This window comes from Lethenteron reissneri, chromosome 23 (genome assembly GCF_015708825.2).
Source record: "Lethenteron reissneri isolate LAM-NWPU_2019-01 chromosome 23, ASM1570882v1, whole genome shotgun sequence".
NCBI classification, from domain to species: domain Eukaryota; kingdom Metazoa; phylum Chordata; class Hyperoartia; order Petromyzontiformes; family Petromyzontidae; genus Lethenteron; species Lethenteron reissneri.
This window is the reverse complement of record NC_083801.1, coordinates 3660516-3948873: the sequence shown is the minus strand read 5'-3', so window position 1 is coordinate 3948873 and position 288358 is coordinate 3660516. Positions and strand designations below refer to the sequence as shown.

Genomic DNA, 288358 nt, shown 5'->3' with positions numbered 1-288358 from the left:
CAGATCCACAGCACGTGGACGGATTGATTCTGGCATCGAACATGCTCGTCCGGCTGCACATTGAGCTGGTTATTAACCAAAACGACAATGAAGATGCAAGAACACACAAGCGGCCTCGAGTGGAAGTACTGCACATCGGTGGGATTGATTAGGAGTAGAGAGAAGGTGAGGTTTGCTATTCTGTGCTCGAAATACAGCGGGTTACTGCACGAGCCGACGTGTCAAATTATGGCCACACCCCGACCATTATAACACAAGCCAAGCAAAATAACATAATCACAATGCTGAATGTGCAGCGCGCAGAGAAGCGCGCAGAGACGCATGTGTGGAGTTAAACTAAGATACACATGCACGATGTAACGTGCACCAGCGATGGACATCGTACTGACTGCTAAGCTTTACAAAGGACACGTCGCTAGGAGGAGTGAAGGCCGCTGGTAGAGACTGATGACAGAGTGGCAGCCAAGCTCAAGAGAATGACCGCTGTGGAGATTGAGTGATGAACCACCCAGGGTGTGTAGGCGCTAGATGGATTGTAACATCATGAGACCATGGGGGAGGGTGGCAATGACGCTGGGTACGCCTTCATGCAGTGGAGGACAGCTCATGAGCGATGTTGAAGGGAACGTGCAAGTCCCCTGTCAAACAATAGTAGGGCAGTGCCCATCTTCACTGAGCAGCGTCCGAACCAGTCGTGAAAATTCCACATTCTATTGGCAGGAAACTATTTTCTCAAAGCAACAGCCGCCACCGTTTACTTTCCGTGAAATGACACCAATTGTATTTACCCCGGAAAGATGATGGGCTAAGTGAGGGGCCGTCCATAAATGACGTCACGCACATAGGGGAAGGGGGGGGGGGTCAGATATTTGTGACGATGTGTGACGAGGGGGGGGGGGGGGGGTTGAGAAATGTGACGTCATATCAAAATGCGCAACTTTAAATAAATATAGAATTGTTATAACAACACTAATTGTTATAACAACACTCCTACACCATCAGAGTGCAGCGCCACATTAAATACGCACTACAATGACAATAGTTTAAAGCGTTTTAAAGCATGTTTTATTTTCAAAATGAAAAATATGGTAGGGGGGGGGGGGCAGAGCTTTGTGACGTCATATTTGAGGGGGGGGGGTTGACTTTTTGTGACGTCGTGTAACGAGGGGGGGGGGGGCAAAAATCGTCCAAAATCGCGTGACGTCATTTATGGACGGCCCCTGATCGCCTTAACGGGATGTGAGCTCACAACCTTCTGATTGTGAATCAAATGCTTTAAACGCGGGACCATCAAGCCACAGAGGACAGGATTAAGTATAACCTCCCAGTCGAGTACTGCGAATGCTGCATTGCAAAGCACGTCAACAATACCACGGAATATACATAGATCCATTCACTCAAATACCAGTATAACGTACAATATAGGCTTTCTCAACCAATATTATTACGTCGTAAAACATTTCTGTCGTAAGATCCTCCACCACCCAACTCAGCCAAACAAATGAAATTGCAATGCGGTGAACAAGCGTTGAGAACTAGGCACTCATTACCTTTGAGTCAGCTCACTCGCCGTACCACATTTCGCAGTTGGATGTATCTCCTCTAATTGCTACACGGTGCACGTTAAACTGCTGTACGGGTGACAATTGCATTTCTGTGACTATGTCAGGGCTGTCATGGAGATAACTGAATATTTTTATTCCGATTAAAGTCTTTCCCCCACGCAAATCTAAATAGGAAGATGTTTATCTCAATAAGAATAAGATATGAGTTTTATTCTGATAAAAGTCTGAGATGTGACGCTACATTGTGTGCATCGCTTCTCTATGTCGTTGTCATGGCAGTAAACATCGCATACTGCCATTGCGAGAATACCATGGAATTACATAACATAGCCCATCTTGATGGTATGAGCATTTGACAATGATAGCCTTAATCATGCGGACGTCGTGCACGTGTATACCTTATGCATAACTTAAACACAAAATGAGCAAGCTATACAGTACTATGAAGTTATAATTGCCCTCCGACGAAATTACCGGAAAATGTTATTCGTTCTGCCAATATGCCATTTAATATGCAACAATGTACATAATTTACAACAAATACATATTCATGTAAATAATGTATATTCAAGTTTATCAAGTCACAATACTATAACAAAAACGTGTTAGATAATGTCATTAATCTAAATAACATACCTAAAAAATTACACTGTTTACACCCACTGTCATTTGAAGCTGTACCGATAATGTTTTTTTTGTAAATCAACAAGAGACCTTCACAGCAGATGTTGCACAATCTGTTTGAAGACAAAAACACAATTACACGAGACCCACCGCGTGCTATACACCCTTAGCAGCATCACAGCTGCTATGGTTAATTCCGTGGCTTTGCCTCTTTGCAGCTTCAGCAAGTCACTATTTTCAAACCGAGCGATACCGTGCATCATCGTTTGGAAAACGACAAATTTTTGTTCTCAAAATTACTCAATTTGGAGGGCCGTGGGATGGTTAGCGTCACGACTCACTCATGCGCCGCGCAAAACATCGCAATGCTGGGACTCGCGTGGAAAGGTCACGGGGCAATGGCGCGGTTTTCCTGGGTCAAAGACTATTATTTGGAGCCGGGACGATTCGTCGATTCAATCAATGAATCGTCATCGATAAATTGTATTCGTTCTAGATTTGAAGCTTTTGTGACTGCAAGGATTCATACTCTTAGGTTTTTTCGGTAAAGTCACGTAGGTAAAAAAATAATAAAAGTAAATAATAAAAATAATCGAAAAAATAATAGAATTAAAATATTTTTAAAATAATAGAAATAAAATATTTTATTTATATTATTTTTCTATTCTTTTTTTATTATTATTATTATTTATGATTATTTATTTTTTACCTACGTGACTTTACCGAAAAAACCCAAGAGTATGAATTGTTTTCGGCTAATTTTTTTTCTTGCGGTCAATCGTCTCGGTGCCCCGTTGAAAATAGCTGACGCCACCTCGCAAGACACGCCATGACGTGACGCAACTGACGACGATGCCACGCCCATCACCTCCCGTCCAGCGGCACACGTTGAAATAGAAGCGATACTAACCCCCCCCCTCCCCAACTAACTATTTCTGTGGTATATGCGATTCGTCGAGCTAATCGAATCGACAAAAAACATCGGTGGAGCAATCGATTACTTGAAAACGTTTGTTGGATAGCCCAGCATTTACTATGGTCCTTTCGGTAAAGTCGCTTTGATAGAAAAAAATAACAATAAAATAAGTAGTGAACTATTTGTCTTTTGTGAACTTGACACTTTTTTGCTGATTGGCCGTGTCGGGTGGTGGAGGGTTACGACACATTTATAAATAACGCGATTTAACCCAAAAAAAGTTTATTATGAAAAAAAAGTGAATAAAAATAATACTAATATCACGACGTTTCGACTGCTTGTGTCGCTTTATATATATATATATTTGATTTTATTATTATTATATTTTTTTCTATTCTTGGTTCTTTCGGTAAAGTCACGTAGAAGGGAAATAATAAAATAATAAAAATAAAACTATTAAATTCTCACGACGTTTCGATTGCAACACAAGCAATGTTCTCGCTGTGGTTTTCACACCTGATGATGATTGCTTGTGTTGTAATCGAAACGTCGTGAGAATTTTATAGTTTTACTTTTATTATTTTACTATTTCCCTTCTACGCGACTTTACCGAAAGAACCAAGAATATGAATCCCTGCAGTCACGAAAGTTCTAAGTTATTATTAGAGCGTTCTTGCTCGTGTTGCTCATTTTGACAAGTTAGAATCCTTTTAAATACATTTTTATGGTCAATTTGATTAATCTATGGTATTGTCATGCCGTCATTAAGAAATGTTTTCTTCTGCCTTAATCACATTAACATTGCTATGAAAAAAAAAGTGTAATAACATTTTTATTATTTGAGCAATTGCCGACTATTGCCACTAACCCGGACAGACTCGTGATGTGATGTGAAATGTAGTCGCTTATTGATGTTGTTGTGGATAATCCGATGCAATATCACGATTGTCATGCCAATGCCACGTGGCATTGCATTATGTTTAACCTTCCTTGTGCACGGTTTAGTCAACAATGCCAATGAAGATTTGTGTTATAATTTACCACGTTCTTTATTCGAATGCCAAATAACAATAAAGTAATGCGATTCTCACGTGATGTCTTGATGTCTGAGCACAAAATGCAGTCGCGTGCTTCAACATGTATGTATATATATGAACTTCCACGAACCAGATATCGCATTTCCGTCCACTCTCACTCGTGTCGGAGGCAAAGACGGATGCCCTCTACCTACAAGATGGGGGCTCGGGCGAGCGACCCTGGTTATGCCACCACTCCCTCTTCTCGTCGAGGTGGCGAGATGTTCTTATGAAGATGGGTGAACAAATCCCTCGTGGGCTCCGGCCTCGTCCATCAAGGTTCCATTAAAGCTGTCGCTAACACTCGGAGCGCGCCATTCATCAGTAAATCCAATATGGATAAAAGCTTGTGGCTTCCTCTGAGCAGAGATGCTTTGGGAATTTATTTAGAGCGATCAAATTTCTATCCCATCAATAGTCAAACTGCCGTTTTTGTTTTTTTTACAAATCTTTCCTTCGATCACCTCCACTCCATGTTTTAAGTATAGATTAATGAAACGGCATCTTTGGGAGAAAAACCCATGAGACCAATACGCTGTTGTCCTGTAAAGGCTGAGCATGAATCATGCAGCACCACAACAATACATCACCGCTCTAAACAAGGGACTCAAAGAGCAATTGCCATGCATCACACACACCGTTTGTATCATGGAAATATAAAACTGCGTTCAATACATATGCATTGTCTAAAATACGAGAACACTGAATTATACGGAACATATCCATTAGGGAAATTGATTATTAAAATGACCGCTGCCATCCGGATCATCATAGACTATCATTAATCAGATAATCATTAGAGCAGTGATAAATTGCAGTGTTTAAAGTCACAACCATCATCGTCATGAATGCGATGTACGGAATCGCCGTGCCGCGCTTCCAATTTAGCGAGACTCAGCCCGTCATGTCAAAAACGGAATATGAGACGGTAACATATGCTGTCCGTTTCCTCGTGAATATGTAACATTCCACAGCACACTTTGCATGCATACATAACCGTGGGGCCAGCAAATACAATGGTCACATTTACACTGCATCATTAAAAACACATTCCCTGCAGCAAAAATAAGAACACATCCTTAATATTAGGTGTGTCATATGCCAGGTTCCAAAAAGTACCTGTTTTTTTTCTCTCTCCCATGAATTTTGGACAAATAATTGAAATATTTCCCAGGAGAAAAGGAAAGGATTCCACACAATGCATACAATGACCAAGTTTTATAGCGGCAGACATTGTTTTGTATCCGTGTTCTAAATGCGTATACATTAGGTGAGTGGCAAATGTAAGCAGGGTCTTGTTTAGATTTGAAGCTTTCGTGACTGCAGGAATCTTTACTCTTTGGTTCTTTCGGTAAAGTCACGTAGGTAGAAAAGAAAATGACAGACGCTTGTGTTGCGCCCGAAACGTCGTGATGTATTTCATTTTATACCTACGTGACTTTACCGAAAGAACCAAAGAGTATGAGTAAGGGTCTTGTTTGTTTCTCGTATGACGGTCCTCCGTATGGAGGTGGTAAAAGCATAGGCGGAGTTTGACTTCTATATTTGGGAGGGGGGGGGGGCAGAGGTTCGCTTTGTCCCTCACAATAGAAATCGCGGGTGCATATCAATTAAAAAAAAAATGTGTGTATCTTAATTTAAAACTTCTGAAAATAAATTAATATAGGTGTTCAGTTTTTTTTTGGGGGGGGGGGGTGCATTGCCCCCCCCCCGCCCGCCGCCCCCTTACCGCATGCTCTGCCCACGGGTAAAAGGTGTTCTTCACGACACCGTCAAAGCGCTAAACGATACCTCCAGCTGTGGGAGGCCTCAACTTGGTCTGCAGTGGAAACGCTCGTGCCTCACAGCAACAACGACCTGGGTTCGAGTACCGCCTCGAGCCCCCCCTTCTCTTGAGTGGAGTTCGTTTGATCTCTCTCCCTGCCCTGCATGGGATCTTGCTGGGGTTCTTCAATTTCGTCGCACAGCTGAAATACAGGGTGCTTCAAAAAAATATTAACACTTCGGAGAATTTGCAACAATGCCGCAAGAAATGTGCCCTCCGGGCTCTGGAGACCATCTGGAGAAGATTCTCCGGCATGTGTTGACAGTGATGGCGAACGAGTGGAGATTCTTTGACTTTTTGAAGCTATTAACATACATTTGTGATCATGGTACATTCAGTGTATTATCCATTCGATTTCCATTCAAACAATAGTCTCATGCAAGTGTTCACATTTTTTTGAAACATCCTGGAATTTAACATGTGACTGCTATTGGCCAAACATCCCAATGATGAACAATGACCTGCGAATTACCTCATTGAGATTGCGTGTAATATAATCTCTTCCTTATACACGCTGTCATCTCCCCTCATGGAAATAGACTGCGCTCAACTTCACACGTTATCAGCATCATCTCCAAAGTCATTACACCCGTTACATTTGAGTTCAGTCGCAACATGCGCACTTACCCAACGCCTGAGGTACGTGTGCTGCAATAAATCACGGAGCCCTTGTGGAACTGGAGTCGAGAACTTTAATTAACAAGACACTTATATTTAGAACAAAGACGTGAAGTGCCACAGGTGGCACTGTTTTATAATGAGCATGATAACAGCCACAGAGCGAATTGGCTGCAGTTTCCTTGTTAGCCACGATCACCGCTGGATGGATGCCTTCCCGAATCGCTGCCACCTCTCACAATCCTGCAACGTGAAATCTCTGCACTCACGCCGATTTCAACGCTCCGTCTCTTTGACGAATGGCCTCTCAGACGCGTTCCATTCCTTGGCTGCCACTCGGCAGTTGTCCTTGACCATTGGCCCACCATCCCTTCAAGCGACATCTGCCCAGGCACCATTTACGTGTTTTAACAGTTTAGATGTCGGTTACCTGTGTACGTGCTCTAACCCACGTGTTTCTCAATTTCTGTTCCAAGTGTGCACATTTCCACGCTCCTTCGAACAATTTTCAGTTTTTTGCTCCATTATATTCTGTGAATGACCTGGTTTCTGAAACACATGTCAAAGCGGGTGCATTCAGATGTTAGAATTGAGAATTTACAAAAATTGACACGAAAAAAACACGGCATGAAGCGTATGAAAAAAACATTCAATAAGGAGTACGTTGCACGGTTATTTCTGAATGCGTTTTAATACAATGCCTTATGGGTGCTCATTGCTGTTTGTCATTTTGGTGACCCAGGCCACATACAAATAAGCCTATCCTGCTTCGTTTGAACTATTACTTGGTTAACCAAATAAACTTGACGTCGTGTTAATTAAACATTTTTGAGTCGTTATGAAAATGAATAATTGTAATAGAACGTTCATTGAGTTGAAAAAGCAACCACGGTTGAACAGTGCAATGAGAGCAAACACACAGAGAGAAAGAGTCACTGTTATTCCCAGAAGATTTTATTTTTTTAACCAACGTTTATAAGGTCCGAAGACATTCAATCCACGGGCCAACTCCCTATTACACCACACGAAGGCACCATTGTTACATTGTTAAATGTCCGGCCCGGGGGGGCATTTTAATTTCGAGGTGTGTGATATTTACTTTGCGGAAAGTTCTGTTATGATAATTTATTTTTTCACAGCAACAAGGCCAGGATTGATGTGATAATTAAAAACTACAACCAATTATATTTATTTGTTGAATCACATTAAATGGTTGTGCTTGATTTTCGTTGGACCTTTAATTTATTCAGTCGGTAATGTGTGGCGTGTCTAATGCAGCACATTGTACAGTATTAAATAAATGCAGAAGAACTGCAAAAATCTGTGTATCGCCGACCAGCTACCCCGCGGCACACCGCAAACTTACTCGACGAAAACAATCGACGCTGCAAACTCGCGGATTTTAGGAGCTTTGAGCCACTCGACTCCAGTAATCTGCGAAAGATGCACAGGCTCTAGAACAGAGGTCGGCAACCTGCCACTCCGGACCCGCATGAGGCTCTTTAAGGAGTGCAGTGCAGCACTTTAAATATTGAGGGTTTTTTTTAAACCGAATCCGAAAAAAAAATGGCTGTTCTTGTTATTTTGGTTGCCGACCCCTGACCATGGGAGTCCAGTTTACCATGGGAGTTCAGTTTTACCATGGGGAGTCCAGTTCACCATGGGAGTCCAGTTTACCATGGGAGTCCAGTTTACTATGGAAGTCCAGTTTACTATGGAAGTCCAGTTTACCATGGAAGTCCAGATTACCATGGGAGTCCAGTTCACCATGGAAGTTCAGTTTACTATGGAAGTCCAGTTTACCCTGAGAATCCAGTTTACCATGGAAGTCCAGTTTACCATGGGAGTCCAGTTCACCATGGGAGTCCAGTTTACCATTGGCGTCCAGTTTATCATGGAAGTCCAGTTTACGATGGAAGTCCAGTTTACCATGGGCATCCAGTTTACCATGGGCAGGAGTCGGCAACCTGTGGCTCCGAAGCCGCATGCGCCTCTTTAAGGACTGCTGGTTTGTGACATTATTTATTAAGCAGCACCGTTTCATATTCACCACACGGTGCATTGCGGCTCTTGAAATACTGAGTTTTTTTTTTACCGAATTCGAGAAAGCTGGCTCTTCTTGATATTTTGGTTTGCCGACCCCTGTTCTAGAAGGAGTGGGGCACGTGACTAACCACTCCACTCGTCTGTGCAAATACATTCGGATGACAGGAGTGTCTTTCGCCTGAAATATAAATGGAGCAAATCTGCAATCGCTGTCTATTATTATGGACTTTGTATTCGTGAGACTTAAAATCCCTAACCGCTCAAAAGATCACCACGTCTGGGCGATGTAAAGAAAACAAATGGGATGTGCACACTCTTCTGCATCTCCATTTGCCCCTGCATCTCCTTTGTCTCTGCATCTTTCCATCTCCCCGCTTGTCCTCAAATCTCCGTTTGTCTCTCTGTATTCCTACCCCCGTCCCTGTCTTAGAGACACCGCGGGGAAGACGTGTTGGAAATGCTTTGAGACAACTCTCTGTCGCCAGACGCAAAGCGGTGGTAATTCCACACGATGTTGATCGTCCTCCAAAGAATTAAACATCCCCAGGATTACGAAGTTACCACGAAACCGTGATTTACAGGATTTGCTAATTAATGAAGCGCAGTTTATAGACTGTTAAAAGGCAGGTACCCTATCACCTCCTGACAGCCCATTGAGGCACCGTGTCCTTTTCTGTTGTTGCATGCGGACCTCTGGCGATTAGAGCCGGTTGGTGGTTGGGTGAGGCACGAGCAGGCCTGGCAATGCGCCGAGGTGCAGAGACGAGTAGAGGAGAAAATAACGATGGTAACGTGATGCACCAAACCAGGAAGCTGCATTACACACTCGTGGCTTTGTAAGAGGGTGGTACAACTGTAACGATAGCGACTCACAGCACAGAGACGCGTGTCCGGGTTCGATTCCCGACTCGGGCGCCTTTCTACGTGACACATTCACAAGTTCTCGCCCTGCTCTGCCATGGCTTTCATTCCGGGTCACGGAAGTTTTAAGTCGAAATAGAATTAGCAAGGTTATGCGTGTTGATTTGTTCTGAGCCAATTAGCAGATAAGCTGAAATAGCAGCTGAGGCGAGAGACGTTTTAGGACGTACAATTTGTCCTACACACATTGCGGATACTGCAACAGGTGTCATCTCCTTCGTAATGTGCGTACAAATGTGTGAATACATTCGTTTTAAGCGATTTTTTTAAATTGTATCTGATGACTGACTTCGTCACTGTTGCACAGATGATGTGAAAGGAAACGATCCATATGAAATTCCTAGGAGCATGAATTAAATGCAAGCGATGTATTGGAAAGATGAAAGCTGCAGCAATTTAGATAAGCAGTGCATTAAAAGGATGAGACGTATTATCAGTCTCCAGGATGAAAGAAGTCACATGCTCAAAAGCTATTCTTCCAATGTATTACATAATTGGTTATTGGGTGGTGAGATGAAAGTGGCGTGTTTAATTGACGTATGTATTATAATAGTATCGTGTAATGTAAATAATCAGATTCATGTGCATTGTCAGAAATTACGGAAGGTGGGAGGAGCACACGAGCAGTGGTTAGGGCGTTGCACGATGAACCTGGCAACCCGGGATCCATTCCTTGGCGTGGCTGCCATCATTGGGGAGTGATATCGGTCATGAACGTCCTCCTCCTTTTTCTTCACCAACCGGCACTGACCCACGTGATGAAGTATGGTCAAAAGAACACAATGACTGAGACTGCGTTGGGGAGGCCTTCATCCAGCGGTGGATTGCCAAATGGCCGCGAATATCATTATTGTTGTTGTTAAGAAAACGAATAAAGCTGGTCATCAGCCTCCTTCCCTACTCATTATCATCGCCAGCAATGGTCAATTCACTGCTGGAGGAAGCCTCCACACCGTCAACACTTCCCACAATTCCGCGATGCAACAAACCAAACCTAGCACCTGCACGCGTGCCGATTTTATCGCTGCATCTCCCCGGTGGGCATCCTCTCCGAAGCCCTGTATTCCCTGCTTGCCACTCTATCATTATTCTTGACCATCGGTCAATATCCCTTCTAGTGACATGCCCTGCCTTAGCCCACTTACCGTTCTTAATAGTTTAAATGTTGTCTAATTCGCGTGCTCCTTCGTGTCTCTCAAAGTAATTCCACGCGTGTATCTCCTGTTATTTTGTTAATGTCCATGTTTCTGTTCTAACGTTATAGCAGGTGTCACGCATTAAAATGGCCGCCGTGGCTGCGAGATGTTAACTGCATCGCCTCGATTTCAGGAGGTTGTGGGTTCAATCCCAACCCGATGCTTGTATATTTGGAGTTTACATGTCCTCCCGTGGTCGAGTGGGTTTTTCTCCGGGTCCTTTGGTTTTTTTCCTCCACATTTAGAAACATAAGGCGTTTTGGCGTCATCTGGTCTAACACTGTTTTGAGACTAGGCTCAAAAGAAAGCTGTCTCTGGTGGGGACCAATCAGTTTCAAGGACAATGCATATATTATCAGAGTATGTTTTTTGTTTGCATTCTGACCACAAGTATTGTGGTTAATGCAGACTTGATTCCTTGTACAAGGTTTCAGTTTGGTGTTTAACATCTTAACATCTGTTTTGTTGCCAGAAAAAAGGGGAAACCCTATTCTCAAAAATAGTTTAGGTTTAGTTTAGTTTCAAATCTTTCTTCTTTAGGTACCCTGGTTAGTTTCTTTAATTATTAAACTCGGCTTTCCAAAGCGCTCCGACCTGCTCGTGTCTGCCTTCTTAACTCAGCATCTTAATCCCGACCGCCTTCAATGATTGTACAAGGTATGGGATCTTTTTGGCAGTATCGAAATGATGAAAAAGAAGAATAGGTTTGACCCTTTTTGGCAATAAAACACGTTTGTCGGCATGTTTTGTCACACGTTTGTCTGATTGATGCAGGCTTGATGCCTTGAAAAATGTATCCATTTGGTGTTTGAACATTTTAACACCTGTTTTATTGCCAAAGGGTAAAACCTATTTTTACCTTTCATCAACTGTAGGATCACACGCTTTGCTGTGCTTTCAAGTTGTGCTTCTCTAATGGACATCTACAATTGTTTAGGGAACTTCTTGAACCTGACCTTTTCTCTCATATTTGTCACGAGCCCAACCTTGCAGCCTTCTCTGTGAAGTTCTTCTCACATTTCCTGTAGTCCCATTGGACATTGTAATGACTACGTCTGTCACAAAATCTTAAATTGTTTAAAGGTCTCTCCACTTATATTCACGTCTTTGTTTCTCAAATCTAACTGTCGGACAACATCCTTCAATGTTGCTGTGAATAATATGGACAAAAGCGCGTCACATTGTGCAACTCCCTTTATACTAAGTATTTTGTTGCTTCCTGAATGTCATCTTTGTGTGGCTGTTACATTTTTTTGACAGGTGATTTTTATTTATTTTAACATTTTTCATGAAGCCCTTAGTTTTTGAGAGCTTTGCAGAGTCGACAAATGCCTGGCCACATTGGTACGATTGAAAATTATTGGTCTTTGTCACCATCCGATTTATCGCACGGTGTGCGCTCGATGGTAGAGAAATCTTTCCTCAAATTCCTGCCTGCTCACGTGGTTTGCTTTGCCCGATACATTTTTCAACGTTCTCTTCCAAGTGATCTTCGTGGACAATTCGTACAACATGCGTCGAGAAGATGATAATTACGGGTTTATAAGTTCTTCCAGTCAGTTTTGTCACCGCAAGTCTCTCTCTCTTGTTCGTCCATCATAGTTTATGATGACCATGGCAGGTTTGTCATTTTGTTGGGTTTTGATGAGTGCGCAGATGGCTGAACAAGGGCATTCCGAGCCCGCAATTCTCTGCGGCACACTGGACAGGTCAGGGAGGATGTAGAGCTCTGAGGTGCAGCCACAAGTCCTTCCTTGATAGATTTGATTGCACTGCTGCCTCTTCAAGATGGCACAGGAGCTTCTCCTACTCTCACAGAGGACTGCACCGTCCTGTACTTTTCTTCTCCAGGCAGGTCGGTCGTGTGCTCGTGGTTCCTCCCGCAAGTACACGCACAAACACACACAGGCTCACAAATGCACTAACGTGTACACAGGGGAACAATGAGTTTGCACATGGGGCACAAGCAATTGGCTGAACGAGCAACGTGGTGTATTAGGATTGCAAGAATTACAAAAAGTAACTGATTATTTTTTAAAGTTGGCCTCCTGAGGATTCTATGAGAATATTAGTGTTGTGTTGAAAGCCAGACATATTAGTATGCAGCTCACAGAGTGCAACGGAAGATTTAATAAGGAGAATGTTTGAAATACTATACTACATTATAAATGATACATGTCTGCTCATAAACGAATTATAATCAATAATGAATTTGAATGCCCTCGTAAAGCAACGCTAATGTAGCGTTTGCCTTGTTTATAGTTATTGCAGCTACATATATGGCCTGTTAATGGTCGAATAAAGCGATAATAATCGTAAACAATGCATAATTTATTCAAAAACATATTTCTCCTGCTTCTCACAATAAAACTGCAACACTTGGCAGTGGGAATAAGCAGCGGGCTATAATTTAGTAGACATAGTCCATGCCATTCCATGTCTCAGTCAAGTCCAAAGTACACACTTCAGCGAGGTTTCTGCTTACAAGAATGACGTGAAATTATTGTTTGTGTCACTTGCAAATGAAAGATAAAATGTTAATTATCCACATTTTTTCCCCATTATTTTTTAAAGCACTCACGAAGGCTCCTCTGAGTGCACGGCAAGACAAGCAACGTCTGTATTTCGTGCTCACACCAGAAGTGTGCACTTGCCTACTGCAGCCTGGAGGGCAAGAAGAAATACATCAACGAATGCTAAAATTCACCGAGTCTCCAGGCTCCAGGGTAACTCCCATCATCCGCAGGGGAGAAAAGCCACTGCACTTTTCCCGGATTTCTGGGGTTGTTGAAAGGCGCCTAAAAAAACGCTACAACTCACATATTTTCGAAAAGTTAAATTCCCTCTTTAAATCTCCAAAAATTGGAGATTTTTTTGGAGTGTACCATTCCGTGGTTTAAATAGAAAATTTGCTATTTTCACTAACGGACTTTCGGAGAAAAAGCAACGCTGAGTTTTATAGTTTAAACGTATTCGTGTTAATTGGAGCACGCTAATGACAAACACTTTATGGGTGAGATATTTTCCGTATTGAAAAAAAATATGAAAATACGCAATATTGATAGTCGTGAGACCTTTAAGTTTAGTGGCAAAGCAATGGCGGTCTTCGACTCCGCAAATGTGCCGACCTCTTCCTCCGACTCGTGTTACGAACCACAAAGTATCAAAGGTAATTTACTGCAGCAATACGCGAAACACACGCCATCCGGAAAACGGAGCGAGAGCGATATTACACTTGACGAACGTTCAGAAACTTCTAGAAATGAGTCAGGCTGTCCTGGAGACTGTGCGAAGCAAATCAAGCGGATAAATGTTTCGTCCTGCAGTGGAGGTGGCTGCAATTAACAGAGACGGGATGGTCTTGGGGCAGGCTGTGATGAGTGCTGTGGGAATAAAATGAAAAAGGGAAATGTCCTTGGTCCTCCCCCCCCCCCCCCCACACAATTATGCTATTGGCATCGTGTTTCGAGAAGAAGAATTCATTCAGAAACCGCTCAGAGCTGTGTGAACCGCCACCCTTCTTTACACTGATGATGGCGGTGATGTCTTTATAATATAGCGAGATCGAACAATTAATGTAGGGGTCACGTGATGAGACTGAGGGATAGAATGCTGCTTTAATTTCCTCAATCGTGTGAGATGCAGCTGGGGCTAAGGACCGAATCAGGATTGAATGTTTTTGGAAATGAATTCAGCCGTGATGTACTCCATGCCACTCGGTCTGAATAAGAAAGTCATACATCATTCTTCCACTGGCAGCAATGACAAATAGAACAGAAACATGACCACTCACAACGAAAAATGTTACCCAAAAAAACCCACACATAGACGTACAAAAAAACGTATCATGAGATGAACTGAGTTATGGGAAACATATATATATATATAGTAGACTGTAAAAACATCTAACAATCGTAACTGTAAATGTTGTTGTGGGTTTACAATCCAACACACTGGTGTGCTGTACTAGTCACAAATTGGCATGTTTTGTTTAAGTGACAAACCTTACTAATTGTCCGTGTCGGGTGGTGGTGGATTTTACGACGCATTTATATTTACGTGAGCTAATCCAAAAACCTCCATTATAGAATCATAATTGGCATGCAATTGTTTTTTTTACAGAAAAAACATCACAGCAGTGTGGAATAAACACTGACTTGGGCTGACGATATTGCTTAGATAAATCCGAGTTGACGACTAAACATAATTGCAAAATTTCACAGCAAGAGCCGCAAAATGCTCGAAGAAACAACTTTAGAGTAAAGAGAGTGATCGAGTCATACTACACGTGCAAGAGGGATGTGGAATAAACACTCATTCGTTGACGAATAACATCCCAACAAATGAAGTGTCAGCGGAGCGGGAGACAAGATTCTTGAGGAGGCACCTTCTTTATTCAACACCTTCAGGTTCACAGGTTCGCCCAAGTCGTCTAGCCTTGACACAACCCTGACCACGTTACACCGACGTCGCCAACCGAGACAGCCAACAACGTCGCCGGCCGCGCAATCTCGAGCGAAGACTGCAGCGACGAAGGCGGCGAAGACGACAGCGACGACGAGACGAGACCACTTCCCAGAATCGGCAGGCCGGAGGTCCCGCTCTACGCTGCCTTTTATGTTACCCGAAACCCACTCGCAGGCTAAAGGGGCTTCCAGATGGGATCTTCTATGACCCTTGCCCCAGTTCATCCGCCCTGCCGACACACACACCGCGTATATACTCACCGGCGTGTGTACTGCTCGTCCACCGCATTTGCCGTTGTTGGACAACAGACGGCGCTATTACACTACACATGTATAGGACTGCAGAGCGTGGGCAATTGTTGGTAGCGCTGGCTCACCGCGTGTCTGTGCTTCCTCAGCGATTGTGAGATACAATTTGTAAGAGCAACGCGAGATAAAAATACATATTATTATTGTTTACTACGAAGAACCGTAGGCAATCGTGTGAATATGAACATGCCTTCATACGGCAGCGGATTACAATATGCATTCAAACATAAATGCACCTTAAATTTCCTATCTTACGTGAACATAAACATCAGGTCTGTCCATAGGTCAATCTCCGATCCTCGACCACGAATTGAACTTACAACTTTCTAACCGCAGAGTCGAGTGTGTTGCCACAGCAGTGCCCCTGGGCTGAATGAAGAGCTGCGACATTGTCTCTGATGCGAGCACACTCATTCAATCCGTGCTGAAATCACAATCATCAGTCGCCCTCTTCACCAGTGCTCGGTTTACTCTTGCAATGCAAAGTGGGACAAACAAGATGGTTTAAAAAAAAAAACAATCCTTACCCGTCCACACCTGACAGCTTCAGGCGTGGATAAGCAAGCTTTGAGTACCCAATTCTCAAGGCCAATCTGGAGATCAATCCCACAATGTGAGGCTAATCCATACTCCTTGTGCTGGATTCTTTGGACGTGTCGCTATCTGAAAGCGGATAAGATTTAGAAAGGCAATAAACGTTCCATCCACGAAAAGTTTATAAAAAGAAGACCTTGAAATTTTGACTTTTTATCCGATTTTGTCAGTTAACCTCGCAAATGAATGTTTGCGATTTTCCTTCGCTTGTCGAGCTTGTGGTGGTGGTGGTTTGCACAGTGGCTAGCGTCAGTGGTGATATCTTACCCGGTCCTGTTCCCTCCCCCACCCATCCCATTTACTCACCGGCGTGGTGAAGTATGGCAAGCAAAACAAACAACAACAACAATCCCATTGCCGACACGGTGTGAAAAGGTATTCATATAACTGTGTATTGACGAAAGGGCTGCAAGTGATTCATCATTATGATTGTGTGTGTGTATATGTGTGAGACTGTACACGTTCTGACATTGGAAAATAAGCAGGCGGACATCAGCCATGGAGAATTGTTACCCTTTTTCAACATCCACATCATTAGTATCGTCAACCTGGCATTGACAAAATGATGGAAGTATAATATGTTAAAAACATATTATCCATACTGCTGGATGAAGGCTTCTGCATGCGTAACCATGTAATTGTTTAATTATCTCCTGTATAAATTAATTATCTAGTGTATAAATTAATTATCTAGTGTATAAATTAATTATCAACTGTATAGAGCAAATGAAAATGGTCCGTGCCAATATTTCCTGTTGAGTGTACCGTGCGATATTGGACACAATGTGCCCTGTTCACACAATACCATTTCAGGACAAGTTTAATTGTACATCTGTTGCTATCTTATAAATAAAAAATAAATAAATATTCCACTGCACCAATAACTATTGTTTCAAATAGATGAAGTATTGTTTTCGCTTTTGCAATGTAATTAACAGTTTGATGCAAATTCATACAAATCAAATTAAAATAGCATAGCTCTTACCAAAATAGAGCAGCCATTAAAAATTAGAGTTCATTATTATAATAATAATTGTATTATGATGTGTTTCTATATTGCATTTGCGGCTCTCGTGTCTTGGCGGAGATGATGTTGAGTTACCCTTGCTGAAGCATCATTGCTCAAGGGGGGGCGTAGGGGGGTATTGGGAAATCCGAGTGTAAAATTCTACTCTCCATCAAATGAGCGTCTTGCTGTGCCTTCACGGGGCACGGTAAAGCGATCGCGCCGTGCGAGTGAGCGGAGCGTGTGGCGAGTGGGACTGAAGTCGACGCAGAGAGTCGCAAGAGAGAGAAAGAGAGACGTTTAAAAAAAATCCATCTTAAAAAAAAAATTAGAGAGAAGGGCACGTGGTGTGTGGAAGAATGGTAACCTAATACGGCGTTCCGTGTCTGAAGGACGAAGACATCATGTTTTTGTGCACACGTGGCAATATTTGGCAGTGACTGATGACTATGTGTAATCTACTTATCTGTGTATGGGGAAAAGGAATTATGGAGGTCGTGAGTTCACTTCTTCCCAAGAGTGAGTTTAACTGCGCATTCCATTTCAGGCGAACGCTAAAGTACGTTGCATATCTCGGCATGGGCCTTTGTGGTTAACCATTCAGAGCGCAACAGTGCTACTAAATTTTCATGCTGTCACATCTCAGGATGTCAATCTTGACTGTAGCCTGGAGCAAACCTCACGCTTCTTCACAAGTCTCAAAAAGAGACCGGTCCATAAAAATACAGAATTGGTTAGAACCGCACCGGTGAAAAACATAGCACCTTCGTGATAGCCTTGCACTCTGCAATGGCACCAATATCAAATGTACCAATTACGTGCTTTATATGCGTTTCATATCCATGCTTCGTCATTTTACGTCATACATTTTCATTGGTCGGTATGACCGTGTCATTAACAATTGTGAGATGGCTTCTACGTTTTTCTTTCACATTAATGTATTTTTTTTCTAACATAAGTTTCACGATATTTGTTTGCTTCCCCCTCCAATTGTTTTTTCAATTACGTTGTCAGGATTAAGTCAAGAGACAATTGCGTTTGGTTTCAGAGCTCACCAAGTGAACAGTGTACCAGCCTGTGTCAGAGAATACCTGACGTCACAAATCTACAATTGGTCCTGAAGTGACTTTAGTCGGCCCCTTCATCCACACCTTTTATATGGCCTGTGGTGTAAATATATAAATAACCCATTTATATAGTCATAACTGGAATTAAACATTAACATATTAACTATGGAATATGATGACGTTTCACGTGGTGTTTATTTATTTTTTCATGCAAACATTGTTGACTGGGCAAAGTCGTAAATGCGTGACACTTGATGATGTGTTCTAGATTTGAAGCTTTCGTGACTGCAAGGATTCATATTCTTAGGTTTTTTCGGTAAAGTCACGTAGGTAAAAAGAAAAATTTTTATAAAAGTAAAATAAAATAGCTGTATCAGCTATCGTGCTGTGACGGTTCCACCTGAAGACGGAAGCTTGTGTTGCCTCCGAAACGTCGTGATTTTTATTTATTTTAATTTATTTATTATTTATTTTAATTTAATTTTTTACCTACGTGACTTTACCGAAAAACCCTCAGAATACTTGATGATGTGATTTCATGAGATTTAATCACGGTGGGCGAAAATCAGGATTCGAATCCAGTATCTAATCGGTGCTGGCTCAGTGTGGTTATCCTCTGTGCTGCCTGGTTACTTTAAAAAAAAACATTGCAAGATATATTTTCGTGAATAATCTTGATGAAGAGCAGACCTCCTTGCCCCACTCCTCCTGTGCTTCGTATGTTGCTGCTACCTTTGTGCAACCTCAATTGCTTTCTTTGTAAATGATACTTGAAAATAAAATAAACATGTGCCTTATTAAGTACCTGGTGGGTAAACTATAAAAAACTGAAACTATTTTTTATTTTACCAGATAAAGCCCACTGAGCTATACTAGCTCTTTTTCAGAAGCGACCTGGCCACAAATTATAGCTCAACGAAGTGGCTTATCACGTGGAAATGCATAACAGCCAAATACTCTAAAGGCATGTTTGTAAATGGGTGAAAGCTTTGAAAAATGCATCAGTTTTGACTAAGTTATCATACTTATTCACGCTTATAACGCACATTTCTACAAGACACACAAGGTGCTGCACATCATAAACATGTAGAAAAAAGAGAATTAGATCAATGGCCAAGGGGAGTAAGAACTAAGAAGACGGATATAAACTCATTGAGAGAACCGACACGCGAGAGGATATTAAACGCGTCTTGGGGCGCGGTTTCAACACCAATGTTTGTCTTCAAATCACGAGCAATGCTGGGCAAGGCGGGAATAACATCACCTTCAAATCGCTCGGTTTTTTTTTCAAGAGTTGCTTGACAGTACGCACGCGGTTAAAGATTGGAAAGCTTCTTAAATCCAGATTGCTCATGTGCTCAGAAAGTTTGCCGATTACGTACAGCCCAAATAGATATCGCCGTTGACACTGCCTTGCAACAGAAATGTATTTAGTGGGTGACTGTTTTAGTGAATGGCCCGGCAAAGAATATATTTTATTTTTCCATAAGGAGGTGCAAGAATGACGAGGATGTCAAGCGGAGGCAACGGGTGCCCTTCAAAGTAACAAATTAATTCGGCTGGCAGCGGCGTGAGGGGTGAGGTGGTGAGCGAAGGTCGATTCTAATTAATCGTGTCATGTCAGAGTCACGCGGATATTCGGTCCGTCGTGGCTTCCAGCCTGCTCACCTTGTGGGAAATAATAATGGCCCCCTTGTAACCAGTTTAACGGTGATTAATGAAAGCTCTCTCCAATGTTTTTTTTCTTTCAAAAAGTGCGATGTCTTCAGTGACCAATCGCTACAAGGCATTGCAATGTACTCGCAATAAAAAAAAAATACTTAACAGCTTTGTAGAGAAGCGAGTTGTGATGTGCTCTGCTTAATGTGTTGCCTTTCTCGACCAATATTATTCATCGTAAAAATGTTTTTTGGGTTAGATCGCGTAAATATAAATGTGTTGTTAACCCACCACCAGCCGACACAGCCAATTATCAAGTTCATACTCAAATTGTAAATCTTGTGTGTTTACTCTCCAACACACCGGTGAGTTGAAGTAGTAACGAATTTGCACGTTTTGTTTACGTAACAAACCTTACTAATTTGCTGTGTCGGGTGGTGGTGGGTTAACGACACATTTTTATTTACCATACCTAACCCCAAAACCTTTATGATGAATGCCCTGCTTGTGTGTAACTAACACTCTGGTAGAGAAACAATGGCCTTATTCTTAACACATGAGCAGGTACACACGAAGCAACATTCATGGATTAATTACACAATCACCAGATTGGAAGAACGTGCCGTTGCCAATACTGTCCATAAGAAAGGCGGAGCTAATGGGTATTTCAAAGTGGCGAGATGTTAACTTCCTTGCCTGGCAAACAGGATTTGAAGCTTTCGTGACTGCAGCAATCCATACTCTTTGGTTCTTTCGGTAAAGTCACGTATGTAGAAATAAAATAAAATGAATCACGACGTTTCGTGATACAGCAGTTGTCCTGCTGTATCTGTTCCGCCTGATGACGGTCGCTTGTGTTGCGATCGAAACGTCGTGATTTTTATTTTATTTTATTTCTACATACGTGACTTTACCGAAAGAACCAAAGAGTATGGTATACAGGAGTTCATGGGTTCGATCCCGACCTTGACACCTGCATATTTGAAGTTTGTGTGTTCTCCCCGTGGTCGCGTGGGTTTCCCTCCGGGTCTTCTGGCTCCTCGGGTTTTTCCCTCCACGCTTAGAAAGATGCATGTTGAGTATTTGACTGCTATACATTTCCCTACGACCAGCCACTTCGTTGAGCTATCATTCGTGGCCAGGTCGTTTTCCGAAACAAAGCTACAGTATATTGCTCGGTGGGCCTAACCTGGTAAAATAAATACAATAGTTCAAGTCAAAGTAATTCACTTCTCAAATAAGCGTTCATGCAGTGCTCATCTCTCAGTTGCAGCCTTGATCCAGCGGCGGAAATTCCACTCTCCTACGGCGAGGACGAGCACCTCCATAGGACTGCCACTGTTGACTTCCCCACAACGCTGCACTCATTCTATTGAACCCGGAGTGGATGATGGACCCGGTCAATCCCCAACCAGGATTTGAACTCTTAACCTTCGGATTTGCGAGCCGCGAGCCGTAACTACCGCCCAGTCGGCTTCAATGCAGTGCCCGATTAAGCGAGTGCCGGGCCTGTAGCATATGTTATAACGGGGCCCTGAATAAAAAAACAATTCACGTAAATATTAAAACACAAATGTTAAACTTGCATAGTAAAGTTATTGTATTTTTTCATTTGCTATACAGCCAAAATAATACGACAAATCGCTAACTTTAAACACCCAGTCGTTCATGAAAGTTGAAGGCGGTTTTGTACTATAGTAATAGAGCAAGTGCAGAATCACTGAAGCGGAATTAATAGCTTGAACGCATTCAGCGCGAGGCCCTTGAAAGTGCGGGGCCCGTAGCATATGTAGCTACTTGTGCTACTAGGACAATCCGGCACTGCTTAAATGAATAGGTCCGGGAACGTGTTGGGCTGTGGGCCGACACTAGAAGCGTGAATTCACGGGGCTCCGTGGAGGTGCCACATTAATGATATATTCCAACCGTGCCCTCTGATTGGCTAATCAAGGGTTTTCCGTGACCTATCCGTGTGCTCAAACGTCAGGCGAGAAATACACAGCGAATCGCCACGGTGACCGCGCAGAGCGACGTTCAACGTGCAACAGGGCACGGGAACGTAGCGCTACGGGAATTACTTTCATACGGCAGGACACGATTTGCAATTACTGTGCAGGATTCAACAACTTTACTTCCATGCTCTTAATGGTATCTATGAATTCCAGTTTAAGGCTATTAATTTCGTGCAATGTAGAAATGGATAATGAACATAGTGTTGTCGGGTTGGGGAACAGAACCTTTTAAGAGGCTTGCAAAAGAAGATATATCTAATTCCCCGATTACAGGAGCATTTTCATAACTTAAAAAGGTAATTTGTCTGAGGGTAAAATTAAAAAGAATTGGACACATCGTGACTTAATTTGAAAGCGACTATTGAGCTATTGTGAAATCTGCAGCATCTTGCGATTATACAAGTTCCAAATAAACCACGGAGCACCGCGCAGCGCTATTAATCCAATTCCAATTATCTAAGCATTTCAAAAGGCATAGGCGTCATCAGTAATCATGTTGCAATTAGAGTACTGACATGACTGCAATTACGCCATTATTATATTAGACCATACAAACATGAGGGTGTCAATAAAATAAAATTAACGTATTGGCACAATTATTTAAATGTTAAGTTTGGTTTTAAATAAACGCCCTTTGAACAGCGTGTCCCACCACCCACTCCCCCCTTTTTTCAAAGTCCACGCGGCAAATAGGCAAGTCAGGACCATCAGACAAGGACACGAGTCGTGGAGTCTGTTCGCAGGTTGTAGTATTCAATTATCACTTATCGTGCGGCGACAGAGCCGTTGCCGTGGAATTAATAACGTCTCCATCGAGCCCAGTAGGACGCATCTGCAGTCCAATATTCCTGGCTCGTCATGGGCGAAAACCAATTAGCCTGCCTGCGATAAGTTGAGGGATTGACATTTCAGGTGTTGCACCGGTGACCTGGCTGGACAAGTTCATTGAATGAGGAATGCCAGTGTACACTGGAAGTGACACGTGAATAAACAACCTGGAATTTACCTCCGCCGGACAGAGTTAGGTGTGTGACGAACGAATCAAGAGAATACAATAAAAAAAAATTACTCACATGAGCAAATAATATTTATCTTGATTTGAAGCTTTCGTGACTGCAGGAATCCATACTCTTTGGTTCTTTCGGTAAAGTCACGTAGGTATGAAATATTTTATTTTATATCTACGTGACTTTACCGAAAGAAGCAATATCCATTTTCAGTGTTATTGTATCTCATCGTACATCATCTTCTATCCCGCCGTCACCCTTGTTTAATCGGCTGAGAGAGGCTTTCTGCTGTACAGCAGCACATGCCTCGGGGAAGAAAAAGCGACGCAAGTATTGCATTGCAATGCATTTCCAACAATAACAATGTTGATTTTTTTTCTGCTGCAGAGTAGGAGGTTCATTGCGTGAGCGTGGCCTAAAATGTCACGAGGAAATGGCATTCTCGCCAGCCAGATGGGACAACCGCAAACACAATCATACATTCCACTCAGCAAGGGCCCGACGAGATGTGCGACGGATGGCAATGACTTAGGGAGGTCTTCACCCAGCGGTGGATCGAGCATGTGCTGCTGCTGATGATGGTGAGTATGGTCGAGACATTTACCAAAGGGGCCGTCCATAAATGACTTCACGCGATTTTGGACGATTTTTTACCCCCCCCCCCCCCTTCGTCACACGACGTCACAAAATGTCACACCCCCCCTCAAATATGACGTCACAAAGCTCTGCCCCTCCCCTCCGAAAAAATAAAACATGCTTCAAATCGCTTTAAACTATAGTCATTTTAGTGCGTATTTAATGTGCCGCTGCACTCTGATGTTGTAGGAGAAAACATTTATTAAAACGTCTATTTATTTAAGTAGAACGTGTTGTCTATATTTATTTAAAGTTGCGCATTTTGTTATGACCCCCCCCCCCTCGTCACACATCGTCACAAATGTCTGACCCCCCCCCCCAGGTGCGTGACGTCATTTATGGACGGCCCCATATGTTTTTGTTCCTTGCATGAAGGAAAGGGATAAAGGAATGTTTTGACGGGTGGTGGTGTCAAACAAGTGTTTGCTGTCTGCAGTCGAGTGCATATTGCTCTGGTGGTGAATAATTTTCTTCTTTCGTGTGGATTCAAAACAGCGGATTAAAGATGTAATCTTAGATTTTGTTATCCACTCAATTGCCTGTTCAGAAGCAGAGTGGGGTCTCGTCCGTTCTTCCTTTAAAGGCGTGAAGACAGCAGCAGCAGCAGCGGCGGAGTGTTTACGACGCGGCCGATGGCTTGGGATTGGTGGCCACGATCTCGCAGACCGCAGAATCTTCGATGCGCCATTCGTGCATCAGTCGGCCGCATCGGCGATGCCCGGTCCTGATTCGGTTGATGGTCGACCACTGGCGACGTGGAAGCAGCGGGTGGGGTACCACGGTAGGGTCCCGTATGAGATGTTTAATTATTCTATTAACTCACTCTGGCTGTTGTTGTTGTCGTATCCTCAAATCTTGTAACTCAATTTTAACCCACTTCCCAATGTGGTATCGACTGCAAACTTGGTATACTTATGTCATACTGATGACAATACTATATTATATCATAAAAAATAAAATAAACATTTTTAAACGATCTTTTTTTATATGTTATCTTTCGCCTTTTGGTCTAATTGTCCACAGTCAACTGACGTTGGCTGTAAACCACCACGGTCCCTTACGTTGTGGCAAGCTTCGGGGCCACTTTCTGGAGTCGTGGAGTTCTTCCATTACTAGTAGGGTACTTTTCATTAAAGCGTGTTTTTAAAAAAGTTTTTACAAATATTACTTATTTTTTTACGTCAGCCACAGTCCTGACTTGCTTCCATCTCTCGCCTTCATTAGTATTTGTGGCGTGGAGTGAGGCTGCTGCTGTGATCCAGAAGGGGTGACGTGATTTTAGGCGAACAGACGGCACTGGCTTTATGTCCCAATGTATCGAAAGGTGATTATTTTTGTAACTCCCGAACGGCCGCTGCTTCACAACGGATTTGCGGCAGAGCGATGTGGGGTCAGTGCCGGATTCTCCTAGTAGAAAAAGTAGCTCCATATGTAGTAGCTACACATGTAGTAGTAGCTACATATGTAGTAGTAGCTACATATGTAGTAGCTCCATATGTAGTAGTAGCTACATATGTAGTAGCTCCATATGTAGTAGTAGCTACATATGTAGTAGCTACATATGTAGTAGCTACATATGTAGTAGCTCCATATGTAGTAGTAGCTACATATGTAGTAGCTACATATGTAGTAGCTACATATGTAGTAGCTACATATGTAGTAGTTACGGGCCCTGCACTTTCAAGGGCCCCGCGATAAATGCTTTGAAGCTATCAATTCCGGTTCAGTGATTCTGCACTTGCCCTATGACTATATTACAATGCTGCCTTCAACGTCTATGAACGACTGGGTGTTTAAGGTTAGCGATTTGTCGTATTATCTGGCTGTTTGGAAAATGAAAAAATACAATTACTTTACTATGCAAGTAAAACATTTGTGTTTTAATATTTATGTATTGTTTTTATGTATGGCCCCTTCATATCATATGCTACAGGCCCCGCACTGTTTAATCCTGCACTGGAGATGGCCACGCATTGCGACGTCCAATGGTGATTATTTAAAAAAAAAACAGTGACGACGCCACCGCCACCATGTCCCGGTCTTGTTTGCAATCCTCTGAAAAATGCAGGAGAATTTATATAAGAGGAGACATTCAATTACAATGCAAACGTGAAATCCTGTTCAACGTGATTAGTATGCGTGTTTACTCCGGAATTACAATGCTACGTGAAGCCTGCTCATTATTATTATTAATAGTAAAAAATGAAATAAAAAAAGCAGCTGCGAAGGAATTCGTTTTCAGGAGTGTCCTGCTACTTTCGCATGAAAGTTTAGTCTCTCCACGGGCTGCTGCTTTGTTCACATTTACAACCAACTAGCTGTACTACCCGGGACTTGGATTCACCACACCCGGCCGCCTTTGTCTCCCCAGTGGCGATCTTCACACCACAACAGTTTCTCGTTTGAGGCTGAGTCGACCTAGGGAAGGGCCCAGGACCGGTTCAAATAATCGTCACCGGTGGTGGCCGTGAGCGGGAATCGAACTCGGGTCGCCGGGTTCGTAGCGCAGCGCGCTACCCGCTACACTACAATGTGTTACGCTTCCACGTGCGCGGGTCACGTGACAGATATGACGTCACAGATCACTGGCCGTACAAAAATATACATGCATTATTGAGCTCCTCCCCCCCAAAAAAGTGTATTTTTATAATTGTTGCATGGTGAACAGTCTGGAAAGTACCCACATGCAAATTTGCTGTTTGTTGCATGTCGGGAAGTACGCTAAACATTTTGAACAGACACACATATTCACAGCTTTGCCCTTCATATATATGGAGACTTCGGCCACCGAGAAGACGTAATATCATACAGGTCGGACTCTGAGCGAAAATGTGCAGTGCCCTTGGGTTGATGTGAAACAACAAAAAAACAGGTTCAAATTGCAGCACGGAGAATGAAGGTTTCCTCCCGAAGATTCCTGTCAAGAAAAGTGCTCCCTCAAATAAGCCCGCAGAGGTGCGCACAGAGAAGAACGAAACAAAGACAAAGATCCCCCGTGTAGCCTTAACAGACTGCGTAGGGCAAGTGCTGTTACCAAACACCTATTAAGGCCGGCACGGCTAACGAGGGGTGTGCGGCCAACACCACGCCCGTCCGCCTTTGTCTTCCCAGGGGTGATGTTTTTAACACACCGCACCAGGTACTCATTTGAGGCTGGGTTGACCTAGGGGAGGTCCAGGAGCGGTTCAAATAATCGTGACTGGGTGTTGGCCGCGAGCGGGAATCGAACCCGCGCCACCGGATTCGTTGTGCAGCCTAGCGGGTGTGGACCAATCAACTTCAATGACAATGCATATCATTATCATCATCAGAGTTTCTACACTATGGGAACCTCATTTGCCAGTAAAAATATGATAATTGGTTTTTTACCCTTCTATCTGGCAACAAAACTTGTTTTGTTGCCAGATAGAAGGGTAAAAAACCAATTATCATCATCAGAGTTGTTTTCTTTTTGTTTGCATTTTGACTTCTTGCGTTGAGGTTATTGCAAACATGATGCCTTGTATAAAGGTGTCAGATTTTGTACCAGTTAAAAGGGTGAAAACCTATTACTATATTTTGCCACTGGTAAAGGAGATCTCATAGTGCAGCGTAGCGCTGACCACTACACGACTGCTCCCCACACAACAGAGCGATCAGACACGCGCACAGACACCACGTCAACCAGGCGTGGTGCACACCTCAGCATCACCCCCCCTCCCCACTAAATCGGCGCCTACCGACGCGCGTGCCACCAGTAGTGTTACTCTCGCAGGCACAGTCACCATGGCAATTCCATGGCAACATTGCTGATGTAGTGAGCATTAAGAGAAGAAAAAAACATCCACGAGCCATACGAAGAGATCCCTGATATTCCCGTGATAGACCGTCTCGAAATCCACCAGAAAAAATTGAACATCACCCAACAGATGAATTGTAATAGTTGAAGTCGATCTTGCAAAAAAAAAATGTTGCATGTGAACGTGATCTCACCCGCCTATAACGACAGGAGTGATGAGATTAACGGCGAATAAAAATGTGTCCACGTTGAAATATTGCACATATGTACGGTACAAAGATGCGTTTTTGAAATTACCTTCGGGTTATGTATGATGTACAGGGAGGTCTAGATGTCTTGTGACCCCCCCCCCATTTCATTCTCTTCAAGGTTGATTTAAAACAGAAATAAATACGCAAAGGAAAACAAATGTTCGGGATCAATACATTTGGGGGGGGGGGGTCACAAGACATCTGGACCACCGTGTACACTCCACTGCGAAACTGAATTTACATTCAGCATAATGCGTCCATTTAAATCATTGGGCAGCGGACACTTTGACCATTTGTCCTGGTATTTACCTTTTTTCACCGCACGAGAGAAGCCTTTTTCGGGTTGATTTAGCCATTGATTTGGAAAGTCGTGAATAACGTCGTTCTCTTTACAACGGCACCGACCCCATCCCCCCCACCTCAGCTGCGCTTGAGCATTTTCCCTGCTCGGGCCAAAGGCTGTGGTGGAGTATTCTTTGGTTTTTTCGGTAAAGTCACGTATAAAGATAAAATAATAAATTAAATAATAGCATACGACGTTTCGATTGCAACACAAGCAATCATCATCATGTATAAATGAAATAGCAACAAAAAATCTAACCAGAAACAAATGATAGTTTTCTGGCAATCGAAACGTCGTATGCTATTATTTAATTTATTATTTTATCTTTATACGTGACTTTACCGAAAAAACCAAAGAATAATTCCTGCAGTCACGAAAGCTCCAAATTAAGATTATGGTGGAGTAGTCGAGCTTCTGGGCACTCGGCCAGGCAGGGGGTTGGGGAGGAGCGAAAGAGAACGCTGCGCATTAAACTTTGGTGAGGCGAAAAGGGCCTCCCTCATTAATTGTTAACCTGCTGCGATAAATAAGGCAGGAAATGTCAGACTTTAAATATTTAAAAAGTATTTTTTTTTCATATATATAATGTCATTGTTGGGATACAAAAAAAGAGACAGAAACAAATGATGTTGCTTTAGTGGATCTTTCACTTGCCTGTGCAAAGCATTGCAATTATTACATTCAACTGGTGAATGGTGCATGACTTGTGCCAGCATTCTCGTCAGGGAAATTAACACATTCCTGCGGAGGGAGCTGGTAGGAACGTTGGGTTGCTCGGTCAATGGCCAGGGTCAACGGCGGCGTGGTGTATTCCGCAAATATGCCCGACTGTGAGGGCGGACACAAGCCGGCGTGAGTAGGTTAAACGTTGAGTTTTATAAGGGCACCACGGGGTGACCAGCCCCTCCCCACCCAGCCCCACCCAGCCCCTCCCTACCCTCCCCACCATCCCCACCCAGCCCCTCCCCATCCTCCCCACTCAGCCCCTCCCCACCCAGCCCCTCCCTCCCCACCCAGCTCCTCCCTGCACGACGGACGGACACAATAATCCCCTGTGGGCTGGTGTAACCAGAAGGTTCCTACCAGTATTAACAGAGTATCTAAATGTCATAGACAGTTGGGCAAAATACCACCAAGTTACACGGACGTTGTTCTTGTTGGCTTCAAAGAAAACTGTTACTGAACACGTCGTAACTCGTGAATATGCGAACTATTTAATGGCATATATTATATATTTTGTGCACTAAAATCCACGTATGTAGCCAATTGACTTAATAGGCACACAAAAGTGCAATTACATCACGGCAAAATAATAGTAAAACAGCCGCAGCAGAAATGCATTTTGTATGAAGATTGTGACTTATTTTCGACCTTCTCAATCACATTTATTCAACGGTAATTAGACTGGATTGCACATTTTTTTTCGCAATTTCTCCAGCAAAATTAATGGTGATAATTACGCACAACATTACATCATCTGGTGAATTGTGCATTCAGGCCCAGTGCTTTTCATGCATGGCAAGTGCAATTATGCAATCTCTGCCTCTCTTATAGCGGCTTTTGCACCTGTTTCCACAGCCAGCTCCACCGCAGAGGAATATGCACAATGGGCAGACACAACTTCAGCCTGGATTTCGCACATTGCTACAATTAGACACGGAATCGCAACATCCTTTGTGGTCTTTGACAGGCTTGCCATGGATATTCAAGCTGCACTTTGGTAAATGTGTAAAAAAAAATTTCAGGACTTAAATTGCCTCCTGGAATTATATTGAACTGTATAACATTTTTTTATATCATGTTATAATTTTTTTGTGCTGTGAAAAAGGTGATTTAAAAAAAACTCATGCTGGTAATTCGCTTTAACGAGATGGAGCGACCCACCGGCCAAAGTATTTCTGTGTCGCATCTATGGCAACATCAAATCAACTTGGAACAAGCTAGGGCGCCCCTCGGGGGAAACGCGCGCCGTCCTCGCCCAAACGACGCGAGAAGTGGACGAGGGCTACCTGCTCATGGACGGGGCAGGCTAAAGAAGTTAGTCCGACTACGGCTGGGAACACTCAACATCATGAACATTGACAGGGAGAAGTCGAGAATTGTTAGCTGCCCTAAAGGCCCATCGTATCGACATCGTATGCATCCAAGAAACGAAGTGGAGTGGAGCAGGGGCCAGGGAGATTGGAGAAGGATACAAACTGTTCTACAACGGTGAAAGAAACACCAAGAACGGCGTTGGAATCGCAGTCAGCCAAAATCTACGAGACAACGTCGTGGCCGTCCACCGTGTTTCTGACCGCCTCATGTCCATCGAAATCGACTCAAACGACCTACGCCTCCGGGTGGTATCTTGTTATGTGCCGCAGCTCGGCTGCCCAGCAGATACCAAAGAGGAATTTTGGGAACAATTTGATGGACACATGCAATCGATAAATGGAGAAGAGCAGTTAGTAATTGGTGGAGACCTAAATGGGCACGTTGGAATCGCCCGGGATGGATACCCTCGAAACCATGGTGGCCAAGGATATGGTACCCGGAACGATGAGGGAAACCGAGCCCTGGACTTTGCGGAAGCCCATGATCTTGTCCTCGCCAACACCTTCTTCAAGAAGAGACCGTCCCATCTCATTACGTACGCCAGTGGTGGGAGATCAACTCAAATTGATTACTGGCTTGTCAAGCGGGATAAGCTGAAAACGGTGACAAACACTAAAGACATACCATCGGACAACATCGCCCCACAACATCGCATCCTGGTCATGGACATAAAAATGGACATTGGCCAGCGACATCGTCCACCAACAACTGGACAGCAGCGAATTAAGTGGTGGCGGATGAAGGAATGCAAGGATCAGCTGAGAGTCGCCTTTAATCAGATTGACGTGAACACCAACCGACCAGCGAATGCGATTTGGGAAGATCTCGCCGGCCAACTGTGCACAGCAGCAACGGAAGCACTGGGGCTAACTAAGCCGGGAAAACACTTCATTGACAAGCAAATATGGTGGTGGAACGAAGAAGTGCAGCTAGCAGTGAAAGAGAAGAAGCTAGCTTTCAAGAAGTGGCGCCAAACGCTCACAGATCTGGATTACCAACAATACAAAAATTGCAAATCGGCAGCGAAGCGAGTAGTTGCAGCGGTGAAATTAGCTCAATACGACCAACTGTATGTCGAACTGGACACCCCAGAAGGTGCCAATAAGATCTATCGACTGGCAGAGGCGCGCCATGGTCAGGTCAAATGCATAAAGGATGAGAATCACAGCGCTCTCAGAGACCCGCCCGCCATCCTTCAACGCTGGAGCGACTACCTCTCTGGAATCTGCAACCAGGAATTTCCCCACCCACCTATTATTAGCGCTGAACACGTCCTCGGTCCGGTTTCACCTATCACCATCACCGAAGTGGAACAAGCTATCAAGAGAATGAAGAATGGGAAAGCGACTGGCCCGGACGATATCCCTGCTGAGGCCTGGAAGATCCTTGGCAGGCAGGGTGCTGCCCTCCTTACCCAGCTCTTCAGCACCATCACGAGCACCAGTGAGGTCCCAGAAGCCTGGTCGACCAGCACGACGGTTCCAATTTGGAAGGTTAAAGGGGACGTGGCAGAATGCTCGAATTACAGGCCAATCAGGCTCCTGTGTTATGCGATGAAGATATTTGAGCGAGTTTTGGACACGAGGATTAGAAACATCATCACCCTATCACCCAACCAATGCGGCTTCGTCAAAGGATGTGGCACTACGGACGCCATATTCGCGGCGAGGCTCCTGCTGGAGAGGCACAGAGAGAAGAACAAAGCTGTGCACGTGTCGTTCCTCGACCTTGAAAAGGCATTTGACAGGGTCCCCCACGACCTCATCTGGCACTCGCTTCGATCCCATGGAGTCCCTGAAACCTACGTGCATTGGGTGCAACTCCTATACAAGAACGTCACCAGTGCAGTCAGGTGTGCAGTGGGCATATCACCGCCATTTCCCATCAGCGTTGGAGTGCACCAAGGATCGGCCCTGTCACCACTCCTGTTTATCCTGTGCATGGACACGATCACTGCCGACCTGCACACGCCCCTGCCATGGTCAATTCTCTACGCGGATGACGTCCTCCTCTCAGATGAAGAGAGAGGAGAAGTGGAAATACAAACGCGCCTGTGGAAGGAACGTTTGGACGAAAACGGGATGAGTTTTAACATCAAAAAGACGGAGTATATGGAGTGTGGCCCCCAAACCGACGGCACCATCAGCATTGACGGAGAAAATCTGAAGAAAGTGACGGACTTTAAGTACCTGGGCTCCACCATCAGCTCAGATGGTAGCATCACGACTGATGTGAGGTCACGAGTCAATGCAGCGTGGATGAAATGGATGCAAGTCACCTGATTCCTCTGTGATTGGATAATGCCGGATAGGCTGAAGGGAACAATATACAAGACCATCGTCCGACCGGTGGCACTCTATGGATCCGAGTGCTGGCCAACCACAACTGTACACAAGCTCTCCACACCATGGAAATGAGGATGCTCAGATGGAGCCTCGGACTCACTCGATGGGATCGTGTCAGGAACGAAGACGTTCGGAAGCGACTTGGTGTGGCCCCCATTGCGGACAAGATGCTTGAGGCAAGGCTTCGGTGGTACGGCCATGTGATGCGAAGTGAAGTCATCAGTGGCCAAGACTGCCGTGCGTATTGAGCCAGTGGGCCGCCGTCCACGCGGACGTCCGAAGAAGCGATGGATGGATCGAATAAAGGAAGACATAAAGACGGTCAACGCATCCCCTGAAGATGCCCTGGACCGAGCCAAATGGAGAAGACAATGCCGAAAAGCGGACCCTGTGCCACAGCGGGAACAACGCTAGGAAGAAGAAGAGGGGCGTTACTGCAGATGAATCTCAGGTTATTCCATTTTGTAAAATCATAGTTGGAGGCACACTCAGCCAACTCACATTGTATGAAGTGCGTAATAATGCAGTATTCACTATTCATCAGAGAAGAAACTGAGATAATCACAGATAAGATGATTATTCGGACGGATAGGGGCGAGCTGAAGCATCCAGCTAGCTGCAAATTAATTTGTAATGTAAAAATAAATGAACACAATGTGCGCGCAATGTGTATGTGTAACAATGTATGAGTGCGTATACTGGTGCATTCTACAGGACAGACTCAAAAGCAAACAATTACTCTATTATTTGTAAGTATTTCGTGTGTCTATGTTGTGTGTCTCTCTCTGTGTCTCTCTCTGCTTGTGTGGCTGTCTGTGTGTCTCCGCGTCTGTCTTTTGTCTCTCTCTCAAATTTAGTTCTACCTGATGACGATTGCTTGTGTTGCAATCGAAACGCCGTATGCTATTATTTAATTTATTTTCTTTCTACGTGACTTTAGCGAAAGAACCAAATAGTATTTCGTGTTGTGTACTGAAATGTGCTGATGTTACGGAATTAAAATTACCAGCTAAGGCCCACTTAACTATATAGGTATTTTTTCAGATGCGACTTGGCCACAAATGATAGCTCAACGAAGTGACTTATCACGTGGACATTTATAGCAGCCAAATACTCGAAACGCGCGTTTATAAATGCGGAGGGAAACCACGGAGGAAAAGATCCACGCGACCACGGAGAGAACATGTAGTCTCCAAATATACAGGTGTCACAGGGTCGGGATCGAACCCACGACCTCCTGTATACCATGCGAGGTCGTTAACATCTCGTCACCCACTGCAATGATCGGTTCATCACCGACCACCACTACCCCACCAGTAAAGTATTACGTGAATTAAATACATGTTTTGAACTGCATGTTGTAAATATTGCTAACGTTATACACTACATTACATGTTTGATTGCATTTCACAATACATCACATATTACGTAACATATTCTAAAGTATGTACAGTATTACACTACATTTATTTTGTACCCAGCATAAACAAATGGTGCTTTTTTCTGGAATATTTTATTTTTTTGTAGGGGATGTTTCAATTTGAGCACAGTAAATTTTAAATGAATCTTGTAATTGTATTGTTTGTTGCGGTTGCACCCGAATCAACAGCCGAATGGCTCACAGGGTTATTCCAAATAAATCAAACTGAAACTGAAAAACGATTTTCTTGCATTCAATACACATTATACAGTTTAACACGTGGGTCTTTCGCGACCAATGTTATCCATCATAATGGTGTCTTAGGATTAGATAGCATAAATAGAAATGTGTAATTAAACCCGCCACCACCCGACACAGCCAACCTTACGAATTGGTTGTGTCAGGTAGCTGGAGTTTTACTGGACGGTATACAGCTGCACTCAACGCCACCAGTAGGGCAGAGAGATAATGTACATCAACACGTGACAATGAACACAGCAGCAAAGTATTTACAGCACATTTCCAACAATGATCATCTTGCTGAAGGATGAGGCTGGGCTGCTCAGGTGGCTAATGCCTCAGTAATGAGCCACTTCTGCTGAGATGTCGTGTCTGCTTCATATGTTGGTGCAGAAAAAAATAAGTTTCCACCGACTTTTACTGACAAGAACAGACAAATATGTGAAAAATGGCCTAGCTTTGGGCATTTTTTTTGCCATTATATAGAATCTGCCTTTCTGCCAACACATGAATTATACTCCTTGGGTTTGAATTCAGAACAGCCACTCAAGATTAAATCAGATACTCAAATATAGCGAATGGGCTGTCTCAGCACGATCATACATTTCTGCAAAAAAGCTGCATTTTAAGCTCAAATTGCCCACGTCCAAATTATGCGTAAATGACAGGTTGATTAACATATGGCGCAGCACTATTTACAGAGCCTGCAGGTGCTCAATCCAGTCTTGAGTAAAAGGATGCCATTGCAAAGATAATAAACGTACAGCAGTCGTGTCTTCGAGGGCTGCTTCCTGACTCCCATGTGAGGTTCTGGCAAGTCTGAGAGTTTGGAAAGGGATTTTTTTTCCACCTCCTGGCTTGACTCTAACAATTGGTACATAATTGGTAATGCGAAAGAGATAAGCCTGTTGATTGCGGTGTGACAGGTGAGATAAATCTCATAGGAGTCGGTTGCCAGCACACCTGGTGCACTCTCAATAAGGTTAATCGAAGCGGTGGATTCGTGCCAGTGCAATAAACATACCATTCACTCCCCTTTGCAATTATTTGGCTTTAGTCCATCAGCCACGGATTAATGGTAATAAAAATAAACTTGCATGTTATTATCAAGAAGTTGTTTTTTTTACATTGAAAATACATTATTAAACACACACTACAATGGGGGGGGAGGGGGGCGGGTAGCTCTGTGACCCAGAAATAGATTTATATTCAGAAGGTTGAGCATCAAAATCTCAGTGCCCGACTCTCATCCGTTCCAGGACATTACGATGATTTCCACTTTGTGAGAAGTCTACGGTGTGATTGTCTCAGAGAACACGGAGACACTTGGACGGAAAACATATCCGTAACGAGTTTTATTCTTATCATCATCACACACAGCGTCAGTGTACGGTGCTTTTTCTGCAATATTTTGCTGTCTTTTCTTGGATGTTCTGTTTGCACATAGTCACATAGTCACTTTAAGATGTTTTCTTGTTCATGTTTTTGTTTTTTGTTTGTTGCGGTTGCACCCGATTCAAGAGCCGAATGGCTCACATGGCTTTACCTAATAAATGAACTTGAAACTTGAAATTGAAACGATCACTGTAGGATCAAGGGCTCTCTGTTGTCGGTTGAGAGAGGGACTCACACTAATTGACTGCAATCTTGCAAGTGATCCAGACGCGCACCGCCCAGACAAAGCATTGCGCTCACGGTAAGTGTGGAGGGGGATCATAATTTCTGTTGGTGGTACTGAGCGGATTGGTGGAAATTCCATATTCCTATGACAGGGGCCAGCTTCAACTCTACTTAAGCCCTTTCTCGATATGACTCGTCCAGCTGTGAGTTGAGCCATCTGGCCGCATTGCAGGGAAATACATGTACAGTGTATTAAGATAGCGCCATGGCCAGGATTGTAAAACCTGTTGGGCTATCAGCAACGTGGCAGAAGGCCGATGGAAATGTGATAACACTGCGACAGTGTCAGCATGGATAGCACGACCTTATACATTCAATATCGAAACAGAAGAGGGTGTGTCACTCTCTCAGACTCAGTGCCTGTTATCAGAAGATGAACGCTCACACAATAGCCCATGGGCTGCCCGCGTGTCTGCGAGCTGGCTTGTACTGCTGCCGCGATGCGCTGCGGCACCCCTCCGTCTCGCAGTAAGGGGCCGTGCATAAATGACGTCACGCGATTTTGGAGGATTTTTGACCGCCCCCCCCCTCACCCCATCGTCACACGGCGTCACAAAAAGTCAGACCCCCCCATCAAATATGACGTCACAAAGCTCTGCCCCCCCCAAAAATAAAACATGCTTCAAATCGCTTTAAACGATTGTCATTGTAGTGCGTATTTAATGTGGCGCTGAACTCTGATGTTGTAGGAGAAAGCATTTATTAAAAGTCTATTTAATTAAGTAGAACGTGTTGTCCGTATTTATTTAAAGTTGCGCATTTTGATGTGACGTCACATTCCTCAACCCCCCCCCCCCTCGTCACACATCGTCACAAATGTCTGACCCCCCCCCCCCCCCTCTAGGTGCGTGACGTCATTTATGGACGGCCCCTTAGCCCGTCTCAAGAGCAACCGAGTTAAACTTCCCACGTTCAAATTGGTACGCATCGCCCTCCCTCGTATAAGGGGCCGTCCATAAATGACGTCACGCACCTAGGGGGGAGGGTCAGACATTTGTGACGATGTGTGACGAGGGGGGGGGGGTTGAGGAATGTGACGTCACATCAAAATGCGCAACTTTGAATAAATATAGACAACACGTTCTACTTAATTAAATAGACTTTTTAATCAATGTTTTCTCCAACAACATCAGAGTGCAGCGCCACATTTTATATTTTTTGGGGGCGGGGGCAGAGCTTTGTGACGTCATGTTTGAGGGGGGGGTCTGACTTTTTGTGACGCCGTGTGACTAAGGGGGGGGGGGGGTCAAAAATCGTCCAAAATCGCGTGACGTCATTTATGGGCGGCCCCTAATTGGATTTTGGTCATGCTATTAAGTATGAATGCTCGTCACAGTGCGAAACGACGGCGTGACAAACATCGGCGTTCCTGACTGATGCTGTGATTTCCAGCGGAGCGTTTAATATTAAACTAGCACGAAGACCCACACGTGCACAGGCGATGTGTACAATTATTGTAACTTGTGTTTGCGAAGCGCTTTCATCGTCATAATCTTGATTTGAAGCTTTCGTGACTGCAGGAATCCATACTCTTTGGTTCTTTCGGTAAAGTCACGTAGGGAGAAATAGTCATACATTTTGCATTGGTTCTTGACAACGCGTAAGGTCTTCTTGGTTCTTTCGGTAAAGTCACGGAGAAGGGAAATAATAAAATAATAAAAATAAAACATAATAAAATAATTCTCACGACGTTTCGGCCACAACGCAAGCAGTCGTCCTCAGGTGAAGAACAGGTCTGTCGGAAAGACAGCGTCTGAATCAGACACTGTCTTTCCGACAGACCTGTTCTTCATTTCCCTTCTACGTGACTTTACCGAAAGAACCAAGAAGATGAATCCCTGCAGTCACGAAAGCTTTAAATCGAAATTTAACGCGTAAAGTGTTGTGATGGCAATGTTTGCATACGGGCAAGGGACACGCTGAACGCTCCAGGTTAGTTAATGTTCGTCCCAGATTTCCCAGCGAAGAAATGCCTCCTGGGAGCGCAGGTCTGGCAACAGCCTCCACAGCACCTTCCACTTGTGCATTAAACATTGCGCGCATTTTCATCGAATTCTAATTAATCGCCTGCTCGCTCTGTCTCCTGGATATACAGAACCCGAGGCAGAGTGTACAGCCCATGGTAACGCAGCGTGCATGGAGAGCGTTAGTAGGTACGACAGGCAGTGTGTCGGCACGATTGGGGTGGGGACATGCCCCGAGGTGTACTGCGTTTGCAGTTTGATGAGGAGGTGTGCGGTTCGAACCCAACGGTCGCCCTCGTTAATACTACGGGTGTATTAGAAACAACAACAGCAAAACTACGTGTCATCTGCTTGTGAAGTAATGCGAAAAGCCGGCGCCACAGTCCAAATTTTAAAAATGACTCTCAAATTACCGAATAACATTCGCCCCCAACTGGCAGACAATTATACCCATCTATAGCATATAGAACCTTCGCTGTAATAACGACGCGAATGCCACTTGTACCAAACGACTACACTTACAAATTTTCATGGTAAAAAAAAAAACTGTAAGTACTGTATTCGCTGTTCTCACGCTATTTTAGAAACCTGTGACGTGTAATGCTAATTTACATGAATGCATTCCAGCTTGACACCTTCAAAGTTACTCATTAACACTCTTTTCCCAATGGCAACATTTCATGAACACGGAGCTTCTGATATCACGGCGCTCGGGGCTCCAAGTTTTACAGCATTGCATTGAACCGCCCGTGTCACTACGTGCCGTGCATTTAAAATAAGTTATATTTTTAGAAACCTTTTTTAAGAACACGCTTTCATTAAATGTACCGTACTGGCAATTGAAGAACTCCACGACTCCAGGAAGTGGCCCCGAAGCTTGCCATAACGTAAGGGGAGCGTGGCCAATTACAGCCAACGTTAGTTTACCGTGGACAATCAAAGCCAAGCCAAAACATAAAAAAAATGTTTTAAAATATGTTCATTTATTTATTATGATAGAATATAGTATTGTCATCAGTATGACATAAGTATAACACATTTTCAGTCGATACCACATTGGGAAGTGGGTAAAAATTGAGTTACAAGATTTGAGGATACAACGACAACAACAAGAGTGAATTAAATAAAAGCGTGGAAAACAAACAAACTATTTTCTTAAGAAGTTTGTTGTTGTTGCGTTTAGTTGCATGTCCTTCTTGCGCACCTCCGACTAGCACGGTCGGCTACGTACGGTGTGAAAGAAGTCCAAGGTACGTACGTGCGGACGAGCATGAGAGGACTCACAATAATGGTGTAGGATCATCACAGCCTATAATTTAGAATGACTTTAAAAACAAAACAGGAGATGTGTCAGCTGCCTTTGAGGGGCTTACACGCTTGGGCACGGTGTACATTAGTGTTGATGAGTGGAGTGCTGACGTCATGTCACACTCGCCTCGGGGGGAATGCCGTCAAGGAAAAGTGACGTCATGTCACCCGGGGTATTTGAGGGGAGACCCGTGACGTAGACGGGGGTCTTCGCCGTGAGCCAGAGGAGTGAGTGGTAGGGGAGTAGGGGGCTCTGGAATAGAGGGTTGAGAGCCAGGCTAAAGGGGGGCTGCTTTACCCGGCTGGCCGAGTTGGATGAATCCTCGGTCAGTGCTGTGGGAACAGCCTGATACTCTTAGGTTTCTTCGGTAAAGTCACGTAGGTAAAAAATGAAATAAAATTAATTTAAGTAATAATAAAAGTAATAATAAGAACTTGTCTTTTGGAATTTTCCTCACTTGATACAGTAAATCTAGCTGTGACGGTCCCACCTGATGATGGAGACTTGTGTTGCCTCCGAAACGTCGTGATTTATTATTTTAGTTCTATTATTACTTTTATTAATTTTAATTTCATTAAATTTTTTACCTACGTGACTTTACCGAAGAAACCTAAGAGTATGAATCCTTGCAGTCACGAAAGCTTCAAATCTAGAATTAAGAGCCTGATAGCCTGGTAGGGTGTAGGGAAATCCCAGGACCCTTCCCCTGGGGAGATTAGTTTGCTAACTCTGTGTTAACCCCTTCCCCTGGGGAGATTAGTTACTAACTCTGTGTTAACCCCTTCCCCCGAGTTAGGCGCAAGCCCTTAAATGTAGAGTTGGCGTCAGCCCATACACGACTGGCTTCAGCGTCCTTCTTACCACACAACACTTGCATTGCAGTGGCCGCTATGATGGGAGCAATAGTGACAACCGCACGAGAATCTAAAATATCCAACAATACAATTATAAACCCAGGCACACAGGGTGTGAACAGTGGCTACAGTGGGGTAGGAGAGTGATCTATGAGTGCTACATCTCACCAATTACCATCGCACCGCCACGCCAGTCCCTACCCGCTGCCGACACGCGTAAGGTTGAGGCACTCGTTTTGATTTGCCACCTTTACTCCATCACAAGACAACGATCCCCCCACACCCACCCCGTGTATCCTTAACGCACTTTAAGGGGCGAACACCCATAAAAGCCGGCACGGTACACGAGGGGAATGGGTGGCCAGCACCACGCCCGACCGAATTTGTCTCCTCGGTGATGATGTTTACATCCTCGCAACAGGTTGTCATTTGAGGCTGAGCAGACCAAACAGGAGGCACCGGACCGGTGCATATAATCGTCAATGGTGTTAGCTGTGAGCGGGAACGATGCTCGGGACACCAGGTTCAGAGCGCAGCGCCGCTAACCGCTCCACCACCGCTCCACCACCACAGACACTGACAGAATAATAATTTTGAAAAAAAAACCAGCGTCGAAATCCGAGTTCATTGTTGGCCCTGGACCAGTCAAATAAATGCATTATTACGATGGCAGAGTTCTGCCCCTGCATCGGCCAACCACCGTTGGTGTTCTCCAAAGCGATTTTTTTGTGTTTATTGACTCAAGAGTGATGATGGACTCAATTAACACTGATATAGCATTTGACCTTACAACTTTATACTGTAATTGTAAAATGGTGCTCTCACTGCAACGCCGACTGGCTGGATGCATCACAATTTGTATGATTCACGGACGAAAGCATTAACTGAGTGCCTAGGGAAAAGGACTGTTTAAACGTTGCGGGACTCTATATTCTAATGCTATATGTCAACTTGCCTGGACTTGATATTATTAATAATAAAGGTGGGCGTTTGTTTCGGTCTATTTTTTAAAAGAAGGATCTTGCTTGGAATGTCATGCCAAATTGTATCGTGAATATGTTAACTTTTGTTATTTAAGTACTCGATTTGTCTGTACCTCCGATGCATTCGGTTCCGTTTTTGCATGCTCTTCTCGTGTTGTTCCTCTTCTTCTGTGCCGATGCATCACGGATCGCCCTTACGACGATGATAACACAAAAAAATGCATACAAATATGGTGACAGATGACTTGTGACTGCCACACGAGAGTACAAGGCAACTTGTATCACTATCTCTTCCCAATCCACTAGCGCTGCCTTCGCCTGTGCAGGTTTGGAGCAAAGCTGCGGTTGTTGCATTACATAGTTCAAAATTGCAGAGCAATCTGTACGGTACATGCGTCCCTTAAATTCTTGAGGATTATAAATGTCAACGTTGTTTGGCAACCGTCACGGGGCGACTGGCAGAACGGGATGGGGATTCTGCTCCTGCCCCACAAACTACACTCCCCGCACCGCAACGTAATTGTCCTGTTTTGTTATCGCGAGGCAGGGCGGTCTTTCCCCGTAACGTGGGAATTGTGTGATGTGGGTTGGTTGCCACACTCTCAACGGAGGGCTTAGATACACGTCTCGAAGAGGTATATGTGTCTTCTTGGTTATTTCGGTAAAGTCACGTAGAAGGGAAATGATAAAATAATAAATATAAAACATAATAAAATAATTCTCACGACGTTTCGGCCACAACGCAAGCAGCCTTCCTCAGGTGAAGACCAGGTCTGTCGGGGAGACAGCGTAGAGAAGACAGAGTCTGAATTATTTTATTATGTTTTATTATTTTATTATTTCCCTTCTACGTGACTTTACCGAAAGAACCAAGAAGATGAATCCCTGCAGTCACGAAAGCTTTAAATCGAAAGGTATATGTGTATTAATATCAGGCGGGCAGAGTCTTTTAAATAAACATGGGTCCATCTACACGATGTCTCCTTACGAGTTCCAGGACATATTCGCACGCCGCAAAAGCACACACGCGCCTTACGGGCCGGCACGAACCCATCACGCACACACGCTCTGCTGCAAATGTGCGACTCTCTTTGGCCACACCATTTATCACCATGCAGCCATCAATGCGAGTCTTACAGTCGCCACCAACTGTGCATACCGAACACCACAGTAGAACCCAGTCCACAGGCGTTCTTCACATGAGGACACCCTGTACAGCAGCAACAGAGGCCAGCTGCCCCTCCACGAGTCACAGGGCTACACAGGCAAGAGTGGCCCCGCTATCAGCCGTGTGCTTCTTTCCTATTGCCCTTCCAGCTCGCCACGTTCCAGCCACACTCCTGCCCAGGCCCGCCCTGGGTTGGGCTCTGGAAGTGTCCCTTGTCCAGTGTCCCCTCTGCCGCTCCTTGCCTGAAGCCCTCATTCCTCCCTCCAGTGCTGTGCGGGTTGCTGAGGCGCTGAGAGGAAGGCTCCTTCCTGCTTCGCTCTGAGCACTGCCTTCTACACTACTCCAGGGGCACCCAACCCCCATCAACACGACCTAGACGGGTCCGCTTGGTCAGTCTCAACCTTAGTATAATGTAGATTGTTCACCCTCCGTACCCCTTTAGCCGTGGGAAACAGCCTGCGCAGAGCCGTCGTCACAGCCAGTTGGCAGCCGAGGGAGGCGCAAGAGGAGTCACCTGTGAGCGTTTTGATGTCAAGGTGCGAGCCATGCACCACCGACCAGGCCAACCAATCAGGCTCCAGACGATCTGGCAGATTCGCATATCCCGTGTGTCGTGGACTCAACCCCACTGTGATTACACAAACTCAGTAATACAATTGCATGATAATGATGATTCATAATAATGCCAGTACAGTAATAAGAATAGATGCATGAATAGGTTCTTGTCGAGTGCATTGTACTGTCGATTCTTCCATCTGCACGAGAAATCCAAGCATGATTCCTGCAGTCACTGTAGATTGTAGGCTTGTAACATTTACATCAACAGTATTAACATATAATCATAAACTTTATCACAATCATCACTATCATCATAGACCTTGTCATCATCACGGGATGTATGATGTGTGTCTCCATCTATTTCTCACGGCACCTTTGAGTGACACGTTTGGTCGCGACATACCATGTTTCGATCTTATATTTGCAGGTGGTGAGATGTTAACTACCTCGCCTGGTATACAGGAGGTCGTGGGTTCAATTATAACGACCCTGGCGCTTGGATATTTGGAGTCTGTGTGTCTCTCTCCCCGTGGTCGCGTGGATTTTTCGTCGGGTCCTCCGGTTTTTACATCCACATTTAGAAGCATGCGTTTAGAGTATTCGGCTGCTATCAAATTCCACGTGATAAGCCACTTTGCTGAGCTATAATTTGTGGCCAGGTCGCTTCTGAAAAAGATCTACATATCTCGGTGGGCCTTACCTGGTTAAATAAAAAAGAAGTTGAGTTTATGTTTAGTTAATTTGCACAATATAAATTTGCAACTAGTTTTTTTCATAGATGCACAGATCAATTGTTGAATATTATCATGATGAGGAAACTTTAACATAAAGAAGATACATGCATATTGTCCCACCACAGGTGAAAGTAATGTAAATAGCGAGTACCACAAACCCTTAATATTCGCGATTTAAAAATTGCGGCCTTTTTGTATTTGCGACGAATTTATTTGAAATTCGCGGGGTTGTATTTTTGAATATTCGCGGCCGTAGCTCTCGCTACTGACCACCCGACCAAAAAGTGGTGAGGCGTGACAGCGGCGCGGATCGTGGGAGTGCTTTCCCTGACAATGTTTTAGAAATTCCGCATACTATGTAACATCCATTTGTTTACTTACATTTGAACTTTTAAAAACGTTTATGCTCCCGTTCTCCTGTCCCGTGAGCACCTGGCTTCAGGCTTGTCGTGCTCTGCACCGAGGTCTTGTTTAATAAACACATACATAATAAAATATATATAAAATATTCATGCCCATGATTATTAAAGATAAGTTAAATTACACAACAGTACGCAATATATGTATTCATTAATATATAAATACAGTTTATATGTTCATGTTTAAACGTAATATACGTTTTTTCCCCTAACCCTATGTTCTCTGTAACATGTGTAATGCGGGCGTAAATGGGCGGGGCGGATATGACGATCCGAGAGGGAGGAGTCAGGGTGACGTGGGGGAGAAGTTATAGCGGGGAGACAGGAAGCTATCTGGGTCAGTCGGGGGAGTGAAGGGTGGTGAACACGTTGGGTGGTCGCCGTGCCTCAGCCTGGTGGCTGAGGGGCTCATGACGGCGCCAGCCAGCGGGGTGGAAGAGAGAGTGGAGGATTGAGGTTGGAGATGGCGAGATAGCCACAGAGGCCACGAAGGGCTGAGGTAGGAAGTGGCGAGATAGCCACAGAGGCCACGAAGGGCTGAGGTAGGAAATGGCGAGATAGCCATAGAGGCCACGAAGGGCTGACGTTGGGAGGTGGCGAGATCGCCACGCACGGAGGAACAGGGAGCAGCGATGGATCTGCTGTGGGGGCAGCCAGAGGGCTGCACCAAGAGCCTGCAGCGGAGCTGCAGGAGCGTGGAAGGCTACGGGAGCGAAGGCAGATGTGGGGCTGCCAGGGAGAGAGTCTCAGGAGGAGTGCCGTGTGGGAAGGAGAACGCGAACCCCAAATAAAGGACACGGAGTCAGAGAGAAGTGTCTGAGTCCTTTTATTACACTGGTGTCAGAAGTTTCTGTTTCAGCCGAGGACGGCTGGGATTTTCTCTACGGGGGAGGGTAGTGTAATGCGGGCGTAAATGGGCGGGGCGGATATGACGATCCGAGAGGGAGGAGTCAGGGTGACGTGGGGGAGAAGTTATAGCGGGGAGACAGGAAGCTATCTGGGTCAGTCGGGGGAGTGAAGGGTGGTGAACACGTTGGGTGGTCGCCGTGCCTCAGCCTGGTGGCTGAGGGGCTCATGACGGCGCCAGCCAGCGGGGTGGAAGAGAGAGTGGAGGATTGAGGTTGGAGATGGCGAGATAGCCACAGAGGCCACGAAGGGCTGAGGTAGGAAGTGGCGAGATAGCCACAGAGGCCACGAAGGGCTGAGGTAGGAAATGGCGAGATAGCCATAGAGGCCACGAAGGGCTGACGTTGGGAGGTGGCGAGATCGCCACGCACGGAGGAACAGGGAGCAGCGATGGAGCTGCTGTGGGGGCAGCCAGAGGGCTGCACCAAGAGCCTGCAGCGGAGCTGCAGGAGCGTGGAAGGCTACGGGAGCGAAGGCAGATGTGGGGCTGCCAGGGAGAGAGTCTCAGGAGGAGTGCCGTGTGGGAAGGAGAACGCGAACCCCAAATAAAGGACACGGAGTCAGAGAGAAGTGTCTGAGTCCTTTTATTACACATGTATGACTAATTCGCGCCCGCCCGCGGATATTAAGGGACTGTTCTGCTAGAGCTGTTGTGAGTAGACTGCCATCGCTGATAATTTGTGTTTGTGTGACCTTCACGGGACAGCCACGATGGACACTGTTTGCTATATGCCCTGTGTTCACGTGTTTAGCTGGAGCAATCAAACTGTCAAGGCAATATGTATCTTTTAAACTATCTCAAAACAATCATTGGCGTTCATTGATCTTCCTACCTCTAAGGGAATTATGATTTTCTGTCATCAAATGGAATTGTAAAAAAAAAAAATTCGGTGGCATTCACGTGATGGAAGTATATCATTATGCTGTATTCCTGACCTTTTGGGAAATGTGCTATTCAAAGGCAGAGCACGAGACTTTGGCTTCCAATGGATCATAAGGTGGGCTCATTTAGAATGCTGTTTGATTTTGTAAATGGAACTGATTATTCATGCTTAACTGATTATATTCTCCAAAGACGAGCATTAGAGGAATCATTGACTCTTCAAGGAACCGAAATCTTATTTCACTAATAGCTTTAAGAACCCAATTAGAGGTGATGTAATCTAACAAGAGACATTCTCATCACTCCATTCTCTCAATGGATGCATATATATAATAACAAATCAATGTATGTAATGCACAGTCCTTTATCTATCCACTGCTAGATGAAGGCCTTCTTCCCATGCCGTGTCAATCATACTCTGTCGAGTTGGCTAGTGCGTGTTGGTAAATGCGTGGGAGTGGAACCAGTTGAAATATCGCCCGCTACTTATATTTAGGAAGTCGTGTACATAATAAAGGCCGAATTTTAACGGATGACATGAAGAACTACGTTGGAAGATGCAGACATCAACTCTTGTGCTAAACGACGGGTGTTGGGGGACAGCAGTATTCTATGTTACTCGACATACGAAGGGCTCGACCTTTACAGCAACTTGAAATAATTATCCGTTTTGATGTTTTATATAAGGGCCGTCCATAAATGACGTCACGCGATTTTGGACGATTTTCGACCCCCCCCCTTCCTCACACGGCGTCACAAAAAGTCAGACCCCCCCCCCAAAAATAAAACATGCTTCAAATCGCTTTAAACTATTGTCATTGTAGTGCGTATTTAATGTGGCGCTGCACTCGGATGTTGTAGGAGAAAACATTTATTTTAATTAAGTAGAACGTGTTGTCTTATATTTATTTAAAGTTGCGCTTTTTGATGTGATGTCACATTTCTCAACCCCCCACCCCCTCGTCACACATCGTCACAAATGTCTGACCCCCCCCTCCCCCAGGTACGTGAAGTCATTTATGGACGGCCCCTAAGCAGAAGAAGCGTAAAGATGCCGTGTTTTTTTGTCAGAATAGTAACACGGTAGGAAGAAAACAGTTGTAGGCATAACCGTTCCTCCCTTAAGGCTCATCCTTTTTTCAACAGCGTATCTCTCGACTACTTCCTGTCCGCATCCTTAAAACCTTTACCATCCACCCTCTTCCTAGTCTCGCCCCTCCTTTGCCCTATCATCAACCCTTACTTGCCATCCCTTCCCCTCCACCAACACTCACAGCTCACCACTTTCCCCCATCAGGCACAACTAATGTACAATTTATAGTTCTTGTAAAGCGCTTCGACAAAATCCTAGACACGATACGAAGAGGTGGTTGCCATGCCGAGACAGATATCGGAATGGACATCAGTAAGTCAGACTCCAAGGAGAACGCCTCTAACCACGTGGTAGAATATTGTATTTCAGGGCGAGTTTTGGAGGACGGGTGTCAACTTTGCAACAGCTTTGGGATCCATCAGAAGGTGTGATGGCATGATCCGCACATCCGATTAGCACGGTTGGCCAGCTTTGAACTCACGACTCTGTAAGGATGATTCAAGTGCCCTAACTACCAGCATGCACAATGCTGCTGAGTTGGAATGGGCTCGCCAATTATGTGATTTGTATTCTCGTGGTGATTGCTTGCACATGTTGTTGGGGGCAACGAAATCACAACGTGGCACCAGAATTGCAAAACAATGTGCAAAATTAAATGTACGTTTATAAATGTTGTGTTGTTGCTACAGCAATACCCCGATTTACATTACCCCCACCCTCCCCACCCCTTTTAAGTCGTTTCGCAAATACGTCGTCACTTTATTAACGTGCTTTGCCACCTGATGATGGATGCTTGTGTTGCGCCCGAAACGTCGTGATTTATTTTATTTTATACCTACGTGACTTTACCGAAAGAACCAAAGAGTATAGATTCCTGCAGTCACGAAAGCTTCAAATCAAGATTGCTACCTAAGTAGCGTCGCCTCAAGCCCCACACTTACGTCGCTGACAGCATCGTCCATCCTGTCTCATTATCCATCGCCTCTCATCCTTCGCTTCCACCTACGACTACTACCCTGCAAGTCGCTTTGATTGACCTCGTTTCGATATTCGTAGTCGCACCTTTCAGGAACGCATCCACGACGCAAACAGAGGTATTACTGTACTGTTCATAAATTAAGGGGCCGTCCATAAATGATGTCACGCACCTAGGGGGGGGGGGTCAGACATTTGTGACGATGTGTGACGAGGGGGGGGGGGGATTGAGAAATGTGACGTCACATCAAAATCCGCAACTTTAAATAAATATAGACAACACGTTCTACTTAATTAAATACACTTTTTAATAAATGATTTCTCCTACAACATTAGAGTGCAGCGCCACATTAAATACGCACTACAATGACAACAGTTTAAAGCGATTTGAAGCATGTTTTTTTTTGGGGGGGGGGAACTTTGTGATGTCATATTTGAGGGGGGGTCTGACTTTTTGTGACGTCGTGTGACGAAGGGGGGGGGGGGGGCTCAAAAATCGTCCAAAATCGCGTGACGTCATTTATGGACGGCCCCTAAGTACTCAAATGCTTAGTCACGTGAAACGCAAAAAACAATCTTATTTAGTGTCAGGATGAACGAATAGATATGCTTACATGCTAAGAAAACTCAATGCACGTATTTGTTCGTCTATATGAGAGGGTGATTGCAGGCCAACTTTCACTTTAAGTTCTGGTACATTTTGGAAGTAACGTGAAGGAATGCACCTTGCCCTATTTTTGAAGGTATTCCCTGTCTGCGCGTGCACGATTGTCCCATCAATGTTGGAGCAAACGCCTTAATGCCACAAAGATATCATTACTCGGGACATCTGCTTTAACATCGCGACCACTTTTTTTTTAAAGACAGACTCGTGACCCATTTTTAATGCACCACTCGAGTACACTTACGCATTAGATATATCAAGCACTAAGTTTCACCAGCCAGTGTCCTCCGATGAGCGCGGTTGGCTACGTACGGTGCGAAAGACGTTGAACACACGTGCGTACAAATGTCAGCTTGTTTGAGCAATTTCTTCGGCAGAAACTTCATTGCACATCGCCGGCCGGCGGATCACGACAAACTGATTCACCACTATTCTTGAAATACCCACAATGCTTTGTGTAGCTACGTCACTGCGCAGCATCACAGCAGTTTCAACACGCTTGCCACATGCTGCCGCTAACTTCCAGCAGTGATTTGAAAACATGTTTACAATGATCTAGAATTTAAAGTACATGCTAACCCTCTATGATCCTTGTACAATAGCTTGTTGTTGTTCAAGTACATTTTAAAATACATTTAGAAGTTACTGTAACTTCAGTAACAATCAATTTAACTGTGAAAATCAAATATTTTGTATGTCGTTCCAACCCAATAAAGAAAGATCAATCCAAGAGAAAGATTACATTTTTTTGGACCAAAGTTACCAGTTTTTAAAACTTAAGCTGGCATGTCATGCTTAATAACAATGACAGGGAAGATGTTGAATAAGTAAGTTGAATTGTTGTAAATAACATTTCCGGTGAGACTGCCAATAATTAGGCTTGAATTGCTTTCTCATTTATGACTTCTTGCTGAAAAACATTCAGGAGAAACTTATCAATTACGATAGCTTTTTTTTGTTTAAACAGATCCCTCATGTATTTTTCATTGCTCTCATTAATTATTTGAAATGTCCTCAACCGCAGTAAACATAAAACTCAACTAATGATGGAATGTATCAAAGCACGTTGGTCTTTATATTTTCTTGATGTTTTTCAGGCTGTTTAACCTCTATCTCATATATATATATAGACAACGGCATTTAGGCTCTATCAATATAATAAAAACATCTTTAGGCCTTTTCCAGGTGGCTCATTAACAGGGAGCTAACCTCTCACCTTTGAGAAATGAAGTAATGTCAAGTGAGAATAATTTCAAGTCCTTAGCCTGAGAGGGCAGGCACACTTCCTTCATTTGCACATCTGCTGACTTGAAAGGTGTGGAAATGGAGAGATAAAAGGTCTGAAATATTTCAAGAAGAATTGGTCGAGAACCCAAAATGCATTTGAGTGATGTTGTTGCGAGCATGCACACATGGAGTTGTACAGAGTAGTCCGCAGTCTACAATCCTCACAAATAGTTTGATAGGAGGTTTATTTTAATATTTGAAATTTTATATCAACAAAAAGGTGTTCAAAGCATACAGCGCCATTATTGTCAATTCACAAACATGTATCGTCAGTTTTGCTTTGCCTTTCACTCAACGAGTCTGTGCACATTTAGCAGGAAAGCAGTAAGTAATGCTGCAGTGATTGTCATGCATGCACTTAAAGAAAAGTCCATGAATGCTTCCGAACATCTCTGCCGAGTCAGACAGATTTGTACATATACTAAATGTGCAGACGTTACATTTATCACGGAGAATTACATTCCTTCTTTTTGTAGATTAACAGGAGTGAGATTGAAGGCAGTTAGCTCAACATAAGTGGATGTGAGCAAATGGTGGAATCCAAGGCTAACAGGTCTACGACCGTCCACGAAACTTGAAAGAGCATGCCTTTACCACTACTGCATTTTGGCACTTGCAATGACTAAACTAAAACTATTTTTATTTTACCAGGTAAGGCCCGCTGAGCTATTTTTCAGAAGCGACCTGGCCAAAAGTGATAACTCAACGAAGTGGTTTATCAGATGGAAATGTATCACAGCCAAATACTCTAAACGCATGTTTCTAAATGTGGAGGGAATTCCCAAAAAACCCGGAGAAAAAGTCCACGCGACCACTGAGAAAGAGACACGCAAACTCCAAATATACAGGCATCTTCAAGTCGGGGGAGAACTCACGATCAGGCAAGGTAGTTAACATCTTGCCACAGTGGCGCCCAATGAAAAAAGTGTCACCGTACAGAACCACTCTAATCATGCCTCGGTGCACTGATTCAATTCTTTTTGTAGATGATTCTGCATAAAAGATGGCGAGGGAGGGGAACAAAAACCTCCATTGGCAAAAACTGATGAAATCTCCATGCAAAATGTGGCTATAAACTGCAGAGAGCTGCATTCCTGCAAGAAAATGAATTGAAAATAAGAAAGTCGTTTGTCAAGAGCATGTGTTAGAAATGAATTGTCTCTGAGTATAAATACAGCAACAGCATCGATATATGTGGTTCATGCCCATAGAAGTGATTTCAACGGATGTGTGAAACAATGGGTAATCTAAATATGTACACAAATATTTTAATGTATTTTATCAATGAAAAAATATAATAAATCAACGTGGTATATTTTAATAAAAATGAAAGCAATGATTTACTAATTTTAATCCAAGATAAATGCACGTATTTATGATAACATCGGGACATAGTCAGTGAGAAACTGCATTCATCTTGTGGAGCAAGATAATTAGAAATTGTTGTTGAATTTGAATTGAGATCGTTTTTCACATTTGTCATTTGGAGAACCAACAATGGTCTAAATCTTGACTTAAAGCTTCGTGACTGCAGGAATTCATATTCTTTGGGTCTCTTGGTAAAGTCACGTAGATAGGTTCAAAGAAAATAACAAAAAACTACGACGTTTCGTTCACAACACAAGCGGTCGTCATCAGGATAGGGAAAAAGAGTTTATCCTCTAAAGACAAACTGTTTATAAAGGTTTAAAATGGGCGTAGCCCAAGTGTTGGCAGCATGGGCGGGGTAGCTTATGTTAATGTGAGGGATTATCAACGGTGGGCCCCAGCATGTAGGGCAGTGAAGGTTGTGTTAATGTGAGGGGTTAATGTGAGGGGTTAAAAAACGTTGTGCCCTTACAAAAAACATTCGGTAAGGGCTTATAACTTTCTGATGGTCATTTTAGAGTTCCAGTTTGACCATGTTTGGCAATATTTTGTCCTTTCTCTTGTGGGCGAGGCTTGCACACGGACACGTTGTATGGATGTTTCGGGCAACGGAGAGCAAGTGGCGGTGTGAAAAGAGAATAAATGAATAGGCAGCGGACAACCTGAGAAGTCTGGGTAGTGGGGAGGCACCCACCAACAGTCATTTCTCGTGGAGTCAAAACTGATTTATTATCTATTATTACTTTACCCAGCAGAAAAGCTTCGCAGGATTTCAATACTCTTCTTCAGCGTGGGGGGGAGGGGGGGTCCTGCCAGGTTTTTGCAGTCGGGCACGATGTTGCTGTGCGTTTTGCCAGTGAGTAATTTGCAGGTAATGTTTCAGCATTGGGATTTTGTCAAATGCCAGTTACATTGTATGATTTTTGTTTGTTTGTTTCAACTACAGGAGGGAACCAGAAAACCCGGAGGAAACCCATGGAGAACGGGAGGAGGGAACCATCGCCAGGCAGAAAGGTGCCCGAGTCGGGGATCGTACACAGGCCCTTGATGCTGTGAGGCGCTGGTGTTGCCACTGCTGTGCCACCATGCCACCCCCAATGGAAGGATTTGAGAGAAGAGCTCGGTTGTTGAAGTCGATGGCACGGATAAGATCGGAGTATGAGGTGAGATTCACAAGCTGAAGCAGCGTTTGGAAGACATTGAGGGTAGCCATGTTGTTGACTCGTGATTAATGGATGGAATGGGAGCCACGGTAGAGGGATGCGAGAACACATTTCGCGATGCTTGTGTGTATGGGGGGAGATCTACGAGCCAGCGAACAAAAATGGTCACCGCATCGCGCGCTTTCAGATGCGCTTTTGCGGCCGTCTGGAACGTTCTTCATTCCAATATAAGGAAGCCACTGGAGCTATCCACTTTTACATCTATATTGAAAACTAATTTATTTTGAACTGCTTTTTGTATTTAGTTTATTGTCCTAGCACGGTTGGCTACGTGCAGTGCAAAAGTTTAACATACATACTGTACATACATGCACATGGGTGAGACATTTGGCTGCAGTATTGTGAACCATCTGCATTGTGAGGTGAGGGAATTGGTGAGGCTACAGCGGAGGAGATCATTAGTAGTCAAGCACGACGGGTGATGAAGGCAAAAATAACTGAAAGAATGTAATCTTTGCAATGCTAATATCATATAAAGTATCTATTATCATTGCATGATATTTAAAGTGGCTTTTTTGGTTTCATAAAGCACAAGAATGCTTGAAGCCTAGGGAATGCTGTAAAATTAACATTTTCTACATCATTCAGAATTCCAGCTGGAGGTGTTGCACGGAATTGCTTAATATTTCAAATCAACATTCTCACTTAAACGAATAACTCTGTACCCCACGCGAATCTCCAGGAGAGCATTCATAAGATACACATGAGCATATCTCTACCTCGTGTACAATAACAGAAGGAAAACATGCATCATATCATTCATATGAAATACCTTATACCGAGTCTTGCAGTGATGGCCAAGTTTGGATTCAGTCTGAGGGGGGCTTCAGGCTGTTTGAGTTTTGAAGGGGGCCCGTAGTGTTTATTCCAGCGGTCGGGAACCTATGGCTCGCGAGCCATATATGGCTCTTCCAGTGACGGCATATGGCTCCCAGACAATTTTGAGTTGAAAAAAAAAATCAGTTTGGAACTGATTTTAAAATACTTAAATAAATTTCACGCGTCACGCCTGCATGAAGCTCAACCTCACCACGTATGAACCAGACTACAAGGCCATCAGCAAAACCATGCAGCACCAGAAGTCGCATTAAAAGTAAGACATATATAATTTATTATACGTTAAAAATACTATATGGCTCTCAATGAAATATATTTAGAAATATTTGGCTTTTATGGCTCTCCCAGTCAAAAAGGTTCCCGACCCCTGGTTTATTCAATTCCTTCCCATTGATCATTTTACCATCATCGATGACCGTTGTTTGTATGTACATTGGACTTATTTCGCACCGTACAGAGCCAACCGTGCTAATGCCAAACACTCGAGTGATATTTACCTTGGTTCTTTCAGTTCCGCTTCATAGACGTGAAATACTAATCGTAGGGCTAAGTCAAAGTTAAAACGAATACATTTTCACGTTGACACACAACTATTAGTAACGCACATAGCGATGCCATGTCTGTAATTACCAAATTACCCACAGCATTTGCCGACGTGCTGCAGAATTACATTTAAACCATTATAAAGCACTCGGTACGTTTTTTTTCGGGGGCTCTAAATATCCAAAGCCCTGGGCTGCAACCTCTAAAGGCCCTAAATGAATCCGGCCATGGAGACTGCATCTGTATTTCAATATTGAAGCGATGACACGTAGGCCTTATTATGAACGATATTGCAGCGATGATAAGTCAGGTTTGTGGGACCCACAAGGCACGGCTGTATATTACAACAACCTCTGATTCAGTGTCCATGTACGGTGGTATATATATTTAATGCCGTAATATCATGAAATGGCAATACTGGTAAATATTACTGCGGTGCCTGGGTGCAGTGAGTTAGATGAATTTTCTGCCGGGAGTCAGTTTAGCAAAGACCGCTGCAGTCAAGGTGCACACTGGGAAATGTCGACTCTGTGCCGCTACGTACGTATTTGTGTATGTGGAACTTCTTTCGCACCATACGTAGCCAACCACGCTAATCGGAGATGCGGGGGTGGGGGGGGGCGCAAAAAAGAGTTTGAAGGAGACGGAGGCAGTCACGACCAATCTCGCACGCCTCTCTATCCGCATGTCGGGCATCATTTCTTGTTCATGTTTTTGTTTGTTGCGGTTGCACCCGATTCAAGAGCCGAATGCCTCACAGGGCTATACCTTCAGACGCTGTCTTTCCGACAGCCCTGTTCTTCACCTGAGGACTGCTGCTTGCGTTGTGGCCGAAACGACGTGAGAATTGTATTTTATGATGTTTTATTTTTATTATTTTATTATTTCCCTTCTACGTGACTTTACAGAAATAACCAAGAAGAGGGCTATACCAAATAAATGAAACTGAATTCATTTCCATTCACTCACTCAATCTCTGTGTTCAGAGGTGGATCGAGCAACTTCCCATGAGTAACAATACATTCAGGATACCAATTTTTGGGCTCTCAAACCGGTGGGGGGCACGGGGAGAGGGGAAGAACCCCCCCATCTCCTGCTGATGCCTTTGTTGCAAAGGTATCACACTAAGTGCATCACTCTTCTCCATCATCATCAGCTGGGGATGGCCTATCCAAGAAGCACTCATCTTTTTATCCATCACTTTTGTGGGAATGAAGGAAATAAAGAAGAGCACAGATTTGACGCCGTGAGTAATGGGCACACACGGTGGAGTTTCAACTTCACCCTCCCATCTGTGTTCTCTGGTGACGGACAAATGCTCAGCTTGAGTTAATGTTTCTAGTCTTAGAACAACTTTGATAAATGCGGACTTGCTGTGGCCACAACGTTTGGATACGACTGTCCACTGCAATTTGAATTAATATCGCATTAAACACGCAGCCTGTACCACAGCACGCTGATCTTTTTAAAACCCTTGATGTTGGGTTCAGAGCGGTGGCCGATACGTTTTTGCCCATGGCAAGGTGCCTTCCACGCTGACTCCACCCCCTCCGTTGGTCTGCTGCCCGCATTGCCACTGCCCCACCAGAGCCACCACTGTCCCACCAGAGCCAGGAGCCACCACTGCCCCACCAGAGACACGAGTCACCACTGGCCCACCAGAGACACGAGACACCACTGCCCCACCAGAGACACCACTGCCCCACCAGAGACACGAGACACCACTTCCCCAGCAGAGACACGAGACACCACTGCCCCACGAGAGACACGAGACACCACTGCCCCACCAGAGACACGAGACACCACTGCCCCACGAGAGACACGAGACACCACTGCCCCACGAGAGACACGAGACACCACTGCCCCACCAGAGACACGAGACACCACTGCCCCACCAGAGACACTACTGCCCCACCAGAGATACGAGACACCACTGCCCCACCAGAGACACGAGACACCACTGTCCCACCAGAGACACGAGTCACCACTGCCCCACCAGAGACACGAGACACCACTGCCCCACCAGAGACACGAGACACCACTGCCCCACCAGAGACACGAGACACCACTGCCCCACCAGAGACACGAGCCACCACTGCCCCACCAGAGACACGAGACACCACTGCCCCACCAGAGACACGAGACACCACTGCCCCACCAGAGACACGAGACACCACTGCCCCACCAGAGACACGAGACACCACTGCCCCACCAGAGACACGAGACACCACTGCCCCACCAGAGACACCACTGCCCCACCAGAGACACGAGACACCACTGCCCCACCAGAGACACGAGACACCACTGCCCCACCAGAGACACGAGACACCACTGCCCCACCAGAGACACGAGACACTACTGCCCCACCAGAGACACGAGACACCACTGCCCCACCAGAGACACGAGACACCACTGCCCCACCAGAGACACCACTGCCCCACCAGAGACACGAGACACCACTGCCCCACCAGAGACACGAGACACCACTGCCCCACCAGAGACACGAGACACCACTGCCCCACCAGAGACACGAGACACCACTGCCCCACCAGAGACACGAGACACCACTGCCCCACCGGAGACACGAGACACCACTGCCCCACCAGAGACACGAGCCACCACTGCCCCACCAGAGACACGAGACACCACTGCCCCACCAGAGACACGAGACACCACTGCCCCACCAGAGACACGAGACACCACTGCCCCACCAGAGACACGAGACACCACTGCCCCACCAGAGACACGAGACACCACTGCCCCACCAGAGACACGAGACACCACTGCCCCACCAGAGACACCACTGCCCCACCAGAGACACGAGTCACCACTGCCCCACCAGAGACACCACTGCCCCACCAGAGATACGAGACACCACTGTCCCACCAGAGACACGAGACACCACTGCCCCACCAGAGACACCACTGCCCCACCAGAGACACGAGACACCACTGTCCCACCAGAGACACGAGACACCACTGCCCCACCAGAGACACGAGACACCACTGCCCCACCAGAGACACCACTGCCCCACCAGAGATACGAGACACCACTGCCCCACCAGAGACACGAGACACCACTGTCCCACCAGAGACACGAGTCACCACTGCCCCACCAGAGACACGAGACACCACTGCCCCACCAGAGACACGAGACACCACTGCCCCACCAGAGACACGAGACACCACTGCCCCACCAGAGACACGAGCCACCACTGCCCCACCAGAGACACGAGACACCACTGCCCCACCAGAGACACGAGACACCACTGCCCCACCAGAGACACGAGACACCACTGCCCCACCAGAGACACGAGACACCACTGCCCCACCAGAGACACGAGACACCACTGCCCCACCAGAGACACCACTGCCCACCAGAGACACGAGACACCACTGCCCCACCAGAGACACGAGACACCACTGCCCCACCAGAGACACGAGACACCACTGCCCCACCAGAGACACGAGACACCTACTGCCCCACCAGAGACACGAGACACCACTGCCCCACCAGAGACACGAGACACCACTGCCCCACCAGAGACACGAGACACCACTGCCCCACCAGAGACACGAGACACCACTGCCCCACCAGAGACACGAGACACCACTGCCCCACCAGAGACACGAGACACCACTGCCCCACCAGAGACACGAGACACCACTGCCCCACCAGAGACACGAGACACCACTGCCCCACCAGAGACACGAGACACCACTGCCCCACCAGAGACACGAGACACCACTGCCCCACCGAGAGACACGAGACACCACTGCCCCACCAGAGACACGAGCCACCACTGCCCCACCAGAGACACGAGACACCACTGCCCCACCAGAGACACGAGACACCACTGCCCCACCAGAGACACGAGACACCACTGCCCCACCAGAGACACGAGACACCACTGCCCCACCAGAGACACGAGACACCACTGCCCCACCAGAGACACGAGACACCACTGCCCCACCAGAGACACCACTGCCCCACCAGAGACACGAGTCACCACTGCCCCACCAGAGACACCACTGCCCCACCAGAGATACGAGACACCACTGTCCCACCAGAGACACGAGACACCACTGCCCCACCAGAGACACCACTGCCCCACCAGAGACACGAGACACCACTGTCCCACCAGAGACACGAGACACCACTGCCCCACCAGAGACACGAGACACCACTGCCCCACCAGAGACACGAGACACCACTGCCCCACCAGAGACACGAGACACCACTGCCCCCCCAGAGACACGAGACACCACTGCCCCACCAGAGACACGAGCCACCACTGCCCCACCAGAGACACGAGACACCACTGCCCCACCAGAGACACGAGACACCACTGCCCCACCAGAGACACGAGACACCACTGCCCCACCAGAGACACGAGACACCACTGCCCCACCAGAGACACGAGACACCACTGCCCCACCAGAAGACACGAGTCACCACTGCCCCACCAGAGACACGAGACACCACGGCCCCACCAGAGACACAAGTCACCACTGCCCCACCAGAGACACGAGACACCACTGCCCCACCAGAGACACGAGACACCACTGCCCCACCAGAGACACGAGACACCACTGCCCCACCAGAGACACCACTGCCCCACCAGAGACACCACTACCCCACCAGAGACACCACTGCCCCACCAGAGACACGAGACACCACTGCCCCACCAGAGACACCACTGCCCCACCAGAGACACGAGACACCACTGCCCCATCAGAGACAACACTGCCCCACCAGAGACATGAGACACCACTGTCCCACCAGAGACACGAGACACCACTGCCCCACCAGAGACACGAGACACCACTGCCCCACCAGAGACACCACTGCCCCACCAGAGACACGAGACACCACTGCCCACCAGAGACACCACTGCCCCACCAGAGACACGAGACACCACTGCCCCACCAGAGACACCACTGCCCCACCAGAGACACAAGTCACCACTGCCTCACCAGAGACACGAGACACCACTGCCCCACCAGAGACACGAGACACCACTGCCCCACCAGAGACACGAGACACCACTGCCCCACCAGAGACACGAGACACCACTGCCCCACCAGAGACACCACTGCCCCACCAGAGACACGAGACACCACTGCCCCACCAGAGACACGAGACACCACTACCCCACCAGAGACACGAGACACCACTGCCCCACCAGAGACACGAGTCACCACTGCCTCACCAGAGACACGAGACACCACTGCCCCACCAGAGACACCACTGCCCCACCAGAGACACAAGACACCACTGCCCCACCAGAGACACGAGACACCACTGCCCCACCAGAGACACGAGACACCACTGCCCCACCAGAGACACGAGACACCACTGCCCCACCAGAGACACGAGACACCACTGCCCCACCAGAGACACGAGACACCACTGCCCCACCGGAGAAACGAGACACCACTGCCCCACCAGAGACACGAGCCACCACTGCCCCACCAGAGACACGAGACACCACTGCCCCACCAGAGACACGAGACACCACTGCCCCACCAGAGACACGAGACACCACTGCCCCACCAGAGACACGAGACACCACTGCCCCACCAGAGACACGAGACACCACTGCCCCACCAGAGACACCACTGCCCCACCAGAGACACGAGTCACCACTGCCCCACCAGAGACACCACTGCCCCACCAGAGATACGAGACACCACTGTCCCACCAGAGACACGAGACACCACTGCCCCACCAGAGACACCACTGCCCCACCAGAGACACGAGACACCACTGTCCCACCAGAGACACGAGACACCACTGCCCCACCAGAGACACGAGACACCACTGCCCCACCAGAGACACCACTGCCCCACCAGAGATACGAGACACCACTGCCCCACCAGAGACACGAGACACCACTGTCCCACCAGAGACACGAGTCACCACTGCCCCACCAGAGACACGAGACACCACTGCCCCACCAGAGACACGAGACACCACTGCCCCACCAGAGACACGAGACACCACTGCCCCACCAGAGACACGAGCCACCACTGCCCCACCAGAGACACGAGACACCACTGCCCCACCAGAGACACGAGACACCACTGCCCCACCAGAGACACGAGACACCACTGCCCCACCAGAGACACGAGACACCACTGCCCCACCAGAGACACGAGACACCACTGCCCCACCAGAGACACCACTGCCCCACCAGAGACACGAGACACCACTGCCCCACCAGAGACACGAGACACCACTGCCCCACCAGAGACACGAGACACCACTGCCCCACCAGAGACACGAGACACTACTGCCCCACCAGAGACACGAGACACCACTGCCCCACCAGAGACACGAGACACCACTGCCCCACCAGAGACACCACTGCCCCACCAGAGACACGAGACACCACTGCCCCACCAGAGATACGAGACACCACTGCCCCACCAGAGACACGAGACACCACTGCCCCACCAGAGACACGAGACACCACTGCCCCACCAGAGACACGAGACACCACTGCCCCACCAGAGACACGAGACACCACTGCCCCACCGGAGACACGAGACACCACTGCCCCACCAGAGACACGAGCCACCACTGCCCCACCAGAGACACGAGACACCACTGCCCCACCAGAGACACGAGACACCACTGCCCCACCAGAGACACGAGACACCACTGCCCCACCAGAGACACGAGACACCACTGCCCCACCAGAGACACGAGACACCACTGCCCCACCAGAGACACGAGACACCACTGCCCCACCAGAGACACCACTGCCCCACCATAGACACGAGTCACCACTGCCCCACCAGAGACACCACTGCCCCACCAGAGATACGAGACACCACTGTCCCACCAGAGACACGAGACACCACTGCCCCACCAGAGACACCACTGCCCCACCAGAGACACGAGACACCACTGTCCCACCAGAGACACGAGACACCACTGCCCCACCAGAGACACGAGACACCACTGCCCCACCAGAGACACGAGACACCACTGCCCCATCAGAGACACGAGACACCACTGCCCCACCAGAGACACGAGCCACCACTGCCCCACCAGAGACACGAGACACCACTGCCCCACCAGAGACACGAGACACCACTGCCCCACCAGAGACACGAGACACCACTGCCCCACCAGAGACACGAGACACCACTGCCCCACCAGAGACACGAGACACCACTGCCCCACCAGAGACACGAGTCACCACTGCCCCACCAGAGACACGAGACACCACGGCCCCACCAGAGACACAAGTCACCACTGCCCCACCAGAGACACGAGACACCACTGCCCCACCAGAGACACGAGACACCACTGCCCCACCAGAGACACGAGACACCACTGCCCCACCAGAGACACCACTGCCCCACCAGAGACACCACTACCCCACCAGAGACACCACTGCCCCACCAGAGACACGAGACACCACTGCCCCACCAGAGACACCACTGCCCCACCAGAGACACGAGACACCACTGCCCCATCAGAGACAACACTGCCCCACCAGAGACATGAGAAACCACTGTCCCACCAGAGACACGAGACACCACTGCCCCACCAGAGACACGAGACACCACTGCCCCACCAGAGACACCACTGCCCCACCAGAGACACGAGACACCACTGCCCCACCAGAGACACCACTGCCCCACCAGAGACACGAGACACCACTGCCCCACCAGAGACACCACTGCCCCACCAGAGACACAAGTCACCACTGCCTCACCAGAGACACGAGACACCACTGCCCCACCAGAGACACGAGACACCACTGCCCCACCAGAGACACGAGACACCACTGCCCCACCAGAGACACGAGACACCACTGCCCCACCAGAGACACCACTGCCCCACCAGAGACACGAGACACCACTGCCCCACCAGAGACACGAGACACCACTACCCCACCAGAGACACGAGACACCACTGCCCCACCAGAGACACGAGTCACCACTGCCTCACCAGAGACACGAGACACCACTGCCCCACCAGAGACACCACTGCCCCACCAGAGACACAAGACACCACTGCCCCACCAGAGACACGAGACACCACTGCCCCACCAGAGACACGAGACACCACTGCCCCACCAGAGACACGAGACACCACTGCTTCACCAGAGACACGAGACACCACTGCCCCACCAGAGACACGAGACACCACTGCCCCACCAGAGACACGAGTCACCACTGCCCCACCAGAGACACGAGACACCACTGCCCCACCAGAGACACGAGACACCACTGCCCCACCAGAGACACGAGACACCACTGCCCCACCAGAGACACGAGACACCACTGCCCCACCAGAGACACGAGACACCACTGCCCCACCAGAGACACGAGACACCACTGCCCCACCAGAGACACGAGACACCACTGCCCCACCAGAGACACGAGACACCACTGCCCCACCAGAGACACGAGACACCACTGCCCCACCAGAGACACGAGACACCACTGCCCCACCAGAGACACGAGACACAACTGCCCCACCAGAGACACGAGACACCACTGCCCCACCAGAGACACGAGACACCACTGCCCCACCAGAGACACGAGACACCACTGCCCCACCAGAGACACGAGACACCACTGCCCCACCAGAGACACGAGACACCACTGCCCCACCAGAGACACGAGTCACCACTGCCACACCAGAGACACGAGCTACTACTGCCCCATTAGAGACACCACTGCCCCACCAGAGACACGAGACACCACTGCCCCACCAGAGACACCACTGCCCCACCAGAGACACGAGACACCACTGCCCCACCAGAGACACGAGCTACTACTGCCCCACCAGAGACACGAGCAGCCACTGCCTGCTGAGGTTTCTTGTCGGCCCTTCCGAGTTCTGGCAAAAGTTAAGTGAAGATTTAAATTTAATGTATTCAAAATTAAACGTGTCCAACGCTCGGGACGACTGCGGAAATTATGTGCATGTGATTCCCTTATATTGTGTTTGTTGTAGATTACTGGTGTTGTAACTGGCCACAAATAACTATAATGGATAGCTGGATGGTTTTCTCGGGAATACATACATGTATCGGAATTGGGGGCTCCCTTCATAATATTACCCATGATGTGGTGGATATGAGGTCGTAGACCCGAAGAGTTTTTGTCACGGATAACAGAATGATATCATGTCTATTGTTTTTTTCACCTCGATGGGGAACGTCTATCACGGACAAGAACAGTTTGACTCTACCAAAGAATAACCAAACAGCTTATAAATAATTACCCAAGCCAATGATAGTAATCTACATTGTGGCCCAAAAGTCAGGAAACATATGGTTAATTCATGTGAACACTGACATAACATTTTTTTATCGTTTATTCTTCTTCGATTAATAATAGTTAATATCTATTTTATTCTGCATTTTTGGATGACATTTAACAATGTAAATAAACTCTACTGAAGACGAACGACTTTACCAAGTCGTCTTTACGTTTGCTAAAGCAGACAGCTGTGATCTTTAAGACAAAAACGAGTCCTGAATTTATTGCAAAAGAGAATTCTCGCAAGGCATTAATGTTCATGGGAGCCAGTTTGAACGTTTGTGAAAATAAATTAAATTGACCCGATGTGATTTGTTCAAATATAACATGTTTTCCTGGCTTTTGTGCCACCCTCACTAATGACAATGGATGCAAATCGGTGAGAAGGCAGGAAAACAACATTGATTTCCAACCCCCAACCACCATCTGAAGCTCCCACCACTGCAATAACCTTAAATCCAGTGGCAACGAAGCCAATACTGTACGGCATTTACATTAATTAGCTGCATGCGAATGTTTCCCGCACAGTTAAATGCCCTGGGCTGTGCGTGCAAGTTGCTGTCGGTTGGGGAATAACGTGATTTAGAAAATTGACTAAATTTTCATCGATATCCTTGAATTACAAGGCGAAAGTATCTCCAGACTTTTTTAATCAATCCACCGCTGGAGTACGAATGAGTCAGTGTCTTCCCTTTGGCGGTGTTGGAGGGGGGGGGGGTTGTTAGATCGTACCTCACCACGCTTGGTTAGTGCAGTTTTGCGAGGAAGAGCCAAGAGCCGAGGTCAGACACCCACTTGCCACTGACGGTAACCGTGGTCATGGCCCAATTAATAATTTGCGCAACATTTCTCTCCGCATCATGGGAGCTCCTTTGCCAGTACCAAATATGAGAATAGGGTTTTTCCCCTTTTATCTGGCAACAAAACAGGTCTTAAGTTGATAATTGTTTTTTTACCCTTTTATCTGGCAACAAAATAGACACCTTTTTTACAAGGAGTCATGATTGCATTGACCACAATACCTGCAGTCGGAATGCAAACAAAAAAAACATAACTCTGATAATGTGCACTGTCCTTGAAATTGATTGGTGCACACCCGAGACAGCTTTCTTTAGAGCCTAGTCTCACATGTGTAGGACTAGATGACGCCAAAAGGCGTGCGCCTGTAAAAAAGGTGTCAGTTTTGTTGCCAGATAAAAGGGCAAAAAACAATTCTCATATTTTGATACTGGCAAATGAGGTTCCAATGGTGTAAAGGTCTTAAGTTGCTAAAACACCAAACTGAAACCTTTTACAAGGAATAATGCATGCATTAACCACAATACTTGCGGTCAAAATGCAAGCAAAAACATATTCTGATAATATATGTGTAATGGGTTCCGGAGACACTTGTAGATGTAACTTCTTTATTACAATACAACACTCCAACAGTCCTGATACTCTGTTACAGCCTAGGTACACAGCCTAGCTACACAGCCTAGATACTCTACTCTGGCTACGCTCTGGACTCGCCCTCACAAGGTCGTAGCGTCGGGAGTTCCAGAGTCCCAGCGCTGGCTCTCACAGCATCCCAGGGTCTTCAGATGGCTGGTCGTGGGTCTTGGGTCTTGAGTTACAACCCGCCCGATAGTCCAGGGAGCTCTCCTTTTATGCCTGGTCCGACGAGGGGTGGGTCTTGTGCGCCACCAGACATCCCACAGAGCACACACAGCCCCCCCCCCCCCCCCCCGTTGGCGGCGCCAAAAAGGCTTAAGCGCCTGGGAACCCAACGCCTGGCGCCCAAAGGCTTAAAAGCGTCTGGATCCCCTGGGAACCCAGTGCCTGGCGCCCAGAGGCTTACGCGTCTGGACCCACCTGGGAACCCAGAGCCTACAGCAGCCCCTCCCTTCTTATGTCACTACATTACCCCCCTCTACGTAGCCTCCAGCCGACCCGGCTGTCAAAAAAAAATACAATTGTACAAGAAATTATTTGTTAACCATCAGAATGAGTGTGTGACAATCAAGAAAAAAAAATGAGAAGAAAGCGCCTCTCCCCCTCCTGTGGTCACCGATGCAGAACAACACTGTATAAACACATATATGCAGGATGAACGCACGCCCCAATCGCCCACTATACATGATGGCAAAGTGAGTGGCGTCGCGTTGGGACGAGAGTTCGTGGGCGGGGGTCATGAAAATCGTTTGAGTTTTGAGCGAGTCCGAGTGGCAGGTCCATCGGTCGCGACGGAGGCGGGAGGGGACCGACGACCCGCTGTTGCGCTTGTGTCCTGGGTCGCTGATCCCGCGGGCAAGCTTGTTCCCGCTTGGTCGGCCGTGGCGGATTTCATTCCCAAGGCACCTGAGGGCGGGTCAGCGGGACCTGCCCGAGAGTTAGAAGCAGCATCATCGCGGCGCGGCTCGTCAGACATGTCGCGCTCTCGGCCCCGGAGAAGTGAAGGAGGTGTGTAGGGTTGAATGTAAGGTTTTAGACGTGACGGGTGCACGAACCAACGTCGCTTGCCATGCTGGATCCTGACACACTGCGGGCGGAGAACGCGAATAATAACAACCGGGCCTCTCCAAGGCTTAAGCAGTTTTTAGGAAGTAGCCAATGGTACCTGCGGGCAGTGGAGCCAGGCGCGGTCCCCTTCCACCCAAACGTGGCGGGATGTGCGGAGATTCCGCAACCGCTCGTTGGCAAGCTGACGGGCTTCTGAGTTATTTTGAGCAGCCTCCCGGGCATCCATGAGACGACGCACATTAGCACGGATGTGGTCGGCAATCTTAGCCTTAGGTGCGGGCTGTTTAATGTGCAATTGTACGTCGATTGGGGGGCAAACCTCCCTACCATACATAAGATAGAATGGCGAGTACCCGGTGGCAGCATGGGGCGCCATTCTATAGGCGGCCAAGACACCAGGTATGTGGAGATCCCAATCAGTCTGTGACTCAGACACCTGGTGGCTTAGCATGGAGGTAAGTGTCCTATGTAATCGCTCGACCATACCGTCAGTCTGGGGGTGATATGGCGAGGTGCGAATTTTGTGTGTCCCTAGCAGGTTGCACACATCCCACAACAGCGTGGAAGAGAAATTTTTCCCTTGGTCGGTCAGCAGGCGTTCGGGAGCACCCTTGTCCAGGACGTAGCCCTGGAAAAAGGCCTCCGTAATGGCTGCTGCAGACTGGTTGGGGAGTGGCCAGGCCATGGCCCATCGGGTAAAATATTCGACCCCAACCAAAAGGTACTTACTACCCCGAGGAGTAGCGGGAAACGGACCCAAAATATCCAATGCGACGATCTCATTGACCCGGGAAACTTTAATGGATTGGAGTGGCGGGCAGGACGGCCTAGCAGGTGGTTTCCGCCGTGCACATTCTGTGCAACCTTGCACAAGGTCAGCCACATCGTTTGCCATGCCCGGCCAGAAAAATTCCAATTGGATTTTAGCTAGTATTTTCTGAACACCCAAGTGCAAGAGGCGACTGTGGGTTTCCCACACAAGTCGCCCCCGCAGGGAGGTGGGCACCACCAATGTGTGGGATTGGGACCCCCCATCCCAATGCATGAGGACGCCTTCCCGGATGACATATGATACGGGGCCTCCCTGCCCCCTGTGACCCTCGGCATCCCTAGCGCGGCGACTCAATTTGAGGAGGGAGACGTCTTCCATCTGAAGACGTCCCCAGTCGTACAACCCGAGGCCCAGCAATGCGTCCTGCGGAACTTGCGTGGAGGGAGCCCCGTGGTCCCCGACCCCATCCCCGGCCGCGGCCGCAAGGGATGGGGGCGGTACCCCGTCAGGCTGCCTACAACGCCCCGCACCCAAAAAACAAGCACAGCGCCCATTGTTCGGCAGCCGCGACAACCCGTCGGCGTTCCCGTGTTGAATCCCCTTGCGGTAAATGACAGTGAACGCAAAGTCCTGGAGGATCTCGAGCCAACGCGAGAGCTGTACAGATGGTTGGTCCACTCGCAAGGCGTATTGTAGCGCCGCATGGTCGGAGCGAACTGTGAAATGCCTGCCATACACGTATGGCCTGTACTGCTTTTTGAAAAAAACGATAGCAAGCAATTCGCGGCGCGTCACGCAGTAACGTTGCTCCGCGGGCGACAGCACCCCTCCAATTCCGGTGTTGCTGGCGTCTGTATCCAGAATGAACGGAGTGGTAAAATCTGGATAAAACAGGGTAGGAGCATCGACCAGTGCTTTTCGGACGGCATTGAAAGATGCCTGTTCTAACTCTCCCCAGCGGAATTTGACCCCTTTGGCCGTCAATGCGTGGAGGGGCTTCGCGATGGATGCGAATCCCGCAACAAATCGTCGATAATATGAGGCGAAGCCGATAAAACTCCGCACCTCCCCAACAGAGGTAGGAGTTGGCCATGAGCGCACACAATTTGTCTTTTCGGGGTCCGTGGCAATTCCCGAGCGGCTGACAATATGGCCCAAATAACGAACCGAATCCCTCATGAGGTGGCACTTTTGCGGTTTGATTTTGAGGTTAGCCGTTCGCATTTTAAGGAAAACTGCCTTCAATCGCGTGAGGTGTTCATCAAAAGTTTTGCTGAACACGATTACATCGTCGAGGTAGATTAGGCAAGAATCCCACTGAAGCCCAGCGAGGACCAGCTCCATCAGGCGCTGGAACGTCGCCGGGGCCGAGTGAAGACCCATGGGAAGTCTGTTGAATTGGAACAGTCCCTGCGGCGTGCGAAAGGCCGTCTTTGGTTTGGATGCGTCATCAAGGGGTAGCTGCCAAAACCCCGAGAGGAGATCCAAGGTGGAGAAGTAATGCGCACCTGCTAAGGCATCGAGCGACTCGTCCATCCTGGGAAGCGGGTAGGCGTCGGCCACAGAAATCTTATTAAGTTTCCTGAAGTCAACACAAAAGCGGAGGCTCCCGTCGTGCTTCTTAACAAGAACGATCGGCGCCCCCCATGGGCTATTTGATGGCGCAATGACATCGGCCGCCAACATATCGTTGACGGCCACCCGTACATGTTCTTTTTCGGCCGGGCTCAACCGGAATGGGTTTTGACGAATTGGAGCGGCATCACCCGTGTCGATGTGGTGGCTTAGCAATTTAGTGCAGCCAATGTCGAATTTGCTTTGACTGAAAACGTCGGCGAAATCGCTCAGCAGCGTGCGTAATTTAGCATGCTGTAATGGTGACAAATCGGCAGAAGTGGAGCAAAGCGCGTCGAGCCATCCTGTGTCAGGACCTGGCTTGGCAACGGAAGAGAACTCGCCCCCTACGTGACCCACGATCACATCTTCTGGCGGGGCTGGCGTCGCGTGAGCAAGCACCATTCCCTGACAGATAACGGCCGTTTCCAATCCCGCGTTAAGGACCTGGATAAAGGGGTCGTGGTCGCTTCGCACGAGCGTTTGTGCACACACGAGGTCCGGCACCCGCTCAGCTGAACGCGAAGGCCCGATCACAGCACCCCCCATGAACGCGTCGTAATCAAGGGGTTTACGAAACCGGAGGGGAACTAACATCTGAGAGCCAGGAGGAATGTGAATTGTGCACGCCGCCAACGCCTGCACCGTCATAGATGCGGAGTGCAACCGAGTGGGTGTGGGTAGGAAGGCCATGCGTCGGCCGGAGGGGAGCTCAATACACCCTTTGTTAATGAGAATTTTAATGGGCATCTTCCCCAAGAAATCTGTTCCGAGGAGGCACGGAACGGCGAGGGTTGATGAGACCAAAATGGGCCCAACTAATTGGACGTCAGCAATGCGGATCTGAGCATTGATCCGTCCGGTGATGCCCAACGAACCCCCATTTGCGGCATAGCATGGCACATCAACTGGCTGCAAGGGACGGCATGTATCGGGCAAAATGTTATAAATTATGTCTGAAATGATGGTCGCCGACGCACCCGTATCGATCAACATACGAACATCAACGCCCTCGATGGAACCCACTACGGCAGAGGACCCTGCCGCAGCGGCAACGACCCTATGGGCCAACTCGGACCATTGACCCGGTCCGAGCGGCCGGTTGTTCAATGATGGGCCCGAATCCCCCTCCTCCGAAGCATGACCCCCCTGTGTGGTGTGAGGGTGCGTGCTTGTTGTAAGTGGGGGCCGAGAGTGCGAGGTGTCGTGACTCGCCTGGGTATGCCGAGGATAAGGTGGTGGCCGAGGCGCCGGAGGTCCTGAAGTCCGGCGTCGGGGGACCCGGCAGCCGGACGCCACATGGCCCCGAAGGCCACAGTTGTGGCAGACGATGGACGCTCCGTCCTGGCGCGAGGTTGGCCGGTCCCGCTGGTGGTGATCTCGCTGGGATCGCCAGTTGGACGATCCGCGATTTTCTGTTGCTGCGAAGGCCTGATGAGGCCCCGAATGCACGTCATAGGCTTGTGCATCAGGTGGGCCTGCGCAGGCGGCGATGGTCGTGTCCTCATCGCAATGTAGGTGTGCTTGGATGCACCTGGCAGCACGTAGCGACGTGAAGTCGTCGTCGTCGTCGGCTGTCGGCATGGCAACTCGAAGCTGGCGGGCCAAGCTCATGAGCTTCTGCAGCACGAGTGACTCCACAGCGTCTTCATCCATGCGAGGGTAGGCAACCTTCGCCATGGCCAGCAGCGCGCTGCGGTACCCCATCGCCGACTCGGAGGCCTTCTTCCTCCTCGCATCGAAGCGGTGACGTGCTTCGGATGGGGGTCCATAAATCAGCCGCATCTGATGAAGGGCATCCGTGAGCGTGGCACGTTTCGCGCGTGGCACAGCAAGGAGTGCTGCGAGGGAGTCGTCGTCGAGCATGGCCGGGAGGCCCTGGAGCGCTTCATACTCCGACCAGCCGGACGTCTCTATAAGAGAGACGAACCGGCGTTCGAACGCTGCCCACTCACCCCCCTCTGAAGAAAATGCCTTGAGTGCTGGCAGGCGTTGTTGGACGTGAGCCAAGCTTCCGTTGCCTGGCAACCCGGCTGAAGCTGGCTGCGCGTTCGCAGCGCTCTCACTCGGCGGTTGCAAACAGCTGTCACCCGGCGGTGAGGGACGCAGCGCTGACGACGCGGCGTTGCTGGGTTGCCAACAGCTGTCACCAGGCGGTGAGGGACGCAGCGCTGATGACGCGGCGTCATCGGGATGGCCCACGCTGGGCCCGGAAGTGACGTCGCTCCCAGCGGCCACTGCTCCCCCCGCAGAAGTGACGACACACCCGGATGTGTTTGTGTTGGAGCCGGCGGGATGGCGCGGTCGCTGCGCCGCCTCTCTCTCTCCTGCCTCCGCCTGTGAGCGACGCATGTCGTCCAGGATGGAGACGGTGGCGTGGAGCAGCTCGGTGAGGCGAAGCAGCGTTTCCTCCATTGCTGCTCCCGACGCTGGAGGAGGATCGGCAGGTGTGGTGGACGCCTGCTCAGCCGGTGGTGCGGCGTTGTTGTCGGCCCGAGTTGGCTGCCCCGTCGCCGCTTGCTCCTCAACATCGCCGTCAGGACTGAAGGTACGTGGCTTACTTCTTGTCTCCATTGCCACCTCTGACGCCAAATGTAATGGGTTCCGGAGACACTTGTAGATGTAACTTCTTTATTACAATACAACACTCCAACAGTCCTGATACTCTGTTACAGCCTAGGTACACAGCCTAGCTACACAGCCTAGATACTCTACTCTGGCTACGCTCTGGACTCGCCCTCACAAGGTCGTAGCGTCGGGAGTTCCAGAGTCCCAGCGCTGGCTCTCACAGCATCCCAGGGTCTTCAGATGGCTGGTCGTGGGTCTTGGGTCTTGAGTTACAACCCGCCCGATCGTCCAGGGAGCTCTCCTTTTATGCCTGGTCCGACGAGGGGTGGGTCTTGTGCGCCACCAGACATCCCACAGAGCACACACAGCCCCCCCCCCGTTGGCGGCGCCAAAAAGGCTTAAGCGCCTGGGAACCCAACGCCTGGCGCCCAAAGGCTTAAAAGCGTCTGGATCCCCTGGGAACCCAGTGCCTGGCGCCCAGAGGCTTACGCGTCTGGACCCACCTGGGAACCCAGAGCCTACAGCAGCCCCTCCCTTCTTATGTCACTACATATGCATTGTCTTTGAAACTGATTGGTCTCTGGTGTGGACCAATCAGTTTCAAAGTCAATGCACATATTATCAGAGTATATTATTTGTTTGCATTCTGACCACAAATATTGTGGTTAATGCAGACATGATTCCTAGTAAAATGTTTCAGTTTGGTGTCTTAACAACTTAACACCTGTTTTGTTGCCAGATAAAAGGGAAAACCTATTTTCATTTCTCTCCGTATTCTCAAGAAAACAAAGTTGAATCTTGACTTAAAGCTTTCGTGACTGCAGGAATTCATATTCTTGGGTCTTTCGCTAAAGTCACATAGATAGGTTAAATTTTTTTTATTTTCTTTGAACCTATCTACGTGACTTTACCGAAAGACCCAAGAATAAAAACGAAGTTGCTTTAAAAACAAAAATGATGACCTAAAATGTATTTGGACATTACACATATCAGATTAAAGGATATTATTGGTTTGATACCATTATTGCAATGTATGAAGACTAGTTTAAACGTTTTTGAGATTTGGATATTAAAATGCTGTAAAATATGTGTATGTATGTTGAACTTCTTTCACACCGTACGTAGGCAACCATGCTACAATGACAATAGTTTAAAGCGATTTGAAGCATGTTTTATTTTGGGGGGGGGGGGAGCTTTGTGACGTCATATTTGAGGGGGGTCTGACTTTTTGTGACGCCGTGTGATGAGGAGGAGGGGGGGGAGGTCAAAACTCGTCCAAAATCGAGTGACGTCATTTATGGACTGATCATCTATATATATAAAATCGTGAATCTGTCTGTCTGTCTGTGTGTCTGTGTGTCGCCGGACCATACGCACTTTCATTGGACGGCGGTTGCCCCTGGCAACGGGTAGCGACGCCTTCGCCGCTTTCATTGGACGGCGGTTGCCCCTGGCAACGGGTAGCGACGCCTTCGCCGCGGGGTGGACGCCATTTTTTATTCCCGTTAAAAATAGGCGCACGCATTAACACGCGACTCTGAGGTAAATTCATCAAAGTTTCACGTCCTCTTCACTCCCCCCCACCACAATGTGTGCAATTACTATTATAGGGTCGGTCGATTATTAAATTATAGCGATTAGACAGTATTATTGTAGCGCGGGGGGGGGGGGACCGCACCCGTACCCAGCCTCAACCGGGTGGGAAAATCAGGCGAGGCCGGAGGCTCTGCACGGTGCTAGGCCTCGACACCCACCAATCGACTCTGAGGTAAATTCATCAAAGTTACACGTCCTCTTCACTCCCCCGCCACTCCAATGTGTGCAATTACTATTATAGGCTCGGTTAATCATAAAATTATAGCGATTACACAGTATTATTGTATCGCGGGGGATCGGCGCGCCTCACTAAAACCCTACAACGGATCGGCGCGCCTCACTAAAACCCTACAACGGATCGGCGCGCATCACTAAAACCCTACAACGGATCGGCACACCTCACTAAAACCCTACAACAGATCGGCACGCCTCACACAAACCCTACAACGGATCGGCGCGCCTCACTAAAACCCTACAGCGGATCGGCGCGCCTCACACAAATCCTACAACGGAAGCGTAACGCAATGTAGTGTCGTGGTTAGCGCGCCACGCTACGAACCCGGCGACCCGAGTTCCATTCCCGCTCACGGCCACCACCGGTGACGATTATTTGAACCGGTCCTGGGCCTCCCCTAGGTCGACTCAGCCTCAAAACGAGTAACTGGTGTGGCGTATTAACATTGCCACTGGGGAGACAAAGGCGGCCGGGCGTGGTGGATACAAGTCCCGGGCGAAGCCGGGTAGTACAGCTAGTAGAGTATAAACGAGCACACCTATTAAGCTGAAGACATGTTTTTGCGTGTAACAAAATATCGAATGTATGTAAAACTTACGAGTTGTCCATATACTCGCGAGTGGTGAGCGTATGGACAACTCACTCTCTGCATAGATCACGTGGTCTAAACTGCAAATACAATACAAATGTGCGCCTCACCGCAGCAAGCGGACACAAAAAGGCATCCCTGGATGCTTTAGAGCTTAGTGAGAAGGCAGACGAGGGACAAAGTTGTGATCTCACCGCCTGTGCCGTGACGGTGCAACGCGGGGAGACTGCCGTGCAGTCGATGGTGAGCAAACTGAGCACGTGATCCAGATGGCACCGGTTCGTGCTCCTTGGGAATTTCGTAATTCAATCGGCGGAGAAAGTTTTCAACAAAATCTCCTCACCTCTGTGCTCCCAGCAGTAAGTGGCTAAAACCACAGTTAGTTGTTTGGCAGGCTGCATTCGGTGGATTAGAGTGTGGGTATTCCCACATCTTTCAAGACATATGGAAGAGTGGATGGGTCTTGCACCAGCAGTGGCCTGAGCAACATAATTTCACAGCTGCACCGCTTCACTTGATAGCACAAACTTTCTCTCTCCGCGAGTTCTGGATTCTGCGAGTTTCGCATACTCGCGAGTCACTGAATGCGTACTAATTCCCGATTCGCGAGTGTACGCGGTGCCTTACAGATCACCGACACCAGGCAAGCCACCTCGGCTGCCCGTTTCGTCCTCAGCCCCGCAGTAATCCTGCGTACCACGGATAGGCAATTACCTTGCAACGCCTCTGCACTCGCAATTGCGTATTTTACTTGCTACGTACTGTACTTGCTTGTTAATTGCCCTTAATCCTGGCACCCAGGCGTCCAACGGGAGAGTGTGTCTGCAATCTTCCTCTCTTCCCATTGCCTCTCCCGAGGAGTCATCCTCCTGAATTGCTCACCATCACCACCGCCTCCATCGTCGTCAAATCATCATCATTATCAAAGTAAAAAAATATATAGCGTTCTGCACAATGTATGCATGATTTATCGTTGTCATTGTTGTTAAACATTTACTATGTCCCTGCTATGTTCACTTGTACCAGGAACGTCACCACATTTTTCCCGTTGAACAAAGTTTCAGCATTCGCCAGCATTTTTTAGAACGTAACCCTCGCGAATAGAGAGGTTTTGCCGTATATCATCATGTCATGCAGATATTATTGGCCGGCGGCACTGTCCTAAATCACTGTGCTCAATTTCCGAATTGGCTTCTGGGGTTGGTAAAACAGGTACCACATTGTCGAAGCTCAACATTGCTCATCCTTTGGGCGAGACGTTTCCCACCGAATGGATATGGACTTTCCACCAGTGGCTCAGGACCACCGGTGGAGCTGATCACTGGCCATTGCTCATTTTATAACGAGGGCCCTAATTGTTACAAGTGAGATTGAAGGGAACTTTAAGCAAAAAATCCTAAGCTACAGCGATAACAGATCGTCACAATTCCTTGTCGTAAAAAAAATCCTTTTCAGAATGCACGGGCACAAGTGAAGTATTGCCCTATTCTCAGAATAATGAGTAGGTGGGGGAAAAAAAGTTATTTTCTTTGCGAAGTGATTTGGGACAGAAGGCAGGAGAAAGTGCCTCATAGACGTGTCAGGGCCAGACAACAAATTTAACAAAAATGGAGATTTGTATCTGGTGCATATATGAATGGCAAAAAAGTGGAAGGGCTAGGGGATACACATATACTGTATATACATAATTATCCTTTTCATGTGGCTAGAGTGATGTGCCTAGCAGCAGAATCCATTTGAAGTTTGTGAGTTATGCAGCGTTGCACTACACACGCTAGAAATCATGAAGGCGTGAATGTGTCAGCAGTTCACGGGTAAGGAAGATGCTTTTGAGACTCTGTTAGGGGGAGTTTTTTTAATGAGAAATGTGAATGGAAAAGACGAGCCCGAGTTAAGGAGGACATCAATATTATACACCTTCATAGCAAGTTTGAGGGGCGGAGTTCAGGAGAAACGGCTATGTTATTGAGTCGGAGAAATTAAGCATGAGGTGAGCTCGGCTAAAGTATGAAGCACAGATGACTTGTATGAAGTCTGAACGTATAAAGGTAAAGGTTGCATCGCTGCAATTGCTTGCGCACAGCACCACAGTGTTGGCAGCAGGGCCTCCACTCGAGGGAGCTCAGGAGAAGACCCTCGTGCGGGTTCGTGGCCTCCTCGTCCACGTGGGCCACACCTGTGTGTGGTCACACTTTACCCCAGCGCGCGTGACCTGCCGATCGACTAACCGCTAAGCTCGTGTGAGAAATCTACCCTGCTCTACTCCGTTGGTGGCCCTGAGCCAAAAGTGGAAATTCCACACTCCTATGACAATTACAATATGTACGCGTTCGTTTGTATGCTGCAGAGTCTATTTCATTACACGTGACTGCATGCTACCATGTGCCGTGGCATACGGAAAACCAAATGCAATTACCGCGCTGGTTTCCGCGTTAAACAAGAGCATTACAATAATGACCGAGCCTGCCTGGAATATGATTTGGTTTGAGTCCACAAACCTGATGTTACCACTGGTTACATGCACACACACACACACACGTGTTATATGCGTGTAAGGTTGTGCAGTGGTAACACTCGCGCCTCACAGCAAGAATTAGAGGAGAGATAACTGGACGAGCGTAATACAACTGAAAGCTGCGTTAATAATAATAATGCAATTTATAACGCGCGCAAATTTGCGGACGTAACGGCCGCAACTCAGAGGCACGAAGCCAAGCTCAGAGTCGCTCGAAAGCATGATTGTAGAGGTGAGTTTTTCAGTGTCTCTTGAAGGAGGCGATTGAGGTGATGCTGCGAATGTGCAGAGGGGTGACGGCGTTCCAGACTGTTGGGGCTGCCACCGAAAAGCGGCGCATAGACATGCCCATCCTGGATTTTGGTATCAAGAGGAGGTCGTGAGTCGCGCTGCGCAGGCATCTGCCGTGTGCTGAGCTGCAAGTTGTCAATAATGAAGAGAGGTACGGGGGGCAGGCAGATGTGAAGGCATCGTGGCAGAGGCAGGCGATCTTGTATATGACCCTGCTAACGAAGGGTAGCCAGTTGAGGGCACGGAGACAGGCAAGTGAGTCGAGACGGGGCTGAAGTTTTTTTAGGTTGCCAGTGGAGGTCCGGACTAGGACGGAGTTGCAATAGTCAAGGCGAGACCCAACTATTCAACATGACAATGTGTTGGCAATTTCAGTGGAGATGAGAGGACGTAGGTGTCTGAGAGCCTTCAGTTGAAAGTTACATGAACTGATGATATGGTTGGTTTGACGGTCGAAGGATAAAGTTGAATGTAGGATGACACCGAGGTAGCTGAAGTAATCGGTGAACCTGATGTTGTGTCCGAAGATGTGTATGTGTGTTGGGAGTGCTGATGAGTTGAGACGTTGCTTGGTACCTAACATGATGGCCACTGACTTTTTCGGATTAAGGGCTAGGTTGTGTGCAGTGAACCACTGTTGCAAGGCGGTGGTACATTCCGAGAGCCTCTCGAATCCAGATGCATTGTTAGAATCGATGGCGGTGAATAGAATAGTGTCATCCGCGTATGAGTGATGCTTAACACCGAAGCTTGCGATGAGCCGGCCGATCGGGGAAGTGTAGGCTGTGAAGAGCAGGGGACCTAGAACAGAGCCCTGGGGAACCCCGCATAATGCTTTCGTTTCAGGCGATGTGGACGTCCACTTACTGTGATAGGGGGACTTGGCGATAATATTCGCGCCTCACAGGATGAAGATGGGGCCTGGCTTCGATTGCAAACTCTGGTGCCTCTCAGTGTAGAGTCGGTACGTTCTCCCCTTGTCCTGCGTGGCTTTCCTCTGGGTTCTCCTACCCTAACGCACGAACATTGTTTTGCAATATTCAGAGAATTGGGCTGACACTTAGCAACCTCACCCCCCCCCCCTCTCGACTGCGAACACTTGGCAGGACCCTCGTGAAAACAGAGGTTTGAGAGTCGCCGGGGCTTTTTCTCGGGTAAACAATCGTAAAAGTTAAATTATAATAACCACCGTGTATTATTAAACATTCTTTCAAACAAGCATTCTCATTTTTCGATGAAAAGCTTTCGTGACTGCAGGGATTCATATTCTTTGTTCTTTCGGTAAAGTCACGTAGAAGATAAATAATTTATTATTATTTTATAATTTCCCTTCTACGTGACTTTACCAAAAGAACCAAGAATAAGCATACTCATAATAATAATAATGCTGACCTGATCCTAGACCAGATCAAAACGGCTCAATAATGTGCTCCAGTGCCCTTGGATTGACTGTACAACGTCTCACAATGTACCGTAGTGTATCAAGTAATCTGCCATTGGCAAATTACAACGGCAATCAAACAGTGAAATGCCACTTCTGGGTGCATGCATTTCAATCTTGCCAAAGGGCATATAAGTGATTTGCAGAAAATGTGTTCAACAAGATTTAATAACTTATTCCTTTGCTTGTAAATTTTTACATTAATGTGTTTTTTTTATATATCGATAGCTTGCATTTGATGAAAATACGTAAAAACCCGCATGTATCCCGGCTCAAAAATAACAAGTCTGGTTTTAACTCAGAGGTCGGGGGTCAAAGGTCAAGGTTCCTCACAAGGCAGCCTGAAGAGGTGGGTGGAGCTTAGATGCCTCGTCCAATCAGCGAGTGAGCAGCTTTCAATCAGAAGGCAATGAGTTCTAATCGTGTTCATGGGTTGTCTCAGCCCATCAGCCTTCTAGGGCAGTGTTTGGGCGTCACGGTGGCGAGATGTTAACTACCTTGCCTGGTATATAGGAGGGCATGGGTTCGATCCCAACCCTGACGCCTGCTGCATATTTGGAGTTTGCATATCTCTCTCCCCGTGGTCGTGTGGATTTTTATCCGGGTCCTCCGATTTTTCCCTCCATATTTAGAATCAACGTTGCTTCAGTTGTATTTAACCGCTGGAAACTTCCAAATAATCCACCTCTTTGAGCTGTAATTTGGGGCCAGGTCGCTTCTGAAAAAGAGCTACATCGCTCAGCGGGCCTTACCTGGTGAAATAAAAATAGTAGTTAATAAAAAAAATATGCATTTTTTCTCAAACTCTTTTTGGCCTGCTGACCACACGGATGATGCAAACATTTCCGCGGACCACCCAGCCCCCTACCGCTGGTGACAAAACGCATTCACGTATCTCTCTATATACTAGACATACAAAGTTATTCACATTATTATATATATATTTTAAAGCAGCTATACTTTTTTTGAGGGTGGAGGAGGGCGGGGCATTTATATCGAAGGGTTAGGATAGTTTAATCATGGTGGTTTACCTCACTTCATTTTAAAATAAAATATCACGAGTAAAATATGAATTAATGTGCCCAACAAAATAGTTAAAACGTTGTCATTATTGTCCGGATCAACCTCCGTTTGCATCCCGGGGAGATGAATGCGGACCCACGTCGGTGATCCCGGGGACCGCACCTTGAGAACCACTGCTCTAGGGTCACTAGAATGAGACGACCTGAAACTGCCTAGACGCTCGTTGAACAGGAAACCACGTTGACTTAAAAAAAAAATTCACCTGGGTTGAAATTAACAATTTTTTGTTACATCGTAAAGAATGTGTTGCAACGTGCAAAAACATTTCCAGTAATTTTTTTTTTGGCCGAGCGTAAAAAAAAAATCCCTTAATGCACTTATTGCAAGCAGCACATACTTAACAATGAATGCATTTCTGAGAATAAGCTGGTGGTGCATGCCAAGACCTTTCATGATGTCACGATTTAAAGTCGTGATGGCTTGTGCACGTGTGCGCGTGCATATTTCTATTTAAATTCCACTACGTTTAGAACATTTTGTGCGTTACAATTAAAAGGCAGATCCTGTTACAAAACAAAGTGCTGAAATAACCGGTGGAAATTGGAGGTGAGCGATGAATAAAAATAGGGGTAATCAGCGGGAACCACAACATTAACAAAAACAAAATAATATCTACTATGAGTGTGTTGGTGCGTTTCCAAATGGAGTGTGGCTGTGAACACAAATGCATGCAGCCAGGAGTGGAGAATCTAAACAGGCCCAGAGAGATGCAAAACGACTCCCCGCTCTGTACGTGTGTGGAAAGATTTGTGGACGCAAACAAATAAAGAGGCATGGTCGTAAATGGACGATAAAACTGACAGCTGCCTTGCGATAAGAGATCAGACGGCAATGGGGTTATGACAAAAGAGTTTGCGGGAACTGTACACCTCCATCTTGTCTCCATCAAACAAACAACCGCATGCAATCGTTCTTATCGGCGATGACCTCACATTGTAATCTGAGGTTCACGGCGAATGCCTTTCGGGGTGAAGGCACGACATTGTCATGTCACGGAGAAAATCCGTGGGCTTTTTCTGTTTGTCATGGGCAAGACGTAGTTTACATTTATTTTTGGAAATGGGACATTCAGCTGGCTCGCGAAATTTTCTCACGCTTCCTTTGGATTTTATCAGCCGTGCAAAGCTTGACTTCACACGGACAAAGAAAGTCATTCCTCTCTATTCTGTTTCTGTTCTTTTATTCTAAATAGTATTCTAAATAAAAGAGCAGCTCTGTCCATGCCAGTCGTCTCTGTGGGATGAATAGCGGTGCCATGTACAACAGTGTGAAAGAGCGATTGAAATGCATTCGCCTATTTAAATTACTTAATTAGTAAACAAAGGAATGCTTTTTTCATTGCAATTCATGAAGCATACTGCAGTCTCAACAAACATATCAAAGGCAGATCCAAGGTAACATGGCAGTTTTGGACTTGGAATGCTATTGAGCGGTGTATTTGTGTTTCCTGGTACCCAGCACGCTGGAGTTAGAATGGATGAAGCCAGAGAGGACACACACAGAGAGACCTTTCAGACCTAAAAATTCTGCATTGGAGAAAGGGGACTCGTCTGAGTATGCACTTTACTTTGAACTTAACTTTTCTCCTGTCAGGAAATGTTAGTCGTTACACATTGTCGGACTGCAAGGGCACTGTTTCAGGCTCAATGCGTGAGTTTTGGAGTTCAATTTCAGGTCCCCTGCTTTGAACACATTTCATGATATCGTCAGACTATCCCAATTTAGTTACAGTTGGTGCATGCTTTATTTGAATTATTCAATTCACCTCCTGAATTCAAATCATCACAGAGGAATCTGGACAACATCGTAAGTGAGCGTACAATGCTATGATAGGGATGGTAAACAAACTAAGCCTTTGGGAATCCGAGTGCAGAGTCAACTCGTATACATGATGACTAAAGACCCTCATGATGGCCAATAGCACCACAAATATCAGCGTGACCAATCGTTATTCATGTGAAGAGTCATGGATTAATCGATTAAACACAAACAGTTCACTCACAATACACGCATCGAATCATTTGCCAATTAACTATGTACAAAGGATGCAAATGGTATGTTAATGCAGTGCAATGAAGTGAAATAGAAAGTATATATGAGACAGAAACAAGTGATGAAAATATAAATTATACAAATTGATTTGACTCTTAATTGAATCATGACCCTGAGTCGTGGCAATTTATTAAACCATGGAGGAGATGATTAATTACATGACTAATCATCATTGCATTATACAAAGGATATTAGCTCAGGGGAATACAAATTAAATAGAAATGTGATGTCTACTTTAGGATTTTTTGTTAAATTGTTGATCAGAATTTTACCCTCATCTGTAGGCCATGCACAGCTATGGACTACCGTGGCAGTAAGGAGGAACTGGAACTTCATTCAACGTTTTATTTTCTTTAAAAGTGCTCTTTGTGTTAAGTTTCTTGTCCTTCCCTGCACCTCCCATTAGCATAGTTGGCTATGTACGGTGCAAAAGAAGTTCAGCATATATATACATCACAGAAAATTACAGTATTTCATAGCTTTATAATAATGTTTTGGGTTTTACTGCCACTTGTTTGGCATGACTGACGTTTCGCCCCACATGCTGGGAACGTCTTCAGCATTGTGGAGTAAAACATCGGACATCATGTGGAACAAACACGCGGCGCAACCCAAAAACACGTCAGCGGGTGAAACGTAAAAACAGCGAAAACCTACACAGCAATACAGCCAGAGTTGTCGCTCAATATTTTAACAATCTGGACGAGGTGCCACCCTCACCCTTTCCCTCACTACTGTTGTGCCGGCACCTGCCATCAAATTTTTGAGCCAATAGCTGTCACTACTTGCTTAGTTTCCAACGATACAACGCGGAGAGCGATCCAAGTGTCTAACCGAGTTTCTGTAAGTGAGTGAGTTATTTTGGTTGGGCCATCAGGTTGTCACCATCAGGTCCGGCTTCTATATGGCCCCCTCTAAGGGATGTGGTGGAGATTGTCAAGTGCCACGGTGGCGAGACGTTAACTATTTTGCCCGGTATGCAGGAGGTCGTGGGTTCGATCCTGACCCTGACACCTGTATATTTGGAGTTTTCACGTGGTTTCCGTGGATTCTTTTTTCCAGGTCCTCTGAGTTTTTCATCCACATTTACAAATGTGCGTTCAGAGTATTTGGCTCCTAAACATTTCCAAGTGATTAACAACTTCTTTGAGCTATCATTTGGGTCCAGGTCGATTCCGAAAAATACTATATAGCTCAGTGGGCCTTACCTGGTAAAATAAAAAAAAAACAGTTTATAGTTTAGTTTCGAGGTTACTTTGAGGGATTGATAAAGATTCCCAGGGTGTGACTACAAACATCTGGGGCCATTCCTTTGCTTACACGGCTCCTACCCCACTGAGAAAGTCCCTCGTCGGATAAGGGGATTGCCTGACCATCCAGAGTCTTAAAAAAAACTATTTACAACGTTACTTGTTTCGCGTGGCATTTACGGATTAAATTTTTATTAGTGCGACAGAATTTATAGTCGTGGATTAATCTGATGATTATTTTCATTGAATCGTTTTAATGGTGAATCGTTTATGTAGAGGGTCCTTGGTTTTAAGGAAGACCCCTTTAAAGAAATAACGTTTTGATTGAATAAAGTGTAAGCACTGTTAAGGCATGTTAGCTTAATCAGTAGTCGTTGCGGATATACAACAGGAGATATAAAACGTTTATGTCGTTGAGAAAATCTGTAATAAGCTCTAGGGGTATTGGATATGATTCCCAATGTCATGGTTGACTTGTGATAAGAGACTTCAAGGCAACAGCAGGTTTCGTGAGTGGGGAGTGCCAAAGACAGAACGAGAAAGACGAATGTGACCGGGGAACTCGAGGTCGAAGTGACAAGTGAAACACTTGATTCAACAGCTCACCTAAACCCAGCTATTTTTATATGCAGGAAATCATCGGTGTAGGAATATCACTTGCTTGATTACTCTCCTTTGGTAAAATATCGTGCAATATATACGTATAGACTGGAATGAGATCATGCCATAGATTACAAATTACTGTCGTGGATTCTATCACCCCCCCCCCCCCTCCTACAGAATATAATTTATATGTCAGAAGAGTTTAGCTGAATATGGCCTGTAAATAGTAAATAAAACCACGCCTTTAGTCACGCTGTCATATATTCCAGATTGCTCTCAAAACATCCAGCGTGTAACTAATGGTCAAATCATGCACCGAGGAAGCTGGTTGATGCCATCAGAAATAAATCCATAATTGCAGCTTAGATGGTCTGAATACCATATTCCCTTTATAAGAGCAAGGGAGGTCAAGTCGCTCAACGTCTGTGTGCTGTACAATCGTAAACATTTGCCATGCCTCTGCACGGATTAGCCTGAGGATGTTATAAGGAAAGTGCATCTCTGGATTGATAAGCAAGGCCATTAAGATGGAATTCGATGAAATCCGACAAGGACCAACGGGCAATCCAAAGCGCGCACACACACAGAGCTGTGGCATGGGTATGCAGAGAATGATATGGCAATATCGAGATGTAATCATCAGCACCGCGGTGAACTGCACGACTGCTTTATCCCCTCTGCTAGCTGTGACAACATTTTTTTTTACCCCGCTCATATCCGACGCAGCCACGTAGCGCACACACCTGATGACGGACGCTTTGTGTTGCGCCCGAAACGTCGTGATTTATTTTATTTTATACCTACGTGACTTTACCGAAAGAACCAAAAAGTATGTATTCCTGCAGTCACGAAAGCTTCAAATCAAGAATGCGAGACACCAGTTGACGTTCGACGAACGAGCACTCATTATGCACCACTGTGAATGACGGGCAACAAGATGATGGTGTCTTCATGGCCAAAGTCGTTGATACCACACCCCCCCCCCCCTCTTTGTCAATGATTTCTACCCTCCACCAGAATCCTGCACCTGCTACGCAGTAGGCACGCGACCTCCAAGGTCTCCCACCGTCTGCTCTTGGGCCTCCCCCGTGGTCATCGGACCCGTGGAGACTATTTCAACACCTGTCTCGACAAATTGGTCCTCGCCCCCCTCCCTCCACCGCCATCCTGTGTGCACATCGATGGGGTAACACATTCACAAAGTCTCGCTCTCCACGTCAAATGTTATTTCTTTTTTTTGTCCGTGGACATATGGGCACATTGGTGAACGGACAAAAAAAAAACAAGGACTGCATTTTTATAATACATTTTTACCCGTAATCTTCCACGATGGTACATAATGAGTATTGTTATTATTTGTGTGTGTTTTTAATTATTATTATACCTCTGTTTTCTGTTGAATTCGCTCCATAGCTTTTTTTTGTGGATTTCTGGTCTGGCCTGAAAACGTTTCCTTGTCAGTGTTGCAAAAGGCAGTTGGTTACTTCTTCAGGTGTGACATTGGAACATCGTGCTCATCTCAGAATGTGTTGTTCTCCGTGGCATAGGCATGTCAAACTCGTGGCCACCTTGCAGCCAGCCTGCTACTCCCATCAGTCTCCCATTCAAGTAATTACCAGGCTCAACCCCGGCAGAGTAAATGTCGTTATTTATTTATTTTATCAGAGGAGAATACATTTGTCGCTACTGAAGATAACAAAAGTGCAGTCCCGGGGATTAATAAAAAATAGCAAGCAGACACAGGGAAATCCTCCCCTCTTCCTGGCAATCAAATCACACCCTCAGCCCGTTCATTCTTTTGCTCGAGAGCTTTGCTTATATATATAGGCCTCCGCTATTATTATGATTCTTTCTCATGCATAATGGTTCCTTTCGTCTCTCAGGGCTATTATTTGCGATTTACCAATAACCATTATCCTTTTTGCTGCTCTCATGCTTACAATGCAGTCTGTTCTCCCACATAACGTTGCTTTCCTGAAGAACACCCAGTTATGGAAGAATCGCGTGATACTCAATAATATATAACGACAGTCCGCAATAACACGTGGAGATGCGTAAGCAGGCTGAACAAAGACTGAGGCACGTGGGTAGCATCTAGAAGCATCCAGCAGCATCCCGCCTCGTGCGATGCTACGCCGTGGCAGCAATATGACCGCGTATCCCGACTCGGGCGACGTAGTTGTGTTCACTCAATCGCGTTATATCCAATTCGCATCCGCATTGTAAAAAAAAACATGTGTTCTCTAATACATTGATCGCGTTTCTATCCCTTTCGTGGTTGTGAAAACAGGCGTTATAACAGGAGAACACACTGTGTTTACGATAACATCTTCAATCACTCTTGCAATGCGTTCTCTGATTATTATTATTATTATTCGTATTGTTCTCATGTGGTTGCTAACAGTTTCACAGGGCTCAAGATGGATATGCATGAAACACACCTCGTGTGCCAGTCAGTTAAATGAAAGAAATATAGTTGGAGCGATGCACTTGCAAATTATATAACTAATACACCGATGGCAATTATTGAAGGCAGAATAGGATCGACGTGACGAAGAAAGGGTTGAATGAGAGTAGCCGAAGTGCTTTGATGACAAGCAGCGCATTGCCGATGCACTCGAAGAAAAATGTGTCCAATTAGAGCGCACTACTCGCTACGACATGTATCAGAAATTATGGACGCCGGCAAATAACGTGAGCTGAAAAGTGCGTTGAAGAACCACGCACGAGTGGCATCACACTGAGGGATGGACGAACAAGTGGAGAAGAAAATGCTAACCGAAAACAAAAAACACAGGGCCGTTCGGGAAAGTCAAGTAAGCTTGGAGAGGGCGACGCACCGCGCGAACGGGATGACGGCCGGTGGACAAAGCTGGTGACAGAAATGGCAACCGAAGGACCGGGCGCGCCCAAAAGAGGGGGATGACCACCGTCCGCACGGAGCGATGAGAGCATCCCGCGCGCAGGAGCAAGACGGATCGTGGCATCGCAGTTACCACGACGGGGCTGGCAACGGCGTGGGACCGCTCTTCGTCCAGTCGTGGATAGCCAGGGGGCTGATAACGGTGGCGGTTAAAGGGGGTGAGCGACTTTGGGCGTTCGGAATACACCGTCTGTGTAATGAGGAAGTAGGTGGCTGAGGAGGTTGTGATGAATTATGGATGAGGATGGGAAGCTATTAAGACGGGCATTAGAGTGAAGGTCAGAGAGCAGGGGAGGAACCTAAAAAACCCAGATAGTGTCGCCCTGTAAGAGCAATGTTTGATGACCTCTTGATCTTGAAAAGGTAATACTTTAAAACGATATATGTGCGTACGGCATCCAACACATTGAATTATCATGCTGTATATTTTATGTAAAATCACACACTGTCAGGATAAAAAAAGACGTTGAGATTGAGTGCATTAGATTGTGCTCAAGCGATGACTATAAGGTAATGAAATCATTGCAATTATCATGAGCTCGTGGCAGACAACAACAACCACAACATTCGTCCCCGTCTGCTAAAATAAACACAACAGATACACGGCATCTTGATGCACACACTGCAAAATCAGGCAACACGCCGCATGTAAAATTGGGTGTGTTTTATATCCTGCCTCGTCTAAGAAGAGCAGATACTGCTGGCACACGCAGACCCAATTGCCAAAATGACAATACGAGGTAATTACTTTGAAGAAGAGCCTCTATTGTTTTCCAGAACGCCTGTATATTAATGTACTTAATTGTTCCAGCCCACACTTATTAAACTTCCAGTGAGGCTGGAAATAAATCTGTGAGTGTGGGTAGAAACTGGAAAGCTATCGGCTACCTGTGCACGCCTGGACCTGCAAATATATGTATGAGCATCTCGGACGTGATGAACATGCATGTTTGCAGTTTATCCAGAGGAAGTAGTAACGTTGGAAGACTCACGAACAAACTACAGACTCCTAACTATATGCATGTTACCAGGTAAAGCCCACTGAAGCGACCTCATCACAAATGATAGATCAACCAAGCGACGTATCGTGTGCAAATGTAAAGCAGCCAATAACTCATACTCTTTGGTTCTTTCGGTAAAGTCACGCAGGTATGAAATAAAACAAATGCAATCACAACTTTTCGATTGCAACACAAGCAATCATCATCAGGTGGGAAAACAACAGCAATATTTTTTTTGCTGAAGTGGGAGAGAGATGCCGTGGTAAGAGGTTATATAGGTAAGAGAGGGGGAGGGGCAAGGGGGGTAGGGGAGCGTTGCGTGGACGCTAGGAGGGGGAGACGTGAAGTTGGACGGGGGGGTGGGGGGGAAGTGGGCGGGGCTGAGAGAGCTGGGGGGGTGCGCGAGGGGGAGGATGCAACAACAACGCCACTGCAGCAACAATGCCAATGAAGCCAATAATGCCAATGCAGCAGCAATGCCAAACGCCGGGGATGCAATTAACTCGGCAAAATAGACTTGTGCCCGGCAAATATGAAGGAACAACCACAAATACTCTAAACGCATGTTTATAAATGTGGAGGAAAAAACGGGAGAACCCGAAAAAAAATCTACGCGACCACGGGGAGAACATGCAAACTCCAAATAAACAGGCGTCAGGGTCGGGGTCGACCCCACCAACTCCTGTAAACCAGGCGAGGTCGTTAACATCTCGCCACCGTGACGCTCATGTTTGATCATGGTTGATATTTACGACTGCCGCCACCTCTAACAACCCTGTGGTGCCACTGTACTTCAGTGTGTAAGTTCTTTAAACATGGGGGCCACAACTTCACCGTGCCTTAGTGTTTGTCGGAGCGCATTCTTGAATAATCTTGAGCTTGTAGAGTATTGAGAGCCTTCGTGTGTGTTTTGGGAAACTATGTTTCCCACCCACTCCACAACTATGGTCAGCTCTGCCTCTACAATACAGGTTGTCACTATTCCAAGGTATAAAGTTCTCCCCTTCCCAACAAGTTGATAACCAGCTGCGTCCCAATTTGTTTCTGCCAATTCTGTCTCCAATTCGACAATGTTTGATTGACTCGACAGTGTCCGTGTGTTGCATAAAGAAGGCATCCTCATCGTACCCAGTGATTCTTAGCACCTCCTGCTCCACCTGCCCGGGCGATGCCACGGGTGGTGGAATCCAGAGATGCCGGGCACTGGATGCCGTGGTTTAGGTGCGCCGGTCATGGTACGGGGGGCTGGGGGCATTGACCACACTTCGCCACGCTGGGTTTAATCTTCCACGAAGCTCACAGTCCACCTTAAACCGCATCCGCACAAACCATGGCAGATGCGGATACCTGATGCACAAATGGACAATTATAAAATTCTCCAGCTTGTGACCGTGGTCATCCAGAACAGACCGTGCAACGAATAACGACGCAATGCCCCATCCGCAAACACGGAGACATCGTCGCAGCGATGACGCACTGCTGCTCCTGATGCGGTTATCTGAGCTTGACCACCTAGGTGTGACATCGTAGTCGTCGCTCTGCGTCTCCATCAGCCGTACGAAAGACAGAAGAGGGCCACACGGGTGAGTGCAGTCTGGTGAAGAGACGCACAGTTTGTCTATCCAAGTCTAAAAGACCTTCGAGCCCCTTGCCCCTGGCAAGGGCAGTGCTCAGTTGCAGAAGCAGCACCGCTGTTACTTCGTCGTGATGCCTTTCCTTTTTCATTCCTGTTGCTGTGTGACCCCCCCCCCCCCCCCCCTGTACTGTTCCCGTCCCGCTGTAATGTGCGCTAATGCTTACTTTATCGAGGGCGATATTGGTACGTAAAAATAAGGATTGATTGATTGACTAAGGCAGCAAGCGAATTAATACATAAGATAAATGGACGGTTTAATAAAAAAAGCGCATATAAAACCTAAATGTAACAACTCTTAAAAGCACTCCACCGTTAACTCAAAGCATGCAGTATTAATGCGGCTTTACACTTTAATGGCACGTCCATGCGGGACAGGCATTCCAATAAGAGCGGCTGAACATTCCCAGTGCGTTGAAGTCAGGGGAGTAATGCAGGGCCGGCAAAATAAAAAGGATTTGTATTGAGTGGAAAAGTGTTACTGGGTCTCATAAAAAAGTGAAGATTTTAAGGACAAAGTACATTGAACATTGTCAGTTAGTTTATGTTAATTTGGTTTTAATTTACAGTTAATTTCAAATTCAAGCGACCGGAGCTTTGCACTTTTAAGTCGGGATTGAAAACTCTTTTCTTTAGAAGTGCTTTTTGTGTTTAGTTTGTTGTGCTTCCCCCGCACCTCCGATTCGCACGGTTGGCCACGTAGGTGTGAAAGAAGTTCAACATACATGCATAAAGGATGAATCAAGCCATGAAAACATTACAAAAGTTTGGGTTACTGTACATTGATGACAGGCCTTCATGCAAGATAACTTTTAAACAAATGTATTACCAGGGACAATTTTCTGATTGGCAGCTTTGAACTATACATTTTCTAGCATTATTGAGTAAAATAAAAAATGGTCGCCTGCCAATTCTCTTTAGGCATTGATGTTTTTCCCTATATCTGCGTTAAGCATGTTCAACTCAAACACAAAATCACGAGATTTTACGGCCTTTTCACTCTTGGCTCCAGTTAGGTAATTTAGACTTTAAGCAAAGAGTCCGGTTACACAGTTAGAAAGATATATATTTTTTCATGTAACGTCTTTGGAATGTGTTGACCTAAACATGTCAAATTTGGCTTATTGACTCATTAATGATTCTATTCCAAGGTTATTTATTTCGAACGCAGTGCAATTTCTCAAATTTAAACTGTCAATCAAAAAAAGACAACACACTTTTCCAATAAACTGTAATAAACGGTGACATCTACCGAACACCCCAGTTATGCCGTATGATTGTACACGACTGCCAATGGCCAAATCGTTTTTGATTTCTCAATAACGTCAAGTGTCATCTTTTTTCGACCCACTTCCCCAAACATTCCGTGAAAATGCCATGCCCTGTACGTGTCTCTTAGTATGTTATAATCTACGTTATTTCACACGGACAAATCAAATGTGGTACCTGGATATAATATGACGTGAATATTTACTAAAATACACAAATGCGTTTTGCTTTCAAATGCTATAGCTTCAGCTAAGCCGTAGAATATTGGTGCAATGATGTTGCTTGCAACAACGTTCCCATCCATGTTTCTCTAATATGAGAAATTCAGTTGCATGAAACACCTTGCACGCACGCTGTTCCAAATAGATTTAAAACGTGTTCTTGTTAAACACACAACAGTGCTTAGACTAACGTGAATAAGGTCACCTGGAGCCGATCGAACCATCATACTAACGTGTTGGCAATTTAAGACAATGGCAGCCAGATTTTATGGCGATATTTAACAAGGCCAGTTTAATTCGTTATCGGTACACGACGGTGTTTTCGCGAACAGACAAAGGTTATTTTTCAGAGAACGTTTGTTATTCGCGTTAATACGACAGACGATTTCCCTAAGGCAGCCACACCCTCCCTGTACCAGTATTTTTCACAAAATTTAAGAGAGGGGCTACTGTCGCCGATAAGGCATCAGCGTGAGGACCAGCCACACTTTTGAAACCATTGGGGAATGACAGCACAACACGATGATGATGGGGGTTGTTTTCACTTGTGTGTATTGCCAGGGGCTGCACCCCAGTGGCCACACTAAAGGCCACCAGGGGGCCCACGGGCCTTGCAATGAAGAACACAACTCTGGGGCTGAACGGTTTGGGGAAAATATTTGTCTGACAGATATTGCAATTTGATATTCGATTACATTTTTAAAAAGTCAAGCTTCAGTTCAATATTCACTGTGTAATAGATTTAAAAGCATTACCACATGATACCATCAAAATATGAACTGCTCCATATATTCTAATGCAAGGATGAGAACTTTAAAAAAATATATGAATTGCTTCCAACAAATATATGAATTGCATCCAAGATGTTATTTATTAAAATGTTTTCATTGAAATAGAACAATCAAACAGAACAATTTTGAAGTTTAATAAATAAAGTTAGAACAATAACAAATAAAACAATTCCAATTTGAAAGTAATAGGACTTTTCAAATCGGGAAAAAATCGCAGACTTTGCGATTTGCTAATCGCATTGTTTCAAATTGCGATTTCGATTTGAAATCGATTAATCGTTCAGCCCTACGCAGCTCTACCAAAACACACATGTCCCAGAGCCCTCACCACAAGTGTTCGGACGCCAGCAGCAGAGAAGACTCCTGATTGGTTCTCATACCGTGACTGCAACACCAATATCACAGCCTCGTTCGTTGCTTATTTATTCATTGCCGTCTTGATACAAGGCATCAATATTTGTTGTTGTTTTCATGGCATGAGTAGGCTGTGATTATGATATAACCTTGCTCAATTCAATGAATGCGATAAGTGTTATTTATTACTTGTGTTGTGCCGTTTGTTGCGGAAAAAAAAAGTTTACAGATACGTGATTTGCACTACTCGGAAATGCACGACGGCCCTAATTGTTTGGATTTATTTTTGATTTGCCAACAATTATACGTTTACCTATTGACCTTGCCTGAGGAGTGTATTAATTAATTACTGCCACAATGTTGTAAGCTTCCGATGCATTTTTTTTTCCGCGGAGGAAGTGGCACGACCCGGTGGGAGCACATTCGCTGCCTTTGCTGTAGAGGGTTCGCGGTTCGACCCTGGCGGCAGCCCTGCTTAATGCTGCGGGTTCATGAACCGTGAAACTGTGAACGCATCCAGCGTTCACAGTGGCTGTTCAAGGATCCGGTGACATCGTTTGAAACACGTCGACCAATGCATGCAAGCGTCACGCCTCCATTTTTTTTCTAATTAGATTTCCTGCAAATTACTCCAAATTTTGGATTGCACATAGCAATGGCAGTCTAAATGTCCCATTGCGGGCCAGGTGCTGAGTCACCGTCTGCCCGAAGGGACAACTGCCAGCGAGGGTTCCCTTTTAAATGTTTTTTGTTTGATAAGAAGTGATGTAAATTGCAAACTGTTTGCGATGCGCTTTGAGACGCCGGATCCCCTCATAGTCATGAGGAATTCCCAAACAGAGTCACGAATGAAGGTGAGGACCAGGGGCTCGCTCCATCTTTTGGTTCTGATTCTGTTCCGAGCAAATGCATTTCGCTAATCCTGTGCATACAAACACAAAGACAAAGATCCCCCGTATAGCTTTAACAGACTGTTGGGGCAAGTGCTGCTAAGCGAGCACCTATGAATGTCGTAATGGCACACGAGGGGGTGGGGTGGCCAGCATCCACGCCTTTGTCTCCCCAGTGGCAATATGTACGCACTGCACCAGGCACTTATTTGAATCTGAGTCGACTTAGGGGAGGCCCAGGACCGGTTCAAACAATCGTCACTAATGTTGGCCGTGAGCGGGAATCGAACTCGGCTCGCCGGGTTCGTAGCGCAGCGTGCTAACCGATCCACTACCGCTCCCCCACTGCGTATACATACATACACACACGCGCGTGCGCACACGCGCACTTGCGACTGGAGTCTGATTGGTTGGCCGTGCCTGTGAGCAGGCATTGAGTCGTGACGACGTGGCACCGCGGTGGAGTACTCTCGCCATGCCAATCATTCTATGATCGGCTTGCGTTTGCAGTGGGTGGACCTGCGCTCCGTGCCACTCCGCCAATGCAGCCTTCTCGTGAGTCGCAACAACAAAAAAAGACTTCGGTGATGGAAAGTTTCCAGCCAGTGGATCTTTTTTGCCGTGAGAAAATCAACTCCACGTATGCCACTTCGCATGTGAACTGAGGCTTGACACAACCCCATGCACTGTGAGGTTGTTACGTCATCGATGGCTCGGGCTGACCGCTCAAATTGCTATGCATGGGAATCTGTTTGACTACCAAAGGGTTGGCTTTGGGTTCTCAACTGTGGGCGTGTAAGACATTAGCTCACTGCCCCATCAACTGCATATTTAAGTTACTGTTTTAATAGTACAAACCGATACCAGCTGTAATACCAATCTGCAGTGAAAATGATAAACACATGTTAAATATTATCTATGAGAGAGAATACATTTTCCCATAATTTACAGTGTTTTGCTATTATTTCATGTAAAATGTTTCATTTGCAAGGGCTATTAGTAATAATTTACAGAGGTTACACTGCTATATAATTAACGTTTAACTATATGCAAGTAGGTAAACATTTTACTAGAACATCTGTAATATATTTACTCTTTTAACATAACTTTGAAATAACTGTTTAAAAAATTATAATGGGGAGCCATGATGAATAGTTTATAATAAATATTGTGAAATAGCATACAGTCTTCAGTGATATTTAATAGACAAAATTACGACCCATGTTGTTTGCAGTGAGGCACTCATTAGAGATGCTTTCCCATATACTCCCACCCTCCTGCCTTCTTAATGACCCGTCTGCTGGTGATATGCTTGCACAAGTAGTTAAGCCATGCGATTGTAAACATTAACATATTATGTTTTTCTTCAAATGGAAACACTATGCAGATGATATAGCTTAATGTATATCTGTAGATCTACTGGACGATGGACTCCCCAAGTCATGTAGGCCATTCATAGGGCTTGTTTGAACGTACATCACCACGCGGGTCAGTGTGGGTTGGCGAAGGAGAGAAATGGTGGTGCCCAGGACCCATTTAGATATCAATTGCCACCGATGTTCGCTCTGGTTGAGTGAGGAACTGAGGTCGCTGGATTCATGGTGCAGTGTGTTATCCACTGTGCCACCACTCCACCCCTGTACTATAAACCTTGTGCCCTCGGTTCAATTCCCTCGCTCGGCTAACATCAGTTGCCGAGCGATATCCGAATCAGTCCTGGGCCACTACTCCTTAATTAACCTACAATGACCATGAGTGTGAGGTATGGTAAAAAAAACCCCACAGGTTTTTGAAGGCACAGGATCGAGATACCATATGAAGCCCCCTCTGAGCCCCCCTTAGTCCTTATCAAGCCCTCTCAGATCTCAGGCCTGGAGCAAATTGCTCCACCTGACTCCACTCTCTGCGGTTCTGAATAATGGCCATGACTGGTACAGCATATGGAAGCCTTCATCCAACATTGATGGGCAAAGGGTTGCACCTAATTTTTAAAAATAATTATTTCTGTAAGTCATCAATTTAGTAATACTGGCACTCCAATTCATTCGCATAGTTGCAATTATTTGCTCGCGCTAATTATTCACGTACAAAATGATTGCTCAGTTCGGGATGCTACACAGACACTTTGATGAAAAGTTGGTCACATTACTCTTGGCTTGGTCATGAAAGAATATTGTACAGTGTTGTACGGTGCTTGTAGCTGTTGTTGGCTTTGAGCCAACTGGTGGGAATCTCAATTTTCTAGGGGGCAATGGTTCGTTTCTCTGTGGGATAACGAATGTTTGACTTCCCACGAAACGGTACTCAACCTCTCAATGCTGGAAGGGTGTTTTGACTGAGCAGGTCCCCAGACCGAGATTCTAACCCGTACAGACCTTTTTGATCGTGAGCCACATGACGCCTAGGAAAGAAACGTATCAAGTAGAAAAAAATGGGAAACTTGAAGATCATCACTTAACGCCGGTGTTGATAAACACATTGCTTCAAAGCCTCAACGATGAACGTGTGTAATCCCCGTTTATGAATAAAAGTGCAGTGCACCATAAGATGCATCGCTTCAATCACATGCAGTCACTATGGTTGCATTGCGAGTCTAATGACATAATCACAGCAGAAATTATAACAGATATTACAGAAACTGGAATGCCATAATCCACCATGAAATGCTGGGAAAGTTGAAAATGCATTCAAGATACACATCTTGAATGAAAACTCCCGCTGTTGCACGATCTGATTAAACACAACAGTAGCCAAACGTCATTGCTAATGAGATAAGTAAAGGATGCGATTGTTGTTATTAGCACGCTTTTGATGTAATTACAATTTCTGAATACAGTAAAAAAAATTGCATGTAACAATGCGTTCTTTATTGCATTTTTTTCTTTAAAAAAACAAGTTTAATCACAGTTTTGATGCATTGTATCTTCGGCAGAAATGTTATCATTCAGGTTATACAACTTAAGCAGTTAATCCTTTCCCGTTCTGAGACGTCTGTAAGTTGCAGGGTGGGTGTCCAGTTAACCGCTGAATCTTGGAACGCGCAATCGTTTCAATATGAATTATATTTTGAGGGGCATACCGTTGTTTTTAAAGACATTGTACTCACTGCAGAGAATCGTAGCGACACGACCGTACTCGACAATAGCTGGTGCCAAACAGTGCCACACGCCCTCCCGCATTGCCTTGTGGGAGCCTCGATATGTTATTTCATTTTCGTTTATATCATCAGACCGGAATCGGAAGAAAAACTGATGGTGTACACGTACGTCATCGGAATGGCAAAGAGGCGGTTCTTAATCAGTCGCAGACCTTGGCCCTGGTGTAAACGATCCTCGCGAGATGCCGTCCTGCGCCCGATGCCTTGCCCAGCGCAGGTCGCCGAGGTTGTGACATCTGAGATCAGCCTCAACGCTGGGCGTCCAGGTCAGTCTCAGTCTGCCCCTGGGCCACCTCCGTTCCCGAAGAAGGCCGTCGTTGCGTTATCCACACATTCTGCTAACTGGGGCGATGTGATTGATGCCCCCCCCCCCCCCCATTGAATGAGAATAAGTGGCACCTGACTCTGCTTCCAGTGCAATTTTGTTGGGCAAAATCTTAATGTCCTCTGTGATGTCATGCTGCAGGACTTACCACTTTACATAAGAGATTACGCCGCGAGTGTACTATTCCAGTTCATTGGCTCCGAGTAAACATCCCTTTCTGTGGAAAAGCCAGACATGTAAATACTTAATTAGATATTCAATAACTCAAAAGATTTTGTGCAATCTGCCTTATTTGCCAGCCCAGCTGCCTCCAACAACAAACATTGTGGATTAAAGAGCTCTCTGCTCTCCATAATTGCTTTAACAAGTGCGGCTCCACTGCAATTATTTTGCTTTTTTTTAAGTTTCATTAGAGTCAAGGACCACAATGTATGACTGTTTTTAGAAGTTACATGAACGGGAATATTAAATGAATATAATAATCTTTGTTTTCAGTCTTTCTGTAATCCACTGCTGGATGAAGGGCTCCCGTCGATGTCCCTGGAACGACACCAGATGTCACTCCGCACCGATGTCAGCCGTGACCTGGAATCAAACTCACGTGCATTTTCATAGCGCAGTGCGAAAACACCATCGCGCCACCACACCAGTACAATATCAACATTACACATGATCTATCTATGTTCTTTGGTTCTTTCGGTGAAGTCACGTAGATAGAAAAAATTGTAATAAAGTAAAAATAACTTATAAAACTACGACGTTTCGATCACAACACAAGCGATCGTCTTCAGGAGGAAAAAGGGGGAAAGTCACTGAAGGCAACCGTTTTATAAGGGTTCAAAAATGGACGTGGTACAAGCGTTCTGATGTCAGAGCTAAGTGGGCGGGGCATATGTGCCCTGGGGTCAGAGAGTACCAAGGTGAAGGACGGAAGGTGACAAGAAAGGAATGGAAGGTGACAAGAAAACATACAAGAATAATAGGGGTTTTCCCCTTTTTTTATGGCAACAAAACTGAAACCTTTTTACAAGGATTCATGTCTGCATTAATCACAATACTTGCAGTCAAAATGCAAACAAAAAAACATACGTCCCTTGGTGTGGACCAATCAGTTTCAAGAACAATGCATATATTGTCATAGTATGTTTTTTGTTTGCATTTTGACTGCAAGTATTGTGGTTAATGCAGACATGAATCCTTGTAAAAAAAGGTTTTGTTGCCAGAAAAAATGGGAAAAACCCTATTATTATATTTTGGTACTGGCAAACGAGGTCTAATGATGAAACATTCAACAAGTTATGACTTAAGTGGTTGATGACATTTTTCCAATGATTGCTGAATTTGTACCATCCTCTTGGTTGAAATTGTGTCTATGTCTGTATATATGGATGGCTTCATGAACGAATCTTTGTTGATAGCCAGTGGGCTTGCAAAGTACCATCGTCTTAGAGAAATCAATTTCGTGTGAGCCAGCCGGATTAAAATAATGATCAGCCACGGCAGAAGTGTTGGTCCTACTGTGTTTCAAATCTGCCTTATGCTCACAAACACGGTCCAAGACATGTTGCTTAGTTTCCCCAATATAACTGCTGCCGCAGATACACCTTAGTTTGTAGACACCGGGATATTGCATGTCAGGGATCTTGTCCTTCACAGGTCAGGCCTTGAATTAGAATCAGGATGTCGTGTCGATTCGGAGTCGAAATGAATCCGATTGGAGAACATCGCTCATAGTCGTGCCAGAGAAGCTGTATCCTGCGGCCATCACATTTCCCACGACTGTGTAAGCGAGGTTGGCAATGGCAACACTCCTCAAGCGTCTGTCAGCCTTCTCTGGCTTTCACCGACGTACATGGCAGGGGAATCCTTTCTGCACGCGATGCAGTGCACCACATTGGTCGTAGGTGGACGTGAACTCATCAACTCCAATCTTGCCTTGGTCCTTTCATGAAGCGGGGCGGGGGGGTTCTCATGATATGTTGTGTGCACGTGTCGCAGCAGCTGTAGCAGCAACATCAGCAGCAGGTCTTTGTTGCAGCTCCCTGTGACCGTGTGGATAGGTGTATCTATGTATGTGTATGTATGTTGAACCACTTTCGCACTGGACGCAGCCAGCCACGCTATTATCGGAGGTGCAGGGGAAGGACAACTAACTAAACACACACACACACAAAGCTGGATGATGGACAGCTGTGAAACTACCGGACATCTGTGAAGAAAGCAAAGAGCTTCATAGCTCATTGGATTTCTCCAGGAATAAATAAAGATTCTGATTCTGGAAGGAATGTAGCCCGTTTGGGAATATGCCCGAGTCAGCGAGGCTATTTCAAGCTCTCTGGAAACCTCAACATTTCCTGACTAAGTCCAGACCTCTGACACATACAGATTTTATTTAACCCTCAGTGACCGAAATAACTAAATATATTATTTGTAATTAACTTTTTTTTTAAGTTCACCGAAACAGCGACCTTATGGCATGTGAAACTATCATCATTTTCACCTGTGACACCAACCAGGCATTGAAAGCAGTCGATTAGGGGATATCTATTATAATATTACGTAAAAATGCGAAATAAGAAATGTCCTTCACATTCCTTTAGAGAAAAGAAGTAACGAATTTTGACACTTAACAGGCTTTCCTGAAGAATGTGATTGTTGGTAATAGTTCCAACACGAGTCCAACCATTTGTGTGTAACCATGGCGAGAGAGTGATTATTTACAACTAGCATTTTGCCCGTCCTAGGACGGAAGCTGTAATATTTACAAAAAAACGTATAATTGTATCTTGTGAAATTTAATAGCAGTGATTCTTGCACAAAACTATGTTATGAAACACCTAACTTCATGTCACTGTAGCACTGTATATAACTGACCTTAAATTTGCTCAAATTCACTGCTTTGATACTTTATTCTCTTCTGCCTTCGGTCGCTGGGGTTGCAATTAATTGTAAATCGATACAATATCTGAAAATCACCGAGAAATGTCTATTTTTCCATAATGTAGAAGCATAAATAAGACTTACCTTTTGTCTCAAGTGCTGAAGAAATAAATAAAGACACGAAATCTACTTTGTTGCTGCGTAGAATTATTTATTAGATTCACTTTCAATAAAGAAGTGAATTTGCGAAAAAAATTATTTACACTCGACCTTCTTTCGAGTGAGTGTAAAAATCCACCCGCTCATGAATATTCATTAGGGGAGAGGGGGGGGGTGCGGCATCTGTAATGACATCACACGCGTTACACACAAACAGACATTCTTGGCTGATTATAGTAGTAATGTTTTCAGTCTTCCAATTAATTTGCATTTCTGTCAGTTCTCATGAGAGGGAGACTGATGATGGAGAAGGGCTGGCTGGGATCATGTTTGCGGCAGTTCTGGCTGCAGCTGCAATGCAAGAAAGCAATCAATATGTTTGCATGAAAGGTTATATTCGGAATATGATGTGTTTCATAAATATACGGAATGTGCTTTCAGGCTGTGTGTGCAGCTGACATGTAAAAATGTTTTCGTTGTGCATGCAAACACATTGTTTAAGTTTACTGCAAACATATCACTCATGTTTGTAATGTGTGTGTTTAGGGTATACTGTACGTTAGATTGTCATATTATGCTTTATTAATTTATATAGATGTAATATGCGAATAGTCCGCGGCAAGGTAAGGTAAAGACAACGAGCCTACATTTACCCTACCTTTTACACTTACCCCATAGAAATTACCCGATTACAGGGTAATTACCAGACAACAGGATTAATGTGAGGTAGAGTACTTTATTGGTATAGAATGCTCTCGATTTCAGCGTTGAGGCTGTCAACGACACCGTCCTCCATAACCTCCTCGTCCCAGTCGTCTTGGTCGATGACGATCTCATCAGCAACCTGATCAAGTTCGTCATTGCCGTCGTCCTCGGACAAACGACAAAGAATAAGATCCTGCGCCACTCCGGCCCGGTTAGACGGGACCTTCAGGCAGCCGACCGTGATCCACGAGAGGATCGTGGCCTTCAGCGTAGCCAGCTCGTCTGGGTCTGTCGTTTTCGGCAGCTGTGGATACAAATAGGATGCCACAATGGTGGGTTTCTGAACCAGGAATTCCTGGTACAGCACCAGCTCGGCCTTTATCCCCATCGCGGTCAAGGACTCATCGATCGCTCTAAAAGTGGCTTCACCACGATCGCAATAACGGATCATCGTCACCGGCACGAGATCCAATGTCGACTTGCGGTCCGCCGATAACGAGGTTATGACCTGGTGCGGCATTCGCAGGAATGCCGTCATGCCCACTGCAGTTCAGAGAAAGCAACAACGCTGATCGCATCCCGGAAGCGCGCAATGATAATGTCCAATGCGACACGCTTCTTGATGGCATCGTCGCCCATGTCAAACGTCGGCTCCTTGCTAGCGAGTTTGGCGATCTCGGCCACGCGGTGGTACGACTGCCAGACGACCTTGCTGCGCCTGATATTGACGAGTACCTCAGCGCAGTTCGGCGTTGGTCGACTTGATCAATTTGAGAACTTGGACGACGCCGATCTGGACCGAATGATATGTGCAGCGAATATTGGTGGCAAACCCGCAACTGCACATATCCGGCGTCCGTATTGACTAGGGCGAACAACGTCTTGACAGCACTGTTCGCGTCGGAGCCATTGTCGCTGGTGACAGCGAGCAGCTTGGTCGAGACATTGTGCCCGAGGCTTTGGAGGTGCTCAAACAGAGCGGCCCCAATGCACTTGCCGACACCCCTTCCGGACTGCACATCGATGATCGTCAGCAGCATGGATTTCGACGCCCCAGATTTGGTGTCGATCCAGTGCACCGTGACTATCCAAAATCCCTTCAGGTTGTGGTTCGACAACCCGTCGATGGTGAGTGAGCATGGCGAATGTCCAGGTTGGAGAAGAACGCCCCAACAATGGGCAGCATGATGGCATGAAGCTCGATAATCCTGTGAATGACGGTGCGGGTCGACGGGCCCTCGTATCCCTGCGTCAATGTCTTGAACTTGTTGCTGCCGGCGACTCACAAAGAGATTGCACCTTGGATTACAAAATAAACCACCGCGTTCTCAAACTTTACCGGGAGGTGATCCGGGATTGCTGGCTGTCTCAGTGTTTGCTGCATTAGGCAGCTCGCCGACGCCGACGTCCTGACCTCGCTGCCTGGGGCGAGCACATTGTGCTTCTTGAGGTGGGCTTTCCACCCCGACGTGTTCGTGTGGGAGGAAAACCACTTGCGGCAGTGCACGTATTACCGCTTTCCTTGATGCACACGGGGATCACCCTCCATCCAATCGTGCGTGTGCTCCCACGGGAACGCGTGCCGCTGCCTCTTTCTATTGGTGTTCGCAGCGACCCCGGAAATGCCGTTGCTGGCATCCTTGAGCTCATCCTCTACCTCAAGAACGTGGTCCATCTCCATCTGGTCCGACATCAATGATTACAATTTCAAATGGAGGCCGCGGACTGCGCCACGGAGCTATTAGCGAGCAGTTAACAGGGTATTTACCGGGTAATACTTTGCGCTACCTTTACCCTACCGGGTAATTCTTCCATACTACCTTTACCCTACCCTTTACCTTACCCCTTGGCATGGTCGACACCTTTACCCTTTAACCTTTTACCTGGTAAAAATGGTAAATTACCTTACGTTGCCGAGGCCTAATGCGAATGTTTATTTGACCATTTACAGCAATGATACATCCATAAAAAAAAACATGACTCCATGGCTCAATCGTAACGCTGCAATTTTATATTTCAACCACAGATCAACCCTGCCCACAATCTCTCTGGAGTCATTAAAATAAGTACTACTTTGTGGGAGGTTATCAGTTAGCGGTGGTTGCCATGGATACAGGCTGCTCTGTGCCATAGGAAGTTGGAATTAATTTTGTTTGCTTGTCATATTTCTTAAGGGAGTGGAGCGGTGGCGCAGTGGCTTTCACACTGCACGGTGAACCCAAGTGAACCTGAGTTAGATTCCTAGCCATGGCTAACGTTAGTGGCGAGTGATTTCTTGAGCCGGCGCTGGTGCCATGCACCCCCTTCACCACTGAAGAGCGTGGTGAAGTATGGCCAAACAACAAACCCCACGACAGGCAACGTGGGAAGGCCTTCATCCAGCAGTGGATTGACAATGGGCCTAAGTTATGATTTGTTCCTGAAGAGGTTCAGCAGGATCGATGACAATGTAGTGAGTCAATGAATATTTGCCAGTGTAAGATGGCTTTGCCTGTATCATTATGACTTTTTGCGTAATTTGTTCCGAGCCATTGCGCCAATGCCTAACATATATCCTGTCAGGTTCCGTGCTGTGCAGAGTCCTTGTCTAAATCACCACTCATTTTACTTAAGATCGCCGCTGCCCGCTCTGTTCATCTCATTTTTGTAAAGCTCAAAAGTGGAAAGATTTTTGGAAATGTATTTGCGGAGGTAAATCACGTAATGGAGAAGGGCAAGCGTGGAGCGTTGTGGGACGTCACAGTGAAAAGGCTGGGCAATGAAAGGCACAAAAAAACACCCCTTAAAGAGACACAGAGAATGCAGGACAAAAGGTCCAAGGAGATGCAAGAGATTCTGCTGATGTGATTCTCTGTCTGGTCAGGTAGGATGGAGAGGTCAGTGGTGTCAGAGCCAGAAATGGGGTCAAGAGGGATGAAGAAAGAGATGGAGTACTGGTCCCAAAAAAACAATTTCAGTGACAACATAGAGATTGGACAGCCTTTTACAAATGTGAGAAAAAAATATTATTTTAAAACATTCTTTTAAAATGTCCTTGAAAGTTAAAGTAATCGTGCTGAAAATGTTTTTTTTTATATTTGATTACATATATGATTATTTTTCCTTTAAAAAACCAAAGCCACTTTCTATTTTTTAGAGAGGGTGAATAAGGTTAATTTTTGCACTACACGATCAATAACCTTGCCAAAGAGAGCCATGGCAATTTTAATCCAAAATATGAGACAGCACTACACTTCCGACAGTCTGCAATATTGTGAAAGAGGATTTGCCGAGGATTTCTGGACTGATGCCCCTGCCACACTGTGCATAGTGTGGGGCGCCACGATGGCGAGATGTTAACTACCTCTCCTGGTATACAGGAGATCGTGGATTTGATCCCGACCCTGACGCTTGTATATTTAGAGTTTGCGTGTCTCTCTCCCCGTGGTCGCGTGGATTTTTCTCTGGGTCCTCCGGTTTTTTTCCTTCACATTCAGAATCAACGTCACGCGCTTATAGTGTTTGGGTGTTGTCAGTTTCCACGTGATAAGCCACTTCGTTGAGCTATCGTTTGTGGCCAGGTCGCTTCTGAACAAGAGCTACATAGCTCAGTGAACCATAGCTGGTAAAATAAGAAATATATAGTTTGTCGTTTAATTTAATGTTATGTCGGACCAATTACATAAGGAACAGCTTGGACTACCTACGCATCCACAGCAGGGTTTAGTCACCTCTCACACGCGGAGCGAGACACCCAACTGTCTTTTTTAAATGTGTGCAAAGGGTACACATTCTGTGCTCAGTCACGGATGGTGTTTGACATAACCACGAAGCACGGAAGCACAGGGAATTGTGCTGGAGTGAGGACACTTCGCTGGTTGAAAATGTTTTGTGGTCGCCATGCAATTTAAATACTTGTGACAATCTCGTACACAAATCGTCAACTTTTCCAGAAAACGGGAAAATTCGGATTAACTTTACTACCATGCAACACAAGTTCATGTGTCAGTGAATGCTGTAGAGTGCATTATGAGTTGTATTGTGCACATCGCATATACTGCACGATGTATCAAAAAAGGATCTTGTAGACAAATTATTGGGTCCATCCACAATGAACTGAAGACTAACTTACAGCCCTTTGTCAATCGACTGCTGGATGAAGACCTCCCCGAACCATGTCGGTCACGTGGGCTATTAGACCATACTTCACCAGGTGGGTTAGTGTGAATTTCTGAAGGGGAAATCCAGGACCAGTTTACTATCGATCTTAGTAGTGTTCAGGAATCAAACTCAAGTTTGCCAGGTTAAGATGACTTGTGAAAATGTTCGGGGTTTACTTTTTTTTTAAAGAGCAGAATAGTTTTCCTTACAGGCTTATTTTAAATTGCTGAAACAAAAGCGGCTGTATATTGTGCTTTCATGTGGAGTACTCAGTGGCACACGGCACTTTTAGACAACTGTAAATAAATACACAAAGAAGACAAGAACGGCTCATACAAAAAAAGAAAACACTCCCTCTTTCAGCCTTCATTACAGGAGGAGAGAATGGCCCTGCGAGTCTGTGGCATCTTGAGGGATTTGAGAAACTGAAAACATTAATTAACCTTCCCTGGCCCCGAGATGTCAGCAAGGCAGCAACGTGTGTGGCTTTGGCCATGTCTGGACAAAATCCGAGCCTTATTTTAAAGAGTTCCAAGACGGAGACAAGTGTCAGAGCACAGAAAGCCCTGGCGGGTGAGTGTGCGGGCACCTAATTGATGGCTGCATCACGATGCAGAGTCACACTCTGCGTCCTGGTGATTCACCAGCACTCGAGGTGTTCCGTGTTCCTAGACGCAGGGGGAGACTGTGCTTCTCCTCGGTGTTGTGACCATCGCAAAGGCCGTCTGGAACGCTCTCTTCCTTCCGATATTAGGAAGCCGCTGGAGCTATGCACTTAATTTGAAAACGAATTTCTTCAAAACAGCTTTTGTCGTGTTTAGTTTGTTGTCCTTCCCCCCCCCCGCACATCCAATTAGCATGTTTGCCTACGTACGGTACGAAATTAATTCTATATACGTACACACATTATGCGTTCCCACATGTCGTTTGTGTTAACATTCCTCAAGGTCCATTGTTGTCACCACCCCAACACACTTGACCGGCTTTCAAAGAGCAAAAAAAAAATCCTGCCGACACCAGCAACATGAGGACATTGATTTTTCGATTTTTGTCAATGTGCCACCGTTTGGAGGGTTTAGCTTCCTGATAAAGTAATCTATATGGATTGAAATAATGCTAGCATACATAGCAGGGCTCTCCCGGGACATCACCAGTGCTCTTCTCCATTTTCCATGTAAATTGCAGATAATGAGAATATATTTATAAGTGTTTACGGGCTGCAAAAATTCAATACCATTGGCAAGAGCAAACAAATGACAGCGTAGACCGGTCACCGATGGGGTGTGGTAGTCACCTATCATTTCTCACGTGCATTGAAAATCGCAACGTAACATTATTGTTGTGTTTGGTTTTGCAGCAGTAGGATGCATCGGCGGTGGGAACGCTGTTAATGTGCATCATCTCAGTTACTGATAATGGTGTTTATGCTTTGCGATGTTTTCTATAAACGTCTTTAACCTTTACGTGTTCTATCTGTGACCTGGTCACTGGTCAAGCAGGAATGTGAAACGGCAACGTGCAACACATTGAGCTGCAAAATGCAAGAAAACAACTCGCGTTCTGCAGCTTAATGCTGTTGCATCGAATGTGCGTGGAATTTAAAGCCACGTCTCCTGTTCCGTTGGCGAAAAGATGTTCCCGCATGCCATTCTCATTCAATCCACGTACGTGTTCTGCAGGAATCTCACATTCATCAAGGTCTGTCAGTGTGATGTATGGAACCCCTTTGGGGCATAATCAGCAACCCTCTTCAAGCCAGGCAGAGGGTGGCAATAATCTGGAACTTCAAAAAACCTTGCAGCAAATGGTGATATGCCATTTATGCGCAAGTGATCGGATCTTGCAAATAGACAATTAGCTGAATCACGTTTGACACGTAGTAAGCTTTTGCGAACAATATAATCCATAATACAGATTTTTTTTTTTAGCCTGATTGCGTAAATAAAAATGTGTCATTAGACCTGCCATCACCCGACACAGCCGACACAGCCGACACAGCAAACATTACTAATTGGCTGTGTCGGGTGGTGGCGGGTTTAACGACACATTTATATTTAAGCGATCTAACCCAAAACAAACTGTATTCGGGATGAAGCACGTTATTCGCCGGATTTATTTGTAACAGCCGTGAAATGAAAATATTTATGTGCGGTGTTTAAAAACACGTGTATAATTTATTTTTTTATAAAGATGACAGGTGAAGATGTGAATATCTTTTTTAAAGAATGAGCGGCATCATATTTCAGCGAGATAAAATATGCCACCATTTAATACAATTACATTTTGGATTGTGAACTACTTGATATTCACAAGTACATCAATCGACCAATCAAACAGGGAAGAGACAAAGATCCCCTGTATAGCCTCAACAAACAATTTGAGCAAGTGCTGTTAGCGAACACCTATGAAGGCCGGCACGGCACACTAGGGGGTGGGTGGCTAGCACCACATCCAGCCGCCTTTATCTCCCTAGTACCGACATGGCAAGGTTCTCATTTGAGGCTGAGTAGACATAGGGGAGGCCCAGAACCGGTTCAAATAATCACCACTGTTATTGGTGGTGAGCGGTAATCGTACTCACCGGGGTTGTAGCGCAGCACGCTAACCGCTACACCGAAGAGAACACACATTGCCAAACACGTATATTTCCATCCTTGTTCACTTCAGATGCTTTCCACAGATTAGAGCATCTCCATTGTCAGAAATGTACATGCCTAGCTGACAGCTTCCACAGTGTGGCCACATCTTGTTTAACCGTGACAGCATGGGTGCCATGTGACATGACAAGCTGAATAACAGCATCGTTTCGTTTTTCATTCTCCATGGGCTCTGTCCAGCACGGTCACTGTGGTTTGAATGGGGTCACTCATTCATTAAATCTTGACTTAAAGCTTTCGTGACTGCAGGAATTAATATTATTTTGGGTCTTTTGGTGAAGTCACGTAGATAGGTTCAAGAAAAAAACTACGACGTTTCGATGGCAACACAAGCAGTCATCATCAGGAAAAGGGGTGAGCTTCTAGAGGCAAATTGTTTTTAAAGGTTTAAAATGGGCGTAGCCCCACCCACGCCTGAAGAGGAACTTTTTTTTTTAATCGACGAGTACCAACTGCTTTGACATATGGCCCAGAAAAGTGCACAAAGCGTGGAGAGATGCATCTTTGGAACTACACAGAGACAGAAATAGGAACAAATGTATTTAAAGCAGCTGAAAATAAATTACGTAATCTATTTTTAAACGTTTTATTTTTATTTAACTAGGTAAGGCCCACTGAGCTATATAGCTCTGACCACAAATCATAGCTCAACGAGGTGGCTTATCATGTGGACATAAATAACAGCTAGATACTCTCTAAGCACGTTTCTAAATGTGGAGGGGAAAACCCGGAGGGCCGGGATAAACATCCACGCGACCACTGGGAGAGAGACACACCGCAACTCCAAATATAGAGCAGCAGGCGTCAGGGTTGGGATTGAGCCCACGACCTCATGTATACCAGGCGAGCTAGTCAACATCTCGCCACCTCAGCACCCCATAAACTTCATCGCGCATTATTGGATTTATCAGTTGAGCTCCCTTTGATATGGTGCAACTCGGCCTTGGAGGTGCGATCGCCAAATTTAGCAGAAAGGTGGCAAATGCGTATCGCATTCCGAGCTCTCGGTCTGGCTGAGATAATCTCTGGAAGAAAATAAAAAAAACGAAACAGAAATGCCTGCGTGAGCACGTGTCCCACTTGAGCCTGCTACTGCTGCTGCTGCCACTGTCGGTATTGACTCTCGCTGTCACCGGTTGCAAAGTGGGCCAAACAGAATGCTAATTAGCATCTGATAATGTCGCTGCATGGTGCAGCGGGCCGTATGCCGGAGGATCGGAGCCTTGACGTTGCAAGACATTGTCGAGGAGTGCAACCTGTTGCTTTCAAGGGAGTGGAATTGGCTCTGTTGCCTTAGGCCCTTAGCATTGCGGGGGGCAGGAGGGTCACCCCCCAGCCCCCCGCCGTTGCTGCTCCCTCCTTCCCGTCTTTGAGGCTCAGGACTTGGTCCCAGAGTGTGCTTATTTATACCGCCCAGCCCATCCATAGTTCCTCCTAGAGTAGGCGACTATGCGATGGTGTTGCTGCTATGAATATGAATGGCAATGAGATATGCCTTTCAAGATGTGGTGGCTACGTACGGTGCGAAAGTAGCTCAACATACGTACGGAGTGTTTATTTTTGCCGTTAGTCAACATGTTCATGGTAAGTTGCATACGAATGAGTTACATTATGTGTACCGTGCACTAATGAAGGAGTTTCGTCTTCAGGCACAATGGCACGTTGCTGTTTAACACGGCATTCGATGTAATTCCAATTATTTCCGCTGCAGTTCCCCTCGTACCTCATTACATGGGCTGTGATCTATCTTGGGCTGTTTTTACTCAAATAAACACAGGGCCATGGGTGGAGTGTGGGGGGGGAGCAGCCCCCCCCCTCCCTCTACATACTGGACACCTTTATTAATTTATTTTCAGGAGTTTACAATTAATAAAAATTAACCCGTAAAAAGAAAGTTTTTCACTTTAAATCCTTTATATGCGTGGCGGCTAGAGTCCTCTCGTCCTCTGGCTTGAGATGGCTGCCACCTATGGGTCAGATGATTGTCTGCCACCATTAAGCAATTAGTACATAAATATTTAAAATGTTTTCCCTAAACAGTGTAAAATTTTGGAAAAAAATTTTCACGAAAATTAATTGTCACGCACAACGAGTATGTGTGCAAAATGTCAGCTCGATTGGATCACGTGAAGTGGGTTAAAAAACGACCGAAAGATTTGCACGGTCGTAAGCAAGCAAGCACGCAAGCACGCAAGCAAGCAAGCAAGAGAACTTAATATAAAGGATTAAAAAAAAATGAAATACACCAGCGATTCCTAATGTGAGGGACAAAGCGAAGCACTGCCCCTCACCCCCTCCCCCCTCCCCCCCAAATATCGAGGTCAAACTCCAGCTTGTCCACAGCTGTGCCCTCCATAGCACCGACAGTGAGATTATCTTTGAGGGCCTGTTCAACGTGACTCGTTTTTTTTTTCTGGAATGTTTTCCAGGTCTGGCCGTGGGCCCACCACATCTTGAAAGGCAAAATACAAATTTGGTGGCCGGTTGGTCTCAGAGGGGCAGACAGAGGCGTCAAACTGTCACTACTCACACCCTGGGTTCGAATGCAGGCCTGCCGCCTATGATAATTACTTGGAGTTGTGATTATTATGGTTTCAGTCCGATCCACCATCAAACTGCGCAATAATCCACATTAAATGCGGTGCACCACTTAACTTGGCACATTTCCAGCTCTGAGAATGAACTTGGAAGGACAAAGGGGGAAAAAACGTGTCTGAACTCCCTCATTGCATGTGCCGCTGGACGGGAGGTGACGGGCACGGCTTGGTGACATCTCCGGCATTGCCATGTGCCTTTGAGAGGTAGGATATAGAGGGCAAGTATGCCAATTGAGGCCTCATGAGGATTTTTGAGAGACACGAGAAGGGGTTTAAAAATATATTTCGGAAGCAGTTAATTTGTTTAATTAAACAAGTGAGTGGTTTAAAGCGCGAGCAACGTTGCCTGCCTATCGTGTTAGTTTCTCATTATTCTGTGCCTGGAGATGGCATTAATTTTTTTATTTTACAAATTATCAGCTCCTTATAATGGCAGGCGATAATGGAATTTGATTGTAATGTAGGCATGTTTGAGATGAGTTCCATTGCACAGTTACAGTCAGTCATACATTTGCCTGGCGCTGTTTTATCGAACGCATGTTTAACCTACACACGGTTTACTTGTTGAGACATGTTTTCCGGAACGTTGGGCTGATGTTTCAGCTGTACGCAGTTTTACCCTGATCAGTGCGGATCAGTTTGACGCCTCTAAACATTCTCATCTCGCCTGTACAGAGCAGTAGATGCTGCAGATGCATCTCTGGTCGCGATCTCTTTGCGTTGTAAGCCTCCAAAGACAAAAATCCCCCCGTATAGCCTTGACAGACTGTTGGGGAAAGTGCAGTTAGCTAGCACCTATGAAGGTCGGCATGGGGGTGGGCAGGCAGCACCACACCCAGCCGCCTTTGTCTCCTCAGTGGCGATGTTTACACACGGCACCAGGTACTCATTTTAGGCCGAGCCTACCTAGAGGAGGCCCAGGACGGCTCAGATAATCTTGACTGGCAGTGGCCGTGAGCTAAAATCGAACTTGGGTCGCCTGGTTCATAACCAAAAAATATAAAAAATAAATCAGTTTTACTTTCTTTATTTAATTTTACGTCCCAATTTAATTTTATTCACCACATATGTGCATTTTTGCGAGTTATATCAAGGGGGGGGGGGGGTGGGGTTCAGATAAAGGATTGTGCACTTTAACATTGCTATGGGTGCATCCTGTCAAAGCCATAATGGGTGATGGCTGCACCCTTGCGCTTACCGTGTCAAGGATTCCCACAGCACGGGTGTGTCCATTGATCGTCTACTTTGAAGTACAGTTTCTTCTTGGCTTGCATCACCTGTGTGGACATGAGCGTCGCAGCGAGTTAAAGTGGGGAAGGTCGCAACAAAACGCGACATCGTTCATTTTAACCGAGGGAGGAGTGAGGAATAAAACCTCAAGGCGCAACCCTGCCTTCACGTTTCCCATGCCATTGTGAGTTCGTCACGGGTGGCTGCACGCGACCTTTTCTCTTGCGCAAGACGTTGCAACCAGGGGCACTTTCCCCCGTGGTTTTGTTTGGAACGGCACCAAAAAAGCTAAGTCGACACACACACACACAAAAAAACCACAACGCTGCTTTGCGACGGCTTAAACCTTGCGCCACGAAACTTCACAAGAGGCCCACGACTGCACATCAAAGGCCGACTCCTGGCACGGACGAAGCTTTCTGCTTGACATTCTTTCAAAAAGAAAACATGTGCACCCTCCCTACCCCCCCCCCCCTTTGTATAAATAATGCCAGAATGGAAATCAAAACAAGAGAAACTAACCGCAAGTTATATTTCTGCGAGCAATTATGTTTTTTTGTGATCATCGGTTGTGTTTACTTTTTTGTTTGTTTTTCAAAGTTCAGAAGTGTGTTCTTTATACAAGTGTCTTTTTTATGTTCATGAATTCTATGAATACGTTGTTATCAACACAGACAGATGCATGTTTTTATAAATACGACTCCCCTGCCCCCCCCACCACTACCACCACAAAAATGTATGATGACGTAACGACAATTAATGTGTATAATCTTAAAGCAATGAAACACAGGCAATTACGTTCATCAAATGGATACGTTAAACAATTACGGCGACATGCAAACCGCTAAATAAACAAGAACCCCCTCCTTAAGAAAATCCCGCTGCGATTCCATGTTGCACGAAACGTGCAACATTTCCACAAACATTGCCACTGACTTCCGTTCTCTGGAACCATTCTTGAAACAATCAGATGTCAGGCAATTGTTTTATTCTTCCTCGGAGACATGCTGCAATGACGCACATTGTTCACAGACACTTAGAAAACAGTGTGGCTCACTCAATATGCACATGCCAAAAATTAACCAAATGTTTATATTTCAGTTGTTTACATTTATACCCACAGAGTTATCGTTTCACCGTTTACCAGCCAGGGTGCCACTTTGTCTAAAACACCATACTCGCAAATGAAATGTAAGTTCAAACTGAGATGGGAATAGGATTACCCCATAATCCTTCTGAGGTTGATAAAAAAGTTAACCCGTAAAAACAAAGTTTTTCACTATAAATCCTTTATATGCGTTGCATCGGTTTTATTTTATTATTCATTTCTGTTTTTCTTGAGTAAGAGTTTCATTTTTATCACATTGGTAGTTTAAATTAAATATGAAAATGTTTTTTTCCGAAAAAGTGGAAAATTTTGGAAAAATGTTTTCACGAAAATAAATTGTCACGCACAACGAGTGTGTGTGCAAAATGTCAGCTCGATTGGATCACGGGAAGTGGGTTAAAAAACGACCGAAAGATTTGCACGGTCGTAAGCGCGCAAGCAAGCAAGCAAGTGAACTTAAAATAAAGGATTTAATAAGGACCACTTTTCGGGGCATCAACGGTATTTTGTCCTCTGTTACTCACGGCAGAAATGTGGAATTTCCACTACTGCATTTGGACCATCCGATCGAGGTTAAAACTGCCTGATGGCCTCATTGGAGACTGAGCTTCTGGAGATCACGAATGCCACTCAATGAGAGTTTGGCCAGTGAGATCGTTAGATTTCACTGTTTATATCCCATGCTGCTACTGTAAACAAGCATCTGAACGATGAGCATCCATACCCTAAATGTTTAAAAAAGTTAAAATGTACAACCCTTTGTCGATACGCCGCCGAATAAAGGCTAAGCCAAATCAGCACACTTACACATTGTATGAGCGTACTTCACCACTGGTCGACTATCAAACGAATCACTGCCGGGCATGACCGGTGCGACCACGTGATGCACACATAGCGCATCAAAGATTCGGCGACCACGAATCTCGAAACCATCGAACGCATCGTAAACACTCCGCCGCTGCTGCTGCTGCCTTCACTCCTTAAAAGGAGGAAGGGACGATATCCACTCTGCTTCTGAACAGACAATTGAGTGCATGACAAATCTAAAATTACATCTTTAATCTGCCGTTATTGACCGATACGAAAACATAGACCACGCTGGTTAGTTTGGGTTGGTAAGGGGGGAATCCCAGACATCACTTGTGACTGACTCTGTGGCCGGGTTGACATTGCAGTGTGCTAACCACCGTGCCACCGCTCTTCCCGAAATAGTACCCTTTATTCAAATACAAATATTTTCAACTTTATCCCCCCTTAATAGAAGAGACCTGTACTTTGAATGTGCACCACATGTTTGCTGGTATATATATAAAAAAAATACAAAAATGGTAACCAAATCACATTGAAACCGTATGTCGTGTAGACTACAGGCACGCTTATGACACGGCGCAAGACTCGCTCAAGTATATAGAAGTATAACACCACGGATCTCAACCAAGTATAACACCACGGATCTCAACCAAGTATAACACCACGGATCTCAACCAAGTATAACACCACGGATCTCAACCAAGTATAACACCACGGATCTCAACCAAGTAAAACACCACGGATCTCAACCAAGTATAACACCACGGATCTCAACCAAGTATAACACCACGGATCTCAACCAAGTATAACACCACGGATCTCAACAAAGTATAACACCGCGGATCTCAACCAAGTATAACATCACGGATCTCAACCAAGTATAACACCACGGATCTCAATCAAGTATAACACCACGGATCTCAACCAAGTATAACACCACGGATCTCAACCAAGTATAACACCACGGATCTCAACCAAGTATAACACCACGGATCTCAACCAAGTATAACACCACGGATCTCAACCAAGTATAACACCACGGATCTCAACCAAGTATAACACCACGGATCTCAACCAAGTAAAACACCACGGATCTCAACCAAGTATAACACCACGGATCTCAACCAAGTATAACACCACGGATCTCAACCAAGTATAACACCACGGATCTCAACCAAGTATAACACCACGGATCTCAACCAAGTATAACACCACGGATCTCAATCAAGTATAACACCACGGATCTCAACCAAGTAAAACACCACGGATCTCAACAAGTATAACACCACGGATCTCAACCAAGTATAACACCACGGATCTCAACCAAGTATAAACACCACGGATCTCAACCAAGTATAACACCACGGATCTCAACCAAGTATAACACCACGGATCTCAATCAAGTATAACACCACGGATCTCAACCAAGTATAACCACGGATCTCAACCAAGTATAACACCACGGATCTCAACCAAGTATAACACCACGGATCTCAACCAAGTATAACACCACGGATCTCAACCAAGTATAACACCACGGATCTCAACCAAGTATAACACCACGGATCTCAACCAAGTATAACACCACGGATCTCAACCAAGTATAACACCACGGATCTCAACCAAGTATAACACCACGGATCTCAACCAAGTATAACACCACGGATCTCAACCAAGTAAAACACCACGGATCTCAACCAAGTATAACACCACGGATCTCAACCAAGTATAACACCACGGATCTCAACCAAGTATAATCACCACGGATCTCAACCAAGTATAACACCACGGATCTCAACCAAGTATTACACCACGGTCACACAACGAATGAACCAAGAAGCACGTAGATGATACTGAAGTACACACTCACGCACTCCTACACAGACACACACGTACACTCACACACACGAGGCAACTACAAACACACCTCCCACCCCCGTGTAGCCTTAACATAATTTTGGGCCAAGTGCTGTTAGCGTGCACCTTTGTAGGCTAACACGGCACACGAGGGGATAAGGTGGCCAGCATAACACTCTGCCGCTTTTGTCTTCCTTGTGGCGATGCTGACACATTGTACCAGGTGCTCATCTGATACTGAGTCGACCTAGAGGAGGCCCAGGACGGGTTCAGATAAATGATAGCCCAACGAAGTGGCTTATCATGTGGAAATGTACAGCAGCACTATGAACGCTGTTTCTAAATGTGGAGGGAGAAAAAACCGGAGCACACAGAGAAAAATCCACGCGACCACGAGGAGAGAGAACGTGCAAACTCCAAATACACAGGCGTCAGGGTCGGGATCGAACCCACGACGTCCTGTGTACCAGGCGAGGTAGTTAACATCTCGCCACCGTGACACCCTACTACTGCTCCCCACACACGTGCACACAAATATAGGAAGGCATTCTCATCGCCTGGGACAGTGTCCTTCACTAATTTTCAGACAGGGGCCACTTTCCCCTATAAGACATCACGAGTTATGTGTGTGTGGGGGGGGGACACACACATTTGAAACCGTTGGGGTTTGACAGCAGCACGGCGACGACGGCGATGATGATGGGGGAGTGTTTTCGCGTTATTTTGTCTATTGTCGGGGGCCGCGCACCAGGGGCCGCACTAAAGGCCACTGAGGGGCCGCGTTGAAGGCCACCAGGGACCACACTAAAGGCCACCAGGGGCCACATTAAAGGCCACCAGGGGCCGCACTAAAGGCCACCAGGGGTCACACTAAAGGCCACCAGGGGCCGCACTGAAGGCCACCAGGGGCCACACTAAAGGCCACCAGGGGCCACACTAAAGTCCACCAGGGGCCGCACGAAAGGCCACAGAGGGGCCACCAGTGGCCCAGGGGGCCTTGCAATGAAGAACGCCGTCCTCAGGGGCCGTGAGGTCTGCTGGCGTTAAACTGTATGTCGTGTATAACGATTTGTATATCTGTATATCATGGGACCTCTTTTTGCCAGCATCAAATAATAAATAATAATAATAGGTTCTACCGTTTTTGGCAAGAAAACAAGTTTTAAGATCAAGTCTGTATTAACTACATATACTTATGGTGAAAATGCAAACAAAACGTCTTCTGATAATAGATGCATTGTCTTTGATACCGATTGGCCTACACCAGAGACAACATCCTTCTTTATGGCATAGTCTCATCAGTGTCAGAACAGGAGAACGCCAAAAGGCGAACAGTACAAAACCAATGCACGTATGAGAGTATTTATAGCTCGGGGTGAGCAGCTACATCATGGGACCTTTTGTATGTTCAATTTCTTTCGCAGTGTACGTAGGCAAAGAAGTTCATCATACATACATACAACTCGTGTAGTAATGGTAGTTGTAAATATGATCACGTCTCCCTGGGTGGTATTATGTGGTAAAGGACCACATGCATGGTTGAACGTGTAAACTTTTGATTGTCAAAGCGGCTGAAGTATTTGAGTCAATTTAATACGGCATTGAATTGTATTAATTTGAACGAGACATGGATTGCTTGTCAATTGTTCCCTATCAGATCGATTTTCTTTTTTTAAATCACAAATATACACTTGTGACTTGCATTCATGGACCTGTGCTAAATATGAATGGAGCATGATTGTCCACCCCAAACATGGAAAACTTTAAGCCTGCCATTCAAAATATAAAATCCTCGGAAAATCAAAACCTATTCAGCGCCGCTGATATAAATAGCCCTCGTACAGACCTAACCACAAAGTGATGACGATTCCCCACTCCAGCTGAGGTCTGCCTTAACTGCATTCCCAGCTGGTTAGTTGACCACCACTCACTCACCCCCTTCACTTTTCATATGCACTTTTGTAAGGAAAACGCTTTGAGCTTCCCCATGTGGCTTTACATCTCAAGTGAGCATTTTTGTAGATTTGCTTGCTCGGACATTTATTACGTCAGAGCTTTCAAACGTGCCATGTCAATGTCAAAACAGAATATGCAAATGTGATGAAAAAATAACAACTTTTTTTACTGATAAACTTAAACTGCAAATACAGTTTGACATTTAAAAAAATGTAAATTGATAACGTAACACCCAGGAATGCGCCGAAGAACACGTGGGTTAACATCTAATCTCTCCACGAGTGTTTGACAAAAAGCTTTGCTCAAAGTTACTGCGATGATAATCAAAATTTCATCTCCCGCCAGGACGGAAGCGAAGCGTTACTCTCTCCTTTCATTTGTACAGAGTCTCAATTTGCTGCGTAATATTTATGGTGGAAATGCCAGCTTCATGCGGTCACGTTTGACAAAGGCCCTCCTACGGCTTTGCTAGGCAGTCAGGATGGAGCAAAAATAACGACTTGGAGATTGGTAGCACAGGTTCAAATCCTAGTTTTGGGTCAACTCAGCCCATTGTTGCTCAGGGATGGATAAAATAGTACCACTTTTGTGGGAAATTGACAGTGCTTGTCCTGACTCCCACGGTAAGAGTAATTTCCGCAGCCAGCCTGGGCCCATTACGCTCCTCTACAGGTTCGCCTCAGTCGGGAGACACTTAGGGCCAAACCTTGTACGGTATTCCCTCATTATTCACGAACTTGCTATCCGCGATTTTGGCTATCCACGAATTGCATCGAGTAAGAGAGAGAGAAAGACAGCAGTAAGATGAAGTTTTGAAAGAGAATGTGATGCGAGAAAAGCGATGAGATAAATTGATGAGATCGTTTTGATTTATTTTAGGTTTTCCTAGGCCAATATCATTATCCACCGAAATTGCATCTCTGGAACGTATCCCTCGCAAATAACGAGGCAATGCCGTACATGATGGAAGCCATCCTTCAAGCTCATACCGCCACTTGCGAAGAGGCCATCCCGCCACGCCGCGTTGCGCGCGGCAGGAAGGTCCAGTCAGCGGGGTCTAACGACAGAGCTGGGACAGCAGTGGACGTGATTCGTGGTTCACGCCTGCAATCGGAGACCGAGGAATTCCACAAGTCTGGGAGGAGACATCGGATTGGGCATGCGGGAGCTACGCCCGCATTTCCGAGGGGTATTTACCGCGCCATCTGGCACGCTTCATTCTGCCGTAAAGTGGTGGAAAACCCACGAGTCGTCTCCGTCTGCTTTACCCCTCCTGAATTATTCCCTTGTTATGGCGAGGAATGATCCCATTCTGGATTTTGCGGACAATTCCCGAAACATACATAACACATTGTAATATGTGTGTGGAACTAAGCTGTTAGCAACCAACTGTTAAGGGAGCATCACACTTGAGGAATAGGACAGTGGTTTCTATTTGCAACAATGTTTGACTAATATATCACTGTTAAATATGCAACGCATTCCAGATCTCTTTGTTTCCGATATAAATGACTGCAGGGATTCTTTCTCATCTGCATGGGGATGGAGCACATATTTTAACAAAACATCACAATCCACAATGCCCTCAATAGACTCGTGATGTTCTATTGCATTGATATATGGCTGGCTGGAGCTGTGGTTAGAATATTCGACTCGACATCTGAAGGGTGCAAGTTTAAATTCAATATAGCAGTCGACTCACAGCCCATCATGTCCACACATTGAATATTAGCATCGAGCGCTAACCGCAGCTCCATTTAGCCATATATCAGTGAAATAAGCACCAATATGTGGGATTTGATAGTTCCATCCAGAGAGCTGATGCCCACGTAGGACTACAGAATTCCTACAACTGGCTCAGGAACTCAAGCAGAGAAGAGCACCACCCTAGGCTGGTTTGCCCAGAGAGACAAATACTATTATTACTATTACTAGTATTTTTATTTTACCAGGTAAGGCCCACTGAGCTGTACAGCTCTGTTTCAGAAGCGACCTGTCCACAAATGATAGCTCAACGAAGTAGCTTATCACGTGGAAATGAAAGCAGCCAACTACTCTGAACGCGTGTTTATTCTAAAATGTGGAGGGAAAAAAATGGAGAACCCGGAGAAAAAGCCATGCGACCACAGGAGAATATGCAAACCCCAAATAGAGATGCGTCAGGGTCGGGATTGAACCTACGACCTCCTATATACCGGGCAAAGGAGATAACATCTCACAACACGTGATTCAGCGAATAGGAAACACGATATCTTACATGTGAAAAATATTTAATATCAGCAAATCAACCAGGAAGTTTACTGGTAATTTTCACATTGTTTAATGACTAGAGAGCTTTTTTGACATGGAATGATGGATGTTCTTACGTCTCTTAGATTATTTTATAGTATACAGTCTAGTTAAAACATTTTTATTACTAAATATTTCAACAACGTACTATTGTATTGTTATTTTATTATATATTCATGTGCTGCATGTTTCTATTCGATTACAATTTACATGTGAAATGGAATTTTTATTTTAAGGGTGAATTTTGTAGGTGTCCAAAATAGAGGTGTTTGGGTTAGATCGTGTAAATATAAATATGTCGTTAAACCTGCCACCACCCGACACAACCATATGAATAAGGTTTGTCACGTAAACAAAACATGCCAATTCGTTACTAATCGGTGTGTTGGAGAGTAAACCCACGATTTAACACGGTACGTCAAATTCGTGATCTGATCCCATCTGTGAAGGATGTGATCCCTGACATGCAATACCCCGGCGTCTACAAACTACGCCCATTTCAACCTTCATAAACAGTTTACCTTTAGAAGCTAACCCCCTCTTCCTGATGACGAACGCTTGTGTTGCGATGGAAACGTCGTAGTTTTTTGTTATTTTTTGTTATTTTCTTTGAACCTATCGACGTCATTTTACCAAAAGACCCAATAATATGAACCCACATCATTTACAATTCCAGTATTGTGTGTCAGAATGGAAAATTCAGGTCTTCTGATTGCATGCAACAAATGTTAGAATCTGAATACTTTGACATCCAAATTCGAAGCACTGCAATGATGAGGTCAAATATTTTCATTCATTTAAGACCCACAACAATCATATGTTTGAATGTCGGTCACATAACACCGATAAACAACATACGAATTATTTAATTACATCTATCTCTTATGGAAAGTTCTGCCTTATGATATCAAGGTGATCATGTTATGCTGCTGATGCGTTTGAGGGCATTTGGTCTGCTGGTGGAGGTCTGCCAAAATATGCAGATTTCCACCAACATTGTGCATCTGGCAGTCAGGCTCTGCCAACATCAGAGGCAGTGGACCACAGCATTATCGTGGTCAGGGGGCATCTACCCTGACCAGTGTTTCAAAAAAGCATGTCTCTGAAGATCTCAATGTCATTGCAACATTGCCGAGTGCATGCCTGGCATACTGAAAGTGTTCTGTCACTGCCTGGGTGCCTCGGGAGGTAGCTTGCAATACACTCAGCAGCAAGTCCGTGACATTGTGACCGCTTGCCTGTGCCGTGCCGCGTGACATTGCCACCATGTACGGCTCCAGCCCCCTCTTTGGCAGCGCCGGATGCGGCGTTCTGTGACTTGTGAGGAGGGCACGCGCATCCCGAGATAACGGCGAACGTGGACGCGTCGAGAGGTTGCGACGGCGAGCTCCTGTTTTGGAAACGAGTGCACCCTCCCCATGGTGGTTACGTCGTTTGTTGAGTTTGTTGTCTTTCCTCGCACCTCCGGTTAGCACGGTTGGCTACGTAAGGTGCAACATGTATACATCTTGCCATCCAGCATTGGTATTCTGCGAGCCGCTGAAATATTCATGCACGGAAACCTCCCAACATTGAGCGTATGAAATGTGCCCTAAAACTAGATTCGAAGCTTTTGTGACTGCAGGAATTACTCTTTGGTTGTTTCGGTAAAGTCACGTAGAAAATACAATAATGAAATCAATTAATTTGATTTTATTTTCTACGTGACTTTGCCGAAAGAACCACAGAGTAAAATGTGCCCTGTGGAACAAAAAGCGTGTTGTTGTTGCTGTTGTAAAAATTTTAAAACTATGCAAGAAATATCATGTGATACGGTCAGTGATACAGCTCACATTTTAAAATGCCTTAACCTGTCTTTCAAATGTGATGTACTTCGACTTAATTTAACAAGCTAGCTTACACTGGCTCCATAGCTCGAGAGGCTAATGCCTGTCAGACCCCTTTGATGGCAGCACTGTGATCCTAGGTTCTAATCCAGGCAGCAACCGTCGATTAAAATCACATTCTCAAGTCTAGCGGATGAATGGTCTCAGCTCAGTCAACGATGGATGAGAAGAAAATAAACATTCAGTTGATTTTCCACTTCATTTATGATATTTCTGCTTTATTGACTTTAAAACATCCGTTTAATTGCCATGCAACTGACATATTTACGGAGCGCAAAGTTGTGCCATTTGTGTTGGAAAGGGTAAACGTCTATTGAAGTGACTATTGAAATAGTTCAGTTTCATCATCATCATCATGTGAGGGACATTCCCCCACGCATTGGGATGCTTTGCTGGGTGACAGCGTGGATGTCACCAATTAAACACTCAGATAAAATTCGTGATAAGCGTGCAGTTAAGTGTGGGTGTAAAGTAACAATGTATTGTGGCACTCTGGTCTGTAATAGCCATTTCTGTTGGAATCCTTGTCCCAACGTGTGAATGCGATGACAATGAAGAGTAACAATAATATAAATACATCGTCTTATTCTTTCGTTTGGCTCATGCAGATGCAACGAAAACAACTTCAATGTCACATTCAGTCGGTCAAAGTCAGACAACCGCGTCTGGGGCAGCGGAGTGCATCACTGTGATGATGTTTCCTTCGTGCTTGCGGATGGGGCATTGCGTCGCTATCATGTTGCACGGTCTGATCTGGATGACAACAGTCACACACTGGAAGAGTTTTTTTTACGTTTCCATTTGTAAAGTCATTAAAGATAATAAATGTGTGTACAATTAAATGTCAATGCGCCACGAACGTGGCTGCCCGAGTTCGATTCCCAGCAGCAACTGACATCGGTATCCAGTGATATCACAACGGATCCTGGGCCGGACCTGACCGGCATGGTGAAGTTAAACAACCCCCATGATGGATATTGGAGTGAATGTGTATGCATAATATCTGAAGAACAACAGCCCCCAACGTTGCAAGAGATATAAAACGACGAAAGAGATACAACTCAACTCATTGGCGGGCATCTCACTCCTCGGGGTGCCCCAGGCTCAGCTTTGGCTGCCAGAATCAGTAGGCGGCATTGCCTAGCAATGCCTAAACTTAGCACTTCGTGTTTGATAGGAAGCACTCCTGATGATTCCCGTAACTCTCCACAACATGGTGCGGCTTTTCTGGCACAGAAGAGAGCTACGTACGTTCAACTTCTTTTGCACCATGCACAGCCAAACGTGCAAAATCGTATGTGCATGGGGTAGGACAACGGACAAAACACAAAAAGCAATTCTTAAGACATTCTTTTTCAATCTAGATTTGAAAGTGCATAGCTCCAGTGGCTCCCTAATATCGGAAGAGCGTTCCAGACGGCCGCAAAAGTGCACATGAAAGCGTGCGATGCGGTGGCCGTCTTTGTTCGATGGGAAGCCGCTGCGAATGGGACCGGAGTTCGCGTGATGCAAGTCACGCCTGGTCTTTAGTTACCACAACAACCGATTGAAAATGCATCTGCCCGAGCCGGCCTACGCTACAGGGAATGCATTATTTAACATTGATTTATGTTCGTGCAATATTTTACCCGATTTCTCATGTGACAACACGGTTGTCTTTGCACTGATTTATATTTGCTGCTTCGGTGTACTTCATCTTATTTGTTTTGCTTTCGTCATTTTGGTGACCCCCGTCCCACTAGCAACTGAGAGCCTATCCTGGGTCTCCCGTGGGTAAACAAATCAACCTTACTTGAGCCCTTAAATTTAGCAGCTGTGAGAGGTGGAATGCGCAACAGCGGTTACTTTGGACGCTTAAGAGGCGTGCAGGCACGTTCTTTAAGTGCATGACACCCCCCCATCACCACCAACCAGCCAGCCTTTTCCTGGTCAAGGCCACGAGACCCCCCCCCCGTCCCTTTGGGAGCTCACAGCGCCCAACGCCGTTAGTAGGGCACCGACACCGTCACACCGGACACTTCGTGAGTTATAGCGCGAAATACGGGAGCTCTGGAAAAATGATTCTACAAGCGATCAGTGTCCCCCCCCCCCCAGTAACCCCCCCAACCCATCGGGCTCCAGACCACCGTAGACCTGTCGACCGTGTCAGTCCTCTAAGAAGATTTGCACCATCTCCCCCTCCCCCCAAAAAAATCCTCCAAAATAGACCAATGTCTGCAACAGCTCCAATGATCACTTCCCACGGAACTCGTGGGACGGAGCCGGCGGTTGAGAGGTTAGGGACTCACTGCGCGCCCACCCGAGCCTCAACCGAGGGGTGGACAATCAGGGGCAGCCACCCAAACACGCCAATGCGCAGAGTACAGGGTGCACCAAAAATGTCACCCCCCCCCCCACCCCTCCCCATCAATTCTACGGATGCTCCGTAGAGCGTGCGCATAATTGGTAGTGCAGTCGTACGGCTGATAATTGCAGCACCAAATTGCAGGGTCATTACCAGGGGCATGCTCACTCTCAAGAAGGTGCTCAACACATTGTACGCGATTTCGTTTTCGAAAACCTGGCCCAGTCCCGTTACGCCCGTAGTCATGGGCGGGGTGGTCAGGAACGCAGCAACGCCTATGCCGCCAGCAATCTCCTGGCGTGCCAGGGAACAATCGGGATTGGCCACAGCGGTGTTGTGGATTATTACACTGTGTGTAACAATAAACCAACATTGTTCCTGGGTAGTAAGTGCTATTATTCCCCGCAAACTTTGCTTTTGTGACCAGGACAGTGATATTTAGAAATGTACCTATTTTCAATGAGAAGACGTGTGCATTTGTGTCTTTCGTTCACGTAAAATCCTGCTCACAAAAGCAAAGTTTGTGGAGAATAATCGCTATTTTATCTACTTTTTAGTACAATGTGTTATCATTCAGGTCCAGCGGAATCTCACCATAGCTGCACGCTGACACTTACACGGTGGCGAGATGTTAGCTACCTCGTCTGGGTATGCAGGAGGTCGTGGGTTCGATCCCGACCCTGACGCCTGCTGTAAATTTGGAAATCACATCTCTCTCTCTCTCTCGATCCGGGCTTTCGCTCGATATTTTAGAATCAACACGCGTTTAGAGTACTTGGCCGCTATACATTTCCACGTGATAAGCCACTTCGTTGAGCTATCATTTGTGGCCAGGTTCGCTTCTGATAAAGAGCTGCAGAGCTCAGTGGGCCTTACCTGGTAAAATAATAATAGTTTAGTTGTTCTCGTGTTTACACAGAACCCACACTAATAATACACCAATACACGGCCCTCTTACTAGAGCACCGCATTGGGATGTTTGCCTGATATCGGCACATCTCATGCGCACGACACAGGCGGTATCCAATAAGCCTTTGGTTTTCTTTTGCTGCTCCAAAGCCTTGGTCTTTAACTGTGAGCAATTATTACCGGCTGCTGTACAAAGCAGTAATTCGGTCGAAGTTGAACTCCTGCTGTCATATCTGGGGTAGAGCACTCAGTTCCTACCTCCCCGCACTTGATCAAATTCAAAGTGAAGCGGCAGCAGTCAGGGTGATTGATGATCCAGCACTCACTGATTCACTCCACTCACTCACTCACTCGCTCACAGTGGCCTCCTTTACACTTTCCTCCATTACTACTCAAATGGGTTTCAACCTTTGATTGCTCGTCCATGATGAGAGCTCGGTAAACCGGACCGCCTGTTTCGTCTCATCCACTGCACTGTGCTCAACCACCACACTGCAGGTCACCACAACTCACTCACGCACTCACCCACTTATCCACCCACTCACTCACCACCCACGCAGTCACCTATTCACTCCCCCTCAGAGTCACCCACTCACCTGCTCACTCACCCACGCAGTCACCCACTCGCTCGTCCAACGACTCATTCACCCACTCACTCACCCACTCACCCACCCACCCACCCAGTCACCCACTCACTAACTCACTCACTCGCCCACCCAGTCACTCACTCACTCACCCACCCAGTCACCCACTCGCTCGTCCACCGACTGACTCGCCCACTCACTCACCCACCCAGTCACCCACTCACTAACTCACTCACTCGCCCACCCAGTCACTCACTCACTCACTCACCCACCCAGTCACTCACTCACTCACCCACTCACTCACCCACTCACTCACCCACTCACTCACTCGTCTACCGACTGACTCACCCACTCACTCACCCACCCACTTACTCGCTCACCCAGTCACTCACTCACCCACTCACCCACCCACCCAGTCACCCACTCACTAACTCACCCACTCGCCCACCCAGTCACTCACTCACCCATCCACTCACTCACTCACCTAACCAGTCACCGACTCACCCACCCACTCACCCACTCACTCGCCCACCCAGTCATCCACTCAATCACCACACCGCATTGCTCCACTTTGTAAACCCCTCCCATCGAATATTTTATTTTAAGTTCGTTTTAATGGCCTCGCTCAGTTTACAAGACGTGTTACAACTCATATCTATTACAACTTTGATCGCGCCTTCTTCCTTGCTTGCCGCTTGGCGTTTTGGAACCGCGCTTAGAAATTGTGAATCAAACAAAAACAAATCAGCTCAGCCCGCGCGGCCTATACATTTATAATAACAGAGATTCCAAAATGAGCTTATCGTACGTCTGTCGCAAGAATTAGACTGTGTAATATGCTGGCAGGGCACAACAGAGCTCTAACAGCACTCGGCATCAACAAATAAGTTGATACACGGGAGCGCGAAGACTTCGGCTTCGAATCGTGCCTCCCAGCAAGATGGTGCTGCTGCTGCTCTCTGCAGAGTAGGGCGCTCAGATTCATATCCGCTTTGAGAGCACGGGGTTGACCTAACTGGCAGGCAGACTGTGCCCTGATTATATTATTACAATAATGTTTTTTTTTAAAGGTCGGCCGTATACTTTGGCTTATTCAACGCAACCAAACTCTCAGCGGAGCAATGTTGCACGGACGGAATTTTACACAATCACGTCATCAACATCAACTCTCGCCATGGAAACCTGCAACACCGCGAAAATCCCTTCTTTGAAATTAATTTACTTATCCTGTATCACTTGGACACCCTTGAGGCGGAATATCACATTTGAAAGGGTGTCAACTGACACATAGATAGCAACGACGTTTTAATTCTCATAGGTGTTTACTTAGACATTATTATCAACTAATTAACAAAATTAGCAAGGTCGTTTGGCCCTGCGATATTGGTTTTGGAGGGCATTGCGCCGCGTGGCCACACGGTGGCGCTGTGGTCAATGCATGGGGCGCGGATTATAATCCATGGTGGGACGTCTCAAAGCGGTGGAAAAATACACTGTGTAACATATTTTTTGTTCCTGGCTGGTAATTGTAATTTCCTAATTGCGTATGCCTCAAAAGTGCAGAGACTGGCTATTATTCCCCACCAACTTTGCTTTTGTGACCAGGACAGCGATATTTTGAATTTACATATTATCCAGAACATTCCAGATAGATTCAGTTCTGAGTAAACTTGGAGTAACTTCTAGAACATTCCAGAACTTTCCAGTAATATAAATAGTAATTTAAATACGGGGGCCTTAAGTCCACCAGTTCAGTTTAGATCCAGCTGCCTAAGTGGATACAAATCTGCATTTTTCTGAGATGGCATCAAAAGGCTGCAAGCATCCGGCAGACGCATTTTGCTATGTCTACAGACAATTTATCAAAACCAGAGTGAAAAAGTACTCTGTGGAAGCATCTACTAAGATGTGTGAGGCCTACAAGGAATATTTCGGCATGCCTGTCGGGGATCAAGACAAACCCTGGGCACCTAATTTCACCTGCGAGCAATGCAAAATAACTCTGGAAGGTAAGATGGACAATTGTTGCTCTGAAATTTATGTTATAAAGTTTGTTAAAATGTTTAAAATTGTAAAAGTTTTTAATTTTCAAATGTTTTACAATTTTCAATGTTATTGAAAAATATATCATATTTGAAAAATGTTACGACAATGGCTGGTAGGTCATCGTAGACTTCAAAATTGTGGAATTCCTGATGGGTCTCCAAGGCGGTTTTACCAAGTTCCCCTGCAATCTTTACCTTTGGGACAGCAGGGACACCACGGCGCACTACTACAGGCGGGACTGGCCACAGCGGACCAAGTTCTCTGTGGGGAGGAACAACGTCAAGTGGGAGCCACTGGTAGACCCCCGGAAGGTGCTGATGCCACCACTGCACATCAAATTGGGCTTTATAATACAATTTGTCAGAGCTGTAGATAAGGAGTCGGCAGCCTTTAAGTTCCTTCAAGACTTCTTCCCTAAGCTGTCTGAGGCAAAGGTCAAAGCCGGTGTCTTCGTCGGACCACAGATAAAGAAGATCCTGGAGTGCAATGAATTCCCCAAGAAGCTCACGAGTAAGGAGAAAGTGGCTTGGAACAGCTTTGTCGCAGTGGTTCGTGGCTTCCTGGGCAATCACAAGGTCGAAAACTATGTGGAGCGGGTTGAGACTGGTGAAGAACTACGGCACAATGGGCTGTAGGATATCCCTCAAAGTCCATATCCTTGATGCTCATCTTGATAAATTCAAGGAAAACATGGGAGTGTACTTGGAGGCGCAAGGCGAGCGCTTCCACCAGGATATGCTGGAATTTGAATGCCGCTACCAAGGACAGTATAACAAGAACATGATGGGAGACTACATTTGGAGGCTGATTCGTGAAAGTGATTTACAGTATAATCTTAAATCTCGAAAAACTACTCACTTTAAAATCTTTTGTAGTCATTTTTGTATTACTTTCCTATAAATACATGTAAATTTTGATTCATATGTTGTTTTTTTCTGACTTTATGTGAACGAAGGCACAAATTTGCCCGTTTTCTCATTGAAAATAGGTCAATTTCAAAATATCACTGTCCTGGTCACAAAAGCAAAGATTGTGGAGAATAATAGACATTTTCTATACCTTTTTAGGCATAAGCAATTAGCAAATAACACTCCCCAGGAATCAAAAATTGTGTTACATAGTGAGGCTCTACACGCACTGCAAACACACACACGTGTCTAGTCACGTGTGGGGAGCCCTTTAAAACCTGCCGGAATGGTCGGTGACGAGTAAGAGTCTTCCAAGTCGCGTCTGTTAAGTAGCAATTTCTGTACCTGTGCAATGTGTACTCGTATTATGTATGTATATATTAGCGACTTGCTCAATGTTTGCGCTCACATCGTGTGTTTGTATTGTTTGTTGATGTAACTCGCTGACCCTGCTGGACGTCTGTGAAAAAGAGCTTCATTACTCATCGGATTCCTCCGCGATAAATAAAGATTCTGAATTACGTGACAATCGGGAGAGTGATGAACAGGGCTTAATGTCTGAGTTGAGGTTTTTTTTCTGTTCTTTTTCGGAGTCGTGATTCCACTACCATGAGAGTTGCGAGGCACGCCTGTTTATAATGATCTTATATATTTGTACTCTATCTTCCTTTAATCCTACAAACAGGGTTTATATGTGTCACAAAAAATTGGGGCAAAGTAAAGCGAGATGGATGCGGCAGGGTGCCAAAACTATCTCCGGAAACAGCGTTCCAGTCTGTTCCAGCTAAAATCAAGCACTGCTTTCTATATTGCCAGCGGATAATCCGGTGATTTTGACACTTGGATCGATTATGCCCCACTATCCGTGGATCGCTGCAATAATACACAAGTGAACAATGATTCATGATTGTTTTATTTTGGGCTGGATCGTGCAGATATAAAGTCAATTAGAGCGACAGCCCCCACCACCCAACACAGCCAAAATAAAAAAGTTGTCACGTGGGCAAATGTGCCAATTCATTTTTTTTTACAAAACCGGTTCCGATGTATTCTTTTGACAATTTTACGAACACAAAATAAACCGATTATGAAACTAATTTATAGCCTAAATTAAACCAAATTTGCATCATAATATTGCTCGTGATCGCCTTCGTATGAAATTAAATTTTAAAACGTTTTACAGCACACAGCAAATATGTGGCTTTTGTCCAGCCAACTAGAAGCAAAGTTGGGCCAACGTTGCTTGGATGACTCTGGAAATCCGCGCAGGTGTAGAAGAAACCCACAAGCGGCACTGTCATCTGATGTGCACCTGGCCGCCCAGCAGGTTTCCGACTCGCAAAGGAAACCGGAAAACAAAACTTTAGGTGGCAGCAATTTATTTACAAGGACGATACAATGGAATGAAAACGTGAGAGATGCGTGTGGAGGAGCAGTGGTAGAACATATATGGACTCGGCCACCTGAGTTCAATTCTCGATCACGGTTAACATCAGTGGCGAGCGAGTGATAGCTTAACCTGTCTTGGGCTACACTTTAACCAACTCGCACTGACCACGTGGTGAAATATGGTCAACCAACTCCAATGACCGACATGGCGTGGAGAGGCCTTCATCTTATCGTGGATTTGCCAAGTGCTATCCATTATTGCTATTAATATTACACTTCATGAACGGTTATAACACCAAGATTCTGTTATGTTTACAAAAAAAAACAAGGTTACTAGAAGCCCCAAAAAATTGTGCTCCACGTGTCTCACCGTGATAGCGCTGCCAAATCAGACCAATGGGACTTCTCTCAAGAAGATCAATAGCAGAGCGTTTGTTTTGAGCTCTGCCCTTGGGAAGATCGTTTTAAAAGTCTGATTTAGGCAGATAATTGTAAACAAAGCTGCCCAGTGTGTTGTGCGTGTGGGTAAAGAGCACTGCTGATGATCAATTATTCGTTACGGTTGCGCCTAGAGTCGCAGATATTTGTAAAAGTAATTAACACGTGCAATAAAAATACACGTGCATACCCTTCCAACGGTGTGAATGGGCATGACGGCACAACCGCTGCGGAGATGGAGCGATGAAATCAGCTCGTGTGCAGGATTGGGTCGTTTAATTGCAGGATCGAGAGGGATGGGTGGCTACGTGTGAGGGTCTTCCTCCAGCAGTGAATAGAACATTTATGAAGATGTTGATGACGTAAACAAGCACTGAAGTGCATACAATGCATGTGTCGTGCAGTACAACTACGTGGAGACGAGGAACACGATAAAGTATTCTTAGGTTTTTTCGGTAAAGTCACGTAGGTAAAAAATGTAAATTAAAAAAAGTAAAATAAAATAAAAATAAAATAAAAATCACGACGTTTCGGAGGCAACACAAGCTTCCGTCAGGTGGAACCTGAAGACGGAAGCTTGTGTTGCCTCCGAAACGTCGTGATTTTTATTTTATTTTTATTTAATTTTACTTTTATTAATTTAAAAATTTTACCTACGTGACTTTACCGAAAAAACCTAAGAATATGAATCCTTGCAGTCACGAAAGCTTCAAATCTAAAATTAACACGATAAGGGCTGTTGCCGTTTATTAAAACACTCTCACACTCGGCATCCCACACTCACACCAATGTAGATGCACTCTCTCTCGGTCCTTCACCTGGACACTGAACACTAATTGGACCCTACCCTCGGCTATCCCTTTGGCGCTGTCACTCATCTTCCCAGAGCGGGGGATCAGCCAACACCCGCTCCGCGACGAGGAAAGAGAGACCCTGGTCCTCTACCCTACTCTTTTACTCCGGCTATCCCTTAGGCGCTGTCACTTATCTGCCCAGAGCGGGGGATCAGCCAACACCCGCTCCGCGACGAGGAGAGAGAGACCCTATTCCAGCCGCTCCTTATCCTGGCTCCCAACGACGACCACGCTCCCGTCACGGGGTCCCCCTTAAGAACCCCTTGGGCGGCTCCTCCCCCCAGCTCGGCCCCGCCCACGTTCCCGAAAGTGCTTTCCGAAAGCCTCTTGCTTAACCCGTGACGTGACGTCATCCTTGACTCTCAACCCGCTCGCGCCTCCTTCGGCTCGCCCCCCTCATTGTTACTCACAATACTCCTCTACACATGCATGTATTTGTCATAATGTGTCATAATATGCCACGAAGGCGACTGCTATTGGTAACTTAATGGCTTAATTGCAATTAACGTGTCATGCCTTCACAACTCGGTGGAAGATGGAGCGTGCTGCGATGTTGTTCTAGAAGTAATTTCAATTTCCTATGCACGCCACAATTAAGAGAGTTGTCGATAGCGTTAGAATAGCGATGAGTAGCTTAGGATGCAAATACCCTGTGGAACACCAACTGGTCTATTGGACGGATCAAGTTCTGCCGCAAATGTGTGTGGTCGGCATTTGGGCCGGACGCTCATTCATCTATCACGGTAATTGAATGCTCGGTGGAGAAGCGGTGTTGTCTATGAGCGTAGATTTATGAATGTCAACATCTGAGGCTGTTTACACGGTGTTCAGTATTAGTTTAGGGCTATTGAAGGCAAGATATTCTTATTAAACAACACTCGTCTCGTCCCCTATGTGACCACTGAACGACATTCAACGCACGCAAAGCTTTCAATAGTATTTGGTTACCATAACTACGCCTTTTTTCCTCTTTGTTACGTCCGCATTGATTTTGTTAAACATTTAAATTAAATTTAAATGAATTGATTTAAACCTTAACCTCTGAGCCACTCAAAAAAAACCGCAATTAGTTCACCGCAGCCTTTAGACTTTTGGGGTCCAATTTGCATTTGAAGGTCGTCTCTTTTGTTCGCGAAAGTAAACACGAAGAGTCCATGAGACTGATAGTGACATTAGTAACGAATGCACGCACGCACACAAACCGGGCGTAATCTCCACGTGAGGGCCACGTGTTCTCATGCCGAGTCACGGACGACGCCAGAAGTGACGCGTGGGTAGAAATTGGACTGGGAGGGAGGCCTTTTATTGAGCTCTTTTAACGGTGGAAAACCGTTCTCGCAATAATGTAATCTTTCAACGCTTTGTTTCAGTATATATACATGGCTTTTTGAAACTTTCGTGACTGCAGGAATCCATACTCTTTGGTTCTTTCGGTAAAGTCACGTAGGTATTATTTTACTACCTTTCGTGAGCGTATAAGATATGTATATGGAGACGTATTTGTTTTACCTGCGTGACGACGCAATATTTATTTGTTGTTTTTGTTGTGTTGGTTATTTTAATATGTATTTGTATCTGTGTGTGTGTATATATAAACAATGTAAAAGTGACCCTTCGATACCTCGTGATATCCACGCACATTTTCGTTGATTTCAACGGCAAATGTGGCCCATTGGGCGTCCAACCGCGGACTGCCCCGCGAGATTCTGCCGATGTCTTTGTTCCTCGGTGCCTCAATAGAAACGGCTCCCATTCCTGAACACACACACAGAGCACACACACTACACACACCATACACACACCACACACACCACACACACACCACACACACCATACATACACCACACACACCACACACACCACACACACCATACATACACCACACACACACACCACACACACACACCACACACACACACCATACACACACACACCACACACACACATACACACACACACACACCATACACACACCATACATACACCACACACACACACCACACACACACACCATACACACACACACCACACACACCAGACACACCACACACACACACACCACACACACCACAGACACCACACACACACCACACACACACCCCACACACACACACCACACACACACCACACACACAGCACACACCATACACATACCACACACACACCACACACACACACACCATACACAGCACACATACACACACCACACACACCACACACACACACCATACACAGCACACACACACACCACACACACACCATACACAGCACACATACACACACCACACACACACCACACACACCACACACACACACCACACACACCATACACAGCATACACACACGCACTACACACACCACACACACCAAACACCCCTCGTGTGTGTTGTGTGTGTGACTTTATCAATGTCGTTCTCTTGCGTTCGTGTCTCCAGCCGTCTATAATCGCGTCCTAACCGCACGCACACTGACGGTGATGTTTTATTGCTCACGCTTTGAGGGAGAGGAAAATAAACCAGACGGCATTGCTGTGGCCCACGTGCAACCCCTGAATGGGAAGCATTCGGCAGTTAACGGGGTTATAAAAAAAAAAAGCGTGTTACCCAGTGCCGGATTATCCTCGTAGCAAAAGTAGCTACATATGTAGCTACAGGCCCCGCACTTTCAAGGGCCCCACGCTAAATGCTTTCAATCTACCAATTTAGGTTCAGTGATTCTGCACTTGCTCTATTACTGTAGTACTATACCGCATTCAACTTTTATGAACAACTGGGTTTTTAAGGTGAGCAATTTCTCGTATTATCTGGCTGTATAGCAAATGAAAAAAAAATGCAATTACTTTACTATGCACGTAAAACTAATTGTGTTTTAATGTTTACGTGTTTAAAAAAAAATTAGGGCCCCTTTATAACATATTCTACAGGCCTGCACGAGCTTAATCCGGCACTGGTGTTAGCCTGCACGCGACCTAATGTTGCAATCCTCCATCGGGTATCACCTCAATCAGAGGATAACGATCTTCATCAGCCACGGACTATCAAACTGCTGGACGGTCTTCCCACGCGGTGCGTCAGCCAACCCTCCTCGGTGGTGCTGCGATGGCCACAATCCATCTCACTGCTGCACATTCCCTGATCTTATCGGACGCCGCTCTCTGGCTCTCTCCCTGCAGCGGTGGGCTTCCATGGCGGCGTTCTCTCCGTACCCCCGCGATGCAGAGCAAATGCTGCGCGAACGCACAACTCGATACAAGGCGGCGCACGGACGCCAGACCGCGGGAGCCAGAATCAGATTCTTTGTTTGTATTTGAGGAATCCGACGAGCTGTAAAGCGCTTTGGCACGGATGTCCAGTAGGGGACACGGGGTCAGAATGTTGCAACAAAAAAAAAGACGATAGGACTGCATAGTATAGGACAGGTAAAAAAAATCACGTAAAAAAACATATATAGAGATGAAACTCAACTTTTTTTTTATCATACCAGTTAAAGTCTATACAACCCAGCAACAGAAAACAACTGAATTATCATCAACACTCCTTTCTCATCATCATCATAAAGGCCATCAACTCCACCTCCACAGTGGCCTTACGGTGCCGTGAGCGATGTCTCCCCTCGTTGCTATTCCGTCACCTGCAGTCTTAATTCTAGATTTAAAGCTTTCGTGACTGCAAGGATGCATACTCTTAGTTCTTTCGGTAAAGTCACGTTAGTATAAAATGTCATTAAAATTAATAAAAATAAAATAAAATAAAAAAAATAAAAAATCACGACGTTTCGGAGGCAACACAAGTCTCCGTCATCAGGTGGGACCGTCACAGCCAGATTTGCTGCATCACTTGACCTACGCGACTTTACCTGCAGTCTTGTCCACCGGCACACCGCCCCTCCGAACGAGGCGTCCAGCTGCCCCAGGTAACACATTTACTTTCCTGGAACAGTCAACGCACTCTTTCTTACGATTTGCAACGTGTGAATCTTCCCCGGTCCGTGCACATGCATCCTCCTGTCAGTCTGTCAGTGTTTATTCATTCCAAGCGTCCATCTATCTAACCGTGCGTTGAGAAGAAGACACATTTCAACCCGTCCCAGAAATCAAAGCGCAGCGACTGGCCACGCCACGGCCGCTAGGTGGCACGATCCTGCACCGTGACGTATATTGCATGTCACTTTTATTGTTTAGCGACGCTAATATTCTTTCGAACTGCCATCGGTAGTAGTACGGGTTTACGAGCGTGGTTAAACCAGCCTGGTTTATTGCCGAAGAGGCGTAAATAAAGCACACGTTAATGACACGTTTACGCCCGAATGGGTTCGGCAAAGGGCTAAAGGGCCCTCCAGAGGCAGCCGACCGTCGCCCGTGTCTGGGTTGCGTTAGATCCGCTGGATTACCTGCGCAACAATTATTAGCACGTGATGAAGTTGGCACGTGGCGAAGGGGCGACTTGGCGGAATGAGAAAGGCTGTGGGTTTTGGTTGGTTAGCGCATTCTGGTAAATTCCGACGCCAATTATTATAGCCAGCGGACATACACGCTCCTCAGATAACAAAAAAACATAGAATAACCCGTTGTCAGTCCTAGTTAATGGTCGCGTGGACAATAATAATCGAACCGACATTAAAACCGACGCCGTGATATGAAAACCACGCGATACGAAAACCACGCGAATTTTGCCGCATCCTTAAGGCTACGTTTTCGAGCTCAAGACTTGCTTTTGGATGTCAATGCAATTCAAGTTTTGTTGTTGTATATATAAGATTACAATTGTAGCATGTTTATGAGCATTCGCTGGTGGGGGGGAGGAAGGAGGCTTGCGTGCCCGTGGCTGAGTTCATCACTGCGTGCATAATCAACATCCTCCATCGCCCTGGCCACTGCGCGATTATTTTCTTTAGCCACGTCTCGATGCCTCGCGTTTCCTTCTGGACCAAGACGGCCAAGCACAACACGCTCCGCGGCACATCTCACGTCCGCATCCTCGTCCAATTCTATTTTGATCATCTCGCCAATACAGTGCTGCGTTCAACGCGCCTATGCGTAGGCCGCCACACTCACTGGGGGTGGAGCGGTGGCGCAGCGGTGGGGGCATCCGCGCGACCAACTTGGCAACCTTAGGCGGCGAGTTCTAAATGTGAGCTGCTACTACCGGTCCTACTGACCAGCGTAGCGGTCAAACTACCTTTTCATGACAGACGGGCCGACAACGGCGCAGGGGAGGCTTTCAACCAGCGGTGACTCAAAGGCACGTTATCGATTACGTTCAGTGTGTTCCTGTTTTGTTTAAAGATGACAGTGACTCCGGGACTCAGTGTTGTTGTCACTCGAGAGCCAGGCGACAGACCTGGGGCTTTAAGTGTCTCTTGAACAATCGGTGTGGGATTGAACGCTGCGAATTTCTTTTCGCGCGATGGTAGCGTTCCATTTACTACGCACTTCTTAGACCAGTGGTTCTTCTTAACCTGGGGTGTAGGCACCCCCTTGGGGTTCCAGATGCCCTTTCTGGGGGTGCGAGACATGCCACATTTAGAAGGTAAATTATCGAAACACAAATTTTGCACGGGCAACGTAAGTACAACTACTTTGTTTCATAAAACCTATTGCATTTATTTATTTTTACGACTGAGAACCAACGGGGTGCAAGACTATGCTACTACACCGCTATAGATTCCACACTTCTGCTGCTGCTGCCACTAAACATCGTGCGGGATTGTACACGCGTGCTGGCTTTGCGCGCAGATCCGCCAGAGGAAGTAGCTGCTGTCCGGTGCGCGCGTCTTTCCTCCACGATTCGCAAAGCGGGTGCTGGATGGGGTGGGTGGGGGGGGATTAAGTTGGCCCAAGACGCGATATTGACATGGGGCTGTGACACGGCGCTTTACGTAAGCGCCTCGCTCTTGGCGTCTATTGTTGACCAGATCCGTGGCGCTGCGCGCAGCCCGATGTGGCAAGCGGCGGTGGATCGAGGCTGAGCGAGCGCACGGCGCTCCCTCGCTCGGCTGCGCGATCCGCAGCACCGCCTTCTCCTCCGCCGCCTTGACTCTGTGCAGGTGGCAGCGAGGCAGACGTGACCGGCCACGGCAGTAGAAGCCAACCCTTTCGACCAAGACCAGCCCCCCCCTCAACACCCACCCCTCTCTACCCCCACCCCCAAAGCAAACCCAGCGACCCCCCCCCCCCCTCTCCAAGCCCAGGTCAGCATCTCGCTTCATCGGCGCAGCCTTAGGGGCACGTTGCGGCTCCTCCCCGCCCCCCCCGGCCCTCGGGGCCCGGCTCATTCCTCCTCCCAGCGGAGACCCGCCGCGCCGTCATCAGGAAATGGACATCCGCCGACTCCAGATGGAGGGGGAGGTCGGCAACAAAGGAGAGAGGCGGCCCCCGCGCGCAGTCTGCGTCCAGCGACGCTGAGTTGAGCCTCGTGACTTTTTTTCGCCGCTTGCTGCGCGTTAATTGCCTGCAACGCGGAGCAAATACAGAGAGGGGGGGAGGCTGGAGGGGGGGGAGGAGGAATTAACGTCGTTTCTTTAGCCCCGGCTCTTTTAGTGCTCGGTTATCCCCGAGGCAGCCAGGGGACTTAGAGGGGTTGCGAGCTGAATTGGGCGCTGGTGCCGCGTTTTACCCGCCCGCAACGCCCGCACCGCCACCCCTGCAGCGCGCGTTCTGCAGCGCCACGCGAGTGAAGCTGAATGTGGAATAGCGGGGAAGCGCCGAGGAGGAGGAGGAGGAGAACGGGGATGGAACGACAGCAGCAGCAGCAGCTGCAGCAACTTCGGCAGCTGCTTGTGCTGGGCACGTTGTGCCTACTCGTCAGCCCGTGCACGGCGAGGGCAGGTGAGAGGGTAACGCCGCGCATTTGGCACTTTCGCCAAAAAACTTTCACTCGCTCGCGCTCGCTCGCCCGTCTCCAGCCCGCGACTGCTCCCTCCGTTAGTTCAGCTGCGAGCCAAGTATGCGGTATTCACTCCTCGCTCCGTCTCCGTGAGCGCGCATGCACCGACAACTACCCACGCGTCCGCTACGTGCAACGGCACAGATCGCATCTGCTTCGTCCACGAGTGTAGCAGTCCACGACAGTCCTCTTTGCCTTTAGCGGACGTGTTCTTCTCACTTTTTACTGTTTTCGCGGACTCAGTCATTCATTCCTCCTTGCATTTTATTTAGTTTTGTTTAAAATACGTGTTTCGCGGGGGACTTGCAACAGTGCATCTCTCTCTCTGTCTCTCTCTCTCTTCAACGCGACTGTCAGCGCGCGTGCGCTGCGCCCACGGGCTTTCGTGTGCCCCGTTTTCCCTTTCATTCCCAAAGGGACGCGTCCATCAGACGTGTTGCGCGCCTCTCTCTTCAACCCAGCGGCGCTCACTCTCTCGCTCGCCGCGGCTATCCACGCGCTCTCCGTGGCCGTGAGTTGAACGGTGCCGAGACCCCCTTTGTTGTTTTGTTGTTGTGTGCGCTCGTTGAGTTTGTGCCCACGACTCGCGCTGCCGAAGGGGGATAAGTGACCGCGTTGCTTTAGCGCTCGCATATTGCGACTGGTAATTGCTCGCAGCTGGAAGGCTCGCACAACATGCAAGCGAACCCACCCCCCCACCCCTCTTGTGCATTGGCAATCAACTGTATGGGGGCTGTAGCCGTTTCCGACAGCCTTGCTGGGGAATGCGAGTACACGCGCACATGTACACACACGCGCACTATAAGGGGGACAGGTTTTACTCTCCGCTCGTGTGTTCTTTAAGCGACGTGCAGTTTGGGGCGCCCGCGGTGACGAGATGTTAACTCCCTCGCCTTGTATGCAGGAGGTCGTGGGTTCGATCCCTGACCCTGAAGATTTGCCCGTTGTATTTTTGGAGTTTGCACGTTTCTCTCTAGCCCCCCCCCCCCCCCCCCGTGGTCCCGTGGATTTTTCTCATCTGGAAACGTGCGTTCAGAGTCTTTGGCCGCTATAAATGTCCACGTCATAAGCCACTTCGTTGAACTATCATTAGCGTGCCAAGTCGCTTCTGAAAAAAAATAGAAATATGTTTTAGCTCAGCGGGCCTACCATGGTAAAAAAAAATGTTTAGTAGTTGTAAGACCGTAGTCCCAGGCACTCAAAGCCGCGACTGTAGTACGATACGTGGGCTGTGTGTGTGTGTGGCTGACAAGAGCCCAGCAGAAGCCTACAATGAGCAGCAGCAGCAGCGTCTTTTCGCGAGCAGACACTGCGTATAAAGTCCGCTTTGTGCGGATTGCTCATTAAATAGACCGCGCTAAGCCCTCGTCGTTGGGTCGTGTCAATGGCTCGAGACGAGACAGGGGGACGGGGCAAGCACAATATGATTTTGTTTGTCAAAACTACAAAAGGGGCGATTGAGCCCGGAGACTTGATTCCACGGGCGGCACAAGCCGGGGTTTGTTTGCCAGCATGTTATGCGTGAAATTATCGATACAATGCGAGTTGAAATGCGCGCCTCTCCCGGGGGTTGCGCAGACATCATCCCCTCGTGCCCACAATACGGATTTAGAATATAATGTACATGCTGTTGCGGATAGGGAGGCGGGTTGCCGTACGAGTACAACTCGCCGGCGTCACCATACGCGAAAAGCTTCCCTTACAATCCCAGTTTTTCATTGACCGCAGTTCTATAAAGTCGGTGACGTTCATACGACTTCGCATGCGGCCCCTGCCATCAATTGGCGTTACGGCCGTGGCTTGCGTGGCTACAGCGAGCATTGGAGTGCAGTACAAGTACCGTCGTGTACATGACGGGTGGGACAGCGGTTAGCGCCATCGCGCAATGCATGAATTATTCATCGACCAGAGTTGGTTTCCCCACAGCGGCTAAGAGAGATGAATCTGAAATGGTCCCGGTTCTAAGCCTCCATCCTCCCACCCCCCGTCACCAACCCGCACTGATCAGAGTCGTGAAGTGTTCTGGCAAATCGCCCGAACATGCTGGATGTAATTACCAGCGAAACGTCGTACAACTCAAATTCGAAATGTCGATTCACCCCTCAAACACACCGGTGGGCTGAAGGAGTAACTAATTGGCGTTTTGTTAACGTGACGCATTTTGTTTTTTTACTGATTGGCCGTGTCGGGTGGTGGAGGGTTGCGACACATTTATAATGACGCGATCTAACCCAAAACACTTTATTATGAATAGTGAAGTATGGTCAAACAACCCCCCTCCATGTTGTCCTCCCCCCACACCTCCGATAGGCACGCACTTTGTGAAAGAAGGCTTCCATCCAGCAGTGGATAGAAGAGGGCCGTACATATACATATGCTGTGTATCCTCACGCTCTGAGGACAATGCGGATATTGTCATTATCACGTGCAAGACGGTCCTAGAGCGATGCTGTATGAGCGGTTATGCAAAGTTCCTAGATTCTGTACAGGCTATAGGATGTGCATATGACATACTGCAGCCTAAGTATTTCAACATCGAACGTTATGGACTTTGTGTGCTCTGTGGTATGCTGTAAATTCGGTTGAATGCTATCGATTTCTCAAGTGTAAAAAAAATATACGAGCATCCTGAAACTTTGATTTTCTTTGAGCGAATAGACAAAAGTTTTGGGTGTTTTTTTTTTTACTTGTGGAACGATTTCCATTGTACATGAAAAACACCACGAAACGAGTCGCAGCAGTGGGACAATACGGGGTGTCCATTCGTCTCCATTGTCGGCTCACAAAGGAACTGGTATAATACAGATGACCGCTGATTTGCAAGCCTTTATTCCAAATAATTCGCAGCATTGTGTGCTTGCGAAGAGTTACATCCGTTCGATAGCGCGGCCGGACGAACAATGCGACTTTCAAAAGACTGATTGAAAATACTCGTAGGGTCTCCGCCCTAATGCTTTAGTACGACCTAAATACGATGCGTGAAACAGCGTAAAATAATGTACACCCCTTTTGTCAATGCGCTAACTGAACTATACGGTCCTTCCCCCAATGTCGCGTTGGCCGTAGAGGTTGTTTGCGCATAACCTCGCCACGCTGACAGCACCGGTTTCAGATATTCACTCGACACTGACGCGACCGAGCCGTGGTCGGGATTCGAACTCCCGTTGAACGAAGCTTCAAGCGCAGCGAGCTGACGACTGGCGCGCCTTCAACGTTCGGATACACACCACGAACGCGTTTGTGCTTCATCGCCGACTTCTTTTATTGTTTGGTGTGTGTGTGTGTGTTTACCCTAACCGCACGATTTGAGTGTTGGGGATGAGGACAGTCTATTGTGCTGCGGGAGACGTGGGGGGTGGGGGGTAACCAATACATACCGATTCCCCTGCCATCGCATGCGCTTCTCACGGGTCCGCGTGGGGGTGTGCAGCATCTTCGAGGCGACTGTCCCCGCGCATCCAAGACGACCATTCACAGGGCCGTGCCTCTGGTGATGATTAGCAGCGCCGTGCAAAGGCAGCATTTGGCTCCCACCTGGGTTCGATTCCTGACACGGACGGTGCTTTGTGTGTGTGTGTGTGAAGTTTGTATGTTCTTCCCCCATCCTGCGAGGGTTTCCTCGGGGTTCTCTCGGTTTCTTCCCACAGCTTAAAACAAAAACAAAACTCCATGCAGTGCCATTGGTGTCGGCCAAACATCCCAATGCAGGACCCTCGTAACAACGTTTTTCAGAGTCAGCGTGGCTTTCCTGGGCGACTAATTAATGATATATTACAAAACAGCCAAACCCACAGCGGCTGCCTGTTCGGATACCATCTCTGTTGGCGCCCTGCCCATGTGGGTCAGATATGGAAATTCCACATTTCTAAGCCGCGGTCCCATCTGTCCATAGCACAACCCCCCGCTTGACTCGTCACAGAGTCCTGCTGATTTTATCCCTCCCCCCCGCCCAGCGGCATTTGAATGACAGCGCTGCAGTGGCACATCACGCACACACACAGGAGGTGCACACAGAGACGCGTGTCTTACTGCGTGCAACAGGTGTGTGTGTGTGTTTCGTAACGCATGCTGCAAATTGCAGGATTTATCATTCATTGTCTATTCATATTATTGTCAGGGTAATGCACTACATCATTTTTCCAAAACGTATTTCTTTATGTCAGTAAATTGCGATGATAACGCCGATACCAATGGCAAAGGTCTTTCCGCCCAGCCCCAGGGCTTTGAAAAAAGAGCCTAGAGCCCAGAGCCGTGATGCGGGCCATCCGTGTGTGCCCCGAGCTCGCAGGCCACGCGCACGCGTCGCGGAGGAAGCGTCGCCACCCACACGCGCCACGGCGGACACGACCATCGCGCCCGCGAATCATTCACCGGCGCCGACAGGCGTGGTGAAAAGCGCAAATGCATTAGCTCCGCCCGCCTGTCTGTTAGCTCGTGAAGCCGATCATCGTCATTGACCCGCGCGTGTTCTCAAACATCAACGGACCGAACGCACCGTTGGATATAGCGTTACACGGTCCGTGCATATGCATGATTTTTCTTCCTGGTTTATGGATACTTGTTTCGTGCCTTTGGCTTGTCCGTGCGCGTGTCTGTGCTGCAGACACGTACAGGGTATATTGTATTGAAATTCAGTATGCCGTACATTTGGGCCTTTAACAAACGAACACAATGCTGCCCTCAGTCGACGCCTGCGGAGAAGCGTACGAGCGAGATTAACGTGCCTTGAGTGTTGCCGGATAACGACTTTCCATTCTCCAGCGTTCCCCAATTAAGATCCCACTCGCCAGAGGTGGGCATTACCTTTCACACCCATCCGCCCACCCATAGGTGAAAGTCTGAGCGCGTGGAAAATCCTCTGAAGGGAGTCGCTATACCTCCTAATGACCAATGCGTGACAAGGAGCCACCCCTTGACCCCGGGATTGTAGACGTGGGAGATGGTTGGTCTTGTGATCGGCGCTTATTTGAGCTTAAGGGAAGGAGTGCTCGTATACCGTGGCACAGAATCACATGCACCACGAGGTGCACGTGACTACAAGGGTGTACGCGAACGAGTCTGTGTGTTTGACGTCCAATTATGCATGCGCGCGATATAGGGGATTGTATGGGCCAAATAGAGGTCGTGAATAAGACACGTGTTCAACAATAACCATGCCGTGTTGCCGACACGAGGGATGTGTCATAATTCTACACGTTGTGGTACGTGCTCACGTACGGTGCGAAAGAAGTTCAGCATACATATAATCGTATTCCTGCGAGTTTAAATCTGAGTCAGGGGTTTACTAAACCCATCATCTCTTCGGGGTCATGAAATTGATCAACACGCGTTTAGAGTAGTTGGCTGCGATACATTTTCACGCGATGAGTCACTTCGTTGAGCTATCGTTTGTGGCCAGGTCGTTTCTGAAAAAGAGCTACATAGCTCAGTGGACCTTGGCTGGTAAAATAAAAATAGTTTTAAATGAACACCACTTTGCGATGAGCCAACATCGATTCTCCTATTATGTACAGACCGGCCCTCATCAAATGAATGAGGAATGCCCACGTCGAGATCAGGGCCACCATTAGACAATCGCATTTCCACATCCGTTCGATCAATTCTACGCTTTGACATTTTTTGAGTGGCCGGTAGTTAAATTGATAACACACTTTTCCCAGTTTACACGGGGTCAACAGGTCTAAAACTAGTTTCAACTATTTTATTTTTATTTTACCAGATAAGGCCCACTGAGCTATATAGCTATTTTCCAAAAGTGACATGTCCACAAATGGTAGCTCAGCAAAGTGGCTTATCATATGGAAATGTATAGCAGCCAAATACTTTAAACGCATGTTTCTAAATCTGGAGGGAAAAACCGGAGGATCTGGAGAAAATTCCACACGAACACAAGGAAAACAAGCAAGCTCCAAATATGCAGCATGCATTAGGGTCGGGATCGAACCCACGACCTCCTCCATACCCGGCGAGGTAGTTAATATCTCGCCATCGCGGCAGCCATCTGCTAATGCTGCGGAGCATAGCTCCATGTCTTCTGTCTGCTTAAGGGTGACACGAGCAACATGATGTCTTGTGACATCAAGAGCAAGCCATTGCGAGGTAAGGTCATGGCTCAGTTGTATAAGCAAAAATGATCTGTAACTAAACAAGAAAAGCGGTGGACAGGCTACTACTGCAGTGGGTAGGTCAATGAAGCCAGGTCAACTGAGTTATATTCCGAGCCACGGGTTATATCAGTGCACTGTGCAATGAACCAGTAACCCAAGTTGCACTCCCGGCTAGGGTTAACATGAGCGGCGAGTAATACCCGATCCAGTCCCGGTTCACCACCCCTCACATGCCACTTTGGCTCCCAAAATATAAATGCAAAGATTAAGGAAGTAATATTGTCAGTGGTCAAATTCATTAGTTGCAGATAAAAAAGAGAGGTTCCCAGCAATATTTGTATTCCTTGGGCGGTCCGAAAATTCAGTCACTTTGTTCAGGACGAGGACTTCACGAACAACACTGTGCCAGGACCCTGTCACGGATCCCACGACGAGACTGCTGGCCACTGCAATCACACAACTTGTTTGCATTGAGTTCGCTACATTGAAAAGCGTCGTCTGGTCTAACACCGTTTGAGACGAGGCTCAAAAGAAAGCTGTCTCTGGTGTGGATCAATCAGTTTCAAGGACAATGCATATATTATTAGAGTGTGTTTTTTGTTTGCATTCTGACCTCAAGTATTGTGGTTAATGCAGACATGATTCCCTGTATAAGGGTTTCAGTTTGGTGTTTTAACATCTTAACACCTTACTCTTTGTTTTTTTCGGTAAAGTCACGTAGGTTAAAAATAAAATAAAATAAATTAAATCACGACGTTTCCGAGGCAACACAAGCTTCCAGTCTTCAGGTGGCACCGTCACTAGCAAAATTACTGTATCAAGTAGAATCTTAACACCTGTTGTGTTGCCAGAAAAAAGGGGAAAAACCTATTCTCACTGCACAGGGTATTGAATTGCATCATTAGTTTATACCATCATTCTATATACTATCATTGCAGGGTATACGTTACTCTTGGTCTGTGTTTTATCACGTAATTTTAGCCTAACCGCGATAGTTTTATTTCAGGTGTGGCATTGAGGAGTTCTCTATTGTGTCTGCTCACGAGTCATTCCAGCCAAAAAAGTAAAGCCACGGAACGGAAAACAAAACCCAACGAATTTCACCACAAGAGCACTTCCTATGCGTATTCCAAATGTAATGGTTCTTTCGGTAAAGTCACGGTGGTAGACAATTAATAGATCACGACGTTTCGATCGCAACACAAGCGACCATCAGCAGGTGAGACAATCACAGCAGTTTCCCTGCTGCATGGATTCCTGCAGTCACGAAAGCTTCAAATCAAGCAATGTGTTGCGTTCTCTGTAATTCGTGTTCCCGACTCTTTGCAAGCGGTTCAAGTCCGGAAAAAAATAGTTATTTCATCTCCCCTTTGCCTGGCTGCCTTTTCTTTGTCACACATATGCCCTCCTCATTGGATGTGATTAACCCCACGCTCTTTGATACAGTGTCTTGAGATGCAGTTATATAACTCCCAAAGCGTATGCTGTATCGCATTTTAGAATGACAGTTGTTATACACATTCCTGCGGAGGGAGCTGGTAGGAACGTTGGGTTGTTCGGTCAATGGCCAGGGTCAACGGCGGCGTGGTGTATTCCGCAAATATGCCCGACTGTGAGGGCGGGCACAAGCCGGCGTGAGTAGGTTAAACGTTGAGTTTTATAAGGGTACCACGGGGTGACCAGCCCCTCCCCACCCAGCCCCACCCTCCCACACAGCCCCTCCCCACCCTCCCCACCCAGCCCCTCCCCACCCTCCCCTCCCCACCCAGCCCCACACTCCCCACCCAGCTCCTCCCTGCACGACAGACACAATAATCCCCTGTGGGCTGGTGTAACCAGGAGGTTCCTACCAGTATAACGGTAAAGTAACTTTCCCCATGCAATGGTGGATGGAGACCTGTCCATGCTACGTCATTCATTTGAGTTGTTTGACCATACTTCACCATGCTGGTCACGTGGGAGCCTCGGCCCGGTTTTAGATATTACTCAGAACACACCTCACCTGTGGCTAACTCAGGGTCATCGGATTCATAGCACAGGGCCCTAACCATTATTCATCTGTTCCACCCGGCACAATGCAGTCGCGAAACTGTGAAGGTGATGTACACTTAACCATCATTTGCTGAATGGGACCAGAAGCACTTATGTGAACATGTTTGTCGACTTGAGGTGTATACAGAAGCTAGGTTCGGTCACCATTGCGGACAAATTTCAACAGCTATTGTGACAACTTTCTTTGGCTGTTCATTGTATGTAAACAAAAGGGGTAGAATGTTAAAATAGGTATCCACGGGGCTGTTTCCATTGCAGAGAGCTGGGTCTTACACAAATAATCAACTGCCTGCCCACGCATAAGCCATCTGGAAAAGGCAGATCAGCACCAATAGCCTTGGGTATGAAAACCAACCCACAACTTCCTCACTGGAGTCGAGAAATCTTGGCAAGCCCTCATATCAAATGTGAGCATATATGAGGTGTGTATCTACCTCAACAAGGAAGGCCAAATGGGGAAAATACATTACTCCAAAGCGGAGATAAAAATAATCTGCGCAAAGTGCCTTTATAGTTCCTGCTGATCGCTGGCAACCGACAGAGCACCATGATATCCCATCACGAACAGCTGTCACGATAAGGCTTGTCAACGAAGGAAAACCCTTTTGCATAAGACACGTAGATTACACGAAGCTGTGGTTAAAGCAGCCACAAAAAATGCCACTGTGAAGCGTACGGAAGAGGAGAGGCTTTTGTTGCGGTAAAAACCGTGGCCAGAGCAGGGCTGGGAAGTTCACATCGTGGGCCAGGGTTTCGACCGAGGCCAACGTTACAATCGGGAACCGTTGATGCTGCACAGACGCGAGTGTGCTCGGTGCAACGCTTGTGTCGATTATATACGGAACACATCAATGCACGCTGATGAGCACCGACATATGCCGAGAGAGACTGATATAAACTGCAGCACACTTCACTGCACAGAGCTACAAGGAGGCATGCCGATGAATATTGAGAAATATTACGAAACGCTGAGAGAGGGCGAGGCGTGCTGACACACACACACCGAGGTAGTCTGAGAGGCACTAGGTTATATACATACTAATAAGCACGGGAGAGATTTCAGAATGCATGGCTTTACATGGCGGCAGAGTTTAAACAAATTCGAGGCAACAACAGAAGGAGGCTCAAAGGTCACAGAGCTGAGAGCCTGGGTTTAATTCCAATTTGCCACCTGTGAATTGAACCAGGTTCTCAAGTGTAGCAAGTTGATTATCTCAGCTTGGTCATCGATTACTGGAACAAAAGCCCGTCACGTTCAATTTAGTTTTGCACATAATGCGGTTAGATACCAGCTCTGAGATTTGTAACAAAAAGACATCAAGTCCCTTTATCTCAAATGATGAACATTTATTTGTAGCAGGGCACGTTGGAAAGTGTGCCCCTTACTGTGTGAATCGTAAGTAACTGGAAGGGATCCTAGAAGTTGCAATTATGTCATTGTGCTTGGGAAAGTGCAGCATCGAGTAGTGTGGATTAGAAGTCGCTTGAATGAATCTCAGAAGTAATGATGTGATGCCACCTTTTGTGGGCCGCTCTCGAATGCACTGCCTTGTCAGGGTTCTGAATGGACCGTATTGTGGTACTGTACTCAGAGCACACCTGGAATACAATGGGGAACATTTACGACAAAACGGACACGCCAAGAGACATTAAGTAACACTTAGATGATCACCCAGTGAGTGACAGAGACAATGCAATTCGTTCCGAGAGATGCCACTGAGCACAAACGACATGGAAACACACCGTCGCACCTGCGAACATTGACAGGGATGCGAAGACAGCCGTAGATAATCCACTACATTGAGAGACCTGAAAAATTACACTGATTACATCAGCAGTCAAGGCCCTACGGCTGCAGTAATAAGGCAGCCGTAGATTCCAAACGACTGCAACAAAACACTTAACTGTGCTACCTGAACACTGGGGTAGACAATGGCTCAAGGAAACACGAACAGAACACATTCCTGCGGAGGGAGCTGGTAGGAACGTTGGGTTGCTCGGTCAATGGCCAGGGTCAACGGCGGCGTGGTGTATTCCGCAAATATGCCCGACTGTGAGGGCGGGCACAAGCCGGCGTGAGTAGGTTAAACATTGAGTTTTATATGGGCACCACGGGGTGACCAGCCCCTCCCCACCCAGCCCCACCCCTCCCACCCCCCACCCAGCCCCACCCTCCCCACCCAGCCCCTCCCTGCACGACGGACAGACGGACACAATAATCCCCTGTGGGCTGGTGTAACCAGAGGTTCCTACCAGTAAGACTCCCTTACAAGGGCCTCGAATAAAAGCCATCCAACAAAGGCGGTCACTCGCATCGTGCACTTTCAGATGCACTTCTGCGGCCGTTTGGAACGCTCTTCCTGGAGCTACGCACGTTTAAACCTAGATTGTAAACGAATTTATTATACAGAGCCGCCTTTTGTGTTTAGTTTGTTGTCCTTCCCCCGCACCTCCGATGTTAGCACGGTTGGCTACGTACGGTGCGAAAGAAGTTCAAAAACAACATAGATAATTCTTAAAACCATTCTGCTCAATCTACGGTACTAGCATACCGCACTCGTGCAGACCCATACACGTATCAACGTGCAGCACACAATAACACTCGCGCACAAACGCACTGACAGTGGCGTGCAAGCAGTGGCTTGCAGAAGAGTGTGCTCGGAGAACGAGTGAGAGATGCTCCCAATTTGTTAGGAGTCGCACAGAGAACGGTTGTAAATGGTTTATGCTAAATCACTGATTGCGTCCCAGGTGTGCTATTATTGAGTCACGTTGCTAAGTAAGCAGATGTATTATAATCAGAGCTCCCGTTAGAGTGCAGCGCAGGATGCCAGGAAACAACTCCACGTGATGCCGCTTTGGCACTCTGGGAGTCACTTCAAAGACTCGACTTGGCCAACGGTTGGACCGGCACTTTCACACATTCCGTGGAGAAGCTCAAAAATTCAGGCCAAAATGTCATTGATGATCAATTGATCAATCCCGGCGTCTGCTGTTTGACAGCCTCGTGACGGGAGTGAAAATTCCACATTTCCATGGTGGCGGCGGAGTCTATCAATAGGACAACCACGATTGCCTTCCACACAAATTGGTACTCAATTTTATTGGCACCAAAAGGACGATGGGCTGAATCAGCCCCACGCAGGAGTTTCACTCGCAGCCTTCCGATTGAGAGCCCCTTAGCGGGGTTCGCCACGTGTAGATCATGCAACAGCTTTATAGATAACAAAAAAAATAGTGCTCAGGGCACAACTAGACCAATTCAACTGAAATTTAAACAACAACAAAAAACATAACATACGTTCGAAGATGAGAGCCTAGGTTGAACGCAGGTGGCTGCCCATCATTGAACCTACGACCTGAACTTTTTTTTCTCGGCTCAGCGGCCGAACGTGGACATCAGTTCCGAGGATGCACACAGCGGCCCCCTCCACCCCCAGTGTGACCTTTAACATCATCCACACACTCCGCTTTCATGTCCACAAATAAAGATTGGAGATTTGCGAAAATGCATCTCAAAAGAAGACAGAGATGAAGCACGGGGCATTGGCAACGAAGAATAAGGACACGAAGGGAATTAGTATGACGAGAGAAGGAAATGGGAAATGAATGAGATTAGATGGGAAGTGAATTAGATTAATGCAGGCGCATACATCGCTCTGCGTATACAAATAGCACGTTGATAGCAGATGGATTGAAAGGCGTGGCTTGAGAGCAGATGGAGTCGATTGTTGGGAAAAACTCGGTAAAAATGCAACGTTGCAGCAGCAACGTTGACATGTGGTTGGAAATTAACCATCGTTGGCCCAACATTCCACGTTTACTGGGTAAGCAAATTGGAGAAAAGAAGATTTTTTTAGCAATCAAATCATGAAATTAAATGGTATATGCATAATCTGTATTCTATATTGCACGAGTCGTATTATTTGATTCCTTCACCAAACAAATCCATGTTGAAAACAAATATTGGCATATTTCGTTACTTTTGCAATATTAAAACTTGTGATCTATTGTATTCCTAAGCGAGGCAGTAGGTTTTATTTAATGAGTAATATGACACTTAACTTTTTGATGCAAATATTTCCCACGTGCATTATTGAAATCTCTTTTAAAAAATTAAGTCACAGCACCTCCACGCTCCACGCTCAAATGAGCGTGCATGTTCTGTGGCATTCAGTCGGCAATGAATCAGAATATTTATTGATACTGGAGGAATCCTATGAGCTGTGAAATTATTTTTCCCATATGTTGAGTAGGGGCAGGTCAGAACGCTAGAACAACAAACAATACAAACACACGATAAGAGTGCACAGTAAACAAATCAATTTAAAGATGTAAAAAAAATCTTGCTAGTTAAGGCCCACTGAGCCATTATCTTATTTTTTCAGAAGCGATCTGATCACAAATGATGACTCAACGAAGTGAAAATTCTACCTTCCTCGGGCAGGGGTTAGTTGATCCGTACGTAGCGCGAGCACTGGGTGGGTGTTGACGTCTCACAAGGCGGCGCGTATTGTGTGTCATGAAACCCGGAGGGATGATGAACTGAGCTAACCCCTGACCAAGATGTGAACCCGACATTTTACAATTACAGCCGTCCGGATGTGAGGCTATAGCTAAAAATAATACCGCGATGGAAATCGTAGAACTCTGAACGTCCGTTAGCCTGTAACCAAATTCACATTTTATCCCTCGGTAATGTCGTGCACTCAAAAGTAATTTCCTGCTCAAACGAGCCAGTGGTAAAAACAAATTCCACATTCTTATGACGGGGGCTATTACGTCTCTGCTGACTTGTGAAAGACAAAATAGCGATCTCATTCGTGAGCACACTTCTTTATGTTGAGCTTCTTTCGCACCGCACATAGCCAACCGTGCTAATCGGAGGTGCTTCTGCTGTGCTGCACTAACTGCAAAATCATCTTTAACGACCACAATACAAGCGCTCCCACTCAGTGGCAGGGAATAAAGGACTATTGATAATAAAGGTCTCGATGTAGTTTGCGTGGTGTTATTATCCCGGTTGTTTACTGATATGATCTGATGTGACTAAGTATGCTTTGCCTCCTGACATAACCCCGACAGCACAGTCATTATGAACAGAAATTGGTGAATGTACATTGTGTAATAATGCCTGATTTTTGTTTGTAGAACTGAATCTATAATACCGTATGCAGTCAACTAAAATATATGTATCTAACGATGCTGTCACGATTTTAGTCAGATTAATACAAGGTTAACTGTGACTTTCAAGATGTTAACAATATATTTTTTTATACAATTCAACTAAACTTAATCCTTTTTATTGTCTGCGTTGACCATATCCACACAAGCTCGGCAATTTAATTTGTACGTTGATTATTCTATTATGTACCCAGAATAGCGTAAATTTTGTTTTACATTTGATGAGCAGAACTGACGTACGTCGTGCATCATTCTCGGGTACAATCTCCCACAAGCCGTGTATTTGTTCAAACGAACCAAATTATTTTTTCACCCTGGGCCCTCCGTTCCTCAGTGGGGAGGATGTGCTGCTTCTAAGCCCTTGTTGTCCCTTTGTCCCTCTCCCCTCTGCCCCCCCCCCCCCATGCTTGACTTCGCAGTGCCGTGCAACTGGCAGCTGTCTGCCGGCGAGCCGGGCTACGTCATGTCTCCGGGCTACCCGCAGGACTACCCCGCGCACCTCATGTGCGAGTGGCTGGTCCAGGCTCCGCAGAGCGATCAGCGCATCATCCTCAACTTCAACCCGCACTTCGAGGTGGAGAGGACCAACGATTGCCGGTACCGTGTTGCAATCCTCAACAAATTTCACCGACAGGCACGCACACACTCACTTAAGTGCCGCGCGTCCAAGTCCACGGTCGAGACGATGGGGTTGACGGCTTCCCGAGGCACATTACCTTGCCCTCCCCAAAGAGGCGGCTACACAATTTGATTTCCTCGTCATTTGAAATTGATATTCCTAATGTGTGTTGACATTCATGCTATTTGTTGAAACTGGTCTGTAGCAAAGTTGTGGTCACCTTTCCAGACTCAATATCACTCGAATCAAATGACAGCCGGCCTTTGTCCAGGTGTTAAAAATTGCTTGGTGATCATATTTTGAAAACACATTCCCACCCTTTAATGGCAAAAGTTCAACTGTCTCATTTTGTTACAATTCCTTTCATCGGCCCTCTGATGATTGCAATGAATATACATTACACACTGGAGTGTACGTGACGATAACATTCCGCCGTGCAGAAGACCAGCATAACGCTAAGCGGTGGCTCGTCTCATCAAGGTCCAGTGTACACGAGGCCCCACGATTGCCCACCCGCTCGGGATAAAGATTATACACCGCATATTAGTACCAGGTGAAGGACAGTCACGCGAGGGTAAAGCTGCTCCTAACCGGATCTTAAGACTACGGTGCCGTGTGTGGAGGCAGCCTCTGGTAAACCCAAGGGCAGGCGATCGCAGACGGGCGCCACCACGTGCTGGGATGCCACCACACTGCGGCTCCTCGTGGCAGGGCAGGCAGGCAGGGGGTGGGCTCCTGCGGGCTCCTGCATGCCCCTCTATTGGGGCCGAGGTGGGGGGGTTATCTGGGCTGGAACCAGCCAGGGCACCCTTCACTGCTGTGCTCAAGCGTGTGCTTGTGAGTGACCGCACCGTATAGCCTGCAACAGACTGTAGAGAGGGGGGGCAAGTAGTTGTTCGTAGCGAGTAGCACCCATGAAGGCTGTCACGAAAAACGAGGGGGTGGGTGGCCAGCACTATGGCCAACCGCCTTTGTTTCCCTAGTGGCGATGCTTAATCATCTTATCTTATCTTGGATTTTACATAGCGCTTTTCCCGAAGCGCTTCGCACCCAAGTACAAATTTGAGGCTCAATCGACCTAGAGGAGGCCCAGCATCGGTTCAGATAATCGTTACTGGTGTTGGCAGTGAGTGAGAATCGAACTCGGTTCGCTGGCTTCGAAGCACATTGCGCTAACCGCTGCACCACCGCTCCCCACAAGGGTTACTGCACCACCCCCTTGCCCACACCCCCTCTCCCCCTCTCCACCTCCCTCTTCTCCTCCTTACCACCCCTACAGACTTCCGTGCCCCACCAGTATATTTACAGCACGGTATATTAGTCTGGAAATCCAACAGGCTAATGGACTAAATATATGCTTTACTGAGACTGCACGTGGAGTGACAGAACGGAGTTCTGGATTTGTTTTTACGCATGATGTGTGTATGTATTTTGCACTTCTTTTGCTGCCCCACGGCAACGCATGATGAGTTTGCTTACGGTGATTTGCGTTTCGCATTGAATGGGTTTCCCGTAGTTTATATGGAGTGCTCTTGCCAATAACGTCTGGTAAACCAGTAGCATTTCTTTAACGAGTCTGACTCGGCTGATGATATCCAAAAGGTTGAAACCGATAAAGGCTTTGCTGGCTCAAACAAATGTTGCTTGGGCTATGATGCTCTGGAAAGCCAATGTGGTGGTGGACTTAACATTGCCTGTATTTGTATGTGGAGAGATGCAATGGGGTTCCACATACGGTACTGCATCGTGGTTTTCGCCCAACGGGCCACACCACTGGTAAATTCGAATTCAAAGGCAAGGGCCTTCTCATGGCCAAAGAAGCGTGGGGCAGAGCTACAACTACATAGTGGGGGGTCCCAAAGCGAGCGGTGGACTCACACCTTCACCAGGAGGGTGCAGTGGCAGCCAATGTTGTACGTGAAGGACGCTGCTGGAATGTTTATCACTGCAACGGTATCCCAATTATCCATGGTCCAAATATGTCTGCAATCTGGATTACTTGGAGACAAACATTTGATGAGGGATAGTTTTAAATATCCCGATCCAAAAACGATTTTGCTACCACGGTGCTGCAAATATATGGTTCAAATTGGCTTCAATGATCCTCATTTGCTGGTGAAGTCCTCTGAATCGTAAAGTTGTGTCACTTTTGAATGAACTATAATCATAGGGTTGAAATGTACAATCTTGACAATAGAAAATCAGAGGCTTTTGTTACCACAAGTTGTGGATATACTTTTTTCTCCACCGCCAACGACCTCACCAAGGTTCTGCACTTTGCTACGAGCACATTTAAGTTGTCAGGTGACCGCACGCATTCCGCGAAACATTTATTTTTTCTTTTCACAATGAAAACGCTGTTTTCAAAATGCATCAAGTGAAGCATGCAAGCATGCAATTCCATGACCTCGTGAACAAAATTCTAAAAAAAATGGACAATTTACAATTTTAAGTAATTTCTTTTACTGAAAACACAAACATATCTTTTTTTGTTATCCACACAATATAAAACACGGAAGACTACTGTACTATTGAAACTTCAGTTGCAGAACATTTCATATCTATTTTGACAAATTGCTACTCTGCAATGTTGGATAATTTATCGGAGGCTACCAAAGGCAAGAGCGAATTCAGCTGGAATTTCACGTAAGCCCTTGGCCATGAAATTGGCACCACTCTTGCCTACTTCCCTTGAATTGCACAAAATATCGATAGCTCAGGATATTTTTTTGCGTTAAAAAGCGTGGAATATGGGTATTCTTCACGATTAATATCTCACTATAGTTTCTGCCAGAGTAAGGCAACTTCAGCCGTCTGTTGAGTTGTGTCTGCTATATAAAGAGTGTGTCTGAGACAGTGTCACGGTGATAATTGTTCGGCTTCAATGTAACAAATACCACCCAGTGTTGTTGTGAAATTCACTCCGTATTGGAAAGTTTGCTCATTTAAATCCCTGTCGGGGATTGACTCAGCCCTTTATTCCTCTGGGGATGACTTGACTTTGATCGATATACATAATAGGCTGACATCATCCCAGGTGTGGAGAATTTCCATAAACATCTTACAGATATAAAGGATAAAATATCGAGCGTACCAGGGTACCGTTCGAATAGCATCTCGCTATTTATTACACTGCAAATACGACGCTACATTAGGATAGTGCACGCTTCCACGGCGACTTGAACAGCGTTTTGAGAAACACAATTAATGCGGTTTGTGGGGCATGAGCATTTTAATGCTCAGCAAACGACACACGGGGACGTGCTCCTGTGCCCTCATGCACGTGCACTTGATGAACAATGCAGGTAGGAACTTCAGAGCCATTGCATGTCTCTCTCTCGACCTTCCTTAAGACAAGGTCATTTTGAACACCACGGCACAAAAGAGGGATGCATGCCGGGGCAAAATTTAATTTGCTGCGTTTGAAATAACACAAAAATTGTCCCTCAACACATTAGGTTCATGACATGAGAGAATATAAGGTGATTTGTTATAAATAAAACAATATCAAGAAACGCAGGACTTGCAAGTTATTGCAAGCGGTCGTTTTGTCAAGGCTCCGGTAACAATAACAAAATCATAAATCATTCTACACGAATTTAGGTGCTTTGGAGTTTTCCAAATATTAAGAAGTTGAATATGAAGAACATCTAAATGTTTTATTTTTTAACGTGCACCCCATTACACGTTCACATCATTAATGATAAGCTGTAGTGTATAAAAGGCAAACTGATTTTTATTTATTAAGTGTAACATCTCTAGTAGACACAGCATACGTGTGCGCGGAGAGGCAGGTCCCGCTGATGACCGCAACTGAAAAAACAAACACGGCCTGCAATTTTCTGCCAATTTGGTCCACTAACTCCTAACAACTGGCCAGCACCATCGTCAGCCACGCTCAAACCACTGCTGGATGAAGGCCTTACCAAGCTGTCACCCACCATCTCTCGCAAAATAACCCTGCTTGGATTGATCCATCCAGCACCTGCACACGAGCTCATTTCATCGCTCCATCTCCCCCGGTGAGACGCGCTCTCGGATGGGTTAAAAATTAGGCATGTAGAAGCAACATTTAAACACGCTTGGGGATTCATGTTCACCCACCCACCCCCTACCTCCTTCACCCCCCACTCCACATGGCATACAATATACACGCTGACACGAGCAACACGCGTGTGCACGCAAGTACGCGGCGGGCAGGGCACACGTGACGACATCGGCGAGCCGCGTGAAGGCAGTGGCGACATCACTTTGGGCAGCGCGTGTCCACCGCAGGAGAATTACCAGTAACAGTGAGCAGGCCAACTGGGAGCGGCGGTCATAGGCTGGCCCCGTGCAGCTGCCTGGCTGTTTTTGGCCACGGCACAGCTGTTTATAAAAAGTCTTTCATCACCTCCCCACTGTTTACAGAATGTGTAGTGAAAAAAAAAATTGATACGTCGCACAAATGGAACTACGCTCGACCGAAGTCGGTCCTGCGAATTGCCAACGAGATTGAGCCATTCAAATGAAAAACGTGATCGTCACAAAGGGAGCACAGTCTGGCCAGGGCTATCATTGCACGGGTGCCACTTTTCACGAATGTGAATTTCTTTTACCCAATAGTAAAACAAATACGTACATTAATATAGGCTATTCATTTTGATAGTCCGTTCCATTATTTCGCCACGCATGCTAAATTACCAAGGTGACTTTCGTGTCTACTTGGGTTAGGTCTGACGAATTCTATTTTCTTCCATTCTTGCATCTGATTGCAATATGCTCGAGAGCTAAATGCAAATGTCGAGGTCTGCTAACCAAGAGAGGGCTTCATCAGAGTTTGAGTAATTTTGCTGTTCCTCCTCCTCTTAGGTTTTTTCGGTAAAGTCACGTAGGTAAAAATAAATAATAAAATAATATTAATAATAATAGAAATAAAATAATAAATCACGACGTTTCGGAGGCAACACAAGTCTCCGTCATCAGGTGGGACCGTCACAGCTAAGATTTACTGTATCAAGTGAGGCAAAATTCCAAGAGACAAGCTCTTAAATACAAGTTAAGGAGGAGGGGCTTATCTGAATGTGGTAGCCAATGAATGGAACGTGTTAGGGGGAGGTGGGCGGGGCCGTTGAAGGAGCGCCCATTGTGTGTGTTGCATAGCCACAGTCGCCCTACTGTGGCTTGTCTTTAATTGTCCAGTTATGAAGGAGATGATGTTCTGTCTGATAAGCGATAGGGTGCGGTGTGTGTGAAGATTCATGGGATTACAATACAAGTTGAGTTGTTGAGCTCATGTTGAGTAGTTGGGCACGGGGACGAATCGCGTCTCCTCTAATCACATGTCCATGCGAGTTTGACTCCATCAACTAGGACTGGCCCTCAAAAGCAGAAACGTGGACGGTTGATATTAACCATGTGGTGTCAGCATTTCCTGTGTAATGTGCGACCACATACACCACCAGTGCTCCAATCCCCTCCGCTGGTTCCCAGTAAAACCCCAGATTAATTTCAAGATCACATTCGCCATCATTAAGATCCTCCAAGGACTCACCCCTGCCTACATCGCTGCTCTCATCCCGTACTTCCTCCCATGTGCGCTTCACTCCAGCAGCAAATGCTTAACGTGTTCATGCAATCATGACGGTACATCTGTTTCGAGGTTTCTGTGAGTTAATTTTACCATGGTGTTTAAAAGTAGTTTTTTTTCTGAGCCAACATTTGTTTTCTGAAAATGTTTTTATTTCAACATCCACTGTTGTTGATGTCTCTATAATGCTGCTGCTTCGTTGTTACACACCAGACATCGCTTAGCGCGACCCCCGTAGAACGCTGTTTCGTCGTTACAGTGCTCTTTATCCGGGAGAACAATTTTTCTTATCGCTTAACAAAAAAGAAATGCGGTCAAAATGTCTACAAAGTGCCTACGAGCGATAACATGCAGCAGCAGCGTCGGTCGAGCGAAACGCACCCGTCCCCCATCATTCGCTCAGCCAACGAGAGCGACGCATGCTCTCAGTCAACCACCCCCCTCCCCAGCGATTCGATTAGCACGATTCGTGGTCACGAATTTTTTAAATAAAATTTTGTTTTAGATATTCCCACCCTCCCCCCTCCTCCAATGTTAATAGCAGTGCGTTCAAGCCAGGCGAGAGAACCCACGAACACAGCAAAGAGTCGATTTAAAGCTTTCGTCGTGAGAATTATTTAATTATGTTTTATTTTTATTATTTTATTATTTCCATTCTACGTGACTTTACCGAAAGAACCAAGAAGATGACAGCAAAGAGTCTCGAGGACTTCACCCGAGAAGAAGCCTCACCGAGGGCATCGCTCAGAACACAGCAACCCCCAACCTTGCAGGAGGAGTGCGGTACATTTATATCACTTGCGAGGACCTTCCACGATACTTCCTGACGGTGTTATCATAAATGTAAGAGTGTTAAGCTAGTGTGGGCCTGTGGAATATGTTATGAAGGGGCCCTAAATAAATAAATACGTAAATGTTAAAACACTAATTTTCTACTTGTATAGTAAATTAATTGCATTATTTCATTTGCTATACAGCCAGATAATACGACAAATCGCTAACCTTAAACACCCAGTCGTTCATAATAGTTGAAGGCAGTATAGTACTATAGTAATAGAGCAAGTGCAGAATCACTGAACCGAAATTGATAGCTTGGGCCCGTAGCATATGTAGCTACTTTGCTACTAGGTGAATCATTACTATTGGCGCTATTCCCCGATGCCCCAACGAAGCCCGCAGATATTGCTCACGCGAAAGAAATAACGCCGCCGGGAACGCATCCGACAGCGTTATTGGTATAATGACCCCCCCCCACTTTTAGCGCTGATTCGATGAGAGCTCACTTCTCCAGGAACGCCTCTTCAACACCTTCAACGAGGTCTGCCTGTACTTGTTATGTTTTACATTATCAGTGGCCTGGGTCGCTGCTGCCTTTGAGGCTTCCCATGCCTCCTGAGTTGCTCACCGGGTGAAGCAAAATAGACGTGAAACCTGAACCTTCACTTAGTGGGAGGTCGCTCATTCTCTCCCACTGCTGCTGCTGCAGCTTCTTAGTTCCGGAATTCTCACTCGACAACCATCCGTGGCTGGCGGCTCCTTTGCCCCCGTTGAAGTTGCGGCCTCTACAGCGACCCATCTCCCACTGCCCCTCTACTCCCCCCCCGCCGCCCCTGCACATTAAATTAAGCCACCATCTCAATGCCTAATGCATTCACATTGTATCGCCGTGGGGAATTCTGCATGGCACGGCCATCCACAACGTACACAGAGGAGGTACTCCCGTCATTGTTTTCACGGGGACCTTCTTGACAGCGGCGTGTTGTGTGTTTTGACGGGACAGCATTGTGAGGATTGCCTGGGCCTCGTGGGTATGGCCAGGCATCAGGGTGCCAAAACAACTTAATGAGACAGGCTGACAGGATCACAGTGCGATACATAGCAGAGGAAACCAAATTAAAGCATAAATATTTGACAATGACTTTGAAGTACGGGAATATATCGCGAGAGACATTGTGATGGTGCATTCTTCACGTGAGAACTATCAGAAGAACGGACATGTCACGTGGTATACAGGCAATAACAAAGGCAATGACAATTCGTTTACAATACAATCCCGCTTTCTAGGAATCTTGAATGCACGAATGTGTCCAAATGATGTCTAGCATCAAAAGAGTAAAAAATGTTAACTTGTTCCAACTTGTTTTATGGGCTGCCTCCAGTGGCCTCCGCCTGGTCGAACCCTGGTTCTCTCGACCCAGACAAGGTGAAGGTCGCAGCTCCCGTCGCCTGGAACTCACTTCCTCCTCTTCTCTCGCTGTGCCGCACAGCCATGTCGGTGTCATCCTTCTGATGTCCGAATCTCAAGACAATTTTTTTCCATGTTTTCACCCGTGCCTCTGAACGTTCTTTTTGAGTGCTCGTTCTAAATGTAACGAAGCAAATGAGTCAAAAAAGGGCACCACGGTGGCGAGATGTTAATTACCTCGCCGGGTATACAGGAGGTCGTGGAATCGATCACGACCCTGACGGAATATTTGCAGTTTCTCCTCCACATTTAGAAACATGCGTTGAGAGTTTTTTGCTGCGATACATTTCCACATTGCAAGCCACTTCGTTGGGCTATCATTTATGGCCAAGTCACTTCTATTTAAGTCAGTGGGCCTTACCTGGTAAAATAAAAAAAATAGTTTAGTTTAGAAAGAATCGCAAATTGTACTGCAGGTGAGAGTAGAGATGAGTGCTACGCCCTTGCGAGTGTGAATTTGAATAGTAAGATAGACTTAGTGGTCAACAGCATGTCGTGTTCAGGTAATAAGTGCAACCACAGGAAAATGAGTAACCGATTTTCTTGCTGTCGCTTTCACACCTGATGATGATTGCTTGTGTTGCAATCGAAACGTCGTGAGAATTTTATTGTTAAATTTTTATTATTTCATTATTTCCCTTCTACGTGACTTTACTGAATCCCTGCAGTCACGAAAGCTTTAAATCGAAATTCAACCGCATATTGTACAGACATTGATACAAATATAGAAGACTAAAAAGTGATTGTTGGAATGAGTGCAGGAGCCGAAAAAGCAGCAATACTCTGGGAGGTGTAATACTTTGTAATCTTCAGCATTTTGGATGGCAAGGAAGTCGCCTTATTTTTCGTGGTATTTTTTCCCCAACAGCAAGACAAATGATTCAATTCGATCCGAGGCATATATACTGTGCGTGAGGAGTAGATGCAAAGTGGTTCGTGCACTGCACTATGAACTTGTGACCTGAGTTTAATTCACAAACCCAACTAACGTCAGCGGTGAGTGCGTCCTGAACCAGTCTTGGGGCTTCCCTCTTCACCGACCCACACTGACCAAAGTGGTAGCATGTAGTCAAACAATCACAATGTCGGGAGGTCTTTATTCAGCAGTGGCTTGACAAAGGGGTTGTTATTATATACCACAATAGGTAAAAAAAAATCATCAAAACTAAAGCGTGCAAATCTTGATCTCAAGTATTTTTTTTTCCTTACTAGTAACCGCATGAAACAAAAATGGTATCAAACCAGTGATCAGTTTGCTACACATATAGAAATGTTGTCTAGCGACAAACGAAACATGTGAACATGTGAAAGTTTGTTTTTAACGGGGACGTGAAGGGAGTGGCACTGCACCTCGCAGTGACTTAGGCCGCCGTACTATTTGTCAATTTCGCATGTGCCAAACGGTGCACTGGAATCAGAATTTGTATTCATCTTGGAACAATCTGATAAGCTGTGAAGCTCTTTTTCACAGATGTCCAGTGGGGGTGGGTCAGAAAGTTACAACAACAGGAAAAATCGGTTACCATTTCTTGACTTGGGTTACTACATTTTCCCTTTTGATAACTTTTGTAATTAATTAAGGTCTTAGCTTGCTTATCTACTTCTGCCATCTACACCACAAAGCCTCTGCGACTATATAATCTCTCGTCACAGCCATCTCTGAGACACATCTAAGTGGTTGTGCTTTCGCTACGTTGTCCCCACCTGAGGAAGGACGCTTGTGTTGCGCCCGAAACGTCGTGATTTAATTTATTTAAAAATAAATTACCTACGTGACTTTATCGAAAAAACCTAAGAGTCTGAAAGCACTCTATTCGTGAGCTGAGGGTTCAGCATAAACACGTATGAATTGCGCCCTCATTAGTTATTAACGTTTACCCTTGCCCTTCACACCTATTTAAAAGGTGACGGGGAGGGAGCGAGTCCCATGTTGTGTAATTCGGTTGTTTAATGATGTTCAACAGTGGCCCCGTGCATCGTTAACATTGACTCTGCCAAGATTGCGTGGCAATATGAATTCTGTCACACTTATACGCGATAATGAATATTGCATTCATGAGACCTCCAAAAATGTAGTGTTTCTTGAATAATTATGTCCTGCTAGCACACCGGCATGAATATTGAACACGATCCGCACGTATGGTACACTGCACTTTAATTATTTAAATGTAAAAAAATATTTGGCTAAGAATTAGGAATACAGTAATGAGGTTTCAGGAGATGTCTCCGTGGGCGAATGAGTCAAAATTATATAAAATTAGGGGGATAAACTTTCAGCTCGTCTGAATGCCTTGTTGTTTTTAATGTTTAAACCGAAGTCAGACGAACATTTAAAGCTGAGAGGGGTTGCGGTGGGAGGTTGAATGAAGCCGGGAGTAGAGTGAAGAGACGGTCACTGACAGGCGTAGGAGATACGTTGAAGTAAGAGGCAGACCCCGCCGAACGCGGGGTGGGGGGTTACGTTCCTGGAAAATGCCGTGTTGGGCAAAACCGCGTTCGACAAATCATAGACCTTGTGGTAAAAATAGAGTTGCGTTCCTGGGTCAAAAATTATCATCCCCCATTGTTTAGCTAATTCTACATGATGTCCGCCCTTGTGAGTGTACAAAATATGCAGCGTCTCTCTTCATTTATTGTGCGCGTGTGTACACTCCTTACTATTCAATTTCACCTCCACACAAAAACCTGCGTCTCGATTCCCCTTCGCGCGGCACTCACGCCCAGCGCTCGCCCCTGTAAACTCTGTCACGTGAACATTCACGATTCGCCATCCAGGCGTCCTTATGACCGACGTCCCCGACGAGTGCACGTGTAGACGCATGCGGCTATACGTGAAGGTGCCGTCGTGCGTGTTGAGTGTGTTACATTATTACGCTAACAAACAAAACATACGCACACAAAAAAACACGTGGTAAATAAATAGTTCTCGCAGTCGATTCGTCGACACCTTCCAACGGATGCAGCACCCTAACCGCACTACTTGTCGACATGGAGATGAGAATGTGATCAGCGTAAAACCGCGTCGACCCGAAACATCACTCTTGCGTTCCAGAATACAGACCTCATTGGGTAAGCCGTGGATAGCCGAAACGTGCGTTCAATTAAACCGCGTTGGGCAAGGTTTTTCCTGTACTTAGCCAGTTTCACCAACGCCTCTTGTTACGTCCGTGGCAACGTGGCGAATACTCATGACAATCATTATCATCACCCGTCCGGATTTATCCACATCTGGTGTGAAGGCCACCACATCCCTGATGGTCTCGCAAATGCAACAATCCATGTAGCTCCTGCACACGAGATGATGTAATAGCTTCATCTCCCTGCAGTGGGCAGCCTCTCAGCCTTGCCTTCCTCCTGTGGCTGCCACTCCATCGTTAGTCTTGACCACGTGTCACCATCTCCCACATATCCCAAATTGAAGATTAACCCAAAAACACATCTATTATGCAGGATTACTAGATCAAAGCATATGGTACGAGAAGAAAACATTGGGAATACGTATATCTGGAGACAGTGTTTGGTGTCGAGTGCAGTCTGTCGACGGAGGCGATGCTTGTAAAAGGTGAAACACCGGTTTAGGTGATAGATTTGAGGCATTGGAGGGGAATGTTAGCAGCCATGTGGACAGACAGTGGAATCAATGGTTTAATTAGATGCCTGCAGATGAAGTGAAATTAGCACCGGCAGAATGTGTAGATATACGCACACGAATGTTTGTAATGTGAGTGCCGTATCTGAAATATAGTTTGCAATGCAATCACGTTCATGGAGTGTCTCAGTGTGAGCACGTCGCAAAACGCTGTACAAAGCAGGGGCACGTTCTTACAGGTGGCAGTGGAGAAAAATAGTTGTTTTAAGGAGATTAATTGGGGGGGCAGACATCATGGCGAGAAGTGAGACGATGGTACACTTAGGTGCAATTAAAACATATTTCATCGAGAAGAGACAGTTACAGTCTAAGGAGATAAGTTAGATACAATGAATATTGACGCATGTGGTTTTACAACCAAATCACCATGAATGTAGCCTAGCAGAAGTTTCACCTGGCCAGTGTTTTTATGGGCAACCACCACCAGGGCTTGCCGGGCGCTGTAAGCTTAGGGGCTGCAAGACTTGGCCGCGAGATGCCAGTGCTGGTGGTATCCCCTCGTATGCTTGAGTTTTCTCCGGGTATTCCAGTTTTCTCCCACAAGCCAAACACTAATTTATGTTTTTTTTAAATCAAGCATCCACCCTGCAAACCGCACCTGAGCACCGGTAATGAGACTCAGCAAAGGCTTTCCTGGACAAATATTTGACATTGTTATTATTCACTTCAGAATAAATAATCGAATGGTTATACGATGCTTAAAATTGTGTCCTTAGTGTGAGATACATACATAACACGCGTGCTGAAATAGTGGGTAAGGTATATCGCCTGGCCAGACTGGCCCAATCGTTAGCTGCTCCTCAAAGCACACACTACTCCTGACTCCGGACAGGTTTCTTATTGGATGAGGGGCACGTGTAAAAAAAAGACATAGTCGGGAAATCACTCAAAGCAAAAGCATGAGGCAAATGATGCCAGGGATGACAGAATACATGGCGCACAGAGAGTATAGAGGACTGAACCAGAGAAAGAGAGAGATGGGATGGTGAAGCGAGGCTGAATAAAATGGAAGAGATTATATTGTTACGGATAAAAAAAAGAACCATGGCTTAGCCTTGAAATTTATTACAGAAAGGTTTCTAAAGGGATAGTGTACAGTGAAAACAGATCAACGAGCAAAACTTAAGCTGCAACAATGGGATCTTCTGAAGGAATGGCTGAGATTGATTTTTTTTAAGTATAATAGAACAACACCAGTTCTATCTCAAGCATGTTAGCACAAAGGCACTCTATTGTACGCAGCAGTGAACATTATTTACACTGGAGCTTTGTGTGAATATTTCAACATAGCCTATAAAAAATGGACCGTCTCGCTGTTAAACGGGATGCAATAAACAATATCGTTGTCTTGTATTTACAAATTAAAAACAAAACAGCATCCCAGGCATGCATGGGGTGCCAAACGATTGTGGTGTGTGTTGGCTCGACTGACCTCAGCTACTCCAGGAATATTTCGGTCAGGATTTTTTGTGATTCACGGTTGATGTTTGGGTGAGGTCACGCAACGATCCGGCCAAATGTCTTTCATAAGACCTTCCACCTCCCGACATGGCCAAGCAAATTAAATCATCACGTGGAGTCCACTCAAAAGGGTTGTGCATATGTGTCAGAACTCCATGACAAAAAACCCAAATATCCAATGATTGTTTTATATATGAGTGCATTAGCTATTATGATGAATTTCAAGTACGATATATAGTTTTTTTATTTTACCAGGTAAGGCCCACTGAGCTTTACAGCTCTTTTTTCAGAAGCTACCTGGCCACAAATGATAGCTCAACAAAGTGGCATACCGTGTGGAAATGTAAAGCAGCCAAATACTCTAAACTCATGTTTCTAAATGTGGAGGGGAAAAACCAGAGGACCAGGAGAAAAATCCACGCGATCACAGAGGGTGAAATAAATGCAAACTCCAAATATACGGGCGTCTGGGTCAGGATCGAATCCACGACCTTCTGTATATCAGGCGAGGCAGCACAGTGGCAATAATGCATGCTGGTAATTGAGCAATGTGGAGGCAAGATTGGTAGATTCATGAGTTGCATTTCACGTAATTTATGAGTTGGGGCACATTGCGCTCGTGGTGGAAACTTTCCGTAAATTTACGGTCAAGATTACTTGCTGTCCCCCCGGAGGAAATGAACGAGGTCTATTTTCAATCTGCGGACAATGGCTAAAACCCCACGGCAAGGGCACAGTGGGGAGATACTGCCAAAGCATCAATGTACCCGGGTGCAATCCCTGCCCATCAATGGGGGTCAACCAATCAGACCCTTATTGGTCTCACTGGTGTATCCACACACATAAGGGATGCGTTTGTGTGCACGTGTGTGTCCGATGGAACCTACTGCCTCCACAGATTTGCTTCCATGTGTGTGCACAGGAGAGCTCCTCTTAGCCGTTTTGATGTGGGGGGAGCCCAGATTGCGGATGTTATTTTCTCCTGGCACTATCCGCTAATTTACTCCGAATATCCATGGAGGAAAAATAGGAGTCATGGATAATAGGGTAGCATAAAAGAGGAGTTATCTTGTATATAGAGTATCCCTCAAAGACATCCTTAAATTTGTATGATATACGTATACTATAGATTGTGTAATGGGGTGGACGGGTGAGACAGTAGTCCAAGCATTACGCTATGAACTTTGTGTCCTCAGTTTAACACGTAGCAGAACATGCATGCCAACAGGGACACTCAATTGATTTTGACAACGTGGAAGTGTTGTGTAAAAACTAGTTACTACTGGCAAAGACTAATTAGAGAATCGATTGAAATTGAGAGAAACAGAAATAACTTTAATCGCTCAGACAGCTATAGGCTTAGTGCGGCCTGGAAGCGTATTATTAAATAAGACACATTACAATTATTTATAAGGGAAACAACCACTAACTGATTACTAATGTAGCATAATCACAATAAAACACATTCCAAATGATTACTAATCTACAACTCGCATCGTAACAATAGCCTGATTACTAATCTAGTATATAATTACAATCACTCCCCCCTTGAATCTTTGCACCTGATGAGTTAATGAGTTAATGATGACGTCACCCTGCTGCTGCTCTATATAAGAACGGGAGACACAGGAGAGCCTCACCATTCTGGCGAATTGCCCGATGATGCTGATCGCAATTACCAGCGAAACGTCGTACTCAAATTGTAAATGTTGTTGCTTCAACACACCGGTGGGCTAAAGCAGTGAACTATTTGTCTTTGTCAACGTGACACATTTTTACTGATTGGCCGTGTCGGGTGGTGGAGGGTTACGACACATTTATAAATAAACGCGATCTAAACCCAAAAATCGTTGATTATGAATTTGTGTCCTCAGTTTGATTCCCGGCCATGGCTGACATCAGTCATATATGGATCAATCCTGGCAGACCTCCACCCACCACTTTGCCACCCTAAATTGTCTAGTGTGGTGAAGTGTGATGACGTATGCTCAGACAACCCTCACGGCTGATATATATGTATGCTTAACTTCTTTCGCACCGTACGTAGCCAACTGTGCCAATCGGAGGTGCGGCGGAAGGACAGAAAACTAAATAAAAAGCAGTTCTAAAGAAATGAGTTTGCCATTTAGATTTAAAAGTGCATAGCTCCAGTGGCTTCCTAATATCGGAAGAAAGAGCATTCCAGACGGACGCCTAAGTGCACCTGAAAGCTCGCTATGCAGTGACCATCTTTGTTCAACAGTTAGCCAAACGCCGCTGCGAGAATGACCAGAGTTCGCGTGATGGTATATGCGCCTTGACTTGATCAGCAAGGTATTGTGGTTAATCTGTGGGAAGCACTTTGTGTGTAATGAATGCGACCTTATGATGTATGGCATAGTTTCAATCGGCCATGAGGCATGGTTTGCAGCAGTGATTTTACGAAGTTGCAAAATGTGTTATTTGTATTAAATATGTTAAATGTAAAATCTTGCCGGATGTAAGCCACTGTGCGATGTGTAATGTCAGACACGCCCAGAATGCATAGCGGGAAAGGTGTCTGCCACTATTTCACACAAACTTGCAAGAAGTGTTCCACAATATCTCGTGCTCTACGTACAGATATGGAATGCGTGCTGAGATTGGAAGCTGTGGCACGCAAGAACAATAATTAAATGTCTAGTCAGGCATGTGGCTAATGTCATGTGGCATCATTGTGACTTTTCCTGTTCGCTGCAGCATCACAGATAACAACGAATCGTGCGCTCCACTCCTATCTCTAGATCGACGTGGATAAAATGAAGAGTGGCCTCCTATGACCGGGAAACTTTTGTTATCGGCAATGTCACAGAAAGTAGGAAATGTTGGGTCATAACACAGAGCTGTTCCTTCCCTCTGTGACAAAAATATTAACTTATTTTTTTTACCATAATCTGCTAAAGTTTAATATTTAACAGGCATACTACCACATTTCACATCGATTTTAGGTTTTATTTTGGCTCAGCTAAAACCCATCGGGCAATAATTGCTCATGTGCAATGGGATCCTGGTTACAGAAACCTGGTAACATGGGTTTGTAGCAAATAGACGTAGCATTTGAACTGTATAAGAGGGAGCAGTCTCTTTGTAGAGCTCTGTATGTGTAAATGTATCTCATTTGGACACTAATGTTTTTACATGTGCTATTATCTCTGTGTACACAGGCAGCCAGATGCGCTGCGTTGGTGGCCCCATGGTCAAACAGAAGGTGGCAGAGGGCAGCTTTGTAGTGAAAATTATATTTCCAATTGCAAATTTCACCTCAGTTTATCAAGATTTTTTTTGCTCAGTTCTTTTTTTTTGTCCGTGGTGTAACGCGTAAAATGTTGCATTTTGAAATGTTGAAATGTAGTCAGTCTTTGCATGCTCATAAGGGCAGCTCGTGCAAAATCAAATGTAGCCGTTCCCCATGGAAGAACCAGAAAATAAGTGGATTGCATATTACATTTTTTTTTCTACAAACGAAAGGTAAAAGTGTTGCCCTGCAATTGCTTCGCTTATACCAATCCTGACGGTAGGCCCCGAGGAAGATCAGGAGAGTGCTTCGAGAGGGTGTTTGCCCTCCTCTCCCATGCTGGCCAGACGACTTGAAGGAGGAGGAGGAGGCTGGAGTGCCCCGCAGTTTATCCTACCGTGCACGACCTGCCGATCAACAAAATCGCGCGGTGTATTCCATTTATGCCTCTTTTTAAATCGTACGCCTGATGTAGACGCAGAGCAACAACTACGGTTTCACATTCAGGTGGTCCAGCCAGATAACCACGTCAGGGGCAGCGGAGTGCATCGCTGCGACGATGTCCCCTTCGTATTTGTGGATGGGGGGAATTGCGTCGTTCTCCACTGTACGGTCTGTTCTGGATGGCCACAGTTGCACACTGGAGAGTTTCTAATTTTCTATTTGTTCATCAAGCATCCGTATCTGGACAGAAGAGGGGGAGGGACATGAGAATCGTACCCATTGATCGAAACCGCCACGCCGGGAAACCGTGCCGGTTGCCTCTGGGTTGCAAGTCCAGTTTGTGTTTAGTTTGATTGCGTTTCGTTTGTTGTCCTTCCACCGCACCTCCCATTGGCGCGGGTGGCTACATACGGCGTGAAAGAAGTACAGCGTACATACGTACAGTCTGCTAACCATGGCAACAGGGCCGCTTCCCTGTACTACTCATGACCCGTCGATTCCTCACTGTGCAAAGTGCGGTTGCGTCAATGATGAATACCCTGCCTGTACTTGGCAGTGGATTTTTTGTGGCAACGGTAATATAATGCTCAATATGCAATTATTTAATTCTTGCCAAAAGGTAAGATTTTGACAAAGGCATAACGGATAATACATTCTGTAATGAGATCATTATTATTGGTCTATTTCCCCCAATATATTTGAACTGCGCTATTAGAATCATGTCGTAACGTTACTAATTCAATCAGAGGCTACAGAAGATGCGTTTTCACAAGAAATCCCAAAAAATCCTCAACGTGGCCCTTTTAGCCTTTACACGTTCTCATATATTCTGATATAATAGTGTCACGTGACAGTCAGAGGAAAATCGAATGTGCTCATGGGTTTTTTTTCGTGCAGATGTTGGTGACCGTGCTGAGACCATTCATTTTCTGAACCTGAGAACCCGGATTAATTGTGGGAGCTAAATGTTACATTGATTTATTAAATTGTTTACAGTTTATTTAGGATACATTATTTTGAGTGGTTGATTAATTTATAAAAAAACAAACTCAGATGCAATATTTGTATAATACATTCTGCAGAAGATGAGCGGCATGTGTCACATTTAAAAACAGTTACCTCTGGGGCTCACACTTTAAAAACAATATCTGAAACTCTGGCAATGTGGATGTCTGGTAAAAAAACTCTTCCAACTGGGAAAGATTGTAGTGTCAGAAAAATATTCTGCTGTCACCCAGTGAAGATTCAACTTGTAAATTGGCTGAGATTGGAAACTTTTCAGGAGGAAGCTAAGCTACAATTACCTACAGTAAATTGTCCTGTAGTTTTTTTGTACCAGAAAATTTGTGACAAGCAGCTGTAGTGCTTTAATGTGTCATAATGGGCACATTCTACATCTGTAGCATGAGACCCAGAGAATCGCCTCAAAGGCATTTTATGTGTAATGCGCTAAAGCCTAAGAGACTGCTGTCTGGTGACATCACTGTGAGCCCTTTGTGTCATAAGCTCAGAAGATTCGCTTACAGCTTTTTTTTTTCACGAAGAGGTCGTGCATGCACATTTCCACAAGCTGTCTGCAACTCCCATGAGTGACAAATTGTGATAACGTTGCTTCAGTGAGCTTCATATACCAAAATATACAAGTGCTCAAGCAAATCAAGGGACTATCACTTGCTGACAAAAAGGCAGCTCGATCCTTGAGTGGAGAAGTCTTCCAATCGGGCATTAGGCAATACAGTGGTACACGTGTGCTTTGGTATGTATGTGTATGTTGACCTCCTTTCGCACCGTACGTAGCCAACTAAACACAAAAAGCATTGCAAGAAATGAGTTTTCAATCTAGATTTAAAAGTGCATAGCTCATGTGGCTTCATAACATCAGAAGGAAGAGCGTTCCAGACAGCCGCAGAAGCACATCTGAGAGCGCGCGGATGCAGTGACCGTCTTTGTTCCACGACTTGATGGCAGGGTCGTGGTGCAGTGGTAACACTTGCACCTCACAGCAAGGCCTGGGAATCAGTCCCTGGCTCTGGGGTTTGTATGTTCTCTCCCTCTCTTCTGCATCGGTTTCCTCTGGGTTCTCTGATTTTCTCCCATAGATAACCCCCCCCCACCCCCCATACAATTATAATAACAATACTAATGAGCGTTTTAATATCATTGCTGCAAACTGCATCGGAACAACGTAACTGGTAATGGCCAGACATCCTAACGCCCGACATTACTAGCAAACGACTCAATGGGGACTACACGCATAGCAACATGCCCTCCCGCACTGTGAAAACCTGGCAAGACCCTCCTGATAAGGAGTCTTCAGACTTAGTGAGGCTTTCCTGTGTTAACAAACGCTATAATAAGCAAGAATTGGTGATTCACCCTGAAACAAAAAAAAGCTCAGAAGCGTATCGTATCCAGCCACGTACTGGTAATGAAAGCCCTAAGTTTTGTATACATATTCTTGTTTTTTTATTTTATTATTTTATTTTTTCCCTTCTACGTGACTTTACCGAAAGAACCAAGAATATGAATCCCTGCAGTCACGAAAGCTTTAAATACAAATTTTGCATCACATGTTGAGGGGAACAGGGGTAAAATATAACTCTATAAAAGTATAAGCAATATAAATAATGGCAATACCGCATAATGTTAAACATGTAAGTGCTATGAGCAGGTTAAGTGAATTTTCACGATTTTGTAAAAAAAAAAACTGTCTGTGTGTATATATGTTCATGATCATCATATAAATATAATCATAAACTATACAGTACCTTGACTTAAAGCTTTCGTGACTGCAGGAATTCATATTATTTTGGTCTTTCGTTAAAGCCACGTAGATATAGAAATAATATAATTATCACAACGTTTCGATCGCAACACAAGCAATCATCATCAGGTGAGGGAGCTGCCGAGGCAAGAGAAAATACAGCCTAGGCAACTCTCTCGTTATATTTGTTTCACCTGATGACGATAGCTTGTGTTGTGATCGAAACGTCGTGATCATTTTATTACTATTTTTATCTACGTTGCTTCACCGAAAGACCCAAAGAATATGCATTACCTCATCATCATTAGACCTCCTTTGCCAGTACCAAAATATAATAATAGGGGTTTTCCCCTTTTTTCTGGCAACAAAACTGAAACCTTTAAACAAGGATTCATGTCTGCATTAACCACAATACTTGCAGTCGAAATGCAAACAAAAACACACTATGATAATATATGCATTGTCCTTGAAACTCAGGGTGTGGACCAATCAGTTTCAAGGACAATGCATATATTATCATAGTGTGTTTTTGTTTGCATTTCGACTGCTAGTATTGTGGTTAATGCAGACATGCATCCTTGTAAAAAGGTTTCAGTTTAGTTGCCAGAAAAAAGGGGGAACCCCTTATTATTATACAGTACCTGTTAATATCAAAGCAAATATATTGTGTCTTATAAATCATAAAAAGAACAATAACAAAAATATAGTTTCACATTGACTAAAATGAGTGAATGTGAAAAATTGCACGTACTTTAATCTGGGAATAATAAGACTAATATTGTGAAATCTGCTTGGTGGAAAACATGGCAACATGGGTGACGTGTTCGAGTCACGGTTGCCGATTTCATTACGATACCGTATTGTTAATTTTTCAAGGGTTCAACTTGTCACATTTAATTCGAGGTGCCCTAAAGTTTCGATAGCTTGGTAAGGTGAGGGCAATGTAAGTAATATTTCCTCTATAGCCAATTCTCATGTACAATTCTCCACTCATTTGAATGGGGTTATAACAGGAATCTTACCATGGAGGGTTCGTACAACAGAATGGGGGCTCTATTATGAATAGAGTTTACGTAATCCTAGCTAAGCATCACTGACTCCATCTATCCGTAATGGTGATTCTGGTTGATTGATGCCTGATGGCTAGAATCACCATAGAAATATATGGCCGATGCCAAGTGCCCAGAATTGTCCCAAATCTGGCATGGTGTCCAGGCAAGGAGGAAGGGCCCGTGGGACACACATAGCTTTCCAAGTGGTCAGCAACTGCGGCAGAGTCCTTACCTGCACCTATACAGGGCTGAGATGCATTTGTAGACTCAAGGCTAAGTACACATCTGCCCCATGTATTTGCTAGGCTACGGTAAAGGCTGCATCTATTCGTCATTGTTCAATGTATACGATCAGCTTTAGCCAAGGCTACATACGCACAGAGCCGCCCTGTTTGTGTGTTAGGCTATACACTCAGCTGCTCTGTATACAGCCCAGGCTTAGCTGCAGCATGCATCCTGGTCATGCCCGGGCTAGCCTCCACTTGGCCATCCAGAGTCTAATGGGGCCCTCAAATGTTGCTTCAACGAACACTCTGGAATTTAGGTGGAATCGGACAAATTTTCAGACGAAGCATTGGCCATACGTTTCAATTCACGGACAAGGATGTGTGAGAATTGTCGAGGTCTATCTTCGTGTAGTATCTATACAAAAATAAATAATAATAATAATAAAAAAGGAGGGGGGGAGGGAAAGTGCCGTGGCGTGCGAAGAGAAATGTAGGCACAGTGAAGGGAAGTCGAGCGAAATTCATCATATGCAAGACAGAAGGGGAAGGTATGGAAAAATAGATGGGCTCGGATTTAGATGGTGGGTAAGTAATAGAAAAGAACAGGGGGGCTCGATCATAGGAATATTGATGGGGTGCAGACAACGGCCGTATTTTCTTGAGCAGGAGAGCCGCGCTTAAGTGAGAGGGTGAGTCGGGGCCAAACAAGGTCAGAAAAAATAAATGGGAGCTCGGGCGTCAACAGGAAAGTGTTAAGGGGCTTTGTGAGTGTTTGGGACTTTGCGCAGGTGAAAGTGGAATCTGTGGAGCCGAGTCTTCACAATGCGCATCAGACGATGTTTGGGACCGTCCATAAATGACGTCACGCGATTTTGGACGATTTTGGACCCCCCCTCAAATATGACGTCACAAAGCTCTGCCCCCCCCCCCCCCCTCCAAAAATAAAACATGCTTCAAATCGCGTTAAACTATTGTCATTGTCGTGCGTATTTAATGGGCCGCTGCACTCTGATGTTGTAGGAGAAAACATTTATTAAAGAGTCTATTTAATTAAGTCGAACGTGTTGTTTATATTTATTTAAAGTTGCGCATTTTGATGTGACGTCACATTTCTCAACCCCCCCCCCCCCTCATCACACATCGTCACAAATGTCTGACCCCGCCCCCCCCCCCCTAGGTGCGTGATGTTATTCATGGACGGCCCCTTACCAGCTTTAGTTATTTTCTGGGTAGGGGATGGGAGGAGAGGTTGAGGATGTATGAGCACCCGTGGTCTTGATAGGGGGCCACCATACAGAAATGGTGAGAACCACTGCTCTGGCTTGTCACTGCGATGCCATTTTCCACTTGTAAACAAGGAATCAATCTTACATTTTTCTCAAGGCAGTATTGCCGCCCTCGGTAAAGTAGGCATCGGTGCACATTACGAGAGAACAGAAAGTTTGTTTGAGAGTGCGGTAAGAATCAGTGTTGTGAGCGTGGTGAGAATATCCGTTCGTCATTTAATCAACGCTTCGTTCCGCGATCGGTATTACAGGAATCGATATTTCAGGAATCGGCATTCACGGGAACTGGCGCAACTGAATTCAAAAGCAGAAGTGAGTTCGCTGTCAACGAAGAGATGACATTCTTCACATTTACATCCTTGAGGTCGCAGACGCGCAACTGATTTCTTAGTCCTGCTTTGGAATTTTAACTTGCAGCCTTCTGATCGTGGGTCGAGAATTCTGCCACAGAGTGACACCTGGTCAAATACTCAGTTTGCCACAAGAATGGCATTCTTACAAGATAGCCTATGTTTTCCCATCGCGTGTGATTGGGGTTGTTTAACAAGCAAAAACAATAGAGTTAAGTAAAGAACACATCTATTCCGGGAAACACGCGAGAGATAAGATTTCTTGAGGAATGACCCGTTCGACGGGAGGATAAGCGATGCAAGCGTGATGGAGTGCAGAGACGAGAGGAAAAGGGAATGTTGAATAACGCCACTCAGTCTTCCGACGGACAAAGGGAAATGTATAGAAACTATTTCAATGGATGCATTACGCTGCACACATACGGTATATGTGTATGTATACCTCGAACTGTCATCGTTTATGTCATCTTAATTAAAACAGTCAAGGTAAATGTGCAGCCCTGCAATTTATTGATTACAGCACTGCTCATGGAAATACTTCCCCGAGAGGGAACTCTACAGAGCCCCTTTGGAGGGTGTTTTATGCACACTGGGCTGGTACATCTAGGAAGAGATTGTTTTATTTTCGCTGATATCAATGCATCGTAGATTTGTCCATGGAAAAATAAAAGCATGTTTATACGCTGCATTGCGCGAGTCTCGGCAATGAGCAGGAGGTGTGCTTGTGTAATTATTTTCTGAGCACGTAATCATTGACATGAGACGTGTCACGGAGGCGGTGGTTAAACGTGCCGCTGGTGTAGTGGTATAGTGGAAGATTCCCATTCTGGCTAACCCATGGTTCGATTCCCGGGCGGCGCACAAAATTGTTTTAGTTTGTTGTCCTTAGAACCCCGCATCTCCGACGAGCGGGGGTAGGTCACGCACGGTGTTGCGAAAGGTCGTTCAACATACATACGTACATGATTCGATGCGGTTGGCTATGTACGGCGCGATGGAAGTTCAGCATACGGTTGCAGAGAAGCGTTATCCTGGTGTTTTTGCTGCCACCATGGGGCTGCCAACAAAGTGTGCACGTTCGGATCGAGAGTGAACGGGCACACGCGGTGTGTTTTTCAAACCCTCGGGACCAAATGATCCCTCCCTCGGGAGCAAAGTCGTCATTTTTTTGCACATTCCTTCGCGGACAATTTCGACAGCTCTATCTGAGTCTCGCATCTAGCATCAGCATGGCTTTAAGAAGTGTTCGTTTTCTTTAGATTCTATAGAGATAAGGTGGCCTCTGCAGGGCTCACCCTCTCGCGAGACCTGAAACACGCAACGGAGGCTCGCGGCACGGGCGGCATCCTTGACGCCTCGAGGTTTGTATTCGTCGTACAAATCCTCCTGGAACCAGTGCGCTCCTCTGCTTTTGGCTTCATCCCACCCAGCTTCGATTGGCTTCTAGACACCGGCACTGTTTGGGCACATGCGTAGGATGGACAACAACGGGAAGATGGAATAAGCAGGAAAGAGAGGAAGACCTAACAGAGAATGGCTTGAGGACGACTTCACAAGAGATTGGTGCCAGACAGATGTGGCCACCACTTGAGCATATTGGCACAAGACAAAGAAAAGTGTAAACAAATTACGAAATGTTCAGTGGACACCTCACAGGCCATCTGCCCATGGATCATGATGATGATGATGAATCCGTATCCTTCATCGCACAAGTATTTGTTTAACGTCGCCTAACATTTACACAAGAGAAACAATGGGATTCCTACTGTGCAGATTCTCCTAATTTAAGACAAACTCTTTAACACGAGCATTGTACCCAACAAGCATTTGACGATGCCCATTGGGTTTATGTGGAATCTCGGTCCTATATGGTAACCAAACAGTCTACATTCTCACTAAGGGGATGCTGCAATGGCCAGTAAATTATATGGCAGAATGGCCATGATTGCATTTCCTAAGAGGTTTTTTTTTGTGCCTACTCCTATATACTGTTGTAAAATGGAGTTTCGACTATGGCCTTATAGATAAAGCCCATCAGGAAATTCGAAGAATGGCCATTGATAACCACTTCATTAAAATATCTCATTATACTAACAGCTCTATAGAGTGTATCTGACTGTAAAACCGCCCAGCATGTCATTACTGCCATTGTCAATGCCTCATTCACACAGTTATATCAATTCTGAAAAGACCCCTTGAGTCACCCTGACTCAGCCTTCAAATTATCATCATATTAAGACCTCGGTTTTTATTGGTGCTTGTTACAGACGAGCAAAAAGTAACAAAGTATGCATTCCATGGATTTCATTAAGTATTTCCGCTTTTGTAAAGATCAAGCCCACAACGGGGTGAAACCACATTCTTTTCTGAGACAGGCCAGGTTTGACTGCCAAATGGAGGGACTAACAGCCACTATGATGTTCAGTGAGCCTGATGTCTGAACTGTCTGGAATCATGTGATGGACATTCCAGATCCACCGCATTAGTCATTTGTTATAAATGCTTTATTCTACAGAATTATATCAAGACTGAACGTATATGAACCTTAAGACCCCTCGGTACATTATAACCTCAAAATGCTGCCGAATAATGTATTAAAGTAATCATCGCTAGTGGAGAGACAAAGTTGTAAAGATTAATACGGATTTTTTTTCTTCAACATTTTTAGGTATATATTCGATTAGATTAGCCCCTAGAGAAGGGAATACGTGGATTTTAATCCAGGTTTTATTCCATAGTGCATGTTGAGCTGAACTTAATTACATTTGAAAAATTAGGGGCATAATTGAAGGAACTTATTATTTTTATTAAACTTTCTATATAAATTCCACACCTATTCAATTTTTTTTATAAATAAATAAAACGTTATTAATCAAATAGCTCTATCTTTTAGCTATGAATAGAAATTATTTGATGGTTATATGTGAGATATTATTATGGTTATGACGATTTTTATGAGGATACTTTGTAAATTTGGGTCTCAAAAAATGTTCCAATAAATGAACAGACCTGGCTTTAGAGACGGTGGCCAAGATTATATTTAACTGGGAATGTGGAATGTCCATCACACGATTTCAGAAAGTTCATACAACAGGGTAAATGATGACCACTGTGGCTTTTAATCCTCTCCATTTGGTCATCTGTTCCCAAATTCTGACCCTTGCTGGAGGACTAAATACAGGTTTTTTCCAAAAAAATACCCAATTTCAAAGCAGTATATTTAACGATGGCAATATGTTACAATTACAAAAAAAGTTACAAACGGTTTAATGAGTTATCAAGTTTGACTAACCATTTTATAAATGCTCTATGTGCCCTCCACCTGCTGTACGAACAACATCGAGACGATAGTGGAATTTGTCCCAAACGCCTCTCAAAGTGACTTCTTCCACTGAAGTCACCGCTGCCGTGATTCTGTTTTGAGGTCATCCAGATTAGTCGCTAATGGTGGCAAAAAAACACGGTCTTTGACGTATCCCCACAAGAAAAAGTCGCAGGGTGTGATGTCTGGGGATCTTGGGGGCCAAGAGTGTAGCGCCAAGTCTTGGGGTCCCGTGCGACCTATCCAACGTTGAGGCAGTGTGTATTTGCGAATGACTGAGGCTAGGGGCTGTTTGTGCTCTGGGAGAGGCATTTAGCGGTAATCATTTGAAACTCTATGCCCCACCCTTTCAAGTGGTAAGAGTTTCATTCATGGACAGTTCATGGTTGCAGAGATCTAGCGATCTTTTTGAAAATACCCTGTACTTATACAAAACCACAGCGGAGATATTAACCACATTGTTCCTGTGATGACAATCCGTTCTCCACATTCCAAGCTCTTTTCTGTATCCTAACTCACGATAAAAATTGCCTCGCTTATCACTACTTCCCAATAATACCCTATTGTTCAAGAGACCACAGATTGTGCTTATAATAGGTGCTTCCTTTTGCATTTTTGTGTGTGTGTGTGGTTTAAAAAGAAAACGCGTTTCCAAAATCAACACTAGCGCGATGTAGGTTTCATCGTCATTGGTAATCCTAAGCCAAATATGGAAAATTCCACATGTTTATGGTCGTGGCCAGTTTCTCCCTAAGACTGTTGTCCTGTACAAATTGAGTTCTTATTTTGTTGACTGCAAAAGGATGGTGGGCACAGTCATCCCAGATCTAGGATTGCAACTGATCACAACCTTCGAACTTTGCGTTGACTGCTCATTGTTATCTGGACGAATGAAACTCTGCAGAGGGTGCGGAATTACCTACCCCCCCCTGCCGCCCCATAGCTGTCTCAGATCATTTTCCTTGCCATTTGTGAACCTTCACAAGTAGTGTCAGAGGTCAGTGCACGCGGGAGGTGCACACAAACAAACGTGGCCCAGTAAAGAAAACACCTCACCGTCCGTCCTCAAAACAAACTTTGCTGCACGCATGCACGTGCACACTCCCACACGACAAAGTGCCATTCTTCAACCAGTCACTTATCAACGACTCCAGCTTGTCCATGAGCCGACTACAATGTTGTGTGCCACACTGCATGGTTTCACCCATAAAAGTACGGTTAAACTAATTCTAGATTTGAAGCTTTCGCGACTGCAAGGATTCATACTCTTTGGGTTTTTTCGGTAAAGTCACGTAGGTAAAAAATAAAATAAAATAAATGAAAACAACTAAATAAAATCACGACGTTTTGGGCGCTCACACGAGCGTCCGTCTTCAGGTGGAACCGTTACAGCCAAAGTCGCTGTTACTAGTTAGACTCATAATTTTGACCGGAGAATATTTTTGATGTTACGCTCATATTTTCCACTGCAGTCAGCAGTTTCACGAAGGTTGATCGTGCAGTTTTTTTCTCTTTCTTGAGACATATAGCAGGGGTATTCCTGGAATATTACATTCTGTATTCTGCGAATTGTGGCATCACGAGATCGCAATGCGGTACATTTGGAGGTGGGGGGGGGGGGGCTACATCGAAGACGATGTCACACAGCAGCGTATTCGGTGCCTGTGCGAAAGCATTGAGGATAAAACATTTTGTGAGAGGCAAAAAAGAGCATCGAGCTTGCTGAAAAAAGAAATTTGCTCTAAAATTCAGAGATAGTTGCCAGTTAAGCGGAGCCCCGAACAGCGCTAATGCTTCAAGGTGAAATTTGCTACGGTCGATACGCATGACTGGCAGAAAATGGCAGTTTGTGTCTCGTACGAACATTAAACACACGAAGCAGTTGTTCTACGCCAATCTTCGTATCAGCTTTTTACAGCAAAAAGCGCAGCGTCTCGGCGTCGAAACAATAATGCGCGCACAGTCACAGAATGCGAATGAGATTTCAGACTCTCGCATTCGCGGATGGATTCCTGCGAAGTGTTTTGCCACGGCCACCGGCACGGTATCGTCACGACGTACGGCAACAATGCTCGTGTCAAGTGAAACAATTCCACGTTCCTGTGGTAGGGGCCGGTCTCTCGGTAGCATAACCCCCACTGGCTTCCTGCAAACTTGTATTGACTCCAAAGGAATGAAGCGTTCGTTTGATCTGGGGCACCACGGCAACGAGATGTTAACTACCTCGCCTGGTATACAGGAGGTCGTGGCTAGATCCCAAAGCCTGATCATGCCTGTATATTTTGAGTGTGCAAGTCTCTCTCCCCGTGGTCATGGAGGACGTTAGTTAGTAATATCTATAATACAGGGGGCTGTGAGGAGGTCAAGAGGTGGATTGCTTGAGCAGGCCAGGCTTTTTATGGGCTATGGAAATTACTTGTGAACAAAAGAGTGATAAGTCTCAGTGTACATATAATGGTATTTGAAGCAATTTTGCTATCTGTTGACGAGGTGTGGTGGCATCAATATCTTTGGCCATGGTGACATCCCGGTTTTGAGTGCTAAGCTGCGGCTATAGTGAAATCCAAACCACTAAACGAATCACCGTCGAAGATTCCATCCGCACACATCCTGTTGTTGCATCTACTGCCTCCTTGGATTGGTGGAAATAAACTTAGCATTCAACTATAACACGTTTCACAACTGCTTTTCCATCCTGCCATAAGACAGAAGTAGAAGTCCTAAGCTGAGCTCATACAAAGGCTTATACAATTTCAGGGCATGTCCTTCTGCTGCTCATTTTATTGGCAGTAGATTATTGTTGAGCTCATCAATTACCTACAGGGCTTGTGGGAGGGTACTGCATTTAAAATGCCCTGCATTGAATAAACATTTTACTCAGATTTCTTATGAATAAGAATTGCCTTGCAGTGATTTGAGACTAATGCCAAGAAAATAATGAAAGTAAATGCAGCAATATATTCTCTTGTGGATGACAAAATATACCATTTTGAAAATACATTACTGTTTAAAAAAATATAGAGCTTTAAATCAGGGTTGCTAAAATATTAGTTTTGCATTACCACTTTGGTAAAATACTTTAAAATTCCATACAAGGTAACTGGTTCGCCACATATAGAAACACATGGTAATAAGCATACGATGTTTACCTTTCTAGCTGAGAATTGATGAAGATGATGTTGCTATGAATACATGATGATTATTATGAAGAAGAATAAGTCATTGATGAAATTGGTAACATTTTAATAAACAACGAATCGACTGAGGGTGTTTTTTTTTACATGTGCCACAAGTACACATTGCAATGGCACTAGCAATTACACTGTACAAAGTCTATACACACAGCGTTGTGAATGCAAGGCCCCTTTGTGTGCATTTTGTATGCTCGCGAATGCAATGCATACGACTACACAAAGACATTTGGTATTTTCTGAAAGAATACGAGAAGCAGCGGGTTATTGGTTATATAGATGAACATTACACCACAAACAGTTCTGAAATGTCTGATGACTAACCTACTAACGGCCACTGTAATCAAGTGGAAGACATGTACGGGGGTCATCTTCGCTGAAAATAACTCTCCCGACCAAAAGAAAACGTGACAGTATTCTCAGGAATAAATGTTGAATTAAAATAATAATACGGATCTTTGTACCGTTAATTTAATTTCAGAAATCCTTAGAATTGCTTTGCATTCAAATTCATGTAAATGAGTAGCATAGGTGCATACGTGTTATCGTGACTAAAATAGTTACGTTAAACTATCGGGTAAAACTCGCAATAAATACACCGAATTATTAAAACTTGAGTGGCACTTACTGCCAGGAGTGACAACATACGGACTTAAAGAATTATAATGATATATTAAAATTACTGCGGGAAAGATGAGATTGGTCAAATTAGGGCGCATGCGACTGTAATACGATCGCAGCTGCAAATGACCTGAGGCAAAGACATCTTTTTTTAACATTCAGTGCTTTTAAAATGTAGCAGTGGCCCAATCATCACTTGTCTGTGGAATATCCAATTAATAAGGCTTCCGAAAAATCAGTGAGGCTAACCAACATTCCTGTTTAAAGCTTCACTTTGAGGTTAAGAGCCGAGGTTACATTTTGAGCTGAGTTCTTCAGTTCAGGCTAGCATCCTAATCCACAACACGAACCCCTAATCCTAACCCCTAATCCTAACCCCTCATCCTAACCCCTGATCCTAACCCCTCATCTTATCCCCAGAACGTTGTCGGGGCAGGCTCTGTCTACATTGAATTCCCTCCAGGCATACATATGCCTACTATGCACACACACTGCCTTCTCTAACACTCGTGAAGCTAGCGAATGACCTTAGATTGACCGTACACACGAGAAATGCATATTTGTCCACTTTGTCCGCAAACACACCCTCTGCGACCTCTGCTCACACTCACTTGTGTCCCCTAGGTGTCTGTATACGGTCCTCCTCACAGCTGTGCGTGGCGTAAGACCACACATTCCTTGAGTCACTCGACCCTTCGTCGCTCTGTGCACCTACACCCGAGTGCTATTAGAATGGAACCAGGGGTCGGCAACCAAAATAACAAGAGACATTTTTGTTTGGTCGAATTCGGTACAAAACTAGATATTTCAAAAGGCGCCGTTGCATGTGAATACGTACGCACATTGCGTCACGAAGCAGGCCCGAAAGAGTCACATGCAGCTGCGGAGCCGCAATAGGACGTTGGATTTGGACAACACGTGAGGTTCCATTATATATGTGTAGTGGTGATAACTACTCGCTGTTCGCAAGCTGTGAGAGAGCAGTTAGTAAACAAGGTTTTCCCGCTCAATCAAACGGTTAGGGTCAAATGGGGCGAGGTAGGATCCAAACGCCAGATTGGGAAGGACCAATCGGAGGGGTCCACAAGGTGGCCGGGAATTGGTCAACCCGGCCACGAACAGGTATAAAAGCCGGAGCGCTGAGAGCTCTTGGCCAGTTCTGCTACACGAAGACCCAAGTCGGCTGAAGACATCTAGGACCCTGGACCAAGCCTTCCAGCCCTTGTCAGGGCTGGGGCTCAGAGTAACCAGTGGTCAGGGGAGATAGGTCATGGATAGGACCCTGGCTCCCAGCCTTCCCGCCCTTGTCAGGGCGAAGGTCTCGAGCGACCAGAGGTCGGGGACCCGCCGGGCCAGCGGCGGGTCAGTGTGCCTCCCCTAGGTCCCAGCCGGAGGACGCTAGGCTAGCGGGGAGATTAGATAGCCGGCAAGTCCGGAGGCTGTAGCTCCGTAGAATAGGAGCGAAGTGTGAGCGTGAGCTGTGCAGGGTCGGAGGCTGTACCTCCTCAGGTTAACGGGTAAGGGGACCGTATATGCCTTGTGTGTTAGGGACTGTGTAATTAAGACAATAAACTGTGTGTGCCATAAAGAAGTTTATTAGTCCGTCCTTTACAACCCTACATATGTATTGAGGTATATATTTACGACGGAAAGTTGAAGGCTTTTACACTGGCTTAGGCAATGGGGTTTTTGTTGTGGCTATTCTGGGCCTGATGCTTTAGCAATGTGACCAAAAATGAAATGTTTGCTCCGTTGTTTGGTGACATCACATTCGTCGTTTTAATGACGAGAATCCAGGAAACGGTGGTGCAGCAGCAGCAGCAGCAACCATGAGAAATAAACAAAAACTCACGTTGCCTTTTTTTTTACAATATATTGCAACACTATGCATGCATCGTTTATAAATGCGGTTCTCAATACAATCTATTTATATATTTGTTATGCCCTACTACTCTTGTCGTTGAAACAATCAGGCTCATTGTGTCTTTGCTCACGTCTCGTTATTTTGTTTTTTACTCAAGTGACAACAAACAGTGCCTGTACATGCAGTTTTGTTGTTGTTTTATAATTGACCACGGACCATGATGAGGCCTAATGCCAGGGCCTAATGTAATGTAGATCAACAAGAGCTGTAAATAAATATACTGTTGTTTTGTCTCCAAGAAAACGAGCGGATGAACAACAGAGTTTCGGTGGGCCCTTAATGCCAGTGGCTTTGACAGCTTTCAAGCTGCAGGATGGGCGGGACGTCAGTTAAATTTAAGCAGAGGAGGAAACTCCGTTTGCTATAATTACACGGGCCAGTCCGCTGCTCAATTCCCGGAAAAAAACAATTCAACCCGTTGTGAACAATACTCAAAATATTTACTTCATTAACCGTGCAAATAGAAATAAAACTAGTATCTAAATAGCTTCTAGAGAGGAAGAGGAAGTGCTCTTTAAAGGGCGCGTATTCTCTTGCTGTTTCTCAATTGTGAAATAACAACTAAGCAAACAACTGGAGCAGGCCCATGAAGCGGCCGCAGATTTTTTTGTAAACAGAGTAGACAGCCCAATTTGTTCGCGACATAAATCTAAGCAGCCATAAATACATATTGTTTACGGTGGAAAAATCTGTGCAAATATATACATTCGCATGTGTGTAAAACACGAGTGGCTATCGTTCAACTTCTTAAATAGTACATACAGTTAATTCTGCAGCTGCAAAATGTTCAAATTGTGTATTTTTTTTCGTGGCAAATATTTATTTTTTCTAAGAAAAAAAAGGGCCATATACCATACCCCTCATTTCAACCCTGAAAGAATGTTGGCGTAAGTGCCATTAGCAAACACCTGTTAACGTTAACACGGCAGACAAGGGGATGACATGGCCTGCGCCTTGTCCAGCTGCCGTTGTTTCCCCGTAGCCATTGTTGACTCTACGCGAGGTACTTATTAAGCTGATTTGACCTCGAAAAGGCCAGGATCGTGGCAGAAAAATGCTCTTCAGCACCCCACTGCTAGGCACGCGCGCACACACACACACCCACCTACCACGTGATATTCCATTAATTATTTACACTTCATGCAAAGGAAATATAGCTGCAGGTAATGATTTAGTAATAAAAAATGTCCGTTCCTTTCGTCAACTTGGATGAAGCTTTCATGGTGTGACAGTCCGGCGAATCGCGCGACTATAATTCACCACGCTGGTCGGCACAGGTTAGTGAAGGTGAAACTAAAAAAAAACTAAAGTAAACTTTTATTTTACCAGGTAAGGCCCACTGAGCTCTATAGCTCTCTTTCAGAAGCGACCTGGCTTTCACAAATGAGAGCTCAACGAAGTGGCTTATCACGTGACATGCATAGCAGTCAAATACTCCTCACACACGTTTCTAAAATCTGGAGGGAAAAACCGGAGGACCCGGAAAAAAATCCACGTGACCACGGTGAGAACGTGCCAACGCCAAATACACAGGCGTCGGAGTCGTTGTCGAACCCACGACCTCCTGTATACCAGGCAAGGGCGTTAACATCTCATCACCGAGGTGCCCCAATGTGGGTGGTGGGGACATGGGGGAGGGGGTGCAAAGCTAGGAATCACACTCAGGTCACTGGGTTCATACTGCCCCCCCCCCCCCCCACCATTATAACCGTAGATGCGGAGTATGACAGTGGTGCACAATTTCCTGCTCTTGCAAACTACACCACAGGATCATTAAATACCAGAGGGAAAAGAGTGCACGCCGCTATGTACCACACCTCTGATTAGCACGGTTGGCTACATACGGTGCAAAAAAGACATTCGACGTCGATTTTTATTTTTGCCGGGAGGTCACGTGGCCCTCCGCTGTTGATCCTGCCAGGCAGCCGCAAGTTCAACATTGTGCCAACTTCACTCTGGTGGGCAGCCGCAGTTCTGCCTGCTACAATTGGCCGCTCAAAAGTGCTGCTTGTGAAGACGAGGCTTCAAAACAGCCAGCGTAAAGCGGCATTCTTCCAGAAATTCCTCTCAGTAAGTGCTACACCGGCCATCAGAATGCGGGAGCGTGGAGTGCCAAAAACGGCACCGGCAAGCACCCACCCAATAGGGATCCAGGACCTACAGCTCTGATGTTCTTGGCATGATACGTTATCTGGGCAGCCCTGTGTAAGTGCCGGCGTCTATTAGGAATTTTAATTTCGAGATTTTATAGTTTAATGTGGCCTCTTCTTGCATTAATGAAGTCCTGTGAAGGCTGTATTGGCACAGTTGCACTTGGATCAGCTGTTCTTAGTGCACCCTGCAGTGCAAGCAGAGGATATGAAAGTGCTTTGGGCTTTTCATCTCACACTTTTTTTCCATTCTCCATTTATGCCTAAAAGCTTCCCATTTTTACTTAATACAATTTTTTTATTTTTGCGCGATTTCACCGTATCGTAGTGCAGCATTAGTCACAGGATCGTGCAGTTCAGATCTGGTGGAAATCCACGTGTGGACTGACTGTGACCCGAATCGTATCAGTTACGGGGGTGCTGCTTGACCATTCTTCACCATGCTGGTCAGTGCAGGTTCGTGAAGGGGAGCACCTGGACCGGTTCAGATGAAGAATGCGCACTTCAGAATCACAATCTTGATTTCGACTGGAAGAATCCGATGAGCTATGAGGCTCTTTTTTTTCACAGGTGAACAGTAACGGTGGGTCAAAAAGTTGCAACAATTAATACAAAAAAAACAGGAGCGCAAAGTATAGGAAAGCTAAACAAGTCACTATATATGAGTTAAAAAATAAAGTATGTAAGTACAAGTTGCATAAGTACATCAGTTCCTGCCGATGTTTCAACACCAAATGCAATCTTGGGCAGGCAGCAAAACAAAAGCAGTCCCACACCAAGACAACACACAGTCCCAAAAGAAAATTGCACTTTACAATTTAACTTATCGATACGTGGGTAAGGATCAAAGTTACAAATCACATTGGCAAATGTGGTTGTGCCCGGCGCTACTACCTTCTGCTTCAGAATTTTTTTTCGGAAGAGCTATGATGTTCAGAGATAGAAAATAGGTTTTTGAGACTAATGTTTGAGACCAATGCCTTAGTAGCGGCCAACGTCGGGAAGACACCCAACCAGATGTCCACCATGAATATCGAGAGATGACGGGGGCTTTCATACAGCAGTGGATAGATCATGGCTGAAGATGATTAAAAAAAAATACTATTTACAAGTTGAAAATCGTTTTAGCTGTTGAAAGATGTGGGTTTTTTTTCAAGCAGGGATTTAGACCTATGTCAGATGGCATCTCAACAGAGAGACGCTGCGTTTAACATAGTCAACAATATATGTATTGTATATTGTATTTCTCGAGCGCTATATATTAACAGTAAAACATCATGCATTATCTCTAATCTCGAAAAACGAATCTTCAAACATTTCCAAATGCAAGAACGTCAAAAGCCAAAATGATACATACGATACTGACTCTTTTTTTAATAAAAAAAAATTTGCACTGAGATATTGTCTTTTGTGGTTCAGAGACGTTTAAAAATGCTGCACAGATGGCTGTCATATACATTGTTTTCTTTAAAACCTATGGTTTAAATGAATTGAGTTAGCAAGCAAAATATCTGGTTACACCTGCCACGCATACTTCATGAGGTAAGTCACATCTACGTGTATTTGCTGTACAGTATTTTGAAAAGGCTCATGTTGTTGTAGTAGTTATGGCGGGAGTAACATGTGGTAAGGCCATTGCTGTGGTAATGATATTTATTGCTGTAAGACTACCAGAGCTTAAGTGATTACTGTACATAAGGATAGTGATAGCATCACTATGAATGGACAATCTAGTGATGATGTTGTCACTATTTAAAGCTTTCGTGACTGCAGGGATTCATCTTCTTGGTTCTTTCGGTAAAGTCACGTAGAAGGGAAATAATAAAATCATAAAAATAAAACATAATAAAATAATTCTCACGACGTTTCGGAGACAGCGTCTCCCCGACAGACCTGGTCTTCACCTGAGGACGGCTGCTTGCGTTGTGGCCGAAACGTCGTGAGAATTATTTTATGATATTTTATTTTTATTATTTTATTATTTCCCTTCTACGTGACTTTACCGAAAGAACCAAGCAGATGTTGTCTCTGTTTTGTAAAATGCGTTATGTTCCAACAATGCAACTCAGTGTACGAGGATATGTATGTGTGTAAGTTGAACTTCTTTCGCACCGTACATCGCCAAACCGCGCGCTAATCGGAGGTGCGGTTCATGACCAAATATATTGATAATTGACTACGAGCACATGCGCTCCTTTTAGCTACGGGTAATAATTGAGCTGGCTTCGTGGCATTGTTGGCAGAGCGCTCAACTCGCAATCAATCATCACATCGAGGTGAATGCAGTGAATACGGTCACTCTTTGTATAAACTCAACAGTGCTTGTCCAATGGAAAGGCCAGAATCAATCGTGGGGATTTGGGATATGCACAGCTGTACTCGGGGCCACCGGTGGAGATGAGCGCTGCCAGAATATTTCACGAAGGCAGGAGATGGTCGATGTTTGACTGTTATTACGAGTATTATGATTCCGCTTGTTTACGCAGTAAAGCCTCACTGACTCTCAACACTCTCTTGCAGGAGAGGGCCTGCCAAGTTGTGGCAGTTAGGGTGCGACGTTGCCAGGCGTGATCAATCTTGAGTAATTCGCAAAACTCCACACACAGAGAGAGAGAGAGATCGAACCCACGTCCTTCTGCCCGTGAGGCACAAGTGTTACCAACAGTGCAACCACCCTGCCGCCCATTAGCGGCTTCAAGCTGCGGTTCTCTCCTGCGCAGGTACGACTTTGTGGAGATCCGGGACGGAGCGGACGACAGTGCGCCGCTGCTTGGGAAGTTCTGCGGGAACATTGCGCCCCCGTCGCAGACCTCCTCAGGTGCCACCCTCTTCATCCGATTCAAGTCGGACTATGCCACCCAGGGAGCAGGATTCTCCCTCCGATACGAGATTTACAAAACAGGTCAGTGTCTCGCTTGAGCTGCTTCAGCTCTCTATATATGTCACAAAGGAGCATAAACCGGAACGCAAACTCCGGTCATCCTCATCAGCGGCTTTTGGCTCACCATCGAACAAAGATGGGCACTGCATTGCGCGCTTTGAGATGTGATTCTGTAGCCATCTGGAACACTTCCTTCCGTTTATTGGAGCTGTGCACTTCTAAATCTAGATTGAAAACTCATTTCTTTAGAATTGAGTTTTGCGTTTATTTTGTTGTCCTTCCCCCCGCACCTCCGATTAGCACAGTTGTCTATGTAGGGTGCGAAAGAAGTTCAACATACATACATGCATACATACACTCCTGTAGTTTGAATGCTTTAGCAAAGTTGCACATTTCACAATTCATTTATTGCCGAATCTATACAAAACCACACCCATTCTGCCACAGTTCCTGCCACAATTGTGGACTGGCCTCAAATTTCAGCATTCTGCTGACACTGGTATTCGACCAAAGTGTAAAGACGAGCTCTAAAAGTATCGGGCTCAGTGCATTTAATCAGAGTAGGCAATCAAGCAAAGCTTACAGAAAACACATCACCGTACATAACGCCTTTGCTAAATGCAATAAATCCACGCTATCGAGTGTCATAATGCGTCTGGCCAGCATGGCATAGTTGAACCATATGGCGGGACACCGGGGTCCCATAAGCCCCCGGCTCTCGCATAAACTGCGTTGCGACGTCATTTTATGTCTGTTGAAGGCGAACGACACGGCAATTTATTCCTCTCGACGAGCTCTACACGATGCGCTAATCAGAGTTTCAAAGTTTTGTTTCTTCTGCGCATTCGTCCTCGCTGCTGCGCTCGGACGACGCGACAACAGAACGATCCGCGCCAAGCGGGTCGCGGCGTTTATGTGCGCGGTGGGACGGAGTCGCCAAAAATAAATAAATTACGATTTTGACTTCCGTTTATTCGGGACCCCAGGGTCCCGCCATGAGGTTCAGTTGGCCAAATACCTTCCTGAGTGGGCTCTCGGGAGCCCTCTCTCGTAGAGGCCCTTTCTGCCAGCAGTGACATGAGCAAACGATTGCAGCATTGTGCTTGTATCTCTGTGATGCAATGTGTTCGTTCCTATTCTATAAGAAAGCATGTCCTGTAAACGACCAGTACACCCACAATGCAGTGCTGTGTCGCAATGCAATGCAACGTATATGTATGTTAAACTTCTTTCACACCAGACGTAGCCAACCGTGCTAATCGGAGGTGCGAGGAAGGACAACAAACTAAACGCAGCATCATTACACTGGACATAACACCCGAGCTTTCACAGCGCGACATGCTCTGGCTGTAGGGTACACTGTGTGCTGCACGTGAATTTCGTCGCGATCAAGAATGCTCAGCGCTTATTCATCGTGTGCACAATGGTGCAAAATGGCATGCAAGCTCGTGTTTACAAGCAGATGAGTGATTCATGCCCATGAATGATGTGTGTTTTACACCGCAAAGTAATGGCAGGTGAACGTGACACGCGTTCGTGGACTACACACTTACATATAGGTCGGTGTACAAACCCAGTGTTATGCTCCGTATTGAAGTTCACTCTCGGTATAATGATGCGATATGGACATGATATTACAGTACGGTAAACTGATGTGACTCGCTGCATTGAAAAATTACGACGTGAATGAAAACATTTTAACCGTGTGTATTTGTTTCCGTCTCTCCTAGCTTTTTAAAAATAAAATGTGCACGATGCGGATTTTAGTTTACCTGAGTTACCCCTTTGATTGGCCAGAGTGCAAGACACATGAATGTTGGCAAAACCGAGGGCAGCTGTTTAAAGCATCAAAGTAGTGCCACATTTACTTTTCCCATTTGGCAATGTGTATGAGGGAACTGTAAGTGAACGCACACGTGATCTGTGATTTCTAACCAAAAACAAGAAACTAATTTCATTCGTCAATGACGCTGTGGCCTAAAAAAAAGAACGAAAGTCTAAAATAGGCAATGTTTTGGGAAATTGCATTTCCCCACAGTGCACGCAGAGAGAGAGAGGCCTGAGAGGTCGAGTCCTTTCTCTGTGTGCTGTGAAGAAGGACCATTACCCAAAACGTCGCCTATTATACAATGTTTTTTTCTTTTCAAGGCCACAGCGTTATTGACGAACGTGTCGAGTGGTGTCTTTGTTCGCTGCGCTTGAGCACCACTGGCAACGTAGCAGCAGCAGCGTCACCAAATAATTAGTGAGTTCTAACACTGCGTTTCAGGATTGTTGGCCAGATGATAATCATTGCGAATGGCTCGTGCCTTTTCTGTTCTTTGCACAAAAAGTTCGTTTGTGAAAGTAGCTTAATCGCCACGTAAAGTGTAATTATTGCAAATGGACTCTGTGTTCCTTGTTATTTTTTTGCAGTGACCCTTCAAGCACAACATTCTTAAGTTGTTGTTGTTGTTGCCATTAAACGTCCTCTTGTTTTGTGAATCCTCAAGTGGGATCAGCCACATTTTGTTTGACCGTAATTAAATTCAGATTGCTTTCGGTCACTACGCAGTACGGGAAATAATATCCAACTGTCACGTGTAATTGTGTGGTTTTCATTTTAGTTTTTGTGCAAAAATCCACTGTATGCCAAGCACACTGCTAACATTCACTCCGGACATTAACATAGATTACTTTTTGGTGTTGAAGCTTTTGGGTGGAGTGGTGGCACAGCGCTAGGCGCACTGCGCTAAGACCCCGCCAACCTAGTTTGATTCCCCGATCATGGTTCATTATGAGTGGCAGGTTGATGTCTGACATGGTACTGTCTCCTCGTCGCCAACATGCACTCATCAGCACGGCGAAGGATGTGCACACAATCCCCGTGCAGCGAATGCTGCACTGGGAAGCCACAGCGGTCATTTGACAATTGGCCGTAAATTGTTGACTTAAAGATTTCGTGACTGCAGGAATTCATATTCTTGAAAAACCCAAAAATATTGCTGTAAATTAGTTAAATTTTTTATTTTCACTTCCAACACATTTTGTAATACAGTATAGAAATACGCTCACACAAATGTATGCAAACGTAATGTCTCTCAAATACGCATACATATATTGAAAATGCTGTAGTAAGCATCTGCGAAGGCCAGCTCAACACAAGAGAGTGTTGGTAATGTGGGTTGCGCCGTGCTAAACAATGCATTACGTTTCTCCGACCCAACTCATTAGAATTTGTCAGTACCCATCTGTGTTTGTTTCTAGTCCTAAGCTCGTGGTGGAAATTCTACATTCTCATTTCAGGGTCCAGACCCCCCCCCCGCCCCCCATTAAACAAACACTGCTGACCACCCACAAAGTAGTACTTATTTTACAGATGTCAGAGGGATGATAGACTGACCCAAACCCTTGAACGGGATTTTAACTCGCAAACGTGTGTGTGAGTCAGGCATTCTGCCACGGAGCCATGTGCAGCAAACTGACCGTATTGGTATAAATTATGCAGAACATAGTTTATATGTTTCTGCATGTAAAATAGGCATGGGATTGAAAAAGTCAAAGTAAGAGGGAAACAAACTGATGCAATAAACTAGAAGGGGCTCATAATTTAAAAATCACAAAACAATCTTGCACTGAAATTTAACCAAGCACCAGCATTCAATATTGAAAATATTGTGACAGCTCCCTTAAAAGTAATTATCAGAGACGAGCTTTGTTTTGAATTGTGCAGATGTGCTTTGTTTGCCTGAGACAGGAGTGAGAGAGACGCGTGTGCTCATTGCATCTGCGCGACATTTCTTTCCCACGCAGACGAATGCTCCAATACGTTTACGACGCCCAATGGAACGCTGCAATCACCCGGATACCCCGAACCTTACGGCCACAACTTGGAGTGCACCTACATCATCTCTGCTCCGCCACAGTCTGAGATTGTCCTGCGATTCCACGTGTTCAGCCTGGAGGCTGAGCCGGCTGCCCAACCAGATGCCGAGTGTCGATTCGACCGACTGGAGGTGTGGGACGGGCTGCCGCACGGTGAGTGCCTCGGTGGCGAGATGTTAACTCCCTCGCCTGGTATGCAGGAGGTCATGCGTTTAGAGTATTTGGCTGCAATCCATATCCACATGATAAGCCACTTAGTTAAGATACCATTTGTTGCCAGGTCGATTCCGATAAAGAGCTATATAGCTCAGCTGGCCTTACCTGATAAAATGAAAAGTTAAGCTTTAGTTGTTTAGTTTTCGAGTGACGAGCGGTGAGCCGGGTACCCAGGTCTTGGTGGTTTTCCCATGTCAACACCATTTGCCACTGCCGAGGTCAAACGCAATGCGTGCCGACTGGCGTGATGATTTGGGTCAGGGCAACTTAACGCAATGATGAACATGGCAGCGATGTCGTGCTGCCTCTTTCAACTAAAAGGCGTGCTTCATGTGTCATATTGACTGGTGGTTCAGTGCAGCGGACGCGATATTTAGGGTGCATTCAGTTGCACGCTCATTTATAATAACTGTAGGCTGCGGTCTGAATCGCCTTGCTTAGCATAGTTTAATGCGACGCTTAGTATTTGTCGGAATATATTTATGTAAAAGAGAGCAACTACCATGTTGAGATATTGAAAATTAGATGTTTAATTCTCAATCTGCAGTGTAAAGCTGCCTATGGTTGTAGCTTCTTTTGATATGTACTGCATTAACATCTTCATTTCATACACTGAATGGTAAATTATGTTACGGAGTCAAGCGTGCAATTTGTATTGTAAGGTAATACTTAATTCTGCAATGATGATGTGTTTATGTATAAGTCGTGCACTGTAATGCAAAAAATGCAAAAGAAGAAAATGGTAAGATTCAAATTTGTAACACAAAAACTAAATCTGTAACATGAAATCTAATTTCTAACAAAAGAATTGTGCCGGCCAGAAAACTATAAGTTTTACCACAATGCAGTCCTTTAGGAACTGCTGATGGTTTTTACATTACGCACACACGCTGAGTGCTTTTAGTACACGTGTGTGTGTGTGTTTGAAACTAACAAGACATGGCACAGACAAATGCATTACGAATGCAGACTTTTTTTACACTTATCGGTATGTATAATGTTTAGGAGCACGGTTTTTGTTAATGCGATGTAATGAAGTGCCCAAACTTGATGCATTTATTATTCCCACAAGGGACCCTGGCAAGACGCCGGTGTGCGCATGGTTCAATTGTCAAATTCACGCGGCCTTTATGCACACCACATTGAGCCTCATGCAATGCGAACGGTGCTCAGGGCTGACTCAGCCCTCCAGCAGAAATACAATTCTGATCACTCGTGGTGCGATAATTTAATATACAAACTTGGCCCTTTCACATGCCTCTCCCTATAGCTTGCTGCAAATTTTGATATAATTCCTTATTGTTTCGTGGACTAAGGAAATCGTGTTTGGTTTGGGAGAAATATAGAATAATCGAGTTAGATGTTGCACGTTTATGAATATAGGGCCCAACATGTGGTGGTGACAGCACAAAGAGAGATGCAGCCACAATAGCGTTTCCCTCTTCCTGCCCCCTCATTCTCTGGCCTTGGGATTTATAGAAAAAAAAAGGTCTCAGTGCATTAACCGAACATAAACACATACCAGGCCTCTCGAATGCATGTCTGTAACGGCGTTTGGCGTCTCGCTGCAGCGTGCCAGTTCTGGTTCCCCTTCCTTCAGGCTTCCACGTTAATTCCACACAGCATCAATCATATTCCACTTCATAACAGACTTCATGAGAACGCTTGCCACACTGGTCAACGACGCTACGAGATTGGGAAAGCACCGCGATTCGGACCGCAAAGCAAAAGAGCGTTAAAACTTTTGCGCACGAGCCTCCATCTTCCTTAATTGTAGGCACATGCTCACGCACTGCCCAGCCAAGGCGCCACTTTACACCCCGCAGCCCAAATAGCACTGGGCAGCGGCAAGGCACAAATGAGCCATTTCCTCTGCACTAACACCCTTCCCAGCCTGCACGGATAGAGTGGCCACTTGCCTGCCTGCGTGTGTGCGGCGGGCCCCTCTGAGTGCCCCTAAATCACACTGCGTTGCGCGCCGAGGGGTATCGGTATCGTATAGATCTGGGTCAGCTGTTGGTGGATATTTAAAAGGGCCCTTCGTGTCAATGAGGCGTGGCCCCAAGGTGCATGAAATGTTAGACACATGGGAGCATTGTAATTCCCCCAAACCAGCATACATACTTTGATAATCGTTGCCTTCTCCAAGAGGGCAATGGCGTGAGGTTAGTTTGACCGGTGACCCAACGCACAGTAACTCTTCCCCGAGTGAAAATCAAAGGGATCAAGTGTTGGTGCAGCTTAGCTGTTAAATTAATGTACCGGCGGTTCGTTTATTTTGTTGTACCAAAATACACAAGGAGTCTTGAGGAATGTAAAGAATATCACGCCGGCGTTAAATGCGTACGTCAAAATAATAGTCGAGACAAAATTCGTGTGCATCACGCAGAAAGCTGTAGCGCTAACTGAAACATCGATAAAAATACTACGGCCAAGTGAAAGTCTATCCCCCCTCACACACGCTCTCAATCTCACTTTAGCTCAAGACAAATCACTTAAGTGCTGCGAGACGAATGAAACAGTATCCCCCATTTGCAGTTGCGATTATGCAATGTTTTACAGCCACGCCACAGTTGCCCCCACGGTAGCGGGACATTTACAAGTTATTGTGTCGACATTTTCGAAGACTACCTAACAGCATAATCAACTGCATGCTGCGTTGGCCCGTGATATGGGATCATCAGTGCAGTGATGATGTGCGGCCTAAACACAGGATATGGATCCTTGGCGATTATTGACGTCTTGACCCACAATCTGTTTTCAAACTGATGGGTACGTTCGCCTATTGAAGAGGATGCTAGCTAGAATAACAAATACTGAGGATGTGTCCGTTTTTTCTATGCGAGCAAAGGGGAAGGTCACGAGGTGCGATGCCACCACACGTCACCGTCCCTTCCTTCCTCGCGCTCGACGTAGCAGCTGTGTTCTGACCTCCCAGCGTCTGCTCCTAAAGTATCCCACCATTTGGCTTTATGCCTTTCCTTTGGCCACGAACCTCCGTATCTCCACTCACAATGCCAGTCACGGTGAACTGCCATCCTCCTCCGTTCTCCAACACAGAATTCCACTCATCTCACAATTTCCTTCATTTTCCCGATTGCATCGATAACCAGGTCCAAAGCCAGTCAAGATTTCGTGTGCAGGCACTGGATGACATGAATGAGTACAGGGTAGCAGTGGCATATTGCTGTAATTTGTGAGACGGGGCTGATGTTGGATGACATGGCTTTCGAGGGGGGGGGGGGGAATACACCCCCACCCCCGTCCCCTCCTACCACATTAGCGGCCTGCCTAGGAAACTGTCTTGTCACATTTGAGTTTCTCTCCAACACTTTAATATTCTAACCCGATTACAAATAGTGTTCCATTACTGCTTGGTGGTTCTCGGTGGCTGCACTCGTGGTTCCTCTACAAACTGCGTTTCGCAGTTGAGTTTCCTTTAGTTTCACTGCTGGGAAATGTTCAGCCTTTGACGCTGCTGGCTGGGCCAGGCTGTCGCATACACATTCCAGATGCACTCTGGTAGGCTTGTACGTTACTGAAGGTTTTCTTATGAGACTGTGCAGTCCAAATGTGTTCTATTCCACTGCAGCCGGGCAATGCTTTCGCTTAGGAATCGATTCATAATCAGATGGTCGTGAGTTGTATGTCAATGAAAAGTAGAATCAAACTTTCATTTCTACGAGGTTACGTGGACATGTACTGGTCCCCACCATTGGAATGTAACATTCCAAAACCAGGCTCAAGACATGTCAATGGAGATGAGTCCGACCCAAATGCGAGTTTGAACATGTATGTATGTTGGACTTCTTTAGCACCGTACGTAGCCAACCGTGCTAATCGGAGGTGCAGGGGAAGGGCAACAAACTAAACACAAAAAGCAGTTTTCAAGAAATAGATTTTCCGTCTAGATTTAAAAGGGCATATCTCCAGTGGCTTCCTCATATCGAAGGGAAGAGCATTCCAGATGGCCACAGAAGCGCATCTAAAAGCACACGATGCAGTTACCGTCTTTGTTCAATGGCCAGCCAAAAAGTCCCTGCGAGGATGAAGATACATCGGATTTATTTTTGCTTTTAGGTGGCACATTTTGCAGAATTTAGTGGCTCGCATTATAGTTGAGGCGATTTATGCAGTTTTAGGCTTACTTTTTAATTGGTTCAGTGTATTTCTAATTATTTTTTGATAATATATAAAATATATCATTTATGTGATTAATTGTCGTAGCCATTTTGTGTGAGTATGAAATGTAATCTCAATAGTGCTGTAGGAATTAAAACTGTTGAGTAATGCGGAAATAGGACCAACGTAATTTTTTTCTCAGGTTTTATGCTTTTTATGCAATGCTGTTTACATGAAGTAACACTTGTATTGTAGCCATTCTACACTCAATATCATACATAAAAAAAATGTATGATATTTTTGATTGTCCTATGGCAAAAATTATTGTAAACTTAAATAGTCTGTGTTACTGACAATTATGATTAGTACAATTATGCACCAAAGCAACTTAGCAGCTTGGAATTTGTTCATTAAATTATTAATTGAATATTTTAATTAAAGGATTTCACATGAAACCTTGCATCGGGTTCAACAAAAGCACGATTTTGGTGTGGAATTTATTGAAAGTGGCTTGTGTTGTTCATTTATTCATAGAACGTTATCACACTTTGCGTATTCCGTAAATACCGGGTGGCGTTATCGAGCAAGCTGTTCCCTTTAAGTATCAATCTCTTCACGCTCACACGAGCAATGGGTGGTGCTCATTTCTGTCAGTCGGCAAAGCCGGTCAGGGGAACCAGATATCCTGCAGAGTATTTGTTACATCATTTTTTTTTCTCGTGGCCAAAAATGTGCAGGCTTCTCTCACAGTTCACAAATTACAAAATTGAATATTTCCAGCAATTACAGAATAATTATTACACAAATGCTGGCAAAAAACACGAATTTCAATGCATCTCAAGGGGGTTGAACTGCAAATAATTATAATGCATTGGAATAAAGTTGATGTGAACAAAAATGCATCACTGTACCACTAAACCAACGTTGCTATGTCTCACCTCACCTTTCTCCACAAGTCTCTGCGTGTGTTTTCCGACTGTAAGCGACCTAAAGCTCCAAAGCCTTGACAGTGCTCTCTGAAATCCGGTCAGAATACTGAGCATCGCATCAAGGCCAACTTTACGTGGGATTTATTTCGATTGCTGTTATTCCTCACGTCCCGTGACTGTGGATTTGTTTTATAACCACCTGTTGATAGCACTGACTGTTTGACATCTTTTCCAGCCACTGACCATCACAGTAAGACGAAACATGTATGCAAAGCAGTCATTACAATAAGTGAAGCTTTTGTGAAAGTTGTTTTTACCTACGTGACCTCACTACAATGTTACAGTACCTTTGTAGCTACTAGAGGACACCATCTGTATGTCTGAGTATCAGTCATGTCACCTTGATCTAGCCACTGACCTTAAACTGCGAAAGGTACACGATTTTAAAGTGCTTCAGGAACATCATCAACGTCTGTGACATGCTTTTACTAAAGTTTCATAGCATGTGCATTTATTGAAAATGATCCCTCTTGTGTTTGGCTGAATGAATAGTGACGGTGCAAGTCTACGGCCAGATCAATTAGCCAGGAAATGGCTTCAGTTCATGTTCAGTGACTGAGAGTAATGGGACTGTTCTATAAATACCCGGCACTTGCTGATGAACACAGGTAGATATAATATGCTGTAATTAAGAATACAAAAAGTTTAAAAAATAATCTAATATTTTACCATCATAGTATGCCATCCACATATGTGATAACTTTAAGGCCATGCTATCTAAAGGAGATTATGAGCAGATTCACTCCGTCAGCCTGGCTTCAAACTATGGAAAGAGTTCGCATCTTCCATGTCTTGTGGAGTAGAACAAGACGGTAATTGTACAGCAGTCTAACCTTTTTTTACGAGGGATTATTAACACAATACTACATAGTCTCACCACGTTATCCCAATGCCACAATCGTGATAAGATATTGTGTACAACAGCGCCCAACCTATGCTTCCAAACGTGAAATTGGCACGGCTCAAAAGCTTGTAATACACCCTAACATCGTTCCCAGCCAATGAGTCTGGCTGGAGATAATGCACTTTCAACGTGCCCTCGAGCTGTCGTGTAAATCAGATCTAGCCGATGATACTGGCGCAACTTCACCCCGTTATATCAAGGTCTTAATGCGTACGTGTAATCATAGTCTCACGACAGCACCATCTGTTTGCATCACTCGCGCAGCATTTGGGGGGTGAGTGGGGCGCGAGAGGCATTTTGTTCGCAAACAAATTCGACTCGCCACCTCCCTCCCATCACACCGAGCGGTGGGTGAATAGGGATTAAGAGATGATGGAGGGGGGGGGGGGAATTGCGTCTAGCAGCAGAGACTTAAGAAGCTCACCCGGTGATGAGTGGGACGCCGCTCACAGTTGCGCGGGGATTTTTAAGCGAGAGGATATGTCAAACGCTGTCAATGGGGGAGCACGGATCAGCAGGGATACGAACGCGTCATCTGGTTTAACCTTCTTTGTGTGAACATATGTTTGCCTTACCCTTATAGAATATCCGAATAAAGATTTTGATCGGTGGTGCTGCAGTGCGAAATGAAGCTGATTTCCTGCTCAAATGAGCATTTCTGCTGATGCTCATTGCCTATTTACAGCCCTCAACCGGTGGTGGAAATTCCACATTCCTTTGATAGGGGTTGAGTCTATCCAAAGGATAACTACTGTTGACTGCTGTGTGCCTTGTTCATAGCGTTCATAGCCGGATCAGGGGTTGACTCAGCCCCATCAAACCTTCAGGGGCGAATCAGGACAGGTTGTTTGATGAATAAACCTTCCCCTGTCATGGGACTGTGCAATTTCTACCATTGGCTCAAGGCCAGCAACTTACGTGAGCACTGCCCCAATGCTTGTTTGAGGAGGTAGACACATTGACTTGTCTTGCGCTATACGTAGGAAGACTTTAGTGGGTTTTTTTTGTAACGTACCGGTCACTCAGAACATCACTCATTCATTAATTTGTATGATGTTTAGCCCAGGAAAGCCTCAAGACACTCTTCCAGGATGGTCTTGACAAGCTTCCACATTGGGAGCGATGATCGGCCACGTGTGTCCGCGATTCGATCGTTCGCAGCCTCGATTCCCCAAACTTGGACCCCCGACGCCGGCACACAGCGGTCTCCTCTCTCTTGTGCGAAAGACGTCACGGGATTCTCTTTTTATTTTGTAACGGGGATCCAATTTGCGAAGCGGCACCACGGCGCGTGTCGTTTGAACGGGGCGGCCGCTGGTTATAATCGAACGGCGAACGCCGTCGGCCGCTGGGCCCTCGTCACCACCCCGTCACTTGAGTCACGCACATCGCAGAGGCGTTTCGTTTCTTGTTGTTGTACGGGGGAATTGAATAGTGTCAGAATGAGAAGGAGCCGACTGACCGAAAAGCCCTGTCACGGACTCATCTTTTATCGGGGTTTATCTCTGCCAAGACATATGCTGGTCAGCCGTCGTCCGGCAGAGGTTCCGGAAATTGCACGAAAGCTTCTCCCTCCGTTTGACAATGGTAGCACCATTCGGCGGTGCATTGGAAATAAATGTGAGACAAAGTCTGTGGACAGTGGTTTACTTGCTGTACAACTTCACAAACATTGATGTTTTCAACATGTACAGTATATGAGTCTCATTTTAGATGTAATGTCAATCATAATAGTGAATGATCAGGGTCTGTATATACTATATACACATGTTATGGCATGAATGGTCTCATGATGCAAAAAATATATCCTATATATGAACTCTGTATTATTCAAAAAGTAATAAGTATGAATAGCTATCAGTAAATTTAAATCCAATTGGACAGCTTAATATTTGGCATTTGTTGAAAGCGTGAGCTGTAGGATTTTTTGCCAACGACAATTTATTCTTGACCCCGTGAAAACATTTACTTTTTAAAGCTGCTTTATATGTCACTATCATCATATATTCACATTATTCAGAGAACCCGTAACAATTGACTGTCATTTCCAAATGCAATTGACTTGAACTTATATATTAAATGCGCCATTTATGCAATGCATTCCTAACATTGTGTCTGTCTTATCATTCGTTTCTCTCTCTCTCTCTCTGCCTTTTTATTTGCTCTGACAACTCTTCCTTATCTTCCCTCCCACTCATTCACTTTTCTTTTGACCTGCCCCTCGGGCTTATCATCTCTATTCCTTGAATGCCTTTCACACCCTCTCTATTTCACTTCAATAACCCTCCTCCCACATTCAACGCCCCTCTGTGAATGTCAATCCGTTGCACCCTCTCTGCCATTTCCTCTCTCTTCTGTCTGCTTTTCCCCATCTCATTCTCTCCCCTCTCATTTCCGTGCTCTCTCTCTCTCTTGTTTTTCAACTCTCTGCCCATTATAATGGATCCTGCTGCTGCCACAGTTGGGCCACTGATTGGCCGTTACTGTGGCAACAAATCACCAGGGGAGATAAAGTCTGTGTCTGGGATTCTCTCCGTCACCTTTAACACGGATGGCGGCATCGCCAAGGATGGCTTCTCTGCAACATACAGGATGATTCAACGCAAGATCATTGAAAGTAAGTCCCTGATATTTGACATTTAATTCCCCCTCCGAACTTTGCACGGTGAACTATGTGTAAGAAAACCATGACGAGAAAGCAAGTGCAGTTTAATTTATAACAACATCATTAACTTTAATTTTAATTCATTGTTTTATTGTATGATTTATGTTATGTTAATTCTGCAAAATTGTAAATGCATAAATACTGTATATATTTTAGATCAAAGTACCGACAGTGCTTGCTTTGTTTTTGTTTACCCATCATCACTGCATCTTTATTCGTATTCAATACACTAACATGTGCATATGTTGCTTCTACCTGATTTTACAAAGGGTGTATGCAAAGTGTAACGATGTAGATTTTAAGCTTTCGTGACTGCAAGGATTAATATTCTTAGGTTTTTTCGGTAAAGTCACGTAGAAAAAAAATTAAAATTAATAAAAGTAAAATAAAAAATAAAATAAAAATCACGACGTTTCGGAGGCAACACAAGCCTCCGTCTTCAGCTGGAACCGTCACAGCACGATAGCTGTATCAAGTAAGAGAAATTCCAAGAAAACAGTCCTTGTATATATACTGGTTGAGGGTGGGAGGAGCCAAGGTAGGCCCTGAATATTCTTATTGTGAGGTTCGGTGCGGCTGAAGCACGCTGTTAGGAATGAGTCTTTGTTGTGTAGACTGGTTGAAAAGAGTTGTTAAGGTGAGGCTGATGTAAAGGTGCGTGTAAATGGGACTGAGCCTTTTGTTATGTAGAGGTGGTGAGGCTGAAACCGCTGCCAGGAATGAGTCTTTGTTGTGTAGACTGGTTGAATGGGAGGTTCTAAGAGTTGTTAAGGTGTGGCTGATGTAAAGGTGCGGCTGCTGTGAATGGCACTGAGCCTTTGTTATGTAGATGAAACAGCACTTTTGTTACGTTGCTGGGATTAATTCTAGATTTGCCAAATATGTGTGGTAAAACTTAAAGTAGGAAAACCAGTGTGTGAAAAAGAAGAAGAAACTATACGGTAACTGAAGAATAGTGCCTGTCAAATAAGATGGTCCAAATATGTGTAGTTAAATCTTTTTTGCATGGTTAATAACATCTTTCCAACGATTACTAAGTTTGTACCCATCATCACGGTGGAAATTATGTCTGTGTTTGTATATTTGGATGGCTTCATGTACAAACCTTTGATGGTAGCCAGGAGGTTAGCAGAGCACTTTGGTCTCGGAAAAGACAATTTCATGAGAGCCCACAGCGTTGTAGCAATGATCGGCAACGGCGGAAGAATCAGTTTTATTGTGTTTCAGATCTGACTTGTGCTCGCGGACACGCTCAGAGATATGACGTTTCGTTTCTCCAATGTAGCAATCACCACAACTGCAACTTAATTTGTAGACTCCAGGGTATTTTAAGTCAGTTTATTTTATTTTTATTTTACTTTTATTAATTTTAATTTTAATGTTTTACCTACGTGACTTTACCGAAAGAAACCTAAGAATATGTAACGATGTAGACAATATAGGTTGTTCGTATCTATCCCAGGTGTACAAACCTAATATATTCCCGCAGTTAAATTGTTTCTTTAAATAGGAAAATGGCGGCCATTTTTAGAAATCTATTTTTTATTGCGCAGATCGTCATCTCGAGACCTTAATGGTGTAATCATGAACTAACAACAACAACAACAACGTTGTTAGATCATTATTACTTGGCCGAAGTCCAAGCTCCCATGATGCGTGCATACCGCATGCAGCGCTTGGCTAGCGGGTCACTCAGTTTTGTTTTCCTTCAGACTCGGGCGGCGCTAGAAACCTATTAAGGCTGGCATCAGCAGGGCTCCCTCAAAGGGAGTCAGATGGGGCGGCTGCAGATAATCCTGTGGGGTGCGACCACCCACGGCTCGGTGTTTGGGAGGCTTCCGAGGAAAGTTTCGTCTATATACAAATGTTTTTTTGGGTTAGATCACGTAAGTGTAAATGTGTTCATCTTCTTGGTTCTTTCGGTAAAGTCACGTAGAAGGGAAATAATAAAATAATAAAATTTAAACATAAGAAAATAATTCTCACGACGTTTCGGCCACACCGCAAGCAGCCGTCCTCAGGTGAAGAATGAAACACCACCAAGCTTGGAGCGTATATTTAAGCTGGGTTGGAGGGGTGAAGAAGAGCTTAAAGTTTTATGGAATCCCACCCCGTAGTGGCGGTTAAATTTCGATTTAAAGCTTTCGTGACTGCAGGGATTCATCTTCTTGGTTCTTTCGGTAAAGTCACGTAGAAGGGAAATAATACAAAAAAAACTGTAACCGCCACTTCTTGGTGGGATTCCATAAAACTTTAAGCTCTTCTTCCCCCCTCCAACCCATCTTAAATATTGGTGGTGTTTCATTCTTCACCTGAGGACGGCTGCTTGCGGTGTGGCCGAAACGTCGTGAGAATTATTTTATTGTTTTATTTTTTTATTTCCCTTCTACGTGACTTTACCAAAAGAACCAAGAAGATGAATCCCTGCAGTCACGAAAGCTTTAAATCGAAATGTAAATGTGTTGTTAACCCACCACTAGCCGACACAGCCAACCAGAAAGGTCTGTCACGTGAACAAAACGTGCCAATTAGTTACTACTTCAGCCCACCGGTGTGCTAGAGAGTAAATCTACATCATAATCCACGGAGATTTTGCCAGAATTATGGCAAAATCGCCCGATGATGCCGGATGTAATTACCAACGATACGTCATGGTATTCAAATTGTAAACACACCGGTAGGCTGAAATAGTAAGTAATTGGAACGTTTCTTTTTTACATGACAAACCTTACTGGTTGGCTGTGTCGGGTGATGCGGGTTGACAACACACACCGATACTTACGCGATTATAACCCAAAAACCTGTATTATGAATAATATTTGTCGCGAAAGCCTCTGTGTCAAACTGAACGTTTAGTCGTTGGTGCTCTCGAACGTTTACGCGATTGGCCCCAGAGGATCTCTCCTCCAATGATACATTGCACAATATAATCAACAACGTCGTCGTCGTCGTGGAGAACATCAAAGTAACAAAGTGGTTAAGTGGGAAAACACGTCACTTTCGCATATATATATATCTCTCTGGCATGAAGTGGGGTTTTTGTTTTGCTTACACAACCGTCAGCCCCCACGGCCTTCTGGGAGTGCATAGCTTCAGCAGCATTGATTCCAAGGAAGCAAATATACACATCACCAAATATAATTTCCAGCAATGAAAACAAAGTAGCCTTCATCATACTCGCACGTGGTATTTTGGGAGTTTTTTTATTATCAAAAACTAAAATAAATACGAGTACCAACACTGGCTGCTACAGTATTCTGCAGCAGCCAGATAGCAAAGCTTTAAAAATATTTAGCCGCTGTGCTTTTTATGACCTTTATATGTTCACGAGGAATATGAAATACATATTAAAATGTATATTTAATTGGTGCTTTAACCTTTGTGGGAGAGAGTAGAGTTGTGACATTTCTATTTGAGATTTGTAATATAGATGGCAGAAAACCTCAGGACTACCTTTAATGAGATCTACGGTTGGTCCAAAAGAGCAGAAGTAGTGCTGAGATTTTTTATATTAAAGTCACTGACAATATTGAAAGCCAGCATTTTCTAGGGACATTCTGCTAGACGTTGCTGCATACAGAATTGCTATTTTTTGTGTTTTAATAATGTACATTCAATCGTAAATCCGTTGTGGTTTTATATAAGAGAGGTATTAAAGCGGCCTAATCGTTCTGACGTATCAGCCTAGATTGCGTAGATTAAATGTTGGCCAAAATATCTTAAAGTTCAGCAGTTTGAATATATCACATACCCGGTCAAAGTGTAAATGTGCATGGAAATTCATGCGCTATTCAGTATTTATAAAGCAGTGGTGCAGTGGTAAACCCACTGCTTTTAGCCCAGTGACCTGAGTTTGATTACCAGTCAGTGCTAACTTCGGTGGTGAATAATTGATTAACACCTTCCACTTCTACCAGTACTGACCAAGGTGGTGAAGTATCTCAACACCCCCTGCTGCCCCATGAATGCCAATTGTACGTGGGGCACCTCACTCACCAGTGGGCTTACAAAAGCCTCGAATGCTATATATGTATGTTTGAATTTATGTATGCAAATAATGATCATGTCACGTCATATACTTTCCTGCTCAAATGGTTTGCATGCAAGGCTCCCTCCCTTTGTAGGTCACCCCACTGTCACTCACCCAACAGTTATATTGCAGCACGAGAGGCCACCCCACCGTAGGACTGGAATGCCGTATGCAGTAGAACCCCACTTAACGACGGTAATTGGTTCCACGGAACCTGTCGTTAAGTGATTTGATGGTTAAGCGAGCATGGGAAACACACGTCAAAGGCTTCATTCGTTCGGATAGCACCGAAAGTTACCCTTTTTCACCCAAAAAACGTACTTTGTGATATTGAAATAATTGATTTAATACATAAAGATAATAACAACATCATAAACACATATCATTAAAATTAACATGGTTAATCAATGTCAATTAATATTTACTGTACCTACAACAGCCCGTCGTTAACAGGGGAATGGTCTGTAAGTGAACACATTGGGCTCTATGGAGGCACTACACTATTATCCACTACACTATACACTACACTACTTTACACTACACTATACACTACACTACTATACACTCCACTACTATACACTACACTATACACTACACTACTATACACTACACTATACACTACACTATACACTACACTACTATACACTACACTACTATACACTACACTATACACGACACTATACACTACACATTGGGCTCTATGGAGGCCCGTCGTTAAGCGATTAGTCGTTAACAGGGGTGGTCGTTAGGAGAGGTTCTACTTTATTGACTGTTTTGTTCATTCGATATTTACTGCATGTGCTGAACAACTCGGGGTCACTGGATCTACACAACTGAGATATTAATGTGTACCAACAGAAGTTGCCTCACATTGCTATTGTAGCCGTGCAATTATTCATTACGGTTGAATTATTTCGAACAATTTAGCTCTTTAATATTTTAAGCATATGCAAGGACAAATGCGTTGGTGCTTGCCATCATTGTGACGAGTGTAAAACGAATGTTTTTAAAAAAATTCATTCGTAACTCCCCTATCTACCTGTCAATTCAGTCATCTGCGTTTCGTGTGGTCACTGTCGCGTTGGTTTGCGTACGCCACGGTGCATTCGAGTCACACTTATTTCCCGTGACCACGTGCATCTAGCGGTGAAGTGCAACCAGCCACTGGGAATGGAGTCTCTGGAAATACGAGATGAGCAGATCACAGCTTCCTCAATGTACCCCAACAAAGAGTGGCAGCCCAAACAGGCTCGGCTCAACAACCCCATCCACGCATGGACGCCGGCAGCAGACTCCAACAAGGAGTGGATACAGGTTTGGTGTTACACGTCTGCAGAGCACACACTGCACTCTGCCTGCAGTAACAAAACAAAACCGTCACTTGGTATTGATTTAAAGCTTTCGTGACTGCAGGCATTCATCTTCTTGGTTCTTTCGATAAAGTCACGTAGAAGGAAAATAATAAAATAATAAAAATTAAACATAATAAAATACAATTCTCACGACGTTTCAGCCACAACGCAAGCAGCCGTCCTCAGGTGAAGAACAGGTCTGTCGGGAAGACACCATTCAGACGCTGTCTTCCCGACAGACCTGTTCTTCACCTGAGGACAGCTGCTTGCATTGTGGCCGAAACGTCGTGAGAATTGTTTTATTATTTTTATTATTTTATTATTTCCCTTCTACTTGACTTTACCGAAAGAACCAACAAGAAGTCACTTGGTAGTTTCAAACTCCGAACGTGTGGAGGGCAGTGAGAATTCAACGTTCCGTGTGTGTGGGGAGGGGGTGTTTAAGTACTTGGAGACCTCGACTCAGACGCACAATAGCCTTCACTTATAGGTCCCCAAACGCCGGGCAGTTTCTCACACCGTGTATTTGTGTGTCTTTTTACTAGCAAAACACGCTAAAGACGCCCTACATGTCATTCAGGCCATTAGGCTCTTTGCAGAAGCACTCTTAAGGCCATCTTAAGAAAAAAACCTTGACCCCCAGATACTGATTTCAGTGGGGCAGTCAAAACCTTTAAAGCCTTCTCTCTAATGTCCCAAATGCAAGGATTAGTTTCACACACATCACTTACCTAATTCCTCCTTACTCGGCTCCTGGTCACATTCCGAATGGTCAAAAATAAGCTGAAAGTAAAATATCTTCCTCCGCTGAACCACAACTATTTTGGAGAAAGTGTGCATTTTAAGTACCGTTGGTGGGGAATAATTAAATAAAAATGTGCACATTTACCGCATTGGAAACCTTAGTATAGACATCGCTTGTGTAAAGCAATGAGTTTAGTTAAGAAAAATAAAGTTTAGGTTCTGTGTAATTTATAAGGCACTGGTAATGAGCTATCACACAGCACATATTGCCGTAAAATGTGCAGCACTTTTTTTTTACACTTTTTTCTTTTTTAAATTGTCAGCTTAGTCTAATTTGGCAAAAAATTTATTTCATAGTCTTATTAATGCTGTAGTGTGTAAATTGTAGGCAGTAAACGTTATTACCTGGACCACAGCCAATTGCTCAACAAGGAAGAGACATATGCTTGGGAGAAGATTAGCTTTAACTTTGCAAAATAAGAAAATACAATGCAGTATATAAACTTTCTAAATGAAACGTATAATGCGAGGAGCATTCCGGAAATTTGAGAAACAGCATTGAAGGCATTCAAAGTACACAAAAATGTATAATTAATTAGCTTTGTCTTCACTTAATTTGGAAACATTCATTTAGAGTATGTGTCTGCTATATATTTCCACGTGATAAGCCACTTCGTTACGCTATCATTTGTGGCCAGGTTATTTCTGAAAAAGAGCTACAGTATGTAGCTCAGTGGGCCTTACCTGGTGAAATAAAAATAAGAGCTTAGTTTAATTATGCAAATTCCAGCTTTGAAATTAATGATTTAAAAAGGTGCATGCTTAGAGTGGCGAAAGGGGCCTGCTGAAGGGACTTCAGAACCAATTCCATGATATTTACAGACAATTCTCAGACTCAGGGTGGTCCACTCATCAGAATGATAGTTCTGATTGAACATTACTGGATGTCTGTGAAACCTACTAGACATGTGTGAAAAGAGCTTCATATCTCATCGGATTCCTCCAGTCTAAATAATATTCTGATTGTTCAGCTCAACTCGATACAACTCTTAAAACACAGTTAAAATATATTGGGAGGAAATATATATATAGAAATAAAGTAAAAACAACACGAGTGACATTTAATGCAACAACTTTAAATGCAACGAATGTGATAATGCGCATGTGCTTATAGAGATTACGTTTGTCTGTTTTTTTGTATGAAGACTGCCATGTGCAAAGATAACATTTCATTTTTAACTCATCTATTTAAATTCGTGTTTTCAACCCAGTGAACTCTCCTCTTTGTTATCTCAATAGGCTGATCTAGGCTACCTGAAAATCCTGAGTGGAATCGCGACACAGGGCGCCATCTCAAAGGACTCCAAGAAGAGCTACTACGTGACATCATACAAGATGGAAGTCAGCAGCAATGGAGACGATTGGATGATGTTGAAAGAGGGAAGGATGCCCAAGGTACGCAAAGTTTCACACTTCACCGAGCCACATTGTAACAAACCGTTTCTTTTGAAATCTGCTTGCATGATTAAGGCATCTGTCCTTTCATTAACCATAATAATATTAAGAAACTAAAAATACTGAATCATATTCTTAGGTTTTTTCGGTAAAGTCACGTAGGTAAAAAACATTAAAAGTAAAATAAAATAAACGGAGTGGTAGCTTCTGCAATCTCTCATTTACTTGATACAGCTGTCGTGGCTGTGACGGTACCACCTGAAGACGGAAGCTGGTGTTGCCTTCGAAACGTCGTGATTTTTATTTTATTTTACTTTTTAATGTTTTTTACCTAAGTGACTTTACCGAATAAACCTAAGAATATGAATCTTTGCAGTCACTAAAGCTTCAAATCTAGAATTAAAAATACTGAACTCTTTTTTTTACCAGGTAAGGCCCACTGAGCTATATAGCCCCTTTTCAGAAGCGAACTGGCTATCAAATGATAGCTCAACGAAATACCTTGTCATCACGTAGAAATTTGTAGTGCATGTTTATAAATGTGGAGGGTAAAACCGGAGGACCCGGTGAAAAATCCACGCGACCATGGGGAGAACATGTAAACTCCAAATATACAGGCGTCAGGGTTGGGATCGAACCCACGACCTCCTGTATACCAGGCGAGGGAGTTAACATCTCGCCATTATTTACAGTCTTATGTAAATCCACTGCTCAATGAAGGCATCTCCATGTCATGCCACCTATGGGGAGTTCTGCGCATACGATATTTCATCGCACTCTTCAGTGAATTTTGGTTAAGGGGTGGTGCAGGCCCAGTTCAAATATCAGTCACTACTGACGTTAGCCATGGCCGGGAATCAAACTCAGGTATTCGGGTTAATCGCACAATGCTCTAGCCACTGCTCCACTGATCCCCCCTGCTTACGTATGCTATGCTTACATATATGATCAAGTATAAGTACATGTATGTGGGATCTTAGACATGCACTACCACTAAATAATGAATCTTATTCGTATCTCAATTTAAACTATAAAACTTTTTTTTATGTTACCAGGTAAGTCCCATTGAGCTATATAGCTCTTTTTCAGAAACGACCTGACTACAAATGACATCTCAACGAAGCGGCTTATCGGGTGGAAATTTCTAGCAGCCAAATACTCTAAACGCATGTCACTAAATGTGGAGGGTAAAACCAGAGGACCCAGAGGAAAATCAACGTGACCACGGGGAGAACGTGCAGACTCCAACCAGAGTAACTACACCCAGGGCCTTACCCTCCACAGGTCTTCTCGGCCAACTCGGACGCATCCTCGCTGGTGGAGAACAAATTCCCGGAGCCTGTGCTGACGCGGTTCGTGCGCGTGAGGCCCCGGAGCTGGGAGAATGGCATCGCCCTCCGCTTTGAGCTGTACGGATGTCACATCTCCGGTAAGTTGCCCGTGCTGGATAATCACGGCATGCCCTGCTGCTTACCACACCGTGCCATGCCACAGCACATCACACATCCTGACGTACGTACCACGACCGTTCTTTGCGTCGGTCGACTGCTGGCTGATGGGCTTTCTACGCCTTGAGGGACGTGAGGGATATTTGACCACATGCCACCCGTGCTGGTCAATGAGAGTTGAAGGTTTGGGAGAGTGGAGAACAATGGCGTTTGCTGCGCTGCCCTCTAGTGCCCAGAACACCTGCTGTTACAACTGTTTTCTGTGCATGACATTCACCCGTCACGTGGGCTCAAGGCTGATTAACTTATATCTGACGAGATCGAGTGATTGAGTTGAGCGTAGGCAATGCTACATCACGTCACAATGCTGTATTACCTGCCAGCCTGGGAGAAAGGCTGGCGCAGTGGTAAAGCTTGCGCCTCACAGAAAGAAGGACCTGGGTTTGATTCCTGACTCGGCCAACTTTCTGAGTGGAGTTTACGCGTTTACCCCTGTTCTGCATGGGTTTCCTCCAGGTTCTCTAGTTCTCTCCCATAGCTAATACACATGCAGTGTAATTGGTGTTGGCCTAACATCCCCCAACGTAGCAGAACCCACGTGAAAAATAGATCTTCGGAATCATGGATTAACGATGATTGAATTATCTCATGACAAGCCTTGACTGACCACTTCCTGTAAAAGTAGCATCAACTTACCGCATTCCAATCGCACAGGGCAATCAGTGTGGCCGCACCACGGTTAGCAACAAGGGCAGACTTAACGTTCCCGAGCGAGCGCCGAGACTCACGCTCTCCCAAATCATGCCACAGCTCGACATCGTTCCCGTCTTGCAATTCTTGAACACGCGGCCCAGCCAGAAGGTCTCCACGCTTAAACAAGCTTGCAGTGGAGATCATCTCCATGGTGATGGTGGCATATCTACATTCCCAGGGCAGGGACAACACAGGCGCTGTGCCCGTGGTGTAGCACCTCCTGGTGCAGGGGACACAACCCCAGATTGCATGCTCATTTTTTGTCATGCCATGGAAATAAAATCATTTTTTGTGCTGGAAAATGTTTCCATTGTCTGCTAATGACACAAAATGGGCGGTGACTTTTGTGCACGTACTAAAGTGGCTTTAACGTTTTTTTTAAGTGGAAAATGCCCCATGCAACTTTTTTCTGAATTCCAGCTATAGAGCTGTAAACAAATTGGGCCTGAGTTGAAAGTACCGTACAATAGAACAAGACAGCGGTACTCTCAATGCACGGCATTGCAAGTGTTGCACATGTGGACGTGAGTGGAGAGAAAAGAAAGCACCATGGGAAAAGACGATGAAATCATTGCTTGCGTGTATTCCGCTGACAGTCTCATCCGTTCAGATAGCGCATGTCCAACCCTTGCTACTTTCATTGGCGACTCTGACACGCCATTTGTCAAGATGCCGCGGAAAAAAAGTCTGCTTAGGTCACATCCCTGTAACCTTCATCTGGCAACTTTTCCATACGAGCGTGTAAATCATGTGCTATATCACTTGAAATGTCTTTGTTGGACCTCCCAGAACGGCTATGACAAGCGCTGTGACCACCGCATTAATAATAAGAAAACAACAGCATGTTTCTTTTAGAAATGTTAATTTAGTTCACTTACAACGAACTCTCGAACAAAAAGACGCATGTTTAAACTCAGTTCGGGAAAAATGTTGGCATCGTCATGTTGGCAATGATAAAAAATAAACTGGCTCCTGTAGGGAACGCTCACCCACTATTGTTGCATCCAATCCCGAATTAAAAAGTCAGCTTAAAAGGCTTTAAGCAAAGAGCCTGTCATGCAAACCACCACAGAGCTGCCTCGTCAATGCCTGCCTCCACTTGAACCGACCCTCTATTGATGGCTCATGCATCAGTCGGCCATTAGAGAGCATCAATTTTTCAGCAGCTAAAAACATGACCAAATGTTTCGGTTGCACCTCATAGCTTGAAGGACTTCTAATTTGCTGTGCCATCAAAGTGAGAGAAGACGCCATTGCCAGGGCATTGGGCATATGTTATGGAAGTGTTGAATTGCACACGCGTGCGTGTGCGTGTGCATGTACAGAAACTTGCCAAAGAAAACATTGACTCTCGGTTTTTTTTTGTAAGTGAAATTGTTTCCTTTAAACACCCACTCCAAGTTGGGGATAAACTCGAAATCTGATTTAAGATGCTGCGTGATTATTTTACAATTTGAGGTTCTTTACTTGCCAATGAGAACTCCAAAGGACCTCAAAAGATATGCGCAGGCCAGAACTGTACAGTAATGAACACAATGGTGAAATATATTTAAGTTGCATGGCACCACAGAAAAACTGAAAGTGCCCTCAATATTACATATAAAGTAATGATGCCACACATGCATCAGACAATACATCTCATGCTATTTCTCGGGCCGAGAGGATACGGGTTTCTTTTACTTTTCCCCCACAAAATATTTTCACAGCTAGTTGTGCACCACCTTGTATCAGATAATAGGCTGATTGGTCGGCACCTGGGGGAAGTTTAAGCCGTGCCCTTCGTGAGACTGCATTTTAAATCATCGCTCTGCGCTGACCCAAGATTGGCCGCCTTCTGTGCTGCAAGCGAAGGCTTTGCCAATTTTTACTCCACACGTCAAGCTAGTCCAGATATATTATATCATGAATTAAGGTTGGCTGAATCCACCTTCGGTTGGTGGTAACCGGTCACGTGGCTCAACGGTCGACGGAGCGACTTGCAAAACGGAAAGTTGCGAGTTCAAATCCTGGTTGGTGGTTGACTCAACCAATCATCCCACTGGGTATAATAAAATCAGGACCACGATGCCAACAGAGGTTGTCCTATGGATAGACTCGCTCCCCCCCCAACCCGCCCCCGTAAGGCTGTAAACAGGGAAGAAGCACTGCCTGAATGCTTATTTGAACAAGAAATCACATTTTAGTTGACTTTTTGGGAGTTGAGGTACAGTTTGCAGCAATCATTTCATAATTACACAAGGATAATGAGAGGGGGGAGGGGGGAGGCCAGGCATATTCGTCCTGCATATCTAAGGATATGTCATTTGCATAGCAAATCAAAGTGTATATTAGAGCTATGTAATATCATCCTGTTTGGTGGCATTCTAGGTACACTGATGACCATATCATTACACTCTCTGATATAACCTTCTGACATTTTAATTATAATAGTTCTGCACGTTAACGCCTGTTATTTTCTGTTTTTCTTTTCATGAACGTGGCTCAGTTTTAATTTATGCTGGATGTCAATGTTTTTTTTTGCAAAGGCAGCTTTGTTTTTTTTACGTAATGAGCCTCAGGATATGAATGTTATTTTGCATGTTTTATTATACATTGACTTCATTAGTGTTCCCCATCTTTCAAGGAATCTGAAACGATCAATACGCAGTGATTTCCAATTCAATAACACCTTCATTTTAGAGCAGATGTAATGAATACAACGTGAACGAAAAGCATTTTTTTTCTTAATGGCCACTTTGAAAACAACTATTTCATAATGAGGTCAGGGAAACGATGATCATTATAATACATTTCTGCACTAATAAGGGGCACGTTCTGTCTTGTGTTACCTACAGTGTGAATGGTAAAGTTAAAGCTTGGTCTACACTGTACTTGTTGCAGGCACGAGGCACCTACATCAGGGTTTTGTAATAAAGCAGCAGTAGCCAGACCAAACATGATATTGTAGTCTTTATTAACCCAGGCCACCTCGAGCAAACAAAATATTAAATAGGACCATATTTATTGGCACGTAATAATATGCATTATATGATTGTCGTCATTGCAGGCAAATACAGGTCCCTGGCATGGGAATGTGGAATTCCCATCTGTCTCAAGGCTGCCAATAGAGATGAGCACTTCCCCATTGCTTGTTGAGCACAGATATAAGTTTGGTTTATTCATTTCCATTGGACGATAAATTACTGTTATCAACAAATAAAAAATTTTAGTTAAGATTTCTCCATTGATTGTAATGCCTGCATTTTTCCAATCCTTTCTGCAGAACAAAAATATTGTTGTGTATGAATCTATGCAACATTTTCTCACTCTTGGGTATCAGAGAATAGACGTCACAGCTGTCCTATACAAAATTCATAGCCATGGCCAGTAATCAAACTCAGGTCGACGGGTTCAAAGTGCAGTGCGTGAACCGCTGCACTTCTGCTATCGCCACAACCCATGTGAGTTATATAAAACAGGACACTGTTACTACACTATGCCGTACCACACACCGAATCAATTAAAAGGACACTTTCGCCAATAAAACTGTGGCCTTAAAACTAAAATGCATAATAGGCAATGTTTTAGGCAATGTACCTTCTTTATAGCACGTAAACCTTTAGAGAATGACCATATTGCCTGAAACGTCACCTATTATATATTTTTACTTTTCAGGCCGCAGCGATATTGACGGGAGTGTAGACTTTTTTCTTATTTGTATTTGTGCACCACAGCCATATGACGAAGGAGCATAACCATATACTCCATGTAAGCGGCAAATGATTAATTGTGCCCACAGACTACCCTTGCTCTGGCATGCTGGGAATGCTCTCCGGGAGGATACAAGACGCGCAACTGCAGTCCTCGTCCCAGCGAGGCCTCAACTGGGCTCCGTCTAGCGCGCGGCTGCTCAGCTCCGCGTACGGCTGGGCGCCGATGCCCCCCCACGGGGCGTCCCACCCCGTGGGTGAGTGGCTGCAGGTGGAGCTGGGCGGGCGGCACACCGTCCGTGGCATCATCCTGCAGGGCGCCAAGTCCGGCACCGTTCCGGACAACCGGCTGCACGTGCGCAAGTTCCGCCTGGCCACGAGCCTCGACGGAGAGAGCTGGGAAATGATCAGCGAGGACGACTCCGACCTCCCCAAGGTAGACGATGCTCCACTGGTAGGGTTTCACCCCTGGCCAGGATTGTCCTCCTTTTGAGGTGGCAAGGCGATGCGTTCACGTGAAGCTCTGCCCGCCTCCCGTGCCGTGAGACATTCTTCCCATGACACGTCCTGGTTTTTGTACCTCAGAGGTGTCAACCCTAACCCGATAGGGTTGCTGGAGACTTAATAGAAATTATGCATGTACGTAGAAATCATGTCCATGATTGTCCAGGGAAAGAGACTGCCATCTGCCACAGGAATATTGAATTCCCACGGCCGTTTCAGGGCAGTTAATGAAGGTGAGTGCGACACCAAATTTATAAAATGTTGTTACCTGGGTGGAGTTTTACATGTGGGAAGAAATCACATGCCACGTGGAAAAACTAAAAATCTGCACGGCCAAGTGAGGAACCTATTCACTGGACAGCTGTCTTTTGGCCACCATGCAGTTTAGCACGTTGAGAGCCTCATGGTTAATTATGAAATCCATGTAATCCACCAACACTGCCAGTCACATTAAACTGTTGGAAACTTTTAGACTTGGATGCACGAAGGTACAGACAAAGGGCAATAATGGGTAATGCTCAACATTGCACAAGATTAAACTTCAACATGCAAGGGGAAGACTGGGGCTTCCACAGTATTGTGACATCTTGACCCTCTTTGTCTTTAAATCACTATCGGTAATATGAACGGTGGAATAATATGTGTTTACACAAGACCCAGTGTCAACCGTGTGGTTGTTTCAGTGAATCAAACAACATTTGCTAATTTTTTTATTAAATCGGCTGAGTCATGCGTCTCATTAAATCTTTGTTTTTTTATTTGCACTGCACAACGCTCGGCATCCACCAAAAAGATGCCACTTGAAACTAAAACATAATTAAGCATCATTAGGTTATGGTAACAATTACAAGATAGAGTTTTAAAGGCACAACATTTTCAGCACTTAATAGTTTTTTAGCTCGAAGCAAATGCCCCTGTGGACCTAAACTATTCTACTGATGTAATCTTTGACAGTCTATTATAATATTAAATATGTATTGTATGCTCATGGTTTGCACATTGGCTCTTCTTTAGTAACAAGGCAACTTGTGTGTCTTTTTAATGCATATAATATTTTACCTCGGTAATGCATTGATATGGAAAATTTAATTAGCAAGGGTGTGATTAAATTATGATGCCCCGAGAGTTATTATTACTGTACTTGAAATACATATTTATTTTCTTCAGAAATCATGAGAAAACATGCCATTTCAATAGAAACAGGAATGCCGTTTTTTTTTACTTTCATCACTTTAAGTTGTACTATATCAATTTGTGGTTTTCCTTTATGGTGGGTGATGTATGCTCAACAACCACAATGATCTCAAGATTGATGGAAGGAAAACTGTTAAACTATAAAAAAATATATATATTTTACCAGGTAAGGCTCACTGAGCTATATAGCTCTATGTCAGAAGTGACATGTCCAGAAATGAAAGCTCAACGAAGTGGTTTATCATGTGGCCATTTATAGCAGCCAAATACTCAAAACGCATGGGGGCAGAACTTGGGTTTTGTGAAACGTTCCGCAACACAAAACCAAAGCGTTATTACATCCGCTTTCCAGCTCAGTCCAGGGAAATTATGAGATATTCAGCGAAACGTGGAGTGTCTCTGCTCTGTGTGGAATGGCACGTTGCTGAATCCCGCATGTTTGCAGAAGAGCGGGTTTGGACAGTGGTTGATGCTGGCTCATTGAGGTGGAATTGTTCTGGAGTGAGATCAGAGACATGTAGATGTAGACAAGATTGGGCAATCTCCCACAGAGCGAAGATTTTGATGGAGGGCCTTGGTTGCTGGAGCTGAGAGCAAGTGAAGGGGAGTAGAGTGAGATCAAAGGCAAGAGGTGGGCAGGTGTGAGACTATGGGGGATGTTGAACGCAGAAAGGGGATATTCAAGTTGTCCTGCCATTAAATTACAAGCATCCTTTACATGCACTTCTATTCAAAGGGCAACAGCTTCTTGTGTTTTTGGGTTTCTAAATGTGCAAAGCCCTCTGATCTTAACAGTAACAGACTTTGCCCTGCCTCAAGCACCCATCTCCAACACCAGAATTGACCTCTATATTCTGTCAGAGTGGGTCACGTCATTTCTTGCTGTCAGCGCCCGCAAAAAAGAATACATCTGTTGACATCTTTCTCGCAAATTCTCCTGGGTTATTGCAACGTCGCTAGCCAATTCAACAACGTCCTCGAATGTCTCCACATTCTATCTTTATACTGACACCTGTGATGAAAGTGCACCGTGCCTTTTTACTACAAACCAGTGCCCTTTCATTTGTGGACATCCAGCTAAATGCGCCATTGCTCGGCATTCAGCTTCGGCGCAGTTTGTCAGGGAAGCGTTCAACGTTGGACACATCCCGACAGCTCCACGTATCTCACCAGTGTTGAATGAATGTACGCAGGATTTTATCCCAAAACAATTAAAACCAATTTCGAGGGTATGAAAACAATTAGATTGTATCCACCTGTTTTTTTTATGTGAAAATGTGGAATTTCACCAACAACTGAAGAAAACATGTGGTCAACACACATACCAAATTTTATTTATTTGTTTATTTAGAATTGTTCTTGTGCAAAGGCAAATATATTAGACAGCTTGTTTAAAGAATGCACCCTGGATAGTGATATTTGTAGATTCACATGCTGATACAATTTGTAGATTCACATGCTGATACAACTACTCATGTTACAAAGTCTTGCTACATGGAAGTTGCCGAATACTTTTTCTGCAATGCAGCTCGAAAATACTGATTCAGACATACTCCGATGAGTAAAATATTTCTACGGCCTGGATTGTTAAATGTATTTCTGTAATCGAAACCCGCATTGTACCTTACTCATATTCAGAAAATAGAAGCGCGTCACTCTCGAATGTACATTATGCAGGGCTCCTTCCTATGCTGGCCTTGAACCCCGAGGACAAACAACGCTGACTTTCCACAATTTAGTAATCACTGTGTTCTATTGAGCTGGGAAGATTGATGGCTCCGATGTATGTATACAATGCACATGCAAATGCATTACCGTACACACACCGAATAAATGAAAATGGATAATCGTCAAACTAAGCGCGTTCCAGGCACATGCCGGTAATCGAGAGATTTGACGATGGGTTCGCGAATCGCCGGCACTTGGCTGCCAGACACCAAGGTGTCTCTACGGGGCACTGCTGCCAGTAGGATTGTGACCCTTCTGTGTGCGGTGGCTAACCGCTATCCCCTCGCGAGTGTCGGTTTTATTTGGGCAATTTGGTTTCCTCCTAGATGTAGCTCTAAATAATATTTGCTATAACATGCAATAGAACCATCGTCAACACGTATATCGTTTAGACCTTTCGTTGTAAACAAAGGTATCTATTACCAAAAGGAAACTATTTTTTATTATACCAGGTAAGTCCCACTGAGCTGTATAGCTCTTTTTCAGAAGCGACCTGGCCACAAACAATATGTTCAACGAAGGGGCTTGTCATGTGGAAATGTATAGCAGCCAAATACTCTAAATGCATGTTTATACATGTGGAGGGAAAAACCAGAGGACCTGGATAAAAGTCCACGCGACCACGGGGAGAGCATGCAAACTCCGAATATATAAGCGTCAGGGTTGGGATCAAACCCACGAACGATCTCTTGTATATCCGGCAAGGTAGTTAACATCTCGCCACCATGGCGCCCCTCGAATATTGTAAGCTATATTTTGGAATTCTTGATTTATTCACATACATTATAAATAAGTTATCTAACATACTTGTGAATAATCCATTGACATGATCTAAGCATATTCAGCTCATATTTATATCGTACCATGTTTTTTTTTTCATGGCTGTTGTATATTTTAATTATATTCCCTAGTTACGTTCATTTCTCCCTGTGAGAATAAAAATGGGAGCATATTGCGAGCTGATGAAAGTGTGTGATGTGTGACATGTAATGTGAAGAAATCACCCGCTGATATTGAAACTGTGGGTGGGAGATGGGAGGCGGCAGAGCAGGGAAACGAAAGGGTAGGATTGATAGGCAGGGCCAGTGAGAGGTTATGCTTGAAAGCAGTGCCTCTCTGGCTTCTGCGTGCAGTTGTCCCCATTCTTCCATCCCTGCCAGCCATTAGTTAAGTTGTTTTGTGTGGTATTTCTATCTCCAGTGACACCATCAAAGTTACTGCGAAAGGAACACTCGGCGTTTGCCTTGGTCCGCGGCACTGATTTGAACTCAAAATGTCAGCAGTGCTGGCTCGATATGCCCCCTTGCCTTTTAGGACTACAATAAAGTCCATTGCTTATCCAGGAAAGCTTCACATAGTGGCTGCTTTTTCAATGTTTGGCCAATACTCCATTTTTGGGCACCGTGTGTGTTCGTGGAACGAAACCAAGTATCCAGATAACGTGCGTGTGTAGTGCTTCAATCACAACCGAAAACACTCACCGGACGTTATGGACACAGGCGTGCATGACACGTACAGTCAAGACGTAAAACAAGGCCCTCTGATTTGTACTTAACGGACCTGAAAGGTAATTGGTTAGATGCAGGGAATTGAATGGATTATAGTAATAGGTTTTTACCCTTTTATCTGGCACCAAAACTGACACCTTTATCAAGGGATCATTTGGTGCCAGAGAAAACTGTAAAAACATTTTACTATATCTTGCTACTGGCAAAGGAGTTCTCATAATTTAAGGGATTGTGGAGGAGAAATACAACACGGATAAGAGTGGGGAACGGAGGATGATTGATAGGGAGGACGGTTGGAATCCGTTCGGAAAAATGGAAGGTGATTGGCTGGAGTGAAAAGCGGGACAAGGAACCTTTGGGAAAGGAGCTTGAGGGATATGTAAAGTGGAAGCGAGGGCGTTCAGGATGCTTGGAGAAAAGGGGATCTTTCCCTTTGAAGAGTACCGTGTAAGGTGTCACTACAGATGTATACGAGGGAATAACATTGAGAAAATGTATTCAAGTAAGTAATGCGCTTTCTGTACTGCCTTTCCGCTTTGCTCAAGAGGTTGGGAGTCTCATGATCATTATAAAAATGATTCACCAACCCAACATTTAAAATCCTATAATACAGGCATATGCCAAAATGTCTGGCCTAGCCTCTTGCCATCATCAAGTTACTTGAAATAGTAATTCACAAATGATCTAAACAAATATCAACAAATTAAACCATTGCATGTTAAATGCATGTTTAAACTAAGACCCATCACGCTCAGATGTTTCAGTTGGGCTGTTGTGAAAAATGGGTCTTTTTCATCTATGATCTGCATGCAAAACTAGTTTCAAATCATTTGAAGTTTGTGACTAAACATCTGGAGATCTTTGTCGGTGCAGTGTATTGCCAATGGGCCAAATGTCAGAATATCTTCTCACATCTTGGCATGCATATACCCGCTATAACACTGCCAGAACGGCACATGCTTGTTTTGTAAGAAGTTGTTTACACTGTAATGCATCGTTAGGGATATTGTAAAAAATAAAGTAAAAGTGTCTCCATACTCAACAAGCAGTGAGTCCGTGCAGACCATCAGCCAGTGGTGGAAATTCCACACTTCTATGGCAGAGGCCATTTTCTACACAGGACAACCACTTGGGTAATCCCGAAGACTAAATATCAGCCCCCTGACCTCTGTAGGTGTACTCCATAAACAGCGACTGCATGTACATTAAGCTGTACTCAGAAATCGTAATTATCGTCAATTTTAGATGTGTACAATATTCAAAATAACAATTTTACCATCACCAACATCATATTTATGTGGTATTTCCCTTTGAATAATCCAGTGGCTAACTTTTCAAATAAATTGTCTTGGTGGAGTTATCAAGCGTTTTAATGGGTAATGTCGGATATAAATGTTTGTAAATGTTCTCCATGGGCAATTACATGAATCTCATATAAACGTATTGCTTTTACAAATAACATTGCGGATGATTGGATAGTGGACAATTGGTTATTTCACATATATATAAAAACATATAAAACTAACCCTAAGTGAGTTGAAATTAACGTATAACAATTTTTCAGTCCACTTCTTGGATAAAGGCCACACCATGTCGGGCACGGGGGTATTTTGACCACACTTCAACCGTGCTGGTCAGTGTGGGTTCGTGAGGTTGCAGGACCGGCTTAGATATCATTCGCCACTGATAAGAGCCGTGGGCGGTAATCGAATTCAAGTCGCCAGATTCAGAGCAAACCTCTGCGTCACTTCTCCCATTTATTTAAATAAATGAAGAACATATTGCAAACAAATAATACACTTATTTATGCATAAATTGGGGGAGCGCATTGTGGAATGCAGAAAATGTGATTGCATGCAAGTGTCCATAAGGATATTCTCAAACAATACACAGTTGTTGGCTGCCAGGTTCAGTATCCACAAATCTCACTATTCCATTATATATGTGCTCGTGTTCAATAACTTGACAGTGCTTTGTTCTGTTTGAGAGTACTTTGGCCTTGGGCACATCATCTAGTTTTAATGAGATTGTATAAATGCACTGTTGGAAACATTGCTCAATTAAAGCTGCCACGTACACGATGCGTTTAATGGATTCATGTTACTGAGCTAGAATTTCCTTTTAGTGCTACTATTACTAACTCAGTGAGGGATACAAACATTATCTGCCTTTGCACTGCTGGACGGAGTGTAAATCTCACAAGAAAGGCAATACGACACAGCACTTTTTGTTAATGTCTTGTTAATTCCAATTCCTGGCATGACTTCAAACGCAATGAGGGCTTAAGCGATGGACGTACATCTGCACTTAAATAACATTTTTACGGATATTCAGAAGGTAATACTATAAAGCTCAACGCTAAGCCATTATGAGAATAAAATACATTTCCTTATTACAATTATAAAATAAATACTCCACTGTTAAGATTGTGTAAGTAAAAGCTATGTGCAGCTTTGTGACTGAAGATGCACAGCATAAATACATCTAGTTGTGACATCGTACACAGAATAGACTCATGAGGCATATACTTGCTCAGGCCTTCATATTTTTACTGTGTAATTACTGTAATGTGGAGTAAGTTGTTCCAAAACCATTCATTTACACGTGTGTTTGAGAGCACAGAATGAGCATGATCATTGTAATGCCACGACATTTTCCTTTTTTTCCTTAGTATTATTAACATTTCTCTTGGCCATGTTTCAAATAATTGTACGTCTTTAACATGATTCTCTGAACTTTTTTTGACTTGTCCTTTACAAGTTTCTACGGTATGCTTAAACTTGTGCCTGCTGCAAAGGCAATATAAATGGGTAATTGAATTTAGAGGAGTCATGGAGGTCACATAGATGTGGCAGTGATGGTGGGGATGGTTTTCTTGCTATTTCTGAGGCCAAGATTCCAAGCAAAATTGTCAGCTTCAAAAGCAACACCAGCAGTGTTGTGTCAAGGATTCCCATGGTCATTTTTCAGCAGGAAGGGCACTATCGTTTTTTTTTCTCATTGCGAAAACAGTGACTGGTAAACGTTTTAGAGAAAATAAATAATAGTATTTCCACATACGTACACTTACTCTTGATTGATGTACAGCATATGTATAAAAATAGCAGTGTGGAACATTGCTTGTACTGTATTGCAAGTTATATGATAATTTCTTCAAGAGTATAAACCCTTACCTGCCAGGTTTATCTGAATTTATATACGTTCTGCGTTATATTACTGTATATGAATATGTCCATGTGAGATTCATTTGCAGCAGATTACTGTTCATCAGGTGTCGGAAATGTCACTTGTAACATCTGGCAACTAAAGGCTCTTGGCCTGACTGCACTGGAGAAACTCAGAATGTTGAAAAGTTTGCCTCCTTTATCATTGTGGACTACTGGTCTGGCAGTCCCCTTGACTGATGGACAAACACATGTTTTTATTATGTATTACGTGGAAAGATAGACTATTGTCCTTTATTTGTTACATGATACACAACGACGTGATTTCATCACAGATGGTCGTCCGATTCTAGCCCAGGCTTTTGGCTTCGTCAGCTCGCCACTCAATTACAGACGTTAGGCCTGTGAGCTCCCCCATCACTTAAGGAGAATGTGTCTGCAATGTTTCTATGCTGTGCACATGATAGCAGCGGTTGAAGGCCATGATGTACAGCAGGGGTGGGGAACGTCCGGCCCGCGGGCCGTACAAGGCCCGCAAAATCATTTGGTCTGGCCCTGCCAAGGCAACAGCACGACTCGAAATTCAATAAATCTAGGCGCTTTTCATAGCAACATGAATTTAATTTTGCATGACCCGCGAATGATATTATCAATTTCCAAATGGCCCTTGGCAGAAAAAAGGTTCCCCACCCCTGATGTGCAGGATCGAGGATCAGACTTTTCATTCAACTCTCGCGACCAATATCATTCATAATAGAGGTTTTTTGGGGTTAGATTTGTCGTGAACCCGCCACCACCCGACACAGCCAACCAGTAAGGTTTGTCACGTAAACAAAACATGGCAATGAGTACATCCAAAACATTTACAATTTGAGTACGTCGTTTCCCTGGTAATTACATCCAGAATCATCAGGTGATATTTCCAGAACGTTTCCAAGAGTAATTGGGACATTTCAAACATGGGCATAAAGGGTTTGTGATCCATAGATGCAATTGGTCATTTATCATAACCATGCGTAAGTGTTACCAGTGGGTTACTCAATAGTTTCACACTCAGAAATCGTGCTCGACTTGAAGTCTACGGCCTTAACGAGAATACAAAAAAACCTTTTCCTCTACTCTCAGATGAGAAGCTTGCAACCTATTATTTACACAAACAATAACCAGTGAGCTAAGAGGGAACTCAGTGGGCTGTTAGCTATAATGGGATCTTCATTGATTACACGGCTGTATCGCTGATGGCTTAGGACCTGTCAGTTACAGAGAAATATTAAACGACGGGTAATATACACATGCATTAACTTCTTGTGTAACCTGGAGATAGCCCATTGAGACAAACGTCTCTTTTTGCTAAGCTAGCCGACACGCCGTATATATGCTATTCTTCAAATGATGGTGATTTAGTGGAGAACTATTGCAGTATAGTAGGAGCATTTAAAAAAAAGAAAAACGTAAAAAATAAATTCATAGCTGATATTTACACATCAGCCAGACAATTCCTGCAGGAATCATCTTCGAGTCGTATACTTTCTCCCACGATTTTACTCATGCCATTTAAAAATCTCCATTCAATTGAATGGGATTCGAGCAGGAATTCTGCCATCGATCGTTCCTGCACTGGAATGGATTTCTATTGTGATGCTACTGCAAATGTAGCTTAGCTAAGCATCGCCGATTCCAGCTAGCCATCGTGGCAATTCAGGCAAATCCCAGGCAGCCATAATCGCCATTGAAACGTCGGGCTGATGCCAAGTGCGTTGGAAGTTCATCGATTCCACCCCAATTCACAACCTGTCTGTGTGGAGACTGGCCACGGGCACGGTCATCACTTGTGCATTGCCTAGACTACGTGTACACGTAGCTGCCCCGTGCATATGTTAAGGTATGGCCAAGGCTACATACGCATCAGGCTGCCCTGTGTATATGCGATGCTGTACACTTAGCTAACCTGTGTGCAGGTACACCCCGGTTAACGTCAGTGAAACGTTACATCGAAACGACGTAAAAATCTAAGCAATGTTTCCACGGGAGCTGAACAAAGACAACAGACGGTACGGTGAAGCTGCGTGTTAATGCGCACATCCTCGTCCTAGATGCGCCCACGTCGTGAAATTACATTACTAAACCATGTACTCGATGGTAGTGTACAGCAGTAAACTTTAACACAAATTATACAGGGTGCAAGAAAAATCAGTACACGATCAAATAAAAGCACCAAAAATAACTGCACGTAAATAATACGTCGTACTCTACAGCACAGTGTACTTATTAATGCGCGAGACAAAGTATTTCGCGTGCAGGATAAGGTGGTGGCGGTGGAGGCACAGGCCGAGGCGAGCGACGCGAGTGCGTGGGGGTTGAAGGCGATGCAACTCGGGTGTCGGTGTTAATAAAGTGCACGACGTAGATGCGAAACGACGCAAAGGGGGGGGGGGGGGAGACGTACATCGGGGTGTTACGTGAATGAATGGTAGGAATTGCATGGGCCCTGTCAGCTTCCACGTGGCCTGATTTCTTGCCAGAATGCCAAGACCCGTCTCAGCCCAGCTCACACAATTCCAACAGTTCCACTATTCCATTAGGAATCGTATTCAATGCGGAGGATTAAACCATGATTGCAGGAATTGTGAGATTTACCTACCGATAATGTTCATGTGTATATATGTGAAGTAGAGGAATACCTTTACACATTGAAAACAAACTTAATTGTAAGTGATATATACGTGTTTAAACAATGCTACATACACTCAACTATTTACTGTGTTGAGACATTGCATGCCACATTCATAGACACGGGTCAAAATAACTTCACGAACAAAGAGGTCGGTTTCGTTTGTGGGCAAAAGAGGTTCAGTGCAGCTTCGTCACTAAAAAGTTTCCACAAATACCAGAATGGTGAAGTATGGTCAAATAACGCCCACTGCAAGTATGGCATGCAGATAACTCCATCGAGCCATGGATTGTCAAATGGGCCGACTGTACGTGTACATGAACACCCACCTACTCGGCTCTATCTTGGTGCACCCAATGTCAAATTACTTAATGGGACATGTCTGAAACAAGTTCAATATAATAGTGCAATGAAGATGGGCATTAATAAGGCAGCACACCTGTGCTCTCTGTCACTGTCGATAGACAGTTTAGTGTCGTCAATGTCACATCGGGGTGTTTGGACAGATAAATGCCCGCTTAAGGTTACAATGTCGTCGAGGTCCCGGGTTTGAGTACGAGCCACGAATCTAGAAATGAAAAAAAATTCAACCAGAGGGAGTTTTATGGTCTTATCCTGGGCCTCACAAAAAAATAATTTTAATAAATCTCGCCTTACAATTCATTTGGTTTATCTCAGCCATTACGGCTTAATATAAATGCTGACCTCATATAACATGGAAAACTGTGCAGTGCCTGCTGAGAGAACTAATTTCCACAGTAAATCATGACTATTAGAAATGGATTACAATGATTATTTCAATAACACTCTGTATGAGGGAGATATATCATTAAGTTTAATGCAAAGTCAAGCCAAAGTGTCTCCCTGCTCAAGGGAGCAACACGAGGTTTGCGATGCACATGTCTTGTTGGCAGCCCAGAGGCAGTGGTGGAAATTCCACATTCCAGGGTGGGTTCATTCTCTCCATAGAACGGCCACTGTTGACTTCACACAAAGTGGTTCTCGTTTTTTACGGAGACCAGAATGATATCCCAAGTGCTTACTGGGATTTGAACTTGCAAGCTTTAAATTGCGAGTCAAATGCCTGATGGAAGTCACGATTTATATTTCACGAGAAATGTATTTTATCTGTTTTTTTTTGTTTCCCTTCATGTTTGTGAGATTTCTCCTGGCACTCCAGATTGCTCCCACACACAATTATTCATCTTCAGCAATACCATTATGAAGAAAATGTTTCAGTTCAACTAGGATTCTCCCGAAATAATAAGAGATCATAATTATAATGGTTAGCCATGAACCCGTGTCTATCACATGAAGTAATTTTAACAAAGATAATAGTTCGAGTTGTAGTGTTTCATTATATACAGCGCTGAAGCTGAAGCATACAAAGCAGCGGAAACAAATGCTGCAACAACCATCAAGGGGCATAGATCGAATACAATTCCCTTTGCACTTTCCACTTTAGTCTGCTTTCCCACTTATTTCGCCCAAAAATAATTGGCCATGACACCTGCTCCATTGTGAGACCCACATATCTCTCTCAGCCCCCTATGTTTGGCAACATCTCGCCACCCAGACTCCAGCCAATTATTATGCACCAGTGCGATTCAAACTTTAATGTGCAATTTTAGTTACAGATGATTTGTAGAATCAAGTGACATGAAAGAAATGTACCTCATTTTTTGTTACAGACAATCGACCTGGATGCATTTGCCCCAGCAGTGCTGTAACGCCTTAATGCCAGAAGCACATAACTCTTTAAGAAATGTTCAAAGCCATTTCAGTTTCATACTCTTTGGTTCTTTCGGTAAAGTCACGTAGATGAAAAATAATAATAATAAATTTAATAATTTAAATCACGACGTTTCGGAGGCAACACAAGCTTCCGTCATCAGGTGGAACAGCCACAGCTAAATTACTGTAGTGAATTTCAGTTTGCCAACTCTCATATCCTTACTGCATGATGAAGCACCAGTCAAACATACTTCTGCTTGAGACACTTATCACTGCATTGTACAGCTTACCTCATTTAAGTTCCACTTGGTTTTTAATTTCCTAAACCAGGAACCTCATTAAACTATTTAACATTTTTTTATTTTACCAGGTACGGCCCACTGAGCTATACAGCTATTTTTTCAAAAGGGACCTGGTCACAAATAATAGCTCAACGAAGTGGCTTATTACATGGACATATATAGCAGCCAAACACTCGAAACGCATGTTTCTAAATGTGGAAGGAAAAACCAGAGGGCACGGAGAAAAATCAACGCGACCATGGGGAGAACACGCATAGTCCAAATATACAGGCGTCAGGGTCGAGATCGAACCCACAATCTCCTGTATACCAGGCGAGGGGGGTAACACCTGACCAACGTGGTGCCCCTAGGCACACACAGCTGTCCCACAGCACGTGACACAGTCCGCCACCATATTTAAAATACACAGAATGCTTTGCGTATCTGTGATGTCACTTTACACACGAGTGTCCAGCCTATGCTACACATACTTTCAGCGGTATATCATGTACTATTTTCTAGAACAACAAGTACAGGTTAACCTGAACATAAATCATAGATAATTTACGGACCTTTGTAAATCAATTAATGCATGAGGGCCTTCCCACACAGTGTCAGACATGGGGTTGTTTCACATATACTTCACCATGGTGGTCCTTGCGGGATTGTGAAGGGGGTGACCAGGATGGGCTAGGACAGGGGTCGGCAACCAAAATAACAAGAAGAGCCATTTCTTGCCAATTCGGTACAAAATTCAGTATTTCAAGAGCCGCAATGCATCTGAGTACATACGTACTCATCGTCAAGAAGCAGCCCGTAAAGAGCCGCATGCGGCTCCGGAGCCGTAGGTTGCCGACCCCTGGGCTAGGATATCCCTCACCACTAATCTTATAAGTGGCCAGGAGTTGAACTCAGGTCGCTGGCTTTACAGCACAGTGCGTTAATCACTGCACCACCATTTTACCGCAGAGCATGGAGCGAGTCTTGTTACACTGAACACGAACGTGGGAGTAACATTGGTCAGAGACAAATATATAGCAAACGAATCATGTTGGTGTATGGTTGCGCCAAGAGACTCTCGTAGTAAGGAACACCTGTAGCGGTTCTGTCTTGCTTAGCCTGGGCTCATTCCTAATTGTGACATGAAGCTCTGATGTAGGGCTGCCAAAAGGTTTCTGGAGGTTCAGGGCTGGAGGGCCGGGGCATAAAGAGCCATATGGGGCCCTCTTAATCGATTGCGAGAGATACAAAAAATAAATGTCCCACTGTGAGGCCCTCCTTTGTTTGAGGCCCTGGGCACATTATCCTCATCTGGACGACCATGGCTGGTGATTAAACTCAGTTCATCAGAGTTCATTGCACAATGCGCGAACCGCCGTGCCACCGATCTGAAGATGGGGTTGCGTAAACGTACGACGGCACACGGTACTTTCCCTTTAGCCTTTCCGTACGCTGCGTTGTGAATATCATCTCTTCTCAACCCAAACAAAATGCTGACCTGACCTCCGTTTTCCGATCCCCCGCCCCTTGTCAGCTGTTCGAAGGTAACAGTAACTACGACACGCCGGAGTTGCGCAAGTTCGAGCCGGTCGTGGCGAGCTGGGTGCGCATCTACCCGGAGAGGCAGGCCCCCGGTGGCGCGGGGATCCGCATGGAGCTGCTGGGCTGCGATTCTCTCGGTAAGAACACGCCCGGGGCCACCGGCAGCCCCACGTGTGCACGTATGTATATATGTTGAACTTATTTCGCACCGTGCGTAGTTAATAGTGGTAATCGGATGTGTGGGGGAAGGACAACAAACTAAACATGAAAAGCAATTCGAAAGAAATGAGATTTCAGTCTAGATTTAAAAGTGCATAGCTTCAGTGGCTTCCAAATGTCGGAAGGAAGAGCGTTCCAGACGGCCGCAGAAGCGCACCTGAAAGTGGGCGATGCGGTGACCGTCTTTTTTCGACAGCCAGCCAAAAGCCGCTGCGAGGGTGACCGGAGTTCGCGTGATCGTTTATGTTCCATGACGAGATCAGTAAGGCATTATGGTTCATTCATAGGAAGCATTGTGTGTAAATGAGTGCGACCTCATAATGTATTCGTTCAGCAACCGGAAGGCAATGCAAACTTGGCGAGCACTGGGCAAATATTCGGACCTTGCAGCATTCTTCACATGTGCCAGAGAAGGTTGTACATGGCGCGGAAAGCCCTGCAGCACTCAACACTGCCTTGAGCTACGTTTCATTCGTCATCATCATAATTATCATCGTCAGCCACGAGCTACGCGCTGCTGGATGCGGGGCTCCCACGTCGCCGCCATACCTCACGGGTCTTGTGATGCAGCGATCCATCTCGCTACTGCACACGAGATGATCTCATCGCTCCATCTCCACAGTTGTAATCCTCGCGGGAACGTTCTCTCATTCGGCTTCCATTCTGTCAACACACTCATCCATTCGGCCACCATCCCTTCTGTGAATTCGTTCTGGCAAAGCACACATGCTTTTTGTGATTGTCATTACCATGTCTCCAATGTGTACTTCTTCTGTAATACGTTTCTGTTTCTCTGTGTAATTCCCAGCTCACATTGCATACTATTCAGATTTCATAATATTCAGATTTCATTCGCATTTCTGTGTGAGTGCCCTTGTTTTTGATCCATGTGTCAAAACATGTGATATTCACCGATTGAAAACTTACATTTTCCAATATTTGCATCTCTGTGATGTTCATGAAGTTTTATATTCACGCGATAAGAGACCCATGGGTATGTAATTCTTCGAAATAACGTGTCTGCCTTTTTGAATGGGAGAATGATTAACAGTACAAAATGTTGAACAGCTTTGCAATTCAAAAACGCTGAGTTGCAAAAATTAGCACGGTTGGCGATGTGCGGTACGAAAATAAGTTTAAGATAAATACACACGTAGCGGGCGTATGTACCCAACCCCATCTTGACAGCGCCTTCTCCACGATGCGGCACAACTCTGCATCAAACAAATCGGAATCTTTATTTCGACCGTGGGTGGAATCCGATGAGCTGTGAAGCTCTTTTTTCACAGCTGTCCAGTATGGGCGGGTCAGTAGCAAACAGTACAACAACGACAAAACAACATCAGTGCAAAATAGAGAAGAAAGATAAGCAAGCCACGAAATAGAAATAAATAAATGGTAAATGCATGCATTATATAAGTACGATTTATCAAGCTTGGGAAAGGCAGCAAAAACGATGAAACAGTCCCAGACCACACCAAGATAAGACCACAGAGTGCCTCGATAAAATGGCACATTAACATTGAACGATCGTATTCTTGGTTCTTTCGGTAAAGTCACGTGGATAGAAAATAAAAAAATATTTAAAAAAAATAAAATACAGATGAAAGCAACAACAAAAAACCCACAACGTTTCGATCGCAACACAAGCGGTCTTCATCAGGCGGAGAGAAAAGAGGGCAAGCCTCCAAATGCAACTGCTTATAAGGGTGTCCAAAGTGAGTGGGAGGGGGGCGAGAGTTGAACTATCGATCCACGGGTATATATTTCCCTGGCACACAGTTTGCTTGGCTGCCTCTCCCCAAAGGCTCGCTCGGAGCATCTCCCAGATGTCTGTTCCATGGCATTTTGAGACTTTTTATTTATTCGTGAAATATTCCCCATTTCCTCTTGCTCTACACCCCTTCCGATATAAACATTCCCTCTCACGAAACAATGCCCTCAAGACGATGTTTTCATCGGTCGAGCTATCCTTTCCATACCTTCCCTTCCTGCTAGCAGATGGATCAGATCACGAATGGTCTTTGTAATGTGTTTCATATCATTAAGATTTTGTCTCAGGGATTGTGTCAGGCATATCAGAACATGTATTTATACTGGACGAATCCGATGGGCTAAAAAGCTTATTTTCACAGATGTCCAATAGGGGCAGCTCAGAATCCAGTGTGGGCAGGTTAGGGTATTAGGTGAAGTTGCTCTTTGCCAAAAACATCTGGCAATCCAGCAGTACAATGTTTGCTTAAAAAGCCTCACTGCGGATAAGACTCAGTTCGAAACTGGTGTGAAGTGTTTTTTGCTCAAATAAATGCTGCTGCTGCTCTGTAACATTAGTCTTGAAGGCAAAATTGCGAATGTACTGTATAATAATGATTTTTTTTATGGAGAAGAGACGAAGAGAATGTATGTACAGTGAGGGAAAAAAAGTATTTGATCCCCTGCTGATTTTGTACGTTTGCCCACTGACAAAGAAATGATCAGTCTATAATTTTAATGGAAGGTTTATTTGAACAGTGAGAGACAGAATAACAACAACAAAAATCCAGAAAAACGCATGTCAAAAATGTTATAAATTGATTTGCATTTTCATGAGGGAAATAAGTATTTGACCCCTCTGCAAAACATGACTTAGTACTTGGTGGCAAAACCCTTGTTGGCAATCACAGAGGTCAGACGTTTCTTGTAGTTGGCCACCAGGCTTGCACACATCTCAGGATGGATTTTGTCCCACTCCTCTTTGCAGATCTTCTCCAAGTCATTAAGGTTTCGAGGCTGACGTTTGGCAACTCGAACCTTCAGCTCCCTCCACAGATTTTCTATGGGATTAAGGTCTGGAGACTGGCTAGGCCATTCCAGGACCTTAATGTGCTTCTTCTTGAGCCACTCCTTTGTTGCCTTGGCCGTGTGTTTTTGGTCATTGTCATGCTGGAATACCCATCCACGACCCATTTTCAATGCCGTGGCTGAGGGAAGGAGGTTCTCACCCAAGATTTGACGGTACATGGCCCCGTCCATCGTCCCTTTGATGCGGTGAAGTTGTCCTGTCCCCTTAGCAGAAAAACACCCCCGAAGCATAATGTTTCCACCTCCATGTTTGACGGTGGGGATGGTGTTCTTGGGGTCATAGGCAGCATTCCTCCTCCTCCAAACACGGCGAGTTGAGTTGATGCCAAAGAGCTCCATTTTGGTCTCATCTGACCACAACACTTTCACCCAGCTGTCCTCTGAATCATTCAGATGTTCATTGGCAAACTTCAGACGGGCATGTATATGTGCTTTTTTGAGCAGGGGGACCTTGCAGCCACTGCAGGATTTCAGTCCTTCACGGTGTAGTGTGTTACCAACTGTTTTCTTGGTGACTATGGTCCCAGCTGCCTTGAGATCATTGAAAAGATCCTCCCGTGTAGTTCTGGGCTGATTCCTCACCGTTCTCATGATCATTGCAACTCCACGAGGTGAGATCTTGCATGGAGCCCCAGGCCGAGGGAGATTGACAGTTATTTTGTGTTTCTTCCATTTGCGAATAATCACACCAACTGTTGTCACTTTCTCACTAAGCTGCTTGGCGATGGTCTTGTAGCCCATTCCAGCCTTGTGCAGGTCTACAATCTTGTCCCTGACATCCTTGGAGAGTCCTTTGGTCTTGGCCATGGTGGAGAGTTTGGAATCTGATTGATTGCTTTTGTGAACAGGTGTCTTTTATACAGGTAACAAGCTGAGATTAGGATCACTCCCTTTAAGAGTGTGCTCCTAATCTCAGCTCGTTACCTGTATAAAAGACAGCTGGGAGCTAGAAATCTTTCTGATTGAGAGGGGGTCAAATATTTATTTCCCTCATTAAAATGCAAATCAATTTATATCATTTTTGACATGCGTTTTTCTGGATTTTGTTGTTGTTATTCTGTCTCTCACTGTTCAAATAAACCTACCATTAAAATTATAGACTGATCATTTCTTTGTCAGTGGGCAAACGTACAAAATCAGCAGGGGATCAAATACTTTTTCCCCTCACTGTATTTATCTTATTACCCGTACTGCTTCAAAACGGTGCACACAGAGTGTTTTAGTTAAAAAATCATCCCCAGGCCTTCAGTCATGTTGCTAACATTTAGAAATTATTTTCAGAGGAGAGACAATAGGAAGGTACGTGACATTCAAAAGAAAGCCACCATGTAGGATTCATAAAATTACTAAATTTGTCAAGAATATGAAGACAGCAAAAATTATTATGACATTACAGGTGCGGTGCATAACAACCCATATCCTGTGCAATGAGGACTGAAAATAACTCTCTGGTATTGCACCCTGAGTGGGTGGTATTGTGTCAAGTGAATATCTGAGTCAGAGGTCAATTCAATAAATCTTCCCGCATTTCAACCACAATACAGGACCAAAAAATGCAAACACGCAAGGTCTGCCGACAGGTGAACATATTCCTCTTTATTCCCCGGCAGTGATCTATGAAAACAAAGGGAAAGCTTTGCAAGTGATGTGGGGGGCATAGTGGAGACAATAGGAGATGAGAGGGGTCATTCCTCAAGTCTGAACCAATGGAGATAACATTTGTAGTCTACTATCAATCTACTGTCATTGATTTTATGCAGTAAAAAGCACGCATTGCTACTATACTGCAAATAATAATCAAATTGGCCCCTGCCAATTGGATGAACAGACATAGTCTGATCGCCTGATCGGATATGATGTTTGTTTAACGTGTTCGATCTGATTCCAACCTGAATCGGTCATCCAGCCTAATAAAGGCAGTTTGCTTTTTTTAAATCAATAAGATGGAAAGTGGAAGTGTTTGATTTATTTGGGTGTAGGCATAAGCAGAAATTGCCAACTCCGGAGAATGATGTGACAGGCCCTTCAGTCTCTAATGTCCACATTACAGTAATTGGTGGAGCTAAATTGAAAAACAAATTTAAATGCGCACTGTTAAGCCTAAGAGCCCAAGTGTCTCTGTCCCCAAAGCAATGTGGCACTGTTCAAATTCACTGGTGGGTGTCAGATAGTGCAAGACATTCCATATTTCTATGGAAGGACAGTTTAATCACGAGACAGTAGCTGGTTTTTCCACGAAATAGTCGTGATTGTATTGTCCCTTAGAGGTATTATTGGCTGAGTTGACACCCAACTGGAATTTTAATTTGCAACCCTCCGATTGTGAATTGGAGCTCTCTGTTACAGCACTGCCCGGCTCTCGGCATACATTAAAGCAGCACAGGGACGTTTAGGTGTGGAAAAACATATTGAAATTATGAAACTGGAATTCCCACGAATTATTCACCATTCATATGACAACTCAAATATTCTAAAAGAGACTTAAAACTTTCGTGTCTGCAGAAATTCATATTCCTGGTTCTTTCGGTAAAGTCACGTAGATAGAAAATCTAAATAAAAAAAACATAAAAAATAAGAAAATACGTTTTTAAAAATTTAAATAATAAAAGCAAAAATACAATAAAAAATTAAAATAGTAAAAAACAAATCGATTCATTTTATTTTTATCGTGTTTTTTTCTTTTATTATTTTGAACGTATTTTTTTAATTATTTGTTTTTTTATTCTATATATTTGTTTGTTTTCTATCTACGTGACTTTACCGAAAGAACCAAGAATAAGAAGAGACCAAAGATTATTTAAGTACTCGGCTCTAACACAGAAAGTGTTTTCTATGAAGATGAAGAGGCACGAGTCCGGATTGCCATTGGATTGTATGTGCATATGACTTTGTTTCGCACCCTATGGAGCCAACCGCATCTTTCCACCCAGCAATTAAAACAAGTTCGCCACAATTTGTCGAATGGCAGTACGCATTTGGTGGGGGAAAGTGTGAGCACTCCCACCTATTCCAAGACGTCTAGCCAGCATGGAAGAGTGAATAATTGCAATCTATGCTTTATAAAGCACCTTTCATATTGAAATATCCGAAAGCACTGCGCAGGCTAAAATAGCCTCCAGAGGAGCTCTCTTATAGCTTTCTCGATCGGACGACATTCTTCCAACAATGTCTTGAGCAGGTGATTGCAGCGCTGCAACTTTTTTTGCGTGCAATATAAACTGTCGAATTCGCCTGACATATCTGTGGTTTCAACCCAGACATTTAATAATGCGCTCATAAGTCTGACGTAGGACACGATATGTCACTATGTGTTGCGTGATAATCGTTCATAACCGAGTGATTTTAGTATGACGCCTCTTGTTCGCACCTACGATTAGCAGTTGACTACGTACGGTGCGAAAGAAGTTCAATGTACATTTACAATTACGTTATCCACAAATCTGGTCCTTTAAGAGGGATCGGCTGATTCACGGTGCACGTTCAGTAGTGGAGAGGGCAAAAATAATCCTCTTAGCTGCGGTGCCACTGACGGAACAAAGCTGCTTAGCTTGTGCCGAGACGTGCGTCGAGGCACATGGATACCCACGGACACTCACGGATACCGTTTGGAGAAACCACACTCCATCTCTCTCTCTGTGGGTCACATGCACTTGCTCATCAGGCATGCGTACACATGTACATTGCGGAAAGCAGGATAATAAAAGTGTCCTCCGCTTAACTACAGCGCTTTGCAGGGCATGACTGCAGAGCTTTACGTGTCATATGTGTCACGTGTGTCACGTGTGCAACACGTGTGTCACGTGTGCAACAATACCCAACCGCCCGGGGAATCGGTTCTGAGAGGCAGAAATGTCATCTTGTAGACAACATCATGGCCACGATGCCATTTCAGCCTTTCTGACTATTTCATGTCGTGAATCCTTGGGGCTACTGGGCGAGCATGACTTATCATCGATCAGCCAGCTACTGAGAATAAACGATGTTTGACTTACAGAAAGCGTGCGCATCAGAGGGATTCTGCTGTGTTTTCTATAGATTTGTATTACCGCATTATTACTATCATTCTTCACTTCTATTTTTAAAGCTTCATTGAGTTATTTTCATGAAACTATTTTTCATTTTGAAGTATACTGTTACACTTTGTGTGACTTTTATATTAGAATTCTGTCAGTGATGTGCAGTACTCTACTAATATTAATGAATCTAATCCTTATTTACAAGGAAAAAATTGCCTTCAGTTAATATTAGTTGTAGATGGAAGGTATTTTTTTTAATATACTAGATTAATATTATAATGTGAGCAATGAATTATAAGACGAACTCACAATATTCTCATGGTGTATTTTTTTTGTTACAATTTATTTATTAAAGCTTCACATATGATAAATACTTATCTCATAATGTAGTCATTGCATTCATATTTCTATGCTTTCTGAGTATGTCTAATAGATTTTGACAATGCCCATGCCTTCCATTTGTATAGCTATGCTAGCTGTACTTGTTTGTTGAAGATTTTTCCATTTGAAGCTCGATGACCTCAGAAGGCAAACTTCAATATTGTCTTTATAAATGGAAAAAAGTGCGTGTGTATTTGAGCACGCTGCTGGGCACAGCAAAAGCAGATATTTCCAGCCTCAAACAATATGAGTTTCCACCAAGCATGCTTTGGCTGAGGGCAGCTGAGCACGGTGCACTCTTTGATGGGTGATCAACCCGGACTTGTGCATTACCATCTCTAACATTATGTGTGGTCATTCACACTGAATTTCGGCTCACTTTCTCTCCCCCGTATTTCACAACTCTGCAAATCTTATCATCACCTTTTTCACCATTTCTCATTTCCCTTCCCTCAATACCTGAACTCTTCCCCTTGCCGCAACCGTCGTGCGTGTGTTCATTACTTCCCACACTGTTTTCTGCACCTCACTCCTTGAGCAAGAGACCATCAGAGCCACCGCTCTTGATATCAGTACACCTCACAATCACTTACCTGCCACCAGATCGCACAACCGTTACCGTTAACAAACCATTTTTCAAAAATGTATCCTGCAGTATCCCAGCTATCCGGCGTGACGTCTTGCCCTATGTTGCCAAGTGGTTGTCCACTCCGAAGGCCATCTCAAGATTCCTGCTCACCATCATCTTGCATGTGCCCCCACGCATCGTGACCCCATCCTCCTGGCTACAGTTCTGTCCTGCCAGGATCTATTCCAAATAACCAAGTTGCTTGACCTATCTTGTCATGGAAACCCTCGCATCCTCTCCATACACCTATCCTCAAAATCTGTATGGCTATGGGGCACCACGAGGGCGAGATGCTAACTACCTCGCCTGGTATAAAGGACGGTCGTGGGTTCGATCCCGACCCTGACGCCTGCTGTATATTTGGAGTTTGCGTGTCTTTCTCTCTCTGCGATCTCGTGGATTTGTATCTGAGTCCTCTTGATTTTCCCTCCACGTTCAGAAACACGCGTTTAGAGTATTTGGCTGCTGTAAATTTCCACACGATGAGCCATTTCGTTGAGCTATCATTTGCGGCCATAAAGCTCAGTGGACCTTACCTAGTAAAGTCAATATTGTTTTAGTTTAAGTTTAATTGCTTTGGTAAAATCCAGCTCTCTACCAGGGCATTTCTGGACATCTTAACACCCTGCGAAATATCCTTTACACCATCGCCCAGAAAACAATCTTACACAATGCGGAACTCCACGAAGCTTTCACAGTGACCTGCTGTGTTCATTATTATGTCAATTGTACTTTGAAATACATTTGGAAACATTCAGCTCTCTGATAAGACTCAGTAACAAAAAGCTATTTCTGTATCAAATACCTGTTTCCTATTCATTAATTTGGCCTCAAGGCTCCATCAAAAACCTGCCCTGCTCATAGAATGCTACATCCCTCTTCTATTGACTGCCTAAACCTCTCATTCCAAAGCATAATATTGTGCATAATGTGTTTGTTAGGCTGCTTGCTCAAATGCACAAAAGTAATACAAAAAGGAAAAATATAGTCAAGCCTCCACTGGTTTCTCCCTCACCAGAGCATCAGAGAAAATCTTTCTCATCATCTTAGAAATCCTCCAAGGCCTTGCCGTTACTTACTTCCGTAATCTTTATACTCGACTCTCATTCCTTCAATTCCAAAAAGCACGAACGTCTGTCTTAACCGCCGATCCATCCAGCACAACGATATATGCTCTACTCGTGCATATAACAGTGAGAGCCTTCCCTCTGCTGTCCATACTTTCTGATTCCCCCCTTCTGTTTAAATCAAAAGACTGATCAGTTATCTGATGCATATGACTGATATTTGTAAAACCCGCCCTGACTGAGTGAAAATTTTTTTAAGCAAATCTCTCTATTCCTTAGCTCACCTATATTTCTAACGTCATCGTGTGCATGTCCACAGACAACTCTGAATGTTCTGTTAATATGTTTTTAATATATAACAAGGAGTTTATCATTCAACATTATAACATGGAAAAACGTGGTAAAGACGCAGCCCTGCAAGTACTTTGCTCACACCAACTGCTGGTGGAAGGGCTTACACTAGAGGGAGCGCTAGAGAACCCCTCTAGAGGGTATTTGGCCTACACTTCTGCGCTGGGCCAGATATCTTGGAACAGGTGTGAACCCATTTTACACTGCTGGGTGGACATAGGCGGGAGGGATTTAAGAAGCCGTTGTTTCTTAAATCCCAACTTGCCATGCCGAGAGATTGAACCGGCCACCTCTGGATTGCAAGGCTCGTTTCCTAACCATTAAACAGCATCCCTGATTGTTATTATTATCTCTGGTATGTCTTGTAGATAACAAAATAAAGACTATATTTCATGTAATAGCATTAAATGTATATGCTATATCTCAGGATTTCAGTCGTAGCGAACTGTAGGTACAAATGAATGTGGATAATGCAATGTGTGTCTAATAGTATTGTAGTGACATCGCGGGATGTCACTGTGTAGTGCCGGCCCTAGAGAGGCTCGGTCAGCGCTGATTGATAGCGCTGGATGGCATCTCGCTTGGCGTGCAGTGCCGACCCCTACAGGATAGGGTGTGGGAGTGCTGGCCATAGGAAAAGGGGTTACTAAAAGCAATGGCACTCTGGTTGACCCGAGAGGACACGTGACCAGTTAAGTCTACAAAGGGCCCCCAGGTGGGGGCTAGGGGTGGTCACGTGGTCGGGGTCCAGATCCTGCTCGAGGATTCTGGAAGGTGGTCGTGGCCAAGGGCGGAGCCAGCCATGCCGCAGAGAATATAACCTAGGTCCCCCAGAGGGACCGTGGTTGTTGTTGATCCTGAAGAAACCTTTGTCTACGTTCTACCGAGTCTCCAACACGTGGACCTGGACCCGAGCTGTGGTCCCAGTCCGTAGTCGCAGTTACGTTGTAATTCGAGTAGTTAGCCTGGTGGTCACCACCATAGGTTGTTATTCTGTTAAGGGACAGTTACCCCATGTGTTGGTGTTAAATAAATGAACTCACTACAGTATTGCGAATACAGGTAATTTAGTTCAGGTTGAAGTCCTACAGTTTGTACAATAAGTCCAGAACATATTTTCTCATGCCATTACACTATAGTGGAGGCAAGCCATTGTGAGATTATGCTGCATGTATGTTCAGAATTCTACACTCCTGTGTATGTACTGAATATCTGGCCAGGTGGCACTGTGACAAGATGTGTGACTAACAATGATAAGGGTGCGACTTCAAATCCTGGTAAGGTGTTTATTCAACCAAATCTTCTATGGTCACTAAATGAGAACCCCTGTCTGTGAAGTCAATGACGATTGTCCTGTGTCGAGAAAGGTATCTGCTGGTCCCGGTATCTGCCATAGGAATGGCAGACACCAGGGCCACAAGTGGAAATTAGTACAGCCCAATGTTTGTTTGAGTGCAGAGAAACTTAGACGTTTATACCCAGAATAATGCACTTTCCTTTTTTGTCAGCTGCGCAGATGCTAATGTCGTTTGTTGTCCTTCTCCCCCACCTCGGATTAGCACGGTTGGCTACGTATGGTGCAAAATGCGTGCAACATACATACATACATGCATAATGTAACTGCTATGATAATGTATACAAATGGTCAATTACTAATTCAGGCCCTTACTTATTCACAAGTAGACACAAAATCGCTTGGGACCCATATGGCCATGTGCATAACACAAACAGTGCTCATAAATAATAATGTGCTCTTTGGGAATATTCATATCTGAAGTTGGAAAATAGATGAGAGCCGTGGCAGCATTTAAGAGATAAAAACGAGTTGACTTTTTATAGGAAATCATAAGGGGTTGCACGCATAACCTTTATGCGCGCAAATCAAACAGTATATTTGCCAAACGGCTTCCTTTGAATACATTTATGGCAATCGGGGGGGGGGGGTGGTTGGGGATTAAAAACAAATCTGCAATCTCGGAAGACGCGAAAGGTCGGTTATTCGCAGATTGTGTTGTTTCTCCTTACTACGGTCATAGTGATGTTGCGGTGAAGGTTGCATGAATTAAGATGCACTCCTTTTTGCCCGCTTGGCGGGAAATAATACGAGGAGGAAATGATGTCGGGCCTGAGGCCACTTTACATCAGTGCTGCATCAGCAGAGGCCAGGGCTAATGAAGCTTGGGGTCATATTGTGTGCAAGGAGCGCAAGCTCTGAAAGCTGCATCCATAGCTAAATTTACACACACGAGCAAAGTCCTTCCCCCCCTCCCCAATGAAAATTGTTGGTTGTACTCTTCTTGCATTGACCGATTTGGGATCATTATTGGAATCTGTGAAGATGCGCCTTTTTAGGAATGGTTTTCCTCTGCCAGCCTTGGACACTGCTTGTGGAGGGAATTGTTTTTCACCTATGGCAGTACAGTAGCCAAATGGATTCTTGGTGCATTTCAGCGAGAGCACTTAACTACGTGCTTTTATTTTTCTTCTTAAAAATTACGTGATTTTTTTTTACCATTACCCTTCAAAGAGCCCCTCTGTAGTTTCCTGCCTTCCTTGCAATATGTCAGTCAAAATTGTTAGTTGATACAAATACTGGAAGAGCAGTTACATGTTGAATTTAGACTTAAAACTTTCGCGACTGCAGGAATTCATATTCTCGGTTCTTTCGTTGAAGTCACGTAGATAGAAAAAAATCTAAATTTAAAGCAGAAAACTCACGACGTTTCGATCGCAACACAAGCGGTCTTCTTCAGGTGGAGAGAAAAGAGGGGGCGAGCTTCCAAATGCAGCCGCTCATATGTTAAACTGCAGAAGTACCAGAAAACAAGATGCTCTGGAAGTGTCTGCTTCTTTTGCGTTTGGCTGATGGTGATGCGGAGCAACAGCTATAATTTAATATTAAGGTGGTTGAGCCAGACAATTGCATCACGAGTAGTGGCGCGAAAATATGTAATGTTATAGCATACAGGAAAATCGTATAATGATTTGTCTTTCAAAATGAGAAGCATTTTAGTACGCAAATATAGTTTTTTGGAAATGTGGCTTTAAGCTTGAAACCAAGTCACAGTGTCGCCCTTCTCAACGGAGCGTTTCTATTATGCTTGCTAATCCAGGAGAGGTTGAGTTTGAAGACTCGTTTTCAGGAGGGTCCTGCCAAGTTTTTTTCTGAATGGGGCCGATGTTGCTTTGCGTAACCTCAAATGAGTAATTTGCAGGGTTTTTTGGCATTGCGGTGTTTGGCCATTGCCAGTTTACAGTATATTAGTTTTTTTAAGCTATGGAAGGAAACCGACGAACCCAGAGCAAACCCATGCGGATCCTGGGGGAGAACATACAGACTCCACACAGATGATGCCCAAGTCAGGAATAGAACCCGGGTGGACCTGTGCCACTCAGCCAGCGTTGAGTGGCACTCAATGGCATTAGCGGCCCTCTTCTGGAGACCGACATTTCCATAACGCAACTATTGACTTCCCACAAAATTTTACTCACATTTTCGACCATTGTTTTATCCATAAATATATGTTCCACATAAGATGGACAGATGTGGTGGAACGAGATGTGAGACCAGTGGATATGACCTCAAAAAAGGCACATAATGGTCTTCAGTACACAAACAAGAAAAAAAATCCAAGCAGAAATCCACATGCAATTATGGGAATTCGGCTTCAAAGATGATTATATACATATATACACACGGTCTGTTTAAAATGTGAAAAATAATCACATAACTGCAATACATTATCTTAACTGTTAAGTCATGCTTACTGCAGCGTTCAAGGCACATTTCCAATCAATCTGCCTCGGCATAACCCCCCTGAATTGCACTCGGGCCATCCGAGTTAGAAAAACACTAGGCTTCCGCCGGCTTGTGCAGCGTGGCCCATTTCCATTGGGACACGTGTGGCAGGGGCAGTGTGGGAAGTAACGAGGCAGGAGGAGGAAGCGTCCGCTGGGCCGTGATTGTTTCGCTGTGGATCTTTCCATGACATCTGTGGCCGCGCTCTGTTGTGGGTCAGGGCTCGGGCACTCGTGCCTTTCACTATGTTGCTGGCGCAGCCGGAAGCAGCGCACGTGCGGCGTAGCAGGCAGCCTCGTGCCCGCGACGTGAAATCCACGCCGCCGCACACCACGACGGCAGGTTTAAACTTGTACAAAGCTTGACGCGTGTTTCAAAAACAAATTCTGCCAAGGGCAACATTGCGTGCCGTCCATCTTTGCTGTGTTGCCATTTGCACTGTAATTCAGCCCGCAAAAGTGCATTTGAAAGCTCGTTTGTTTTAAATGCAGATGGCATATTAGCATGTGTTCAGTGTTCTGGAAAGAACTGCAGAATCGGTGTTATTACGAGTGATTGAAAATGATATTGGCAAGACGAAAGTATTTGCATGAACAGTTTCTGAAATGCTGGTGGTGTGCATAATTAAACTGGGAAAAAGTTTAATCTCATGGGAATTTGCAAATTTCCCACGAAATGTGTATGTTCGTGTCACAAATGATTTATCGCCATCAGTATAATAAAACATATTTCAATGCAACCATATAAATTATTCAAATTATATATTTTTTCTATATTCGACAGAACTACAACGCATCACTGAAGGCCTGAACAGATTAACACAATAATCCAATTCATCACCAGCTTCCCCAAAAGCTTGTGCAGCACAACATTCTAACTTGAATGGTCGATTGACTTTTGATTTTTTTCTACAGCCTCTTAACTCAATTCCATGCACACATTTGCATACCCATCGTTCAATGGTTACAGAATACCCATTTCAATTATTTTTTCTCTTGAGCAAAACAAGGTGAAAATGTAAAATGCACCCCGGCAGGCAGCATCCTACCAATTTATTCGCTCTAATAAATCCACAACATACATGTTCTTCATGCAGGTTACGAAATGCATTATCAGGCATGTATAGCCTATACTTTAGGAAACAATTATACAAACATTTTAAAGGTTTGCTTCAAGTGCTTTTCAAGATGCTTGCTGGGTCATCCCTCTGCTGAATTTTTTCTGGTTGATATTTATTTTCAGCTACTGCTTTTCCACAACACAGCGCTCCTCTTGTACACGGTACCCACGATAATATGTACAATACGATGCTACAACACAAAATGATTTCATATATTGTGTCGACGTGTGAATGCATCGCGAGGCAAGAGTGCAGATGTGACATAAGGGGGTCAAACAACATAATAGGGCTCATTCATGGAGAATTTCTAGCCGTCGATTCATGACCCCCCTCCCGTTGGCAGAATAATTCAGAGTGGTAGCCCAGTCGCCACATCTGAAGAAGCCTCTGGAAAAATAGATGCCACTGCGCCACTTTAGAACTAACCACAACGTGTCTCATTTTGAATATTATTATGTCTGTAATCATAAAATTCTGCCTGTGGCAATTATTCACGTTCTAGACGGTCTCATCAGCCTGGTTACCATGGAGAGAGAAAAACACAACCTATACAATTTCGACGATAATTGTCAGGAATCAGAAAATGATGGTTGTGGAAATTGCATTCATGTTCTAGATGATCCAATCAGCATTGTTACCGTGGCAACCAGGCTGAAGTGGAGAGGGGTTCAACCACCAGACCAGGTTCCGTCGCTCGTTGAAGGGCAGTGCTAGGACGGACCCAGACGAATGCAGAATTGTATCTGCAATCTGAACAGGCTCAGCTGTGGAGCAACGGTCAGCACAATGGACGAGCAATCCAGAGGTTTCGGGATTTCAACTCCATCTTCCTACACAGCAGTTGACTGAATAGCAGTATACGCGGATCGACAGGTTGTGTTGTGAGTACTTCCACCTTTCAGCGTGGGAAAACTAGGCCAATCCCCTCTGGTGGGGCTCTCAAGCTCCCTCGAGTGGGTGCCTTTCGGCCAGCCCGTGGCATGGGCAAGCACTTCAGGGCTGCACCCTTCGCCTCATAAGCAGGCCGGATTGTGGCATCCCTTAATTGGCAGTGTGTTGTGCACTCTACCCTACCAACGAGAAAGCAAGCTTCTGGTCGTGGGTATTTGGTGCTGGCAGGAGGTGCTACGTTCACAATCGGACGTGACAAGAAGATAATTGTTACAGGAGAATTTGTTTTTATATTGTAGATATCACCATGAGGGAGAGGTTCCAATGGGATGGACAGGACATGGAGGAGGAGTTTACTCAGATATATGCGGGCAGGTTCTTGAGAGGAGGCATCCGATTGGCACCCAGATGCCACCTACCAATGTGAAGCCCACATAGCGGGATACGGCTATAGGAGCCGACCTCGGAGGTCGAACCCCAGCTGTGCAAACAGCTGCAGTATCTGGCAAAAGGATGCAGTGGCGAGGTGTGGTGGCATCAATGTTACTGCCCGTGATAGCCACTTGACCCTAGACGGTACACAGTTTGTGTCGTTGTGTACGTGTGAGCGGACCATCGCTGCACAGCCTCATGAGAGCTCTTGTAACCCCCCCCCCCCCCCCACCTGCAATGTGCAGATAGACTTCACCAACATGTAGCACCATTCCACACGGCCAAGAGGCATTCTGTGCTTTACTGAATGACTCCACACTTTTACAGATTTGCTCATTGTAGAACTAATCCAAGAGACGCGCACACACACACGTTCCACAAAGCATGCAAAACTGCACAAATAACCATTGTTCAGCATAACTAACTATCATCACCATGAACTTCTTTCGCGCCATACGTAGCCAACCGTGATAATCGGAGGTGCGGGGGGGGGGGTAAAGACAACAAACTGAACATAAAAGGCAGTTCTAAAGAAATTAGTTTTTAATCTAGATGATTTAAAAGTGCATAGCTCCAGTGGCTTCCAAATATCAGAAGGAAGAGCACAGAAGCGCATCTGAAAGCGCGCGATGCAGTGGCCGTCTTTGCTCGGTGATCCCTTTAACATCACGGGACTGCATATAAGGACTCAAGACAGAGTGGGCCTTGCTTGTGAGCCCTGCTTCATCCCCAATTATTCTCTGCCAGTAATGTTTGATTCATTCCTGTTCATGAGAGTTATCAATTGCACACAGTGTTTGGCAGGGAGTTAATGCATATGCAATCATAAATTGGGTGAAGAGTAAATGCACGGGAGCGTATGGAAACAACAAATGGATGGTCAACAAACTGACCTCATATCGGCGAACTGAGGCTATTAAAGTACATTCCACGTGTAAAATAAACGTTTATTTACAAACGACATTCATGTCATAGAACGTGTTTGAGGACAGTAACCCGCCTCTATATATATTCACGTTTACATGCAACAATCTTAAACGAGAATCGAATCTGGTGAGACAGGCTATATTTGTTTCTTGGTCAAAACCACAACCAAGTTTAAACTTTGTGGAGCCCCTACCACATAAGCAATAGATTGAGCTCCACTGTGCGTGGGTGAGATTGTGGGGAGGGGTAGTGTAGCGGTTAGCGCACTGCGCTATAAACCTGGCGACCCGGGTTCAATTCCCGCTCACAGCCAACACCAGCGACGATTACTTCAACCGGTCCTGAGCACCCCCCCCTAGGTCGACTCAGTCTTAAATGAGTACCTGGTACGATGTGTAGACATCGCCACTAGGGAGACAAAGGCGGCCGGGCGTGGTGTTGGCCACCCACCCCCTCGTGTGTCTTGCTGGCCTTCATTGGTGCTTGCTAACAGCACTTGCCCCAACAGTCTGTGAAGGCTATAGGGGTGATCTTTGTCTTTGATCTGCCCCGACGTGCATTCACAATGTCCAACAAATTGTCACGAAAAAAAATATTATTCCCAGACATGACAAAGATTTAAAAGCTCCCCAGCGATGAGGGCAGCTGCAATCTACAATGTGTGCGCGCACGCACGAAACAACTAAACCATTATGAAACTATGTTTTATTTTAACAGGTAAGACCCACTGAGCTACATACAACTCTGGCTGCGAACGACAGCTCAACGAAGTGGCTTATCACGTGGAAATTTATTACAGCAAAATTCTAATTGGATGTTTCGAAATATGGAGGGAAAACCCGGAGGACCCGGAGAAAAAATCCACACGACCACAGGAAGAATATGCAAACTCCAAATATACAGCAGGTGTCAGGGTCGGGATCAAATCTATGACCTCCTGTACACCAGGCAAGGTAGTAAACATCTCGCCACTGTGGAAGGGGTATACTCAGTTATTGCCCCTTGCAACTTCTCAACAGCTCCAAAGCTCTGCAGTAACACGCAGCGAACATGATGCGGGGAGCTGCACGGGTCCCGGCGGAACTGTCAGGCGTGTGAAATGCGTGAGAATATACCAGTGTTTAGGAAGGTGAAGGGAGCGATTTCCCCAGCTGGGAGCTGCTGCATCACGAGTAAATAACTTCCACGGACAATTTCAACGGCTCCCATCCCCCCTATCGCACCCACCGCGGCCTCACCCCGGTCCCCCCAATGCTGTGTGTTTTCTGATCACCCCCCTGGTGCAATTGATGTTCAAAACCATAATAATGGATGACATTTTGCTCCAGAAGGATGCCTTCGCCATCTGGTATTTTGTGTTTTCACATCTGCGGAACGTTTCCTTTTGTGTTGTTTGTCGAGTTCTAGATTTATTCTTGTTTCCATCGAGACGGTTGCGATTAGAGCGGGTTGCAATCTCCGGAGTTGATGAACAAAAAATAAGTTCCCACTTTATGGAGCCACACTGCGCACCTGCCTTAGGAGTGTGCAATTTCCAAGACAACCTCGGCGCTGTCAATAAACACATGCAATGCAACCATACTCGTTTGAGCAGAGACACCTTGACTTTGTTGGCAGAATATAATAACCACCACCAGAGCCTCCACCTTGTATTTGAAGCGTACGGCTGTGTCAAGTAATGAGGACGGCGATGTCAAGGACAATATTATAGGATTGCAAGTACTCAGAATGCTGTGCTGACATTAGCAAACAAACTCCATCCAGTGTCATTGCAGTTCCCGTTGTCCTCGTCAGCAAAAAAAGCTTCTCCACACCAACCCCGTTATGTGTGGTCCTGTGCACCTGCAATCCATCTCCTTTCCACGTGTGCCCTGATTTCATCACTCGCCCTCCCCTGCCGGCTGTCACACATCGTTCACATTTCCTCTCATGGGTGCCCGTTCCATCAATAGACTTGTCCATCTGTGTTCACGACATGAACTGCCCGAGCTTAAATTGTTTCATTGAGAAGTGGGTGCAATGCATCACACTCTGCCGAGCCCTTTAATCTAAGCTCTTCATCTCGTATCTCTCTGGGTTATTGATCCCCATGTTAGATAAGTGCAAACATGGTAAAGGTTGAAAGGAGTTCCTTGTATGCGGTGGGTTCGAGGGGTCTCATCATCATTATTGATGGCTGCACATCAAACATCAACCCAATTGGTTAATATGCTTGGTTTGGTGCAACTGAGTGTTCACCAACCACTACTGCCACTGTATGGGTGGCAGAGTGGTGCAGTGCCACACAGCAAGAAGCCCCCTGGTTAGATTCCTGTCCTGGAAACTTTTCTGCGTGGCGTGTGTATGTTCTCACCATTTTCTACACGGGGGTTCTCTGGTTTCATCCCTCAGCTAAATAAAATAAAAAAATGTAACTGGTATCTTCCAAACATCCCAGAACTGGAAAAAAAAAGTTTCTCTATTGGGAATACACGAGGAAACATCACCGACTATTGTAGAAACTTGGCAGGACCCTCCTGCAAAAAGTCTCGAGACTCGGTGAGGCCTTCCTGGGTATAACAAGCATAATACGATCAGCTGTTTAAACAAGTTAGTGTTGCAGATTGATACCTAACAAGGTGAGATTTAAGCACACTGGCAAATGTGCTCTGTTTAGCTCCATAACTGTTCCTACCTAAGGTGTAGGTACTGTTCAGAATCAGAATATTTATTGATCCTGGGGGAATCCGACAAGCTATGAAGTTCTTTTTCACAAATGTCTGGTAGGGGCAGGTCAGAACGTTACAACAACAAACAATAGAAAAACACGATAGGAGTGCAAAGTATTGTAAAGGTAAACACGTCACTTAAAATATATACAAATACAACTAAAATTTGTTTTATCTTACCAGGTAAAGCCCAATGAGCTATTAACTGATTTTTCAGAATCGGCCACAAATGATAGCTCAACAAAGTGGCATATCACGTGGACATTTATTGTAGCAAAATAATCTAAATACTGTTGTACAGTATTTCTAACGCAAAAAGGGGTTCCATTAAAAAAAGCTATAATGGCGGCTAACACATTGCTCCAAGTACACTATGCTGGAAAAAAAACCCATCACAGCACTCGCACAAAACATCTATTGTTGAGGCACTGGTAGCAAAGGGGAGTATTATGATGGGTTGTGAACAACCTTCTTAGCCAAACTCCTGAAATGTGCCATGACTCACGAATGCAACGAGCAAGGGAGGCATACACATAAACTTGGCAACACATTTGGCATAACACGCTCTTTTATTATTGTATCTGATTTTGGCTTCGTTGAATTGACACAGAGCAGGTGAGGATTGAGAACATCATTAGAAAATGTGGCATCGAGTTTTAAGTGCCGGAATTCATGAATAATCAATATAGGGCTTTAGAGACAGTGGCGTCATATTTTCCTTTCAGGTTTCTTTTTTCTTCCCACCCCGTATATGTAGAAACAATCAGACTTCTATACTTAACAAGACGATGGCATTTACAACCTGGACCATGACAGTGAAACCATGCAAACTTGATGGTAATGACAAGGTCCAGATGTGGTTTCATTCTCGTGAAGGTCACCCACTGCTGTCAGCAGAAGTGTCATTTAAATCCCCCAAATAGGCTTAAGTCACCAGTAATTTGATGAATCAAATTTAAATGTGAAAAACCACCTGGCACTATGCTTACCTTTCACTTTTAGTTAGGTGAGGTCTAATTCCCCTGCAAGAGTAGTGTTTGATCTCGCTGCAGTATATTTGTATTGGTTTATGCACATTCATTATAAATGAGAAACTTTAAACAATAGTTAGGGGTCAGAGCCACTGTTTTATCCATCTTTATTGAAAGACACCAGAGATTGCTGATGGTGAGTAATACCGTTGAAAACAACTGTGTGTCATGAATTTTATTTGTGTTCATATTATTTGGCTTATGCTGAACTTTATTTAATAATCGTTATAATTTGAAATAAAATGTGAGACATTTTAACTTCACTCTCATAAAATAAACTACATTTATTTTGTTCATGTTAAACGTGCATTAATGGTTTATGACTCGTATTTTACTGTTTTGTATTATTCATGATTGCAGAGGAGACATTCTCACATGCGCAGACATTTCCGGTTGCGAACAGGCACATTCTCTGGAAATAAGTGGTAATTTTTAATCCAAAGAAATCAGCTATTTTTTGTTGTAAGTTTGCCTATGGAAAAATAAATCATCCTGCTGATGGCACACTGGCACTAGGGTATATGACTACATTTCGAAGAATATCATGTTGGCTATGGTCTTACGTAGTCACTGTACTTTACTGTGAGTTATGCATCTTCATTGGAATACACCAGCTTGTGCCAACAATCACATTTCTACGAACTCCCGTGTAATAAGCTCACGAGGGAAGATTGTGAGTGGGAAGCTCGTGAAAATGTTGAGTCCATGTGTCCCCTTGTTCATACGAGTATGGTGTGGCAGTTATATCCGTTGCCAAAGAGCCACCGGTGTAACTGCCATATTGCCTAAAATACTATACACAAACTTTGTGCCTCCTCTTTAGAGGTCACTTTAAAGAGATTTCAGCATCAGTCCTGTGACATCTCCTTCCGCGGACCCTTTTGATCTATTTCATCTCATGGCATGACACCGATTGCACGGTCGGAATAAACATATTGGGAACAAGATGTAAAAATTGTAAAACGTTCACAAAAGGGACAACCCGAACACAAACGGTTAACATTCTATCACAGTTCATGGAGTCGCCCAAAGGCAGACAACACTGCTTTTACATAAAAAGCCCCCATGGTTCCTCGGTTCATTAACCAACACGGAGAGAGCTGGAGTTGTTTTTTTTTTGTATCCGCTGTACAAAATGCACACTGAATTATTTACCGGCAAAGACATGTTTAGAATGTTGATTATTTGCGCAGTCACAACGTGTAAACTATACTTTAGTTCACGCCGTGTTACACAACTGTGTAAGAAACTTGCACTGCTTGTTTGACAGAGCCAGAAAAAAATCACTCTGATGGCGAGGCTCAAAAGGAAGATTGCGAGCATTATGGAAACTGTTCTTCTGGCCTCGAGGGGAGCAGGGAGCAAGGTCAGTTTACGAGTGGGTGGATGCTCGCACATGTATAAGTGTTCGCTACACTGTATCTCTAGTGTTTTGCTTGTGTGGGTTTGTATTACATTTGCGGATGCATTTTTATCTGCAAATGTATACATAGTTCCTTGCAAACTTGCCGTGCTATTTTTTCCTATGGGTGCAATGGCGTGCCGTGGCGATGTCGCGTTTGCCGCCTTGTTGCAGAGGTTCAGGATTCGATTTTCGCAAGCCACCGCGGTCATTACTGCGGGCGTATTGCCTGTAAAATGCCGTGTGCTGGCCCTCACAATGGACGTCAAGGATCCCCCTTCACGTCATCTGAAATGAGCAGGCCATTGTGCGGCCGGTCCTAATTTTCCACATTCGAAAAATTGCTCGCAAATGAGTCAACTGGGATTACGCGCAGCGACATCGACCTGACCGTGAAAACTCCTGCAGACGGAAACGTAGCACCTTCGCCATCGCCTTACACGATATAAGAACGCGTTAAATTATCATGCGGTTGTTTTTACGATTGTTTTTTCCCGCATTTAATAACACAATGGTATGGAATGCCATATGTTCTGAATGCATGTTGATGGAGATATATGTCCTGTATTGCAGAGTATGCCAAGTTGTAAAACCAATCTGATGAATAACCAGTTGCACTGATGAAAAGCCTCTTGTATTTTCTGCTTGTAAATGTGCAAATAATTCTTTGGTGTATTAAATCTCTGGGTAATGGTACAGAAGGTACATATAGAGGCTTATTAAAATAAAATAGTCTTAATCAAACCACTAATCGGTTTGGAAACGTATACATGGATAGGATGATGATGATGATGATTAAATTGACTGGGCCAATTAGGTCCTCTGCTGTGAAACTTTCGTGTGATTGTGCAGGTTTCAAACCAACGTCGTTGTGTCATGCTGTCCATCGTGCGGGTGTAATTGATCTCTAAATTGGGGAAATTAACTCACGTGGAATAAAAAAAAGAGTCTAAATTATAGAGCACGACAAGCCAAGGAAATGAGAATGGCCTTGAGCCTCCTTCCTTATGCCCATTACTAGCCTGAACAGAGTTTTGGCCTCACCTAACCCTCAACCACAATGCATTAAATTATGGATGCAGAAAGGCAGCCTTACAGACTGCTGGTTGTAGACTCGTGATACATTTTGACTTCACATTTGAAAAGTTAAACTCTTTTGCCCGTGAAAAACACACACACACACATCTGTGCACAGTAATCCTGTGAGAGTTTCAGTGTGTAAGCATTCCCATTTCACATATGTGCATAATTTTAGGCAATCAAGGATGTCTTTTGCCAAACCAATGGCCTGGTATATCCCTGTGAAGTGAAAAACCATATGTTAGCAATAGCCAGGAACTCCTTGATTATATAAGCCGTTAAAATTGAGAGTTATACAAATATTAAACAATACCAGTGTATATTCGTTGGGTCTTTCGGTAAAGTCACGTAGATAGGTTCAAAGAAAATAACAAAAACGACATTTCGGCCGCTTGTGTTGCGATCGAAACGTCGTAGTAAATTTTTATTTTATTTTAACCTATCTACGTGACTTTACCGAAAGACCCAAAGAATATGAATTCCTGCAGTCACGAAAGCTTTAAGTCAATAACAGTACACTACACGCAATAGAACGCAATTATGATTATACAGTATGTTTTGCAGTAATGTTAATATGTTAACTTTCCCCAATGTTAAATTACCAAACATACACATATGGACTTTGGGTCAACTCTGTTTCCATTGGCAATCCTAAGTCCGTCAGGCAAATTTAACGTTCACGTCAGGGATAAGTCTTTCCGAAGGATAAGCCACTGTTGATTTTGACGAGGTTATGTTCATCTTGGTACATTTGTTGATTTATTTTCTGAGTTGTTTATGGCTGGAATAAGAATTCACCGTGCTCTGCCAAGTGAAAACAGTAGTTGTCCACGCCAGACACGAAAGCCTTCTCCCTACTTACTTCTATTGCTGGACTGTGCTACACACAGCCAGCCAAGTTCATCCAATGCCAATTTAAAAGCATTGCTAGCAAATCATAGGAAGTCGCAAAGTATCATGTGACATCTGTGACTCGCTGTGATTGGCCACTAATACTTTTGAAATGCAGTCTATATACTGGGTAGGAACACTAAGAGCCAGCAGAAACTCATGTTGTGAAATTCGTTGTGTTTAGAGGGACACCTAGTTCTGTTTTCACTCGCCATCGGTGTTTTAACATCAAGTTAAATCCACATTTGAAACTGCTCTCATATTGCACGTGGCATATTTGAGCTGGTGGTGCCCAACTGCAAACCATCACTTTAGCAGCAGGGTCGGCGGTTCATTGACATTTCATAATCTGCTGTGGCACTACAAACCTGCTGGGCTTTAAGGCGTCCAGATAATGTATTACAGCAAAGTCACTACGTAACTGGTCTGTGGGGATATTGAGTGTTTTGCCCTCATATGCGCGATATTCTTGTTTGCACAAACTCCAGTTTCCACGTATATACATATGTAGATATACGCAAAGCATTTTAAGGAATTGGTCAACCTTCGCAGTATGGGTCCTTCTGAAAATAATCTCGAGATTCAGTGAGGCTTTTCTGGATTAAGAACTGTAACATGTACAGCTTTTGCAGCCGTATGCCACTGTGGTTATAGTTCCATCGCAATCAGAATGTTTCAGGGGTCAAATCTTGGCCAGCCCACCAGCTCTGGACGAACAGGCCCCCATCACAAGAATGTGGAATTAGTCCCACAGGCTCAGGGTCACCAAAAGAGATGAGCCACTTCCCCGTGCTCATTTGAACAGGGGAAGACGACATACAGGACTTTTGATTTGTGTAAATATCTCGTGTCCACTTCCTTGAATGAAAGACCTGTGATTAGTAATTATTTTGTGACAACTACTAAGCAAACATGCGTCTGTTGTCCTTTTTTTCCTTCTATAGATGTGCAGACACCTGATGATTTAATGTTTCCTGAAGACTCTTCAAATACTCCTGGTAAAGCAGCTGCCACGGTCGTTGACTTACGGAGAAGTTGCATCACTCCTGACAAAACATCCTTGAAACTCAAGACGATAGCATCAACATGTGCTCCTTCCCAAACATAAACACCGCTCGTCTAACACTCTCATTAAGAAATGTTATTAAAAAGCGGTGACATTCTTTGTTGATGTTCCCCCGCTGTGATTTAATTTGCAACATAAAAAGGTAGGCCCCATCACGTGACACGAAGCATGAAAAATGAATCGAAATTTACAAATCAATCGCCTCAATGTAGCGCAGAGATTGTCCTCAATACTTAAAGCATACAACAATTATTCACACTCAAACAAGTTAACGATTTAAAATCACCAACGTTGGTGAAACCTTTTCAAGGTGTGTTTCTGGGGCTTGACTTTGTTTACACAAATCACCAGACGTGAGACACATGGCAGACGTTTGCTCATTAAACAAATACAATGCATAATTATGCACCTTCAGGGAACTCTTTGTTGCTGATGGCACATTTCGAGTCGTGCTCTTGGGAGCCGTGTTTATTTTAATCATTCGGTGTCATTGAGCGACCCGCGAGCTGACGTTTCACGCCTCGTCGCCCTCCGTGTCAGACCTGCACTCGGGAGCCTTTGTCGAGGGCTTCGGGTGTCGCTTCGGCCGCGGCCTGCAGAGGGGGACATGCGGCTGGCTCCAGGATGACGCCAGCGCCGACCTCCGCTGGCAGGTCGGGACCTCCCGCAAGGGCCCCAGCCACGATCACAGCTCAGGCAAGTGCCACGATGCAACATCAGCAGTAGGTACTGTTCTACTAATAGCTGTAGTAGTAAACTTGTATTTAGACCGGCAGATGGAAAATCAACTCGTTATGACGGTGTGAAACGTGGTCGAATTCGTAAGGGTGTCGCCTGGGTTCAAAATTACAACTTTGATTCACAGCGAACACACACAACGTGTGAACGAAGCATCAATGTGTATTTATGCTGGAGAAATCCGATGAGCTATGAAGCTATTTTTCACATGTCTATGCACGGGGTAAGAGCGTTACAACAACAAACGACACAGACACACAACAGGAGTGCAAAGTACAAGAAAGGTAAAAAAATCACTTAAACACATACACCATCCCCATCCTACTAGGCAAAAACCCAGTGAGGTATTAACTCAAATGTAACACAAATGTTAACAACAAACTAGAAAGGTGAAAGTGTGCTTTCAATTTACAATCAGAAACAGAAGGAAGCATTTCCCCACATAGTACATTAGATTTAAATACATAAACAATATGGTGCTGAAATGTTAGTAAAGGTTAACACACAACTTTGTAAAAATATGCAACCTGCCCGTGTTTTTATGAAATGTTATTTTAACCAAAGAGGTAATCTCATTTCGGATATGTTTGAGATATTACCAAATACTGAACATGACTTGGCTTCATAGTCTTGGTTCTTTCGGTAAAGTCACGTAGAAGGGAAATAATAATATTTTTTATTATAAAAATATTATTTTATTATTTTCCTTCTACGTGACTTTACCGAAAGAACCAAGAATATGAATCCCTGCAGTCACGAAAGCTTTAAATCGAAATCACTTGGCTTGCATATTTTAAAACCTTCAATCTCCAGAATATCTCGTGATGTAAAAAACAACGTGATGCTAATTTTCTCTTCCAACGAGAATGTACATTCTTGCATCATTACCGAACTAATTAATGAGATATTTTTTTAAACCGCCACCATGTATACACATAAACCAAAATAAGCATGTGTCACACCCTTCGTCACACCCCGTAGACTAATGTCTCAGATAGTGGCCCTCCTGAAAACCAGATGAAGTGAGCAATCAAAACTATATCATGTGACCTCCTTTGCCAGTACCAAAATATGAGAATAGGTTTTCCCCTTTTTTCTAGCAACAAACAGGCGTTTTGAGACGAGGCTCAAAAGAAAGCTGTCTCTGGTGTGGACCAATCAGTTTAAAAGACAATGCTTATATTATCAGTGTATGTTTTTTGTTTGCATTCTGACCACAAGCATTGTGGTTAATGCAGACATGATTCCTTGTAAAAGGTTTCAGTTTGATGTTTTAACATCTTAACACATGTTTGTTGCCAGAAAAAAGGGGAAAACCTATTCTCATATTTTGGTACTGCCAAAGGAGGTCTCATGATGTAGCTGCTCACCCCGAGCTCTCATTACTCTGATAGTGCATTGCCTTTGTGCTGTACGCCTTTTGGCGTCCTCTGGTCTAACAGTTTTGAGACTAGACTCAAAAGAAAGCTGTCTCTGGTGTGGACCAATCAGTTTCAAAGACAATGCATATATTATCAGGTTTTTTGCACTCTAACCACAAGTATTGTGGTTAATGCAGACATGATTCCTTGTAAAAGGTTTCAGTTTGATGTTTTAACATCTTAACACATGTTTGTTGCCAGAAAAAAGGGGAAAACCTATTCTCATATTTTGGTACTGCCAAAGGAGGTCCCATGATGTAGCTGCTCACCCCGAGCTCTCATTACTCTGATAGTGCATTGCCTTTGTGCTGTACGCCTTTGGCGTCCTCTGGTCTAACAGTTTTGAGACTAGACTCAAAAGAAAGCTGTCTCTGGTGTGGATCAATCAGTTTCAAAGACAATGCATATATTATCAGGGTTTTTTTGCACTCTAACCACAAGTATTGTGGTTAATGCAGACATGATTCCTTGTAAAAGGTTTCAGTTTGGTGTTTAAACATCTTAATACTTGTTTTGTTGCCAGAAAAAAAGGGGAAAACCTCTTCTCAATCAGAATTAATGTGTGTTCTCATGCAGTGTTATGAAACACTGAGACGCTTTGGAGAAATCTGACAATTCAAGGCACTCTAGTGATTTGAACGAGACGGGTAACAATGTCCTGTGCACGATTCAATGTAATCATGATTCAAAGGATCGATTTTCGATTCAAATACTTTTTTGTAACAATAAGTAGCGCCTCTTGTGGCTTTAGGGACAATGTAATCCTATTACATATAACATGTAGGAATCAAGAAAGAAATCTGATACGCGCATCCCAAGATTTGTACTACCTTGCCAACTATACAGGAGGTCGTGGGTTCGATCTCGACCCTGATGCCTGTCACGTGCATTTTTAGAGTATTTAGCTGCTATACATTTCCACATGATAAGCCATAGTTGAGTTTATTTTTATATCAATCTTTGATTCGATGGACTGTTACACTCCTAACATGAGGAGTGCATATTAAAAAAACTGAACATTATTGAACATCATCTGCAGCCTTGGTCAATTCACTGCTGGATGAAGGCCTGGCCCAAGCCATTGCTATCTCTCAGGATGCTGCAATGTATTAATCCACCTCACACGTGAACACATGCTGATTCTGTCACTCCATCTCCTTGGTGGACTTCTCTCAGATACCTTCTTTCCCTGAGCCGCCACTTCATTGTTATTCGTGAACATAACATTATAGCAACAAAAAAAACTCGCCAATTTACTTACAGTTTTAAACTGACAAAAATATTAACATTAGTTTTATATTCCTTCATTTATATACTTTGAATGTAGCGAGTTTTTTTTTTATATAAGGAAAAAACACGCAAAGATCACGGACCATACAGTAATTGGGCAGTCTTATAAATATCGGACATAATGTCGCCCTCCAGTTGTTTTTTCAGGTCGTGCCGCGCATTGCTCGGCACGATGTCCGACGTTTCGCTCCACGAGCTGTGAGCAAACAACACGCGGCACAACCCGAAGACACATCGGACACCGATATAGCCGCAACAGCCACGAACACCTACGCAACGTCGATACTTTTCTTAAACGTTTCTGGCCTAAAATCGAGAATCTACCAAATTGCCAGATCCACGTTGTAACATAACCCCAATCTTTTGTCCCTTCCTTTCTTTCAGGTCAAGGAAACTACGCATTCGTAGAAGTGTCGGAGAGAGGCGAGCAGGGTGCCGCGAGGCTGCTGAGCCCCCCCGTGACTCCGCACAGCACTTACCGTTGCCTGCAGTTCTGGTACCACATGAGTGGCGGCATCGACAGCCAGCTCTCCGTCAACGTGCGCACGCAAACGCCGATGGGCCTGCAGGACGAGACGCTGTGGAGCCTGTCTGGAGAGCAGCCGGCACCAAGCTGGCAGGAGGCGCGCACAATCCTGCCGCAACACGCCACCCCTTACCAGGTGCCCTCCTTCCCCGTGTGCGCAACTCGGAGCGCCGGACGCTCGTCGCATCACAGCAACGGCCACCGCCGCCGTGATGCGACGATCGCTCAGCAAGTTGAAGGCGTCGAGCGGTGTGTTGTTGTTAGGTCGGCTCGGGCTCAACTGAGTACCTGGTGCAGTGTGTAAGCATCGCCACAAGGGAGACAAAGGCGGCCTCGCGTGGCGCTGGCAAACCCACCCCCCTCGTGTGCCGTGTCGACCTTTGTAGATGCTACTCGCCAGCAGCACTTGCCCCAACAATATTTACGGGGGAATTTTGTCTTTGTTGATTCGACCTGGCTCAGCTTGAGCAGGTTGTATTGATTTTTAAGCTTTCTTCACGGGAACATACGTTTTGCTGTTTTAATTAATTAGTGTTCTGACTTAACGGAAGTTATCACAGGTCAGTGGAAAGGGGAAAGTGTTCCGAGTAGGTCACGAACTCAAGGGAATTATCCCCGAGTTCAGCCCAGGCAAGCACAAAAAAATATTGCACAGCATTGGCCACTGTTAGCAAACACAGAAACCCAAGTAAACACAATCGTATCCACAGCTGTCTGCTAATTATATTTGGGACTCGCTCCAAATAACCACACATGTGACAAATATCCGACCGCCAAATGGGAAATGCAAATTCGCTGTCATTTTGGATTATTTTTTCCCCCCTGTAGCCGAACAGTTGTATTTCCTGGTTATACATTTGATAGATATGTGATTCGTTTAATAATTAATTGCATTTTAGGAATGGGATATATTTTTTTGCCATGGTATATTATTCTGTCACCGTTACTCTTAGTCTTTCATTAATCACCAGTCTATATTCTTAGGCTATGCAAATATCGGAATGCAAAAAAAGAAAAAGCTTAATTTATATATTAGTAGGCAATCCACAATACTCTCATTTCACATCATGGAATTAACGCATTTATATTGTGGGCTTTTGTTATTTTTATAACCTGCAATATTTAGTTGGGTATGGAACAATTTGAATCCAGCAGCTGCCTCGTCATTTGTACAGGGAATTGTTAATTTAATCCGCCATCTGTAATGATATGGATGTTAAAGACCCTGGTATCATTTACAACGTAGCCCATTGCATGCAGCTTCTAAGCCAAAACCCCAATGTTTAAACACATTAGCGGCAACTACATTTTAAGAATGATTCTTTTGAAACCATGGTTAATGTCTCCCTCGCATGCAAAATAATTCATCTCAAATGTTCCTTGCATGGTTAAAGAATACATATTGACTGAATATTATCGTTCTGGATATACCACTCTATATTTGAAAATGTTGCACGCTGATATATTTCATTATGATACATGTAGGAACAACAGTTTCACACTACCCACCAGGGATTATTTGTCTATCGTGCATAGCCCCTCCCAAACATGTACGCTCCCGGCTTGGTTGAAATGCGTCACGTGACCGCGAGCTTTCTGTCGTGCACGAATGCGCTGTCCAACCAAGTTCCAACCTGCCCTCTCCGAAGGAACGTGTTTACAAAAAAAAAACATTATGACGGAGTACTCGAATGTGACATGTAAAATTACAACCAACGCAACAAAGGCTCATGGTCGGTACCCGCAGGTCATCCTGGAAGGAAAGATGGGTGACGGGCACAATGGGTGCTTGGCTGTTGACGATGTGAAGTTCAACGACAAAATCCCTCTCATGCACTGCCTGAGTAAGTACCCCAAATAGTTGTCACACATTCTAAATAAGCACCGACTGTATAGCTATCAGCAAGAAAATTTACAAAAATATACTCCAAAATTCATGTTCGTTCGACTTTTACAGAAGTCATGGAAAGAACAAAACACAGTATTCAACTGTTTCATTTGCAAAAGTAGGATATGCATTTTTTATACAAAGGAATTCAAAACCAAAGACAGATGTAGCATTCATTTTAGCGGACGTGCTTTTTGGTAGTAGCCCAAACCCTCTACATTTCTTCCGCTTCTTCATGTAAACTCTCAATGAACTGAATTTCCTCGACAGCTGTTACCATTTTCCCAAAGGGACACATCCATATAATATTCGCTTACACACTTTAAACCTCAAATTGTCAATATTTAGCATTCACAAAACTGAAATTACACCCCAATTGCAATTGTTTAGATTGTGTCCATATGCCTCGATTCACACATGTGTAAATTGATCAAGCACCTTTCCTCTTACAGAGCCTTTCAATGCCTTCCCAGGAGTACTCGGTCTGCCTCCAGGTAGGACACTATTGTGTTTCATTAATGCTCAGTTTCCCTTGTGTCTAGCGCCTGAGAGAGAAAGAAGCCATTATAGTGCTAACATGTGTCGTCCCTTTTTGTACGGTGTCTAATGCGAATAAACGTGATGGATTCAAATGTATAATCAGTCACTCTTCTGGACTGCTGCTCGTCCGATGTCGTGTTCAGAGCGGCCTCCGAGGACATAAGGCAGACACTGATCCGCCGTTCCTGCTGCGAGGGGAATCTCGTCCCCTCCACTGCCGTCGCATTCACAGTCGTTTCGTTGAATTGGTGGCAGGAGGACTGAATTGGCGCTCGCGATTTTAAAATGTTTCAAACAGGCTTAGAGGCGGAGCGAGCATTATATTTGACACGTGAATTCACGTTTGTAAAACAGTGCGATGCGTCTGTGGTATGTAAGACAAACGTGCAGACGAGCACTACTGTATGAAGACACGAGCAGATGAATATGCAGTGCTTGTGTTTATTTTTTATTTTCCTACAAAAATATCACGAGGGGTTCATTGTTTTTTGTGGACTTTAAATCATGTCGTTAGGGTTGTTGGTTTATAAATGCTCTTCAGTACTGTACACATGTTTATACACATTTCCAAATTAAATAATTGTGGCAAGAACAAAACGATTGGAAGATACCTTTTAATTTACTCAGGGACTCCCGCTTTTTTATTAGGAATGAAAAAACCTCGCAACAATGTGTTCTGTGGCATTCTTTTTTCAGTGATTCGAATCATAAATAGCATGCCATTGTTTACAAACAATTGAGCGGAATAAAATAGAATTGATCATGCGTGTACATGCAGCAGATGCAATATATTCCTGTAAAAATAAAACTGGCATTCCAACTCAGAAACACGAGCTCCCCCAAGCAAGAGGGTGATGTTGCCACAATTATGAGTTTTGAATTCACCTTCTACGTACTTTGCCCCATATTCTTTTCACTCTACTGGCTCCCGTGACACGGTGTATGTCATCATATAGCCTTGGGCCTTACAGGCCTCACCTTGAGAACAGAGAGGTTGGCTTGAAAAAGTCAAGCAAGCACACTATTAGTAATGTCACTTTAAGAAGATGGCAACCCGCTTGAACATCAGAAGTTTCGTCCAAGAAAGTACACGTTTTACAGTGATGAGGCTTCACAATCAACTTGACACCCAGGATGCAGAGCACAAGTATGCATCTACAAAATACTGTAATACCCAACGTGTTTTATTTCTATGGCATTGGCAGTGGTTTGCAGCAGTCCGCACGGACTAAAAAAACCCAAATCTCTCCAAATAACATAACTCTACAAAACGTCTCTGAAGAAAACATTTTCTTCAGGCATTGCCATGTAACGTAAGCGCGCTAAATACTTAATCTCGTTTATAAGACAGTACTACTGACATTGTTTCTTGGGCTGCCTTCCATGAAAAACAAAATCAGACACAGTGATGATGCAAAGGATCCTTAGGCAATCGTTGTCTATGGGTTTATCTCCGTTTCAGGATTTCCTGGAAATGTTGAAGATGACACGGAGCTGATATTGGACGAATATGATGATATGTACGAGGTTAAATATGATAACAAGACTTCAACAAGTTGGCCCCCAGGTAAACAACATTTTCACTTTGCATCCCTCTTTGTTCAATCCTATAAACATCCTGTGAGAGAGAAATTCTGCGTTGTTCATATCTGGTACACACAGATTAGGTGACAGGATTACGTCTGAAGCTTTGTCTGTTTCCGGTTTTGTGAAATGCAGCATTTCCCCGTATAATGCTCAACGCAAAATGTACATATTTCCAAGTCGGTGATTGTTTAATAACTGATGTCTGTGTTTCACTTAATAGACATGCCTGTCTGTACGAACAAAAAAATATAAGGCAGCCTGAAAGCGTATAGTTACCTAGCAACAGTTGTACTGTAGTTTTTAGGTCAAAGCTCAACCGGAATTTTTTTACATTAAGACTGAGCCAAAAAAAAGATTTATAGACTTGAATACTATAAGCGTGTTTATATAAATCTAAATGATTAAATATCCTGCTGAGAATTAACACAGCAAGTGCAATCGACATCTTTGCGTCTTATCATATGTGGTATATTTTTCGCTGTTACCAGCTCCGTTGTGGTTAAGCGTCGGCAATATTTCATTTGAAATTGGTGTGTTTCCATCTTTGAAAAATAGAGACTTAGATAATCATGTGAGCCCTGAATAAAGGGTGCATAATTGGAATCAGTGTCAAAGTTTGATTCATAATCACTTTCATGTTCATCGACTTTTATAAATAATTAAATCCTGAAGGTGCCTTTTTGTGAAATTTTTGCAGAGCAGCATTTTTGCTCGTGTTGACCTCCAGAGTAATTATTGTACCCTTTCATCCCAAAAGCAGTCTCGGAAAAAAGCACTGCCTATATAATTTATGATGGAATACATCAAGATTCCAGTTTGCAAACATTACTTTTATAATTGGGAGTTATCACAAAGCAGACTTCCTCTTCTGAATAAAAAACATATCTTGAGGAAAACTAATTTCACGCCTTTGTCCAAAAGGACAATTTCATTTTCATTTGTCTCTGATCTAGAGGCAATTCGAGCCCATTCTCATTATTTTTTCATGGCAGTGACCATCTCTGATTTCATTTTATTATTTTACATTTTAATGATCCAAAGTTATCCGAAATGGATTGGGGCGGGCATGCTTTGAAGAAAAAAAAAACTCTTTCTAAAAACGGCACCGTGCATATTCCTAAATTGCTGAAACGGTAAATTTTTTTGAAGATGTTTATTTTCAATGATTTGTTTACGTGCTACATTTGCATGCATTGAGTTAATCAAGATGAAGAAAATATTATGACAAGAATACTTCTGCCAAAGGCAGGTAATGACTTTGTTTTGAATGGGAGGTTGCTGAGTGGCTCAAGAGGGTGGAAGCACTAAGCCGCCACTGTAGAGACCCTCGGTTCCAATCCAGGCACCGCTTGGGATTCATGTGAGTTCCCAAGTGCAGCGAGATGATGATGATGATCTCAGCTCAGTCACCAATGAGCACACACAAACTGATCACTATAAATTATTAGTTCTGCACTTACTTTGGCCAAATTTAAACATCAGTTTCACTGTTATTCCAACAAACAGTACTCTTACATGCAGTGAGGCCATCTGCTGGTTGGACCGGTGGTCACTTGAATGGGACCTCAAGGGTTGCTCTGTGATAACTGATTCCATGGGCTGTTAACACGAAGGGGAGCACTCACTGCTGGCTGTGACAGAACGGAATGGATTCTTTGTCTGATCACATGACATGACACCGATAGCACCAACAGGATTAAATTGTGCAAAATGACATAACATTAGCAAACTTAAATCGGGCTGTATATATTTTTGGCAGGCATCTTCAACATTTTGAGTGTCTAGTCAGAGTGCACAAATGTGTTGTGGACTAACGAACTCGTGGTATTCCGTAACCATGTTCCATTGCACATAAGCTCACCAAGCACAAGCCACGTTAAGGAATGTGGCTTCCTTTGACTCCAAAAATCAATTCTATAGCTCAAACCAAGCACCAAATGACTGTTATTTGTTTCACGCCACGACGAAAGATCTGCAGAAGTGTCTGGGTCTTGAGTGACAAAGAGGGCTGAGGTTGCCGTTAATGATTGGTTTTTGCGACCGAGTGTAAAAAAATATATTTTTTTAATACAGACAGCCTCAATTAAAGTGGGAGATATGAAGGCGGAAGGTGGATTCTATTGAAGAAAAGCAATGGCTTTATTGTATTTGAAATATATATGGTAGATTGCATGTTTTTTATGGTTTGTACAATAATAAAATAACGTTAACAAATCACGGCCCTTTGTAAATCCACTGCTGGATGAAGGCCTTCCCATGCTGTATCAGGCGTGAGGATAAATTGACCATATTTCACCACGATGTTCAGCGTGGTTTCCTATAACCAGATGAGGCATCACTGTTTCCGTATTTCCGTATCAATACAATAATGATCTCTTTAGAAAAAATGTCAATCAATATTATAACAAATTTATATTACCACAATACTACGCTTACAACATAATATCACATACTTTATGTTTTTTTCTATTAACTCTGCAATGTACTTTATCTCGAAATATACATTGGCTGAAGCCTATTAGGGCACGTGTTTATACAGAACAATCCACCTTAAGTGCCTCTGAAATACAATGTCTGAATAATACGTTTCAAAATCGACTGAACAGTATTTTGCTTTAATTCTCAAATTTCCCAAACTCCCATTGGCATTACATTTTACCACATCAGTAACCACAATCAACATAAACAACATAGGCTCTCCATGCATTGTCTTCCATGATGAACACAATCCACTTTCACAACCCTTTTAAATTCATGAAACCATCATAAAACTTACCAACGTCTACACCAGTGGACTTAGAACGTGTACAGTAGACGTGCCACAAGCTAGGGTGTAACAACAAAAGATGAACGCTTGCTTGTTCAGTTCAACTGCTCAGGAGCCCACTCTGCCTGCACATGGCTTGCATGCTGTGATATTTCACTGCGAGTGGCCTCATGCTGCCAATTACTGGCAGCAGCACCTAAACACTGTAGCAGTGCAAAGTTATAGCGGTGGTCAGTGATGGCCACTGCACATTTATCGTACACCCACTACTCTTTTATACACCCATTTGTCAATCTATTGCTGGATAAAAGCCTGTCCAGGCCCTGTTGGTTATGGAGGTTTGTTTTGTCAATACTTCCCCATGGCTGATCAGTGCATGACAAGGAGGGCCTAAGACCGGTTCAAACAATCGCCACTTATGTTGGCCTCTGCCAGGAATGTAACTCTGCTCACCGGTTTCCAAGCGATTTGACGCAAATCCGCTGTGCCACCGCTCCACACATAAACTTGATGTGGCAACATTTTCTCATCTAAATGGTGACAAATCTGAAATTGCGATGATTGATTCTCGGTGTTTGTTAAATAAGCTCAACGATGAAGGAGCAAAGCTTCATCTGCAGTGATTGTACAACGCTTTCACAACATTGATAGTTTTCATCAGCAACTAATGTGCACACATTATACAAATCTAGTTTTTCTTGATGGTTTACAAAATCACCCCGTAACTTAACAAGTAGCTACAAACCAATTTGTGACAAACATAAGGCAATAATATAATTCGAAGGATCTTGGCTTTGCCATGGAAATGTAAAAATGCCACTTTATACCAAAGCAATCTCAGAATTTCTTAGCGGTGTCCCGAACACACAATCAAGCATTTACCACACAAGACCAGCCACTGACCACAAGAAGCACATCAAATAAAACAAAAAATAATTTACACCATTGGAACCTCATTTGCCAGTTAAAAATATGAAAATCGGTTTTTTTAGCCTTCTATCTGGCAACAAAACTGACACTTTTGTTGCCAGATAGAAGGGTAAAAAAACAATTATTAAAAAATAGTTTCTTCATTTTCAATTCATATGCCAGAGCAGACAATATACAATGATGCAAAACGTTCCCCTTTGGGCACATTTGTAAGTTGCTTTTAATTTCAAGTAAAATTTTACAAAACCACTCCAACCCACTCTCACTTTGCCTTTTGTCCAGTGGACATGTTTAAGCTCAACTCTGCAGCCTTCCTTGTTTAGTTCTTCAATAATTTCGGAAAATATTAAATAGTTAAAACGTTATGATGACGGTTGAGGGTGATGTTGATAATGATCGTATTTAAAATAGTGATGATGATGATGTAGGTGGAGGTGATAATGATGGTGGAGCTTGTGATGGTAGTGGCAATGTGGGTTTTGATCATCATGCTTCTTGTGATGATAAACATTTCAGTACATTTTTAAGATGGTGGTGAAGGTGATGGTAGACATCACATACGTTTTGATTTAAATGCTTTCGTGACTGCAGGGATTCATATTCTTGGTGATAATGTAACATACGTTATTAAGTTGTTGAGCATGATGAAAGTGTAAATAGTGGTGACGGTGGTGAAGATGTTGATGGGTACTACGTTCTCCGCTGTGACATGAATCGGATGTGTGGACAGTGACCGAGATAATGAAGCGAAAACTGAAATATACACCAAGGAACATGGTCAGATTAATGCAGGGAATTACCCAGATAGGAATAAGAACAACACGTGTATTTGAGAACAAATGCAAACCAGAAACATCGTATTCTATGGGTCTTTCGGTAAAGCCACGTAGATAGAAGAAAAATAATAAAAATATCACGAGGTTTCGATCGCAACACAAGCAATCGTCTTCAGGTGTTGCGATCGAAACGTCGTGATATTTTTAGTATTTTCTATCTACGTGGCTTTACCGAAATACCCATAAAATATGTATTCCTGCAGTCACGAAAGCTTTAAGTCAAGACAGAAACATCGTGTTGACTGCAGCGAAAAGTGTGCTTGCGTAGTACACCACTAGAACGGTTATGGTCAGTGGACAAAACTGGCGGTGGGATGGCTGCCAAAGGAGAGAACACGCCTAAGAGGACAACCACCATGGAGATATAGAGAGAGAGAGCTGTGAGATTAGCTTATGTGTACGAGCAAGATGGTTTCATGGTGTCACAGAACAATGACAGATATATAGCCCCAACTTCATCCAGCAGTGGATTGATGCATCACTGTTGTTGATGAGTTCGCGTCGTTCATTTTGGTCGGAGTATATTTGCCGCCGGGACCTCAGGTTAAAGAGGCCCAACGCATGCTCGCCGACCAGATTCTAAGTGTGGAGCGAGCAAATCCAGATTCGCTGGTTATTGTACTTGGCGACTTTAACAAAGGTAATCTCAGCCACGAACTCCCCAAATACAGACAATTCATTAAATGCCCTACCAGAGAAGGGAACACTCTGGATCACTGTTACACTACAGTCAGTAGAGCCTACCACGCCGTCCCCAGAGCAGCACTGGGACACTCTGACCATGTCATGGTCCACCTAATTCCTGCATACAGGCAGAAACTAAAGCTCTGTAAACCTGCTGTGAGGACATTTAAACAGTGGACTAGTGAGGCTATAGAGGAATTGCGGGCGTGCTTGGACTGTACTGACTGGGATATGTTCACGACTGCTACCAATAGTCTGGATGAACTCACAGAGGCTGTGACGTCGTACATCAGCTTCTGTGAGGACTGCTGTATTCCAACACGCACCAGGGTGAACTTCAACAACAACAAGCCCTGGTTCTCAGCAAAGCTCAGAAGGTTGAGGTTGGAGAAGGAGGAAGCGTTTAGGAGTGGGGATAGCGACAGATTCAAGGAGTTGAAGAACAGGTTTAGCAAGGCGGTGAGAGAGGCTAAACGACTGTACTCAGAGAGACTAAAACACCAGTTCTCTGCTAACGACTCTGCTTCTGTCTGGAGAGGGCTCAGGCAGATCACCAACTACAAGCCCAGAGCCCCCCACACCACTAACGACTCCCGCCTAGCCAACGACCTGAACGAGTTCTACTGCAGATTTGAAAGACAATTGGACTGTCCTGAACTACCCCTTCCCACCCAAGAGGCCCCTATCCCACCCCACATTACAGAGACAACTATCTCCATTCAGGAGGGAGAAGTTAAAAAACTTTTCAAGAGGCAGAACCCACGCAAAGCAGCTGGGCCGGACTCTGTCTCTCCAGCCACCCTCAGGCACTGCGCTGACCAGCTGTCTCCAGTGTTCACCAACATCTTTACCACCTCCATGGAGACATGTCATGTACCAGCCTGTCTCAAGTCCTCCATCATCATTCCAGTGCCCAAAAAGCCAAGGCCAACAGGATTAAATGATTACAGACCCATCGCCCTTACCTCCGTGGTAATGAAGTCTTTTGAGCGCCTGGTCCTGGCACACCTCAAAGCCATCACAGACCCTCTACTGGACCCCCTTCAGTTTGCCTACAGAGCCAACAGGTCTGTGGATGACGCAGTCAACATGGCCCTCCACTTCACCCTACAGCATCTGGACTCCACAGCATCCTACGCCAGGATCCTGTTTGTGGACTTTAGCTCGGCTTTTAACACCATCATTCCTAGCCTGCTTCAGGACAAGCTCTCCCTGCTGAACGTGCCAGACTCCACCTGCAGATGGATCACAGACTTCCTGTCTGACAGGAAGCAGTGTGTCAAACTGGGATCACAAGTTTCTGCCGCCAGGTCAATCAGCACCGGATCTCCTCAGGGCTGCGTCCTTTCCCCTCTGCTATTCACCCTGTACACCAACAGCTGCACCTCCAGCCACCAGTCCGTCAAACTCTTGAAGTTTGCGGACGACACCACCCTCATTGGGCTCATCTCTGATGGGGATGAGTCTGACTATAGGAGGGAAGCTGACAACCTGGTGACCTGGTGTAGCCAGCACAACCTGGAGCTTAATGCTCTTAAGACAGTGGAGATGGTTGTGGACTTCAGGAAGAATACAGCCCCACTCACCCCCATCACCCTGTGCGACTCCCCAGTCACCAATGTTGAGTCCTTCCGCTTCCTGGGCACTATTCTTTCCCAGGACCTCAAGTGGGAACTGAACATCAGCTCCCTTATCAAGAGAGCTCAACAGAGAATGTACTTCCTACGGCAGCTGAAGAAATTTAATCTGCCAAAGACAATGATGGTGTGCTTCTATACAGCTATCATTCAGTCCATCCTCACCTCCTCCATCACCGTCTGGTACGCTGCTGCAACTGCCAAGGACAAGAGCAGACTGCAGCGTATCATCCGCACTGCTGAGAAGGTGATTGGCTGTAATCTACCAACCCTTGAGGACCTGCACACTTTGAGGACCCTGAAGCGAGCGAGGAAGATTGCGGACGATTCCTCGCACCCTGGATACTCTCTGTTCCAGCTACTCCCCTCCGGCAGAAGGCTGCGGTCCATCAAGACCAAAACCTCACGTCATAAAAACAGTTTTTTCCCATCCGCTGTTGGCCTCCTCAACAAGGCCAAGGGCTTAAAATGACTTTTACACTTAAAATGACTGTTACACTTACTATAACATTTTATCTACATAATAACACCTTTCCATACTTACAACGTGTAATCTTATTTGTATTTTAAGATTGCTTAATACGGCTAATTAACATTTTACATTCGCATTTTATAAGGTCTACTTATTCATAATTTTAAAGATTTTAGCCCTTTGGTATTACTTATACTTTGTAACGTTAGTATAGTTAAGAGTGTGTATACCTTTTATATAAGTTAAGATTCCTACTTGTTCAATGTATGCACCGTCCCGCCATAGTGAATTCCTTGTTTGTGCAAACTTACATGGCGATTAAACCCGTTTCTGATTCTGATTCTATTTATTTGTGTGGCGTCCAGATTGTATTGCACCTACTGTGGAGATACTTTCATTGGCAAATTTCCAGATGTGACTACTAGATTGAGACTTGGGGTCTCATTTTTATATAACTATTTTATTTACCAGGTAAAGCCCACAGAGTGATGCCCTGGCCACACGTGACAACTCATCAAAGTGGCTTTTATCATCACGCATGGGAATTTATAGTAGCAGCCAAAACACATTCCTGCGGAGGGAGCTGGTAGGAACGTTTGGTTGTTCGGTCAATGGCCAGGGTCAACGGCGGCGTGGTGTATTCCGCAAATATGCCCGACTGTGAGAGCGGGCACAAGCCGGCGTGAGTAGGTGAAACGTTGAGTTTTATAAGGGCTCCACGGGGTGACCAGCCCTTCCCCACCCAGCCCCACCCACCCCACCGAGCCCCTCCCCACCCTCCCCACCCAGCCCCTCCCCTCCCCACCCAGCCCCACCCTCCCCACCCAGCCCCTTCCCACCCTCCCCTCCCCACCCAACCCCTCCCTGCACGACGGACACAATAATCCCCTGTGGGCTGGTGTAACCTGGAGGTTCCTACCAGTATAATCTAAAGGCATGTTGATTCCAAATGTGGAGGGATAAACCAGAGGACCCGGAGAATAATCGACACAACCACCACAGAGAGAGAGAGCACGCAAACTACAACTGTCGTATGTAGGCATCGTCAGGGCAGGAGATTAAATCCATGACTCATGCCGACCAGGAGAGGGAGATAACATCTCCCCACCACCAGAGCTCAAGTACAGTTTTCAACGACAATTAGTACTGGACCATCCATGCTGCAGAATTCCTTCCGCTGTTCAAATCCACGCTCAAGACCGTTTCTCTGCACTAGCACTGATGTCCCCCGTCTCGGCAGTGATTTAAATTGCACCTCACTTAAAAAATATAACCACCTCTCTTTTGTTCCCATAATGCGCGTACAGCCAGTTTTTTTTGTACACAAATTGCATTAGACCCTGCATACATTCAAACTGTAATTGTAAAATTGGGCAAATTACTCCTCGGAATTAATCGGTGATTTTTTTCTTTTTTCCACACCTCTGATAACACCTGAACCAGGCTGACGATTACCAAATGGATTACAGCACCTCGTCCGCTGGTCTGAGCGACAGAGGGATGTTCAGTGCCACCGTTAATAGCTTGATCTCAATTCATTTATGGAATTCTACTTCGTTTATAACTATGCCAAATTGAGAGTCTGCTCTGCAAAAGGTCAACAGTGGTTGCTTATGATGGATAAATATCGGTTATCTTTTTTTGCATGAACTAAAAATGTGGAATATCAACAGCTGCCCTAACGTTCTCGCAGAAGAAAACATTACGTGTGTTTTGGAGGGGGTGGTGGTGATGGTAATCACCTGGGCATGGCACGAGCTTGTCTCGTGAGAGCTGGGAGGTTAATGTCTCAGAGTTGTGCGCTACAAGACGTCTTGACTCCACGGTCTTGGTGGTGGTATTGCACCGCCGGTCATGACACTCACGCCGAGTACCCATGACTCCGGACTATTGCTGGTAATGTTTACTCTGTAGTAATCTCCATATATATAAAAGGCAAAGCTGTGATTATGTGTGTCTGTTCAAAATGTTTAGCGTACTTCCCGACATGCAAAAAAACTTGAAATTTGCCATGTGGGTACTTTCCAGAATGTACATCATGCAAAAATTATAAATATACACCTTTTAAGGGGGGGAGGGGGGAGTTCAATAATGCATAGATTTTTTGCAAGTGAGCTGTGACGTCAAATCTGTCACGTGACCCGCGCACGTGGAAGCGTAACGCATTGTAGTGTCGTGGTTAGCGCGCTGCGCTACGAACCCGGCGTTCCGAGTTCGATTCCCGCTCACGGCCACCAGCGGTGACAATTATTTTAACCGGTCCTGAGCCTCCCCTAGGTCGACTCAGCCTCAAACGAGTAACTGGTGTGGTGTGTGAACATCGCCACTGGGGGGAAAAAGGTGGCCGGGCGTGGTGAATCCAAGTCCCGGGCGAAGCCGGCTAGTACAAGCTAGTACAGTATAAAGTTATTACTTAACAATGCAAGTTCAACCCCGGTGAAGCTTGGAGAGCTGAATGGGGTTCAAAATTAAGTCACAAACAAACACCTTGTTAAATTTCGATTTAAAGATTTCGTGACTGCAGGGATTCATCTTCTTGGTTCTTTCGGTAAAGTCACGTGGTGGTTTGGCTGCTGCAGCTCCTTACTATTAAAATTCCTTCCCTTTATTACTGCTAACCCTACCTCCTCCCTTTGTTGCTGCTAATCCTACATAATGCACGGGCATAATATGACTTTGAAACCCCCCACCCCACCTCCTACGCATTCCACAAGTAGTGACTAATCCCATATCTGCATTTTCCATAAATATGCTAAATTCCTCTGTTGATATGCAAATTCCTTTGTCAAGGCGCCCTTCCTCCTCCAACCCAGCTTAAATATACGCTGCCAAGCTTGGTGGTGTTCATTCAGACGCTGTCTTTCCGACAGACCTGTTCTTCACCTGAGGACGGCTGCTTGCGTTGTGGCCGAAACGTCGTGAGAATTGTATTTTATTATGTTTTATTTTTATAATTTTATTATTTCCCTTCTACGTGACTTTACCGAAAGAACCAAGAAGATAAACACCTTGTTGTGAAAGACCCAACGCCGAAGATCCCTGGGTTTAATCTTCCACGAAGCCCATAGTTCACTCTAAACTGCATCCACCATGGAAGCAGATGCGGATACCTGATGCACAAAATGTACAATTAAAAACTCTACAGTGTGCGACTGTGGTCATCCAGAACGGACCGTGCAATGTATAACGAAACAATGCCCGATCCATTCACTTCGCTGCTCCTGACGCGATCATCTGGCCTGACCACCCGAATGTGAAATTGTAGTTGTTGCTCTGCATCTACGTTAGCCAAACGAAATAAGAAGATTACATCTAATTCTTGAGGGGCCGTGCCGAAGGTTGAAGTGTACACTTTACTGTTCAATGCACAGTGCTGCCAATACATATGGACTCTCCCCTATGCCCATTTGAGCAGAGAGACACTTCAACTCGACATTTAAGAATATACATTTAAAATTGCATGCAACGTTCTACTCACAAATAATACATTACTGTATGCAGTATTTGTTTAAAAATATATAACATTCAATGAGTGAATGAAAATCTCCCAAAGCCCGTGTTGGTTACGGGGTTGTTTGAGCATACTTCACTACGCTGGTCATTTCGAGTTGATGAAGGGGAGGCCAACCACCAGTTACGTTATCACTCGACAACAATATTATCCATGGCCGGGAATCACAGTGCCTCACCACCACTGCACCCCCCTGCAACAATAAGTAAATTACTGAATGTGTTAAAACTAGGGGGGGTAATCAAACTAAAAACTAAGCTAAACATTTTTTTTATTTTACCAGGTAATGTCCACTGAGCTGTTAAGCTCTTCTTTTCAGAAATGACCTGGCCACAAACTCAACGAAGTGGCTTATCACGTGAAAATGTATTGCAGCCAAATTCTAAAAGCATGTTTCTAAATGTGGAGGGAAAAACCGGATGACCCGGAAAAAAATCCACGAAACTACGGGGATAGAAAACATGCAAACAACGAACATACAGGCATCAGGGTCTGGTTTGAACCCACGACCTCCTGTATACCAGGCGAGGTAGTTTATATCTCGCCACCGTGGTGCCTTGTATGGGATTTATGGCCTACCAAGACTGTACGGTCATTATGACCATTGCTGTTGATGCCGCATGAACCTCACCATTGCTTCCTTCTGCTAGATTTTGCAGCTGTTGAACAGATGACGCCTGACCTCCAAGGTTAGCTCATTTACAGTCTCCATCATATGATCGATATCTTCCTTTTGTTCTCTGAGTGTCCCATGTTTGTTACCTGTTGCCTCCATCCTATATGCAGACCCACCCATTACAGCTTCCTCTTGCTTTTCTGGCGCTTTGAATGTCAAATTACCAAGTTTTTTTACGCTATCTGCTATGATAATAGGAGTTTCCCATTTTTTCTGGCAACAAAACAGGTTGGTTAAAACACCAAACTGAAACCTTTTACAAGGAATCATGTATGCATTAACTACAATACTTGTGGTCAGAATACAAACAAAAAACATACTCTGATAATATATGCATTGTCCTTGAAACTGATTGGTCCACACCAGAGACAGCTTTCTTTTGAGCCTCGTCTCAAACGGTGTTAGACTAGAGGACGCCAAAGGAGATTCCATGATGTAGATACCCTATCTGCTTTAGATAAATATTCCTTTACTGTACAAGTTCCAAACATGAAATAAGTTAATGATGTAACTTTTGCACGAAGTGTAATGCATTAAAAGTTAAAGGAAATGGATATAAAATAATAGCGTTTAAACTTAAGGATTTTTTTTTTTACAATTAAATAGCGATTTTACGAAGTCATTGCCATTATTAACCATATTATATGCACTGTTGGATGAAGGCCTCCATAAGCTGCCATCTCTCATGGCCTTGTGATTCATCATGTTCCTGCAAATGAGTTTTAATGCATGTTATTCAATCCACGTGTTCCTCCGTTGTTCTCACTGTAATTCCACGCATGCACCTTTCGATGCTTTGCACGTTTTTTTAGCTCCAGTTTTTAATTCGTCATGTTTAATGTTTGTAATCCATATGTCACAGTGGGGATATTAATATACACTGATTTCAAAAAATAATTCTTGAGGCACATCGGCACGTCCATTTTCATTACAGTTTTTTACAAAATTAATCCACCTCTTTACATAAGAACTGTAATTTCGGACCACCTTCTAGAACTGCCCTGGCTATACAATGATTCTTACGTGTTTTCCAGTCGTGTCCATCTGACGTTGTTTAACAAACTTTTTGTCCGTGACTCTGGTGGACAATTTAACAAAAATGGAACAGCTACACTTGGATCGCATGCAGAAAGTATCGAAGCACATGACGATTCGTACAAAGAGCAACGTGCTTACATCAAAATTGTCTGCATGACATCAGAAGACGTTTCTGAAATTGGAGAGATAAGGGCATGCATGTAAATGGAAAGACAATGTCAACTGCCTCAGACTTGTTGAAGACATTTGCCATTATGAGAGCAAATAGAAATGCTTGATGGGAATTGATTTAAGAGCTTAGTAAACATGAATGCAAAGTTGGGCTCAAGATTAACATGAGCAAAACAAATATCACGTATAATATTTCCGAACAATTTATACGACATTTATCTCTAAATTACACGCCTCATGAAATGGCATTGGTTTGTTGAAACGTGTCCAAAAATGTCGATTAAGAAAACGAAATACTTAAAATATATCCCTACATTAATGTGATATCGTGCTAAGCAACACAGTATTAACGTATATTTACTTAATTTAATATTGTGGCATGTATTATTACGTTGCACATTTGTTTTTGATCAAAGCTGAAATGAACGTTTCAAAATCTCCAATTGCAAATCTCCAATTGCACATTTGTCGAGTTCGAGGATTTTCTTCGTTATTAGATTTAGAATATGCTCCGTGACCTCTAAAGCAAAGACAGCGGGGAGGAAATATGAACTGACATAAATGCTCGAGGTTAACCTCATGCTTTATATCCATAAGAAAAACAGCTAACATACACAGTGCCGAAATGGATGCAATGTATTATTAAATGTTTGTATTACTACAAGCATATAAAAACCGAGATGTAAATTCACAAACCTAATTAAACACCTCAAACCTATTTTCAGAAGAAAGAAAAAAACCCAATTTGAGTGAAATTCCATTGGGACTGTGGAAACCCAGATGTGACCATCTGGACTGATGCCTGTATCAGGATGAAAAATGAGTGCCGGGAGATTTCAGATCAGTTAAACTTGTGCGAGTCGAAGGCATTTTGTCTTGTGTTTCAGTTCATCCTGTTCTATCTATATTGATCAGATGAGACACCGTGACTACTTACGCTTTGGTTCATTCGGTAAAGTCACGTAGCTAGAAATACAATCAAATAAAACAAATCACCACGTTTCCATCGCAACACAAGCGGTCGTCATCAGGCAAAAGTCTACTGTAGAATTAATTTACGAACTATTATTACATATGATAATTGGTTCTTTACCCTTCTATCTGGCAACAAAACTGACACCTTTTTGCAAGGAGTCATGTTTGCATAGACCGCAATACCTGCAGTCATAAATACAAACAAAAGACATAACTCTGATAATGTGCACTGTCCTTGAAGTTGATTGGTCCACACCCGAGACAGCTTTCCTTCGAGCCTAGTCTCATATGGGTTGGACCAGATGACGCCAAAAGGCGCACAACTCAAGGACAATGCACCATCAGAGTATGAGAGCTCGGGGCAAGCAATTATCATATTTTTACTGGCAAATGAGGTCCCCATAGTGTAGATGCTTGCCCCGAGCTCTCATACTCTGATGGTGCATTGTCCTTGAGTTGTGCGCCTTTTGGCGTCATCTGGTCCAACCCATATGAGACTAGGCTCGAAGGAAAGCTGTCTCGGGTGTGGACCAATCAACTTCAAGGACAGTGCACATTATCAGAGTTATGTCTTTTGTTTGTATTTATGACTGCAGGTATTGCGGTCTATGCAAACATGACTCCTTGCAAAAAGGTGTCAGTTTTGTTGCCAGATAGAAGGGTAAAGAACCAATTATCATATTTTTACTGGCAAATGAGGTCCCCATAGAGTAGTATTATTACATACTCAGGTTACATCTCTGCTAATAAATCGAAAACAAAGCGAAATTTACAAATCAGCAATATAAACGAGAACAAGAAAGAGTTTGTAACGCGTTTCAAAATGTTTGTCCTCGTTAGTATTTAATTCTTAGTAATAACAATACCACGCGTAATTATGACATTGATGTTACAAAATTGCATCACATTAGGATACCATGTGACGTCATCACATTGGTCTAGAAGGTTTATTCGTTATTGCCAAGTTTTGGCCAATCCTTTGATCGATATGTCCTGTTTTCTCGATGGCAAGTCCCTATTAGCATCACAATATTATAAATGTACACTCGTAGACTTTCGCGACTAATATGAATCATGATTTAACATTTTTGGGGGTGAGATCATGTAGGTCTACAGTAATGTCAAATTTTAACTAAGCATCTGCCTTCCAACAGCCAATCAAATCAAGTTGTCACTTGGGAAAATATGCACGAGTTATTCACTGGTTATGCACACATTTTTGTACCCAATGGAGAAAAGTAGAAGCGTGGATAACCCCACAGATAATAGGAGCTGCAATATTGGTCCGTGCGCCCCCCCCCCCCCCCCATAACCGCGGATAAGAGTTCTCCGATACGCAATCACTGAAATCCAATTTCAATCGCCCAGGATTGGATCTAAAAACTGATGTGGATTGGATCTCCAGAATCACGGAGAGGATCAGTTGGGATAATTTATTTTATTGAACCATGCACTCTTCAGAGATACCTGCAGCTCTGTTAAAGGAGTATCTTCAAAAGGTTCGCTGTCTCTTCCCAAGCCCAATAATATATTGTATCCACAAAACCTATAGCTGCCACTGGAGTTAAGTGTCAAACAAGCATGGAGAACACTGACTTTTTGTATATGTTTACAAAAGATCATTGCATTTAAAGAATGCATTAACCACATGTCATGAGAATGTCTAAACATTCTTGACTCTTCCAGAGCTTTTGAAAACAAGCTTCTTAGACATTTGGCTTTAGCTTTGGCCGGTGATCGAGTTCAAATATTCCAGCCTTAATAAAAACAAGCAGCACTGCACGGCTACATAAATGATTTTCTGTTTATGTGTGCAGCCAAAGGTGCTTAGGCTGCAGGGTTTAAATAGTTAATTAGACGTGTGAAACAGCCTTTATGGGCCACCGTCGCTTTATTGGCTCTACATCAGCTAATTAAGCAGCCCTCGATGCATTTATCATGACTCTGAAGACGCGGAGCTCATTTTCAAACAATTTTACCAAGATTAGTGGAGACTTGCCACATTATTTCAACTCCTCCAATAGCACGCTGGAATTCTGCTTCGGTGATATATTATAAACGTAATTTGGCAAACATCTACTGTTATCCAGAATTGCACCTCTTCCGTAACAAATTAACAGCCCTTCGTTTATGAGTCACACCACTCAGGAGTTTTGAGTATCAGTTGTCGCCGGATTGCGAAGTGGATTTCGAGAAAATGTCGATCATTTTCCCTTCGCCGAAGCAACGGCAGCACGGTGAAGCCCTCACGCGCTTCGTAGAGCACACGAGTGCCGCGGTTTGTGCGGTCCTGAGAATGAGCTGCGCTGCAGTCGCATGGGCATGGATGTACGTTGAACTTCTTCAGCACCGTACGTAGCCAACCGTGCAAATCGGAGGCGCGGTTAAAGAGACAACGAAACTCTAACGCGAAACTGCATCGGTTCTAAAGTAATGTATTTTAGATTTAGATCCAAATGCGCCCAAACCGTAGACTGTATGAGGTTAACCTCGGCACTGGTTTCCCAGAATGCCAAGTAAGCCCACTGCAGAGCAGCGTCACTATCATTATGACGTACATGCACGTGGTGTGCACGGTAGGCCTGAACGATTAATCGATTTCAAATCGAAATTTGAAACAATGCGATTAGCAAATCGCAAAAGCTGCGGTTTTTTGAGATTTGAAAAGTCCTCTTACTTATTGGAATTGGTTTATTTTTATTATTATAACTTTATTTATGTTCTATGTTTGATTGTTCTATTTCAATTAAAACATTTTAATAGATACATGTTGGAAGCAATTCATATATTTTAAGTTCTCATCCTTGCATTAGAATATATAGAGCAGTTCATATTTTGATGGTATCATGTGGTAATGCTCCATCACATGTTTTAAATCAATTACACTGTTAATATTGAACTGAAGCTTGACTTTTTTTTATCGCAAATCAAATCGCAATGTCAGAAAAATCGCAATTAGATATTTTCTCCAAATCGTTCAGCCCTAGTACACGGCCCTCGTGCCATTCGACTGCGGGATGAGCGCCTTTCCCACGCCACGGGGTCGTGAAGGTGAATCTGACCATACTTGAGCACGCTGGCCATTGCGGGCTGGTGAAGGTGGGACGCAAAGACGTTGGTGCGGAGTAGAAGTAGCACAGCAGATGTCCTGCGCTGCTGTCTGCTGACGACATGGTCTCGACGCAGGCTATGACACCCATTCTGTGAGTGGTGGTCGCTCATTCAAAAAGCACTATCCAGGCTGTGGCCTGCTTAGCATCCGAGATGTGACGAGATCGGGCGCGTGCATGGCGATTCGGTCATAAAATGCGTATTTACAGCAACAAATTAATGACCAGTAGCCAATTCAAAATACGTAGCCTTGAATGATTACCGCCACACAATGTTGACGATGACAAACGGCTTCAAAGCAGAAAGGGTCTCACACTACGAGCCCTTCAATGTTGCCGTTATGGATTCCCCCACTACTTCTCAGGGCGGGGGGGGGGCGCACTTGAAATTGTGGGAGCTCCAGTTCGCTAGGGGCCATCCATTTAGTGCGTACGCATGGAGGGGGGAGGGGGGGTTAACCCAAATGCGTACGCTTGCGTATGGGGGGGGTCTACTGACAATGTGCGTACGCATAGGAAACGGGGGGGGGGGGTGAAGCCTCGATAATAATGATTGGTCTACATTGGCCTTCAAATTAGTTAGATAGTCCGGCGGTGGACTATCTGTTGATTAATTGATCCTTGATCGTTTCTGCGTGGATTAAATATCGGCCGTTCTATAGGATTCTGGGGGAGTAGGGAGGGATGTGTCAGGCGTACGTACGCAGATGGGGGGGGTGGGAGTTGTAAAAAGTCCGCGTGCGTACAGGGAAGGGGGGAGGGGTCCAGTTTTTACAGATTTTTGCGTGCCTACTCAATGGATGGCCCCTTAGCACCTCCCAGCGCTTGCCACGTGAATGTTTAAATTAGACCGGCGCTGGTAATGCACGAGTCTGCTTTGAGAAGGCAACGCTGCGTTGTCTGCGTTTTATTTATTACCCATACCAAGCGGCGGCTAATGGACGCCAGATGGAAAGGGTGGGGGAATGTTTTTCTTCTTCTAACATTCATTCTCCCAGTCACCTTTTATCTCCCGCCATCCGGCGCAGGTAATAAATAATCGCCAAACAGATAGACCAGACTCCTTCCCCACGGGCTGAGGTCGCGCTCTCTCCCCGCTGACCAATGGCTGTCACACTCAACTGGAAACTAGGCAATTTAGCAAAACTAAATAATGCACTCAACCCCACCGCCGCCGCCACCGCCGCCCCACTATCAGCAGGAATTCTCAACGTGCAATCCTCACGTTGTTCCGGACGTTCTCTCAAATATCCACGTTTCTCATCAACTTCACTTACGACTAAAACATATTAAACATATTCTCATTACAATCTACATTGTCGCAATGCGGGAGTGATTTTTTTTCTTCCGTATCGCTAATTTTTTTGCTCAGCGCACTTATAGCGACGTAATTCGACCATTAACATTTTTCATTTCACTCTATGCAAACATAACGGCGACCCTCCAATAGAACATCTCACGTGGTGGAAATATGGCAATACATAGTATTTGAAATATTTCCGCCTTTATTTATACAATTCACAATCACGTGTTTAACTTAATAACAAAAGGCATGAATAATTCCATCACCTATGTCTGGAGATGCATGGAGTAAGAGATGGAATATTCATGAAGAGGGGGAGATGTGTGGAGAGAGGTGTGAGATAGGTGGGAGATGCATGGAGTATTTATGTATGTGGACATTTTGTTGCACTGTACGTAGCCAACCAAGCTCGTTAGAGGTGTAGGGGATGGACTACAAACTGTGGGGCTCTTTGTGCGTCTATGGGTCTCTGTGTGAATCTATGGGTCTCTGTGTGAATCTATGTATGTATGTATGTTGAACTTCCTTCACACCGTACGTAGCCAACCGTGCTAATCGGAGGTGCGAGGGAAGGACAACAAACTAAACACAAACGACAGTTCGATAGACAAGAGTTTTCAATCCAGATCATTTAAAAGTGCATAGCTCCGGTGGCTTCCTAATATCAGAAGGTAGAACGTTCCAGATAGCCGCGGAAGCGCACGATGAATTGAAGTGGCCGTCTTTGTTCTATGGCTATCCACAAGGATGACCGGAGTTCGTGTGATGGTTTATGCTCCTTGACGAGATCAGAAAGGAATAGTGCCGTGAGAGGCGTGGAGAGCTGGGGAGATGCCTCCGTGGGAGATGCCTCCGTGCACACAAAGGTGGGAGATGCACGTCTTGCGTGGAGGGAGACGTGTAAAGTGAGAGAAGCGGGCAGAGGCACAGCGCAGGAGATGTGCGACGTGGGCAGAGTGGAGGCTCGGCACGGCGTGGGAGAGATCCATCGAGCGATAGATGCGTACGCGGCGTGAGAGACGTACAGATGAGCGAGAGGCTTGAACGGGAGGGCGATACAGCATCAGATAGGCCGGTGAGAGTGAGAGAGAGAGAAGCAAGAGTGGGAGACAGACAGCGGGAGCATCCTCGCTTTTGATGGCAGGAAACAACATTTCCCGTGCCAACACATTTCCCAGAACTATTGTTCATTTTTCTGGTCCCCTGACGGACTTTAAGATTGAGGTTTCATTGTCTTTAAAAGTTATCCTCTGAGGGTATTCTTTCCAAATTAAGCTGAAATGTGAATAACAACGGTGTAAACTGCGACAGGCAATGTTTACAAACGAGTGGAGCGGCTGCATCAGCACATGACAATATTTGCGATGGTCGCAGATGTGTCAGACCAGTTGCTCCTGTTGAGAGGTTTATTTTAATTAATCGAATATAAATGGACGTAAGGATACATTTGGGAACAGTCCGTTCAATAAACCATGGCGTTTTAAGTTCTCAAAGTATGTGTATTCTTCTTCTTGGTTCTTTCGGTAAAGTCACGTAGAAGGGAAGTAATAAAATAATAAAAATAAAACACAATAAAAGAATAAAATAATATAATATAATTCTCACTTCCCTTCTACGTGACTTTACCGAAAGAACCAAGAAGATGAATCCCTGCAGTCACGAAAGCTTTAAATCGAAATTTATGTGTATTCTGCCTAACAGAAAAGTTAACAGAAGACCCCCAGGGCAAAAATTATTGATGTTTCTTAAAGCTTCACAGCTAGAGTGAAGGCAATGCATGTTTTGCCCCAATCAGCTATACCACCCATACGTGACTGCTGTGATTATTGCAGATATAACCACATTGCAGCTCCAATTGTTTGATGAACAGTTTAACACGTAGGCTTTCGCAACCAATATCATCCATAATACAGGGTTTTTTTTGGGTTAGATCGCGTAAATTTCGTGACAACCCTTACTTATTGGCTGTGTCGGGTGGTGGCGGGTTTAACGACACATTTCTATATTTAAGCAATTTAACCCAAAAAACCTATATTATACATGTTTGAATAACTTTAGCTGTATATGAGCAAGAGTTCACCGCTCCAATGAGGTGTCATTTCGTGGCAAGCACATTGATCTTAAGAAAATTGCGCATGAACATGCGGGTCACATCCCATTCACTGTGCAATATTTCCCAAAATCATACATAAGCATTACCATTCACTTTACTCGCTGAAATACCCTTACATTTCCGAAATACTGTGCAACTCGTATGCATTGTAAGATTCACCTTCATTTCAATCCACAAACAGCATTGCAACCATTAATACTGTACTTTGTGCTTATTGTTCAAACCGTAGATTCAAGACCATGGATGCCAGAGTCAGGGCCAGGAGGAGGCAAGAGCCTGAGCAAGGACAGCACAAGGGTCACCGCCACCGTGCCAAGCCTCGGCCAGGCATTAGACCCGATGCTCATCACCATCATCACCATCAGCGCGCTCGGCATCGTGATGGGCATGGTGTGCGCGTCGCTGCTGCTCTACTGCGTGTGTTCGCGCGCCCGCCCCGTCTCCTCCACCACCGCGCTGCACACCATTGGCAACGGGCCCACGCCACTGGACGGCTACAACTTTGAGCTCTACAACGGAGTGAAGCTCTCGAGTAAAACCAACGGGCAGTACAAGCAGGCCACCCAGGCGTAGCCGATGTGCCAGCACGCCGATGTTACGAGTAGGGCGAGGATCGGGGGGAGGGGGGGCCCGACGCTGTCGGTTGAATTTATCCAAGGGAGACAAATACCGCATTTGTGTGCCGAGATCCTTTTAAAGTCTTACAAACAAACAAAACAAACAAAAAATTACCACGCATTACGTTTCAAACGAAAACAAATTATTGCACTCATTAATGTGTTTGGATTTCCAAGAGCAATTTAGCGACAATAGGGAACGGCAACGAAAGGAGAAGCGAGCGAGCGAGTGAGTGAATACATATCCACGGTCGTGCGAAGCCTTGTAAGTGCAACTGATGTGTCTCTGCTGGATTTACCGCAGCCCTGTCCCATGCTCTCGTGGAGAGCATCACAAAGTGCTGGCGCTGCCATCTCTTCACGCTGCTTAACCCCCCCCCCCCCACCCCACCATGCTTCGTCAGCGCTGCCTAGTCGGTGTTTTCTGTTTCTGCCTTAATGAACCGTATTCAGATTTAATCCACTATAAACGTGTACTTTGAGAGTATAAAAGAGAGAGCAAGATTACAAATATATATGTGTATATCTCTTTATGGCAGGTGTCCAATTATCGAATACTGCACTTTGTAGATATATTGCTTTAATGTTTTATATTAAATATATATTTTTGGGCATTTTTATTTTGTTTTACTTGCATAATTTCTACAAGTGCCCTTTTCCATTTTTTTTCTATATCTCTTTCTTTGTTATAACTATTATGGCAGCAAATACCCAAGTCTTGTAAAATAAGCATACGTATTAAATTAGTTACCACTGGACAAAGTAATGCCTCTTAAATTCACCATGTGGAATGTTGGCACGTGCATGATAACTCCGTGTGTCTCGTCTCTCTGCTCTATGTGAATAAGCAAATCCGTGTGTGTCTCCCTTGTGTAATATTTTTTTTAACCAAATGTAGTCAAACGGTTGGGGAGATGAAGCTAATATACAACGGGTCAAACATCAGAATAATTTTAAACGCAAGACTAAACCTGTAAGAGATTCGTACGCTTACCAAATTAGGCTCATCAACAATGCTTTAGTGATGCTCGAGATATATTGTTTACAATGTTTCTAGATGAGTACAGAAATACCAGTCATCATTTTATATAAACTGAAAGAATACTTAACACCTCTGACCTTCAACTGTGGAATGTGTTCCCATGATCAATGTTTATCCATGTGTTTTTGCTGGTAGGCCAAATCTGTGTTTTTTTCTCGTTTAAAAAAAAGAATAGCACTGAGCAGGAACTGGGTTGCAGCTGCACATCTCAAAATAATTTAAATGTTTCTCTTGGCAACACGAAGCGGGATCTACATCCAGCTCATGTACAAGTATTTGTATTAATGACGATTATTGTTTATTTAATATCCAGTAGTACCGCTGTAGTGATTCTTGTTTTTGTTTCACAAGTTGTGTACATGCGAGCGTTGAGGAGTTCTACGTTTTGCCAAAATGTGTTTTTGATCGTGGCCGTGGTGGTCGCCTGCCGCCACATGCAGTTCTGCATTTCAAACGTTCAGCGTCGGGGAAAGGGCAAAAAGATGATGCAGCAGTAATGTGGTGTTCATATTGTGGCAAATGCTGATTTTTTTTTATACAATTCGTTTCCCCCTTCGCTCTGAGATTTTGTTTGAATGCGTCAGTTTTCCCCCCCAATCACCCTCCTTTTCATCAAACAACTGTAAACATTACTTTAATATCCACCACTGCCTGGGCATCTCTCGCCTGACGCCTTCTTAAAACAATTGTGCATGCACACACCCCTTTTCTATGACTTGTACCGTACAAGAGACGTAGTTTTTGTGCGCCAGAAAGCACCCACTCTTGTTGAAAATGAAAAGGGCAAGTGACAAGATAGCTACTTCTTGCATGATCGAGTGATCGCTTTCCGCATTTTAAAGACTCGACTGGCAATATAGTTTTGAAGTTTTCGTGACTGCAGGGATCCATACTCTTTGGTTCTTTCGGTAAAGTCACGTAGGTATAAAATAAATTAAATCACGACGTTTCGGGCGCAACACAAGCGCCCGTCATCAGGTGGGACAACCACAGCAATAAACAATTGCTGAAGTGACTTTACCGAAAGAACCAAAGAGTATACTCGATTGGCAATCACGCAAGGCCATGAAAATCGCCTCCCTAGTCGACGCCAATTCGGCACATCATCTCATTCAGATGAATAACCCGAGTCCCACCTGGGTCGTCAACAGTGGCTGTCTTGTTTTCGAGAGATTCGTCCTTGCCAAGGGATGTGAAGTTCCCACTGTTGGCTGAGGGCCTTCACTAGAGTTGAGTGCTGCCTTGTACCTCCGTCGAGCAAGGGAAATGCTTTTATTTTGACTTGAGGGCCCTGTCATAAGCAATTCAAAAGACTGCATTTGACTTAACGTGAGACAACAGTCATTGATAAACCTGTGTTATTTTATTTTTTGATATTTAAATTTTATTTTTGTATTCATTGAAAAAAAATCTATCCATGGATATTGTTTTAAAGATACCGTTATTTAACATTTTATTTAAATGAGCTATTCAAGCCGATCTTTCTCATTTGTGGGATACACCCCCATGTGACACCAAATCATTTTTTTAACCAGCTCTATTCCCTACTATGGTAAAATGTTATATTTTTATATAACCTTTTTTTAATACATGCCCTTGTGAAGTTGACGTGTGGTGCAAGACGTAAGGCTTCATATAATACCAGCACCCACTATCTGTTATCCCATCACCTTTCCCCCACATCCCCAATTGGATAGCGACCTGAAAATATCGGATGAAAGTTTCATTTTTACTGCCTTACTCTTACCGGTATCCCTGCCTACACTAAGAAATAGCAATAAAATGCATGCCATTGCATTTTATGGCCAGTAATAAAATACCCCCACTATAAAAAAGTGCGCGTCGTTTATCCATACGTAACGAAGGACAATTACATTATGTGCCATTCAGTGGACAGCTCGCACACAATAGCGTAATAAAATGAAACAATGCACGGTATATGTCGTACGAAAACTGAAAAAAAACATATTTTAGACAGCATCCTTTAAAAATGCCTGACCACCAAAGAAGGCATCGACGGCGGGTTCTCCAACAGTAGGTCTTTGATGATTTTTCGCAATGTAAATGCCTTGGGACATATTTCAGTATGACAAACGGGAGGGGAACGTCCACTCGACGCGACCGATTGAACGTAATCTTCGCGATTACCGCTGATGGCGAGGACTCGTAAGGCATGCTAGGACGGCGCTTTATTTCTTGCGTGCACAAAGTGCAAATAATGGTATGGTGTAGTCATCAAATGCTGCTTTCTGGACTAGCATAGAGATGCTTGTTTAGCAATAAAGCTTTGCTTGTTCATGATAGTCTGCTAAACAGCTTTCTGTGCTGTACCAAATGAACATTGTTTTTCATGTCTTCATCATTAGGTACTGTATAGGCTGATCATTATGAGATGCTGCATACTGTATTTGTAACCTGTAACTGTTACATAAAAAAACTGTTAGTAAAAAAAATCAAGAAATGTGTGTTCGTGTTTTTTTTCTTTATTCTGCATGGTTTGATAAAACATCTGAGCATTCCTCACGGAAGAGCTGGGCACTCACTACCCACACACCAGGAAGCTTGAATATTTACCGTGCAATCACGGAATGTTAAAGAGTTTCTCCTGACTCAACAGATGGCAAAGCAATCACAGCTAAAACACTCTTCTGAGTAATGCAAAGTGTAACGGATGGATCATGAGAAAAAAATGGAAATTTTAAGGTTCTCAGCAGATGGGTTGGTTTAGTGCATGAAATGAAAAGATTGACCTTTTGAAACCTTGCAGATATGCACTGCTGAAGATGTATCTTCTCTGAATGTCCGTCAACATGCTACACTGGTTACTTTGATTGAAATTCAGATATCGTAAACCTGACACATTTGCATTTTCAAAATGCAATAACCTACGTAACTGTACGAGAAATAATCAGCACAAACCAGCATTATGATTCGTGGTCTTTATTATGATAAAATGAATCAAGACCTACAAATCTAAGCCTTTTAAATATAATTTGCTTTCTGGTATATTTGCATTTTTAAATCACATTTGATCAGCACCAGCTTTGTAAGAAAAAATGTCTCCCTGTCCTATTGAATCTTTCAATATCCTTCGGTTTTAAGAATCCCCAGGTCATATTCCAGTTACATTTCTACCAATACAGAATCAAGCGATCAAAATAGTTACAGGCTGTGGCATCTGACAATTAGGTCAATACAGTTATCAGATGAGCAGGCTTCATATTTGGTGCGTGGTGTTCTTGGATGGCTTACATGAATCAAGTGGGAACTTCCGATGAATGCATTTATCAGAGCACGCCCTGCGCACGAGACTTGATGAAGCCCAAGCCAATGAATGGAGAATTTGACCCATTTAAACAAATGCTTCCTAAATTTTGACTTAAAACTTTCGCGACTGCAGGAATTCATCTTCTTTGGTTCTTTCGGTAAAGTCACGTAGATAGAAAAAATAAATAAATTATATCTACGTGACTTTACCCAAAGAACCAAAAATGCTTCCTAAATTTGATTCTTGCCTACGTACGTCCGAAGTTTGTTAGCCACGAGTGGGCTTCAGGAGACAGTTCATGTAGCTTTGGTATTCCTCCTCCATTGTAGATTTCCATAATACATTGATATGGAAATTCTGCTTGGTCTACTGATTATATGTCATTCATTTCGGTGGTTAAACAAGCTACGTTTTACCCTTTTTATTATTCTTACCAAGACAATACATATTCCCGTTACTCTATGTGGCCTCAAAGCCACACATATATAAATCACACATCAATGACAGCATACATGCTTCACGTGATGTAAATGTGACATCGCATGTCATTGTGGTTGGGATGAGTTAAGGGATGGGTGGGAGATTCATAGTGATGAAAATCAGGCAATTAGTGGAGTTATGCTGAAGAGAAAACAGTGGAAGGATGACACCCCCCACCCCCATGTAGCCTGTATTAGGGTGCCCCAGTGGCGAGATGTTAACTGCCTCACCTGGTATACAGGAGGTCGTGGGTTCAATCCTGACCCTGATGCCTGTATATTTAGAGTTTGCATGTACTCCCCGTTGTCGCGGGAATTTTTCTCCAGGTTCCTCCGTTTTTTTTCCTCCACATTTAGAAACATACGTTTAGAGTATTTGGCTGCTATACATTTCCACGTGAAGAGCCACTTCGTTGAGTTATCATTTGTGGCCAGGTCGCGTATGAAAAAGCTACATAGTTCAGTGGGCCTTACCTGGTAAAATAAATAAAAAACAGACTGCTCTGGCTCTTGTGCTGTTAAGGATAATACTAATGGTAATTTGTAAGCCAGCGACCCTGAGGCCCTGTGCGATATATACAAACACGCACCTTCTCCCTAGTAGTCTGCGCAGTGTGACGCGCATTGGTATGGCAGTCACAGAGGCCTGGCCACGTTGCATCTACGTTTAGTTCTCAGCATCAGTGAGGACAATTGGAAAGGTTGTTGGCCCTCACCCTACTCACAGCACTACCGCGCCTCCCACACTCAGTGCCATGCGCTGAGCGGTGGTGATGCCTGATTCAACTGCCATTGGCTATAAAATGCTTTGCTTGTAAAGGCAGCCCTCGTGTTGTTGTCTACCCGACATACATGGCAGCTGTGCAGAGAAACACTGCAATTTATGCATCTAAAATTAATGCAGAATTGACCTTCAAAAGTTCAACACAACACGTGGGATTCACTCGCTCTTATGCAAATGTGTTCATCCCACAAAGTGGTCTCTCTGTTCACTTGTAAATGTATTGATACGTACATGATGCGGGGTGATGGATAAGAGCAGCAGGCCTCAATGTGCCCATAAATATACAACAATCTGGATACTGCCTGTCCCCAGTTGGCAATCCGTATTTTGGTTAAGATAACCTTTTGCCATGGTGAATATGCATGTTATGTCCCATATGACAGCATGTTTCTCAAAGGTAAGTCAAATCCTTCTGATTTAAGATGAAAGTTTGCCTCAAAATCTGTAAACATGCCACCCTAATTGACATTCATAAAATAAGTACCCGTCAGTATAGGAACACAGCAGCTTTTCCTGTTCGTCTTCATCAGCCTCCAATCTGCAGAGGCTTTGGCTCTAAGTGAAACATAGCGGGTTTAGGTTTTTATGCATTATTTATACTTTTTTTTAAATCACTATTGTCATTTTAATATGGGGCCTGCTATGACGAGGTCTGAACACACTTCAGCCACATATAAATGGTGAACGTCTGCTCGGCTGTGTGATATTCAGAACATGGGCTAAGAGTTTGGCACACAATGTCCTCCAATATACTTTGCATAAAACAATGACATCTGCTATCAAAAGCTGAAGCACTGCTTTGGACAACAAAAGCAACATCATATAGATGCGTTGGGAGCTCACAATAATATCAATAATGTGTTAAAAGCGGCCGTAAATAAAAAGGGGATGTTGGATGAATTTCAGTGAAGATATTTAAATGAACACCTCATCAAAATTGTACTAATTTAGCTGTGGAGATCCTGGTCCACATCATAGAAAAGTCCTGATATAAACAGACATGAGTCATCCAATATATATGTGATCATTGGCGACTAATGCAAGCTATATTGTAATTGATGGGATCGACAAATAAAATATATAAATAGATAACAATAGTCAAGTCTATGTTCATACTGATAAAAATCCTAAAATTAATCATTTAAAATGTTGGCGTCCCATAATGAGCTTATATTTTATTGAACTGTTTTTAACCCAGGCCGAGGAAAACTGTTGTATCTAAATCCAAAATGTTTAATCAGACGACAATCTGGAATAAAATAACATATATAAATATGGGGACCCTCAAAATAATTGAAGAAAATAGTTTGCCGATTAATATTTTATTTTTGGGCCAGGCCATGCAATGATCCGGCCAAATGTGTGTCGTTATGACCCTCCACCACCCAACATAGCCGATCAAGTTAAAGCATTACTGTAGACAAGTGTTTAATTTTGCCAGTTATTTCAGCTCACCATGAGTGAAATAGCATTTCTCACAACCAATATGTTACGATTCAATACGACGTTTCACTTGAAACTACATCAAGCATCATCAGGACACGCTCAAGGAAGTGAAAAAAAAAACAATCCAGGAAGTGGGTGTAACTTCCGAGATCTTGATCTTGAATTTAGTATTCTGAATTTATTCATAACTTGACCTCACAACGTATGCAACTATGTTGACAACTAATAAATTATAGTTCAATAGCCTTCTTTTAGAAACGCGGTGTTTCAGAAAATGCTTAATTTCTGATTTAAATGCCTTGAAAACTTATTACTTTTATCGTGAAAATGAACTTGATGATATATGTATATATATTAACGAAAACAAAGTGCTGTTTTGGTATACTGTATTACAAATTATGTTATTCTAACTTAAACGTATTGATAAAGTACATGCTGCATTCAACGTTTTACAAATGTGCTGAAATGGTAAAAATAAATTCCCTGATCCTGTGAACTGAGGGCATTTTTTAGAGAGTATTAATGTACGTCAGTATAGACCCCTACAATTGACATCCCACATCTGGAAGCTCGAACCATATTAATTGTTAACGAAAACGATTAACATTACTTAAGCAATCACTTGATGTTAATTATTCAATAACCAATAATTACGTAAATAATTATCCCAACTGTCACCAGGGCATAGAAACAGAGGGAGACAGGGAGGCTGAGCCACAGAGTGCAGGGAGGACAGATAGATACATAATGATACACACAGAGACAGATGCAAGGAGAGGGAGAGTGGGATAAAGTTGGAGAGAATGAGAGAGAGACAGACAGACAGACAGAGGCAGGTGGACGTAGACGTCTTCTTATTTCGTACGGCTGCTGATGTAGAGGCAGCGCAACAACAACAACAACAATTTCACATTCGGGTGGTCAAGCCAGATAATAACCGCGTCAGGAGTCAGAGTGCATCGCTGTGATGATGTCTCCTTTGTATTTGTGGATTGAGTATTGCGTCGTTATTTGTTGTACGGTCTATTCTGGATGACCACAGTCGCACACTGGAGAGATTTTTTTAAAATTTTCTATTGTGCATCATCAGGTATCCGCATCTGCCATGAGTTGTGCAGTGGATGCGGTTTAGGGTGGACCGTGAGCGTCGCGGGTCTTTCACAACAAGGTGTTATTACTCTTTGGTTCTTTCGGTGAAGTCACGTGTGTATTGTCTTCAGTGTAATAATTCCTGCAGTCACGAAAGCTTCAAATCAACAAGGTGTTAGTGTGTGAGTTATTTTGAACTCCATCCAGTCTCCAAGCTTCATCGGGGTTGAACTCTCATTGTTGACTGACAGAGACCAACAGAGAGAGCGAACTAAGATACAATATGTCGTGTGTATTGTCTTCATGTAATACATATCGTAACGTTATCATTTACAACGCTCTGTGAATCTATTGCTTACTGAAGTCCTTCTCACAGCTTTTGGCGAAGGACGTTGTTGAACCAACCTTTACGACGCTGGTCAGTGTGGTTTGGTGAAGAAGGGGGGGGGGGGGTCCAGGACTGGTCTAGGTATCATTTGCCACTGATGCCAGCCGTGCGCCATGAATTGACAGATGAAAGGAGATGGAGAGTGGTGAAAAAGTCCCAAGTCACTCCAGTCCTTGTTTGAAATGTATCCTGAATCAGCCAAAAACTCATTAAT

General features: G+C 44.8%; 2 protein-coding genes across 3 annotated transcripts; one reads left to right on the top strand and one right to left on the bottom strand.

Annotated features, from left to right (window-relative positions):
- Window positions 1–64569: 64569 nt before the first annotated feature.
- LOC133345755 (uncharacterized) lies at window positions 64570–69745 on the bottom strand. The gene is made up of 2 exons (XM_061556722.1): window positions 68859–69745; window positions 64570–65095 (listed from the first exon to the last, which is right to left on the bottom strand). Exons 1-2 carry the CDS (start codon window positions 69507–69509, stop codon window positions 65081–65083), a joined length of 666 nt encoding a protein of 221 aa, XP_061412706.1. The 5' UTR covers window positions 69510–69745; the 3' UTR covers window positions 64570–65080.
- Window positions 69746–134136: 64391 nt separating this feature from the next.
- LOC133345859 (neuropilin-2-like) lies at window positions 134137–283151 on the top strand. 2 transcript variants are annotated; one of them, XM_061556902.1, is made up of 19 exons: window positions 134137–135002; window positions 148823–149000; window positions 185251–185432; window positions 189204–189428; window positions 197968–198123; window positions 203346–203515; window positions 205597–205752; window positions 207037–207181; window positions 211732–212078; window positions 225961–226105; window positions 247650–247745; window positions 250697–250750; window positions 251359–251514; window positions 254652–254929; window positions 256541–256637; window positions 257134–257175; window positions 258684–258788; window positions 270296–270334; window positions 279261–283151. In XM_061556902.1, exons 1-19 carry the CDS (start codon window positions 134858–134860, stop codon window positions 279602–279604), a joined length of 3060 nt encoding a protein of 1019 aa, XP_061412886.1. In that variant the 5' UTR covers window positions 134137–134857; the 3' UTR covers window positions 279605–283151. The 2 variants fall into 2 exon arrangements, with proteins under 2 accessions (XP_061412886.1, XP_061412887.1); XM_061556903.1 differs by lacking the exon at window positions 270296–270334.
- The last annotated feature ends 5207 nt before the right edge of the window (window positions 283152–288358 follow it).

What these genes read in the sequence shown, in the direction of transcription:
- LOC133345755 (XM_061556722.1), bottom strand. Translation starts at nt 69,509, where the DNA reads ATGCTCGACGACGACTCCCTCGCAGCACTCCTTGCTGTGCCACGCGCG.
- LOC133345859 (XM_061556902.1), top strand. Translation starts at nt 134,858, where the DNA reads ATGTGGAATAGCGGGGAAGCGCCGAGGAGGAGGAGGAGGAGAACGGGG. An exon ending in GTGGGACGGGCTGCCGCACG is followed by an intron (nt 189,429 to 197,967) that starts GTGAGTGCCTCG and finishes CTGCTGCCACAG; the next exon opens with TTGGGCCACTGATTGGCCGT. An exon ending in TTCAACAAGTTGGCCCCCAG is followed by an intron (nt 258,789 to 270,295) that starts GTAAACAACATT and finishes TCCTTCTGCTAG; the next exon opens with ATTTTGCAGCTGTTGAACAG.